General features: G+C 41.8%; 11 protein-coding genes and 1 long non-coding RNA gene across 39 annotated transcripts; 6 read left to right on the top strand and 6 right to left on the bottom strand.

Moving 5' to 3' along the window:
• Positions 1 to 3,600: 3,600 nt before the first annotated feature.
• On the bottom strand, positions 3,601 to 7,579 carry spag8 (sperm associated antigen 8). 2 transcript variants are annotated; one of them, XM_061800057.1, is made up of 6 exons: positions 7,412 to 7,579; positions 6,143 to 6,275; positions 5,964 to 6,009; positions 4,914 to 5,028; positions 4,130 to 4,192; positions 3,601 to 3,749 (listed from the first exon to the last, which is right to left on the bottom strand). In XM_061800057.1, the coding sequence occupies exons 1-6, from the start codon at positions 7,448 to 7,450 to the stop codon at positions 3,648 to 3,650; spliced, it is 498 nt and encodes a 165-aa protein (XP_061656041.1). In that variant the 5' UTR covers positions 7,451 to 7,579; the 3' UTR covers positions 3,601 to 3,647. The 2 variants fall into 2 exon arrangements, with proteins under 2 accessions (XP_061656041.1, XP_061656042.1); XM_061800058.1 differs by lacking the exon at positions 4,914 to 5,028.
• An 11,905-nt stretch (positions 7,580 to 19,484) lies between these two features.
• On the top strand, positions 19,485 to 19,883 carry pmchl (pro-melanin-concentrating hormone, like). Its single transcript, XM_061747589.1, has one exon. It carries the CDS (start codon positions 19,485 to 19,487, stop codon positions 19,881 to 19,883), a length of 399 nt encoding a protein of 132 aa, XP_061603573.1.
• An 18,434-nt stretch (positions 19,884 to 38,317) lies between these two features.
• On the bottom strand, positions 38,318 to 41,975 carry ccnb1 (cyclin B1). The gene is made up of 9 exons (XM_061747645.1): positions 41,818 to 41,975; positions 41,501 to 41,629; positions 41,107 to 41,199; positions 40,852 to 41,040; positions 40,421 to 40,579; positions 40,110 to 40,346; positions 39,894 to 40,034; positions 38,841 to 38,951; positions 38,318 to 38,768 (listed from the first exon to the last, which is right to left on the bottom strand). Exons 1-9 carry the CDS (start codon positions 41,836 to 41,838, stop codon positions 38,661 to 38,663), a joined length of 1,188 nt encoding a protein of 395 aa, XP_061603629.1. The 5' UTR covers positions 41,839 to 41,975; the 3' UTR covers positions 38,318 to 38,660.
• Positions 41,976 to 46,563: 4,588 nt separating this feature from the next.
• LOC133490168 (AN1-type zinc finger protein 5-like) lies at positions 46,564 to 69,072 on the top strand. Of its 6 annotated transcripts, none has more exons than XM_061799869.1 (7): positions 46,564 to 46,770; positions 52,802 to 52,979; positions 56,126 to 56,188; positions 56,667 to 56,814; positions 59,296 to 59,399; positions 61,264 to 61,392; positions 61,984 to 62,965. In XM_061799869.1, the coding sequence occupies exons 2-7, from the start codon at positions 52,823 to 52,825 to the stop codon at positions 62,067 to 62,069; spliced, it is 687 nt and encodes a 228-aa protein (XP_061655853.1). In that variant the 5' UTR covers positions 46,564 to 46,770; positions 52,802 to 52,822; the 3' UTR covers positions 62,070 to 62,965. The 6 variants fall into 6 exon arrangements, with proteins under 6 accessions (XP_061655853.1, XP_061655847.1, XP_061655852.1 ...); XM_061799863.1 differs by lacking the exon at positions 61,984 to 62,965 and adding an exon at positions 67,759 to 69,072 and having other exon boundaries at positions 46,571 to 46,770; XM_061799866.1 differs by lacking the exons at positions 46,564 to 46,770; positions 61,984 to 62,965 and adding exons at positions 46,797 to 46,818; positions 67,759 to 69,072.
• A 2,891-nt stretch (positions 69,073 to 71,963) lies between these two features.
• Positions 71,964 to 86,218, top strand: tmc2a (transmembrane channel-like 2a). 4 transcript variants are annotated; one of them, XM_061747682.1, is made up of 20 exons: positions 71,964 to 72,221; positions 72,944 to 72,982; positions 73,081 to 73,492; positions 73,890 to 74,045; positions 74,560 to 74,650; positions 74,734 to 74,815; positions 74,893 to 74,999; positions 75,616 to 75,714; positions 76,712 to 76,854; positions 77,855 to 78,002; positions 78,091 to 78,279; positions 78,626 to 78,805; positions 78,926 to 79,084; positions 81,148 to 81,276; positions 81,970 to 82,037; positions 82,338 to 82,577; positions 82,657 to 82,782; positions 82,870 to 82,948; positions 83,722 to 83,842; positions 85,644 to 86,218. In XM_061747682.1, the coding sequence occupies exons 1-20, from the start codon at positions 72,188 to 72,190 to the stop codon at positions 85,838 to 85,840; spliced, it is 2,799 nt and encodes a 932-aa protein (XP_061603666.1). In that variant the 5' UTR covers positions 71,964 to 72,187; the 3' UTR covers positions 85,841 to 86,218. The 4 variants fall into 4 exon arrangements, with proteins under 4 accessions (XP_061603666.1, XP_061603665.1, XP_061603668.1 ...); XM_061747681.1 differs by having other exon boundaries at positions 78,626 to 78,841; XM_061747683.1 differs by having other exon boundaries at positions 72,132 to 72,360; positions 78,626 to 78,841.
• Positions 86,219 to 88,172: 1,954 nt separating this feature from the next.
• On the top strand, positions 88,173 to 93,922 carry LOC133465042 (annexin A1-like). The gene is made up of 12 exons (XM_061747395.1): positions 88,173 to 88,240; positions 88,311 to 88,398; positions 88,499 to 88,604; positions 89,390 to 89,484; positions 89,874 to 89,987; positions 90,239 to 90,329; positions 90,836 to 90,972; positions 91,038 to 91,131; positions 91,377 to 91,472; positions 93,130 to 93,188; positions 93,332 to 93,454; positions 93,561 to 93,922. Exons 2-12 carry the CDS (start codon positions 88,330 to 88,332, stop codon positions 93,615 to 93,617), a joined length of 1,041 nt encoding a protein of 346 aa, XP_061603379.1. The 5' UTR covers positions 88,173 to 88,240; positions 88,311 to 88,329; the 3' UTR covers positions 93,618 to 93,922.
• A 1,940-nt stretch (positions 93,923 to 95,862) lies between these two features.
• On the top strand, positions 95,863 to 110,968 carry slc30a5 (solute carrier family 30 member 5). Of its 2 annotated transcripts, none has more exons than XM_061799789.1 (16): positions 95,863 to 96,351; positions 96,516 to 96,638; positions 97,240 to 97,306; positions 97,391 to 97,476; positions 97,583 to 97,670; positions 99,555 to 99,642; positions 99,734 to 99,810; positions 102,138 to 102,308; positions 102,527 to 102,848; positions 104,133 to 104,341; positions 106,174 to 106,331; positions 107,333 to 107,462; positions 109,190 to 109,409; positions 109,485 to 109,711; positions 110,375 to 110,503; positions 110,669 to 110,968. In XM_061799789.1, exons 1-16 carry the CDS (start codon positions 96,281 to 96,283, stop codon positions 110,837 to 110,839), a joined length of 2,337 nt encoding a protein of 778 aa, XP_061655773.1. In that variant the 5' UTR covers positions 95,863 to 96,280; the 3' UTR covers positions 110,840 to 110,968. The 2 variants fall into 2 exon arrangements, with proteins under 2 accessions (XP_061655773.1, XP_061655774.1); XM_061799790.1 differs by having other exon boundaries at positions 95,864 to 96,351; positions 102,560 to 102,848.
• Positions 110,969 to 111,095: 127 nt separating this feature from the next.
• On the bottom strand, positions 111,096 to 126,766 carry LOC133490131 (MAM domain-containing protein 2-like). The gene is made up of 15 exons (XM_061799791.1): positions 126,570 to 126,766; positions 126,346 to 126,456; positions 125,149 to 125,420; positions 121,653 to 121,737; positions 121,145 to 121,291; positions 119,437 to 119,714; positions 119,193 to 119,286; positions 118,729 to 118,875; positions 116,158 to 116,277; positions 115,938 to 116,077; positions 114,852 to 114,948; positions 114,531 to 114,686; positions 112,853 to 113,106; positions 112,374 to 112,458; positions 111,096 to 111,416 (listed from the first exon to the last, which is right to left on the bottom strand). Exons 1-15 carry the CDS (start codon positions 126,598 to 126,600, stop codon positions 111,370 to 111,372), a joined length of 2,064 nt encoding a protein of 687 aa, XP_061655775.1. The 5' UTR covers positions 126,601 to 126,766; the 3' UTR covers positions 111,096 to 111,369.
• Positions 126,767 to 136,679: 9,913 nt separating this feature from the next.
• Positions 136,680 to 160,140, top strand: LOC133465312 (amyloid-beta A4 precursor protein-binding family A member 1-like). Its single transcript, XM_061747990.1, is given in 14 exon segments — positions 136,680 to 136,838; positions 149,671 to 149,985; positions 149,987 to 151,429; positions 151,998 to 152,267; positions 152,355 to 152,394; positions 152,937 to 153,082; positions 154,196 to 154,228; positions 154,406 to 154,492; positions 154,581 to 154,781; positions 156,856 to 157,035; positions 157,690 to 157,902; positions 157,984 to 158,103; positions 158,449 to 158,589; positions 159,687 to 160,140. Coding segments are annotated over 13 exon segments (3,201 nt in total). The 5' UTR covers positions 136,680 to 136,838; positions 149,671 to 149,730; the 3' UTR covers positions 159,759 to 160,140.
• LOC133465314 (uncharacterized) lies at positions 147,231 to 156,870 on the bottom strand. The gene is made up of 3 exons (XR_009784601.1): positions 156,731 to 156,870; positions 152,671 to 152,768; positions 147,231 to 147,334 (listed from the first exon to the last, which is right to left on the bottom strand). It is a non-coding gene; the product is annotated as an uncharacterized LOC133465314 (long non-coding RNA).
• A 158-nt stretch (positions 160,141 to 160,298) lies between the features above and the next one.
• tjp2a (tight junction protein 2a (zona occludens 2)) lies at positions 160,299 to 210,795 on the bottom strand. Of its 9 annotated transcripts, XM_061747983.1 has the most exons (27): positions 210,616 to 210,795; positions 192,965 to 193,094; positions 188,006 to 188,126; positions 184,579 to 184,632; positions 176,740 to 176,864; positions 175,050 to 175,152; positions 174,032 to 174,806; positions 173,486 to 173,589; positions 172,323 to 172,476; positions 171,220 to 171,331; positions 169,236 to 169,366; positions 169,060 to 169,138; positions 168,792 to 168,942; positions 167,633 to 167,741; positions 167,089 to 167,308; positions 166,733 to 166,920; positions 166,542 to 166,637; positions 166,345 to 166,424; positions 166,063 to 166,273; positions 165,270 to 165,370; positions 163,981 to 164,205; positions 163,800 to 163,904; positions 163,217 to 163,423; positions 163,008 to 163,022; positions 162,702 to 162,779; positions 161,646 to 161,731; positions 160,299 to 161,566 (listed from the first exon to the last, which is right to left on the bottom strand). In XM_061747983.1, the coding sequence occupies exons 3-27, from the start codon at positions 188,123 to 188,125 to the stop codon at positions 161,410 to 161,412; spliced, it is 3,786 nt and encodes a 1,261-aa protein (XP_061603967.1). In that variant the 5' UTR covers position 188,126; positions 192,965 to 193,094; positions 210,616 to 210,795; the 3' UTR covers positions 160,299 to 161,409. The 9 variants fall into 9 exon arrangements, with proteins under 9 accessions (XP_061603967.1, XP_061603964.1, XP_061603966.1 ...); XM_061747980.1 differs by lacking the exons at positions 188,006 to 188,126; positions 210,616 to 210,795 and adding an exon at positions 202,098 to 202,635; XM_061747982.1 differs by lacking the exons at positions 192,965 to 193,094; positions 210,616 to 210,795 and adding an exon at positions 190,720 to 190,993.
• Positions 210,796 to 211,884: 1,089 nt separating this feature from the next.
• pip5k1ba (phosphatidylinositol-4-phosphate 5-kinase, type I, beta a) lies at positions 211,885 to 225,965 on the bottom strand. 10 transcript variants are annotated; one of them, XM_061747997.1, is made up of 16 exons: positions 225,679 to 225,953; positions 223,389 to 223,503; positions 223,262 to 223,318; positions 223,115 to 223,186; positions 220,720 to 220,850; positions 220,436 to 220,553; positions 219,994 to 220,146; positions 218,450 to 218,746; positions 216,752 to 216,936; positions 216,546 to 216,626; positions 216,410 to 216,458; positions 216,117 to 216,201; positions 215,893 to 216,024; positions 215,656 to 215,740; positions 215,354 to 215,450; positions 211,885 to 212,564 (listed from the first exon to the last, which is right to left on the bottom strand). In XM_061747997.1, exons 3-16 carry the CDS (start codon positions 223,262 to 223,264, stop codon positions 212,562 to 212,564), a joined length of 1,491 nt encoding a protein of 496 aa, XP_061603981.1. In that variant the 5' UTR covers positions 223,265 to 223,318; positions 223,389 to 223,503; positions 225,679 to 225,953; the 3' UTR covers positions 211,885 to 212,561. The 10 variants fall into 10 exon arrangements, with proteins under 10 accessions (XP_061603981.1, XP_061603985.1, XP_061603975.1 ...); XM_061748001.1 differs by lacking the exon at positions 215,354 to 215,450 and having other exon boundaries at positions 225,679 to 225,965; XM_061747991.1 differs by lacking the exon at positions 211,885 to 212,564 and having other exon boundaries at positions 215,348 to 215,450; positions 225,679 to 225,963.
• Between the last annotated feature and the right edge of the window lie 38,020 nt (positions 225,966 to 263,985).

Here is a 263,985-nt window from a genome sequence, read left to right as displayed (position 1 = left end):
TGGCACAGTAAAACTGCTGCAGCATAAAAGGGATACAGATCCTCCTTTCTGTTTGACCGAACAGGACGGGGGGGAAGAAATAGTAGCTCAGTATGGCGTAACCTGAGCAAGTTCCACATTATAATGTCTTGTAGTGTGTAATCGCTGTGCTTATCCAACTGTTCAGATTTTTTTTTGAAGAAGAAGAAGTCTTAATCTCTTCAGTTTCTTTTTAACAATACAATACAGGATGTTATTTTTTTTATTTTTTTTTGTATCGACTTGAAATCCAGCCAATGTTCCGGGGGTGGGGGGGAATCAGTAAGCTCCAGGCCAATTCGGTCTATTTAGCTGTGGACAGATGAGGGGAAGTGAGGGAAATAATGGAGTTGGCAGCAAACATCTGTGTTGTCATGACATCACCGCTCATTAGATGCTCATTATCAGTGGCGGCACTTGGACTATGTGTGTGTCGCTCTGCCGGAGACCATCTTCCCCAACTGCGTGACTGTAATTACCGCCCACTTCCTCCTGGTAACCGGTCGGTGCCTGAGTGAATCTCTGCTGAACCACGCGTTTGCCTGCTAACTTCACACAAGCGGCCTGGCCGTCAATCAGATTCATGTTCCTAGACAGAGAACTTCATGAACATCCCGTCCACGTGGCATTTCTCTTCGCTGACGGGAATATCTTGACTCGCTTGACGTTTGAATTACTTCATGTTTCTTAAGTGTGAGTGTGTGTGTGTGCGTTGCGTCGAGTACTGGGAAAAAAACATCCGTCATAAAATCGAGAAGAAGCCATCCGGTCTTATGAAGCACTTTAATGTGGACTATTTCACTTTCAGCGAGCAGATCCAAGGAATCTCAAACTGAATTCCACTTTTTCGAGCCAAATTAGATCCAGCTCACCGGGCTTCCCTGACAAGCATAACATGCGACCACTAAAAGGAATGCAAGTGGTCGTAAGTAAATACCTCTAATTTGACATATTATTCAATAAATAATGCATTATAGGTTTTTGTAAAACAGCCTACTTGCGTAGCAAATATTTCGCTGATTGCCAAGCTGTGGAATAAACCTAACGAGCAAGAGTAGTGGCAATTATATATGAAAGCAAAAAGTGGAAAAAATGAATGGGAGTATTTACTGTATCTGTTGGGAAAACAGCTTTACTAAATCTATAATACAGTCAACCTCTGAACTCAAATGCTGTTAAGGCCCACCGCACCAAGTGACATGGCCCAGTACGACTCAAGTGGAAAATCGCAAAAAAAAACGACACTTGGCGACTCTTTGGCGGCCACAAAGCGACGCGCGGGAATGGAAAACTTTGGCCCTGCATCAAGTTTTGAAGATCCACATACAGTATACCCCTATTTATTTATGATTGAACCTCATAAACACGGTACAATCGTCAAGGAAGAAACAGACTGCCACAAAGAAAGGTAACGTGATGATAAAGGAGAGGGTGCGCATATATAGAGAGAGAGAGACTGTTGACAATGATCGATCGCCCCATTTATTGACCACCCTTGCGTTTCAGCGACAAGAGACCTTCTGGTTTGCTTTTTTTTCCTCTCTGGCCACAGGTACGCGTTCGCACGGTGGAGGGCTGCAGCGATGGTTGACTTTCTAGAACTTTCCCCCACCTGCCGACTGCATCTCCGGAGCTCGGCCACAGTGACCTTTGGGTTCTTCATTTCAAGAAGGCTCTCCTCCCCCAATTGCACACTTTGGCCGAACGGCCAGCTCTAGCTCAGCGTCTTCCATTTCAGGATTACGGAGGCCACTGTGCTCTTCGGAACCTTAAGTGCAGCAGAAACCTTTTCGTAACCTCGGCCAGATCTGTGCCTTGCCACAATTCCGTCTCTGAGCTCTTCAGGCAGTTCCTTTGACCTCCTGATTCTCCTTTGCTCTGACATGCATAGACGGGTGAGTGGCTTTCCTAATCGAGTCCAAGCAGTACGATCAAACACAGCCGGACTCCAATGAAGGTGCAGAACCATCTCAAGGATGATCAGAAGAAATGGACAGCACCCGAAGTTCAATAGATGAGGGTCAAAACTTTCCGTACCCACTGTATTTATACAGCTTGGCAGAGACCACCAGCCCGGTGAGTCTTGCTTACGCAAATGTATTTATTTCTGAAAGCTCAAGCGCCTTTTTGATTGGCTGTCACACACTGCGCGATAGGTCAGTCTGTTTCGGCTAAGTTGCCCGGCCGGTACCGCGGTGTGAAGCGGGTCCAAAGTTCAGTCAAAATCATATGAAACCCCAGCAAATCTTCTTCCACGCCCACCCAGTAAGCATCAAAGAATGAACTCCACGCATGTATTTTGCCGTCAGAATAAAAAGAAAAAGAAAAAAGGAAAACGCACAAATCAAAGTCAAGTACAACGTGTTACCAAGGGTTCGTGTGAAAAGACTCACTCGCTCTGCATGTTCCTGTTCGTCAGGCAACACGTGCTCGCTCGTGCACGGGAGGACTTGTTTACCCACTTATACACAATGTTACTAAATGTAATGCTTGGCCTCAATTAAGTAAAAGAAATCTTCTCTTCGCCGGCTGGGTGAGTCATTTTGCTTTATTTCAGTTTGTCAGTGGTGCATATGTTTATACGTGCACATGCCAAGAATGTAAACATTGTAACTGCAAGCAAATGAAGGTTTTAAGATGGCAAAAGTGTGAAAAGTTTGAATCATAGTTCATCTCTGGAAAATTGTGCCTTCAGATGCAGATGTTTCGGTTTTCCACCTTCCCCCAAACTAACATGATCGAGACAGGCACAAACAATAAATACAATCAAAATGCAAAACATAACAAGTAAGAAGTGTCTCCGGGGCTTTCTGGTATCATCTAATGTTCTGACAGAAAATATGCATAACATAAGCTAAAATGACTCGTCACCATAGCTAGCGCCCACTAATCCTTGCCGAGTGCTCAGAAAGAATCAGCATCTCCCGGCATTGTCCTGCGATTGACAGAACACATGAGATTTACTGGCAAAGCCCTGTTTGATTTGCCAGTGACATTGCTGGGTTTCGCAATCTGCATTCAAGGTCGACAGGTCGAGAGGCTTCACGATCCTGTTCTTGCCGCGGGAGGCTTGCGTGCAGCGTTTTCTGTCCAGCGCTTGAATCGTTGGTTAACACAAGAGGTTAAGTAGAGTGGATCCTGTATGAGAGAGGTGCTATAGACTAGTCCTTCCTCCTGTCTACCTCGTGTTTATTTCTAAATGCGGTTCTGCTCATCATCTTCGCCGAAATTGGGTGTGAAAATTACGATTTTCTTATATTTTTTTAGATATAGTACAAACATTTGTTTCCACCATGAATTGGGACACTTTCCTATTAGCTATGTTTTCAAATTAAAAACATATATACCACCAATGAAAATGCAGGGGCAATCGTGTATATGTAACAATGCGATGAGGTGATTTTCAGACAGAAACGCCCTTTGAGGGAAGCCATAAAAGTACGATGTGGGCCACCACAAAACAATGTTTGATACCCCAAGTTTAGTGCTTTAAAGGAAAAACGTGCGCCAGTATCACAATGCACTTGCAGTTTCGAAAAATCTCTCATCAAATGCAAGCAGTGGAAGCATAAAAGCACCATCTTATTTCATGTCCAAGTTTATTTCAAAAGCAGACATTTTGACAATTACTAAATGAAGGGGTCAATGTCTTCCCGCTGTTCACCGATGGGTGTGGAAAACTGGGCCGACTTTCGAAAGGGTGTGTTCGGGCTCTCGACCGCGCTCACACCCTGAAACACAAAACAACAGGAATATTTGGGAATGCTGAAATGCATGCTGAGCCTCATAGGCTTAGGATAGATAGGCTTCTTTTCAGAATGTATAGAGGCTGCGGAATCTGCAGAAAGAGAATAATTGGGAGGAGAAATCTTCCACCGGAGTCTCGAATCATCCGTCTTTTGACCTTGCTGCACAAACACGTCTCACTCCCGGAGCTGCTGTGGTTATGACTTTCACAAAAATAGATGGTACCATGGGTGCAGCATATCAGAGAAAAGGAAGGACGTACAAGCTTTCACCCAGGGGGGACATTTTTCATTTTTGGAATCACCACCAAAAATGTTTTCAATGAAATTCCAACAAAAATAAACAGTGAACAATCGCAACGCACCTGAATCCGCTGGTAATTTTCACTCCAGTAGCTGATGGCCTGCTCACTTTTATAATCATGAAACTGGAAATGCAAGCAACAAAATGAAGAATCAGGATTTTCATTGTTTCTTCATTCAAAATCACCAGTGGTCTACCTGGGAAATATGTAGATGATCAATAAATACAATTGACAATCTCGGTGATTCTACTCCAGAATTGTAGTTGTCCGCGTTCGTCTTGATAGTGACGAATTTGGCACACCTCATGCTGTCGCGAAGACAGCCTTGCAAGAACAGTTTTGCTATTGCTTCCCTTTTTGAAGCGCATGAACTGCTTTATTTAAAAAGAGCAATTGCTTTCTGGTTAGTTTATAGACTTCTATTGTTTGGGATGTCTCCTGACCTTATACTGTTTGTCATCTTTTTCTGGATGACGAGAAATTCTAAGACACCAGCATGCCCGCGACCCTGGTGAGGTTAAGCGGTACGGAGAATGGATGGATAGCATCGCAAAGTCGATTTCTTGTTGAACGTAAAAAAAAAAAAAACAACGTTTGTTGTTGCGCATTGTCTCTTTTACTTGAAGCAACTATGGTCAATAAAAAAACAGACGACAATGATTCTCAGAAGCTAAAACAACGTTTGCTCCAATGCTAAACACGCAAACTTTAGATATCCATAAAGAATCCCTCTTATAAAGTGTATAAAGTGTCTTGAAACTCCAACGCGAAGAACGCGGAACTTGCACGACTGCTCATGAACATCCGGTACATAACACTCAAAAGACTATTCAAGGATACATACGCGGTTGTTTTTTGTTGCTTGGGGTACAAATCCCTCAACTCGAAAATCCCTCTGGGTTGTGGTGGAGAAATCAGTTTGGGGAAGCGGCGGGTTGCGTTCTGCGTGAATCTTGTCTCTGCAAAAACATCAAACAGTTTCCACGTAACCCCCAAATATTTGGACAGGATGCTGACTACACTGTATATGGATATCGAAGTTACGTTCAATTATTTGCGTTTGACCTTTTCTTGGGAATTGTTTGTATATGTTGAACCTTCTGTCTGTTTAGCTCACTGATATCTCACACATGTTAAATTTGTTTTCCATCAGAGCCTAATTCAATGACATCAGTTTAAGGAGGTGATCATAAGCAAGTGACTTTTCTTATGCATGCACTGGTGAAAGGCCAAGAAGGCCTTCTGCTGACGGCGTAATAGTCCACTGCCTCACGAAATGAAACCACTGGACACTGGTCCTGATGCATTGAGCTCATTGGGTGCCTGACGCTGTCAAAATGACCTCTGCAAAAATGTTTCGTTTACATTGAAGATTTAGCTGCTGCGGGTATGAAGGGAGAAAACCTATGGTGTGGCCGCAGTCATCCCCTGACCTCAACCCTATTGAAACCGTTTGACTTTCTTTTAAAAGGAAGATCTACGAGGCAGTATACCTCCAAACGGCAATCGTCCAATGAGAGACACGCAGAAAATACCTATGGACTTACTTACATTTTCACTGGGTGAGAGAATTCATTCATTCATTCATTCATTCATTCATTTTCTGTACCGCTTATCCTCACTAGCGTCGCGGGAGGGAGGGTGAGAGAATTGTTCAAGTCAATTTTGAATGAGATGGGCAAAATATTGGAAAACACCTTGGGTACAGTGCAGTTCTATACCAATGTAACAAAAAAATGCAATGGCAACATTTTTGTATCTCACTACATTGCACATGTGGCCGAAATGAAGGTTCCAGTTAGGACATGAAAGCTATGATAACAATGCTTTTATTGTCATTTGAACAGGTGCAAGGAAAATGAAGATGTCACGAGTAATAGTAATTAATACCTACTTGATGATCTGGGCAATTCGTCTTTCCAAAAGCTCAGACCTGATGCCTAAATATGCGAAACAGGTGAAAAAAAATAAAGTGAGTAGTAGTGCAATGTTTGCAGAAAACCTTTCAGCCATGTGACTGACTGGAGTGTGCGGCCTGCCCCCCCCCCCCAAAAAAAAGAGAAATGTACATACCCCGCAGTCTCACCCCTGGACTCTTTGGAGGGGCAAATGCAGCTTTCAAGGTGGTGATATTCTCCATTTGAGACCCCGTGTTCATGGTGAGTATTCCCTTGTGTCCATACCTCAGGATTTGCTCCCTTGTTTGCTTGGCGGCGGATGAATATGACATTTGAATGACAAAATACGAATCCACTTAAAGATGAAGGCACGTTTTACTTTGAGCTTATGAATTGCATTTGGTTTGTTTCATACATACCATGTCCACAAAACCCAACACTGCTTGGAAATTCGACTGTCTTTAGAAGCTCCTATTTTCAGCGGCGCAGCATTACGAGCTTTTAGTAGTAGTAGTAGTAGTGATAAACCCTTATCGACCAATTGCATGTCAGCCAATCAAATCTGCATCTCAGGCGGTAATTACTGACTGCCCGTAGCCCAGACAGAAACTTGGCAGTGAAGAGGGAAAGGGGACTCAGCGTGGGAGTTAAATAGGGGGAAAGGTCAGAAAATCACCTTGAAAAAGGACGAGAACGAACGATCTGGAACGCTTAGTGGCTTTTTTGGGGGGTTTGGACTTCTCCGAGGGAAGTTCCCACTGGGGAAACGGAATTATTTAACAAAGAACACAGGTTTTGAACAAGTAAAACCTCTACAATGGTTTAGTTGTTTGTTAAAATTTGTGGAATTAAAATATGTGCGGCGCTTTTTCCCCCCCCAAGACTTCACTGTTGTGTCAAGATCCCAAAACAAAAAAGGGGGGAAACTCCAACGTTTGTATTTTTCTGCAGTGACACGTAACTTTCTCTTTTTTTTTTTTATTGATTTCCTCTCATTTCCATTTGTTTATTGCAGTTGGACTTGGTTTTACATTTTAAGAAATGTTCTCTATATAGACCTTTGAAAATGTGTGTCGAGTACCCGTCATCAGTGACTTGCGTGTTTTGATTGGCATACAAATATTTGAGCGCAAGCTTGATCTCTCATCTCATCTCATCTGATTATTATCATTTCTTTTCTTTTGTATTTCACATGGCTCATTCATCCACTTTGTCGCATGCTCAATTGTTTCTATAACATAATAGGACGGTATAGCAATAGCTTCGTTCTTCAATCTATGTCAGCCACGTATAGTGACAGGCAGAACAATGCATGTCTCCCCTACGCTGTATCACAATATATAATATTTACATGATTTTATAAATATTATTATTATTATACACACACACACGCATATATATATATTTCTATTTCTATATATATATGACACCGCAGCCGACTCACCTCTTCGGGAACGTCATCACGTTGATTTACGTCCGCCATTTCAGCACTTTTGGGCAAATATATCGTAGAAACCAAGACTTCAGATGAGACGGGCGTCAGTGAAGCGCTTTTAAACGAGTGCACCGCAGCAGCAACTCGCGTCCCGACGACGGAGGTGTCTCCATGGTTACGGTGTAAACACACAGGACTCTATAAACCTTTAAGGAAATCATCCACGTAGCGAGCGAGTGTGACGTCACCTTGTCCATTCTTCTCACTGAAACGGTTAGATTGACATTGCAGGTCCCAAATTGTTTCTTTGATGTGATTTGATTTGATTTGTATTGATTTTTTTGCACGGAAATGTCCACCTGCACGCGCATGATCTCAAATACCAGTTCAATAACTCCACGAACAAGAACAATAAATTATTAGTCATTGGAATTAGTGCAGTCAAAATAAACTCTAGTCATTTGAAGTCGATTTTTCAGGTCTTATCTATTTATTCCTGACATTGGATTGAGATTCCGAACTTCTTCTTACTTAAAGCAGAAACAAATAAGGACAACTGTAGAAACATGAAGCAGGGAACATGAAAGGCAAGCAAGATATTCCCCATCCACGGCCTTCTTTAACCACCGGCTTTCTGATCTTGAAAAATACATTTTGTTTCAGCTGTTGCCATTAGCTACATTTGCATTTGTTTTTCTTAAATCAGTCCACAAGGTGAAGGTCAAGAGTCAAGCCGGCAAACGCTGGCTAGATCCTAAACAGCAACGCGCGAAATCGGAACCATTTCTCTTCTTATCGGCACGAGCACAATATAAGGCCCATTCCGCTGAATCGGAGCCATTTACATCCTCAGGAAATCAATTGGAGAAATGCAGGAAAATGACTGGAAAGTTAGTTTGTATTCAGCAAAGTGTCGTGCGCATTGTTCTAATTGCATACTTTATAAATATGATTTCAAATATTCATTTAGACTACCTCGACCCATGGGAAAAGAACATTTGTTGTTGTTTGTCTTGGCTTCCTAAAATTAGACTTCATCATTAAATAGGGTCATTTAAATCCTTCATTATTATGAGTATTATTATTTTACATATGTTTGTTACTCCTTATCCCAACTATACTAGTTTACTTTCTTTGAAAGTCCCATGCAACTCCTATTTTTTTCAGTGTTTTAGAATCTTTTGTCCTTTTATCAGGTTTGCATGATCATTTGGTTTGGAAATGCCCAGGATGCCCTTATTCAAGCTATTTGAATTGCTCCAAAACACCTGACAGATGGGCCGGCTGTCTTCTTTTCCTTTGGGCTTGTCCCGTGAGGGGTCGCCACAGCGCGTCATCCTTTTCCATGGAAGCCTCATTTCTCCTGCATCCTCCTCTCCAACACCAACAGCCCTCACGTCTTCCCTCACTACAACTATCTGCCTCCTCATTGGTCTTCCTCTAGCTCTCTTGCCTGGCAGCTCCATCCTCATCATCCTTCTACCAATATACTCACTCTCTCTCCTCTGGACGTGTCCAAACCATCCAAGTCTGCTCTCTCTAACTTTGTCTCCAAAACATCTAACATTGGCCGTCCCTCTGATGAGCTCATTTCTAATTTTATCCAACCTGATCACTCCGAGAGCGAAACCTCAACATCGTCATTTCCACCACCTCCAGCTCTGCTTCCTGTTGTCTCTTCAGTGCCACTGTCTCTAATTCGTACATCTTGGCTGGCCTCACCACTGTTTTATAAACTTTGTCCTTCATCCTAGCAGAGACTCTTCTGTCACATAACACATCATGGTCCACAGGGATTCCAGTCTAACCTCATCTGTCAGCCCATCCGTCACCACTGCAAACAGGAAGGGGCTCAGGGCCGATCCCTGATGCAGTCCCACCTCCACCTTAAATTCATCTGTCACCTGACACCTTCCTCCACCCGTTCCAACCTGCTTGGACCCGTTTCTTCACTTCCTGACCACACTCACCATTGCTCTGGACGGTTGACCCCAAGTTTCAAAAGTCCTCCACCCTTGCTATCTCTTCTCCCTGTAGCCTCACTCTTCACCCACCACCCCTCTCATTCATGCACATATATTCTGTTTTACTTCGGCTAATCTTCATTGCTCTGCGTTCCAGTGATTGCCTCCATCTTTCTAACTGTTCCTCCACCTGCTCTCTCCTTTCAATGCAGATCACAATGTCATCTGCAAACATCATGGTCCACGGGGATTCCAGTCTAACCTCATCTGTCAGCCTATTCGTCACCACTGCAAACAGGAAGGGGCTCAGGGCTGATTCCTGATGCAGTCCCACGTCCACCTTAAATTCGTCTTACACACCGACAGCACACCTTACGACTGTTCTCCTGCCCTCGTACATGTCCTGTATTATTCTAACATACTTCTCTGCCACTCCAGAATTCCACCTGCAGTACCACAGTTCCTCTCTGGGTACTCTGTCATAGGCTTTCTCTAGATCTACGAAGACACAATGGAGCTCCTTCTGACCTTCTCTGTACTTTTCCATCAACATCCTCAAGGCAAATAATGCATCTGTGGTACTCTTTCTAGGCATGAAACCATACTGTTGCTCGCAAATACTCACTTCTGTCCTGAGTCTAGCCTCCACTACTCTTTCCCATAACTTCATTGTGTGGCTCATCAACTTTATTCCTCGATAGTTCCCACAGCTCTGCATATCACCCTTGTTCTTAAAAATGGGCACCAGCACACTTTTCCTCCATTCCTCAGGCATCTTCTCACGTGTTAGAATTCTATTGAACAAGCTGGTCAAAAACTCCGCAGCCACCTCTCCTAGATGCTTCCATACCTCCACAGGAATGTCATCAGGACTGACTGCCTTTCCATTTTTCATCCTCTTTAATGCCTTTCTAACTTCCCCCTTACTAATCATTGCCACTTCCTGGTCCACCACACTTGCCTCTTCTACTCTTCCTTCTCTCTCATTTTCCTCATTCATCAACTCCTCAAAGTATTCTTTCCATTTATCCAGCACACGACTGGCACCAGTCAACATATTTCCATCCTTAATCACCCGAACCTGCTGCACATCCTTCCCATCGCTATCCCTCTGTCTGGCCAACCTGTATAGATGCTTTTCTCCTTCTTTAGTGTCCAACCTGGCATACATGTCATCATATGCCTCTTGTTTAGCCTACCTACCTTTGCCCTGTGTCGCATCTCAATGTATTCCTTTCGCCTCTCCTCGGTCCTCTCAGTGTCCCACTTCTTCTTAGCTAACCGTTTTCCTTGTATGATTTTCTGTACTGTGAGGTACAACCACCAAGTCTCCTTCTCTCCTTTCCTGCCAGAAGATACACCAAGTACTCTCCTGCCTGCCTCTGATCACGTTGGCTGCAGTGGTCCAGTCTTCTGGAAGCTCCTCCCGTCCACCAAGAGCCTGTCTCACCTCTTCCCGAAAAGCTGCACAACACTCGTCCTGTCTCAGCTTCCACCGCATGGTTCTCTTCTCTGCCTTTGTCTTCCTAATCTTCCTCTCCACCGCCAGAGTCATTTTACACACCACCATCCTATGCTGTCTAGCCACACTCGCCCCTACCACAACCTTACAGTCCGTAACCTCCTTCAGGAGATTACATCGTCTGCACAAGATGTAATCCACCTGCGTGCTTCTACCTCCGCTCTTGTAGGTCACCCTATGTTCGTGCCTCTTCTGGAAAAAAGTGTTCACTACAGCCATTTGCATCCTTTTTGCAAAGTCTCCCACCATCTGTCCCTCCAAGTTCCTTTCCTGGATGCCGTACTTACCCATCACTTCTTCATCACCCCCATTTCCTTCACCAACATGTCCATTACAATCTGCACCAATCACGACTCTCTCTCTGTCTGGGATGCTCAGAATGACTTCGTCTAGCTCCTTCCAGAATTTCTATTTCACCTCTAGGTCCCATCCTACCTGTGGGGCATAGCCACTAATCACATTACACATAACACCCTCAATTTCAAGTTTCAGCCTCATCGGTCGATCTGATACTCTTTTCACCTCCAAGACATTCTTAGCCAACTCTTCTTTTAAAATAACTCCGACTCCATTTCTCTTCCCATCTACACCATGGTCAAATAATTTAAACCCTGCCCCTAAACTTCTAGCCTTACTGCCTTTCCACCTGGTCTCCTGGACACACAATATATCAACCTTTCTCCTAATCATCATGTCAACCAAACTCCCGAGATTTTCCTGTCGTAGTTCCAACATTCAAAGTCCCCACATTCAGTTCTAGGCTCTGTGCTTGAACTCTTCTCTTTCTGCCAAAGAACCCGCTTTCCACCTCTTCGTCTTCGACTTCGACCCACAGTAGCTGAATTTCCACCGGTGCCCTGCAGGTTGACGGCGCCGGTGGCGGACGTTGTTATTCTTTGAATTCTGGAATTCTTTGAATGAACGCTCATATTTGTTTGGCAAAGTTTTAAGCCCTTCCTGACGCAACCCTCTGCATTTATCCGGGCTTGGGACCGGCCAACAGTTTGCACTGGCTTGTGCCCCCCATAGGGCTGCATTACAGATGAGATGGATGTATTTGTCATAAATGTTTAATATGTAAATAATCTTTGCTTTGATTGGATCACTGTTTTCCTTAAATTGAATATAGAAAACAGCTTTGCTAAGTTATTTTGAGAGAGTTACAACCAGCAAATGCAAACTTCTAGAGTTTTTTTTTTCCTTTGTGACAAGTGAATCATCTATCAATGATTCATCTTACCTGTGGAGGATGAATCATCTTCCTCGCATTTCTTCAAAGGTCTGCAGAGGAAGATTGCAAGTTTTTGCTTTAGCTAACAGCTTTGTCCCCTGAGGTGCAATTAAGGGAAATAAAGTAATCACGCTCCTGCCATTTGACCACCTGTTAGACAGAATAACAAGTCTCTTGAGTACTTGGAACAATAAGAAATATAAAGTTTACTAAAAGTTAACAAATTAAAATCTTACATTTTTGTGGTCCAATAGAAATGTGCTCCTTTTAAATAAACTCTTAACTGACTATTTTATGGAGCAACCTTCCAAGACAGCCACTACAGTCACGTGATTTCTATCATTTTAATGTTGGCCCACTCATGAGCGAAATGCTGCAGCTTTGTTGGGTTTAAGGGGCACCTTCTCTAGACTGCACGTTTCAGCTCCTTCCCACAGATGTTCAATAGGATTTAGATCAGGGTATATTGAAGGTCACTTAGGAATCGTTCAGAGTTGTTTTCAGCTGTATTTTCTGTCCTTTTGGAGGACCCATGACCTGCGACTGTGAGATGTCTAACTTGATCGTTTTGCTGAGCCACATGTATACCTATTCAGTATTGCACCGACGTATGCGCTGTATATCCCTTGTAGTTGAGCATGAACAGGAAGTGACCTCTTTAAATGAAACGCATCCCTTAGTCACACCTGTGTCAGTCCAAATGACTGCTGTGAAAAAGGTGATTTTTGCAACATCTAGTGATGGTCTAAAACTTCCACTTCCATCCATCCACATCCACATGCACATTGACACCATCACTGAGTGGAAACTGAACCAATGCCGCTTGCTCGGTGTCAGTTGAGTGAACCACTCTTAACATCAGTGCCTAACGTGACAACCCCATTGAAAGGGACACAATTCCTCAGTTTTGCCTTCACCTCCAAATAATTTTTCATCACATCCCCTTCGCCTTTACTCAACTGATGCAGACCCTGCTGAATATAACACCCTGATCTTGTTACAGTGGATATGAGACCAAGTGAAAACCGCAGAGCTTGTTGCTAAGTCTCTGCAGCCGAGTTTTGACTGTCAGGCAGCCAGTATGTCTGGAACAGGCTGCCAGCTCAGCATGAAAGCCCAGTCGGGACACGACAAACTAGCAAACTGTGCTTCATTGGGCTAAACACTCTTACTAATCGGTTTCCAGGTGTTCATAGTGAGCAGGCTTTTTGTTGGCTCTCAAAACCATGCAACATGCAATGTAACACTGCCATTCCACAAGGTTGTGTGTGTGTGTGTGTGTGGGGGGGGGGGCTGTTCAGAGAGTGGTGGGGGATAGGAGATGTTTGAATCTACAGCAATGCAACAAAATTCCTTTAGAAGCCAATTAAAAGTGTGTAGTGCGCCATGCTTTTGAGTTGTTTAGCCATACACAAAGTAACTACAACCATGTTGTTAAGTTTCTCAATTATTATCTTTGTCAAAGGCACCATTTTTATACAGCGCGATTATCTATCTTTGAAAAAGTATATTTTATGTATATATATATATACTGCGATTGGCTGGCGACCAGTTCAGGGTGTACCCCGCCTCTCGCCCGAAGATAGCTGGGCTGGACTCCCGCATGCCCGCGACCCTAGTGAGGAAGAGCGGTACTGAAAATGGATGGATTTTTCCATTTTCTGAGCCGCTTCTCCTCACTCGGGTCGCGGGCTATATATATATATATATATATATATATAATTTTATTTTATATATGTCTGATGACTGTACATCCCATATTCCGTTCCCCATGCCTTTTTTATTTTTATTTTTGTGCGCAAAGAGCAAATCCAAGACATTGAAACAAAACAAAAAAGACTAACCATTTAGTTCTAGGTCTACACCTAGAAGTCAGTGTGCTTAATCTGGTCTGTGTGGGCAAGGCTGTGTGCAATCTGCTCAACAACTGGTCTCCATGGTAACATGAACATCGGCAAAGACTCAGAACCATTCCCTCACTGTAGACAGTAGAAAGGAGGAGTGATTCAGACACTTCCCATGTTGGATTATTTTAAACCTACCATTACATTCTACTGGATGCAGAAAATAGCAGACATTAGCTTGTGTTACATTTACTCATAAATACCACAATAGAAACTGTATTATTACAGTAACTGAGACTTTAGAAAACGAAATGCTCGGAAAACTATGTATGCTTTTATTGGATGATCATTATGTGCAGATTAGCCTTCACTTTGCGTACTCGCAGCACTGCAACTGTTTCTTTTTTATGATTGTACACCATAGTTATTCTAAGTCTTCTTCATTAATGAAATCGTTCCATGGCAACAGATCCATGGTCATCTTTCCTCTCTTTACTTTCATCTTTTTCCTGACCTTGTACCTACTCGCACCAACTCCCATTACCAACAGGAGCCTCAGATAACTGCTGAGAGCAGTGTTGGGCTTTCATCTTCGCACTCATCGGACTTCTGTTGTTTTCCATCATTAGTCGGTTTAACATTCCAGGGTGCTCTTCAAGTCTAGCAAACAGAAAGGTTTTTCGTGGTTTCATAGTTATCCCTCACAAGAATACCTCCTTGTTTGTTCAGGTTGAAGAGGAGCACCTACTAAAATGGCCCTTATGAGCTTTCTATATTTGGTTTCAGCTCCCTTTGTCCAGAGACATGATTTTTGTAATAAGAAGTCATTGGGGAGTTGTGTGCTGTGTGTCACAGTCAAAAGGTTGTAGGGCAGTGGCATACAAAGGTGTGTTGCTGCCAAGGGCACGCAACGGTAGTGATGCCCCTCGCCGAAAAAAAACTATTGCCAATGGGGTGCTGACGGAAATTGTTCAAAATACATACGTTGACGGATGGGGTGGCGAGTTGAAGGAGCTTTTGTGCAACTGTAACACATTCGTGATGTGTTGGGGGGTGGGGTGAGGTTAATGCCGCGTGGATGGCCCCCCCCCCCTGTAGTTGGATGCCTGGGGCCACCACCCCCTGCGGTTCTCATTGCTGACTGTGTTTGTTGTACATGTAGTGTCATAAACACTTGGTGGGATGCAATGTGATGATCTTCAATCGATAATTAACAATCTAAAGAGAGCCAATGCAATACCTGTGCAAATACCTTTAAACAATTATAATAATAATGGTTGTACATCTGAAGATTGTACTTGTTTTGAGAAAACTAATAGAAACTCTTTTCTGAAATCGGCCAATCAGATAAACCTGCAGCTAGATTCGCCCATTGACACGTACTCAATGTCGCGATGGTTATTCACTTTTTCTGCGTTTTCAATGTCCATACAGTGCAGCCCTTCTCTTGGCAACTTTGTTATCTGGAGACAGATAACATAGACTCAGCTGTCAGTCATGTGACAGTGATTCATTTTTAATCTCGCGGGTTAAGGTTAGTTACAATCCTGCTAAACCGATTTGATATGTTGTGTAAGTGTGTGATCATCGGGATTAACGTTGGTCTTCAAAGTTGTGTGCAGTTCTTGTATTAGCTTTTGTCATCCAATAAAATCATTGTTTGCTTCAGACACGTTGGGCTGCAGGGCTGCAGACGGCTTTTACTTTTGTGTGCCGCGGCCTCGGTTGGAAGATTTCGTATAGTTTCTGGATTTATGATTGTAATTTTGTTAACCTTTATTGTGTCTGTCACTGTATTACATATTAGTTGTACCTGTTTGGTGATATTCCCTTAGCCACCCCCTTGTGTGTATCAACTCATAAGCGCCTCTGCTAGTTGTGTGCCCTGCTCAGCCCTCCCTTGCCTGTGTGTGTTTAGTTCCACTTTCTTTTCAAATCTTTTGTGAGACATCTCATCTTCTGTGTTTTCTGTTATTTCTATGCTCCTTGCTTTGATTGAGGTCTTTTGGAATTTAGATTGTCATTGAATTTGAAAAAAAATCAATGGGAAAAAAATCAAGACCTTTGAGTTTTCTCCTGTTAGCACTTGTGACTGCAATTAATAGTTTCCCAACATTTATTGAGCCAAGACACATGCTTTATTTTACATTAGAAAAATCTCATGGCACACCACCAAACAAAAAAGTTGCAAAGTGTAAATATACAGAAATAATGATGATCTCATCTCAAATGACGATTTTTTTTGCTCAGTGTGATATCTGAGACTGTTTAGTTGAACACAAAGCTTTCATTGTTGTTATATGGCACAGTGACCGACTGGTTACCACATCTGCCTCACAGTTCTGAGGACTGAGTCATATACTGCCCTGCAGTTCCACTATTGGAGCCGGGAGGGCGCTCTGTGTCCTTTCTCTTCCCCCTCCCCTCTCTGTTTTCAGCACCTGTCTCCAATCAGCCTCATCACCACCGGTATTTAAGCCTGCCTGTTCCCGGAAATCCTCGCCTAAGTATTGCAGCCACTCCTAGCGGCACCAGGTCCCACCGTACTCAAGTAAGCCACTTAACTCCTCGTTCCCTTGTTAACTCTTGTGTCTCCTCGTTCCCAGTGCTCCCCTGTGTTCCTGACCCACGTCATTCCTGCCACCAAGCCAGTCGCCTGTTCTGTCCACTGTCTGCCACCTGTCCACGCCGTCGCCTGCCAACACATCCAGGACCACCTCCATAACCTTTCCTCAATAAACTGTTCATCATTTTACATCTCCCTCCGCCTGCTCTTGGGTCCAGCTACTTCCCACATGTGACAGAATACTTAGGCCACTATGGACCCAGAAACTCCCGAGGCTCTGAAGAACGCACTAACCCTCCAAGGTGCCCACTTTGGACGACAGGACAAAAACCTGCAAGAAATCACAGAAACGCTCCAATCCCTTTCGCAACAAGTCTCCCTCCTTTCCCAACAGATGCAATCCATTCAACCCCCTGTAAGTATTCCTCCCGAGCTCGCAGCCTCTCAGCGTACCCGTACAAAGAAGCTCATCTCCCTCCGCCCGAGCCCTACTCCGGGGACCTAGGTGCATATAGCCAGTTTATTCTTAATTGCTCACTCGTATTCAATCTCCAACCGTACAGGTATCCCACCGAAGGTTCCAAAGTAGCATATGTCACTAACCTCCTCCGCGGCAAAGCAGCAAAGTGGTCCACTTCATTATGGCAAAACTCCCCTCCGGTCCTCCTTGCCTTCGATTCCTTTTCCGCTGAACTCTTAAGGTTTTCGACCACCCAGTTCAGGGCAAAGAAGCCACTCGTCACGCTCACGCAGGGTGCTAAATCAGCAGCGGAATATTCCATTGAGTTCCGGATATTGGCAGGTGAATGCTTAATCTGCTGCCACTCTTCCTTCAAGCCGTCTCTACAACCTTTCCCGACCTGAGAAAAAGGCAATGGAGGACTATATCCATGACTCTCTGGCTTCCGGACTCATAAGACCTTCCTCTTCTCCAGTAGAGGCCGGCTTCTTTTTGTTGAAAAGAAAGACACCACTCTTCGCCCATGTATTGACCACCGTGGTCTCAATGACATCACCATCATAAATAAATATCCACTTCCCCTCATCGACCCCTCGTTTGAACCCCTCTGCGACGCCCGGATATTCACCAAGTTGGATCTACGGAGCGCCTACCACCTCATCCATTGCCTATCCCTACCCGCCCTTGGTCCCATATCACTCTGGACTTTGTTACCGGTCTACCTCCTTCTGAAGGTAACTCTATCAATCTCACTATTGGCGATCGCTTTTCCAAATCCGTCCATTATGTACCCCTTCCCAAACTGCCATCCGCCTTCGATACTGCTAACCTCCTTGTTCAGCATGTCTTTAGACTCTACGGTATTCCCATCGATATTGTCTCTGACAGAGGTCCTCAGTTCTCATCCCTAGTATGGAAGGAATTCTGTAAAGTGGTGGGCGCCGAAGCCAGCTTGTCGTCAGGATATCATCCGCAGACCAACGGCCAGACTGAGCGGGCAAACCAATCCCTTGAATCTGCCCTCTGTTGTGTTGCCGCACGTAACCCCTCCTCCTGGAGCTCATTCCTCCGATGGATTGAGTACGCCCATAACAGTTCCGCTACTGGTATGTCCCCATTCATGGCTTGTTATGGTTACCAACCTCCATTATTCAAAGAACAGGAGAAGGCAGTGGCGGCCCCTGCCGTCAAGGATCATCTCCGGAGAATCCAGGCAGTGTGGAAAGACATCCGAGCGGCGTTGACCCGGTCCACCGCACGCAATAAACAGCTCGCGGACCGTCATCGCTCCCCGACGCCCGAATACAAGGTGGGCCAATATCTCTGGCTTTCTTCTCACGACCTCCCGCTTCAGACGGAGTCCCGGAAACTCACTGCGCATTTCATTGGTCCCTTCCCCATTACCAAGGTCATCAATCCCACTTCCGTCAAATTGAAGCTTCCACAGTCTCTGAAAATTCATCCTACATTCCACGTCTCTTTGCTGAAGCGTGTCTCCACCTGCACCCTAAGCCCTCCTGCCAAACCCTCTCCACCCCTCTGGGTTATTGACGACCGGAATTGTAGACTATAAATTGCCCGTAGGTGTGAATGTGACTGCGAATGGTTGTTTGTTTATAGGTGCCCTGCGATTGGCTGGCGACCAGTTCAGGGTGTGCTCCGCCTCTCGCCCGAAGATAGCTGGGATAGGCTCCAGCACGCCCTAGTGAGGATAAGTGGAACGGAAGATGAATTAATTAATGAATGACTGAAAAATTCTAATTTGGTGACTGACTGATCTCACTTGCATCATTAGATTGCAATATCTTTTGGAGCTTATGTATGTGCAGATGTGTGTAGCTCCTAGAATAAATCTGGCAGCCATAATTAGGGAAAGAGACTCAACCACTTTCCACACAGCAGATTTGTTGCGATATTCTCCTTTAGGATCATCTTCAAACTTAACTTTGACTCTGCCACGTTGAGAAGAAGCTAGCTACACGACAAACAAACACTTCAACAATCATTTGTCATCTTCTCCCACTAATCCTATTTGGAGATTGCTGTAGAAAATAAGAGGGAACAATGAGTAAAGGCGGGGAGCCTTCATCACAGTATGAAACCACAATGCGCTTCACGGCCAGTTAATCCAACTCCATTATTTCAAAGGCCATTTATTTTGGATTAAAGTCTTCTTGTCTGCACCTAATCAAAGAATTCCCACTGTTTTGTTATCAAGTCATCCAACACAAGACTTTAATTAACTTTTGCGAAGACAACCCACTTGAACAGTGCAAGAGTTCTACTTGACTCCATTTTAATGCTTTCAGCTAATTTCCTGAACACAACGGGAGAACCTATAATCACGTTAAGGACAAACGCCAATGTGGAAAATCCTGTGTATCTCAAATGTTATAAAGGAACATCCCAGGTCCTTTAAGTCACAACAAGAAACTGAGACATCTTGCAGAGAGATTCTTCGTTGAAGCCAAGCTATCTCCAAAAAGATCTTCACCATGAGACAGTCTCTCATGTGCGTCATCTTCGCTGCAGCTCTCTTGCTGCACTCGTCTTGTGCGTTGCCCGTGGGCCTGGCTGAAGACAGCTCCTTGGAGCAGGATTCATTCACCTCCTTACTGAGCGACGAGGTGACAGAAAAAAACCGCGACGAGGCAAATCTCATCACCGATGACAGAACAAGAGGGCAGCGGGTCGTGGTTGTTGCTGATCCGAGTCTTTGGCGCGACCTTCGAATGCTGCACAATGGACTGCCCGTCTACAAGCGACGAGCTGATGACAACAGTCAGGTCGTCAAACGCACGAACACCGGCCAGGACCTGAGTATCCCCATCCTGAGGCGGGACACCATGCGATGCATGGTGGGACGAGTGTACCGGCCATGCTGGGAAGTCTAGGACAATTTGGACAGATTGCATTGTCCTGAATTGTAATATATTCAATAATGATGTGTCCATATTCACTTGATTGCATATTGTTCTCTGTCAAGTGACTGTCTGTTGTCGTACTGGAGCGGCTCCAACTACCGGAGACAAATTCCTTGTGTGTTTTTTGGACATACTTGGGAAATAAAGATGATTCCGATTGATGATTAAAAACTATTGTATTCCGATGTGTATTTTTAGTATTTATGACTTTTGCTAAGTCGAAAGGACAAACTGTAAATATGCTTTGTCATTGGTAATTGGTCAAGTTTTCCTGGTCGTCTTATATTTGTTGTCTGCGAAGGGCTGTTTGGGAGTTCAATGTTTCACACAGCTGACCTTCGTGCAGCTGGGGTTGGGTTAATTCCCCATCAATACTCTAAATTTCCCTGTGATTGACTGGTAACCAGTCCAGGAGAGAGTTCGCCTCTTGTTCCAAGTTTGCGGCCCTAAAAAGAATAAGCACTGTACAACTTGACGTATGATGTCCGTCTGAGTCTATCTGGCTTGCTTTCAAGTGCGTCCATTCATTATACCGCTTGTCCCCATTAGGGTTGTGGGTGAGGTGAGATCGAACCTCTCTCAACTGACTTTGGGCAAGAAGCAGGCATACACCCTGGACTGGTGGCAAGTCAATTGCAAGGTTGCTAGCCCTATATGGGAAACCTGGACCAACTGGATAGTTTTAAACCAAGTCTAGCTGTACAGTTCTCACTTCTGGATTGATTCCTGATTTGATAGTGTTTACGCCTAAAGAGTATGCCCTACTGTAAAAGAACCTGTTGCCAAAATATTTCAACCTTTTTTAAAGGCTAAATCTAGCAAAGCAAAGCAAAGCAAATTTATTTCTATAGTGAATTTCAATACACGGTTTTATACAGTTCATATACAGTTTATTTATAGAGCATTTAAAAACAAAAAACAGAAAAAAACAGCTTATAAACATTTAAAACAAAGAGAAATTAAATACAAGTAAAATTAAAACAGGGTACAGTGCAAGAAATATTTAAAAATGGAAATGCTCAAAAAAGCATGAGAAAAAAGAAGAGTTTTTAACCTGGACTTAAAAACATTCACACTTGGGGCTGATGTCACTTCTGTTGGCAACTTATTCCATTTGTGTGCAGCATAATAGCTAAATGCTGCTTCACCATGTTTGCTTTGGACTCTGGGCTCCACTATTTGACCCGAGTCTGTCGATCTCAGAGCCCTACTAGGTTTTTATTCCCTTAGCATTTCCTTTATGTATTCAGGACCCTAAACCATTCAGTGATTTATAAACCAGTATCAGAACTTTAAAAGCATAAAAGCATGGATGTGCTTCTCCTGGTCTGCTTGACACATGCAAGCCTTCACTCTGGATATGTTCTTCAGACGGTAGAAGGCAGTTTTAGTAATTGATTTGATATGACTGTTTAAAGTCAGGTCGGAATATATCAGACCACCAAGGTTTCGGACTTGGTCTTTGGTTTTTAAAGAGAGTAACTCCAGATATTTACTCACAGTAATCCTCTTTTCTTTATTGCCAAAAACAATGATCTCAGTTTTATTGTGGTATCATTGAAGAAACATTTGGCTCATCCAGTGATTTATCTGTTTCAGACAGTGACACAACACCTCAATTGAACTGTAGTCCTCTGGCGACACTGCTAGATATAACTGTGTGTCATCTGCATACATATGAGAGTCAAAATTAAAGTTCTGAAGAATTTGACCCAAGGGTAGGGCATAAAATATGATTTACAAAGCTTACGCAAAGCTCAAATTAGTGATATATATATACTGACTAGACAAGTTGGACAATATTTTTTTAGTAAAATTACCTTTATTATGCGGTTAACCCTTGAGATGAATCATCTCTTTTTAGAGGTGGTCGAGCACAAAAAGAATAAACACAACACAAAATACCCGTACAAATATATCTCTCCCATTGGTCCCACAGCCCACCCCTACCAATAAAGAGGTAAACTACATAACAAAATATGCCCATTTAACAGAACTACAAGCATAAGTTAGAAGGAAAATATCTGGACATGGGTCAATCATGCACATGCAGTAACAGCCATATCGCATGAAAATAGACAACTGATTTCTTAGATATATAAAAAAAAAAGTGATGTACATGCAGGCACAAACAATACATACATTACGAACATGACATAAAAATCAAGAACAAACAGATAAATAAAAAATCAATAAACATACACAAACGTACAGTGTATATATATATATATATATATATATATAGGTTTGGTTAAAGAAAAAGATGCACAAAAATAAAACAAAAACAGGCGGAAAAAGGGAAAAAAGTTGTTCTTCACGTGTTCTGTGGGAGGTTGCGACCATTTCTCTTCCTGCCTTTTCAGCGACTCGTTAGCAATTTCAGAGCGATCACGCTGGTACTTTTAGTAGCAGCTGCTCTGATTGTCTAGCAGTGGCCCACGTAGAGGCTGGGAACCCGAGTCCGTTCTCTGGCTGAACCGCGTGTCCGAACAAAAGGAAGGGGTGGGGCGAGGGGTGGCCGAAGGCCGCCCTGCAGCTGGGGAGCTGATAACAAGAGCCAGGAGGCAAGGCAAGAGGGAAGAACCAAGAGGCAGAGGAGGTAGCCACCGGTTAAATAACTAGGGGGCATGTCGAAGATGACAGAGGACCAGACAAGACCACACCTATCAGCTTGAATCTAGTCTACAATTTGGACCCATAAAATGGGTTTAAAATCATATATTAATATAAAATACTCCTAACTTTGTACTCTTTACTCATAGGTCAAGCATATAGAATGACTGTTTAAACTTTAGTCTTTAGTCAGAAAATGGATGGATGGATGTGCGTTATGTTTCTCTCTTACTCCTTACACTTATTCACAATAACATATTTTCTCTTGTTGGTTTTGTAGATATTTCTCAAAATCCTAAATACAATTAAAATGCAGATACTAATGCACTTATGGCCCTTTTCCATTTTACCGGTTCTACCATCAACCAGCCTGGATCCGCCCTATGTGGTCGCTTTTCCAATACACTTTTTCAAATCCGGGCGGTGACAATGGCACTGTTCCTCAGAACCTCTTCTGACCTGGTTCTCAAACGCAGGCCGAGGAGGGCCGTGACGTAACTGTCATCCTATTGGCCGACAGATGTCGGAATTACTTTAAGTGTGGTGTCTTGTCACTTTCACAGTCATGGCATCTAAAGGCTGCCGCACACCGAGCGATGCCTCCAAACCCAACTGAAGTGTGCGTGATTTGGCGACTGTTTCCATGAGTGGAGGATCAGTCTAGAATCAGAATCATCTTCATTTGCCAAGTGTGTCAGAAACACACAAGGAATTTATCTCCGGGAGTTGGATCAGCTCTCGTACGACAATAGACAGCCATTGTGACAAAACATACTTTTAGGACATAAAAACTCACTATGGAGAGTCATTTACAGTAGCAATGAAGGGTTGGCCTTAACATGGTAATGCTGATACAATGACAACTGAACAAATGATGCAGAGTCCTCAAGCAATTTAGAGCCGTTTGAAATGACGAGTAGAGCGATAATCTGATACAGTGTCAGTTGTGCAAATGATGCAGAGTTCTCGAGTAATATTGAGCAGTTTGAAATGACCAATAGTGCGATAATCTGGTACAGTGACAATTGTCCAAATGATGCAGCAACCTTGAGCAATTTAGAGCGGTTTGGAATGACTAATACTGCGATAACTGGTATCGTGACAGTTGTGCAAATGGTGCAGAGAGCTCAGGAAATTTAAATTTATGTGTGCAGGGTACAAGAGGATTTTGCATGCTCTTGTCTTAGTTCTGGCAGCGTGCAAGTCCTCGAGAGAGGATAGGGAGGTACCAATGATTTTTTTCAGAAGTCCTGACTGTCCGTTGGAGTCGGATTTTGTCCTTGTTTGTAGCAGCACTAAACCAGACTGTGATGGATAAGCACAGAACCAATTCAATGACTGTGTACAACTGCCTCAACAGGTCCTGTGCCAGGCCATGCTTCCTCAGAAGCCGCAGGAAGTACATCCTCTGCTGGGCCTTTTTGAAGAAGGAGTTGATGTTGGTCTCCCACTTCAGGTCCTGAGTGACTCTAATTCTCAGGAACTTAAAGGTTTCGACGATTGACACAGGGCAGTTGGACAGTGTGTGGGGGAGGTTAGTGCCGAAGAATGCTTCCTGAAGTCCACGATCTTTTCCACAGTCTTGAGCGTGTCCAGCTCCAGGTTATGTCAGCCGCACCAAAGCTCCAGCTGCTCCACTTCCTGTCGGTAAACAGACACTTTGATGAGGCTGAAAGTTGTTGCTACTTTATCTTTGTTCCATTAGGTGTCGCAACTGCAAGCTACTCGCATGATTTGTTTGGCACTAATGATACAGTAATGACATGAGGAAAATGTTTTATTTTAAATTTTGTGGCATGTTACCTTATAAATTAAAAGTAATGTTAAAAACTATTGCTATTGGACATTTTTCTAAGACTATGTAAATCGTTGCATAGGGTGCCACATTGGCTAAGGCCAGCCAGCCCTGCAGTCATGAGTCATGCAAGGACATTTCAGAACAAATCTAGCAAGACTATTATGAACAGCAATAAGTGGATAAAGATTTGACTGTGAGGTTTTCTGATACACAATGTCTGCATAGTCTAAAATTGCAAATAATAATTATAAAATTCTTCTTCTTCTAATTTGGGGGCTAAAACAGATGATTGAACGCTAAAGTATTCTCAACTGAGTCAATGAGAGACTTGAAAGAAAGTTGAGGGCCAAGCCAGAGGCCCAAATATTTATATTCCTTGACTTTCTCAAGAGGAGAGCCGGCAAGGGTAGACAATTTGCTCTTAATGAAAAGAGCATATTGTAGGATTTCTTCTTATTCAATTTCGCACATTTTGATTAAACCATTTTTGAACTAAGTTAAAATCTGCCTGCAGGGTGCAGAGCGTTTGGTGAATGTCTGGTAGGGAACAATATATAACTGTATCTTCTGCATATAAAGTAGTAAATATGACAGCCTGAACAAATTTTGGGCAAATCATTGATAAAAACAAAAAAACAAGTAATGGCCCCAGGGAAGATCCCTGGAGTACACCTCTCTTAACAATTACAAAGTCTGACTGGCTGTCTTGGTAAGAAACACAAAGCTGTCTGTGATGATAATAGGAATTAAACGAAAGGAAGGAAAGGAAAGATTTTTATTTGTATTTGGGATATAATATTGGATGTATCGTGCCTTAGTAAACGTGAAAAATGAATTAAAATTGTCCACGCATTCCTGAGCTCCATACTTCATTCTGCCGAGATGCCTGAAATCAGGCCATTGGAATTTCTCAAGCTTATCTACGTCACTAGTGAAGATCTCCGCCTACCTGAGCCAGCGCTGTCAACATAACAAACGTGTGCTCTCAGAAGTTGGTCTTCCACACGGACGCAACCAATCAGAAGTAAGGGGGCGGTCTTGGCCAAATATGGACAAAGTGGATACAAAACCGGGTCAAACAGAAGTAGCTGACAAAGGGGCCATTTCTAGACATGAAATTGACACTTTTATACTAAGTCCATGTTAGAGAGTCACTCTGTGGAGGTCTAAATAGCCAAAATGTGGGACATTTAATCTAAATGTCATTATTAAACAGTCAGGATAAGAACAATGTCATGGGTGTGTGTTATGCTTGTTGTCTTCCCCCGTCTCGTACACACCTGCTCCTTTAATAGGTAAAATTAGTTTGATTTTAACAATTCAACTTAAAATTACAGTAAACCGGAAGTAACGCAAGCGTCGGTTCCGGTTAATTTTTTTCTCCTAAATTAATTACATTTTTATTTGACTTATATACGCTACACTAATGACACCTAGGTTTAAACATACTGTTGATACGTTGATGCTGTGGAAAAGGTTGTATGCATTTAAAAAAATATGCTTTCAAAGGTGTTTGATAAACAACACCCAGCTCTCTGTAGTAATAAAAAGAAGGGAAAATATTAAGAAAATATTTTGGCATTTCATTTTTTATATAATTAAATTTCGGGGGGTTTGGAGAAATGCTTTTAATGAGTAAAATGGTTCTAAGTTGTTTTAGCTTGATGACAAAAAATCTCTTTGCAGTAGGTTCCAATTAATAGAATGATTGAAAGCCTTTATTGTAATCTAAAGAAGACAACTGAAATATTCGGTAAAGCCATCCATTAATTTTCTGTACCGCTTATCCTCTTAGGTAAATCATAAATTAGAATCAAGAATATTATGCCATTTCTGAAAATAGGTCCAGGAAGTTTTGAAAAGAATATCAGCTGCTTGATTGCTACGAGTCCAGTGGCTCAGCAAACAACTCGACAATTTGCCTCACGAAGAGAGTCAACGGGAAGAAGAATCTATTTCCGGGAACGCATCTTTTTGGTTTGGGAAATGCAAATAAGATATCAACACACTTTCAGCTTGTAAAATGTGCATTATATACTATAGGTTAAGTTAAGTGAGTCGTTGACCACAGTGTTGGTAACCATAAATAATTGTCTTATTTTAAGACTTACTTTAAGGGAGCAGAGGCTATTTTTGTTACATTGCTCCAGGGTGGAATTTAGTCATCAGTCTGACTGATGTTACCATATTTGGCCAAGAGAATGGGGAGAGAATTTATTCATTTGTATCTTTGAATCTTTAGCAAGATACGCCATCAGTAAGTTGGTGCAGTACAGATGCCACAGCAATCCCTAAAACTAATAGTTATGTCCAAGATCAAATGTTTTCTAAATTATGGGATGAAGAGGGATCCAGCTGTAGCAGTAATTAGAGTAGATTACTCACCCACCCCCCATGTATATGCCCACCAGTATGAGCGGAAGGTAGTTGGTAAAGTGGACAGCCAAGCTGTAGTATGTACTCGTCTTAGCCATACAAATTGCATTTATATTACTGCACTGCAATATACAGTATGTACATATATATTTGTATATGTATAGTCTGTAATCTATACTGTATACTGTACTATACAGGGGACAATAACACAAAACATAATGCATCTTACCATGGCTGTTCATCAGTTAAAGAATACAAAAGGTGAAGAAAATATTGGGAGTTTTCCTGTCTATATAAGTTTATAGTTTAAGAAATGACAATGTTAAACATGGATAGATTTGCTGGCAGAATCAAATGAAGTGGGAAAATGGTGTCCAATTTATTGAAACGTGGACTTGCCCCACCATCTGGCTAAGCCAATAAAACTGTAATAGTTATTGGATTTCATGCAGTGACTCTATGACTGGCACTCACCAGGTGAAATCTGACACTAAAATCTAATTAGGGCTACCCCCACCCCCTTTTTTTGTGTCCTCTCACAAGATAAATCTAATATAGCTTGGTCAAACGGTTCCGTGGCATCTGGCGCCAAAGGGGTCTCCGATGTCCATTACTAATTTAATCCCACCTAGTCAGTTTAAATAACCAGAGTACAGATGAACACGTTGAGTTTGAGATTAGCTCTGGAAACAAAAAAAGGGATAAAATCACCAAATGAAGTATGTGGTTGCTGGAGCAAGACATTTTTCAATGATTACATTGTCTTTGTGCCATTTAGTTTGAATTTGTGACCATTCTTCCAGAAGCACATTTGTGAGGTCACACACTGATGTGGGACGAGAAGACCTGGCTCTCAGTCCTCCGCTCTTTTTCATTCCAAAGGTGTTCTGTTGGGTTGAGGTCAGGACTCGGTGCAGGCCAGTCAAGTCTCTGTCATCCATGTCTTTATGGACCTTGCTTTGTGCACTGGTGCACAGTCATGTTGGAAGAGGCCCAGCTCCAAACTGTTCCCACAAAGTGGGGAATTGTCCAAAATCGCTTGGTATGCTGAAGGATTCACAGTTCCTTTCACTTGAACTAAGGGGCCTGAAAAACAACCCCACACCATAATCCCCCCTCCACCAAACTTTACACTTGGTACAATGCAGTCAGACAAGTACCGTTCTCCTGGCAACCTCCAAAACCAGACTCGTTCATCAGCTACTTCATAAAACATTGAAAACGTACAGTACATGGCCGTCTTTGTGCGTGCTTTTGATAATCCTGATTAGCAGCATGGAATTGTCCGTATGTTGACATCACTTGCTAATCTGTTATTTGTTTTTTGGTAGCCTCTCACAAGTAACAATTTGTACACCCTGTTACATCGCAGATTTTTAAGCTATTATTTCTTTGTATGGGTTTGTACAATATACATCCATCCCTCCATTTTCTGAGGGGCTTATCCTCACTAGGGTCGCGGGAGTGCTGGAGCCTATCCCAGCTATCTTCGGGCAGGAGGCGGGGTACGCCCTGAACTGGTCGCCAGCCAATCGCAGGGCACAATATACATTAAAGTCCTAATTCAGAGTTGCATGTAGTCTACTACAATTAAGAGGCCTAAGAAGAGGCAGAGAAGGTCTCCAACTAAGCTCCAGTAAATGTTGTTCCTTTAGAGCAGAGATAACATACTGTATGTCTGTGAGTATATTTGTATGCTCTGTTTGTATGTGTTGCTGCTCCCTGTGTATTAAAGGTAGCAGTCGTTTGAATGTTTATGATAACCATAATATCTATGCTAATTTCCGTTAGCGCATGTAAGGCTCTTTGTATGAAAGATTACCATTAAGCTAGCGAACTTTGGTTCGACGAAATTCTATACTTGAGTTTGGTTGGTGTTTAAATATGAAATGTTAATTGTCTTTTATTTTATGTGTCAGTTTTACAGTTAACGTCAACTGGGAGTCACAAACAGCTTGAAGCAAACACGCTTTACTTCTTATTATGGTCTATGTATATTGCAGATTTTTACCTATTGCAAGTGGGTCTAGAACATCTCTCATGCTGGGATTTACTGTATACTGTTCTCATTGGGGTCACTGACGGTGTAGTGGTACACTCGCCTGCTTTTGGCGCAGGCAGCGTGGGTTCAGTTCCCACTCATTGACGGTGTGAATGTGAGTGCGAATGGTTGTCCGTGTCTATATGTGCCCTGCGACTGACCGGCGACCAGTTCAGGGTGTCGTCCGCCTTTTGCCCGAAGTCAGCTGGGCTAGGCTCCAGAGTCCCGCGACCCTAACCAGGATAAGCGGTGTTGAAAATGGATGGATGGATGTTCTCCTTGGTGGAAATTAGACAGTAGTCCATTGATTCTGGATTCTCAGCTTGTGACCTGTACATCAATCACATTCATGAACAGGAATGGCAAAAAACAGTGACTTGTTCTTGTAATCAACTTTCTTGTTATAAGCCACACACCTTGAAGAAATAAGAAATGCTGGGTGTACTATTTGTTTTATTTCCATTCTTTCTTATGAGGAAAATGTATCAAATACAAATGAACCGAATGATGTTCAACTTCTGAATGTTGACAATGTAGTCACTTTTCAGGCCCTAAAATCTATTGCCACATTGTATCATGACTACTGGTACTTAATATGTTGAGAGCTTGGGAATCTGTACAGCACTGTACGTTGATAGCTGTCATATGTCTGTATTTGTTTCCATTAATGTCCATTCTTCTTCTACCACTTATCTGGGTTGCTGAGTTGAGCACCATCCTCTCAGACTTTTCTGGCAAAGCTGTCATCCATGACCAAGAGTCCATCATTGAGTCCCAGGTGTCCTTGCTTGGTTCAATGGGGAAAGGTGACATCATCATGCCCACCCCCATGCGTCCTTCCACTTCTGCCTCTAATGGAGGGCCAGAGCCGGGTGTGGGGGGCTTGTGAATCATTAAGGCACTCGGGTGCTCTTTATAACCTAGGCTGCAATGCTTGCTGTGATATTTACCCTAAGTGCATGAGTACAATAGTCTTAAGAGGAAACTGGTTTTCATTGACCAATACAATCAATAACTGTGCTTCTGATGCCTGTTAAGTCCTTGGAGTGTGTATGGGGAAGTTGAAGTGCTACATTTCCACAACTCCCTAATGAGAATGAATACAAAAATGTATTTTTGTTGAAAAGTGACCAATGCCTGGTTCTCAGCAAAACGATCATTCTCAGCAAGGAATATTTTTGAAGCAATTTATTCAGTCATTCATTCTTTTATGTTGTTGAATGGGACGCCATCATCATTCATAATTCCTTACGGCGCCTCAAGCCTCAAGCATAGTGCTTTACGTGTGTGGGCCTAATGAATTTAACGGCTGAAAGCTCTTTAATGGAGTAAATTGTAGCAGGTAGAGTGGCAATAATACTGCCATTATTCATGGGAATATACTAAAGTGGAACTCACCTAAAAATACCTTTACAAAATAATAATTTCTTAATAATTAACTTGCAGAGATCACATTATTGTCTATAACTTTGAAATTAATGTGTTAGAAACCGCACATTGTGGTTATTATAAATACAGTGCAACTCCTGTGGTTGTGCAAGTTGTTCCGTTTGAATTGTGACCACATTTTTTTCAGGAAGAATTTGTCTTTAAAAAGAAAATCTTACTCACTGTCATGCATCATGTATCATGAGACCTCACAAGAGCTCAGTTTTTCTTTTTTTAATAAGCAACATGCAGCATATACGAGTTGAATAATGTAGACGTAACAGAAAAAGCATTCTCCTGAGCAACACACACCACAGCCCTGTAATCTTGTCATTCTTGAATGCATGTGACATACGTTTGAGAAAAGATAGGACATGGGAATGGACTGTGTTCTGTCCGTGTTTGGCAAAGTGTCCCATAGACATTTTGGAGCACAGACATTTTTCCGAGCAGGCGCTCAAGCCTTCTTATAAAAGGGATGTGACTGTGTTCACAAAGCAATCGCATTCATTTTCATTTTCACACACACAACTGCCACCATTTAGAGTGCCTCTGATAAATCTTCCGATGATGTCCACGTGATTCATATTTCATATTTGGAATTGCAGACCAAAACTCGTTGGAGAACCCCGCACACTGCGCGACAGCTCAGTCATGTTTGGTCACACTGCTCAGTGTGAAGCAGACTCGCATCTCTCCAACAACTAACTGGCATTTTTGGTTTGCAGTCTGAGCTACTGCCACCTCTTAAAAGAATTGTTTAGTTGATTACAGAATACATTTTACGTTCAGCACAACGCTCATGTTGAAGTGGGCTTTCATACTAGGGCGCAAGGTGACAGATAGCCTTTCACTACATTCGGCAGCCTTAACTTCAGAAACGACACTATATACAGTATATGATGTTAAATTGTCAAAGAAATCTTTTTGGAAAGATACTTTTCATAAAAGTCGCGCAAATGCTTACATTAATATATAAAGAGACATTGTGTATAGAAGAAATAATGTTTCAGTGCTGGACCATCTTGGCAATTTTACAGAGAATTATTATTGAGCTCAGAACAAAGCTTTACTATCTGTTTCAATGAAGTGCAGCACACTCGGTGGTTTAATAATAAGGATTGAATCATATCTGCAGAGTCATCAAACAAGAAGATATTAAGATAGAGTACATGCATTTAATAAAAGAGCTGGTCAAGAACTGAAGCCTACTAGTATTAGATGATAGGGGAGCAGGCAAGACGACAGATGCGAACGGTAGCCCCCAGCACACCCGTGAAAACACACACACACACACACACAAAAACAATCAATGTAAAAGGGAAGGAATCACATCAATCCCTTGGGCAATCAGCGCCTGAAAAAAAAAAAAAATCAAATCAATGTTTGCCCCCATGTGTCAATCAAATGTCTTGACGAGGGCAAACGTTTAAAATAATGTTTTGCCCTTTTTGTGGAAACCGGCCCACAAAAAAAGGTCCACATTGTGCTAAATGTTTGGACTTTTCAGACCAAATTACAGAGACACTGAAGAGAAAATGAGGCTGTCTTCTAAAAACAATGCCACACTTTTTTCCAGAAGCAATAAACTGTTTTCCAGCAAAGCACCCATAACCGGTCGCCAGCCAAATAAACAAATAACCATTTATACCTTTGGGCAATTTAGAGTCTTCAGTTAACCTAGCATGTATGTTTTTGGAATGTGGGAGGAAACTGGAGCACTCAGATAAAACCCACGCAGGCACAGCGAGAACATGCAAACTCCACACAGGAGCCTGGATTTGAACCCTCGACCTCAGAACTGTGAGGCGTTTACCGTATACTCATTGGACTCTGTACATTACTGAATCAATATGGATTGCTGACCAAAGAAAATCTGCCATGATGAGTGAAAAAAGGGGTTGAAGTGGAACCTCTGAGGCTCAATTGAATCCGTTCTGGGACACTGGTTGACAGGCACGTGCACACATAGACCTCAAGCGGTGCTCAAGCACCTGCCCTTTTGCCATGGATGAAAAAAGTGCCCTTTTGCTACAGCCATTTTTTTCTTCATCCATATTTGAAAAAAACAAAAACTGTTATCAATTCCACCCCAAGTGTTTTGATATCTGACAGACATTTATTTGAGTGCTTGGGAGAATTATACATATACGATATATGACATTGATGCTTTACATTTTCTTTTTTTGGGGTACCCTTTTTCTGACGAATACATTCGAACAATGAGACCCCTTTGAGGCAGCAGAAGCTCTCTGCGAACCACGGCTTTTATTGTAAGATGTGAGTACAAAATGTCAGGAAAAGCCTACTTAAACAGCTGGGATTTATTCATGGTTAATCAGAGGCATGAGTTTTAATGTGACAGGTTCATTCTGAACACGGCCACATGGCCATTTCTAAGAAGGCAGGTGCACTTGTGTTATCTTGGTTTATTTTTACTTCCCCTCTCTAAAATATTGTTGTTGTTTTTTCTTTCAATTGATTTGTGCAGGATATAGTGGAAGTTTTAAAATGATTTATCTTAGTCTCCCTTTTGTAGAGCACTAAAACCTGCCATTTGAACAGGGGATTGTTGACTTTATATCCACTTTATAGCTTCCCTTCACCTCCTTTAATAACAGTTCTATTATTGAATGGGTTGATTGTATTCACAGAAATAAATAGATAATACATATTCTACTGGGGTTTTTTTTCTTAATTGCATGAATAATTCGACGGGTTACCTTTTTTTGGATTGATCACCTCCCCCAGAAAATGTCTGTGCACACGCCTTGTTGGTTGACCTCCGAATTGTTTCGATTTTGAAAAGCAAGTAAGCAAATAAACAAGCATTTCCACACTCAAACTGTTGGCGTCATAACACCTTCAAACGTAAACGTAAGTAGCACTATACTCCATAAAAACAAAATACCCTTCTTTTCCGACTGTGGTTGAGGCTGCTGTGTGACCTGCAAAGGTTAATGCTTTGATGCTCACAGAATTGAGCTCTCCATGAGGTACACACATCCTGTGTGACATCACACTTGACAAGGTTGCAAAATCCTTGTTCCACTTTAGAGACATCATGTTATTATTATTTGAATTCAGAATTTTACAACTTCAGGGGCATTGCATGCAAGTAAAGAGGAAATCTTTTTAGCGTTTATTTTCTCGATGATTGGCTTAACAGAGCTGGAACCAGTAGCTACAGAGCGTACACAACACAGATCCATTGGCTCCGTCGAGAGCCTCGTCTCATGAAGACAAGAACGAAGATGGCCAAACGACGCAAGAAGTTGATTTACGATGCTCCTCCAAACATCCGTAGTATGTTTCACCTTGGTGGTCTGACTTGCCTGCTCAGGTCAGAACACAGCACATTCAAGATACCACCAGACACGACTCATGCTCACTGGATGAGTGTTCGTTACCTTTACATATCAGAAAGACATTAAACCCTTAATTAAAACTGCCACCGAGTGGTTGGTGTTTCGGTTATGCTGCTATCATTTAAAAATCCTGCATCAACAAAACATTAATCACACTCAGAAAAAGATTCTCTTTTCGGCAAAGCAAACTGATGATGATCAGGAAACAAATGTATAAAAACAGTTGACATTAAGGAAGTCACAACACGTAACAACTCGAGTATTACAGGTCAATGATTATGATGTTATAAAATAGATAACATTTTTATACCATTTGTTTCAAGATATATGATGTAATGTGAGCCACTAAAACTGTCAACATTAAGTTAATGTACTGTAAAATTGAAAACCCCCTTCCTGTGTGTTGAAAATCGCATCTTTGTAATTTTTTTCCCCTCGATTTAAAAGAAAACCAAAAAAGGCAAATGGCATATCGACATTGCCGAAATGAATGACCATGCCGTGAGCAACTGATTAGAAATGACTGGTCAGTAACCAGGGGCAGAGCTACGCGGTGGCCAGTCGGACAACCTGCTGGCGGCCCCCTCCTCATGTTTCTCAAGTTCAATCACCCCCTTCAACGATTGGTTTTGGCCACCCCACAGGACATTTTCTATTGGTTTTGGCCACCCCGGACAACATTTTCTGGCTTGCGCAACTGTCGTTAACAGTCGTTGTTTTAAGGCTGCAATTGTTGACAGAGGTCCTCTGGAAAGTCCCATTTATTCTGGTAAAGAAGAAGAAAAAAAGCAACAGTAGAGCTGGAGAGTGCTTACATTGAATTACACTGCTCAAGAACTAGATGAGTGCTGATGTTTCTGTAATTCTGCACGAAAAGCAAATTCATGAATTCATTTCTTTTCCGTTCTGCTTATCCTCACTAGGGTTGCGGGCGTGCTGGCGCCTATCACAGCTATCTTCGGGCGAGGGGCGGGGTGCGCCCTGAACTGGTCGCCAGCCAATCGCAGTAAAAAGCAAAGGTTTATTCAATTATGATGACTGAAAATCTATTAGAATTACATTCAAGACACCAATGTTGTGAATTTCTCTCACCTAGAAATAGGCTTTTCTTGAAGTATCTACAGGAGGTATAATGGAGGCCCATTATCAGTAAATATCACTTGTGTTACCACAAGTTCAGGCCCTCGAAAATCCAATTGAAAAGCATTGTCTCATCATCATGTCAGCACAGTTGGCAGCTGTTGTTGTGTTGATAGAAGAAAATTGGCTGCTTAGACCTGCTGAGTATATGGCGCATTCATATTTGTGGAATTGATTCTAATCTCAAAACGCCGTGTGAGAGGCCTTGTTGTTGCTATTTACCGACAGCAACAACAAAGTACGATATCGCATTCAGTGCGTGTATCGAGTGAATGCACGTTCACTCAAAGAGCAACACATAATTGTGGACTAGCAAGGGGAGAATTGCAAGTCAATGGAAAGACTTGAAGCACGAGCAAACAAAGAATCATGCAAGCTGGAATGGGTAGCAAGGCCATCTACGTTATCAATGTGGAGACAAAATTGAAGCATTTCCCAGTGAAGTTAGATACAACAAATACAGTGGAATCCTCAAATTAGAATGACCCTAAAATCATAAAATGTGGAATTTGAAAAAAAAAAAAAAAAAAACAGTTCCAAAAGAATCAAATGTTCAGGCACCGTCGTGCGTAACGTAACGCAAGACCTCAGCATATCTCACAGGTGTTCCACTATAGTGTACATGTTCATTTTAGTAAGGTAACTTGTGCATTGAAAGTACTATACTGTACAATGTACAAGTGGTATACAGTACTTTTAAGAATGCAATTGTAAATATTTGATTGAATGATGACTGATTTGAATACAACAATTTATTTCAAAACAAGGTTTTGTAAGCATTTAGCCTTCTCAAGTTGATTACGGTATACTCAACTATATACAGGGTGACCTGGGAGCAAAAATATCTCTTTTTTCCTTTTCGTGAAAAAAAGCTTTGGGCACCCTTAAAAATCTCCCTCCTTCCAGACAGTTCAACAAATGGGAGTATAACCTTGATGGTAAAAATTCCTCTCTGTTCAAAAATAAACCCAAACATGAAGAGGCTTAGGCAGTCTGGAGAAAAGCCTGCTTCCAGCACTTTGCTGTAATAAGTCACAATAGGTGCTTTTGTTTACCTCAAGACACAAAAAAGTCAAATGTTCCAACATTTTAGAAGACGCATGACATTTACTTGAAAATCTATACGCTGTAGAAATAAATGCTGCGGTGTTTCTCTGAGCTACGCTAGACTCCAGTCCACTCTACGAGAACTAATCCCATTTTGCCTTCTGCCAACCTATTAGCACCCCACAGAAACGTTAACAGCACTGCCCGTTTGTTTGACTTTGTCATTCATGAATTAAAACACAGAAATGATAGACAGGGATATTAACTCCTTGCGAACAGTTCGTTTGTTCGAAGGCTCGGCCATGTTTAGACTGGGAGGAAGACTCCCAGTGGTTGAGACCGATCTCCGACAATCTGAGTTGCTGGAATTGTGAGAGGTTCGAGGCTTTTTAAGATTTGCATTCTTGGTGGACCTCAGTGCTGACTTGCAAATTCTCCCAATGAGAGCTGAAACCTGTAGAGGAGGAAAGAAAAAAAGGCTCTGCTAAGGTCACCGAAGACGACTGACACAGCACATGCATTCACGTCGAGAACAATTTCATCTAAAATTGTCGGTCCAGCTAAAAATAAAGTGCGATATCTATAGACAACTGAGTACAGTGTGTCTGGTTGTATTGTATTTGGTATTCAGCGGTCGATTCTTGCTGTGGTATTACATAAACACATCAGAAATGTAGGAGTCTTTGATTACTGGAATGGCGACTGAGTCGCACCATGCTAACCGCTACCTAGCCTTGAGGCTAATGTTAGGCAAGGTCAATGCTCTTTCAGCTGAACTAAACCAAGCTGTTGACTCCTCCAGGTCACTGTCAAACAGCCTCTGTGTGTTTTTGCTCACAGTTAGAGATGTTTGAATTGTATGGTAGTTGTCCATGTCCGCCACTTTGTCATCGTGTCGCGTCTTTGCCACTGTTGTGGGAATGAGAAGGGTGTATATTTTTATTTTTTTTATTTTTGCAGTCTCTCACTGCTGTAGAACAAAGGTGATTCTTTGCGCACGTGCTACAGTAAGGGGTAACAACTTGTACCTTTTTCCTCTCTGAAAACGTGTATGAAATGCACTATATAAATTTGCTTTTGTACAAAATCTAGAACCCCCTTGTAAACCAAGTGTTTTAAAAAGTTACACACCCCCCCCCCAAAAAAAGTGCAACTGAGTTGCATGAGTATCCATAGCTTTTGTTTAGGTTGTCCAAATTGCCCCAGCGGGACAATAAGTCACCATTCCAAAAGTTGAGTTTTGGGGGGTGGGGGTAATGGAACTTGATATACTTTTTTTATTTAGGGCCACAGCAGTATTGCCTATACAACATTTGAATTGCACAGCTGCACATTTGTTTCTAAATCATGAAATGTGAGTTTTTCAGGCAGCTGCAAATGTATGGTTTGGAGAACAGCTAAGTAAGACTCGTAAACCGATATGTCTGCACATTCATGACCTCAGCCTCAAAGCATGAAATCTTTGTATTATCAGTAAATTTGAAAGCTTAGCTTTCCTGGATAACCAAGACAACTGAAGCAACTCACTGATGTGGAATGCAACAGAAGGTTCAATGCTGAATTTTTTTTTAAAGTCACAGTTTTGCACTAAACACTTCACTACAAACCTATGTGCTTACTTTTTATATTTCAAGTCCTTAAAGTGCTGTGCTGTTGGATGAGACTTGATATTTTAACAGTACGACAAACTCCAAAGTCTCAAAGGTTCTCTCCAATCACCAGCAGGTCTCAGCCAAAACTGCCATCAAGCTATTAGCCAGGAGACCATTAGGGAGTGATGACCTTGTGATCCTGATGAACACAGTGACTTAGCTCACGCATGCAGCACATGTTTCTGCTCTGGAAGGCTCCCTGGGGGCCTCTAGGGAATGGTAGGATGGATTGGGGTTCAAAATGGTACCTCCAGGGTCACAGCTGTGACTGAAGATACACAGCCATCAGTGTACTGTCAATTAGCTTTTAATACATTTGGCACAACTGCATTCTACTGTACATGGAGCTATGGTCTTCAATTTCACCAGCACCGAGTGAACATTTTGATCACAATTGAGAGGTTATGTTTGATTGTATATAAAATTGCAAAAGGTTTTAAATTAGAGTACACCAAATAGAAAATACTTATGAAACCAAGTGATAGTGATGCAAAGTATTTGAAATTTGCACGGTCAGCAAAATTTAAATGGAGCAATTTTGCACCAAGTCTATGGGGGGGGACCAAAAAAAATAAAAAATGTTTAGGCTGGTCCATTTTTAATAAAACAGTCTAAGACTAAACCCATTACCGTGAGCATTTTGCAAAAGAAAGCATTGAATATGAATTTCACAGTAATTAAACATGCAACTGCAAAGTGGACCGTATTTCCTCAAAAGCCAGAGGAGAAGAGCTACATTACTCAGAATTTCCCATTAGTGAGTGACTGAATTCTCAACCTGTATCATTTATACAGGGCATTAAACTCATCACAGGCTTTATAGTAAAGAGTACCCTCTGCTGGCAGGAAACAAATTCAGTGCCACATGTCAACGCAACCTAGTCTGTATGCTAACCAATAGCAACCTCTAGAGGCTAGCAAAATAAACAAAGGACTCAAACTTCTGGTCAAAACATTTAATTTCAAACATTCAAGAATGTAAACCAATGAAAACTTGCTGTACATTTACATAACTTGAACAGCAGAAATGTGAATTGAAACCTACAGAGTCTTGCAGGGCAAAAGGAGTAAGACATTGCAAACAATCAGGGATTAATTACCAATACAAGCATTTGACAGATTAAATGATCTGATGCAGGTGTAAGAATTATATCCATTTCAAGCTTTAAAAGAAAACCCTTTCACACAGATTTAAAATAGACTTAAAACATTAAAAGTGATAAAAAGCTTTGGGGTGGAAAAATTAGGTCAAATCTGTACAAAAGCAAACCATTTCACACAAATTTAACTCACTGCGAGCTGCTTCGCAAGATCTTTCACTATGGAAGACTTGAGCTGTGAGATTGTTGCAATTCTCATCTGTTTTGAAGTAGAGTACTTGCCTTTGACAGCCTGTAAAGGAAAGTCAAATCATACAATGTACTGTAAATGAAGTAAAGACAAGACATTTGAGCAGCCTCTTACCATATGCTTAGTTTGTCCTTCATTCACCTTCACAACATTCTTTGCAATGTGCGCCATGACGGGTAGCAAACTGTCTGGGGTGTACTCCATGTAGTGTTGCAGCGTCGCATCCTAAAGAATTAAACAAGGTCAGCATCACTTCACTCATGGCATGTAGACTAGTGATTCACCAACTGCTTCTTCATTAATCTCTGTGGTTTAAGAATTGTGATCAAGTACAATATATAGCATCAAACGCCCATACAAGCGCACCAATTATGCGGGGGTCGAGCGGTACCACTGCATCATGCTTAATGTGAAATTAAGTTTGGAACGGCTGGCGAAGGAGTTTCACTGGATTTTATCGTTTGCTCCAACAAAAAGTGTACCGAGTCATTCTTTTGACTTCCAGCCGTCAAGAATCAGTGAGAACAGTAACTGGCAAATTTACCACTTTCCTGGCTAGGATATGTACAAGTAATCAGAAAGTACAGCCAAAAATGGGGCATAGTCGTTTTTTTTTTTTTATGCCAGAAGTCAGTATTTTTGTTACTTGTAAGGACCATTGTCTCATCACACACACGCTTGCTGCTTTGCTGAAATAAAAGCTAAACGCTGCCGACAACTTCCCAAAGCCATATTTGTGGTTGCAATGTGTAGTCACATGAGTGTAAACAATGCGACATCTGTTTGATGGCATGCCATTAGATTTTTTCCCCCAGAGCTGCTAAACTACAGCGATTCACTTCCAGAACAATGTCCAAATTTTCAAAAACATCAACACAGGACAGTTATTGCATACTGTTCAACCATTACAGGTTCAAATTTGTAATTGTTTTTTCTTGAGTCAACCTTGTAATGGCAGTGGTCAGACACCACAATACTGGCCAGTAATGGATGTCATCTCCCCGCCACTATCCAGAACAGTGCGTTATGGCCATAACGAGCCAGCATTTCAGTAACAAAACTACAGACAGTACGCAGCTCTATTTGTCCAGTGTGATAGGACAATTTGTGCCTTACCTCAATGAAAAGGTCAGGCAACACCAATAGTCATTTGAGTACAACACTTACCCATTCACCGGCATCCAAGAGCTTGAGCGCAAGAGCCAAAGCAGCACTGGCCACCAACGAAGGCAGGTAATGAACCATTTCATAGTCGACCATGGTTAACTCGAGCAAGTATTTTGCCAGGGTGTGTTGCTCCGCAGTTACCTTAGTGAAGACATGAAAGACAGTTTAATGTTTTAGCCCACAGGTGGGTGGGGGAATCTAGTTTCTGCAACAAACTTCATGAATCTTTGAGGCCCTTCTGAGAAAATGCAGGGGAAGGGGGCGGCCGAGTTGAAATTTCAGCACACGCAGGATTGTCATTTCCATCTCTCTAATTTGGGCAGTGGTGTAAGCCCTGTCTGTCACAAAGGCAAAGTCGGATATCTCCGGTGGATACATTTCCTCATATTTGGAAGCAAGGAACATGGCAGTAACTCCAACAAGCTGCAGCTGTTTCTTGGAGACTGGGTTATCCTTTGGGAATGAAAACCAATTGCTTACTGTCACATTTACTTTCATGAGGCAAGCACTTCATGATGAGGACTTACTTGAAGAAAGCGGTCAATTATTCCCACAGTCATGTACATGGTTTCCTGCAGCAGGCGGAACTTGAGGGACACTTGGACTAGCCAGTCAAGAAGTATGGCTCGCATGTTACCGGTCACTTCATGGCCTTGGAGATAATTTGCTCTGACATTCTGCTCAGCCTGAAAAGGACATTTGAAAGTGTGCCATTGTATGCAAATTATAACATGCCACCTTTATACAGCAGGATTTTAGGCCAAACTCCAAAGCATTAACACCATTGTACTGTACATGGAAACTTCAGCAGACAAGCCGATTGTCTTTAAAACTGCCAAGAGGAAACAATTTCACAAAAAGGAGGAACAATTTGCTGTACAGAAGTCAACCATTTCCAGATTTATAATCAAGAACCATCTTGTAAATGGACAAGTCTGTTCGGCAGCACATTTCTCACCTCCAGCTGACGCATGTACTTGTATATATTTTTTACATATTCACTGCAGAGCATCGGATTGTCATAGTCATCTGCGTCCACATCCCTGACAGCAGTGTGCAGAATGACATCAGAAAACGCCTGACACAAGTCAGCGGGCTCACAGCCTGAAGTCTCCATTGGAGTTGGGGACACTGGCACAAGCTTAGCCTAGAACAGTGACATGAAGGCATGTTCAAGCACTTTTAAATCAGCTACACTGATAAAATAACTTACCTGTACCACAGGAACATTTTTAAGTTTGGGCTCAGCTTTTTCAGTCACAACAGGAGCCTTTGTCTTTTTAACAGCCTGGGCCTTCTTGATCGTCTATAAAAGGGGACACCATAAGCAAAAAGTGCTTCAATCAAATTTAAAAAAAAAACAAAAAAAACACAAAGTTAAGAAACATAAAAGCATTCACGACACCAAGTAGTCTTAACCGTGACATGCTTTGAAAATCTCTAGTGGGGGGGGGGGGGGGGGGGGGGTTATAAAATGGCTGCAGGATTTTTTTTTGATTACAGCTGTCCCAAAAGCCATGGCTACAAGGCTAATGCTAAATACTTTTGTTTGAAAGCTCCTCGATTATTAAAATGAAAACCCCAGTATTTTGATAAATACACATCACCTTCTTCTGTGGCTCTCTGTTAGCTGGGACGTTACCAATTTCCTCAAGAGCGGCTCGCGTCTTGAGTGCTGGCCCAGTAACTGTGCAAGTCTTTCCAGCGAGGTCAGTCCTTGAGGAAGCCAAGCGGTTCTGGAAAAAAACAAACGAAAGTTATTCATTTAGTTGCGCCGCAGCGACGACATTAATACATTGAAGCGATGCACAGGCGCTGAAGCGAGTGTTATCATTTAGCACAAACCCGAAAGTTTAGCATTTACGTCGCTGCAACGCCGATATAAGACTTACAACAAATCCTTTAGAAGTTGCAAAGTACTTACCCTTGTAACACGAAGTGCCATTCTTAAATGCTCGCTGCTTCGAAAGACACGCCGTTGCTATACAACGATTACGTTGTACTATGCCCAATTGCTCACACCACAGTGCGCTGCTTGTCTTGGTTTAAATCCTAGAGCACTGTTAGCCGATTGGCTGGATCAAACTACCGGAGCACCTGATTGGTCGATCGCATCTGTTCGAAATGGTTTCACAAAGAAAGAAGACAAAAAAACTTAAATCGACCCCGTTTGAGCCATACCCGCTATCACAGACATAATATATATACTGTATATCATAAACATATAATGAATACAGGATTGAATGTTTTCGGACGCTGGTGGTCACACGGCCTTTTTAGAACTATTTCCTTTTCCGGTTTTTATGTGACGTATTGCTCTGTCGTTAGCTGAATTGTACTGTTTTCAGTTCTACAACATTGATATTTGCACTGTATTGTGACAATTCTGAAAGCTATGTAAACTGGAATGACTACTTTTTGTATATGTTTAATTGTCAATAAAAAAAATGTAGAACGTGGTTTTCAGTATTTTTATATTGTGTTTTATTTATTTTTTTGATTTACTATATCTTAAATGTGATGCCATTCTTGTTGCGGTGTTATTTTAATTAAGAAATCAAATTATCAGACATGTTTACCTTTGATTACACTTTCCGAAACATATAGGCAGCAAGAAGCTACTGAAAATATATTGACGCAATGTTATTTTCCCAGTATGTCATTGAATCAACTGAAATCTGAGGTTGGTTCTACATTATGTTGTACCATTTTTAATGCCGAAATAACATTGCAATTTTGAACATAGAAAAACAGAATTTCAATAGTGTTTCAATTGCCAAGAATATTGAAACAATGTTGCAATGAGTCATTGAAACAACACTGAAAATCTGATGTTGATTCTACATCATCATGTTGCACATTGTTTGATATTGACACAACAATGAAATTCTGACCATAGAACAACTGAAAGCATTTCAGTTATCAGGAATATTGAAAAAAAACCAATGCGGTTTCAATTCTATTTCAACGGTAATAAAATGATATCCAGGCTAAAAAAATCCTCGCTTAATCTAAAACCAGGATGTGAGAAACTAACAAAAACTTAGAAAGGACTACACCTCACAACGTTTGTGTACATAAACGCATATTTATTACAATTCTATAGCATTCACAATTCCTGGTGTTGGCGTCCACTCCCACCTACGAAGCCAATTCTGCACCGCCTTGGGTGGGTGCCACATACAGTACGAGAGCATCTACAGTGGGAGGAAAAAGGATGTGTGAGTCATGCTAGCACGCTAATGTCCGTTACCAACAGTTACTGGTTGCGATATGAAATTACTTTTTAACATAGTTTTACACAGCGCGAACGATATATAGTAAGAATACAGCTCAGCTGTAACGCCCTAAACATATGCTTTAAATGTATTTTGACACAATAAAATTGTGTTAAACTCTGCTATTAAATTATAAACTATTGTGTACATTTAAATGTTTCTTACATATCAGCATAAATTAGTCATCAAATGTAGTTTGAGCTTCATCTAAATTTCTTTAAACTAATACCACACAAACAATTTTGCGTTTTCGTATTTTTATTGAAAATACATTCGCAGAACAGGGAGGAAAAAGTAAGTGAACCCTTGAATTTAATAACTGGTGGACCCTCCTTTCAAACCAAGCGTTTCCTGTAAGTTGCAGATCAGATGTGTGCACTGATCAGCCAGCCAGGACTTTATACAACCCCAATTCCAATGAAGTTGGGATGTGTTAAACATAAATAAAAACAGAATACAATGATTTGCAAATCATGTTCAACCTTTATTTAATTGAATACACTACAAAGACAAGATATTTAATGTGCAAAATAAAAGCTTTATTGTTTTTAGTAAATAATCATTAACTTAGAATTTTATGGCTGCAACACATTCCAAAAAAAGCTGGGACAGGTGGCAAGAAAGAGTGAGAAAGTTGAGGAATGCTCATCAAACACCTGTTTGGAACATCCCGGAGGTGAACAGGCTAATTGGGAACAGGTGGGTGTCATGATTGGGTATAAAAGGAGCTTCCGTGAATTGCTCAGTCATTCACAAGCAGAGATTGGGCGAGGTTCACCTCTTTGTGAACAAGTGCGTGAGAAAATAGTCGAACAGTTTAAGGACAATGTTCCTCAAAGTACAATTGCAAGGAATTTAGGGATTTCATCATCTACGGTCCATAATATCATCAAAAGGTTCAGCGAATCTGGAGAAATCATTGCATGTAAGCGGCAAGGCCGAAAACCAACATTGAATGCCCGTGAATGCACTTCAGAAAACCAATGTCAGTAAATACAGTTCGGCGCTACATCCGGAAGTGCAACTTGAAACTCTACTATGCAAAGCAAAAGCCATTTATCAACAACACCCAGAAACGGCGCCGGCTTCTCTGGGCCCGAGCTCATCTAAGATGGACTGATGCAAAGTGGAAAAGTGTTCTGGGGTCCGACGAGTCCACATTTCAAATTGTTTTTGGAAATTGTGGACGTCGTGTCCTCCGGGCCAAAGAGGAAAAGAACCATCTGGACTGTTATGGACGCAAAGTTCAAAAGCCAGCATCTGTAATGGTATGGGGCTGTGTTAGTGCCAATGGCATGGGTAACTTACACATCTGTGAAGCCACCATTAATGCTGAAAGGTACATACAGGTTTTGGAGAAACATATGCTGCCATCCAAGCAACGTCTTTTTCATGGACACCCCTGCTTATTTCAGCAAGACAATGCCAAACCACATTCTACATGTGTTACAACAGCGTGGCTTCGTAGTAAAAGAGTGCGGGTATTAGACTGGCCTGCCTGCAGTCCAGACCTGTCTCCCATTGAAAATGTGTGGCACATTATAAAGCGGCAGCACGGTGGTCGACTGGTTAGAGCGTCAGCCTCACAGTTCTGAGGACCCGGTTCAATCCCCGGTTCCGCCTGTGTGGAGTTTGCATGTTCTCCCCATGCCTGCGTGGGTTTTCTCCGGGCACTCCGGTTTCCTCCCACATCCCAAAAACATGCATTGATTGGAGACTCTAAAAATTGCCCGTAGGTGTGACTGTGAGTGCGAATGGTTGTTTGTTTGTATGTGCCCTGCGATTGGCTGGCAACCAGTTCAGGGTGTACCCCGCTTCCTTCCCGATGACAGCTGGGATAGGCTCCAGCACGCCCGCGACCCTAGTGAGGAAAAGCGGCTCAGAAAATGGATGGATGGACATTATAAAGCGTAAAATACGACAACGGAGACCCCAGACTGTTGAACAGCTGAAGCTGTACATCAAGCAAGAATGGGAAAGAATTCCACCTACAAAGCTTCCACAATTAGTGTCCTCATTACCCAAACGTTTATTGAATGTTGTTAAAAGAAAAGGTGATGTAACACAGTGGTAAACATGACGCTGTCCCAGCTTTTTTGGAACGTGTTCCAGCCATAAAATTCTAAGTGAATGATTATTTGCTAAAAACAATAAAGTTTATCAGTTTGAGCATTAAATATCTTGTCTTTGTAGTGTATTCAATTAAATATAGATCAAACATGATTTACAAATCATTGTGTTCTGTTTTTATTTATGTTTAACACAACATCCCAACTTCATTGGAATTGGGGTTGTGTATAAACTTGTACAAACTTGGAAAAGGTGACAAAAATATCTCTAAAAGTGTTCATGTTAATCAGTCCATGGTTGGACAAATTGTCTACAAATGGAGAAAATTCAGCACTGTTGATTCTGGACAGCGGCATTGGAAGCATGGATCGGTGCTCGTTGACCACTTTTTGACCTGCATCATCTGGTTGTACCTACCAGGTCTCCAGTCCCGCTAGAAGTGGCAATGATCTCCAGCCGGCCCCCCCCAGCTTTCCTGGGCTTAGTGGCCTACTGGGTGCATCTTCAAATATCTTAAGGCCATATCAGGTTAGCAGACGTGCAGATCAAGGACAGAATCTACACCCAGCCAATTGCACTTCTGGAAAAGACCCACACCTCCACCCACCTACCCTACTTCTACTCCTACTATTTATTAATCATAAATATTTATTTGTTTATCTATCTATGCCAGGGGTGTCAAACTCATTCTGGCCACGGCCCATCATAGTTAGGACTTCCGTCGGAGGGCCGCTATGGCTGCCAATCCATATCGAGCAGCTATGTAGCTCAGATGCTAGAGCGGGTAGTCAGTCCAGTGACCGAAGGGTGGTGGATTCGAATTCCAGCTTCGACTGTCCGCGTGTTGAGCAAGAAACTGAACATAGCAGAAGGCACAATAAACCTGTATAACCACCTGTTGCCATTCATATAGCAGAAGAAATCGTGGCTTCCTGGATTAAACAATGGCAAGTTTCACACTGTGTGAGTAAATTGAGCCGAGGTCATCATTGTTTAACTTACATTTTTGCTTGGTGGTGTACCGTGTGATTTTTCAAATGTACATTAGGTGCCTTGGATCAATCAAGGTTGGGAAACAGTAAATGCATGAGTGAAACAAAATCTTAGTTTACGAGAAGCCATGGAACTCACCATACGTTTAATACAAATTACGACTACAGTAAAATATACACCTGTGGTAGTATTATGTGCAAAACAGTGGGCCATCTACTTGAGTTGTGCACTGCTTGAAACATCCTGCGACTGCAGCCAAACACATTTTCTTCGCAGTCAGATGTTCACAATTTCCACGGGAAGTAGAAACAGTCCCTAAACGCAACATGTCAAGCAAAATAGATGCCACCAACAGATTTGCTGCACAGTTCACACTAGGACGTCAAGCACGCCAACGGGGGTGGAGTACAGACAGTCTTGGGTCAGACGACTTTAAGAGAAAACCGCTACATAGACGGCCCTAGTTGTTAACTAACATCCAATTCGTTATTTATACCGTTTATTTTAAGGAAACCAACGGTCGTCTGACATAGGCGGTAAGTAAACTTAATGAGAGCAAGCAAGCATTGCTGGTTGTTTGTTTGGTGAGTTTATTTGGGAACCAAAACCTTATCGACTTGAATTATTTTGAAATTAGACGTAAAATGAATTAAAATGCATCGTACTCAGTTAGGTGGTTCAACAAAAACCCCAAAAGTCTCAGTGGATGTTTTGATTGAGATTGTGTCCGCCGTTTACAAACTGCATCACAAACTGATGATGTCGGTAAAGTAAATACATTTAGCAAGTGACAAGGGATATTAAGTGTGGTTATTTGTTTAATATTCGCTGTCATTTTCTGAAATGAGTACCCCTTTTTGTTGATTTAGCGATGTTAGTTCAAGCTAGAAGGAGCGATTAAGTTTTATCAATATTTCACGGGTACATGCTTATACATTTTGTCTGATCGGAATGTATACGTGGTTATTAAATATTTGGATGTTACGTAGCCCATAAAGGTAGACATGAAAACGCAACGTAGAAATCAAAAGCTATCCTGCTAACTTAACCACTAGCTAACGTTAGCAAAATCACGAGCGTGTATTTGGCTAACTATCGTTAGCATCTACTGAACACAAAGTTGTGTCGAAATACATTCAAAGCATATGTTTAGGGCGTTACAGGTGAGCTGTATTCTTACTATATATCGTTCGCGCCGCGTTAAACTATGTTAAAAAGTAATTTCATATCGCAAGCAGTGACTGTTCGTAACAGACATTAGCGTGCTAGCATGACTCAGTGGTTTTCCTCAAGTGACACGATTGTGGCCTGCTGTTCGGAAGCAAGCGACTGGTCTTTGCAAACGTGTTAAATTGTGTTTTGTTCAACTCCATCCAAGATAAGCAGGTAGAGAGTCTAATTATGTTTTGGGTGATGTTAGCAGGCTCCGTTTTGAACGTTATCAGGTTACAAGTGCCTCAACACTGTGGGATGGGTAGTCTTTGTCTCGATGTTGCTTGCTGCTTTTGATATAATTCTCAGTCCTGCTCGTGTTGTGTAAATGTGTTTATCGGCGGAAACATTCCTTGGGTTATATACATTTTAGGGTACATTATAGTTACATTATAGTTGTCCTGAAGTTAGTGCTCACTTCAATGGCGGTAACTGATGCCTGCAATTGTGTAGTAGATTTTGCCATGTCTCGTGATTGCAGGTCTCACGAGGGTAGTTGTAAATGCATGTTTATTATTGTTACCCATGCTATAGTGACGTTTTGATTGTGCATACATAGACTATATAGCAAAAGTATTCTGGCTCGCAGACTCCGCTCTAATTCATCCCATTTGTTCTATCGGGTTGAGGTCAGGACTCTCTGCAGGCCAGTGAAGTTCATCGACACCAAACTCTCTCATCCATATATTTATGGACCTTGATTTGTACACTGGTGCACAGTCATATTGGAATAGGAAGAGGCCATTCCGAAACTGTTAGTTAAAAGTTTGGAGCATGGAATTGTACAAAATCTCTTGGTATGCTGAAGCATTTAGTTTCTTTCCCTGGAGCTAATGGGACTATGTCTTGGACAGTTCTGCACTCCTAAACCTTGTGGAAATCAGTGAGTTTAATAGCAGAGTTTAACCTGTTACAGTTGCAAAGGGTGGACCAACAAACAAAGACTTTGGATTAAGACTGGAATATCACTTAAATTCAAATGTGAGTCAAGCCAGGTGAATGAATACTTTTGGCAATATAGTGTATTTACCCTCAAAAGTGCACAGTGATGGCTTCAGTGAGTATGATACACTCCCCTCCAAAAGTATTGGAACAGCAATGTCCATTCCTTTTTTGTTGTTGTATACTGAAGACATTTGGTTTTCAGATCAAAAGATGAATATGAGTCAAAAGTTCAGAATTCCAGCTTTTATTTCATGGTATCTACATCTAGATGTGTTCAACAACTCAGAAAAGAGCACATTTTGTTTGAAGCTACCCACTTTTCAAGTGAGCAAAAGTATTGGAACAGACATAAAATTTACTTAAAAGTGAATAACATTTAATATTTGGTGGCATAACCCTTACTTGCAATAACTGCATCAAGCCTGCGACCCGTTAACTTCACCAGACTGTTGCATAACCCATTTGAAATGCTTTTCCAGGCCTTTACTGAAGGGTCTTTCAGTTATTGTTTCTGGGGTTTCTCCCTTCAGTCTCCTCTTCAGGAGGTAAAATGCATGCTCTATTGGGTTAAGGTCTGGTGATTGACTTGGCCAGTCTAAAGGCTTCTTTATTCTCGGGCCTGCGGCGACTGCGCTGACGTCCCTGCGGCTATCCCGCGCGCAGTTTGCCTCCATACTCGAGCGCAACCCACACGGACAGTTTTGAAAATGTCCTGGTGTTCTCCTCCAAGTCGGGGGGGGGTTGCTACGGCTGGTATTGGCTAGGACACCACAGGGTGGAGTTTACTCTGCATTTTTTGGCCATTTCCGGTAGCTGTTTTTCCTTTCCTTTCCGGAACAAGGAACAAAGCAACAACAATAGCAACCGTGGAACAGTGTCTGCTAGAACAAATGGACCTAGATACCCAGATGATACGTTTAATTATGCTGCAAAATCGATCAAGAAGGCGGCGGCATAGGTGGTATGTGGAACCAAAGGAAAGGCTGAGTACGTCATCACAGCATGTGACTAAAACAGACCAATCATGAGAAAAGATCTCCAAAGCATTCTACACGTAGCAACAAATTTTGCAGTGCGCGCATCAAGTGATGCATAGGGCCGTGCCTCCCAATGCGTTGATCACGTGATGCAATGCGGGCGCTGTCGGCCGTGTGAGCGCGGGAGTATAAAGAGGCCTTAAGACCTTCCACTTTTTCCCCTGATGAAGTCCTTTGTTGTGTTGGCAGTGTTTTTTGGGTCATTGTCTTGTTGCATGATGAAGCTTCTCCCAATTAGCACGGCCACAGGCTGGTTGCCTCAATGCCATGGCGCATCGAGGCAGTGATTAAAACAAAGGGATTCCCAACCAAGTATTGAAGATTAATAATAGAAAGTAGAAATAGAAATATATAGAAATTTGAAAGTACCATATTCTTATTGATTTAATGTGACCTTAATTTTTTTTTTCAACACAAACTGTTAAGTAAATGGGGATTTCTTCACAGTATTCAAATTTGTTTGAATTCCTGATTTTGTGGGTTTTATTAGATGGTCGCCCAAATTATGTAAAAATAAACAAAAATAAAAAAAATAAATCCTTGAAATTGTTTAAATTGAATCTTTGAAAATCTTAACTTTTTGAATGGAATTATAGAAATAAATAAACCTTTCCATGATATTCAAATTTTTTGGAGTGTGTGTGTGTGTGTATATATATATATATATATATATATACACACACACTCACACACAGTGTATATATACAGTGGGTACGGAAAATTTTCAGACCCCCTTAAATTTTTTTACTCTTTATATTGCAGCCGTTTGTTAAAATCATTTAAGTTCATTTTTCTTCCCTCATTAATGTACACACAGCACCCCATATTGATGGCATTTTCAGTGTCAGTCTGAAATTGTTGCTGATATATCACACAGTATTCAGACCCTTTTCTGTGACACTATTATTTAACTCTGGTCCTGTCCATTTCTTCTGATCATCCTTAAGATGGTTCTACACCTTCATTGGAGTCCAGCTGTGTTTGATTATGCTGATTGGACTTGATTAGAAAAGCCACACCCATGTCTATATAAGACCTTACCGCGCACAGTGCATGTCAGAGCAAATGAGAATCATGAGGTCAAAGGAACTCCATGAAGAGCTCAGAAACAAAATTGTGGCAAGGCACAGATCTGGCCAAGGTTAGAAAAGAATTTCTGCTGCACTTTGCGTTCCGAAGAGCACAGTGGCCTCCATAATCCTTAATTGGAAGACTTTTGGGACGACCAGAACCCTTCCTAGAGCTGGCCAAACTGAGCAGTTGGGGGAGAAGAGCCTTGGTGAGAGAGGTAAAGAAGAACCCAAAGAGGCTGTGGCTGAGCTCCAGAGATGCAGTCGGGAGATGGACAAAAGTTCTAGAAAGTCAACCATCACTGCAGCCCTCCACCAGTCGGGGCTTAATGGCAGAGTAGCTCGACTGAAGCCTCTCCTCAGCGTAAGACACATGAAAGCCTGCATGGAGTTTGCTAAAAAAAAAAAAAAAACACCTGAAGGACTCCAAGATGGTGAGAAATAAGATTCTCTGGTCGGATGAGACCAAGATAGAAATTGTTTTCTAAGTGGCATGTGTGGAGAAAACCAAGCACTGCTCATCACCTGTCCAATAGAGTCCCAACAGTGAAGCATGGTAGTGGCAGCATCATGCTGTGGGGGTGTTTTTCAGCTACAGGGACAGGATGACTGGTTGCAATCAAAGGAAAGATGAATGCGGCCAAGTACAGGGATATCCTGGACGAAAACCTTCTCCAGAGTGCTCAGGACCTCAGACTGGGCCAAAGCTTCACCTTCAAACAAGACAATGACCCTAAGCACACAGCTAAAATACTAAATGAGTGGCTTCAGAACAACTCTGTGACTCTTCTTGAATGGCCCAGCCAGAGCCCTGACTTAAACCGAATTGAGCATCTCTGGGAAGACATGAAAATGGCTGCCCACCAACGTTCACCATCCAACCTGACAGAACTGGAGAGGATCTGCAGGGAAGAATGGTAGCCGATCCCCAAATCCAGGTGTGAAAAACTTGTTGCATCATTCCCAAAAAGACTCATGGCTGTATTTGCTCTAAAAGGTGCTTCTACTAAATACTGAGCAAAGGGTCTAAGTACTGTGTGATATATCAGTTTTTCCTTTTTAATAAATATGCAAAAATGTCAACAATTCCATTTTTTTCTGTCAATATGGAGTGCTGTGTGTACATTAATGTGGGAAAAAATGAACTTAAATGATTTTAGCAAATGGCTGCAATATAAAAAAGTGAAAAATTTAAGGGGGTCTGAATACTTTCCATACCCACTGTATATACACGGTATATAGGGCTATATCGGCGATTTCTGCATTAATTGGTTGTCACGTTGTCTGGAGATGTCTTCAAGACATCTTCCTGGTGAGCGCAAGCAATATTTTGGTGTACCGGGTCCTGGAGTCACCGCGACTGATCAGCCTCGGTCGTTTCGGCAAAGTCTCCGCCAGTGAGATAGACCCTTAAAATATGACCAGTTACTCCTCTATTTGCATCTGGGAGCAGCATGAGTTTCAGGTCGCTTAGTTATCTATGGTTCCATCCATGGTTCGTACAAACATCTTAAATATTGAACAGATTTACAATTTTCGGCCCCAGCCATTTCCCAAGCAGATCGGGAAGGAAAAATCAGCACCCCTCACACCACAAGCTTATCGGTCAGGCTAATCTGTTTCTGACTTGGTAGGAAAAACAAAATGTTTCCATCAGGCCCAGTTATCTGAATGTGTTTACCCTGCTTAAGATTGTTTCCCACATTTTGAAGAAAAAAAAAAAGTGAGGCAAACATTCAATTATTATTATTTTTTTCATATAACTAAAGCCACAAGCAAATGTGGCTGTGAGCAGAACTAATGCCAACATATGAATTGAATTGGATATTTATCATATCATAGGAGAGAGAAGATGAACATATTGTTTCCTGTTTAGTTACAAGAGTTAAAGTTATGACGCTAAATACGCTGGTAGGTATTATCACATCAGTGAAATAAGTGTCTAATGCTGAAGTGTGATTTAGAAGAACTTGTTGCCTTGTTGGATAGTCCTGTTTTAGCTCAAATGAAGATTTTCAACATTGCAATGCCAACATGGACAGCTTATTAGATATTCAGAGAGATATTTTAAAATTATACAAATATAGTTATAGCCTTTATTAAGTCAAGAGCCCTGGATAATGCTAATTAAAATACATTTTCCTCATGGTAGTGACATGCCGAACTGACGTTCAGCCATTTGGGCAGTCGGTGAGCATCGTCCTGGATCGTTGGCAATGAGGCGACATTCAGAAACCAGGCTATTTTGGCATGTATCATCAAACCAGTCAGATCATATAAAACCATCTTGTGTTTGTCTTCAGGTCAGTTCACCAGACATTGCTATGGCCCAGGAGACCAATCAGAGCCCAGCTCCTATGCTCTGTGCTACCGGCTGTGGTTTCTATGGCAACCCCAGGACTAATGGCATGTGCTCCGTTTGCCACAAGGAGCACCTCTCAAGACAGAACAATGGAGGAATCAGTTCCCTGAGTGCTGTGGGTAAGACCTGCTGTCTTTTTGTGCATGAGCAAAAGTTCTTGCCCTCATCTGCACGTTGTACTTTACCTGTCAGGGTCTGGCATTAACGGTGGCCCGCCGGGGCCACGACGCCGCTGTCTTGAGCCACCACCTACGTATAGACACTGGCGCGCTCTGGCTAGTACAAATATCTGAGTCACCGAACTTTTTTGCGGGCCGAAAAATGGCCCAAAACGGCATTTTCAGTGTCAGTCTGAAATTGTTTTACCACCCAAACATCCCGTCCAAGACAGAATGTTGCGATGACGCAAAGAGAAACTGCGATCAGCACCGCCGCACTGCATAAATGCGCAAGAATTCGGGTTCGCCTCAAGACGATAACCGAAACCAACGCCGCTAGCCTCAGACAGCAGCTCGTACTTTGCAGCCTGTAGAATGGTGTTCTGCTTTCCCTGAGCATGATTTAAGCTGTTTATTGACCCTCCAGTTGGGGTTTACTCTAAAAACTAATGTACAACAGAAATAATTACCCTCATTTTATATTTAAATACACGACACAAATTGTGTTAGAAATTGCGAGATTAATGCTAACAGTCAATGGAAAACTGTATTGACGGGCTAGCTGGTATTAGCATTTGGTCACGGGAGGGATTTACCTTCAAATAACTAATATTCACACACAAACGCCGTAGTAACACATACAGACAGGTAATATAACAATACTCATGGGCATATTCTTCCTTATCTGTGAAAAAACGAGCTTAATAGTTTTATTGTGACTTTCTTTTTTTTTTTTAAGCTTACATTAAAGGACTACCTTCATGCATTCATCACACAACACTGCCCCTAAGAGGTCAAAGTGCACACAGCAGGAACAGCAGACTGTATAAAAAGACATGCTTTTTCCTGACTGTTACATGAAATCCGACTAAACTTAACTGTTTTAGGTCAATTAGGATTGCCAAAATAATGTATATTTTCTTGATGCCAGAATGAGGATTTTTATTTTAGACAACTATAATAGACAATACAGTCATAGCTAAAAGCATTGGCACGTTGTTAGCCTAAGATGTATTTATTTGTCCTTATTTTTTTCAATTTCCATTATTTTAATACATGATTTTACTTGTTACTAATTTATTTTCTGGTTGTTCCTTTAAGTTATATTTAAAGTTCAGTTTTGGGACTTGAACAAGTACAAAGGTTTGAAATAAATAAAGAATTGTGTTTATTAAATCATGATTTCACTATCAATCAAAATAATTGTGATTATATTTTTCCATAATCGCCCAGCCTCAGTGTAGCATCTTCGATAAACTATCGGCTCCGCAAAAGACATTAACTTCGCATCGCCGCATGAATGGTATATTTGAATCCAAAAGCTAGTTTATTTTTAGCCTTGTCGCGTGTCTTTTGACGTAGTACTGTAAATATCTGACGGCCAATGAAGTTATTTAAAAAAACAACAACAAAAAAACGTAGGCGGTGTGGAACAGAAAACATGTCGGAAACAGGCAACACGTAATGCCCGGATCAGACTACAAAACAAATTTGCTCTTTCACGACTGCACTGTCAGACGACTGCAATAAAATTTTGTATTGTGATACCACCGCATCCCGTTTTTTACGATCATTGGGCTTTATCTTGTCAACTCAAATGCGACCAGATACACTCGTTACCATGGCGACGACAACAAGAGTGGCGCGAGCCGACTTTATTATATGGACAAAATGGGGAAAAACTTGTGTTTGTGGTCACCGGTGCTCAGGACAGGAGAGGACGTTCGTTTAAGGCTTGCTTCAGGTATGTTCACGTACTTTTAATACGATACGGCTTACAAGCAGGCAGTAAAATGTTACGTAGCCTAGCAAGCTAGCGGTAGCACGAACGGTTGGACGTAAACATGCCGCCGTTCTGTCGAATCATGCTCTAAAGTTTCGGTGTGGGTGAAGTAATTTAATAAAAAATAAAGTAATTTAATTACAGTAAGTTAGCACCCATTATTTCTGTCATGTAATGTTGGTTTGACCTGACTGATTAGAATACACGATCTGACTAGAGCAGTGATTTCCAACCTTTATGGAGCCGAGGAACATATTTTACAATTGAAAAATCTCACGGCACACCAACCCCAAAAAAATGTCACAAAAAGTGGATACATTAATTACTGTATTTACTTCCTGCCATCTAATAGAAGACCATTCATTTGTTCTGTCTGTCACTATGCCTCACTGGCATAAATAGAGGAACAAAGATACATTATTTATTGTAAATATATTTGTTTTGAGGAATTAAGCATACAAGTATATAAAGTAAATGAACAGGTCATTTAAATAGACACATTCCTCCATCTTGTGATCGGATCGGTGATCGGTTATCATTTTTTTAAACTCGGTGATCGGCCCCAAAAATTCTGATCGTGTAAAGCCTAGTTTAAGTCAGGGCTCTGGCTCGGCCATTCAAGAACAGTCACGGAGTTGTTCTGAAGCCACTCCTTCGTTATTTTAGCTGCGTAGCCATGACGTGAAGGTGAGTCCAAAATGAGAGGTGATGGGAAGAAGGGATGTTTTCCGCTTGTGAAAACATTTTTGAAATGCAAGAATAAATAATAATAAATAAGAATAATATCATAAATAAGTCACTGATGGTGTAGTGGTACACTCGCCTGACTTTGGTGCAGGCAGCGTTGGGGTCAGTTCCCACTCAGTGACAGTGTGAATGTGAGTGCGAATGGTTGTCCGTGTCTATATGTGCCCTGCGACTGACTGGCGACCAGTTCAGGGTGTAGTCCGCCTTTCGCCCGAAGTCAGCTGTGATAGGCTCCAGCGTCCCGCGACCCTAACCAGGATAAGCAGTGTTGAAAATGGATGGATGAATATGATAAATAATAAATTACTGCGACATATCGTCTATTGAGCAATACAATTTTGGAGCTTCTGAATGATGTAAGGGCTGACTCCGGAGTCGGTCACAAGAAGGAGTCAGCCAGAGTCCGACCTCTCCCAAAATAGTTTTTCGGGTGTGCTGTCCCAAGTTTTAAATGTTACGCAAGATGGGCAGATACTTCCAATTGCCGTGCAATCATGGCAAGTATTTTTTATTTTTGTGTGCTTTTTCTGCTAACAGTTCAGATTTCATCATTTCAAACTTACTTTTGCACTTGCAGCGCTCTCCCAAATGTTCGTTGGTGAAAACCATCAGAGAGACCAAAAGCTCGACTCTCTTTTAGGTACAGCAGTTTCCGCCTCTTTTGCACCTGTTAACAATAGGACCCAGAATCTGTTATAAGGAGTTTAGATGCAATTTAGCAAATCAGGCCAATGGTCCATTATTTTCAATTCTCGATCAACCTCTTAAAACTATTTAAGTGCACAAATTATTACAACAGGTTTACACATTTCCTGCAATCCTGAAATAGAATATTGAATGCAAAGTTGAGGCATGATTTCTCTGTTCCAGCCCCATTACTTAAAAACTGTAAAATATGAGCAGATTTCTCAACCATATCTTAACAACTTTTGCCATTTTGTGCCACTGTTAGGAAAAGCCCCTCTGAATTTAGTTGCACACAAATGCAAATTGAAAGCGCCACATTAGGTTATGTTGTGTGGTTTTGATTGATTAATTGAATTCTTTATTTCGACCATGTGAGAAAGTGCCAAATTCAGTTTAACAAATTCAGTTTTGTCACGCATCCTCTCCGCCAGGCAGCAGCAGTGGCTCCACAGTCGAGGCTTCAGCAATCCAAAGGTTAGAGGCCACCTTGAATAATGCTGCAGCAGCTGCCGTGGCTGCAGCAGAGGTTGCAGCTGAGGCGGCAGCTTCAGCCGAGGCTGCTGCAACTGAAACTTTCAGGTAAGAACCTTTGCTATAAAAGCAAAACAGACAAAAAAAAACGTATTGTAAATTCGACACACCACAGAAAGGTTTAATGTTAACAAGCCCGACAATGAATGAAAGGATAAAAAAAAATGCAAAGTATGTGAAATCAGGCTTCAAAATGGTCAAGAATTGGGACATTGTTTGAGTTTCCAGATGCTGCTGGCGTGTCACTGTGTGCTCTGAAAATCACGCCTCCAGCTGTCAATGAAGTACTTCTATCGCGTCCAATCTATCTGTAAGGCGAGGAGCAGTGGCACATTGCTTTCGCTTTCACAGGCTGCAGAGAGTCATTATGCACCTTTGTTGCCGTTGAAATTCAGCGGGCCGTTAAACGACGGAGGGAATTGTCAGCCCCCTCCTTGAGCTGTCACCTTATCACGGTGGAGGGGTTTGTGTGTTCCAATGATCCTAGGAGCTAAGTTGTCTGGGGCGGGGCTTTATGCCCCTGGCAGGGTCACCCATGACGAACAGGTCCTAGGTGAGGGACCAGACAAAGCACAGCTCCAAAAGCCCCTATGATGACAAACAATTCAGGAAGATGTTTTCCCTTGCCCGGACGCGGGTCACCAGGGCCCCCCTCTGGAGCCAGGCCTGGAGGTGGGGCTCGAAGGCGAGCACCTGGTGGCCGGGCCTCCACCCATGGAGCCCGGCCGGGCACAGGCCGAAAGGGTAACGTGGGTCCCCCTTCCGATGGGCTCACCATCTGTGGGAGGGGCCATAGGGGTCGGGTTCAGTGTGAGCTGGGTGGTGGCCGAAGGCAGGGACCTTGATGATGCGATACCAGGCTACAGAAACTGGCTCTAGGTACGTGGAATGTCACCTCTCTGGCAGGGAAGGAGCCCGAGCTTGTGTGTGAGGTCGAAATCTCAGATTCAGGAGGAGCAGTGTGGTTTTCTTCCTGGCCGTGGAACAATGGACCAGCTCTACACCCTCGGCAGGGTCCTCGAGGGTGCGTGGGAGTTCGCCCAACCAGTCTAATGTGTTTTGTGGAATTGAAGAAGGCGTTCGACTGTGTCCCTCGGGGAGTTCTGTGGGGGGTGCTTCGGTAGGATGGGGTACCGAACCCCCTGATACGGGCTGTTCGCTCCCTGTACGACCGGTGTCAGAGCTTGGTCCGCATTGCCCGCAGTAAGTCGGACTCGTTTCCGGTGAGGGTTGGACTCCGCCAAGGCTGCCCTTTGTCACCGATTCTGTCCATAACTTTTATGGACAGAATTTCTAGGCGCAGAGGGGTTCCGGTTTGTGGCCTCAGAATTGCATCTCTGCTTTTTGCAGATGTGGTTCTGTTCGTTTCATCAAGCCGTGATCTCCAATTCTCACTGGAGCAGTTCGCAGCCGAGCGGGAATCGGCTGGAATGAGAATCACCCCCTCCAAATCTGAGACCATGGTCCTCAGTCGGAAAAGGGTGGCGTGCCCTCTCCGGGTCGGGGATGAGATCCTGAACCAAGTGGAGGCGTTCAAGTATCTTGGGGTCTTGTTCACGAGTGAGGGAAGAATGGAACGGGAGATCGACAGGCAGATCGGTGCAGCGTCAGCAGTGATGCAGACTTTGTATCGGTCCATTGTGGTAAAGAAGGACCTAAGCCGTTACTGGTTGATCGACGTTCCTACCCTCACCTATGGTCACGAGCTGTGGGTTGCGACCAAAAGAACAAGATCCCGGATACAAGAGGGCGAAATGAGTTTCCTCCGCAGGGTGTCCGGGCTCTCCCGTCGAGCTTGTCAGCCGTTGGGGGAGGAATTCTGTGGTGTACGCGTTGCAAGTTGCAGCCGGTTGGCGGCCAGATGATTTCCTCCCTTCGTTGCCCGCGACGCGTGTGGCTCAAAGCCCTTCGCGCTTGCGTTGGACCTTCGCTGTGTACTTTTACCGCTTTCGGGCTGGGGCGGTTTGCTGCTGCCTCGTAACACAACGCACGTGGGGCAAGACGACAGAGACATGTTAGCCCAAATAACATCAAACACATTACAGTTCAGGGAAGATGTATCTTTTCGGGTTGTGGGCCTACTTTGAAGGCAAATTGCACGCTACTCTGGTAGAACTGGGTCCATTATGAGTGAGGAAGTGGCAATTTTGCCGGATGGCCGCTGCATGGAAGAAGGGCACTGGTGTTTATATAGCGGGTGACGGAAAGTATACGCCCAAAACCTCTTGATGTCACAAGGATAGTTTTTAGCCCCGCCCACAAGATCAGGAAAATGTACATGAAAATGTACAAAAAGAGTTTTAAAGCCATATCTCAACAATTGAGTACTATGTTGTTGTCAATCTTTGTGCATGTTTTCAGCACTTCAAACATATTTAATGTATTTAGAAACAAAACAAGGATTAACATTTTGGGGCACTTTAAAATGCTTAGATAGTGATTTGTTTACACTTATTTGTTTTATGGCATTGTTATATTAAGCAATTTTGATAGCTTTTCCTTTTCCTGTTGCATGTTTCTTTATTGCAGTGGGATGTCAACAACTATTTCTGTAACACAAAAGATGGCTGAGATAAGTCTGTCGTCAGAGGACCAAGGAGCATCGGGGAGCAAAGCAGAACTCACGGATCCTGGTGGATATCACATTTTTATTTATTTATATTTTTCCATTGTTTTAGTCACCAGTTCAGATGATCTGTAAACAACAGCATAACATTTCAAACATATAACTGCCTTTTGAAAATAGGATGGATGTACGTCTGTGTCAAAAGACACATTTTGGAACAGACAATGACATGATTGAAGAATGAGCCTTTTTGCTGCTGCTTCTGTCATATCAGTTTGTTTTTCCATTCTAAACGGCAGCACCTCCAGGGTTGACAAATCCTCTAAATCATCATGTTCTAGCAGGTTTGAGCTTGTCAGAACCAAACCAAAAATCTCTTAAATAGGGTTGGACATGGTTTGAATTTGAGCGCTTCCGGTTCCTTAGTTCGATTCTGGTTTCAAATGATTCTCGATTACGATTCTTTTAGGGGGCTGAGTCAAAAAAGTTTGCATGGTTTAAGTAAAGGGTGTCCAAATTATGAACATCCATTTTCTTAGCAGCCCGCATCGCAGATTAAAGTGAACATTTGACTCGGGGTGCTTTATAACCAGTATCAATATCAAACCTATGAACTAAAAGGCAATGTGTGTGGAACTAACCCAACTGACTTAATATTCATTGTTTCAGCTCAAAGTTAAATATAGCATTGTTAAAATTGTTATTTTAACTGTTTTAACTATTTTATTTTATTGTTTCACTCACCCAGTTGACTGAAAGCTGACTTCACTGATAGCATTGTTGAAATAGTTATTTTATAACTATTTTAACAATGCTATATCGCTGCCCCTGTATTCTGTTTCATCACATCAAATGGTTTATATGTGCAAGTTTTAACTTGACCTCTTGTTTTAAGCTTGTAGCCTTTTATTTTGAAGGGTACGCACCGGAACTCAGCATTTTGGCACGAAAAGTAACTTCACACGGCACCGGCGATGTTTTTATTTATTTATTTATTTTTTGGTAATTTTTTTTTTTTTTTTTATGGATGGAACCAAATGCTATAAAACGCTTTCCCTACCCACCAAAAAGGCACAAGGTTAGTGTTTGTGACACTGTGAGTTTATGTGAATTTTGTCCCAATTCATTGTGATGTAAAGTTGCTACGGTGAAGTTTTAGCCAAATGTTAAGGTTTATTTATTTATTTATCTGTCATCAGCGCTTACATTGGTTTGAAGACTAAAATAAGCGCTAAAAACTATAAGTGCAAAAGTGCAAGCAACCGTTTACCTTGTTAGCTGTCTCAATGTTGGCATAGACTTATTTTGTTTCACTCACTCAATTGACTGAGAGTTGACTTCACTGAAGCTCCGCGCGGTGTAGGCTGAGGCTCGGAGTGCGTCAAACGCTACACATCGTGAAAGCCTCCTTTCCACAATATCATCTTAGTTCAAGTGTTGCACTGAGGCGACTGGTCATTCATTTTAACAAAGTTAAGACACACCTTTGTTCGCCGCCGTTGGGCACAAGTGCGTCATTGTGCGCGTTCTTCTTCGTTGGTTTGCACCGCTTCTCGCCACTCCGTCGCAGCTGAAGTACTAGGCATCGAAACTGGGTACCGAATTTTTTTTCATTTGAACAGTTCCGGGAGAAGCGGAACGTTAGTCGCGGTTTCAATCGGTTCTCGATTCTCAATGCCCAACCCTACTCTTAAAGATGAGCAGCTTGAAACACATTCTCGTCTTGTCATTACAGTTTTTTGCAATGTATTGCATTGAAAGCCTTTATTAGAGAGAGCTTTCATGACCAGCCCTGCATCTCTCTGACTACTTTTTCTGAAGGCTCGAATTCAACTGCAGCATTTGACGTTTTGTATTCAAATGTTTTTGCAGGTGTGTAATTCAGTTGGAAAGAGAAGTATAAGTTAAACGTTTTTTTCCCGTGTTTTCAGTGACGAGTCAGACCACAGTCACAGCCATTCATCCCTCCACTGCTGGCAGTGAAGAATCCCGAGCCCCGGAGCCTCCCAAACCCAAAAAGAACCGTTGTTATATGTGCCGCAAAAAGGTTGGCCTGACAGGTGAGTTGATAGAAACAGTTTTTCAAAGCCTACAGTTAGGAACATGGGGGAGAAAGCTGTTCCTAGTTATATTCTAAAATAATATATTTCTCATAATAATTTTTGGTGGATTGCTGATAAGGCTTACCTTTGAACATTTGGATTGATCTTTGCCCCCAATGTGCAAGAATCATGAAAATGGTAAAGCTGGTTCTGTTTTTTTTTTTTTTTTTAAATTCTGAATTGATTCCATTGACACCCAAGATTTTGCCAGAATAGTCCCGATGTGGTGTGACATGCTGTGACTCCTCCAAAATGAAAGAGAGGACCGAAATGGTGAGGGGTCGCAGGCCCCAGTAGTCAAGCCAAGAGAAATGTGAATACCCACCACCCACCTTATTAATATGGTTAAGAGGTCCCCAACTAGCAACCATTATCCCTGTACAAGATAGTGTGTGGTGGGGTGTCGTGCATTTAAATTGGGGAGACGGACGGTGGGGGTGGTGTGAGACGGTCACAGGGCAATAATGATCCACAATCGTCACCCCCCACCCAGGCCAACCAGCTGCCCATAGGAATTGTAAATGTATGTGATGCATTAAAAATCCGCAGGGGAAAGGCATGGCTGGCGAGAGAGCAGGCCGGAGTGTCGGAACACCTGGCCCGACCCTACCCTCCGCCGACTGACGTGTGTATGATGCATTAAAACTGGAGGACCGGCAGGTCAGAGAAGGGCGGCGACCAGATGGGAGACCAGCACAGATGTGCCATGACTTCGCCCGCCATCTGCCCCATCATGCCTCGTGTCTGCCAGTCACATTTGACAACTCTTGCGTTTTCCCCTCCCATCAAGAGTGGCTGTCATCCTCGCCCACGTTAGAGCTTGAACCTCCTCTCTTCACCATATTAACGCTGGTCCTGCAGCACCTCCACTGATTTCTTTTCCAGTACTGCATCTTAAAATACTCATGCCGACTTTAAGGTCATCCATAAATCTATATGTTTGTCTGACCGGCTCCATATCGCCACACCCTACCGGACTATAAAGATCATTTTCCTTAATCTATGTCAGTTTTCCCTCTGCCCAGAGAACTTCAGCTCTGCTGGTGCTCGTTGTTGGAAGTTATTGCTAGGGACAGAGCGATTGTCAGCATTTTGACACATATCACGATGCATACCATCGCCCCCACTCTCCATTCCAGCAGTTTTATTAATCTCTTTGTTCCCAAACATTCCCAACGATCTTCTAGTCAATTTTCTGCCCCAAATTACTGGAACACTACAATAAATAATAAAACTCACCTCATTCATCCCAGGATTATTGTTGAAAAAGTTAGTGCGGGATTCTATACAGGATTGCTGCACCTGTTTTTAGCCTGTTATAAACCTTTTATTGATATGCTGTGATGTAGTGGAATATTCAGTGGGAACGGAAAGTATTCAGACCGCCTTAAATCTGGACTCTTTGTTATATTGCAGCCATTTGCGAAAAGCATTTGTTAATTTTTTCCTCAATGTACACACAGCACCCCACATTGACAGAAAAAAACAATTGTTGAAATTTTTGCAATTTATTAAAAAAGAAAAACTGAAATATCACACGGCCATAAGTATTCAGACCATTTGCTGTGACACTCATATATTTAACTCTGGTGCTGTCCACTTCGTCTGATCATCCTTGAGATGGTTCTACACCTTCATTGGAGTCCAGCTGTGCTTGATTATATTGATTGGACTTGATTAGGAAAGCCACACACCTGTCTATATAAGACCTTACAGCTCACAGTGCATGTCAGAGCAAATGAGAATCACGAGGTCAAAGGAACTGGCTCAAGAGCTCAAAGGCAGAATTGTGGCAAGGCACAAAGCTGGCCAAGGTTACAAAAATAATTCTGCTGCACTTAAGGGTCCAAAGAGCGCACTGGCCTCCATAATCCTTAAATGGAAGACATTTGGGACAACCAGAACCCTTCCGAGAGCTGGCAGTCTGGCCAAACTGAGCAATCGGAGGAGAAGAGTCTTGGTGAAAGGTAAAGAAGAACCCAAAGATCACTGTGGCTGAGCTCCAGCGATGCAGTTGGAAGATGGGAGAAAGTTCTAGAAAGTCAACCATCACTGCAGCCCTCCACCAGTCTGGGCAGAGTGGCCCGACGGAAGCCTCTCCTCAGTGCAAGACACATGAAAGCCCGCATGGAGTCTGCTAAAAAAAAAACACCTGAAAAACTCAAAGATGGTGAGAAAAAAGATTCTCTGTTCTAATGAGACCAAGATAGAACTTTTTGGCCTCAATTCTAAGGGGCATGTGTGGAGAAAACCAGGCACTGCTCATCACCTGTCCAATACAGTCCCAACAGTAAAGCATGGTGGTGGCAGCATCATGCTGTGGAGGTGTTTTTCAGCTGCAGGGACAGGACCACCGAGAGAGGGAAGCCCAGAGAAGAAAGGATGTCAAGGCTTTTTGTGCCAACTGAGGCGGGGGAAAAAGACTACACCCATCGACTCGGTTTTCCATGTTGAAGTTCTATCTGGGCCCTAAGTCCAGGTTGAGACTCAGCATGTTTTGAAATAAACATTTCTCAACTTTGAAACTGCCTCACGCATAGATCAAGCATATAAAATTATTGTTTAAACTTTAGTCTGTGCAAATTAACTACTTATTGTTCAATGCAACATCATTTCATACTGTTTTGCTTCAAATCAAGAGGAACCGTTCATAAAGTTTAGAATATTTATGGTTTGTTTTGTTTCATACAGATGTGGGATTTCTTTAATGTCATTTTTATTGTCCACAGGCAGTGTCTCTAATCACTACTAGAGAGTGATCTTGTTCCATTGTTCAACAGGGATCAATCACTTCCTTCCCCTAGTCATGCCGGGCAAGACATGAGATCCGCAACCGGTTTATAGCTCAGATGATATAAACCAGGTTCCCTGTGTCTTGTGATTACAAACCGGCTGGTTGAGGTTCAGGAAGCAGGAATGCAAAGGTTGTCAACTCTCTAGAGTTACCGTTGACAACTTTTCCATAGGGCGTATTCGCTACAGTTGTGTCCTGAAGATGTTTGTGTTTCAGATCAAAAGATGAATGAGACAAAAGTTCAGAATTCCAGCTTTTATTTCATGGTATTTACGTCGAGATGTGTTAAACAACACAGGACAGAGCACCTTTTGTTTGATGCCACCATTTTTTTCAAGTGAGCAAAGGTTTTGGAACATGACTGATGGGTGTTTTTAGTTGCTCAGGTGTTGCCTTTTAGATTGCTTAAACATTTGATAGTGGTTGTTTTTGTCTTTGGGTTTCACCTGTGAAAACTGCATTTGCTGTTAAGCAAACATGAAGACCATAGAGCTGTCTATGGGAGAAAAGCAAACCACTTTGAAGCTGAGAGAAGAGGGATAATCGATCATAGCTATTGCACAAACATCGGGCAAAGCCAATACAACAATTTGGAATCTCCTGAAAAAGAGAAACTACTAGTGTACTGAGCAACAGACATCGAACTGGTCGGCCAAAGATATCAATAGCAGTTGATGACAGAAACATTATGAGAACTGTGAAGAAACACCCAAAGACAACAGTCAGTGACACCACTGCCAACCTCCACAGGGCAGGGGTGAAGGTATCACAATCCACTGTTCGAAGAAGACTTCATGAGAAGAAATATACTGTTCAGGCCATACCCCGAGATGCAAACCACTCATAAGAAAAAATAATCTGAACGCCAGATTGGATTTTGCAAAGTACAGAGATGAGCCACAACAGTTGTGGAACAAAGTTTTATGGACTGCTGAGACCAAAATTAACCTCTACCAAAGCGATGAAAAGGCCAAAGTATGGAGAAAGAAGGGATGGAGAAAGAAATAATCTTCTTATGATCCAAAACACACAAACTCATCTGTGAAGCATCGTGGAGGTAAATTCATGGCTTGGGCTTGCATGGCTGCTTCTGGAACGGGCTCACTAGTCTTTAGTGATGATGAAACTCATCATGGTAGCAGCAGAATGAATTCTGAAATCTACAAAACCATTTTGTCCGGGAATTTACAAAAAAGTGAATCCAAACTAATCGGGAGAAGCTTCATGATACAACAAGACAATGAGCCAAAACACACTGCCAACACAACAAAGGACTTAACAGTGGGGGGAAAGTGGAAGGTCTTAGACTGGCTAAGTCAATTACCGGACCTTAACCAAAGAGAGCATGCATTTTACCTCCTGAAGAGGCGACTGAAGGGAGAAACCCCCAGAAACAAACAAGAACTGAAAGAGGCTGCCCTAAAGGCCTGAAATATAGCATTTCAAATGAAGACTACAACAGTCTGGTGAAGTCAATGGGTCACCGGCTTGATGCTGTTATTGCAAGTAAGGGTTATGCCACTAAATATGAAATGCTATTCACTTTAAGTTAATTGAATAATGTCTGTTCCAGTATTTTTACTCACTTGAAATGTGGGTGCCTTCAAACAAAAGGTGCTCTCTCCTGAGTTAAGACATCTTAACCATGAAATAAAAGCTGGAATTCTAAATTTTTGTCTCATATTCATCTTTTGATCTGAAACCCAAATGTCTTCAGTATACAATAAAAACAAAGGAATTCACCTGTGTATTTCTTCTTTCGAAGTCTTTTTCAAACAGTGGATTGTGATACCTTCACTGCTGCCCTGTGGCGGTTGGCTGTGATGTCACTGACTGTTGTCTTTGGGTGTGTCTTCAAAAAAAACAGGCACTATCTAATGTTTAAGCAGTCAGTCTAAAAGGCAACACCTGAGCAACTCGAATCACCATCAGTCACATGTTGTAATACTTTTGCTCACTTGAAAAGTTGGATGCTTCCAACAAAAGGTGCTCTGTCCTGAGTTGTTTAACACATCTAGATGTAAATACCGTGACATAAAAGCTGGAATTCTGAACTTTTGTCTCATATTCATCTTTTGATTGGAAACCCATAAGTCTTCAGTATACAACAAAAACAAAGGAATTGACCTTGCCATTCCAATACCTGTGGTGGGGACTGTGTTATTATTTATCATCTTATTCATCTTCATTTTCAATTTTTTTTCCTTTTTTGGGTGTATCAACCCCGAAAACCTTTACTGGTGGGTTTATCCCCTGTGTATTATCACTCCCAGTTGACGTTTACTGTAAACCTGACCCCATAACCAAAATACAACTGAACCTTGTATTTGCGCACTCAAATTTTCAACAAAACCATATAAATTTATCAAAATGTTTAACGAACTAATTTTTTCTCACAAAGGCAATGCGTATGCAATGCAAACATGTTAGACGCCAGAGGTACTAATGGAAATTTAGCATAGATGTCAGTTAATTGCAAACCTTCAAACAACTGCTACAGACAGACTGACTCTTCTTCTTGCTATCAATTACCTCAATTTCCCATGTATAATGCGCATTCCCCCCCAAAATTCATCAAAAGTCACGAGTGCGCATTATACATAGGAATTTTTCAACTTTTCTTACACCTACAGTCTTTAACACGATATAAGTGTATTAGTGATTTGAGAAGGGTGATCGTTGGTTTCATTGTGAAACATACTAACTACAGTTACACTTTTAGGTCTAATTCTGTTGTTTTACAGCCATCAGAAAAATCCGATGATTTTCCAGACTTCACTCCTGAATTTAATTAAGAAGTACTGTAGGCATTCTTAAAGAAGCAATGCATTTCAGCTAGTCATGGACCATAGAAAGTACCTGCTAATGTCAGTGACAACGAGGCAGGTTATCGGTCACGATGCAAAACTCTCTTTTGGTACAGAAATAATAAAATAGTTGAGACAGCAACAAGAGGAAGAAGGGGATAAACACACACAAGGTCTATTACCACTATTTAGGGGACAATTAACACTAACTGACATACCACAGCATTCTTAAGTATTTTCAAGGACGCTGAGCATGCTGGGGATTTCTCCGACGCTGCTCGGTTACGTTGTCGTTTACGCACTTGAAAACATGGCGGCTTGCTATCAGAGCTGCTCTGCAGCGGTGATGTTTTTAACTACTTGTAACTTGTTTTCATCGATGTAAACGTTGCATAATTTGGCAAGATGGGGGTCAGTGGTCTATTTAGCACAGTAGCGATTATTTTTAAATGTTTATTAAAGCAACAACTTGATTTAAAAAAAAAAAAAAAAGAAGGTAAACAGCAATTAGTATTGACTGAATGTTGATTCTAGATTCAGTGTCAAGAAAAATTTACCTATATGACTTGCACACTATATTTGAAAAGAGAACCTGTTATACTGAGTTTGTCTTCTCAGGCCTCATCTGATCAATAGTAGCCGAGTATGCGTTTCCATAGCCAGATGTATTCCTTTTAAAAAAAACAAAAACAAAACTCAAACTGTCCTGTTGTGGCGTTTCAGGTTTTGAGTGCCGCTGTGGGAACCTGTTCTGTGGCTTTCACCGTTACTCAGACCAGCACAACTGTCCGTACGACTACAAAGCCGAAGCTGCGGCCAAGATTCGCAAAGAGAACCCGGTGGTTGTCGCCGACAAGATCCAGAGAATATGAGAACTTTGATTTCTTGGATCAGTGGGCTTTACTTATACAAAATGGACCCAAATTGAGCCCAACCTTCTCTGATGGACCCCGGTGTTCACAATCAATATCATGGTTTTCTTTCCACACGTTCATATTTCCAGCTACTGTTCTTTGTGTGATTTTTTTTTTTTTTTTTTTTTTTTTAAGAAGGTGTTAGATAACAGTTAAGAGGGATAATGGGGTCCATATTATGGTATCCATCCATCAATTTTCTAATACTGCTGATCCTGTGTTGCCCTTGATTGGAAAAAAAAAAGTGATTTTATACAAATCAGTTGAAGGTTGCCTATTGATCCCTATGATCCTCCATAGGGATAACTTAGGTCAGATTCTTGGGCTGGACTGGAGACTGTTACTGCTGTTTGCTCGTGATGCCATCCCAGCCATGCTTGCTCTCTGCTGGCATGAGTAGCAAAGTGGATATTGGACTTTTCTTTTTTTCTTCTTAAGTTTGTCCCCTTGTTCAGAATTTAACTCTTCTGAGCTCGTCAGATAACAGCGTCCTCTGTTTGCAAGTCTGTGCCACTGGATCTATCCACCCCCACCCATGTTGCTAACAAAATGTTATACAACTGTTGGAGCGTTCCCGTGTGAATTTTTGAAGTAGATCGGAATGTTGGCACAGCAACCTCATTTTCTTTTGGTCCTTAATTAACATGACCGTTTCTTGTATTCTCATTTCCCCCCACTGTTTTTTCACCAATGTGTGTGCGCGTGTGTTGTCATATGACAAGTAGCCTAAACTTGAATAATTTGTTTTGCCTTTGACATGGTTTGGTCTCACTAATATTTTCCTTTTTGACTTCACTTTTGAATGCTTTCTGCTGTTTTAATGTGAGTTGATGTTCACAATGTTGGAAGTGGTCAATTGCTGTTTCGATATGTGTATCCAAACACATTTGTCGTGGGAAAAGTTTTGAATGGTTGTTGACTGAGTATATGAGATAAGTAGTGTTTGCTTTTCATGGATTATTTTTGTCGGGAGATGGTCTAGCTGCTTATTCCCATGGTTTTTTCTTACCCTTTTAGTTATGCAAGTTTGTACAAACATCTTTATTTATATACTGCCGTATGCATAATCTTAATAATACAGAGTAAGTTGTATGATGTAAATAAAATGTGTTCACAAACATTACAGCAAGTGTTGTAAGCCCTTCATTTTCAGAGTACTAGTTTCACTTACAGCGAACATAAAATATACACACCCCTGTTCATGTCATGTTTTTCTGGAGGGAAGAAAACTGACCAGGATCATTTTAAATCTTTTTCTGCTGTTAATGTGAGCTATGAACTGTAGAACTGAATGGGGGGGGGGGGGGGAATGAATAAATGTGGTTGCATAAGTGTGCACACCCTAATAACGGCATGTGGCTGTATTCAGAATTGACCAATCACATTCAAGCTCATGTTAAATGGAAGTCCTCACACAACTCCCACCATTTAAAGTGCCTCGAATTAACACCATATAAAGTTCAGATGTTCTAGTAGGCTTTTCCTGATTTTTTTTTTTTTTTTTTTTTTTTTTTTGCTTACTAGATGTAGCCTGACTGTTTTGTGGTAACACTTGACTTATTTGGAACTGTTCCTAACGCCCTCCATCGTGACTCAGGCCCCAGTTCCATATGAAGAAAAAAAGCCCCAAAGCATGATGCTGCCTCCAGTGTGCTTCACTGTAGATAGCTATAGTGTTCTTTTAGTGATGAACACTTTTGGAATTAAGGTCAAAAACTTCAAACTTGGTTTCATCAGCCCATAACACATTTTCCCCACGTTTTTGGGAGATTTCAAGTATTCATTTTGTTTGTTTGAAAGATAAGGCCAGAAACAGTACGGGAGATTCTTGTCACATATAATAAACAGCCAGAGGTTGACAGAAATTCCCACATCTCATCAATGTTGCTGTCGGCTTCTTGCCGGCCTCCCTAACTGGTGTTCATCCTGCCTTTTCATAAAATTTAGAGGAATGTCCAGTTCTTGGTAATACACGATATAGAAAGTATACACCACTGTATTCTGAGACTTAGACCACAAACAAATTGTCACCAAGATAAAGTAAATGAATGCAGGCCACAAATCATATCTGTTAAATCGCAACCTTTACAGCATACTACAAATGTACAACATGCATGTCATGTCTGCTTCTCTGGCAAGACCTGTGACATACAGTACATATAGATAGATAAATAAACAGAGCCTCCACCAGGTGTAGATGTTCCAACATCCAGTGAGCATGATCAAGCAGCTGCTCGTTAACTGTCATGCCTCATGTCTGCATGTGAGTGGAAACTGGATCTCTTCCAGTGAGCGTCTATGGCCGCGGGTCACGTTTCCACACCGGGCTCTACGGCCTCACCCAAAAACTGCATGAGCTACACCCACCGGTGAAGCGTTCCTATTTCTAGGTACAAGAAGCACACACACCCTCCGCCAAATAGTGGAAACACTTGCCCGAATAATAGTTTTACCATCCAGAATCTTTGAGGCTGAAAACCGTAATATTTGAAGCCTTTGTCTTTTAGGTTCTACTGTAGTGGGTTTCCATTACATTCAGAGTAAAACTTGGTGTTTGAATTCTAAACCCCGTATTTGCTTTTAGAACCTAGAAACGTTAGACATAAAATGGAATGTGTTCAGGTTTTTTACTGTTTTCTTTTGAAGTTGTGGTTTAAAAGCCTGTTTTTTTTTTGCCTTTGTTGTGAAGTGGGGTGGACATTTCCATTGATATCATCCATCCATCCATTTTCCGAGTCGCTTCTCCTCACGCGGGTCGCGGGCGTGCCGGAGCCCATCCCAGCTGTCATCGGGCAGGAGGCGGGGCACACCCCCAACTGGTTGCCAGCCAATCGCATAGCGACTCAAAATTGTGACAAATAAATTGTTTCTTTATTCATAGTCTCACCCAAGTTGAATGACTCTTTCCTGGAAATTGTCTCTGTTTTTTACATAACCTCGTTATCTGCTATTTCATACAAACCCCAATTCCAATGAAGTTGGGGTGTTGTGTCAAACAAATCAAAACAGAATACAATGATTTGCAAATTCTTTTCAACCTACCGGTCGGTATATTCGATTGATTAAAAACTACAAACACAAGATATTTCATGTTCAAATTGATGACCCTTATTGTTTTTTTTGCAAATATTATCACATTTTGAATTTGATGCCTGACACACATCCCAATAAAGCTGGCACAGGGGGAAACAAAAGACTGATGGAAAGATTCCACGGGTGAACAGGTTCATTGGAAACAGGTGAGTGTCATGATTGGCTATAAAAGGAGCATGGAGCGAGGTTCACCAGTTTGCGAGCCACTGTGTGAGCAAATCGTCTGTTTAGGAACATTCCTCAATGTGCAATTGCAAGGAATCTAGAGATTGAATCAGCTACGGTATCAGAATGGATAAAAAATCTCTGCACGTAAGCAGCGAGGCCAAAAACCAACATTGAGCTTCCATCCCTCAGGCGGCATCATTGTGGAAAGGATATTCCCACGTGGCCTCAGGAACACTTCAGAAAACCATTGTCAGTTAGTAACACAGTTCGTCACTACATGTACCTGTACATCAAGCAAGAATTCCGCATACAAAGCTTTTATAGTTCGTGCTCTTGGTTCTCAAACTAGTGGTAAACATATGCCCCTGTCCCAGCTTTAAATTACAATCTTAAAAGTGTCTTGCTAGCGCTTGTCCGTGTGGTCTAAAACAAATGAGAGTCTGTACAGCAATGAAGGTAATGGCCATGGCCATTTTGGCAAAGCAAATGGGAGATAGTCATGAAGTTTGGATGGGGCCACGCCAATGAGTGGTCGCTAACTTAAATTTGTCTGTGCACAGACGTTGTGACCCACACCTTTCAAACTTTATCATCTGGAGAAAGCCTACCTCTTGCTATCACCTCTGAAATATGTTTTCATGGCGCACATCCAGCACACCTCACGTGAATAGATCACATGCTGCTGTCGTCATGGTGACGGCAACTTAAATTTGTCTGTGCACAGACGTTGTGACCCACACCTTTCAAACTTTATCATCTGGAGAAAGCCTACCTCTTGCTATCACCTCTGAAATATGTTTTCATGGCGCACATCCAGCACACCTCACGTGAATAGATCACATGCTGCTGTCGTCATGGTGACGGCCTCGTGCGATACCCGAGTCGGGCACTGGCGGAGAGCCGAGACCGAACGAGAATGAAATGACTGCGGGGAGGAAACCGCTGTAGAGGCCACAGAAAGTCATTTGTTTTCCATCATGCCGAGAAGAAGGGATTTGTCAACAGATGACGGTAAAGTGGATGAGCGCTTCTGCACCTCAAATGCGATGCGATGCACTGTGCTACTGGTGTGCCAGCTTGGCTTTGTTTTGAACTCAAGAATGACTAGTTTAACACACGAGTTCAACTTGATGACAGAAATATGACGCCGGTACGTTTTGATTCTTTTTTTTTTTAACCGTTATGCACCTTGATCAAAGTTTGGCATGCAAAGTAAGCCGAAATGAAATCTATTGTTTTACATCATATGTTATTAACTGGATAACTGGGCCATATTAAGAGCATTTTTTTCTTTGAATTAAATGGGAAAATTGTGACTCGTGACAAACTTTATCTCGGTCAGTACTGTTCATGAATATTTTATTCGTATCACTGTACAAGGCGCAACGTTGTACGTGGCTAATGTGCCTGCCTCACAGTCGGGAGGCTCGTGGTTCAAATCTTGGCTTGTTGCTTCATGTGCAGAGTTCCTCCAGTGCGTGCAAGGGTTTTATAGATTTGCTTCCTCCCATGTTCCAGAAACATGCACATGAGGTCGATTGATGAGTCTGAACTGTCCATAGATGTGAGACAGAAGTGCCAACCACTAGTCCAGCGTGCCGCCCATCTCTATCACACTATCAAACCAGAACTTTGTTGTGCTTTAGAAAAAAGAAAAGAAAAAAAAGCAGGACCCGCTACAACATGCAAAGCAGTCAATTACATGTTGTGTGTTGTATTTGCTTATCACACAGTTGGGATCGATATGGAAGATGAAGTCAGTGACAGTGACGGTAAGTCAGTCACAATATTTCATGTACCCGTCATGTACACCGGTCTGACATCTATCGACTTCCTCGACCGCTGTCCATCTCATCATCTCTCATTACAGACGGTGCAACAAGGAGGCGAGGGAACAGGAGGCGAGCAGCTGGAAGAGCCCGTGGCAAAAAAACAGCCAGCGAGGGTGAGGAAAATGAAGAGGAGGCCGATGAGGCTCCGAGGACAAGAAGAGGGGCGAATACCAAGAAACGTCGAGGTGATGATGATGAGGAGGAGGAGGATGGAAGTGAGGACGAGGGCGCCAAGAAAAAGAAGCGAGGGGGCACGGCCAATAAGCAAAAAGGAGGCAAAACCTTGGAAAGTGAGGAGGAAGGCAGTGAGGAGCAGAAAGGAAAGAAGGGGAAAAATGGAGGACGAATGAAAGGGGGAAAGGAGGAGGATGGTAGTAAAGGCAAGAAGGGAGACGCCAAAGGAAAAGACAAAGACAAGAAAAAGAAGAAGACGAAGAAGAAGGAAGAAAGGTAGGCTGAATATCCATCCGTTTTATGACGCACTTGTCGTCAGTAGGTTTGCTCCAGGGCCAGTCGCCATACCATCGCGGGCGCAGGGCGCATCTAGACAAACAACCATTCAAAGTCACATTCGCACCTAAGGAATAATGAACCCGACGTGCATGTTTTCGCAATGTGCGAGGAACCCCACACAAGGACTGAACTGAGCCTTAAACAATCGGTCGCAATTTAGCGAGATTCTGTAAGAGTGGAAAAGCGGAAAAATACAAAGAATTAAGAATATTCAAGTACGTGTTAAGGGGAAGTCTGGAACTCCGAGTATACATAACGACCCACACTTCCCAGTAAAAATTCAGAAAACCATAACCTCATAACCTGCTGCTTCCGCGTCTCCATCGATCCTCAGTTCATCGGATTCCACCTCGAGCTCCGGTGACGGTGAGGAATCCTTGTCCGAGGGAGAGATGGCCGTGCTGATGGAGGAGGTGGAGGAGAAGAAGAAACTGATATCCACCATCAGGAACAAACCGTGGAGGATGAAGAGGCGACTCACACACCTGAAGTAATGTCCTGCTGGAGGTCATGACAATAATTGGCTTATAGATCATTTCTCCCTCTTAAATACACATCCGTCAACTTGTCCTCATTAGGGTCACGGGTGAGATGGAGCCGATGCCAGCTGATTTTGAGCGAGAGGCTGCTTACATATAGAAAAAGAACCATTCGCCCTCACGTTTACACCTGTGGACAGTTTAAAGCTTTCAATTAACTGGGAGGAAGTTGGCATACACAGAATTCCCCCCCCAAAGTTGGCTAATTTCCCCATTGTTGGACTAATAAAGGTTATCTTAGCTTAAAACCCACGTGAAAATATCATGCGAACTTCACACAGGAAGGCCAGAGTCGAGACATGGCACACAATCAAAGAAATATTACTCATCGCTTCAACTAGTTTGAGATTCCAATGTTCACTCAGTGTTTCTTTGTGTTTTGTGAGTGAATGTTATAAACGTGAATGTTGACTGATGTTAAATTAATAGTTAACCGGCGTTTCCATCCTCTGTGCGTCCTCGCAGAGAAGCTCAAGATTTTGTGGATAAGTTTGAAGGTGCCCTTGGCAAAGGAAAAGGCAGGAAGTGGTATGCCTACAAAGTAATGATGACAAAGGTCGGTTCCAAAAATTTCTGTAGTCCTTTACTCATTGTGCGTGCATGTGTTTCGCCTCATAATAATATTTGTATTTTGTCAAGAAATGGATTAAGTTCCAGAGAGACTTTGACAATTTCAAAACAGCCTGTATTCCCTGGGAGAGGAAGATCAAAGAGGTGGAAAGTGAGTTTTGGTTACTGCTCAATTTGCCATTTGACAACTTAGCAGTGCAAATAAGAAACTCCTTTTGATGTCCTCAGGTCACTTTGGGTCATCTGTAGCTTCCTACTTCATCTTCCTGCGCTGGATGTACGGGATGAACCTCGTCATGTTCGGTTTCACTTTTGGACTGGTGGTCATTCCTGAGGTGAAGTAATAGTCATTACAATGCCAATGGCATTCTTATATATATATATATATACACTTGAGTACCATAAGCGTAGCATACAGACAAGTCATTAGTATAGAACAATGATTCCCAAACACATAAAAGTGTGCCATAAAAGATCATCCAGTATTTGTTCAGGAAATAAGCCACTGGAAACTTTTTTTCCCTTTTATATTCATGAAAATTCTAGTATATTTACTGCCGACATTGTTCACCTAGCTAGCTACACCAGTAATATAAAGTGACAGGCAGAAGAATGAAATGGCAGAAGCTCCAATTCACTTGTGTTGCCATCCACACAGTGCAGACTAATTGAACTAAACAGGCCCAGATTTCACAGTGAGAAAGTCAAAGTGTGACTCAATTGAAACAAGATCATTATTTCATTATGTATACTTTTTTGGTGACATTTGCTGGTGTTCTGTGAGATTTCTCAAATGTAAAAAATGTGACTTGACTCAATAATGATTGGGAAACAAACTGTACAACAAACAACAAACTGTAACAATAACCCTAAAAGAAAAGAAAAGTGTGCATTCATTTTTTTTCCTAGTATTATAAAAATCACATTTGTTTTTCTTCCTTCATAATCCAGGTTCTTATGGGCCTTCCCTATGGGTCCATTCCCAGAAAAACTGTTCCCAGAGCAGAGCAGGCTACCGCTCAAGACTACTCTGTCCTCATGGACTTCAACGTAAGTTTGAGTTCGGATTTTGACAAAATAAAAAGTCATCTGTTTAAATATCTCGTCACCTATGGTGTCGTGATCCATTTGCCTGACTTACGCGAAAGGCAACGTGGCTTCGGTTCCCACTCAGTGACGGTGTGAATGTGAGCGTTAATGGTCGTCAGACCCCACGTGTCCGATGACTGACTCATTAGGGTCGTGGATGAGGTCAAGCCTAGCCACAGACAAACAGACAACCATTGGCCATCACATTCACATTCAGGCAATCAAAAGTCTTCAATTCAACTTTCTTATTGTTTATATAATCCATTTAGTTGTCTTGCAGAGCAATGTAATTGACAGTTGTTTTAAGTTTTATTTAAGTGCTATTTAAATACATTTACTTTGGTTGAATCAATAAAAACAGATGAATCACTTCTCTAATTTAGTAACAATGCCATATGAGCATAATTGTATCATTCATTGGATCCAAAGGCATAGAGATTTCCCTATGACTAGTACTAAAAAATATCAATTGGTATGATTCCTCATTTTATTTATTTATGTATCTATTTTTAATTTAGTGTCGGTTCAGTTCTTGTTCATTGACGATGTGAATGTGAGTGTGAATGACTGTCTATACCGTACGTGTCCCACGATTGACTGGCGACGAGTCCAGTGCTCTGTTTTTTTTTGCCCACAGTCAGCTGCGATAGGAAATGGTTGGATTAAATGTCATTCAAAAGTTACTTACCAATTTCACGCAATATTGGGGTTGCCTCCATCCATGCGTTTTAGGCATCTTTGTAAAAGCTTGTAATGGATTCTCTTAGATTGTGCAAGGGATTATAATGGAGGAGCTACATGTACTTTCAAGAAATGTAAAGTAGATAGGTTAAGTGATATGTACCGTACCTCACATTTTTCATGTACATACAGGCATTATTTTCCTAAAGCATCATGGCTAAAATTAAAACAGACAGTTCTGTAAGGAAAGAGGAATGAAAATATTTTCTTTCCTCAGGGATACTGCAAGTACTCCGTCCTGTTCTATGGCTATTACAACAGTCAGAGGACCATTGGTTTGCTGAAGTTTAGGCTCCCTCTGGCCTACCTCATGGTTGGGATTGGAACATTTGGCTACAGCTTGATGGTCGTCATCCGCACGTGAGTCGTGCAGTCAGATTGGATGGTCCTTGTGTGCTGAGAATCAAATGAACTAAAAAGACATAAACCAATTGTGTTATGATTTTGCTGTCACATTATTCAAACTACAGTATTGAGATCAGTTGTATATGCATGTCACAAACACATCATATCCCATCTACCATCATTTCTCATGTATAATGCGCACCCATGTATAATGCGCACCCCCTAAATTGACCTCAAAATTCTGGAAAACCCTTCTAACTCTGTATAATGCATTCTTACAATGCATGATTTTGCTTCTACCCATATGATCAAAACATGACGTTTTTTTTCAAAGAATTATTCCAAAGTTAAGCACATTTATTTTTACCGTGTAATACTTATTTACTTCCTCTTATTTTGGAAATTCACAGCCCTACTTTTATTTGTTTTATTTAGTAAATGAGATAAGACACAGTTGTGCTCATATGTTTGATTACCAGGCAGAATTTTTAAGATGGGTACAATTCTTTAAAGAAAACATGAAGGGCTAGGCGAAACACATTTTATTTTATTTGAATGGGATTCAAATTAAACTGTCAAGCATTTCAGAAAAGCATTATCATTAAACAAAACATAACCACAAAGAAATAAATGATGGTTGTTGTTTAGTCATATTTAAAAAAAAACAACAATATTTCACAAATTCTGCCAGGGTATGTAAACTTATGAGCACAACTGTATATACAGTATATGTACGTACATACGTACATGCGTACCCCTGTCATATTGGAATGAAAGTGTAGGGTACACCTTTCTCATAACCTCTAGGTGGGGGTGACATTGGAATAAAATTGTACAGCTTTTTCATAACCTCTGGATGGCGGCATACATTTATAAAGTGGGAACGTTTTTTTTTCTTTTTTCCCCCCCGTTTTCCCCTATACCTATGTATAATGTGCACTATTGACTTGACAATATTTTTGGGGAAAAATGCACATTATACACAAGAAATTACGTTATTTGTTTCATTATTCAGAATGGCAAAGAATGCAGACCTAGGTGGTGGTGATGGAGAGGATGGGGAGTTCACCTTTGCCTGGAAGATGTTCACCAGCTGGGATTATCTAATTGGAAATGCAGAGACTGCGGACAACAAGTATGCATCCATCACCACCAGCTTCAAGGTAATCATGGCAAGCCCATTCAATGAATGTGATATACTGTACATACAGAATATGTGTAACTGCGTCTGCTAATCCTCTGCAAGATCAGGAGTCCATTGTGGATGAGCAAGAGAACCAGAAAGATGAGAACATTCATCTGAGGAGGTTCCTCAGGGTCCTGGCTAATGTCCTCATCACCTGCAGCCTCGGAGGAAGTGGCTACCTCATCTACTTTGTTGTGAAGAGGTCTCAAGAGTTTGCCAATAGAAACGATCTCAGCTGGTATGAGAAAAATGAGGTAATGTCAAGACAAACAACTTGACACACACACATACATGCACACAAAAAAATGATTGGTCAACTAGTTGACAACTCGACTTTACTACTCCGAAGTACGCACATAGGGTAAAAAGTGTGTGTGGGGGGGGGGCACAAGGCTCCAGTGCCACAAAATCATATTCAGTCTACTCTCATCTAAATCAATTATTAGTATCCTTGATGATTACCTATCCATTGGGATTACATTTTGATTGCCATAATTTGTTTGATTGCCATGGAAAATTATGTACAATATGTCACCAGCAAATCAGATAAAGTTCTTTCTTTCTTTCTTTCTTTCTTTCTTTCTTTCTTTCTTTTTCCAGTTGGAGATCATCATGTCTCTGCTGGGCCTTCTGTGTCCTCCTCTGTTTGAGACCATTGCCGAGCTCGAGGACTACCATCCTCGGATCGCCCTCAAGTGGCAGCTGGGACGCATCTTTGCTCTTTTGCTGGGAAACCTCTACACGTTCCTGTTTGCCCTCTTTGACGAAGTCAACACCAAGGTGTGTGTGTGTCTGCACTCTTGCTCCGTATTAGAGGTGATTCTTCAGCAGCCAGGCTTCTTCTCGAACAGCTCTAACGCTATTTCACTAATCCCACCGCACCCTCTCTTTACCATTTAGCTGGAAGAAGAGGAGTCCATAAAGAACGCAACCATATTGGCTCTGAAGGAATACTACGCCAACTACACCCGCCTGGTCAATGACACAGAGGCCACCCCACCCCCCATGAGCCCCGCTGATGTCATCAGAGGACCTTGCTGGGAGACTGCTGTTGGTATAGTAAGAACATATTTTTTCACTGGATACTTCATGAGGCACGCCTTAACAATCTATTAAGGTTCAACGTGTTTCTGATATTCATCTTATTTTATTTAGCGATTTCAAGCGACAAAATGCAGTTTTCAAACTGCTATCCATATTTCAAAGTATCCTCATTGCAGTCCCTGGCCTCACCCTTTTGAATCTCGACCCCAAGGAATATACCCAGCTCGCTAAACTTGGACGACAAAAAAGAACCAGGAAGAGGTTCATCACGCTCGCCAGGCCGCCTCAGGGCACATCTTGGTCGGCCGGGCTAGCGCACAACATTACACGGAATGTAATGTATTTTTTTGGAATGCAAAATCATTTAAAAAATATATGAGAGGTGATCAACTTACCTGACGACTCGGTGAGAACAGTGACATGATATACGCGGTGGTTTTCCACGTTCAGCCATGCAGCCATCTGCGTATAGGACATACACCACCGTTATATATCTTTACCCTCGTTTAGGGGTTAAACTCATTGGTCGAGGATTGAAGCATCGACTTTACTACTCTTCATTGACGGTTAGACGTCAGATATGTTAGACATTGACGTCGACTGGTCGCCAATCACGTGGTTCTGCAATTTGCATGAACAACATGGACAACTGGAAGGCAGCTGGTAAGGAGGGGGGAACGGTCATCTCAGCAGACGAGCGGCAGTGTCTTCACTTTGTGTTAATATTTTACAAAAAAAAATGAGACCGCTAGACACAGTCACCCTCAAAGACTACAATAGCACAAGCTCTATGCCCGGGCATCAGAAGAGGCACCCGCTGCTCAAAAACATGCTAAATCCTGGAGAGGTGGAATGCTCATGTCAGTCAATGTATGCTAGGTAAATATACATTATTGCGGTGTAAAGTATTCCCTTCTCCTGTGATGTCCTGTATATTTTTTTTAAATCAGGGTACTGCAGCGACTGTCTGAAGTTGTGTTTTGTGCGTTACGGTTAGAGTTTTTCAATTCTCTACATTTTGTAAGCCCTTGAAAGCAGCCTGAATTTGACTGGATGAGCATGTCTTGGGGGCGGGAGTAACTGGGAAGAGTCCGCGAGCTTGTGTGTCTCTGTGCGTGCAATGGGTGTGTGCAAATGAGTGACAGGCTATTTGGTCACGCCTCCTGTCTCTACTCTCTCTGATTCTTGTCCCGTTCTGCCTAGTTGTAAATTATAACTACAATAAATGAGAGGCATTAGATCAGCGAGGGATGACTTTTCAAAATATAATTTCATTATTATTCTACTGTCAGGCCATACAAACAATTTTAACATGACAGAAAGTGTTTTTTGTTTTTTTTTTAAACTGCAAACTCTACCTTTAAGAAGAGCACATATTCCTCAGCTCTCAGTATGATGTAGTCAAAAAGCTACAGGACTGTAAATAAATAAACATGTTGATGACTAAATGCAACAACAAAGACTGAACCTTATTCGTTGACATTTATGCCATCACTATTTATTGGACATCAGGTGTAGCTAATGGATTGTCTGGAATCCAAAAACTGGTCCTATCTGTAACCCCTAAAGGAGGGTATGTACATTACACATTAAACGCAACGCTAATCGGGCTGGATTCAAAGTGAGCAAAGGTCAGATTATCGGCTGTCTCGTGAAAATCATCCCGACCGATCATATTGCGGTGCGACAATTGGAAACGTTAAACCCGTTTAATATTCCCAGATGCAAATCCTTTTGTATATGCTCAACATTGACCATACAGAGCCACCGACTCTGAGATTGTTCGGTTAAACAGAACAATAGCCAATTAAGAAGCGGGAGAGACATCGTTGGACAAACACTAACTGCTCTACAGTATTTGTGTCCTGCAAGCTTAGAAATGTCCTCAAATTCGCAATCCCTCCACTCTCTCCTTCAACAAAAACATTAGCATCAGGTTACATTCAAATATATTAGAAAACATGGCATAAAGTAGTTCTTGGTCTTTCGAACTAAGAATTTTAGGAAACCATGAAATACTTAATTCTCATCGGCACTGTATTTTGTTTCATTAAAAAAAAAAAATGCATATGTTGTAGGAGTTTGTGAAGCTGACCGTATCGGACATCCAAGTCACCTACCTGACCATCCTGATTGGTGACTTTGCGAGAGCTGTCATTGTGCGCTTCCTCAACTACTGCTGGTGCTGGGACCTGGAGGCCGGATTTGTAAGTCTCCATGCGAGACCTATAAGTGGTTCATCTACAAAGTAGAAAACAACTTATTACTCAAATAGCTTTGAGTGCATGCTTTAATTTCCACTGTTTAGTTTCAAAAGCACATACTCACATTATACATTGAGACAAATGACAGTGTTGGCAATACTGTACGTTGTTATATTAATTTGGCATATACCGTCTGATTTAGAAGTGTTTGATTGACACTGACAGAGAGGTAATAATCTAACTGCACTAATATGAGTTAATATTCTGGTGTCCGCATCTTTCAATTAGTGCTTATCAAATGTGTTATTGCCCACCTGTCATAAAAAGGAGACCATCTGACATCATGAAATGCTTTAATGCAGACTCCTTCTATTTCAGTGAAGTTGACATTTTAGCATTTGAGAAGGCAGGAACAATTTCAAACTCAATACACTTTTGTATATACACATTTTAGCCACCTCACAGGAAGTCAAAAATGGATCAAGCATAGATACACAGCCACTAATAATATGTTTATTTCATTTTGATTTCTATTTTGTGTTTCTCAGAATTCAAGTGAAAACTGTATATTTGAAAAGTCATTAATAGCAGTAATAATAATAACATTTTACGGTTTAAGAGCATCTACATACTGGAGTATGAGCCATTACAGACTTGTATGTACAATATTTTTACCATAGTCTCTTTCCATTTTAGCCATCATACGGAGAGTTTGACATCAGCGGTAATGTTTTGGGACTTGTCTTCAATCAAGGCATGATCTGGTATGAACTTCTCTGATGCTACACATTTGGGAACATAATAATGGGATGTACTACGACAACACTTTTCTGTGGTTATCCCTTAGAATGTACAAGTATTGCAGTGAGTGTAAATGGCCTTAATAGGCTCGATGGCTCACTAAGACCGATTCAATGGATTTAGATGGCCTGTATACATTTGGCCTACGGAAGTGACACCAATAGGAGTGACACTCGATTGGCAGCGACTGGAGAGCGAGGTGTTTTCATTTCTGCAGTGGCTCTTGTTTGAATGAATCGATTGAATTCGTGGGAATGTTTTAGGATGGGGGCATTTTATGCTCCCGGCCTGGTTGGCATCAACGTGCTCCGCCTGCTCACGTCCATGTACTATCAGTGTTGGGCCGTGATGGCAACCAACGTCCCTCATGAGCGAGTCTTCAAGGCTTCCAAGTCCAACAACTTCTACATGGGTCTGCTGCTCCTCATCCTCTTCCTCAGTTTGTTGCCTGTGGTCTACACCATCATGACCCTCCCACCCTCCTTTGATTGCGGCCCCTTCAGGTAACGCATACAAAAAGTAAACCTGCTCTGAATATGACCTTGTGGATATTTCATGTATTAACGCTTCTGAATTTTGAAGTGGGAAGGCAAAGATGTTTGATGTGATCATTGAGACGATCAACCTGGACCTGCCAGCCTTTATGGGGACACTGTTGAGTTATGTAGCCAACCCAGGCCTCATCATACCAGCCGTTTTGCTCATGGTGTGAGTACAAAGGCCCTCAAATACACAAACATATCGTGCCTTTGCTGTCACTGAGAATCAGCAAAAATGTCTTTTTTTCTTCTCCAGCCTTGCCATCTACTATTTGAACTCCGTTTCGGAGGCGTACAAAACCTCCAACCTGGATCTGAAGAAGAAGATGCAGATGGTAAATGGAGAAAACTATAGTAAACACACTGGGCGTTGTATATGTCCTTCTATTGCTTCTTTATGTAAAAATGACTGGTGTGAAAAGACAACAAACAACAAACCCAGCAGTTTGCCAACATTTTTGCATATGCAGTATTGTATCTATTTTATGTGTTGCATTGATTAAATGGAGTAAAATCAATGGTTGAAGGTGAGCGACATTGTACTACACCGACCACTACTACTGCTGCTGCTGCTGCTGCTGCTACTAGTACTACAACAACTAATACAAACACTCCTTTATGGACTAGTAGTACATGGTGTTTCAGTAAGGAATATTTATATGGCAGATTTTTTTTTTCAATTCTTGCTTTTCGTACTGCATGTTTGAAGTAAAAAGTTCAATTAATCAATCAACAAAAATAAGAAAATACAATATGTAGACTTTAAAAATACAATAGAAATGCAATAAAATAATGCAATAAAAGATTTCAAATGTTGTACCAGTACCATTGACCAGTGCCATTAACGGAAGGCCATAAGGTAAAATGAATGGAATGGGTTCAAGGAGACAGCTGTATTTTCACCTCCAAACTTATGCAGCTTTGAGACCAAAGCGCAGTAATGCTGCCCAAAGAGGGTGGACTGAGCTCAGTTGAACACAATAACCAGAATACTACGGTAGTTTGGTAGTTTGGTGCAACTTTGCATCTTTGTTTTGATTCATTCATTTCCTGCAATGATCCACACCTGCTCCACCTCTCCCCTGCTTTTCTGTCACACTATGACTAGGCTCGCGATGAAGAAAAGAACCGGAGGAACAACACAGACAGCACCAACGAGGTTATGAAAGACTTGGAAGATCTGCTGCCAAACCGCTCTCTGGCACCCCCTGCTCCACCGCCAGAGCCTGGTTAGTAAACCTTTTTTGTTTTGTTTGTTTGTTTTTTACAAGGTACTTTTATTGTCAATTCTTCAATATGCGTAACACATACAGAGAATTGAAATTACGGTGCTGCAAACGACAGTACAGATAATAACATCAATATAAAAGCTAAATAAACTATAGTAGATACAGTTTAAAAAAGTATTAATGGAATGTGCAAATGTCAAAGGTCAGGTGACGTGTGCAACATAGCCAAGGTCAGAGAACCGAGGCGAATAAGACATTTATAAATTAGATAACAAAACCCCAATTCTGCTAAAGTGGCTGGTGCAACCCTGAGTCTGGCGTTGAGTGTGTGCGTGTGTGTGTGTGTGCGTATATTGTGTGCATCTACATGTTTGCGAGGCGTCAGAGTTCAGCTGGGCAGAGGACAGAAGTGGTAGAGGGGTCAGGGTGGGCAGAGAGTTCAGATTCCTGACAGCCTGATGAAGAAAACTGTCTTTGAGTCGGCTAGTCCTGGCCCGCGGACTTCGAAGTCTCCTGCCTGATGGCAGCAGACTGAAGAGGCCGTGTGACGGATGGGTGGCATCCCCCGCTATGCGGAGGGCTTTGCGGGTGAGGCGGGTGCTGTAAACGGCCCGCAGGGAGGGAAGAGAGCTTCCGCTGATCTTCTCAGCTGCCCACACTATGCGATGGCGGCAGGATGCGGTGCAGGCTCAGTAACGGTGAGCGGGCTGATTGTTAGCCAATCAGTTTGACAAGTTAAGTGTGAAATGTTGGCTGGTCAATAGAGGGCACTAGGGTGCCGCGACACCACTGCTGAGTCACTTTGAAATTGACAAAAGTAGATGAAAGAAAGAAAATAAGACTTTGAAAAATATTTAAATGACATTTATATCTATTTTTAGATGAGTAGGATAGTATACACTTAATGATGAGTCAAATGTATTTGTTTATCGCTGTTGTCTCATTTCATGACGTCACTTCTGGTTTAAGGCGCTGCGATGTTTGCAGTTAACTCTCGTTGAATTGTGACATCCAAGGTGTCACGTGTGGGAAGTAGCTGGACCCAAGAGCAGGCGGAGGCTGATGTAAAATGGGGAACAGTTTATTGAGCAAAGGTTGTGGAGGTGGTCCTGGATGTGTTGGCAGGCGGAGGCGTGGACAGGTGGCAGGCGGCTGGGCAGGAATGACGTGGGTCAGGAACACTGGGAACGAGGAGACACAAGAGTTAACAAGGGAACGAGGAGTTGAGTAGGTTACCCGAGTACGGTGGGCCGGGTGATGAGGCTGATTGGAGACGGGTGCTGAAAACAGGAAAGGGGAGGGAGGAGAGAGAGAGAGAGAGAGAGAGGACGCAAAGAGCCCTCCAGGCTACTATCATAGAACTGCAGGGCAGGATAGGACACAAGGTGGGGTCCTACACAATAAGAGGTAGGGTATCAGATTCCAGCGCCATAATACAGATACAAGATAAATACGGATTGTGGAAGTCAATCAAGTCAAATCAAAGTAGATAATTAGGTTGTAATTGCAGAAAAATAAGTCTGAGATTTTTAGGACAATACTGTGTATTCAAAGAACATTCCTAAATTAAATATTTAGAACTAAATATGTTAAGTAACTCATTTACTTGTAAAGAAAAGCTTTACCAAAAAGAACAATCTTTATTGGAATTATTGTGCCTGCCATGTGTTTTATCTTGTGGAAATGGAATGTGCTTGGATCTTTGTGCATCCCCTTGTATGACATGTCATGTTCATGACAATAAAAGATGATTCTTCTTCTTCTTCTTCTTCTTCTTCTTCTTCTTCTTCTTGATAAACAGAAAAGACATCAGATCCAAAGCCAATGAAAACGAAACCTGGGGCAGCTGGAAAAGGTGTGCACCTTCAGAGAGATGTGGCACTTGCAGCTTCCAATCCTGCCACTCGAGGGCCAGTAGTCCAAGCACCTGGACCGAGAGGACCGGGACCAATGTCCGGTCCTGGCCGAGGCCGTGGGAGAGGACCCCCGCCGAGATGATGGCAGCATCACCGTCATGTAGGCTCATAATGCCTTCGTTGTTACCGCTTGATAGATTTTGATATGAACTGTGGAATTAGACTCTGAGGGATGGCAACTTGGCCCCCTTTACTTTTAGTCTGTCAAAACAATAATGTGTTGTCATTTCTGATAATGATCCACTTTTCTGCTCCAATATGAACATGTCCAATTTGTATTAGCATGCATAACCAATTGTGGCTTGGAAGTCCATACCTATTTGTTCTAACTTAGTAAACAAAGAATAAATCACATGCCACCAGTATTACAACTGTCACTGCAATGCAGGACCTTTCATGCATCTCTTCTTTTAATAGCCACCGTTTAAATGAAATAAAAACAGAGGATGCTATTTCTGAATGGCTTTGTTGGATTTTTTTGGGGGGAGAGATTTTTCCTGCTTAGTATCTTATCTATGATCCAACCAGCCTATTCCAGGCTTCAGGCAAAAGTTGGACAACACCCTGAACTGGTCGCCAGTCAGTCACAGGGCACATATACCCTAGCGAGGATAAGCGGTACGGACGGTGAATGATGAAGAAATCACGTTTGCAACTAATGGCTATTCCGTGCCTTACATTTCCACTCTTGGCATTCATACATCCAGCCCTTTTGTACACCGCTTGTCTTGAATAAGGTTGTGTGTAACTGTAGCTCGTCCAAGTTGGCTTTGAGTGAGCCGTGAGATACACCCCGGAGTAGTGACCGGTCAAGTCCAGTATTTGGAATATCTCTGTTTTTCAGTTGAAGGTGACCCAAAGGTTATTGTTTCAATAATTTATAGGCCTCCAAGATACAAGAGAAAATGTATGGAGGATTCAATCTCATCGAATGACAATGACCAATGGGGTCTGTTCTTGGAACCCTCCTGTTCAGCCTATATATGCTACCCTTGGGTCAAAGTCTTCAGAACTTTAATTTTGACTCTCATATGTATGCAGATGACACATAGTTATATCTAGCAGTGTCGCCAGAGGACTACAGTTCAATTGAGGTGTTGTGTCAGTATCTAAAACAGATAAATAACTGGATGAGCCAAAGTTTTCTTCAATTAAACCACAACAAAACTGAGATCCTTGTTTTTGGCAATAAAGAAAAGAGGATTTCTGTACCTGGAAATACCTGGAGTCACTCTCTTTAAAAACCAAAGACCAAGTCCGAAACCTTGGTGTTCTAATAGATTCCGACCTGACTTTAAACAGTCATATCAAATCAATTACTAAAACTGCCTTCTACCATCTGAAGAACATATCCAGAGTGAAGGCTTGCATGTGTCAAGCAGACCAGGAGAAGCTCATCCATGCTTTTATCTCAAGTAAACTTGACTATTGTAACGGTCTTCTGACTGCACTCCCCAAAAAGAGCATTAAAACAGCTGCAGCACATTCAGAATGCTGCAGCTCGGGTTCTGACCAGAACAAAGAGGTCAGAGCTTATTACTCCAATTCAATCCAAGTCTTTACACTGACGTACAGTCAGCTTTAGAATAGATTTTAAAGTTCTGCTACTGGTCTAGAAATCACTAAACGATTTAGGTCCTGAATACATGAAAGAAATGCTAAAGGAATATAAACCCGGTAGGGCTCTGAGATCGACAGACTCGGGTCAAATAGTGGCGCACAGAGTCCAAAGCGAACATGGCGAAGCAGCATTTAGCTATTATGCTGCACACAAACGGAAGAAGTTGCCAACAGAAGTGACGTGAATGTTTGCAGGTTCCAAATTCTTGTTTTTTTCCTCATTCTTTTTAGAGCATCCACTTTTAAATGATATTTCTGGCACTGTACGCTATTTTAATTGTCCCAAAAAATTTCTCTTTCTTTCAAATGTTTATTAGCTGTTTTTTTCTTTGCTTTTAACTGCTTTTAATCATGTAAAGCACATTGAGTTCCCTTGTGTATGAAATGCGCTATATAAATACATTTGCTTTGAGTTTAACTTTGCTGACTGTGGATCGATGAGAAAAATGAAGACGATCCGGTTTTGCCACATAATACAACAGCACACTGTCATGATGGTGGTCTCAGATCAGCATTTATTTGGCATCACTTCACCAGTAAGTGTCGTACACCGACGGTTGTATGTCTAGTCGCCACTTTTGCCTGTTGAGTTGCATGTTTGTGCGAATGACACATTGTTTGATTAAAGGGTGAAGCATTTATTCACAATACAACTCTGAACAGAAGTCACCCAACCGGTCAGAGATGCAAAAACCTATGGACTGCTGGGTGTGTTGTGTTTGGAGAGAGGGTAGACGATTGGCTCATCTCGTACAGGTGACAGGAAAACCTGCATAATCATCTGTTGGGTGGAGTTACTTCGAAACTTCCTCACACCTCTCGTTTACAAAGTAGAGTGTGAACACTGTCTTTAACAGCACAGGTACGTTTGTCAGCAATAACAAATTATCTTCATTCCAACTATTTGTTGTTTTTTTTCCAGATTATTTTGGATTATCTTGCCCAGAAAAGATGTCTTTCTTCAGGAAATTCTACCAAAATATCATTCATGACAGAAACCCTGACAATGACACAATTAAAGTGAGTATCACTAGCTCGCCTGTAGACATGCAGAGCTAAACGAATGATTTGCATTTGGGGGGGACGCAAACCTCTCAGTGCCTTGTGCCTATTCTTTTAGGTTAAAGGGAAAGTGACGCCTGTGTTTTACGGAACAGTGGCCCCGTACCCCGACTTCAATGCAAGCAAAGATGCTGCAGTTCTACAGAGTGGCATTCAGAGTAAAGGTATAGGCAACCTTGCTAATCGTATTCAAAATACTGAATGGCAGGCCATAATGCAATGAATTCCAAATCTACTTTGAAGTTATTGCTCATTTTTGGCTACAAAGAAACTTGTTCCGTACACTTGCAGTCTTGACGGCGGCTTCATTAGTTACGGAAAGACGACAGCTTGTACTGAGTCGGAAAGTCTGAAAACAAATTCTGACATCGCGGTCTGCGCTCAGTACTCAAGTGGAAAGAATCCACTTCAAAACCCAAACTTTCTCATTCCATGCATTCTAGAGTTCCTGCACATTTAGTAGGATTTTAGACAAAAAGTAAGGCACTGCAATCGATTAAAAAAAGAATTAATAATAACAATTTTTAAAAAATGCTGGATTTTATGAACAAATAAATGTCCTAATGTTGACCAGAAAATTATATATATATAATTTTTTCAATTATATGAAATCATTACATTTAGCTTGCTCTTGTGTGTCACTGTGGGAGTTTGTGCAGATGCAGAGTCGAAAAAAAATACGTTTATTAGAAAGAGTGATATCGTTCAAATAATGACCAAAGTCATTTTGAAGTTACTGTTACAATATCAATTTAAAAAATACCAATATGCTTGCTCAAACATTTTCTTTATGTGTGTAAATTCAGGTCATCGTAATCTGCAACTGGACTCTTGTTTGTTGAATTTGTCTAATGCAACCATGCTATTAGGCTAACAATAAATCATTTCGCTGACTTGAACTTGACCCCTCTGATATATATTCGAGAAAAGTAACATTTCTCTCTTGCAGGAGTGGATGAGGATGTGATCATTTCAGTCTTGGTCAAAAGAAACAATGAGCAGAGACAGAAGATCAAAGTCGTTTATGAGGCTTCCACCGGCCAGGTAGCGCTACGTTCCATCAAAGCACTGAGAATCGAGCCCACCCAACCTGTGTGAAAGTTAGCTATGTCAACCACATTTTATGTTCCCTTTTCTATAGCGCTTGTCCTCATTTGGGTGACGGGTGAGCTGGAGCCTATCTCAGCTGTTTCTGGGGCCGGGGGGGGCGGGAGGCGGGTTACACACTGGACTGGTCGCCATTGAATCGCAGGGTACAGTGTCAATGGTTGTTTGTTTTTCTATGTGCCCTGCGATTGGTTGGCAAGCAGTTGAGGGTGTACCCTGCCCCTCGCCCGAAGATAGCTGGGATAGTGAGGAGAAGCGGTTCAGAAAATGGATGGATTACTTGACTTTGCCATAAAGTCTACTCTTCTTTTCTCCATGTATTGCAGTCACTGAATCGAGCGCTGAAGTCTGCGCTCAGGTCAGATTTGGAGGACATCTCTTTGGCCTTATTGATGCCGCCAGCTCACTTTGATGCCTACTTGATCAGAGATGCGACAAAGGTTGTTATCCATGTTTTACTCAGAGAATGGAATATTTTTTACTTCCAAATCTTACCAACTTGATCTATTTTATTTGTGAATATGCAGTCATGATAAATCAAAGTACATTTACTGGAAAACACGAGAGTGCTGCTTAAGTGAAAGAAAGAACGTTCATTTACAACCAGTGTCAATGGTAGTGTAGTGTGATATTAACAAGAAATCTTTCCCTGTAACATATATATCAATACATTTTCACTTTGTCGCAACAGAGACTGGGCACAGATGAAGATGTCCTAGTAGAGGTTCTGGCAACCAGGTCAAATGAAGAGCTCCGAGAGTTGAAGAGAGTCTATAAAGAAGGTTTGACTTTTTGCTGTAGGAAGTAGCTCAAGGCGCTACAGTGGTGAGGGAAATGAGAAAACAAACCTTCTAATGTGCATAAAACAAGCCCATCGTAAGACTGCTGGTAGTAGTTCATGAAAGGCTCTTCCAAAGTTTAGGATCAGCTGACGCAAAAAGCAAAAGCCTTTCAACTTGAATACATTCAAGGAGTATCATGACACTGACACATTTGCACAGTTTTTCTGCCTGCCGTACAGAAATCTGGACTTTAACACATAATGTCAACTTAATAATGAATTTCAAATTCAACAATCATCCGTCCGAGAGTACCAAATTCTTAATCCTAACTTTACGGACAGAAAATGTGTCCTTTCGACCCCTTTTTCTGACTCAACCCGTGAATAAGAATGGGGGCGGATGAGCTGCAGAATGGGCGCTAGTCTCGCAAACAACTGCAATCACATATTATTTTGAAGAGTGTATTTGTCTGGTTTATTCAGCATTTCAACGCTGTTCTCCCTCAGAGTACGGGGATGACCTGGAGGATGTTATTAAGGATGAAACGAGGGGTGACTTCACCACAGCCCTTCTGGCTATGTTGAAGGCAAACAAAGATGAGAGCACAGAAGTTGACATGGCTCTGGCCCAAAAGGATGCAGAGGTAAAAGTGGATATTCTGCGCATGACTTCCAAGTTTATTATTCCTCCTGTGTTGTGCACCTGCAGACTCTGTTCGAAGCCGGCGAGAATACAAAAGGAGTCGAAGTCTCCGCCTTCGTCGACATCCTGACCACACGCAGCGGACCTCAACTCTCCAAAAGTAAGCGCTTGTGTGACTGAAAAGTACTGTATGTGAAAGATGCAGCCGCTATGCTTGACTCACCACATTAGACATTCTGAAGTGAACAGACAGGTGGAACCACACCCATCTTGTGTAACAGGTGGAACGTGCCTTGCAGACTAAAGAACAATGTCAATATGCAGTTAGTGAGAAGTTAACTAGTCACTGTGCGGCCCAAAAATCAATATTTCATGTTTGACTGTCTGCCCACTTTTGCCCACTAGCATTCCAGAGGTACGCCTGTGTCAGCGACATGACGCTACCTAAAGCTCTGAACGTTGAGCTGCGGGGAGACATTGAAGATTGTCTCATTGACATTGGTGAGCATGCCCTCAATGTCACTTTCCGTGACAATACAGAAGGACACGCACGCATTTCAAGTGCAATTCTTGAGTGTCGACTGGCTTTAGTATCACTTTTTGGGGGGAGACTTAAAGCCTCAGAGCAAAAGAAAAACATATTATAAGCAAATGAAATCCACATATTGGTCACAATTCTACATTTGAATGGTGATCTAACAACAATGATCTATTTTGGGTCTCATTTACAACATTGGAGTCCACTAATCTGGGAAATATTACAAATTGAAAAACAACTAAGGGAGACTATTGCACATTATATCGAACTCAAAAACAAACATACAGAAATAACGCAATACCTGAAGGTACGTCTTCTGTTCAGTAAAAAAATATTGTATTATCAATATTTGATTGATTGTGGATTACATTTTCGGGGGATTTAATTGCATGGTTGGTATGAATGAAGCCCTCCTATTGGCCTTTGAGTGCCTTCCCCCAATCTCATGTTAAATGCTCACTTTTGAGTGGCACTTTGAAGTTCCCCTACTAAACACTTCGAATGCCCGGCAAAATTATTAATGCCGGCAGCGTGTTGGCCGCCTGGTTAGCACATGTGCCTCACAGCTCTGAGGACCCAGTTTCAAATCAAATGTATGTTCTCCCGTGCCCGCGTAGGGTTTCTCCAAGTTTCCTCCCACATCCCAAAAACGTGCATGGTAGGTTGAGCGAAGACTCGAAATTGCCTGTAGGTGTGAATGGTTGTTTGTTTATATGTCCACTGCGATTGGCAAAGATAACTGGGATGGGCTCCAGCACGCCCTGGTGACCCTGGTGAGGATAAGCGATACGCAAAAGGAAGGAATGAATGTATTCATGCCAAAGTTTGATTGTCTTAGCCCCCCCTCAAACCGATGTTTAGCCTCCCCAAAATAAATTTGGGTTTCCAAAAAATATAGAGTAGTAGCGTTTGTTAAATGCAGCCTCGGCAGGTTTGTATAATATTAACAGCACTTAAAAGTACAACCGCAATGACCAACATAAAAATACAGTAGCGTCGCAGGCCTGAAAGTTAATAAATATGAGGTAGAGGTTTTATTCCTAAAAAGTATATTGAATATTATTGTAAACCATTAAAAGATTGTGCGGAGTGTGAACATGAGCACATGGACATAAACACAGCAAAATAAAATCAGAGCGCTGAAAAATGAGTCCATTAAAATGTATTGCACTTAAAAGTAAATATACCTCAAAAATATGCTAGAAACCCAGTTGTAAACAAATTGTAAAAGATTCAATGGAAATGTATTGTAATTCAAAGGTAAAAGGTGATAGCTTACTTTCTGTTGGGTTTATGATATGAGATATGATAATGATAATACATTTGTCAAGATTTTTGAGAACTGTGGAAGCAGTGATATTGGTCTGTAATTCGTCAATTGATGTTTGTCTCCATTTCTGTAGATTGCTAATTGATTTATGAACGGATGCAAAGCAAAGCTAATTTATTTATATAGCGCATTTCACGAGGTAACTCAATGTGCTTTACATGATTAAAAGCATTTTTAAAACAAAGAAAAAAAACCATTTAAAATAGAGAGGGAAAAAAAATACAAGCGCAAGAAATATCATTTCAAAGTGTTTGTTGTTTCAAAGGATGTTTTGTTTCTTTTCTGACAAGTGAAATGTGCATGGAGCACACCGGCATTCTTTGCTGAGAAGCTCCATCGAGCTATGGAGGTATGAATGAACACAACAGTAGGCTTTATTTTTGTATGATTCTTCATATGTTCTTCAATGTCACATACTGGAAGTAGATGTTGCCTGGCCCTGTGCTTTAGCATTTTTTTTGGGGGGGGGGGATTACTAATATACTCTCACAGCGCCATGGCACGTGTGAAGATACGCTGATCAGGGTGATGGTTAGCCGCTCGGAGGTCGACCTGAAGAAGATCTTGGAAGAATACAGGGCCATGTATGACTCAACGCTACAGGAGGACATACTGGTACAATCAAATATGCAACCTATCCTGCAAGGCTAAGCTGCAGTTAATTGATTGTCATGATCTTTGCATTTGGGTTCCAAAAACATTCTTTGACTGTGTTTCACAGAAAGACACAGAGCATCACTTTGAGAACATCCTCCTTGGACTGTGTGGACCGCACTGAGAAACCACCTCACTGGGATTTTAGTCAGAGGTCTTACATCTTTATATTAGTGGACATGACATCATCATTGAATTTTATTTCGTCGATGCATTAATAAAGTCGGTAACCAGTAATAATAGCAGACACGACGTAGTTTTACCATGCTGTATGTTTACTAAGACAAAAGATAAAAAGGGAGAAGATTTAAGATTGTCAATTCCTAATCAAAATGTTCATACTTTTTTATTTTTGATTTTTTTGTTCGAATCTATAAATTCTCAACATAAACTTCTTTCTCCAAAATAAAATACATTGGTTGCTGTGCACATTTATTTTTCCAAAATGAATCCTTCCATCCATCCGTCCACCTGTCCTAATGTCCTTATTAGTTTTCTGGGTGACCTGAGGGCCTATCCCAGCTGACGTGGGGCTATTATAATTGTAAAGAGAAACAAAAACTGATTTCTGCTAGAAAGCACAAAAAATGTCAAGAAAAGCCTACTAGAACAATTGAAATGGATTTGATTGGGGGTCATCAGAAGCCCCTTAAAAGCTGACACCATTGCACATAAATTTGAATATGATTAGTTATTCCTGAACACAGTCACATCCCAGTTGTGCACACTTGTGCAGCCACATTATTTCACTTGTTTATTTTTATTTACCCTCTCAAAAAGATAAACAAATTCAATTGAGCGACATGCTGTAGGTAACATTAAAGGTGGAAACAAATTGAAATGATTTATCTTGGTTTATTATTTTATACCACAAAAATCCGGCATTTGAACGGGGTGTGTCGACTTTATATCCAGTGTACGTACATGTGTATCTACTAGTGTGCTACTACATTGAAAAGCCAAATTGACTGTTTCAGCAAGGGGGCGAGCTGTGACCGTAATTCGCCTCGAACAAATTGCTCTTACGACCAAACCGTTTGTGATATTTTGGGCTGCATTCTGGTTGGAAAAAAATGTCAGAATAATCAATCCATTTTCTATACAACTGAGTAACTTCTAATTTTTTTTTTTTAAATCAGAGCATGAACGTCAAATAAAATAAAAATAAAATACGCATGTGCAAATTGAGATTTTGCTGAACAATATCATTTAATCTAAAACATAATAAAGAAAGCATTCCAAAAATAACACATTCAGGGAAATTTGCTCCAAGAAATGGTCTTTATTTATTATGTATTATTTTGTTTCCACTTGTTAAACAGCACAACAGGCTCACCAGGCAGGGATTACAAAAACAGGAACAAGGCTGAGGTGGATATAAAAAGTCTGCACACCCCTTTTCAAATCCCAGGTTTTTGTGATGTAAAAGAATTTTGACTAAAATAAATCCTTTTCAAACTTTTTTTCATTATTAACGTGGAACTTGTAAAATTCGATTGATTTATTTGTCTTTTGGAAAGGTGAGGTGAAAATAAATCTAATAAATAAATAAATAAATAAATAAATCAAACCCGCCAAACCCAAAAGAAGATTTTTGTGCGGACATGTGACTTTCTCGGGTCGTTTGATTGGTGAATTTCCGTCACACGTCACTGTGGGTACGTTGGATTGGTGCTGTTGCGCAAATCGGAAAAAAAAAAAAGAAATTCGAAAAATAGATCGCGCACACAATAATTGATAAATAAAAGTAGCGAGCGGCATGTAAATTCTTGTAGTAGAGTGAAAGTACAGTTTCTTCTTAACATAAACACTCAAGTAAAAGCAAACAATTATGATGCATTAAAACTACTCTGACAAATACAATTGATCCAAAATGTTACTTGAGTAAATATAGCAGAGTAAATGTAGCGCGTTCCTACCCACCTCTGAATATAAACTATACTTTTTAGGAATAAAACATCTGCCTCGTTTTTCAACCCCATGTCTACTACTACTCCACTTTATTTTAATGTTGGTCATGATTGTGGTACTTGGAGAGCGAAGTATTTTTTTTTTAGGTGATAGATGGTGTAAAAGTTTGATAACCACGATTACAGAATATATAATAGATGGGCCCCTATGAGCAATATCGCGCTAAGCATTGCCCCGCATACGCCCATAATGAGCTAAAGTAGCATTTACAGTATTCTGTTATTCTTTACAGGATAATTTGCATTTTCTTCGTGCAGATAAAAATTCATCTAAGTTTTAACAGTACGTTTGTCATAATTTTTTATTTTTATTTTTTTTAATTTTGTGACCATATCCTGCGCATAGACGCAATCGCTCATCTCACGAGTCAGAACTGTCCAGCGCCTTAAATCCGCAGCAGTGACTCTCCTCAAGTTTAACATGACGTGGATTGTTTATCGTGTCCGGAAGTGGGTTTAGCACAATTTGGCTCAGTCTGGAAAGGTTTTTATTTGCCATTGTTTTTGGAACAAATGCCATTTATCTCCCTTAAACTATTGTAACTACATGTATACACTTTTAAAAGGGCGTATACAACTAGTGTTATTGAGATTCCACCTGGCTAGCTAGCTCATAGCTAACCTCCGCATAAAGCTGCTTTATGGTTCGTTTGCCAACTAGGGTGGAAATAAAGGGCAATTATGACAGTATTTTGAATCGGAGTAAAGAGGAAGCTGTCGCTGCGCTTTCTTGCTAAATGAGCCACAAGTTAAATTCACTTCTTAGATAGCAGTAATGCTATAAGGATACTCGGGACGGAAAGCCAGCCGGCTGAAAATGGACGAGAAATACAGCAACAATGTCCTTTCTGGGGGGCATCTAGGGATGGTTGAGGTTCCCAATTCCAGGTAAAAATATGTGTTCATTGTAATTAATATTATTTTACTGCAATCATTTATTTTCCGTTAGCTTGATATTCATGATTCATTTGTTCATGTGAGCTTTTCGTTGTGTAACCCTTCTTTGGTATACTCTTGTAACAACATGCATATGCTGTCCTTATCATCTGCAGGTTAACCAGGTACATAGTGTTACTGGTCATCTCAAAGATCTTGAAGGCCTTGGGGATATTTGAGTCATACGACATTCTAAAGGTGGTTCATATTGTTCAGTTCATCTTCATATTAAAGTTAGGGTGAGTATTCCTAAGTCTATTAGTAGGTGATGTTTCATTTATTTTTAATGATATTTCCTTCCTTCTGAATCGCTGATCTGCAAAAGACAGTTAAGGGGTACGCACATACCGACAATCCGGCCAAATGTGAAGATTTGCCCCACCCCCTTTACGATTAAAGTCAGAAAATGCCCAAATGTTGGATGTCTGTGAAAGATTATCCTCAGCGATTATCCTGTGGTGTGGGATGTGTCACGTGCGCCCCCATCTGCTAGGAAAACCGTTGATAAAAGTTTGGATCACAAACCCTTGTGAGTGTGGTCAATCCCAAGAGTGACTAATCCATGGACTCCTTGATTTTCAAGTGAAACAGCACAATAACTAATTCCGAAGTGACCTAAAGCTTGCACTGTTGCTGTACTCAAAGAGAGGGGCAACTTGTAGTGTTGGATGTTAGCATGTCTCCCAAGTCATACACCATAATAAAGATGTAATACAATAGACAACTGATTTGGAGGAGACTGATAATAAAAATCAGTGCGGCGCAAGTTGTTAGATGAGAGTAGAAATGTCTTCAATCGTCAATAAAACATTAACATTATTATTATTCCATTATTCTCAGGTCTGCTGTTATTTTACTTGTCTTTCAAAAACCTTTTTCTTCTGGAAAAGTCATCTCAAAAAGACAGGTATATTATATTGGTTTTCCTTCCTTTTCATTTGTGTCCTTCACATTTATGATGATTAACCCATTTTCTTTCAATTATTTCTAGTGGATAAAGTTACTAAAGCACAGTGTTTTCAGCTGTATCATATCCCTACTGGGCTTTTTTGGTCTCACTCTTTGCGGACCCCTGAGGTACGGTAAATGTGCATGCAACAATACATGACGGTTTCTTCATTTTGTGCGTGTGCACTTGTACAGAGACGGTTGAGAGTCTCAAACTGATGCGTGTCTTTCACAGGACATTACTGCTTTTTGAGCACAGTGATGTGGTGGTGATTGCTTTTCTTGGTGTCCTCTTCACCAGCTCAGGAGGTGGACCATCAAAGGTAAACAGCTCTACTCCTCATTTAAAAAATTGGCTATGATAATTGTTGTTGATGTGTTGATGTCATATACAGCTTACATACAGCATGCTACGAGTGTAACTCCTCACATAATGGACATGGGTGTGCATTATGTGTAAAAATGTGAAATGACACGCTAACTCTCTCTGTTGAAAAGCATTATACAGCCCCAATTCCAATGAAGTTGGGACGTTGTGTTAAACATAAATAAAAACAGAATACAACTATTTGCAAAACATGTTCGACCTATATTTAATTGAATACACTACAAAGGCAAGCTATTTAATGTTCAAACTGATAAACGTGATTGTTTTTAGCAAATAATCATTCACTAGTATTTTCTGGCTGCAACAGGTTCCAAAAAAGCTGACACGGGGTCATGTTTACCACTGTGTTACATCACCTTTTCTTTTAACAACATTCAATAAACATTTGGGAACTGATGTACAGCTTCAGCTGTTCAACAGTCCGGGGTCTCCGTTGTCGTATTTTACGCTTCATAATGCGCCACACATTTTCAATGGGAGACAGCTCTGGACTGCAGGCAAGCCAGTCTAGTACCCGCACTCTTTTACTACGAAGCCACGCTGTTGTAACACGTGCAGAATGTGGTTTGGCATTGTCTTGCTGAAATAAGCAGCGACGTCCATGAAAAAGACGTTGCTTGGATGGCAGCATATGTTTCTCCAAAACCTGTATGTAGCTTTCAGCATTAATGGTGCCTTCACATATGGCACTAACACAGCCCCATACCATCACAGATGCTGGCTTTTGAACTTTGCGTCCATAACAGTCCGGATGGTTCTTTTCCTCTTTGGCCCGGACGACACGACGTCCACAATTTCCAAAAACAATTTGAAATGTGGACTCGTCGGACCACAGAACACTTTTCTATTTTTCATCAGTCCATTTTAGATGAGCTCAGGCCCAGAGAAGCCGCCGGCATTTCTGGGTGTTGTTGATAAATCGCTTTTGCTTTGCCTAGTAGAGTTTCAAGTTGCACTTCCGGATGTAGCGCCGATCTGTATTTACTGACATTGGTTTGCTGAAGTGTTCCTGAGCCCATGTGATGATATCCTTTACACATCGATGTGGGTTTTTGATGCAGGGATCGAAGGTCACCGGCACTCAATGTTGGTTTTCGGCCTTGCCGCTGACATGCAGTGATTTCTCCAGATTCTCTGAACCTTTTGATGATATTATGGACCGCAGATGATGAAATCCCTAAATTCCTTGCAATTGTACGATGGGGAACATTGTCTTTAAACTGTTCGACTATTTTCTCACGCACTTGTTCACAAAGAGGTGAACCTCGCTCCATCTTTGCTTGTGAATGCCTGAGCAATTCAGGGAAGCTCCTTTTATACCCAATCATGGCACCCACCTGTTCCCAATTAGCTTTGTTCACCTGTGGGATGTTCCAAACTCGTGTTTGATGAGCATTCCTCAACTTTCTCACTCTTTTTTGCCACCTGTCCCAGCTTTTTCGGAATGTGTTGCAGCCATAAAATTCTAAGTTAATGATTATTTGCTAAAAACAAAGTTTATCAGTTTGAACATGAAATATCTTGTCTTTGTAGTGTATTCAATTAAATATAGGTTGAACGTTGATTTGCAAATCATTGTATTCTGTTTTTATTTATGTTTAATACAACGTCCCAACTTCATTGGAATTGGGCTTGTATTTTGACAAACAGCTTTTTGACCACATTTTAGCCCCTAAGCGTTTTCTTCCGATTTCTATTGCGTACAGCATAGAAAGTACCACTATTGGAGTTCAGTGAAGTGACGCTCCTTTTTTCTCTCTCTAACCGCTAACGTTTCCTACAGTACTGATGAGCGAACTTCTGCACATCTGTCTTTCAGACCAGAGGCGCTGCTGTTTTCATCATCGCAGTGATCTGCCTCCTCCTCTTCGACAATGATGATCTCATGGCAAAAATGGCTGAGCATCGTATCCTTAATACTTATAATATGTTAGTCTTTTTTTAAACATCCCGTTTCTCTGTTTCCTGTGTTTGAGCCTGAATTTCTCTCGTAATTAGCTGAGGGACATCATGACAGTGCGCTAACTCACTTCCTCTACACTGCCATCGCATTTTTAGGGGTTGCAGATCACAAAGTAAGTACAGTGGGTTTATGACAATTACGTTCACACGGTGGAAACGTAATCTGAATTTGTACATAAGTCAGAATGCATTGTAATCTACTCTAATGCAATGGTAAAGTCATAATTACAGTGAATATTTGTACAAAAAACACTTCTAGGCCATTACTATAATACCATCAAATGAAAAACAGTAATTACGGTGGTAACTGAGCATGTAGTCTTGTACCATGAGGCGATGAATTCTTATGCCGCTGCACAGACGACTTTGTTGTGCGCTGTGCGTTGACTTGAAACGAATGTTGGTGACGTCGTAAACCAAGGACCCCCTGTAATTCTATTTTGATTAAGTGTTGCAACTTCGTGGGCCATGTACAGTTCTGTGGAAAAGTATTTGCCCCCTTCCTGATTTTTATTTATCATATTAAACACATTTAAACTTTTCAGATTGTCAGGCCATTATTAATATCTTCCGAAGATAACTGAACTAAATGCTAAAATGTATTTAAACCATACCTATCTGGCTCTATGTAAAAAGGTTACTGCCCTGCAGTTATATCATGAGTTAACTGTGATTGACCACCATTTTTGGAAAACTGACTTCAATTTAACTTGTCACACCCAGGCCTGATCACTGCCAGTTTTGTTGAATCAAGAAATCGATGAAATAGTACCTTGTCAGGCAAACTGAAGTAGACTACAAGATCTCAGAAAGAAATGCATCATGTCAAGAACAATTGGGAAGGACAAGGAAAGAGATTGAAAACTATCCATCTGGAAAAGGTTACAAGCCATTTCCAAGGTTTTGGGACTCCAGTGGTCAGAGCCTTTACCCACAAATGGAGAAAACTGGCAACTGTGTTGAACCTTTCTCGGAGTGTTTGGCCAACCGATATAACTCCAAGAGTGAAACCACGGCTCATCCAGGAGGTCACAAAAGAATCCAGAACGACATCCAAAGAACTGCAGGCCTCACTGATCTCAGTTAAGGTCAATCTTCACAAATGATTCAACGATATATGAAAGACACTGGGCAAAAATGGCATCTATGGCAGAGTTTGAAGGCAAAAACCATTGCTGGCCAAAGAAAATATAAATAAAATATATACCCGTCTGGGCGGCACGGTGTATGACTGGTTAGAGCGTCTGCCTCGCAGTTCTGAGGAGCGGGGTTCAATCCCCGGCCCCGCCTGTGTGGCGTTTCTCCGTGCTCTCCGGTTTCCTCCCACATCCCAAAAACATTGACGACTCTAAATTGCCCGTAGGTGTGAATGTGAGTGCGAGTGGTTGTTTGTTTGTATGTGGCCTGCGATTGGCTGGCAACCAGTTCAGGGTGTACCCCGCCTCCTGCCCGAAGATAGCTGGGATAGGCTCCAGCACGCCCGCGACCCCTAGTGAGGAGAAGCGGCTCAGAAAATAGATGGGTGGAAATACCTGTCTGACTTGATAATGTGCAGTCCATTTACCATTTTGCCAAGAAACATTCTGATGATGCCCAAGACTTTTGGAGAAATATTATGTGGACTGACAAGACAAAAGTTTAACTTTTTGTAACCCCCCCCCCCCAACAACATTTGATTAAAAAAGAACATCATGCCAGCAGTCAAACATAGTGGTGGCAGTGATTGTCTGGGGCTGCTTCCCTATTTTAGGACTTGGACGGCTTGCTGTGTTTAATGGAACAGTAAATCCTGCTGTCTGCCATAAATTCCTTCTGACGAATGTCCGGCCATCACTTTGTACCCTCAAATTCATCTAACCTAAGGCGGGTTAGCAGGACAACGACCTAAAACACAATGGCAAGTCCACCTCTGAATGGCTCATAAAAAAACTAAATCAATGTTATAGAATGGCCAAGTCAAAGTCTGGACTTAAATCCATTTGAGATGCTGGGGTGTGACATTAAACTGGCATTTAAGAAGAAGATAGGGCCAACATTTCTCCACAGCATTGCGAAAGATTCATGACCGCTTATCACAAACGCTTGATTTGAGTTTTTGCTACCAAGTGGAACACAACCAATCAGATTCAGAGGGCAATTACCTTTATTGGGTAGCGCCGGATAGTTTAGGATTTTTTTCTTCTTCTTCCTCTTAACAAATAAAATCATTGTTTAGAACCTGCGTTGTATACTTACTTGGGTTGTCTTTGCAAAATATTGTTGTTCTCATCTCAAACATTTAAGTGTGCCGAATAAGCAAAAATGAAAAGTGAAATCAGGAAGGGGGCACAAATCCTTTTTCACAGCAATGTAAAGATACATTTTGGTACCCAAGCAAATTAAAAACGATCCTGTATTAACACTGTCAACTGTACTGCACTGTATTAATACTTCTTATCAGGGTGGTGTTGTGCTGCTAGTGGTCTCTCTGTGCCTGAAGGTGGGCTTCCACACAGTCTCCAGGAAACTCTCAGTGGAACTTGGTGGCGCCAAGCGTCTGTATGCCTTGGACAACCTGGTGTCTGCTGTGGTACTGCTGCCCTGGGTCATAGTGCTGTCAGCCACCACCGAAGTAAGTGCAAAATGATTGCTACGTTTCTTTAGACTTTCTTTGAGAACTGAGACACGCTTACATTCAGCAGTTTCAATCAGACACAGTGAACAATTCACAGCCGTGTCTAATATGTTCTTGGCGTATTTTATCACATCAAGTGTGATAATGCAAATAAAAACACGCACCTAACACTCACCCACAAAAGCACGCATATTTTTCTCTTCACTCTCACTCAGGTCTCAACTGGTCTTCCCACTGTTTCCCCACAGAGTAAGGTTGAGTCATGGTCTGCTCTCCTCCTGCCTTTTGCCATGATCATCTTCTCTGTGGTGATCCTTGAGTTTTATGTGGAGGCCATCTGCAATGCAAAGATGGAGGTGCAGCGGTGCGCCCGATACGGCGCCATCGCTCTTTTCTCCAGCGCCCTGCTTCTCGCCAACTTCTGGACTCACCCGCTGACCGACCAGTTGCGCTCTATGAGCAAATCACCACAGGAGAGCAGCACAGAGCACGTTCTCTCCGGAGGGGTGCTCGTCAGTGCTGTCTTCTTCATGATGTGTAAGTACGATGCTCTCAAAATAGCAACATGACAAGATTTCCCAAAAATGACTTTCTGTCAAAATGAGTCTGGTTGGAATGGCCGCTTCAACCTGAGTACAACACACCAAGAATTTTCAAATCAGATTGTGAGTTCTGGAGAAATTGAGTTTTTTGTTTCGGAGAAAATTGCCTTTTTGGACTTTAAATTGTCCGTAGGTGTGAATGTGATTGCGAATGGTTGTTTGTTTGTATGTGCCCTGCGATTGGCTGGCAACCAGTTCAGGGTGTACCCCGCCTCCTGCCCGATGATAACTGGGATAGGCTCCAGCAGGCCCGCGACCCTGGTGAGCAGAAGCGGCTCAGAAAATGGATGGATGGATGGATGGATGGATGGATATCGTAGTTTGCCATCTCGGCCGCCCCTGATGCAGGAATTGAAGTCCAGACTCAAAGAGTCAAATGCAGAGTACAACTTCTGTTTTTCGATGACGACCGGTGGCGGAGTTAGGAAATGGAAAGAAGCGTGTCTACTCAGTGTTTCCAACAAAGCGACTATATTGAGTGACTGAAAAAGTGATGAATGTAGGGAATTTTTGTGGTCTTATTGGAGACTTCTGGAGATTTCTCCTGAGCAAATGTTCACCGCTTCCACCCCATCCAGACTGCAAATGAATGGTGGGTTTGCGAACTGCGAAGCCACCACTGGCTCATTTAGCCAAATACAACTTCCACACAAATGTACACAGTTTAACATTTAATAATGTGAGAAAGTGGGACTGTTAAACTGGTGAAAAGGCATGCTGGGGGAAACAAGTGGTAAAGCGGTCTTTGTGCGAAATGTGGAAAAGATCAAAAGGCCATGGCCACACGCAAGATCACTAGACTATCGTTTACCGCACAACTCAAGCCTTTCTTTGTTTTCATTTTGTCCATCCGTAAGCATAAAAGTTTGGAAAATAAAAACCAGAGAAGGACTGTGGAAACTGAAGTTCCTGCATTCATGCATTCATCCATTTTCTATGTCGCTCATCCTTATTGGGGTCAAGGGTGAGCTGGAGCCTATTCCAACTTTGGGCGAGTGTTTGTGCACACCCTGGACTGGTCGCCAGCCATTTGCAGCACATATATATATATATATATATAGACAAACAACCATTCATACTTAGTTTTCAAATGTTTGTATGGAACTGTCCTGTTCAATTTTATTAATACTCTATGTCCCCTTTAAGTATGTATGTCATTGACACACATGCAACACTTTAAAAGCTTTTTACAGTTGCTCTCTTCCTTCCTCCTCTGCAGCATCCAGTATCCTCTCATCCCCATCAAAGAAAGGTCAAAAGGGCACCCTGGTCGGTTACTCACCCGAAGGGACTCCTTTGTACAACTTCATGGGGGACGCCTTGCATCACACGTCTCAGTCCCTGCCGCGCTTCATCAAAGATTCCCTGAAACAGATCTTGGAGGAGTACGACTCGAGACAGATCTTCTATTTCCTGTGTCTCAACCTGGTACGTGCAATGCAGTGGGATTGCTTCATGGGCCCTTCAACATGGGAAATTAAATAATTAGAATTTCAAAGTCAGAGCCCAGTATATAGGAATCCCTCGCTATATCGTGGCCAGAATTTGCGGCCTGAGTTCCTCACGGATTTCTAATTGGAACTCATCTATTTTTAATGTGCATATTCCCCGGCAATTACATTTAGTTAATTCTATTGGAGAGCTGTAATTGAAGCATTTTAAACGAAAAGGTTTGGGCAGGTGTGTATGTCGCTGCATCGCAACCCATTACAAGACCTCCGTTTCTCCAAAAATGGCTGAAAAGAGTGAGAATCCCCTAAGAATGTGTTTAAGCCCTTAATGTAAGTACTAGTAGAAGGTAGTAGAAGTAGTACACCTCGGGGGGTGTACAGGGAAACTACTTTGTTATATTGCGCCGCTCTGCAAATCCCCCTCTGTACTGCACAGCAAAGCAGAGCATTTCCAAATCTTCAAGGATAAAATTCAATAAAATCAATGCGTGGTAGGGTTCAGATATCACATTATTGGGTCTAATAAATGTTTTCCAATTTCAACTCTGCAAGTACCAGTGGCCACAAAGTCTGAACCATGAAAAAGCTAAACACTGATAAAATAACAAACATCATAAAACAATCATCAAGTCTGTTGTCATGTACTGAAAGGTGATTTTTCTGGATTCATTCAAATATATTTATCAGGATGGTTTTCCTTTTTCCAATTGATTAGTTTTTTTTAGCGGCTTCCGTACTTTAAAGTCACCCTGGCTGGTGTGCGCTTCTTAGGCCGGCCGCGCACAGAGCGCTCCGGCCCAAGCTGACTGAACTGTCGTGCAGTGTGCAGGGTTCTGCCACTAGTTTTCATGAGTGGCTAACTGTTGGCCAAAGGTTTTGCAACAGCCATCAATTTTCCATACCACTTATCCTCCTGAGGGTTGCGGGCATGCTGGAGCCTATCCCAGCTAACTCTGGGCGAGAGGCGGGGTACACCCTGATCTGGTTGCCAGCCAATCGCAACAACCATTAGCACTCATATTCACACCCAGGGACAATTTAGAGTCTCCAGTTAGCCTACCATACATGTTTTTCGGATTTCTAGGAAACCGGAGTACCCAGAGAAAACCCACATAGACACGGGGAGAACATGCAAATTCCACCAGGCGAGGCCTGATTTGAACCCGGGTCCGCAGAACTGTGAGGCAGATGTGCTAACCAGTCATCCATCGTGCCCACATTAGTGGAACGCCTTCTCCAAGTCCACAAAACACATGTAGACTGGTTGGGCGAACTCCCACCCTGCCGAGGGTGTAGAGCTGGTCCACTGTTCCACGGCCAGGACGAAAACCACACTGCTCCTCCTGGATCTGAGATTCGACTTCCCGACGGACCCTCCTCTCCAGCACCCCTGAATAGACTTTACCAGGGATGCTGAGGAGTGTGTTAATTTATTAAGGATCATTTTACATGTTTTTAAAGAAGGTATTTTCTAAAAATACATATATTTAATATATATATGATTATTATTATTTTATTATATATATATATAAGAAAAAAACCATTCACTTCTATTATTTCTGTGGAAGTTGATGTTTTAGCAAAAACTGTTTGAAAGCTTCCCAGAAGGGAACACAAACAAAAAGTTGAACTTGTTTTGAACAATGTGATTTTCATTTTGCTTTTTCTATAAGCGAAGGGTAAAAATCAGTTAAAATCGGATATTGTATTTCTGTGAAAGAAAACCTCAGATTTGACTTCCAGAGCAAAAATTGCAGTTCACAGCCTCTGCTGTCAATCGACATTTACGTAAGGATCTCTGTGTTCCAGGCTTTCACCTTTGTTGAGCTCTTTTACGGTGTTTGGACTAACAGCCTGGGACTGATCTCGGATGGCTTCCACATGTTGTTTGACTGCTCCGCGTTGGTACTCGGCCTGTTTGCCGCCCTGATGACCCGCTGGAAAGCTACCAGGATCTTCTCCTACGGGTAAAATTGAGGCAGAACATGCAGCCCTCTCACCAGCATATATTGTACCTGAACGGGTTCAATGAACGGAAGTTCAGGAAGTCGTTCATATTTTGTGCGAACTGGACCTGAACTTAGTTCATGTTTGACTAATGAAGGTAATTAAGAGCGCACTCATTCTGGCGTCAGAGTGTTGATTTGAATTCAAGAGGGCCAGGTTTTGTAAGGGACTTCCAGGACAAAACCCCTCTGAAAAACACTATATACGAGCCTCCATATGTCGGCAGAATAAGGCTGTATTTTGGCAACCGATTCAGCCGCTCATGGCAGGCATGTCGCAGCTGCGTGAGAATGCGAGGTGCATTCAGGGACACTGCGTAAATAGGAGTGAATTTGTTCTTTGGTGGTTCTTTTGTACTACAGTACATAATTAGAATAAATGATTACGAGGAAAATTATTATTTGTATCAGAATGCTGTAGTTAGAACACTGTACGATCACACTGTCATCACATGGAAGTTATTTTGTTTTGTAATATAAGAATACATAAAATTATTTAGTTCATATAGTCAGCCCGAGCTGCAAACGATGCAAAGTTATCAATGTCTTTTTACCACCGTTCCTGTCATGCTGTGTTTCAAGTTTTTGTCCTGTTTTTGGTTTATTTCCTCATTTTATAAAAAGATGTTTTTGAGATTGTAGGGTGAAAACTGCAGCTGGCTACTAGTGTGAACTGAATGGGTGGCAACGATAAGGAAATGAAATGCCAGTATTTTGAGTGCGATAGCTCATCAGCAACATATTGGGAAGGGGTGGGGGGGGGAGGAAGTCTGAACTAGTTCATTTTTTGGAATGGTGAATATTGTTCAAAACTTTGAATCATGAACTGAACTGGCTCATTTTTTTGAACAGTGAACTGAACTTTAAACTAATCTGTAGAAAATGAGCTTTCCCAACACTGGTGACAATATACTTTCAAATTCAGATAGGTGTTTAAAATGAATATATGGTGGTCTTCCCAGGTATGGTCGTGTTGAAATCCTTTCTGGGTTCATCAATGGATTATTCCTGATGGTCATCGCTTTCTTTGTCTTCGTGGAGTCCGTTACCCGTTTAGTGGATCCTCCCAACATAAACACAGACATGCTGACTGTGAGTGAAGTTCTTTTCCATCTTCGCGTAAAAGCTTTTACCCCCAATGCCCGTTCAGGTCGATCTTCTATTGTAGGATTTATCAAATATTGATTTCATATTGAACAATGTGAGCACAGAAATCTGCACAGATAATCATTTTCATTTTCAATATTTTTTTTCTCAGCATTTAATAAGCAGCCAGAATGTTGTGAGTCCGCATGGGCGTTACATAAAGCATGTCAGTAACATCAGGCTTTCCTAGACATGGCGTCTGCATGCCACAAATGTCAAACAAAAAGCTAGTGTTACAAAGAAATGGCCACTTAGTAGGCAGTCGCAGCCCAGTTGAAAGACACTATTTAAGGATCCATCCGAGAGGCTAATAGCTTGGCGTTTTTTTCGTAACATCGCCTTCCTTTACCAAACGAACGTGAGGACTGACCGAGCCGAGGTACAGTATTGATTTGTTTTATTCTCAATCAATTCATCGCTCATTCTTTTCCAGTGAAGGTCAAACTAGGCCAACCCAAGCTGATTGTAAAGCAGCTTTTCTGAAGAGTCGCAATGCTTTGTTATTTTTGCAATTAATTGCAGAAGTATTAAAGTAATAATATACTGTATAGTAAAATTGTTGATACCCACAGTGGTCACAGGAGTAAATAGAATCTGACAAAAGTCAGAATAAATAAGAATTTCGTGAAAATTAACCAGTGAAAATCATATTTTATATCAGATATTTGTGTCAGGAAATTAGAGAGAAAATTATAGAGAAGCACATTGAAGGTAACGGTTATAAGACTTTCTCCAAACAGCTTGATGTTCCTGTGGCTACAGTTGCACCTATTATTCAGAAATTTAAGATCCACAGAACTGGAGCCAAACTCCTTAATGGGAGACGAGCAAGGCGGACACCACTGTTGAAAATAAATAATCCAAAAAAAGCAAGACTGGAATTTGCTAAAGTGCATGTTGACCAGCCACAAAGATTCTGGAAGAATGTCCTTTGGACAGACGAGACAAAACTGGAACTTTTTGGCAAGGCGCATAAGTTCTATGTTCACATACACAAAAATGAAGCATACCAAGAAAAGAGCACTGTTCCTACTGTGAAACATGGAGGAGGCTCTGTTATGTTCTGGGGCTGCTTTGCTGCATCTGGCTCAGGGTGTCTTGAATCTGTGCTGGGTACAATAAAATCTCAAGACTACTCTAGAGAGAATTGTGCTGCCACCGCGGTGTCAGAAAGCTTGGTCTCAGTCGCGGGGCATGGGTGTTGCAACAAGATAATGACATACATAAAAACATGCAGCTAAAAATACCCAAGAATGGCTAAGAGCGAAACATTAGATGAATCTGAAGTGGCTTTCTACGAGCACTGATCTAAATCTTATTGAACATCTGTGGAAGGGGCTGAAACATTCTGACCAGAGAAAGCCAGTCAAAACCTGAGACATAAAGAATAGGCCAAAATCCCTGCTGAGAGGTACAAGAAGTCTTATTGAAAGTTCCAAAAGTTTGATTGCAGTGATGCGTCAAAAGGTTGTGCAACAACATATTAAGGGTGCCATCATTTTTGTTTTTTAAAAATAATTCTGTTGAAGCAAAATTCAAAGGCAATGTCTGATTTTCATTGGTTAATTTTAATTTATTCTTACTTGTGTCAGATTCAAGTTATTTCTGTGAGCGCTGTGGGTTTTTCTTCCATCAACAATTTTGTCAACATGTTTATATGGTGTCTCCTGTAGCCGGTGTCTGTTGGCGGTTTATTGGTCAACCTGGTGGGAATCTGCGCTTTTAGCCATGCTCATTCCCACGGCGGTAAAAGTTGCTCGGGGCACGATCACGGCCATTCACACCACGGCCACTCCCACGGCGACCACGGCCACGGAAGTCATGGCCACTCTCACGGCGGACACGGGCATTCCCACAGCTCGGGCGGCGGAGGCATGAATGCCAACATGAGAGGTGCACTTGCTCGCACTGCCTAATTGAAAGTCATATTTCGGGAGGCCAGATGTAATCCTTCTGTCTTCTTCACAGGTGTTTTCCTTCACATCCTGGCTGATACGTTGGGCAGCATCGGCGTGATCATTTCCACCATTCTCATCCGCCAGTTTGGCTGGTTGATCGCTGACCCTATTTGCTCCCTCTTCATCGCCACACTCATCTTCCTTAGTGTCATCCCTCTACTCAAGGATGCTTGCGAGGTTCTTCTGCTGAGAATTCCCCCAGAGCATGAGAAGGAACTGAACAATGCTCTGCAGAAGGTGAGAAGACTGATATGGGGATACAATGAACCCCCGTTTATTACAGGGGATACATGCAGAGCCAGCTGCCATATTGAGAGACTATACAAAGACATTTTTCTTAGCGTTTTACCCCTTTTTATACACATTTAAACTTATTAAAACACACTTTTAAAATATGTTTAACTACCCCTTTTCTAACTCTCTCCGTCACCGTTCTCCAAATAAGAGGCAAAGCGAGCTTGCTTCCAGCTGTTTGTCACTCCCGCTTGACGCTTACTGTAAAACTGACACATACAACACAATAGAATTAAATAGAATATTTGAAAACCAAAATGTTCTACCAAACATGTAATTTCATCGAATGAATTTCCACAAGCTTAATGCGAACACAAAATTCCAATTGTAAATGTACAAACTTGCTTGTACAGTATACCGTAAAAACCTATGAAAAAGGATCGCCTCTAAACTGGGGGTGCGAACGATGAGCTGCGATGTAACTGGCTTTCGCTGTGTTTAAATATGACAAATCCAAGTCCCGGTCTTTGGAAGAAGGAAGTGTTCATAGTGTCGTGGCTGTAGATAGAACAGCTGTAGACCATGTACAGTATTGTCTACTATGGCTGAAGTTGTATGCTACTGTCAGTTGATTGATCCTGTCCACCTTTTGTGTTGTGTTCCCAGCTTGAGAAGATTGAAGGAGTTTTGTCATACAGAGACCCTCATTTCTGGAGACATTCAGCCAACATGATCGCAGGGACCATCCACCTTCAGATCATGTCAGATGTGGTGGAGCAGCGCATTATACAGCAGGTCGGTGCCAACTACAGCTTCTTTGTTGATGTTTCCCAGCAGACTTGATATTTGACAGACACATTTCTTTGAGTTGTTTGTTGTAAAGTAATTATACATCTCTAGCTTGTCACTATTTCTGATGACAGATTGCTGTAATTGGTCTGATTGTGCGCTCTCTTGCAGGTGACGACCATTTTGAAAGATGCCGGAGTGAATAATCTGTCAGTGCAGGTGGAAAAGGATGCGTACTTCCAGCACATGTCTGGGCTCAGCACCGGATTTCAGGATGTTTTAGCCATGACGCAACAGATGGAGTACATGAAACATCTGAATGATGGGACGTGTATCATGTAATGCCCTTTTGTGGGACCCACTGAAATTGCGTTAATTTCAATGGGTTTTTTTCTTTTTCAATGGAAATGTACAGTGTGTGTGTGTGTGTGTGTGTGAGATTTGAATAAATCAGAATATAGTCATTTTTAATCCATACTCGGTCAGTTTTTTCTGACTACTCAGCCTAGTCTTAAATGTGTGTGGTCTCATTGATTTTGAATAGTTTTAGGCGCAGAGTAAAACATTTTGGTCACACACACAAAAAAAGGACATACACTTAACAAAATCACAACCCCGTAGCTTTATTTGAGCAATGAGCATTAATCTAATGCATATAAATGTGAAGAAATTTCAAAAAAAAAAATACAGCGGTAACACTCTGCCGTTACAGTGCAGGAGTGTTTACAATGATGCTCTATAGAAAAAGACCTACATGAATGTGACAGAATGTTTGAGTGTGCAGTTAAAAAGCCTTAAGTGTCCACTGAAATGTGCCAAAAAAAAAACAACAAAAAAATTCATCCCGCCCGATGCTGCTTGCTGTTTTCCCTCTACTCGATTACGTTGAATGTCGCCATGGGGGCTTTAGTCTCTGTTGCTGCAAAGAGGACAAAGACATCAGGATGTTGCAACAGATGTTACTTCCCGTATTCAAGAACAATTTGACACCATATTGAACAAATACACTGCCTAACCCATCCATCCATCCATCCATTTTCTGAGCCGCTTCTCCTCACTAGGGTCGCGGGCGTGCTGGAGCCTATCCCAGCTGTCATCGGGCAGGAGGCGGGGTACACCCTGAACTGGTTGCCAGCCAATCGCAGGGCACATAGGAACAAACAACCATTCGCACTCACAGTCATGCCTACGGGCAATTTAGAGTCTCCAATTCATGCATGTTTTTTTTGGGATGTGGGAGGAAACCGGAGTACCCGGAGAAAACCCACGCAGGCACGGGGAGAACATGCAAACTCCACACAGGCAGGGCCGGGGATTGAACCCGGGTCCTCAGAACTGTGAGGCTGACGCTCTAACCAGTCGGCCACCGTGCCGCCCTGCCTAACCCAAAAATATTTATTTTCCAAATATTTTGTTGGACTGACTTTAGCTTTCATTGCACCACACATTGGCCAATGTGTCCCTTGAACGGAATCTGGACTCATCACACCACATGATGTTTTTCCATTGCTCTAGAGTCCAGTTTTTATGCTCCATTCACAAATGTATTCCCCCTGAAGTTTAACAAGGGCTCACCATTGCTGCAAGTCCTCTTTCCAATTATCCAATTATTCCAATGTTCACTGCTTAACTTTCACATTTTACTGTTGCATAGGGCTCGTATAGACAACCATTCACACTCACATTCATACCTATTGACAATTAGACCCTTCAGTGTTTTTGGTGTGGAAGGAAGCCACCTGGAGAAAACTCATGCAAGCAGCGAAAGAACATGGAATCTATGCTGTCTGTGTCCCTGCAATACTTATTCATTAGAGGACCCTTAGCTTATTATTATTATTATTATTATTTAAATTTAAACGAGGAGGATGTTTACCTGGACAAGGTCCACCCTCAAAGACGATGTCATCGATGGCGATGTCACTCCTGACTGATGAACCTCTGGTTGCTTCAAACATAATCTGGGACAGTGCAGAAAAATGCAAGCAACAATTTGAATTCTCTGTGAATTCTGAGTAATCCAGACCATGGTAATAATCTGCGAAGGAGACTGGACTTTTCTTGTTTGTGGAAGATGTTTCACCTTCAAGCTAAAAGACTTCTTCAATTGTAAACTTAGGTGTGGTGTCTCCCGGTTGATGTCTGTGGTGTGGTCAAATGAGGAGGACTGCTGGTTTAAAAGAGGTGCGGAAGAATACCTAACCCTATGTCCAACTAGAAAAGCCCTTTTTGGAACTGGGTTTCAAAAATGACGATTTCACTTAGTTAATCTTCAACTGCCGGTAATACTAAAAAAGTGCACTGTATTGAAAAAGCCAAGTTTATTATAACTACAGCTGCATTTTTCCGCCTTGCCTGATGTTGGCTGTCATTCTGGTACTCCACTGTGGCCCTCAGCCAGGCGGTGCTCTGCTCGCCGCTTCGTTGCCACAGCAAAATGTCTCCTCCGTCTCTTTGTAGGTGAACACTGAGCTGGCCTGTGCTCGATCCGTACATGTGGTAGAAGAAGCGTAGACACTGAGGCCCCCTCGAGCCCCTGAGAGGGCGGGACAGCAGGCGGACAGTCTGGCCGGGCAGCATGGGAGATGCTTCCATGTACAGGTAGTATCCTGTCAACCAAAGACCATCTCATGAATTGTGAAGTCTGTATGTGTTGCATTTGTGCATTTTGTGTCAATGCTGATAGACGAGCATTTGTACAAATGCTATTGTGCATGACAGCTGAGAATGAAACCTCTTTTTTCTTTGCCCTTAGTAGCAACCATCACTTCATCATTTGCCGATAGGTTCACTCAAATGTCAACGCTGTCCTGCTCCGAGTGGGCATATGTGTGTGGTATCTAAGGAGGTATTTCTTTCATATGAAGTGCTGCATAGTCCAAAAATAACATGTTATTTTTGTCATATACAGCACTTCACATTTAAATAACATGTTCATTGTAATGGTTGTAGTTTGCAGTGGCCTAGAACTGCACTACATCATGCTGGTAGCTCTTTCTATTATTATTCGGGGGGTGGGGGGGGGGGGGGGCTTATTTGGAGTACATACAGTATAATGGAATTATAGAATTTCCCTTGTAATTAATAAAGTATCTCCTTGTCTGTATAATATTCATTTATGCTCAGTGATGTCTCTGTATTCTTCATACTAATTTAAGGGGGAAATATAAATGTATAGTCAGTATAGGACGGTGATTCTCAAAGTGTGGTACGCCGCATACCATAGTTGTGTGGAGGCTCCCTCTAGTGGTATGCAAAAGAATCACTGAATTAATTATTCCGACTGTGTGTAATGTTATAGTAGCTTAAAACACAACGGTACTTAAGTATAATACATTTGCGTTTATTCTAAGAGAACTGTTTGTTTTTAAAAACACGTCCCATGTTTAACTTTTATGTGAAATCTATTTTAATAGAGTCATGTAGGTACAGGGCGGCACGGTGGCCGACTGGTTAGAGCATCTGCCTCACAGTTCTGAGGACAGGGGTTCAAATCCCGGCCCCGCCTGTGTGGAGTTTGCATGTTCTCACCGTGCCTGCGTGGGTTTTCTCCGGGCGCTCCGGTTTCCTTTCCCCACATCCCAGAAACATGCGTGGTAGGTTAATTGACAACTCTAAATTGCCCGTAGGTGTAAATGTGAGTGCGAATGGTTGTTTGTTTGTATGTGCCCTGCGATGACCCTGCCTCCTGTCCGATGTTAGCTGGGATAGGCACCAGCACTCCCGTGACCCTTGTGGGGATAAGCGGCTCAGTTAATGGATGGATGGATGTTACACTGACTTACAATAATATTAAATCTGGAATACCTTTTAGGAATAAAACCACTGCCTTGTTTTTGTTGAACATTTGAGGCCACTACTTTACTGTATTTTAATGTTGGTCATAATCGGGTACATGCAGAGCTGATTATTTTCGGAGGTGGGAGTTGGTGTCAAAAGTTTGACAATCACTTGTATAGTATCACAGAATCACTCAGCATTATTTCACGGACACATAAACTGTATTTATTTAGATGAGTTGGTCGATTCTTACCGAGTCCACTGGTATGATCTCCTCTGGGTCCAGTGTATGAGGTTGGGGTGGGCCCTCTCCTCCACTCCCAGTCAGCAGCATCAGTCTGCTTGTCCTGAGTGTAACCACACAGGCCTGCTGCAAAGTCACAACATCCTGGAAGGAATGACGACATTCCTGCAGCAAGAAAACACAACAAATCAAATCAAATGCTCTGGCTGGTTTGTTTTTGTTCATTGCTGCTTCCTGTCAAAAGCCTTGGTTCAAAGAAGTCTTGACTTACTAAGGAGAAACTATTCCCAGCTTGGTTCGTTTAAAAGAAATCTCTGGAAGAAATGTTACCTGTCACCAACTCACAGTCTCCAAGGCTCATGGTGATGTCATCAAGAGCCACAGAGCCGCAGTCCCACAGGCTCCTGCAGGTGCTGACAAAAGCCACCTGAACAGGAAAGGCAAATTTTGAGCCTCTTCACTTACATCACTTGCAAGAGTTTTAAACATCTATCAAATTCTGGCAGCTTTGAAATCATTGATATACATGTGTACAATGATTATTTTTACATCTGGATGAAGAAATGTTTTCAATGCTGAACAAAGAGTAATGGACCGTGTCCTGTAACAGCAGCTTCTTGGCATACTAAGGAGTCACGTGGTCCTTTTTAAAACTCTACTAGTCACAAATGCCCAAATGATACGTAAATGGACTATTGTGAGAAAAGGAAGGTAGAAGTTCATTTAAACGACTATAATATGTTCCCCTGCTACATCACGGCTCATTATTCGCATCCCCATTGCGTTGTGGATTTTTTAATGTTTTTTTTTTTTTTTTTACAGTGTACAGTTTACAGCACCCATGTATAATACGCACCCCCAGAGTTGACCTAAAAATTCTGGAAAACCCTTCTACCTATGTATAATGCATGTTTACAATGCATGATTTTGCTTCTACCCATATATAAACTTAATGAGCACAACTGTACATATATGCAGTCATACGTACGTATCCCTGTCATATTGGAATGAAATTGTAGGCTACACCTTTTTTTATAACCACAAGGTGGCGCTGGTATTTTAGAATGAAAGTGTACAGCTTTTTCATAACCACTAGATGGAGGCATACATGTTTAAAATGTGAACGTTTTTTTTCATTTGCCCCTATACCTATGTATAATGGGCACTATTAAGTTTTAAAAAAAAATTTAGGGGGGGGGGGGGAAATGCGCATTATACACAAGAAATTACGGTATTTACTGACTGTAATCTCCTTGCATGGGGGAGCCTTTATTATTTTTATTCATTTATTTATTTTTGGTCCCGGTGGCACTTTGAGAAAGAAAGTTTGTGTCTACCTAGTTTTAAAGTCGACTTAGCAGAGTTATACGACCCCCATCCCCCCCCCCCCCCTCCATTTCCACTTTCTCCGCTGACCTTGGCAGGCTGTGATGTCTGGAAGGTCACGTCTGCTGCTATCCAGATTCCTCTGGACTTCTCCCCCTGACTCCAGATCCTCTCCTCGCTGCTGCCCTGTTGAAGATAAACCTCAAGGGCTTGGTCCGTCTGGTTGAATCCTGCAATTTTTCTTGGGTGGTGAGTCACTTGAATATGTGCATTATTAGAGATGTCAAAACGTAAACTAAGTCTCACTTACCCCTCAAAGAGAAGTAAAATCGTAGGCAGTACTTCATGTTTGCAGCCAGTGTCGGACTGACTAAGCGACTCATGTAGCTGGACTGTGTGTTCAGCTTGGAGTGAGCCAACAAGAAAGTCCCTAAGAGACAACATACAATATTTGGTTGTTTTGTAGGAACCATATTTGCATTTCAAAGCTCGATCAACTACTTCCCGAAATGGGAGCATTATCATGTTGTATGTAGCAAACAATATGTTGAATTGCATATTTGTTGTCAGGAAGGGAACACAACCAAATACTACTCATGTCGCTGGAAAATAGGAAATATCCCAGTTGGAGCTTCTTAGGTCACAGTGTTCCAGTCGTAAGTAAAAACAAAACAAACATGGCTACCGATAAGGTTTTTTTTTAAATTTTGATTTTCAAACTGATCTACTTGGAAAGCTACACTGAAAACAAAGCTGGCATTTATTAATTATTCTTTTTTTCAAATTGTTGAAAAATATTAGTTTGCTTGTTTCTCATTTATATCTATGGTTGAATGTATTTTGTTTACTGCCATTTAAATTTACAGCGATGCACCAAACTGAAATGTTTCATTTTGACCAAAGGATTTTCTTTGTGATTTGTGCATCTATTACGGACTTGAACAGAAGGAGCGATGTGGACATTGATAAGAAAAAATTAATCAACTTTGCATTTTAGTAACGTTATGGTTAGTTTAAAATCATTTATGTTTCTAAACATGTATCTGTCCTTGACTGGACTTAATATTCAGCCCTCGAATCCAACGCACTGTTCTCCGGAGAGTGCGGGCCATGTTGACGGTAACTTCCTAACTGGGGAGGAGGAACTGCTCCTTAAATGTATATATTGAATTTGAACCCAACTATCTGGAACTCCCTTATGACCATAGCCCTCATTCATTACATTTATTAAAATCCAGTTTAAAAAAAAAAAAAAAGTGGCATATCAAGGTTACGAGCAGTACACATGGCACAAGAAGGCCCGCTCACAGTTACCACCGTATTCATAGATCATTTTACAGTTGAGACTATGCGAGTACCAGGATGTACATATCTGGAAACAATGAGTCCCAGCCCAGGAACAATGAGTCCCCGCAACATATCGCAGAATACAGATACAGTCATCCTCCGCTATATCACGGTTCCTGCTTCGCGGTCCCACTCTAATGCAGATTGTTATTATTACAGTTGTTACTTTATTTTTTAATTCCGTTTCTACAATATTTTTGCGTTATCCATTGCTCTTGCTCTCTCTTAATATATTATGTGTTTCGGCCTGCCACAAGAGCAAATCTTTTAGAACGATATATTTTCCCAAAAACACACGATAAACGATAGTATCGATGATTTTTTTTTAATGCCATTGATATAATGATATTAGATAATAATAATTCAAGTGCATCCTTTTAAAAAAAAAAAATAATAATTCTAAAGAATATTGAACATTGGCATTGTAATGTAAAACAATAGATACCTTAAATACATAAAAAATATAAATAAAACCAACCCAGGCTCTGTTCACAAAAAAAATGCACATAAACAAATATTAAGCAATATTCAGAGAGTCATTAACAGACTAAAGAGGCCCCAAAAAATGTCTTAAAGCCTGCCAAATTTTATTTAGTCGAAAGCTTGCTGGGTCGTGAGCGGCGCGGCTGGTGCGACACAACAATAAAAATGTCTCGAGTCCAGAAACAACTACCGTGTCCATTGTACCTGCATTTCTCGAACGATAACTCTGCCTCTGATTGGTGAGCATCAAGACAGGATTTGTACTTTCAGTGTATTCTCCCTTTGATTCGCAGTGTGCGGAAGCTCTTCACCAACACTCACATACGTGGAGCGCGTTTGAAGCCATGCGTCTACGGATGCGCATTGAAATCACTTCATGTGTCCCTGCTAATTTGTGTGCGTCTCAGACACAGCACAGTGTCTGGGGACAGTTTGGGTAAACCAAGAGTTACCTTGGCTCAGGCTTTCATGCTGTCAAATAACCTGTTCCCCTACTTTGCTAACGTTGTGAAATGACTAGCAAAAAAATACAAATAAATAATAATAGCTAATGATAATAACTGGAAGATTTCACTTTCCCTCCCAAGTCATCAGAAAAATAAATACTCAAGTTCAGAGGACTGATAACGCTACTTGAGTAGAGTAATGAACTATTTGTACTTGTCACCACTGGTTGTGATTTACGTAAACATTTGGGAACTCTAGATATGTATACTGTATTTTGATTGTACTCGTCTTCTTTCTGTAATGCATGTATTATTCACTAACAAATTCTTTGACAAATGTTAACCAAACAGTGATGTGTCCACGCACCACCACTACAAAACGTTTGTGGGTGTTGTTTAAGTTTGCCTTGTTCTGGTAACTAACAAACTGCGAAAAAACAAAACAAAAGAAAACAAAACACCAAAAAAACAAAAAAGAAACTTCTTATTGGAGAATATCATTGAAGTAGAAAGGTAGTTATCGAGATCTGATGCAACAGCTTGGTAACACAAAAAGCTGTATAGAAAGCTGCGACAAGTCAAAAAGAATTATTAAGAATTATTACCTGCTCCAGATGTGTGGTCCCCGTTTCTAAAAATATTGGGTTTTACAGACACTCTCCTCCACAATGATCCTGTCCTCTGGTCTTGTGTGTACTGGCACAAATCTGACTCAAAGTCACAGTTGGCAATGGAGGCGTCAAAGGTCGGGTCTGTCAGGAAAAAACAAAACAAAACAATTCTATTATAGAAGGTCACTTAGGTCAGCCAACGTACCCAGACGATCGATCCTTTAAGTGGTCTGTGATGTTGATCGTCAAAATGATTCAATATTAACATTTAAAAGCAATATGAAGATGAAGTCTTTCATATTTGTTTCATACGACCCTGTGTAAATGTTCCATCAAGTCAAACAAGAAAAGCTTTTAGCCGCCACTACAAAATGAAGATACATTCACATATAGCATTTTCATAAAATATGACCGCTCTGTGTCATATAAAAATGTAACATTGACATCTCTCGGCTCACCCGTGTCTGAGCTGCAGAACTCAGACGAAAAGGAAATGTCATCAACAGCAACGTGCCCGCCTCTTGGGCTGTTGAAGGACACCTCGAAAAGCACCTGAAGGGTACGCCACACACACACACACACACACACAATGCATCAGGTGGAGGCTTTTTCTTCATAATTACCAGCCCATTTTGTGTGTCTCGCAAACACAACATGACAAATGGCAAAAAAAAAAAAAAAAGTTCCAAAGTTCATTCTGACCTGCACGGAGTACGGCGCTTTTAGGTCCACCTGCACAGGTGTCCACTCTCCGTGTGTCCCACTCCAGTCACCGGAGGTCTCTGGCTCCGCTCTCCACAGCTCCTGGTACTGACCCAGTCGGTCACGGGTGTAAACGGAGAAGAGGTTCCCTCCCTCGTCGCTGCGCTGATAGTGAAACGTCAGGCAGCCGGACATGGGCGCCATGGTCATGGGAGACACCAGTTTGGCCACTTCTTTAAACGTTTTGGAGTAGATGGAGTCCACATACATAAAGTGACCTAAGAACCAAATTTCATGTTATTATTTGTAAATGAGTGGCATATGCTAAACTTGAAATAGTCTGTTGTACTAGAGCGGCTCCAACTACCGGAGACAAATTCCTTGTGTGTTTTGGACATACTTGGCAAATAAAGATGATTCTGATTCTGATTCTGATTCTGAAATATAAACCGTACAGATTTGGACAAGTACCATTTTTATTTTGTTTTTATTTTCCTTTTTTATTTAATAAGGCAAATGCTAGCCACTACAATTACACTTCATAGCATCATGGTTCTATAAAATGTTGGATTTGTCCTCTACTTTGAACTAAATTGGAATGTATGATGACATTCAATAATAACAACAGAAGAGGCCGAGTGAATTTCGTGTATCCAAACTAGAGCACCATATGGAAGACTATATTGATGGTGAGACAAATATTTGTACATGTGTGGCGATCCTTGACATTCCAAATTGCCAAATTTATTTACATTTTGATCATTAGTTGGCCAAAAAAAACCCATCCGCATGCTTTGTTTTCTGGATTCAATTTCCTGTTGCTCTGAACCTGACACTAGTTATTTTAGTATACAGTATTCAAAACTGGCAGATGTTGGCCAAAGAGCAAATCTAACCACGTGAGTCATGTTTTAAAAGACTTTTCAAAAGCTGCCAGGCCTATGAAAATCCCATTTACTGTGTTTAAGCTAAATGACCCTGAAAGGAAAAGTGCACCGTGACATCTTACACATTTCCAACAAATGTAGTTCGTTCAATCAACAGTATGTGGTAATGCAACAGCTTTACAAAGATTTTGATGCTGCCCTAAAAGATACTCTGTCGTTGCTTTATAACGCCATATTAGTGATAAATAATATTAGTGGGGTCACTGATGGTGTGAACAAAAGTTGGTGGACCAGCCTGGACACCTTTTCTTGTGAGCAATAGCATCTGGGTGATTGTTAATGTGCTTGCAGGGCAGTGCCTAAACAGAACCAGCAGATGTTAAGTGACATATTTCAGTTGTATAAGAAATCACTAATGATTTTTGTCATGTGTGGGATTTATAAAATTGCCACTGGAAGGAAAAGATGGAATTAAAAAAAAAACACACACAAAAAAAAGGCACCCCAGACAGTAGAGCGAGCACAGTTTTCCTAGTATGTAGCCAACATTTGCCCGTTGCTACTGCATCAGGTTTTCCATATAAAAAACTTTGGTCTCACCGAATAATGAAAAACTTGGACCACTGACCATAATACAATTAGTCGCAGAAGTATCACAGTGACAGATTGTTTATTCCAAATCCATTGTGGTGGAGTATAAAAAGAATATCTTTCAAATGCTCTCATTGTCAAAGTAATTCTGAAACAAACTGTATGAAAGATGCCGTATGTTGAAAACAAGCCCATTTTGAATTGGTTTCTAGCCATCATTTCCCACTCACCTGTACTGTTGTTGTGTGTGTAATCGTCTGGCAGATTGTTGTGAAGCAGCTGGCCTCCACCACCACCACCACCACCCACGAACCAGTTCACATTAGCATTCCACTGGTTATTGTACCCGCACAGGTGAGATTCCTCAAAGTCGCAGTCTACATGCACAATAGTGAGAGGACAGTGGATGTTTGTGAGTCTGTGCTTGCGCGTGCTTGGCTGCATCTGTTCAATTAATCCCAAACCATATTTTTCCACAGCTATTGATGGTTCGAGGATCACTTTAAAGTCTCCTGTGTGTTCCACCTAAAAGTGTTGTGAATGAGCTCCAGCTGAGTGTTGAGCAGACCATATGGGGAGAACACATGACGCTTGTCATACTGATGAAGGTCAAACCCCAAAAGGAAATGTGCTGGCCAGTCACATGTGCGACAGTCAATTATTGATATGAAACCCCAAATGCAGTTTGATTGACATACAGAGCACATGTTGTGCGAGCGAAGGAGCGACATCACTGACCCAGGCAGTATCCGGGACTTATGTGGATCTCAAAAATGGCCACGCTGCTCCCAGCCTTCTTCCCGGGCGTCCCTTCGATAACGACCTACGGACAACACGTCCGGTAAAAGTAAAAGTGATGTCATCATATCAGAGTTCACTTATCATAAACAGAAAATATTCTTTCAAAATGTCATAGCAGATGTGCTGATATATACAGTGGTTCTATACGTATGTACACTAAACAGACCATACATACATCGGCCGCAATAATATGTTATCCAATACAAGAACTGTATCAAATATGTTCCCTTTATAAAGAATAATTAGTGAGTAAGAGTAATGCTCAGTTTTCATTGACACTGCCCGAGAGGTATTCAACCTAATATCATTGTGATTGTAATTTGCAGCGTAGAACCATACTTCATCATAGTCAGAGCTGTGCAATATTTCCTCAAATATTACGATATGACAGATGCAATATGATTAGCGACTGCTCTCATTATGACACGGTGATATGCTACACCGATCCAAACGACAGAAAAAACACCATATTGAACTGATTGCTAACTTCTTAATTCTGACAGTGTCAATCAAAACTGATCAATATATTCTCTAGAAAGGCAAAGGCTCTTTTTATCATTATCCTTATTTGATCATTTTTATCAAGTCAATCACCAAAATGAACACGGTGAGAATTGTTTTTCATTGAAATACAATGAAATATAACATCGAAAGGATGTAGCCTTATATATTTGATACTATAAAAGTAAAACAGATCGTATTATACGGAAGTACAGTATTACAGCAATAACTGTTAACCCTACAGGATTAACAATTCATTATTACGGTTGTCGTTTGCAGTGCGGTAGGAGAGTGGTGTAGAGAAAAAAATGGGTTTCCGATTCGCATTCAAATTGCTATAGAACAATTGAAAAGGATCGAAGATATATTTTTCATATCTACGTGGCAGGTGCATAATGCGGTATAGTTCGAGACCGATGTCAAAATATATTGTTCAATCTCTGAGAGAGTCACTCAACCTGTAGTGGATCTCATTAGCTTGTACATTTGTACCCACTAAAGTGTCCAGTGAGCGTACGGTGCATGTACAGTATTCTCCCATTCATTTTCTATACTGCGTCTCCTGTCAAGGGTTTCCCGGAGCTGGAGACTATCCAAGCTGAGTGGCGAAAAGCAGACTACACCCTAGATCGGTTGCCAGCGAATCGTTCGCGCTCACAATCGCACTGTCACCGAGTGGGAATTGAAGCTACGGACGCTCCGGCGTATTGTAAATTGCATCACCGACCTCTCGCTCAGATGGGAAAGCTCCCAAACAAACACAGTGCTTCTCATTTGTTTAACGCATTTCTAAGTAGAAAAATCAGCATGTTCGCTTATGTCATAATGTGGCGAGTGATCTAATTTCTTAGCAACTATTTAGTCTGCGAAAGAAAAAGTTGTTTTTAAGACCAGTCTCCACATTGAGCGAAACGAGGTATCATGACACTCTTATAAATCCAAATGTAACCATTTTACTACTGTCATATTTCTCCCCCCTCTGGTCTGGCCTCAAATGTGTTTCCGCGCTCAGGGGCCTACATGTATAGTGCAGACATGACTCATCCTCGTGTCGATCATGACCTTGTCAAAGTCAGAGCCGCCTCTGCGCACAACATAAACATGTGCTCCACTGTTCCAACACAATGTTTACATGACTTTGCCACACTCTTGGTATCGACCTCAATCAGGGCCTGCGTGTGTAATGTCGACCTACTTCTACCTTCTTTTCACAACGTGAACAACACTCCTCATAGATCCTGCAGTTATTTGGACACCAAAAGCCATTTTCTCCCCAGGCACCCTGCATTCATCATACCCAAATGAAGACAGCTACAGTAGCCTGCTGTGAAAGCGTGTTAGGCAATCACCAGGTTTGCTGTTTTGGCAATGCTGTAATGACCGTATTTAACGAGAAACAAATCCCTCAGTAGTTTGTTTGCAGACTTAGGGAGATGGGAAGTAGGGACAGGCAGTGGTGGGCGGGCCTTATGGTTGCGTCCATTGATGTCACAGTAATTCAAATCGTCAAAATAATTTCCTGTATCTGCACCTTTATCCAGCTCCTCAGCAAATGTTAAAGAGCTCTTCCATGACCAACGTTTTTACTGGGTGATTTTGTGCTCACTGATGGTTTTGTCAGGGGTGCCAAAGTCATTTGTGACGCAGCCACGTCTTAGTTATGGTTTTCCTCAGAGGGCCATGACTGCGAAAATCATGTATTGTGTTAGCACCACATCATATCGTTACGTATATCGTTACGTATATCGATTGGGTGTATATATTTTTAGCAACAACATTGAATTCCAAATCAGAAAGTATGGAAGATAGTGGCAAGCCAATATTTTACTGTTATGTTTACGTTAAAAAGGCATTTGTTGAAAATAAAAAAATTTGCAGTTTCCGAACAGATTTTCTGCCAATGCAGCAAGAAAGATAAAGTAGTCATTGCACATGAAATTATGTGGCCCCCCGGGCCTTGAATTTGACACCTGGTGCTCTATTTTTGTAGACAGCACACAAATGCCAGTAGATATGGATTCTTGTGTAAGCGCAAGAATCCACTGTGCTCATTTTGGCCAATTTGGCAGACCAGTCTGCGCCAAGATGTAAAGGAGTGTCCTTGGAGAGGCGTCTGGCAGAGTAACAATTTGGTATCATAAATCATCTCAATTTACGCCTGCTCAGACCACATCGAAGTCCAGGTGCATGCTGCTCATTCACATCTTATGTTGCCACACCATGGCCAGAGCAGTAACGATGCTCCACTCACGCATGAATTGCTGCGGTTCTGCACCGTTGCTGCACTTCTGGATCGCCTCTTTCACGTAGAGAATCCGCATTTCAAGGGAATGAGAGGAGCCGCTTTGATTGGCACCTATAAACACTCCCACAGTGGCACACCCCGCCCACCCTCAGATCCACCGGCTTGCGCTGATCTATGAATTATTCATTCGTTCATTCATTCATTCATTCATTTTCCATACCGCTTATCCTAACTAAGGTCGCGGGCGTGCTGGAGCCTATCCCAGCTATCTTTGGGCGAGAGGCTGGGTACACCCTGAACCGATTGCCTGCCAATCGCAGGCCACACATAAACAAACACCTACGGACAATTTAGAGGCCTCAACTAACTAGGCAGTGTCAGTGACGGTGTGAATGTGAATGCTGATGTGTTGCTAAATGCCCTTCGATTGTCCACGTTTGTCTGCCTTTTCGCCCGAAATCAGCTGGGTTAGACTCCGGCTCTGTACTGGACAAGGATCAGGATGAAAGAAATGGATGGGTGACTTTCTACGTCCAAAAAAAATGAGTGGGGCCCTCAGACTTTAGCGCTGCACTGAACATTTTTGGTGTGGTAAAATGTGAACGGTATCAAAGCTGGGTTAAAAATACTGGCAATAAACAACTTGACATAAACTATAGACTCCAAACACAAATGGATGCTTCTTACCCGAGCAGTCTCAGTGCTGTTGTACAGGTCCATGCTTGCAATGACCCAGCTGTCTGATGGCGTTCGGCTGCTCCACAGCAGCCTGTCAAAGCTCCGTCCCTCTGTGCGCTGCAGGACTTGCAGGCTTCCTGTGCCGCTGATCTGGTAGACCAACCTCATGCAGCTCCACTCACTCTGCTCCAGAACCGGACTCAACAAGACTCTCGTGGCATCTGTACGTATGTCCGAGTCCTGGTCGTCATCCAAAGCGGCATCTACGGCGATGAAACGGCCTGAAATATACGAGAAAATACTGTGACTATTAGATGGATATCAGTTGACGCATGAAAAAGCTAAAGGAAGTTATTCTAAAACGAGGTTAGGGTTGTAAAATCTCCACCGTTGACGTCACACAGCAAGAAAAAAATACTACTACTACTTTCTGATACCATCAAAGTATTAAAATAAGTATTCATGATTATTATTGGAGAAGTTTGTGAATAAGCATTCGTTTTGCTGTAATTGCTATTGTTGGAACATAAGCAGTTTCATTAACTTAAGGTCTGATTTCTAGCTATATGATTTCTAAAATTTTGAAAGCTCACAAAGATTTGGTTCAAAATGCAGCTCACGTCTTGAAATAATGCAGAATTTGAGTTGCGTTATTTAAGCCCCCAGAAATCAATGAAAACATGGGAATGCCCGATTCACAGATTTGGATTTCTTTCTGTGGGCTTAAAGCATCATGATTTGCATGCTTAATATTATTTGGTTTTTTTTTTTAGGGCACGATCCAGCTGCTGAGATTCTCATGTGTGAGTACTGACGAAGAAAATGACGGAGATCTACAATGAGTAAATTGTGTCTGTTGCAGTAAATATATGATGCAATTATCATTCATCAGCAAGCTTTGATCACTCCATATAAACAGAGCCGTCAACGATGCGATTCTTCGCAGCTCTCTTCTCTTCTGTATCGAGTGCAGAGCCGACCCATTGAGAATGCCTAAATGTGCTCTTTCACAGAGTCCAGATGTTCAAGGATGTTGGGATCAATGGAGACCAGATGTGGTTCCTCTCACCAGCATTCAAAAAGTGCGAGCCATCTCCATGGACAAATGCAACATTCTGCACTTTCATTTGTGCTCAATTTCGAAAAAATGACATATAGGAGAGCTGAGGAGGATACAATGTGACATATATGAAATGAGCCCATTACCATCTTTGTGTAGGGTCCAGCTGCTAAAATCGGCATCTGACGTGTAACCGCAGGTGTTGGCTTCAAAGTTGCAGGATCCCGGCAGCAACTCCTTGTGGGCTTGGACGGCGGCTTGAGGGGAGAGGGAGAAAACGGTGAACGGCAAGTATGAATCACAGAAATTGGCATTAACAAAAACATATCCTCGCGCACTCGCACTGGCATCTCCGTTCAAAGGTACTTACCAGCTAGAGCCAAAAGGTAGAATGGAAGCATTGCAAACTTTGTTGGTCAAATCTACGATGAGATAAGAAAAACGAAAAACAAAAGAAGAAAACAGGTTTTTCCTTAAGCTTTGCGGTCTGTCGCCTGAGTGTCTCTCCAGCTCACAGACTGGCAGCACATTGTAGTGCTGACTGTCCCGAATGCGGGAGTGGGTGGGTGTGTGTGAGAGAGAGAGAGAGAGAGAGAGAGGGAGAGAGAGTACGAGAAGGAAAGGGAATGGGTGGAAACAATTAATGGAGGATGATGAAAGAAAAGAAAAGGAAAAAGGAGACGCCAATGAGATTTGGAATTATTCATGCGGGAGGAGCTTTCAGCCCATACAGGACTTTCGGGATTGCTACTGGAAGTATTAAAAACAGCAGAGGTATGGACGGCGATGTATTAGAAGCGGGTTTCAAACAGATGTACCTTAGTGATGTCACAGTCACTCCAAATAGAGAAAAGTTGGAACATGCTTTGACAAAAAACAATGAACTTGTGTAGCTTCTATTACATTTTGAAAAAAAAATGGTTCTAATGAAAACTGCCTTCAGCTCTTTCCCCTCAAGGAAAAATCTGTTCTGCAGCTGGGAGCGCATCCATCCCTCCATCCATCCATTTTCTATAGTTCTTGTCCTCGTGGGTGAGCTGGAAAAATGAAAAAAAATCATTTCTATTGTTTCTTGATTGTTTGTTAGAAAATATTGGAGTTTTTCCACAGTTCTTTGCTGTAAAATCTAATCATCAAAATTACAAGCCCAATTCCAATGAAGTTGGGACGTTGTGTTAAACATACATAAAACCAGAATACAATGAAAATCATGCAAACCATGTTCAACCTATATTTAATTGACTACACTACAAAGACATGAAGATATTTCATGTTCAAACTGATCAACTTCATTGTTTTTAGGAAATAATCATTCACTTAGAATTTTATGGCTGCATCATGCTCCAAAAAAGCTGCGACAGGTGGCAAAAAAGACTGAGAAAGTTGAGGAACGGGTGAGTGCCATGATTGGGTAACAAAAAGGAGCTTCCGTGAATTGCTCAGCCATTCACAAGCAGAGATGGGGCGAGGTTCACCTCACTGTGAACAAGTGCGGGAGAAAATAGTCCAACAGTTTCAGGACAATGTTCCTCAACGTACAATTGCAAGGAATTTCGGGATTTCATCATCTACGGTCCATAATATCATCAAAAGGTTCAGAGAATCTGGAGAAATCACTCCATGGAAGTGGCGAGGCCGGAAACCAACATTGTTGTAAAAAAAAAAAAACATGAAAGATTTCACTCTGAGTGTGTGTAGAGCATCTCTTAATATGAGTTTCGCTTACTGAATTGAACCGCCTAACAAAATGAAGCTTTTGACACTTCTAATGTATTGAGATGTACCTGTATGGAATTAGTAAAGCAGGAGCCCAAAGTGATGACGATTCCAGGGGTCCATGACTTCTTCTTCTTCTCCTTTGGGCCTGTCCCGTTAGGGGTCGCCACAGCGCGTCATCCTTTTCCATGAGAGCCTATCTCCTGCATCCTCCTCTCCAACACCAACTGCCATCATGTCTTCTTCCCTCACGACATCCATCAACCTTCTCTTTGGTCTTCCTCTCGCTCTCTTGCCTGGCAGCTCCATCCTCATCATCCTCCTACCAATATACTCACTATTTCTCCTCTGGACGTGTCCAAACCATCCAAGTCTGCTCTCTCGAACTTTGTCTCCAAAACATCGAACCTCGGCTGTCCCTCTGATGAGCTCATTTCTAATTTTATCCAACCTGGTCACTCCGAGAGCGAAACATCAACATCTTCATTTCCGCCACCTCCAGCTCTGCTTCCCATAACTTCATTGTGTGGCTCATCAACTTTATTCCTCTATAGTTCCCACAGCTCTGCACATCACCATTGTTCTTATAAATGGGCACCAGCACACTTTTCCTCCATTCCTCAGGCATCTTCTCACGCACTAGAATTCTATTGAACAAGCTGGTCAAAAACTCCGCAGCCACCTCTCCTAGATGCTTCCATACCTCCACAGGAATGTCATCAGGACTGACTGCCTTTCCATTGTTCATCCTCTTTAATGCCTTTCTAGCTTCCCCCTTACTAATCATTGCCACTTCCTGGTCCACCACGCTTGCCTCTTCTACTCTTCCTTCTCTCTCATTTTCCTCATTCATCAACTCCTCAAAGTATTCTTTCCATCTATCCATCACACGACTGGCACCAGTCAACATATTTCCATCTCTATCCTTAATCACCCAAACCTGCTGCACATCCCTCCCATCTCTGCCTCTGTCTTCCTAATCTTCCTCCCCACCACCAGGGTCATCTTACACACCTCCATCCTATGCTGTCTAGCCACACTCTCCCCTACCACTACCTTACAGTCTGTAACCTCCTTCAGATTACATCGTCTGCACAAGATGTAATCCAGCTGCGTGCTTCTACCTCCGCTCTTGTAGGTCACCCTATGTTCGTGCCTCTTCTGGAAAAAAGTGTTCACTACAGCCATTTGCATCCTTTTTGCAAAGTCTCCCACCATCTGTCCCTCCAAGTTCCTTTCCTGGTTGCCGTACTTACCCATCACTTCTTCATCACCCCCATTTCCTTCACCAACATGTCCATTACAATCTGCACCAATCACGACTCTCTCTCTGTGTGGGATGCTCAGAACTACTTTGTCTCGCTCCTTCCAGAATTTCTCTTTCACCTCTAGGTCACATCCTACCTGTGGGGCATAGCCACTAATCACATGACACACAACACCCTCAATTTCAAATTTCAGCCTCATCGCTCGATCTGATACTCTTTTCACCTCCAAGACATTCTTAGCCAACTCTTCTTTTAAAATAACTTCGTCTCCATTTCTCTTCCCATCTACACCATGGTCAAATAATTTAAACCCTGCCCCTAAACCTCTAGCCTTACTGCCTTTCCACCTGGTCTCCTCGACACACAATATATCAACCTTTCTCTTAATCATCATGTCAACCAAACTCCCGAGATTTTCCTGTCGTAGTTCCAACATTAAAAGTCCCCACATTAGGTTCTAGGCTCTGTGCTTTCCTCTTCTGTTTCTGCCGAAGAACCCTCTTTCCACCTGTTCTTCTTCTTCGACTTCGACCCACAGTAGCTGAATTTCCAACAGCGCCCTGCAGGTTGACGGCGCCGGTGGCGGACGTCGTTAACCCGAGCCACGACCGATCCGATATGGAATTCTTTGGATGGACGCTCATATTTGTTTGGCCAAGTTTTAAGCCGGATGCCCTTCCTGACGCAACCCTCTGCATTTATCCGCGCTTGGGACCGCCCTACAGTTTGCCCCCCATTGGGCTGCATTTCCAGGGGTCCATGACTGACGGTGAAAATTAAATGGCCATGGAATTTTTGGCTTTCGATAATAAAATTACTGTAAGCAGACTAAATCCTTCCGATTTGATGACGCTTAAAGTTGGCTTAGGCTTGACCTACATTATCCCTTACGCTGCCATAGGCCTAGACTAAGAGGGATTACCCAAAATGCACTAAGCTTCTCTCCCATCATCGTCTGTTCACATTTATATCCTATTTATATTAAAAGTCAGTTTGTCTCTCTCCCTCCATGCAGATGCTTCTGCCTCCAGAGGTGCTGGCAACCATAATACTACAATTTTTAGCAATTACGTACATCTCTATCGCATATCACTATGCTGAGATTTTAACCACTTTATTCTTGGAGGCAGCTGTTCTTACCCACAATCTGGATTTAAAGACATTCAAAATATCCTACAGTAATCTTTTATATAACATTTTCATGTTTTAAAAAAAAAAAAAAAATTCAAAAAAACACATTTCAAAAAACTCTCATGTCCATGCATAGTTTTTCCTTGGAATATAGACAATTTGGCATCATTTTCTGCCATCTAACCATGTATTAGGCCTTATTTCTTCTATTATCTTATTAGATTAGGCGATGTCCTCAATCATTGCTAACTGTGGGCCAGAGAAGCCCTTTGAGACTCTTTTGTGATTAGGGGCTACAAATAAACTTGACAAAGAAGAACATTTCTTTAGTAGTTTCCTGGTTTACTCCCAACCTCGCTTAATTATCATTATTGTAATTTGAATGCAATGTTCCAATAGATGGAGAGATGACTCATCCGCCAATTGTGTCCAAAAGGTTCATTTTCTGAGAATAGGACACATCCCTCGCTGATTTATGAAGGCAAATTACTCACAAACTTCATTTCAAGTAGAATTGCAGAAAGTTGGGTTCAGCATTTAAAACATTCCTGTGTAAATTAAAAAGAGGACTTTCAGAGATATCTGTTAACATTCAGGAGATTTACAAAGTGTAAACCCTTACAAAGTGTCATTCATATTGTTGATTTGCTATTTGCCAGAATGCCAAGAAATAATTTAAGACAGGCAAGATGTGTCACTTTTCACTAGGTGAGAGGTTCATGTTTGCATGATGATACAGCCATGGCACGTTCTTAGACGGAGATTTACAGCAATAGGGTTTAGAGTTCAATAATCCCCTTGGAGCCTCCACCCTTTCTCTGGGGACACCCGAAGATTCAGCTGAAACCATTTCTCTAAACAAATGAAAATACACATTAGTGTAAGCTTTTCAAGCACTGAACCTCCTTTGACCTTAGCTGTTTATCCATGTCTACTTGCAGTGTTGGGAAAGTTCACTTTCTATGCGAACTAGTTCAACGTTCAATTCACCATTCCAAAAATGAACTAGTTCAGTTCATAGTTCATAATTCAAAATTTGGAACGAAGTTCACTGTTCCAAAAATGAACTTGTTCATAGTTCTTCCCCCCCCCCCCCAAATATGTTGCCGAAAGGCTATTAGCATCACTCAACTGGCATTTCATTTCCCCATTGTTGCCACCCATTCAGTCCAACACTACTAGCCAGCTGCAGCTTTCACTCTACGATATCAAAAACATGAGAAAAAAATGCTTGAATAATTTTTTTTAAATGAGGAATTAAAACAGAACCAGGACTTTTCTGTCCTGAATGTGCAAACAAAAGCACACAACACAGTATGACCGGAACGATGGTGAAAGGACTATGATAACTTTGCATTCCTTGCAGCTCTGGCTCAGTAAATGGACCAAATATCTTATCTCATCGATTCTTATCTTACATTTAAGTGAGCTGCCATATTTGCACATGCATATCTAAAGTGGAGAATAAATGAGCTGTTATAGTGAGTCACAGGTGTCAAACTCAAGGCCCTGGGGCCAGATCCGGTTTGCCACATCATTTTATGTGGCCGACGAAAAACAATTATGTGCATCAACTTTCTTGATTATTTGTAAAATCTGTGCAAAAATTTCAAATTGTCATGTGTAATAAATGATAATGTTGAGATACTGCAAATATTTGTTTTGTTCCTTTTTACATTTACTTAAACAATAGTTAAACTATTATGCTTGACTTCTGATTTCAGAACTAGTTATCCATTAATTTGTTGTATATATGTAATAATTCTGATGAGGTCATTAAACATTTACATGGTCTCACAGTCATACCAGCCCTCGGAGGAAAACTATAATTACAAGGTGGGCCTGCAACAAAAGTGAGTTTGACACCCCTTATCGATGAGATACAAACATACAAAACAATGCATCTTGCCTGCTATGTAAGCAATTCCAGTTCACTCAGACCCTTTTGTCCGCCAGACACAGTATGACATCTCGGTGAGAGGCAAAGACAGATGCTGATTTTCTGACAGCTGTACCAACAGTCTGTTGGTCAGTCAGACAGTTTTACAGTCAAAACCAGATGTTCTGTGATTAAAACTGAACAATGACATTGAATTGTACTTCGCCGTGTTACCGTCACTTTGTGGCTAACACTATGAAATTCCGTATGCGCATCGACCATCCATCCATTTTTAAACCCGACCTTCTCCCAAGTCGAGAAATTCTGTCCATAAAGGTTATGGACAAAAGTGGTGACAAAAGGCAGTCTTTGCAGAGTCCAACTCTCATCGGAAACAAATTGGGACCAAACTCTCTCTCTCTCTCTCTCTCAGGACTGACACAGTCAAACCACAAAGCACACGTAGACTGGTCTGGCGAACTCCGATGCTGAGGGTACACTGTTCCACACCCAGGACAACAACCACTTTGCTCCTGCTGAATCTAAGGTTTGACTTCCCCACTGACTCTCCTCTCCAGAGTCCCTGAATAGACCTTACCAGGGCGGCTGAGGAATTTGATCCCCCTCTCGTCGAACACACCCTGCGGTTCATCTTTTAAAAAAGATGACTGGTTTTCCGGAGCTCAAGCTGTGGCGTCAATGCGAGTCCGACTATACAGTATCTAACCGGAGCCTATCGACCTCACACAACAGCCCGGGCTCCTTCCCTGCCAGAGTGATGACATTCCACATCCCAAGAGCCAGCATCTGTTGTTGGGGACCGGACCATCGAGGTCCCTGCCTTCAGCCACCACCCACCTTACAGTGTATCCAATCCCCTTGGCCTCTACCACAGATGTTGAGCCCATGGAGAGAGGGCCCCACAATGCCTCTTTGGGTTGTGCCCATGGGCGCAGATCCAGCCACCAGGCACTTGCCATCATACTCCACATCTCCAGGCCTGGCTGTAGAGTGGGGCCCTGGTAACCACGTCCAGGCGAGAGAAAACAAAGTATAACTGTCAGCATAGGAGGATTTGAGTGATGTTTTGTCTAGTCCTTTACCAAAGACCTATGTGACCCTAGCAGGGCATGAAGCCCCTGAAAACTTTGCTCTTCAAATCATTGGGACAGACAAACTCCTCCATAACGAAAAGGTGGCTGCTTAGGGAGAAGCAATGTTGGGGAGTAACTAATTACATGTAACTAAATGACGTAATTGTGATCCATTACATTACGATGAGAACATTTGTAGTTAAATTACCGTTGCTTTTGGAAATTTCTATGATTGCAATTTTAGCCACATTTGAAAAATTGCCACGAAAGCGCAGATTATTATTTTCACTTCCTCCTGAAGTCGACACTTTTGATTGGCTCTGTCTGATTATGTGTCACTCTGCTGTAGTCTCAAACATTACATATTTTTTCCAAATATGACCTCAAAGCGCCACCTTGTGGTGCAATCTATTAGTTTGTCTCAGATTTTGAGAAGGTTAGACTCAAAGTTACACTTCCCAAGTCAAAAGAAGTTGGAGAAAAGATTTTGCACCATACAGAGTGTAGCTAACACAGCTAAAGCTGACTAAAAATCTCCTTCTGCCATCAAAATGAATTACAAGGTCACACATTGCAGCATGTGAGACAGCGTGAACGGCTCACCGGCATGTGCTGAATGATAAGAAGGCTCCGTTTTCTACTTCAGCTGTTGCAGATTTGTTGACGTCACCACTCAGTGTCTTCACTTTGACATGTTTGCACCAAATTGGTCATCGTTACAGTAACTGGACTTCCCACCATATTGTGGATGAGATGCCTTCTGTTGCAGTCGCATCCTCTTCTTTTATTCTTCTTGATTGTTTATGTGCATAATATGCATGTCATCTGTATAACATTTATTATGCATCGTATGAGAGAGTGTTTCACAATTAGGTACGTAGGCTTTTAAATTCACGTGTGAGCCAACCCCACTTGATCACGGGGATACGTTCCAGACTCACCCACGTTAGATAAAAAAAATAAAAATAAAACGAGAGACCATCTATAAACATTTTACACCTCCCACACACCTGAAACACATGAACACTTGTTTAAACACACGTTGTTTGAATGACAAACTGATGGCATAGTGTCCCGAGACATGAAAGAAAAGAGTCAGACACACACACATTAGGAAATTACCACAAAAACAGAACTATAAGACTTGGGACTTGTGGGAGAAGTAAATTTATACGTATTCATTTTGCATCTGAATCACTGCTGTTCAGAATTAAAATAGATCCCATCTGTGCAACATTGCCATTCCTTGCTCATAGTGCGAGAGCATATTTGAAATGTTTGCAATGGCTTTAAATTGGGGCCATAGGTTTTTCTGCTTGAGAAGAGATTTAAAAAAACAAAAAACAAAAAAAACTGCAATGGGTCAATGAAACATTTATGTGCTTTAATGGGTTCAGTCAGCGTGACAAATAACTAATGACACATTGTGCGTTGTGCAGTAAAGCTTAATGTAAGCACGCAGGGAGAGAGGACAAGTCATTGTGAATGCCCTCTCATCAGATGTGAGTGGCACCGCATGCATGAACTGCCGACATGTCACCTTAACAATGTGACAATCATTCCTAATAGCGCCGTTAAAACTCTACCGTATTTTGGAGCCGTCTGATCACCTCAGGGTTGCACACCTTTCTTATCTCATGTGGCTGTTGTCATGGCAACGGGAAGGCTGTATCTGACAGTAGTTTAGGCTGTATTCTAGAGGTGGCCCAGGCACTATTGATCTCCAGTGTGGTGACACTAAAATATGGATTAGCATGTCAGGAGAGAACAGCATCGGGCCGCCCACCGCATTTCCCAATGGTGGTTTATACTATACGTGCCTGTCTGCAGCAGCGTAAGAGCTCCACATTCCAAATAGACTTTACATGCCGTTTCATTGCAGGCAAAAGGTTTTTGAACTAGGAGGAAATCAAACCGTTTATTGGGCTGTAGCTTAATGTGCGGCAGCCCAGCAGAGTCGCGATGACCGAGAGCTGGCTAGAGCAGCCAAACATTGTGAAAACTCAAGTAGGAGTAGTTACTTTAGAATCATATGAGTTCAAGTACAAGTAAAAAGTAGTCCTCCAAATAATTACTGGAGTAAGAGGAAGAAGAAAAACTACTCAAGTAGAGTAGCCAGTGAGTACCTTCTGATTTATTTGTTAAATCAAAGCGTGAACGTCAAATGAAATGAAAAGAACTAAATCAAATATCAATGTGCGAATTCAGATACTGCTAAACAATATGACATAATGTAAAAAAAAATATTATAAATACAATCTTTGTAAATTAAAATATTTGTAAAATAACAAATTAGGGCAAATTCAGCTCCAAGAAATGGTCTTATACTATATTGTTTCTACTTGTTAAACAGCACAATACCGTAGACTCACCAGACAGATGACAAAAGCAGGAACAAACTTTAAATTGCCCGTAGGTGTGAACATGAGTGCGAATGGTTTTTTTGTTTTTTTTTTATGTGTACCCCGCTTCCTGCCCGATGACAGCTGGGATGGGCTCCAGCACGCCCGCGACCCGCGCGAGGAGAAGCGGCTCAGAAAATGGATGGATGTTCAAGTCATACAGAAAGTTTGAACATAATGACGCAGTCTTTTTACACAGGTACATGTACTTCCACTTCAGTACAGATACTTTTACCACAGTGTGAGTACTTTTGCCACCTCTCCATTAATGCCGCTTTAGAGAGCAAAATGGAAGGTTATAGCGCCCCCGTGTCAGCCTGTGGTGACATTGAGAAGGGGTTTTACCTGGCACACTACTAAGACTTGAGACTGGTTCTTAAGAGCTGTATAAATAAATGTGACTGACATGATGATGATAATGATGATAATAATGAGGATGATGATGATGACAATGATGAGAATGATGACGATGATGATGATGAAGATGATGAAGATGATAATGACGACGATGATGACAATGATGACGATGATTATGACAATGATGATGATGACGATGATGACGAAGATGATGAAGATGATGACGATGATGAGGACGATGATGATGATGAGGACGATGATGATGATGACGATGATGATGATGAGGACGATGAGGATGAACATGATGACGATGATGAGGACGATGATGATGATGGATGACAATGATGATGATGAAGATGACAACGATGACGATGATTATGACAATGATGATGATGATGATAATGACGACGATGATGATGAGGATGATGACGAAGATGATGATGAGGACGATGACGATGATGACGAGGACGATGATGATGATGACGATGATGATGATGCCATGCTGTCAGGTAGCCCCGCCCCCCCCCCGCCGACTGCAACGAACCATGTCAGCATCCGCAGCGCTTGTAAAAGGCGCTTTGTGCATCTCTAATCCGCTGTGATGTCAGCGCGCAGGAGGAGGGGCTCCGCTCTCTGCTTTAGCCCGAGAACTCGTCGTCGTCTGGAGGGACGAACCGAACCGTAGCAAGCCGAGCGAGCAGGCACCGGGGGGGAGGAGGAGGAGGAGGAGGAGGAGGGGGCAGGGATGTAGACGGCCGGAGCCGCACCTCTCCTCCGCTGGCTGACACACAGGTAACACCGTGGCTGAATGTGCGTCGTGTTTGTATGTTTATATCAATGGTTGTTTTGACGACACCTGGCCGGATGGAAGAGTCCGGAGGCGCATCGAGACAGGTGACAGATTGTTCCTCTGTTACATCATATTTGCATTCGCCGTTTGACCGAGCTGAATCGTGGATTTAGGCATCGTCATGTGATTTCACAGTGCATCTCATTACACAACATCATTCTGTTTGGGAGACGCTGTCATTTTTTGGAATGGCTTAGCTGAGCCCTGCACGTTAGCGAGTCCTCAAGGCACTCGACACTTTGACATATTCCATTGCATGCGTTTCGTGGATTTTGGAGCTATGTTGTTATTATGCAAACACGGTGCAAGAAACATGACTCTGCGTGTGTGTGTTTGTGTGTGAGAGAGGGAGGGGCAAGAAGGAATGATGATGCACTCAATAATTAAATGCTTCAAAAAAAAAAAACATCCACATTTGAGTGCGCGCAGAGCAAATTCAAATTGTAAGCCCTATCCATTACTGACTTGACTACACTGACTAGGCCTAAATATTGGCATTATTTTTCACATTCATTTATTATACCGCCTAAGGTAAGCGGGATAGGAAATGCATGGATAGATATTAGACCATGGACAGCACGGTGCAGTAGCGGTTTGCACATCTACCTTAGAGTTCTGAGGTTTGGAGTTCAAATCCCTTTCTGTGTGGACTTTGCATGTTTTCCCCCGGCTCGCGTGGGTTTTCACAGGGTACTCTGGCTTCTTCTCAGTTGGGAAAAACATGCATGTTAAGTTAATTCATAATCAACTTTATTAAGGACACTATGGGTCTATATCAGACATATACTGTAAAAAAAAAAAAAAAATACTGTACGTAGCCTACACCACGTAAAATAGAAGAGGGGTTTATGCCTAAAAATTACAGTATTAAAAATAGACTCCTGTGCCGGTGTCGCCACAAACTCGAGTGGTATCTAAGTGCTTCTTTTCACAGGGTTAGAAAACCCCAATGATGTTGTTTAGAGACCCAACCAAATGACACATACAAGTTTACATACACGCTATAAAAACAGTCATATGCTTTTTTTTTTTATCTCACTCACTGACATGAAATCAGACTAAACTTCCCTGACTAAACTCTGTTTTAGGTCAATCAGGATTACCAAAATGATTTCTATTTGCTAAACGCAATAAGAATGGGAACTGTTTTCCGTCCAAAGTTTACATACAGTGATGATGATGTCATGTATTCTGAAGCTTTATTGACAACGTTTGAGTTAATTAAAGATGGATGTATTTAAAGGCACACCTTAAACGCACTGCTTCTTTGTGTAACGCAATAGGATAGTCGAAAGAAATCAGACAAAATATCAGGAAGACAATTGTTGACTTGCACAAGTCTTGTTCATCCTTGGGTGCAATTGCCAGATGCCTGAAGGTGCCATGTTTATCTGTTCAAACAATTAAGACGTGTACACCATGGGAATGTCCAGCCGTCATAACGCTAAAGAAGGAGACCGGTTCTGTGTCCCAAAGATGAACGTGCTTTGGTCTGAAATGTGCTTATCAACTCAAGAACAAAAGCAAAAGACCTTGTGAGGATGCTGCCTGGAGCTGGTAAGAGTGTGTCATTAGTCACAGTGAAACGAGTGCTGTACCAACATGGGCTGAAAGTCCACTCTGCCAGGAAGAAGCCATTACTCCAAAAAGAAAAAAAGATTACAATTTGCAAATGCACAGAGGGCCCACATTTCTTACGAGGTCTGACGAAACTCAGATTGAAGTGTTTGGCCAGAAGGCGCGTCATTGCATTTGGAGTAAAAAGAGGGAAGCTTGCAAGTCTGAAAACACTAACCCAACTTTGATATGTGGGCGTGGCAGCATCATGTTGTGGGCTTGTTTTGCTATGTGAAGACATCAGCCAGCAAGTGAAAGCTTGGGCGCAAGTGGATATTCCAAATGGCCGATGGCCATACTGCCAAACGAGTTACAAATTGGCTTAAGGATAACGAAGGCAGTATTTTGGAGTGGCTCTCGCAAAGCCCTGATCTCAATCCAACGGAAAATCTATGGAGAGACCGGAAAAGGCATGTGGGAGCAAGGCGGCCCACAAACTTGGCTCCGTTACACCAGTTCTGTCAGGAGGAATGGGTCAAAATCCGTGCAACCTTTTGTGAGAAGCTTGGGGAAGATATCCAAACTGTTTGACCCAGGCCATACATTTTAAAAGCAATCGTACCAAATACAAATGAAATCTATATAAACTTCTGATTTTGAAGAAAGTAAAGAAAAACAATGTCCCAAAAATCATTCCCTCATTATTCTGGCATTTAGCAACTAGAAATAATTGTGGTCATCCTAATATGACCTAAAACAGGACAAGTTTATTCTGATTTCATGTCAGACAGTGAGGACAAATATGTGTGTATTTTTATATAGTGTATGTTGTAAACTTCTGGTTTAAACTGTAAATCTTTTCATCTGTACATCAAGTTTCTTCAAAGTGCTTTGTAATGGAAGACCCCATATTGCCCGTTGGTGTGAATGGGAGTTGAATGGTTCTTTGTCCATAGGTGACCTCTGATTGGAATGTGCCCAAAGCCAGCTCGCTCGTGACCCGAATGCGGACAAGCGGTATAGAAAAACGACAGACGGATGTTAGACCATGGTTGTAAAATGTCCATATTTCCATCCGTTTTCTAAACTGCTAAAACTACTCACCGGAATGGTTGCCAGTCACTCACAGGGCTTTTGTTTTGACAGACAACCGTTCGTACTCGCATTCGCACGGTCACTGAGCAGCAACTGAAAGTCAGACCAATGAATCGTGCCTCTATCAGATATTATCTTTTGGAGACCAACGTAATGATGGTTATATTACACATCCTTGTTTTGTCCATCCCGCTGTCTAAATTCCATAGAATGTTCCTTGAAAATTCATTAGAACTGTTGGAGTTCATAACCAATAGTGTGGAGGTACACGACTCCAAATAAGAAGAATACTTGTCTTAGTTCTAGTCGAAGTCTCAAAGCTTATCAGATTACACTTAAAATAAGACCTATTAACCTAAAAAAGTTACTTATTTCGACTTATTTCAAGTAAAAAAAAAAATAGCTTGAAAGTGAAGAGTTCCTTTTTACGTGATGAGTCTTATTTTAATATTCTTTTCACGTAGCCAGCATTAGAGTGACTGTTGGTGTAAATGTTGAGTGTGATTGACTGGCGAGCGATGCAGGGTGTATCGTCTGCTATTAAATACAACATCTGCTGCTTGACAATTTTTCTTAATCGGTTAATTGTTTTCAATTGTATTTCCTCTCTAATACCTCATCATTTTCGTGTTCGGGCAGTACAGTATTTGCAACTCCCGACTGAGTACACTGTTAGACATTCCTGTAAATTCGACAGTTATTTGCCACATACCATACAGTAAAACGCTTTAAAGTGATTATGCAGTAATGAACTACAATTTGCACTGCATCGTGGGATCACGGAGACTTACTGTATTTTGTAGCTGAAGCCGTGGGGCTCTCAGCATGCATTGCGGCATGAAATGTTGAATGAACTGTTGCCAGAATAAAGACGTTAATGCTTAATGTTCACGAACGATCAGGATTAACGTAACATGAATAATATGTACCCGTAGTTCGTTGAATGTGTGTCTTATTTAACTCTCGCATTACTTTTAATGTTGCACTTTGTTTTCATGACTCCACAGTGTTTAAGTGTTTCATCGTGAATAACAAGACGCCTAAATAATGAGACACGTGCAAGAAAATATGATAATACAAGAAAGAGAATGATCATAAAAATCTCTTGTCTAGAAATACTGAATACTAACTCTGTGACGCCGTTGCAGAAAAACATTGTTGTATATGCTTCTATTATATACATGTGCGTTTGGTAGTAGTAGTATGTTTCCATTGGAGCGACCTCATTGTAGCGGCCAAGAGACAGGAGCCAATTGCTGCTATCGCAGAGTGTCACCTGATTCAGGAAAGCTAATCAACTAGTATTGAGCAAATAATTATTCATTTAAAAGTAAAAAAGTAAAACCCCAAAATGTATATGTTGTAAAAAATATATAAATATCATCTGATCATTATTAATTAAAATTAGGGCTGTCAATTGATTCATTTTCTTAATCAGATTAATAACACATTTGAATTTTGATCAATCGTGATTAATCACAGGCGCGAAATATACCCCACATAGAACCACATCTTGCTTTGAGATGGTATTTTAAACTTGTTGTGCTTTGATGAAAAGAAAGTTCAGCGATGTAACTATATGAAAATGACCTTTGGTTTTTTTTCGAAATCCCATCGACATGACCTTTGAAGCAAAAATTTGCCCCTGGGCACAACTGTTGGAGTCTCCTCACTTATCTTTGCAGTAGTGTAAGCACTAACCTGATCACTGACCTTATAGCAACCTGCACCGCATTTTAGATATCCATCCGGAGTTTAGATAAAGGCGTGTTGTGGTCAAAATAAATTGTGTGATTTATCTGAGTTAATACATGATTAATGCAATCATTTTTTTGTGATTAATCGTGAGTTAACGCTTTAACTTTGACAGTCCTAATTAAAATGTGTTATACCAGCATGTTTATTTATATGAAGTTCATTCTATTCATCAGTTAACTTGAATGAAGAGACTAAAAGTTCGATGAAGATGAAGGAGAGCTGGAAAGCAGGTTCTTAGGCAGAAAGAGAAGGGGAAAGCACAGAGCCTACAACTGTAAGGCTTTGAATGTTACGAGTATGACAGAAAAGGCTCGGGAGATGGTTGACATGATGATTAGGAGAAAGATTTATTTATTGTGCATCCAGGAGAGTAGGTGGAAGGGAGAAGGGGGTTATTTTAAAGGAATAGTTAGCTAAGAATGTCTCGGAGATGAAAAGAGTGTTAGATCGAGTGATGATGCTGAACGTTGAAATTGAGGGCGTTAATTGTGAATGTAATAATTAGTGGCTATGCCCCCACAGGTAGGATGTGACCTAGAGGTGAAAGAGAAATGCTGGAAGGAGCAAGATGAAGTAATTCTGAACATCCCAGAGAGAGAGAGAGAGTCATAGTGGAGATTGTAATGGACATGTTGGAGAAGGAAATGGGTGATGAAGTGATGGGTAAGTTGGCATGCAGGAAAGGAACTTGGAGGGACAGATGGTGGTAGACTTTGCAAAAAGGATGGAAATTGTTGTAATGGACACCTTATTCCAGAAGAGTCAGGAACATAGGGTGACATACAAGAGCGGAGGTAAAAGCACACAGGTGGATTACATCCTGTGCAGATGATGTCATCTGAAGGAGGTTACCGCCTGTAAAGTGGTGGTAGGGGAGAGTGTGGCTACACAGCATAGGATGGTGACGTGTAAGATGACTCTGGTGGTTGGTAGGAAGATTAAGAAGACCAAGGCAGAGCAGAGAACCACGTGGTGAAAGCTGAGAAAGTAAGAGTGTTGTGAGAAGAGGTGAGACAGACTCTCAGTGGACAGGAAGAGCTTCCAGAAGAGTGGACCACTACAGCCGAGGTGATCAGGTTAGACAGGCAGGAGAGTACTTGATGTATCTTCTGGTAGGAAAAGGGAGAAGGAGACTTGGTGGTGGAACCTCAAAGTACAGGAACTCATACAAGGAAAGAGGTTAGTTGAGAAGAAGTGTGAATCTGAGAGGACTGAGGAGAGGAGAAAGGAATACATGGAGGTGCAACATAGATTGGAGGTAAAGGTGGCAAAGGCCAAAAAAGAGGCATATGGATTACATGTTTGCAAGGTTGGACACTAAAGAAGGAGAAAAAGCTCTATACAGGTTGGCCAGACAGAGGGACAGAGATCTGAAGGATGTGCAGCAGGTTAGTGTGATTAAGGATAGAAATGGAAATGTGTTGACTGGTGCCAGTCGTGTGCTGGATAGATGGAAACAATACTTTGAGGAGTTGATGAATGAGGAAAATGAGAGAGAAGGAACAGTAGAAGAGGCAAGTGTGGTGGATCAGGAAGTGACATTGATTAGGGAGGGGGAAGTTAGAAAGACGCTAAAGAGGCGGAAAAATGGAAAGGCAGTTGGTCTAATGACATACAGTACCTATGGAGGTATGGAAGTATCTAGGAGAGGTGGCCATGGAGTTTTTGACCAGCTTGTTCAACAGAATTCTAGTGGGTGAGAAGATGCCTGAGGAATGGAGGAAAAGTGTGCTAGTGCCCATTTTTAGGAACAAGGGTGATGTGCAGAGCTTTGGGAACTATAAAGGAATAAACTTGATGAGCCACACAGTGAAGTTATAGGAAAGAGTAGTGGAGGCTAGACTCAGGACAGAAGTGAGTATTTTCAAGGAACAGGATGGTTTCATGCTTACAAAGAGTACAACAGATGTATTATTTGCCTTGAAGTTGTTGATGGAGAAGTACAGAGAAGGTCAGAAGGAGCTACATTGTGTCTTTGTAGATGTAGATAAAGCCTATGACAGAGTACTCAGAGAGGAACTGTGGTACTGTAAGCGGAAGTCTAGAGTGGGAGAAAAGTATGTTAGAATAGTACAGCACATGTATGAGGGCAGCAGAACAGTGGTGAGGTGTACCGTAGGTATGACGGAGGAGTTTAAGGTGGAGGTGGGACTGCATCAGGGATCAGCCCTGAGCCCCTTCCTGTTTGCAGTGCTGATGGGTAGGCTGGCAGATGAGGCAGATAAGACTGGAATACCCGTGGTCCATGATCTTCGCAGATGACATTGTGATCTGCAGTGAAAGGAGGGAGCGGGTGAAGGATCATTTAGAAAGGTGTAGGGCGTGCGCTGGAAAGGAGAGGAATGACGATTAGCCGAAGTAGGATAGAATATATGTGCACAAATGAGAGAGGTGGAGGGGGAAGAGTGAGGCTACAGGGAGAAAATAGGGTGGCGGACTTTAAATACTTGGGGTCAACAGTCCAGAAAAATGGGGAGTGTGGTAAGGAAGTGAAGAAATAGGTCCAAGGAGGTTGGAAAGTTTGGAGGAAGGTGTCAGGTGTGTTATGTGACCAAAGAGTCTCTGCTGGGATGAAGGGCAAAGTTTATAAAACAGTGGTGGGGCCAGCCATGATGGACGGATGAGAGACAGTGGTAGCGAAGAGACAACAGGAAGCAGAGCTGGAGGTGGCGGAAGTGAAGATGTTGAGGTTCTCACTCGAAGTGACCAGATTGGATAGGTTTAGAAATGAGCTCAGCCAAGATGAAATATTGTAGAGACAAAGTTAGATAGAGAAGAGTTTGTTGGTTTGTTTCCAGAGTACAGAGAGTGAGTATCTTGGTAGAAGGATGAAGAGGATGGAGCTGCCAGGCTAGAGAGCTGGCGGCAGACCAAAAAGAAGGTTGATAGAAATAGTGAGCGAAGACATGAGGGCAGTTGGTGTAAGAGAGGAGGATGCAGAGGTTGAACTTTGTGAAATACATCGAAAAGCTATGTTGCAATAATGGCTCTCAATAATATTTTATTACAAAGGATCAGAAAGCGGACGTGATGATGGAGCTGGTTTCATTATTCATAAACGTATCGCCAATTACGTTACCTGCGTCAAAAGTATTTCAGACAAACTCGCCACATACATCTCTATTGGAAAGCGTTACTCACTTCAATTGTTACAAATATATGCGCCAACCATCAGCCACACAATGAGGTGGAAGCGTTTTACGAAGATTTATCCTATCTTTATAGTCAATCGAAGCGCACATTTCGAATAGTCATGTGTGACTTTAACACCAGGATTGGCCTTAACTCTGGCGAGAAATCAATTGGATCCTACGGAATGGGATCAAGAGACGAAAGAGGAGAACGCTTAATATAATTTGCTGATCAAGAAGGCTTATACTTTATAAATTCGTTCTTTAACAAGAAATTGAACATAAAGTGGACATGGAAAAGCCCCAAAGGTAACACTACCATTCCTAGACTAATTCCTGTCGATCGACAAAGGGGGATTTACGGATTTCACCGCCCTAAACAAATTTGACATTGGAAGTGACCACAAATTGGTTCGGATCAAAGTGCAAACCAACTGCCAACTTCAACGAAAGAAACTTCTAAAGAGCAAGTTTACCAATCTAAACTTAATTCAAGAAAGAAATGACAAGTTTCAAATACATACCCAATTCCAATGAAGTTGGGATGTTGTATTAAAAATAAATCAAAACAGAATACAAGGTTTTGCCAATCATGTTCAACCTATATCTAATTGAATACACTACAAAGACAAGCTATTTAATGTTCAAACTGATAAACTTGTTTTTAGCAAATAATCATTACCTTAGAATTTTATGGCTGCAACACGTTCCAAAAAAGCTGGGGGGACAGGTGGCAAAAAAGACAGAGAAAGTTGAGGAATGCTCATCAAACACGAGTTTGGAACATCCCACAGGTGAACAGGCTCATTGGGAACACGTGGGTGCCATGATTGGGTAGAAAAGGAGCTTCCCTCAATTGCTCAGTCATTCACAAGCAAAGTTGGGGCGAGGTTCACCTCTTTGTGAACTAGTGCATGTGAAAATCGTCAAACAGTGTAAGGACAATGTTCCTCAACGTATAATTTCAAGGAATTTAGGGATCTACGGTCCATAATATCATCAAAAGGTTCAGAGAATCTGGAGAAATCATTGCATGGAAGCGGCAAGGCCGAAAACCAACATTTCAATTTTAGAATTTCTACAAAGCAGCGGATGTCACTTGACGCTCATTCACTTCACATGGCTTTTATTAGACAAGCAATTTCACATTTCTGTAACTGATTTGCTTGTGTCAGGGGAGTGAAATGAAAGCCTAATTGTGTCTCAAAATGTAAATATTACCTTGTGTTTGACAGTGTGTATGATAGTGTAGCTCAAGGTTCTTATATGCCCAAGTAGCACGTGTGTCGTTGTCAGTGTGTGTTTGTCAGGAGTGGATTAGTGAGTTAATGGGTTAGCAAATCTCCAACACTGCAGCTTTCACTGCACCCTGACAGATGGAAGTGTAGCACTCTGCTCAAGGCTCTGCAGATATACCGCCGCTCTACTGGGCCATCTGCAGCTAGGCCAAGTCCTCCTTGCTGAGCCTCTCTCCAAGGCGCCTGGCGTCGACTGTGCAAACTGTGCAGAGAGGATCATCCAGCACCCTCCCAGTCAAACCTGGCAGTTGGGGTTTGTGGTCAGATTACAAAATCAACTTTTGGCACCATACTGACCATCTGGGTTTGCTATGTCCCTTTTCTGTTTGTATATACAGTACGATTACAGTACCTTTTGGTGATGGGCATTATATTGTTGTTGGGATGTGGGGCTAAACCGGAGTGCTCGGAGAAAACCCACACAGGCACGGGGAGAACATGCAAACTCCACACAGGCGGGGCTGGGATTTGAACCCCGGTACTCACGACTGTGAGGCAGATGTGCTAACCAGTCGTTCACCATGCCGCCTCCCCTAATCCTAACCCTTCAAAGGGAGAGAAGTCACATTGATTGCACAGATTCAAGTATCTTCTTTCTTTGCCGCTCGCCTCAAAATCCTGCCGACGCACCTGATTGCGACCAGCAGAAACGAAGGCTTTTATCGTTGAATCTACCTACGGACCTGATCACCAACATCAGTCTCACCTAATCAGTAATGGGAATCTGCCGCTTCTTTAGGCTCTGCTCTTTCGACAGCCCAGTGGACCCTCACTTTTTTTGTTGCTTCAACTTTATCACGAAATTATGAGTAAAAGGAATTACTGAGGCAGCACGGTGGACGACTGCTTAGACCGTCTGCCTCGCAGTTCTGAGGACTGGGGTTCAATCCCCGGCCCCGCCTGTGTGGAGCTTGCATGTTCTCCCCTGCGTGGGTTTTCTCCGGGCACTCCGGCTTCCTCCCACATCCCAAAAACATGCACGGTAGGTTCATTGACAACTCTAAATTGCCCATAGGTGTGAATGTGAGTGCGAATGTTTGTTTGTTTCAATGTGCCCTGCAATTGGCTGGCAACCAGTTCAGGGTGTACCCCGCCTCCTGCCCGATGATAGCTGGAATAGGCCCCGGCACTCCCGTGACCCTTGTGAGGATAAGCGGCTCAGAAAATGGATGGATGGATGAATTACTGATTTCAAAAATACATATTGAATATGAATTATTCATATTTCTTTAACAATTGAAAAAAAAAAATCATATAGATTGCTAAATAGAACTGTTGTATGAGCAGCAACAGTCGCAGTAGACACTAGACACACTTGTACATTCATTAACAGCAGGTTCCCTTGCTTGTCTTTTTTCCTCTAACTGAAGTAATGTCAGGATTCAGGTTGCAAGTTGGACCCAGATGCAGAGAGGACAGGGAGGTGTGATTGTGAAGAACGGTTTATTGCAGCTCTGAAACGAACAAAGGAACTCCGAGAATTAAATCCGAGATTGGCAGGGTTCCAACGAGGACAGGTCTGGCAGGGTAGGAGTCCGTGTTGTCGGTGGGCCGCAAGAGGTGAGCACTGGTTTCCAGGGAGCAAGGGCACATGACAGACTGGGAGCAAAGAACAAGAATTAGGTAGAGGTAACTCACGAGGTCTTCAGGAAGCAAAAAGATAGGCAAGGTGGCCAGGCTACGAACTCGACGTAGAGCGTTGATAGTCTGGCGACAAGTTGGAGTCCTACAGCGTCTTAAGAGCAGTCAGGTGAAATTAGGGTGACAAGGTGCAGCTGCTAGACTCCAACACGTCAACCCTGCAAAGCACTCATGACACACACACGGGCTGCATTCAGGGTGCTGAAACAGCAGCCCTGATAAGTAATGCCCAATGCAGGTTGTTTGTGAAACTGAAAAAAGATGAGAAAAAAAACAAAACCGATCTCGTTAAGTAGCCGGATCCCGTCGATCGTCTTTCAAAAACGTCTTTGAACTGAAAGACAGGATCGTTCATAACCGACACATCACTACACCGATGAGTTTCGTGATATCATCTCTTTTGGACCGGTCCACGCGATTATCTTATTTTAGGCTCACTTTCAAGCGTAATCAAAGCCGCAATAGCAGCGACTAAACAAAGTAGAACGGCCACAGACATGTTTGAGACCTCACGTGACGAGTTTGTGGTGACATAATAGGTATTGGCTCAAGATTGGCTTCAATGGAAATGACGGTACCTGCAGCAAAATGCGTATGGCACTTGTTCTTTCCTGCAATGAAACCTTCCTTTTTGGCAAGTTTTACATTGTAGTTGTTTGGATTTGTAGGGTTAGGAAATGCACCATCGATCAATGCCGTGATAGGCAATCTGCCAGGAGACGTGGCTCTATTTTTGTCTACATGGTGCTTGTTGGCTTTTGCGTTGGAACTCTTCAACTTCTTCTGACATCTCTATTCTACTCAACATAACACTGTCATTGAAAGAGGTGTTAAGAACAATCAGATTGTTTGATTCTCCAATAAAATTATATTAAAGAACAGTTAATCAACTAATTTTACATTTCCCCATAAGTGATCAATGATTTTATTTTTCTTCAAATGGCCATCGCTAGTCCTTTTACACACATAAAGCAATATATGTACTGTATATTGCATACTGATAATTCTTTTTTTCCATTGTCAGTTCCTATTGGTATATTAGGTAAATGGTTGGCATAATACTTAGTAAGAAATAACAATGAGATGTACTATCAGACAGACAGATCATAAACCCCTCTGGAGTGGAATATTTTAAACAATGATTAATAAGGTAAGCTCTCGCCATTTTGTTCCGTGTAATTAGTTTGCACATTCTTTCCTTTTCTGGTTTTCGTTCATTAGTAAGATTATATTCTATGTGTACTCTAACAGTACGATACACAGCAAAGGCTACCACGGGAAATAACTGATGGATACCCTGATAGCCTCATCATATTTAGTTAGCATCACAACTTGCCCTGTAACTCCCAGGACCCTTATTATTCAGATCACTGGTCTATCCATCGCTCTGTGTCAGCTCTTATCCAATATCCGTAAAATATCAGTTCGTCTTCCAACCCTGACTCTTCTTTGAGCTTTGGTCTCCTCTCGTTCTGCCAGCTGCTGGCAGCTGCGATAAAGTGGTCGGAAGTGCAATGAGAAACCAAACAAGTCCCAGTGGATGTATTTTTCTTGCGATTAGTATAGCATCATTGATAGAAGCTGGCAGGAAAGAAAAGCAACATAATGTCTCTTACTTTTTAAATTACACTACTCAATTGTGTGAGTGTGTGTTGTAATCTGATGCACTTTTCCAAATTCTCACATCTTCAGGGCTCTATTTTCATAGACGGCGTAGCTGCTTTTCAGCATAAAAACTGGTGAATCTTGATTTTCATGCAAGTGCAAGAGGGACTGCCCTTGGAGATGCCCATGGAGGAGTGAGATATTGATGTCCAAAAGTCCTTCTAAACGTTTGCCTACTGGGGGGGTGGGGGGGGGGGACAGGCATATAAATGATCGTTGGAAGGGACATATTTAAGTCACTAGCTGTTTTCTCATCTCATTCTGTATTTAATAAGCGTACCCGCTAAAGTGCAATGATCCAGTCATGCCACCGAGAGATGTGTCCATGCGAGATGATTGCGCCACTTTTTAATGGATGAGAGAAGCCGCTTCGATTGGACAGGATTGAGGTTGGTTGCGATGATGTCCAAACCAGCACGGACATCCAACTTTTAAATGCGTTGGGCGCATGCCGGTTCACAAAATTACCAAAACCGGGTCGAGCCCGCTTCCTCACAGAGTTACGCCAAGCGCAGCACTGAATTCCCGCTATTTATGAAATAGAGCCCTGAATCTTTGTTCTCTTTTCAACCTTTCCTTGCGCTTGTATGATCATTTGTTTATATTGTCCTCTGTATCTGTGTCTGAAGGGTTTCCATGTAGGTTAAAGGACTATGTTTTAAAAATTGGAGTCAGATTACCTCTATAAAATGAGCCATAAGTATCCAGAAGAGTGCAGTGGGGAAGTGGATGAGGAAAGCCCTGTCGCCTCCGTTTCTCAGAGGACTAGGCAGAATAATGGCTCAGTGTCTGGAGAACCTCCTGTACGTCGACCCTGGAGGCCATGTCAGATCCTCAGTCCAGATGGAGAGTTGAATTCCCACCTTCATCACCATCCTCATCAACCTCCTTATCATCACCACCCACCTACAGGTCGTGGTGGTTCACAACGCCAACGCCGGCGTCCCGCCATCAGTACAAGCGCAAGGCCAAAGTCAGGCTAGTTTCCCCGGTTCTGTCCCAGAGGCTGTTCCCTCCCATGAAATTCAAGACACTGAACCACGCCCTGTCCAGCAGCTCCGGCCCGCTGTCACCCGTTACCGCCGTCGTGGTGACCCAAATCCAAGACTTAAAGGTCAAAGACAGAGGCCACTAATCAAGGAGATACAGGAATCTTTACCTGTTTCAGACCACATAGAAGGTCAAGTGCAGCAAGACATTACAGATGGTCCTTCTAAGGAACATTTACAGGACAGAGGATCTCCCCACCTGACTCACCCACCTGAAGAAGTTAAGGAGAATGAAGAACCAGGACCAGCTGAGAATGGAGCAAATGAACACTCAACCACAGATCACTCTTGCTGCACCCATGAAGACGTACAGGCAGTCCAAGAAGGAGCAGAGGTTTTTGGAGACAAGGACGTGAAAAAACAGGAGGAAGATATGGATGGTGATGTTGTAGATGTTGAAGCTCAGGGAAGTGAAATCACTGATCTCTGCTCAGACACAGAAAGTGCTGCCTCACTTAGTAACGATGGACCTCTCCACAGCCCTCCGCCACTCCAGTCCCCTACTCCACCATCGTCCCCCGATGCACCACTTTTCCCGCAGCTGGACCACTTCAGCGAGGAAGCCAGTATGAGCCCTCTGCCCGACAATGACCTGCTGCCTGAAGACGACGACGACGAGTGCTCTGAATCACCTTTGGAATATTATCCCAAAACCTATGCAGACTTTTATACAGAGTCACACCAAAAGTCTTATGTGGAGCTGGCTGATCATTCAGAGACAAAATCCCATCCCAAATCCTTTCCAGAACCACTTAAGACCTCCTATTCTGAAGCACTCAGAGAACCTCACACACAGTCTCGTCAGAAGTCTGAGACATACGAGGCCCAGCAGGTGTCCCACCGAGAGCCATTTACCAGCCATAGACAGGAGAATGTCCAAAAATCCTCCCCTATCCAGGGCTCCCATCATGCACCAAGGCGGGGCAAAGACAGAGGTAGCCATCCTTCCCAAGTGGATAGCTCTGTCGGCTGCCGGCTGCACCACTATGACGGTCAGTCTGATGGAGAGGGGGGCAGCGCTAATCAAAGTCCCATCCAGAAAAGTTTTAGGCATGTACCTAGACAAGCAGATACACGGACAAAACATCCATCATCTGTGCAGAGCGGCGCCGGAGACACCAAGGATGAGGTTGGTCTTCCATCAGAGGAAGGTACAAAGTTTCCAGGAGACGCCATTAGCCTCGTAATAAAAGACATTAGGGAGGCCATTGAGGAGGTTAAGACCAAGACGATACGGTCCCCCTATACACCTGACCAGCCTGTGGAGCCCATTTGGGTAATGAGACAAGAGATGAGCCCTACAGAGGAGGTCGACCCACAACAGATGATGGCAGGCCATGTAAGTATGACCCTTATTTTTCAAATATTATTATTGTAATGAGCCTTTTGCCTCAATAGGTTTCAGTCTTAGTGAACCTTGTCGTCCTTCTGGTTGTGTTGGGAACTCCAGCTTCCTCCCGCTGTGAAAAAAACAAAACAAAAACACACACAGAGCATGTTTCTGTGACGACCCCCTAACTGACTACTTGAATGTAAGTTTGACTGGCTGTCTGTCTCTGTCCAGTATCAGTCCTTTGATTGACTAGAGGTCTCTGACCCTCTATCAGGCCAGCTTTCTGGTGACTCTGAACTGAAATAGTTTAGAATGTGGGTGGATGGATGATTCACTGTATTTTGGTCAAATTAAAAAGCCTGAAACATAAGGACGAATAACGTAAATTACTCCACATATAGTTCAACTTCCGCGTGTTTGGGAGCCCTTTAAGCAGACCCACGTTTTTACAAGAAATTTGGATTGTCATTCAACATGGTCTTTGATTCATTGACGTGAGTGTTTATTCTGATTTAGAAACTCTATTTCTTCCTTATGCTTCCTTCCACATTCTTTCCCTTTGTCCCTCTCGCAGTTGGCGTCCAGGTCTCCATCCCAGAATGCATCTATGTCAGATCAGGAGTCTGGAAGTCCGCTGAATGTCGAGTCCTCCAGAGCACTCCATTCCCAACAATCTGGCGAGCATCAGCCCCAAGGCCACCAGTCCGGTCAAAGGGATGCCGCAATGCAACCGCACCCATACGTGCAGCCTAATCAACCACACCAACAGCAGCATCATCAACAGAACCAACAGCATCCACGACATCGGGTCCAGCCCCCTTCACAGCAGCCGCCTGTCCAAGAGGTGACCCCTTAAATCATTAAAAGACAAGCCCTTCCATATCAAATATTTCAGTTGTTAATGTAAGTTTTTGTAAAAATCTTTTTATAGATTTGCAGATCTCTTCCTCAATTTCCCACATTTGTGGATGGTGAGTATACACTTATGCTCAGCTCCACACGTTTGTCAGAACAAACCACGCATACGCACGAACACACACACCCGTACGCATAAATATGCATATACACGCACATGGACACAAACTTTACGCATACATTATAATAACAATACACAACATTTCTACCATTTTAGGTTTGTACTGTTTATGTATGTGTACCATATGTATGTACTCAAACAATTACCAATATACTGTATATTTTGGACACTTCCCTATTTTTTTACATAGCTTGTTTGGGTTGGGACGTACCTCTTCAACTTTGTGTTCTGGGTTGCACAAAGCAAGATCCATAAAGCAACGGTTGTATGAGTTTGTTGTGGAAGCACTTTAGAGCCCTGACCCGAATCCTGTGAAACACATTTGGGATAGAATACAACAGACAATATGAGCTAAGCAATCTTTGTATTTCATTCCCTTCAGATGTAATGCAAAGTGCCCCATTGCTTTTGTCCATTCAGTGCCGACTATGTACTGTATGCATGCTTATGCCTAATGAGTACACTTCATCTGTGTAGTCCCGGGACCATGCGACCCCGATGACCTTATTGATGGCATCATCTTTGCTGCAACATACCTGGGCTGCACCCACCTGCTGTCAGAAAGGACACCCACAAAGAGCGCCCGCATGCAACAGGCACAAGAAGCCATGAACAGAGTGCGGGTAAGGACACCGAGTTTTGTCGCGACAGCAGGACATTGAGGCCGTTCACGAACACACCCCTGCCTTTATAAAATACAAATACTGTGATCAAAATTATAGTCTAGCCAATAAGTCACTATAAAGTTCAAGACAGACCCTTTTTCCACCCAAATTTTTTTCAAGAGAAATGTAGTTAGTTTGCTGATTTTCCTGATCTCAAGAGCATCACATTGTGGTCTATTCTTCGCTTCCCTTTAACTTTGTGCATGAATTTTTCAATGAGCTCCATGTTGGACTGTTCACATTTTTTAAACTCAAATCACAATTATCACACATTCAAATATTCAGATCTGCTCAAGCAATCACCCAAATTATATATCGCGTCATGCCAAAAATGCAACGTATGATTTATGTTTTGCATATTTAGTTGTGGAACTCGCCTTGCTCCTGAAAACAAATAATCAACTCTCTCTGGCCCCATCTTGTGCTTCTCATTTAATTTACAAGGAACCACTGCACCCAAGCCAAAACAACCAATTGGAGACAGAAGGTGTGACTGACAAGGTGTCAAACACTTGCCGTGCACTCGTGGGTACTCATAGCGGGCACGGCCTCGCAAAAAATAAAACGTCAAACCGATAACATTTAGTGATAGTAACACTCCATTACGAATAAGGTGCTTTTCTAGGGTCAGTGCAAGGCCGAGGGGTTATGCGGTAAAAAGTGAATGAATGAATTACAATTATAAGATATTGGTCTCGGCGGCACGGTCATCGACTGGTTAGCACATCTGCCTTACAGTTCTGAGGACCGGGGTTCAAATCCCAGCCCCGACTGTGTGGAGTTTGCATGTTCTCCCCGTGCCTGCGTGGGTTTCCTCCCACATCCCCAAAACATGCATGATAGGTTGACTGGAAACTCTAAATTGCTCTTAGGTGTGAATGTGTGCGCGAATGGTTGTTCGTTTATATGTGCCCTGCGATTGGCTGGCGACCAGTTCAGGGTGTACCCCGCCTCACGCCCGAAGATTGCTGGGATGGGCTCCAGCGCACCCGCGACCCTTGTGAGGATAAAGCGGTACAGAAAATGGATGGATGGATATTGGTCTCTGAGTTGTGCTCTATATCTCTACAGGCAGCTCAGAAGCAGGCAAAGAACAGGAAAAAGGTCAGTTGTCTCTCCTCTGTTTTCGTGGAAAATTGAAGTTTGTGTTGAAATGTCATATAGCTCATTCAGATTTTACAGTTGTCTCTTCATTTAAACTTGGAAATGTAAGTAAATGATTGACATATTTTCTCCTTTATTCTTTTATCTCTTCTTGTCTATGTTGATGTTTCTCTGCAGAGTCCTGACAGTGAGACTCCATGTACTGCTGAGGTGGATCTTTTCATGTCCACACAAAGAATCAAAGTCCTCAATGCAGATACTCAGGTAGAGAAATAACCATGTTATTGTAGTGCTCAGAAACCTTTAATAAGACATTTTACTGAACATTATCATGTACTTTTTTGTGGGCCAGGAGTCTTTAATGGATTTGCCGCTGAGGACCATCTCCTATATAGCCGACATTGGCAACATGGTGGTCTTGATGGCACGGGGGAAGATGGTCCGTTCCCGCAGTGCACAGGAAAACTTGGACCAGACAGCTGAGCAAACCACCATGTCCAATGATGACAGAAGGCTCTACAGGATGATCTGTCACGTCTTTGAGTCCGAAGATGTGAGTCATCGCTTTGCCATTTGGTGTCATCGTCACATGGGCTCTGTTCGGTACAGTTTGAAATTTGGGTTGTTTCGCTTTTCAAGCTGATTTTATGTTCAAAGATAGAAATAGATAATCATTTGTAGAATAGACACGCACTCAATGACCACTTTTTGATAAACTACACTGTTAAGACATTTCATAGGGTTTTTTTTGAGTAACTTACTGCATCACTGTTGCCCGTGACTTACTGTAAACTTGAATTAAACATAAGTTACTGTTTTACATTTTACAATTTACTGGAAACAGTGTCAAATCAATGTTTTGATTCATTGTGTTGCTGGTGAGTTACACCAGCTGAACAGGAGCCCTTTTGACCTGTAGAACAAGTAGGCCAAACCAAGAAATCACAAGAAGTACCTGTATGTGGTTGTATTTAATACAGTTGCTCAATCACCAGGTAACGTTTACCTTGACCTACAGTAGAACTGACCATGATGTCATTCTACCGCACACAACCCACAGTTAAGGGTTTCATGAAAAGAAAAGAAAAAAAAACAACCTCAGACACACAAGCAACGATCTACGGGTAACATAAACACACATTATTCATGTAACGTTAAGCCTGATCATGAATATTAAGGATTAACGTCTTTATTAAGGCAACAGTTCAACGTTTTATTCTGCGATCCATGCTGGGAGCCACATGGCTTCGCAGTTCTGCTGCATGCAAAACAGTCACAGTAACTCTCTGTGTGAAGTCAGCCAAAATCCCATGATGTATTGTAAACTGTAGTTAATTCCTGTAAAATCACTTTCAAATATTTTTGTGTATGGTGTGTGGTAAATAACTGTAGAATTTACAGTAATGTCTAACAGTGGCATTTGGTGCATCGACACCATCTAATGATAGTCGAAACGAGCAGTATATATAAAAAAAAAGATAACAAGGCTCAATTTTGATTGATGTTGTTGGAGAAGTATTCATTTAACAATATGTTTATTATTGTGGCTGCAGTTTGCAGTGATATACAGCTGCACTGCATTAACAGCGTAATATAGGAATAAGAATAAGAACAATATCAATCTATCCGCTTTTCCTCACTAGCATCATAGGTGAGCTGAATTTGTGCGAGAAGCAGAGTACGACGCCAGTCAATCACAAGGCATCGTGATAATAATACTGCTTGTGCAGCTCTCATTACTGTGACCGCTGGGGGGGCGGAGCTACGGCATGCGACGAAGCTCAGTATTGCCAACTCAATTTTTAATGTTCAATTTGTGATAAGAGACTTTTGGAGACTCTGAAACACTCTTCACAGCAGCTGGACAATATATATATATATATATGTTGTTGTTGTTTTTTTTGCGTGCAAAATAGTTTCCCCTCTTCTATCAACTTGCATAATTGTACTTGGATGAGGAGAAAAACAAACCAAAAAAAAAAAGAAGCTAGCTAGCTAGCTAGCTAGCGTTGGCGCCGAGTTTGAGGCTACTGTCTTCCCCATAGCCTTGCTAACAATGTCAACCGACTAACGCAAATGACTAAATTAGCTAACGATAATAACTGGGGGGAAAAAATACACATTACCTCGTTACATGCTTGTGGTTTTTCAGGCTGGCAACAGACAAACTATTTTCACCACGACTCATTCTTATGCCGACAACACCAAAAAATGTCTGTGAAATAAGGTTGCTTCTCCAAGCCTATTGCGTCATCGTCATGAATGTCCCCTGGCTCACGTTCCTCTATGTTGCTGCTTTCCTGTTTTTTTGTTCTCCTTTTAAGACCCCAGTCATTTAAGATCTCAACCGCAGTTGATGTGACGTCTCTGTAGTTACATTTTCTTTACCTCATGTCGGCATACACAGAGGTGAAAAAAAGTACGAACATATTTTCACCAAGGAGTAAAAAAGTATGGGTTTATGTTTTTAAACGTAGGCTGCCGATTGAAAAATCTACTTACTGGTAAGTACAGTAATGGCGTTTTTACACTTGACCATAGCAGATAGAAGCTTCGCTGTACAATCACTGGCAAAGAAACTGCGGATTTTTTCCCTCAGGATGAAAATGTCCTCATCTTTTCTTCAGGCCCAGCTGATTGCTCAGTCCATTGGTCAGTCCTTCAGCGTGGCCTATCAGGAGTTCCTCAGGGCCAACGGCATCGACCCCGAGGATCTGAGTCAAAGGGAGTACAGCGACCTACTCAACACTCAGGACATGTACAACGACGACCTCATCCACTTCTCCAAGTCTGAGAACTGTAGAGATGTAAGTCAACCAGCAGGTGGCAGCAGAGTGCAGCGGTCTCTGACGCTCTCCTGGGTTCCTCAAACTTTTTCCGCTCACTGCATGCGGAAAGTCGTTTCCCATACCATCAATATATGAAAAATAATCAAGAAGTCAAAATGTTGAAATGGATGCGATAGATACAATGGAATTATGTTACTACTTGCTGCCAGTCAGCAAAGAAAATGAAGACCAATATAAGGAAATATTCCTTATTGGCAGCAAAGTAGATTATTCTGGTGTATTATTATTATTATTATTAAAATAATAATATTTTCGAATGACGAAAATTACTCAGTTTATGATGGAGTTCTGTTCCTGTGGTCGCAACGTAACTTTAATTTGTAAGTCAGAACGCATCATAGATTGTCCCTAACCTACAGTAACACAGTAGTGAAGTCATAATTACATTAAATATTTGTATGAAAAACACTTCTATGCCATGAATGTAAAACAATCCAATTAAAAACAGTAGGCTATGTATGACGGTAACTGAGTTAAATTGTAACCTGGAAATGTTGAACGTCTGGACCGTCATAAACCAAGGACTCGCTGTATTGTTTCAAAAAGAAAAAACGTCCCAAACCTGGTCCATATTCATGATATCACTTTGCAAGCTTATTTCCTTGCCCTCAGGTTTACATAGAGAAGCAGAAGGGGGAGATTCTGGGTGTGGTGATAGTGGAATCAGGCTGGGGGTCCATCCTCCCCACCGTCATCATCGCCAGTATGATGCACGCCGGTCCCGCTGGGAAGTCCGGTCGACTCAACATCGGCGACCAGATCATGACCGTCAACGGCACCAGCCTAGTGGGTTTACCGCTCAGCACCTGCCAGAGCATCATCAAGGTACGGTGGCTAATTCCCATTTCTCGGACTCTTTGAATGTCCTTCTTTCTACTGGCTAATCTTAACTCCGTTTTCCTTCAGGGACTAAAGTCTCAGTGCAGGATCAAGATGAACATTGTCCGGTGTCCTCCAGTCACCATGGTGCTCATTCGCAGGCCGGATCTCAGATATCAACTTGGCTTTAGTGTCCAGAACGGCATTGTGAGTATCTACGCAGAGAATAACCTCTTTTTTTTTTTTTTTTTTTTTTGTGTCCTGTTTGGCTGTTAGGTGAAGCAAAATGGAAGATGTGTATCCCTTTTATGCCAGAACAGTTTTATTGTGTCACAGTGGAGTGTTTAAGCTTCCGCTGTGGTTTCTTACTATTATAATTGAAGCTTATTGAGAATCAGAGAACAGAACAAAGTTTCTAGAGGGGAGAGAGAAACGAAGAGAAAAGACAAAGCTCTAATTGTAAACAGGATGTAGTAAGTCATGACATTATCTCCAACAATGAAACATTAGATATGAGTGTTGCTTGTGCTTGTGTGTTGCGTTTGTGCGCAGATCTGCAGCCTCATGAGGGGAGGAATCGCAGAGAGGGGCGGCGTACGCGTTGGCCACCGCATCATTGAGATCAACGGTCAGAGCGTCGTGGCGACACCTCACGAGAGGATCGTTCAGATCCTCTCAAACGCCATGGGAGAGGTATGATGTGATCTGCATTCGGGTTAACAGGTGCTGAGCATCTCATTTTAACGATTAAGAATATCGTAGACAAGTTCATTTATTTCAGTAGTTCATTTTAAAAAGTGAAATTCATATATAGATTTATTAACACATACAATAATACTTTTCAGAAGGTCAATTCCCATCTAATTTCTATATTGTTAGGGTTATGCGATGCTCTGAAACCTTGAGATTGTAAATTTGGGGTTTTCGTTAGCGTGAAGCTATAATGACCAAAATACCACACAAACAAACAATTGTTTTCATGAAAAAGTATGTGAACCCCTAAGCCAGGGGTGTCAAACTCATTTTTGTCTCAGGCCGCATTGGGGCCGTTAGAACAGTGAAATGTTTAATCACCAAATCATATTATTACCATTACACAACAAATTGAGGGATAACTAGTTTTGAAATCAGAAGACAAGGATAATAGTTTGTTCAAGTATTGTTTAAATTACTGTACAAGAAGGGTTTGGTAACAGAAAAATGCAGTATTTCAACATTATTGTTTATTATTATGACGATTTGGCATTTGGGTACAGATTTGAGCAAATATCACGGAAGTTGACGAGCATGATTTGCTTTCGCGGGCCACATAAAATGATGTGGCGGTCCGCATCTGGTCCCCAGGCCTTGAGTTTGACACCTATGCCCTAGGCTAATGACTTCTCCGAGCGCTAATTCGGAAGTCAGTCGAGCTAGAGTCCAATCAATGTGACTAGATTGGAGGTTGGTTGAAAAAAAAACAAAAAAAAAAAAACACTAGACACTAAACACTCGAAAAAAAAATATCATTGCCCGATATGAACCACGCCTAGCATAATTAAAAATGATTAACTTGGAAAGGGCAACAAACGTATCACTGAAATCTCTGATAGTCAATAAATGGAGAAAGTTCAGCACTATTACAGATTTTCATACATATACTGTATACTACTAGTTAGTAAGATAAAAGATAAAGCAAAAAAAGGTCACGTCAGCACATGTGACGTCGTCCCGCCACCGTTGAAGTTATTATACTGTCCTAAGTTCCAAGTTGAACATGAAAATAAAATGTTTCCCCGTCTCGGTTCTAGATCCACATGAAGACGATGCCTGCAGCCATGTACCGCCTGCTTACTGCACAGGAGCAACCTGTCTACATCTGATAACACCTTTTTTTCTGTCTGCTCATCCAGCTTTCACTCTTCCACTGCAACCTGTTTGACATCACGCTAATTGCCTTAATGTGTACAGTGCACAGCAACATAGACATCAACAGCGTAACAAGTGGTTTTTTTTTTGGGGTTTATTTTCATTTGAGCCACGTGCTCCTGTGATGTGGTATACAGTATGTTAGACCAAAGATAAATTGATGGTCTTATTGTGCATATTTAGGTGGCAAACAGAGTAAATGTTATTTTTGGTCAAATAGCTGTAATATCTGAATGTACACTACATACTGTTGGACCTAAATATTGCCAGGGCAACCCAAATGTTAAACAAGCGAAGCAAAGCATGTTCATGTCTGCTAATAAATCACCAACGCCATCTGGCTCGTTGTAGTCTCTATTTTTAGATTTTAAGACATTTAAATTCAGTCAATTTGACTCTGTAAGTTATATGAAAGTAGATTTATGCTACTAACAAATAAATTGTCCAACATTACAAACTCCTCTAGTAACACAAATGAAACACCTTCACATATATTTCATGTTAAAAAAAAAAAAAATTTTTTATTTGTAATCCCGCAGTCAACAACACTAACTAAAAAAAAAAAAAAAAAAGACATACATTTAAATCATGATTGTCTTCACCACATACCATTGATTGATTTGACTTGAGAGAATATACTTTATAAAAACTATATAATCGTCTGTGGTTGCAAGAAGCTTTAAAAGACAATATAAATCTTGTTCCCGGAAATCCAACCCAAAGGTTTCTTTTGACTCGAACGGTCAAACCCGTTTCTGCATACAGTAATTGATCCACTGGCACCAGAAAGAAAACGTTTTCATCATGCTTTGCAACTTGAACTTTGTTAACCTACAAGCTATATGTATTTAAGTCTCACCCATGTTTGTATTAATGTCTTTGGTGAAGGGACACATGGTTGCATGAAAAACCAAAAGGGAGGTTATCTCACCCTACTCAGATTGTTGATCATTTTTGAAATTTCTGACGTTCAGTCTGCAGTCACTTCAAAATGTATTACTTTTCAAACATCTTTTTAAGACAAGGCACTTGAACATGTGCTATTTTCCCAGTAGACCGTGTTCTCCAATGTTACGTTGAGTAGAGGTACACAAGAAATCACATGACTGACCTTATTTCCTAACCATGTGGATGAGCACTGCTTTTCATGGTAGCATTGAAACAGACTAAAGACAATAGCTCTGTTTTTACAGTACTAAGCAATTCAAACAACTAATATCTGTAACTTTGATTTCATACAATATACTGTAGACATTTAAACAAACAAACCCCAAAAAACCTAACAAAAAAAACGAGAGAAAAGGCATTTGCAAGCACACGAGAAGAGGAAACACTATTTCTTGTCAATTATTTTACAAAACCGGACGCTTGACTGTAACTTTTACATGAGTAACAATAAAATAATATCCACAAATAGAGAAGCAATGAATAATAAAGGACTGGTGAAAAGATGGCGTGATGATGTCTGAACCTGCCATTTCCCAGGAAGCGCACACCACAAGATCACAGAGATTGAGGTGAAGCTGTGTCGGTCGGCCAGTGCGTTTCATCACAGAGACGATAAAAGCGGTGTGGAATCATGACGTTATTTGCTCCTTATTTGTACTACAACTCAGTGTCCTTGTACTTCTGGGGGTTGTAGTACCCTCTCTTGTTGTGGTCGGCCAGCTGCCTGCGGTACTCCGTCTCATCATCTTCTTGAGCTCTGCTCTCGGTGTACTGCTGCCTGGACGGAGTCTGTGGCTCCGGATTGGAGCTGGAACTGATCAACGCACAAACACACGCAGTGAGTGAGGAAGCTCTCGGGGCTTCATCAGACAAACAGAGGCCCACGCTCTCACCCTATTGGCTGAGGACGGTTGAGATTGGGTTTGGGCAGTTTGACTGGGATTGCATAGATGTCCGGGTGCTTCTGGGCGATTTCCAACTGCGGGGAGAGAGGAACAAGGCCCAGATACGTCAGAACGACTTTAAGAAAACAACAACAACAACAACAACTAACAAATACAACCCTAAGATGATTTTTACTGCGATATCAAGATTTAACAAGATGATTACTGATCAATATTTCTCAAACCCAAATGACGCAGTGAGTAGCTTCTCGTTTAGCTTTAAGAGTACCAGCACAACTCTATTTTCCCTACAATCTGCACTACCACGGAATGGTACTGGTATGGAGGCTGAAGCTACACAAACTGCTGTTTGATTGGTTTGTTGACAAGCAACTGCAGTGCTTCCATGGGAATTCATTGAAAGGAAGACAAATACCTCATAAAAAATACAGTAGATTATATTAAAGAGGACTCAAAGCTGTTCGCATCGTCTCTTCTTTGTTGAAGTTACGTTTAGTTTGCACACCGTTGTTCTGTTAGTATGTCACATTTACTCGAACTACACAATATCTGCATGTTTCAAAGGAAACGACGCAACACCTTTTCAGGGTTAATTTGATTAACTGTAACTCATGTTGACTAAAGGTGAACACAAAAAGTGGTTCGACACACATGGAAAATAATGTGACAATCTTTGAATGAACGGCAGACTGTGGAATTAAGGATAATCTCTTTATTTTGGAAAAACTAATTGCAGACTATTTGAACATATTATTGTCATCCCTCCTACATACCCTCAAGTGCCCCAGACCAATTTAATACCGCTATCCATTTTCTGTCGTCCAATTTAATACCGCTATCCATTTTCTGTCGTCCAGACTCCAGTTCCAAGGACGTTTCAAGCGACACATTCAATATGATTGTGTACAATCAATGAACACATGAAACAACCTGAATTTGCAGACAGCCATAATACACATACATAACTCCATACGCATCAACACTGGGCAGTGACAACATGGAAGTCAATGCCAATAAACAATACAAATATTAAACGTTACATACTCGAGCATTCTCCGCCTCCTGCAGTTCGAGGACCCGCTGAGCTCGGGCCAGGTGGTCCATCTTCTCAAAAGCTTTAATCTTCGGAGAAACCAAATATTGACATGAGTCCTTTTTCTACAGTGTGTCACATCCATGTAATGATACCCATGTAAATCTCACGGGGAGATGAAACATTGATTTGAAAAGAGGATTGGTGGAATGAAAAAAACAAACAAACAAAAAAGCAAAACAACAACAACAACAACATGAAAGTCACAAATGCTTCATTCATGTGGAATTTGTGGGTGAGCACAGACATTCAATTACCTGATCCCCCATTTGCTGTGGCACATAAGAAGCCATGAAAGTGGTCGGAGAAAACAGTGGAATAAAGAGGCATCAACATAAGCAAGCAAGCAGCAAACACAATTAGACAAAGCAAAGGCCTTCACAAATTGGACTAGTCAGTAACATCTGCAGAATATTCGTGCAGGTCTAAAAATAGATATGACTGAAACTACGTGAGTCATAACAACCTTGCCCAGGAAGGATTTGTTGGCAGGGTCCTCCTCCTTCTTCTCTGAGGTCTGCTCGTCCGCCATCTGGCTGTGGCGGGCGATGGTGGGCTTCAGGGCCACCGGAGGGGGCAGCGGCTTGTTCCCGCCCACTGCATCGCTGCTGATGGTGCTGCTGGAGTGCGAGTCATAGCTGCGTGATGAGTCGGTCCGAGTCTGAGCACGCACCTGCCGCAGAACACAACCAGTCAGGTTGTCTGAAACCTTCGAGTTTTGCTGAGAAACTTGTGTTTGGGGTGGACATTTCCTTAAATGATCGTTGCGAACATTAATTGATGAAAATTTATACTCAATGATCAAATTAGGTCAGCATGGCAAACTAGAGGTTATCAAGGCTCCTCATTGTTACGCCAGGCGTCCTCCTACATTTCAAAAACAACCCTGTTCTTTGTCGTCGATCACACTTCTGTAGTATTAGTTTATGTGCGGCTCAAGGGAGACAAATCTGACTGTGAATGGAGTCGATGAATGACTTTGTAGAAATCACACAAAGTAGGTGAGAAGGACTTATTTCAGCACATGTAAAGGCACTGTGCTCTCTCACCTTCGGAGGTTCAGGGACAAAAGCAGGGGGAGGACTGGGCTCTCTATTTTGCTTCTCTCTGCTGCCTGACCTTCTCTGACGAGTCCGGGGTTCAGGGTGGGGCTTCTACACACACACACGATACAAGAGGGTTGACAGGGATGCGCTGTACATTAGTGCACTATATTTTAAGGGTGCTCACCTCGTCAGGGAGCACAGGTTCGGATGACCGACCGATGGCCGACACGGGCTGGGGCTCATCCATTGGCTCGTCCAGCTCATTGTCGGTGTAAGCCCCACCCTCATCGGCTGTGTCGTCGTAGTCGCTGGTCAGACGGCTGTCCATGCTGAGGTAGTCTGTGCTCATCGCTGACAAGTAGGACATTCGGTCGTCATGGAGATCGAGATCCTCCTCTGAACCATCTAACTGTGGAGAGGAAAGGAAATACCGTAAACCCCCCATATTCGCGCTTCGGCATTCGGAAATTCTCCTTTTTTGTAGATTTGTTTTTGGAACCTATTCTCAGTTATTTGCTGAAAAATGCACCTATTCGCTGTTTTTGTGCTTAAGTATTACTATGGGCCCGCGACCCTTGTGAGGATAAAGCGGTACAGAAAATGGATGGATGGATGGATGGAGTATTACTTTGGTGCCTTCTTGTTGCCAAGGCACTATGTTGAAGAGTTTCATCTCGACAAAAGTCTAAAGGCATTTATAAACCTTTTTGGGCTGGGCAGATTTTTGCTGTTTGTCCCTAGCCCTCGTGAACAGAGAGGATACACTGTCATTATAGAATACAAACATCATGTAACATTTTGGCAGGGAGTGATGATACTTTCGTATGTGTGTATATTTGCACAAGCATGTGTGAGCGAGAGCGGTACATCCGAAAGCAACGATTTGTTTGGTCTCCTCATGTTAGCCGTCTTCGCTGAGCTGTCGCCTGTTCTGTGCACCGTAGAATAAAAAACGCTCTCTGCCAAAAAACCATAGATGCATACAGTGTACCAAATTCCTGCACAGTGGCTAGAAGAGGGCGATTTTCCTTCAGAACATATTTTGTACTCTTAAATTGGGAGACGCTCAGAACGGCTAATCTGCGATAGCGGTTAATGTTCATACTGTACATCTGAAAAAAAAATGTCAAAATGGTTACTGGTCTTATAGTAGAGCAAAAATATGAAAACTTTTTGTGAATGTTGATTTACTTGTGATGTATTGTTCATGTGCAAAGATTACATTATTTTAACATTATATTAAACAAATCAATTTTCATTGTACACCAACATCATCTTATCCAAATGATACAATTTGCATAAAGATATCAAATACATTTTGAACATAATGAAGTTCAGCCAATTGGTGTGGGCCACGACAAGCGTTCCAGTTTCTCATGTGCACCCTTATTCTCTAAACCTTGCTTTAGTGTCGCCACACAATGCAACATGAAAGGAAATACTGCTGGTTGGGAAAAATGCTGTTGGACTCACCTTGCCCTCAGACACCCACACAGCTCTGTCTTGCTGCTCCCGAATTGAATCTTTCACGCTGCCATACCACGCATCGTTGGCCGAGTTGAGGTCGATGGTGTCTGAATGGGAATTAAAAGGAACACAATACAGTACAGTTTGATCGGAGAACCTCGACGTCAGTAAGGGTAGAATTGAACAAATGAATTGAATGGTTAAATGGCTTTTACTGTTTGGAGATGACGTATCCATCTGTTTGTTTGTTTGTTTGTTTGTTTGATAGCGAGTCGTATTTACCCCAAAACTAGCTCGACGAGATTCTTTTTTTTATTTGACTTCCTGTATTGCATTTACTATAATCCCTCAACGGGGACCTCAAGTCAACCTCTGCTGTGTATATATTGTATGTTAACACCACAAAGAAAACCAGATCTCACACATGCAGGAACGCAAACATTGCCGCACCTCTTGAGCTAGTGTTCGGGGTGTCGGCGCTTTGCTCAAGGGGCACCTCGACAGCAGTCAAAATGCAAGACTAACACCTCCCCCATCTAACTTTGCGTAGGCTTATTTTGCTCTTTCTGATGAGCAAATATGGAACGTGGTGAGGTTAATCCAACCAATGCAAACTAGCCATAATATATTTTCTCAGAGTGTACAAGTGTTCCTTATGTTGCTGAGTGGACTTGCTCCTTCTTTGCAGTGTTTTAGCATGAAAAGCACAAGTATATAGCCAAGTTGAGGATTTGCAGTGCCACAGCTCTCAATCGAAAATACTATAACATCGGAACAGCCTCTCAGTGAGGAAACATACCAGTGAAAAGGTGCGAGCAGGTCTTTCTCAGCTTAACGGCCTGCTCATAGAGTTTGCGTGCACTGCGGGTGGATCCAGGCAGAAGGCGGTTCCTCATGCTCTTGACTCCCTGCTTGCCGTCTGGATTCAGGAAGATGACGATGGGATACCACTGGGTGTAATTCAAGGTGTCGACAGCTTTGGGAGTAACATCCAGGAGCGCGTGAGTGTCCTTAGTGGAAAAAGGTCCAGTGTCACACGGTGGATCAATATTATGAAGCTGCAATTTCTGGAATACCACACCTGTTCGATAATTTGTCGAATTGTGTTCAGTCTCACAACTCCGGCTGATTTCTCACTGCCTGCATCCTTTGGCTCGGTTTCTTTAACATGAAAGATTACAGTATTCAAAGAGCAGAATGGGGTGCCCTGATGTTGTTAGTCGTAGAATACCATTCCTTCAAACTGAGATACACAATATACGAAAGGTAAACACTTACTAGCAACGAGGAACTCGTTAGGCATGTCATTGGCCAGTTTTTCATTCACAGCATCAGAAATGGGCCCAAATATGACCACAGGTCTCTTGAAGCCAGCTGAAAACAAACAGTCCTCGGTCAAAGGCCTTCAAGAAATCCACCAGCAAGCAACAACATTCGTCTAGTTTAGACGGAGGCCAGTGTAAGGGAACCTTCACGCAGGACAACTTTCTCATAGGCTGGGAATCTTGTGGCAACTGGTGCTGCACTCAGATCCTCTCGACTCTTGCGAAGATCCTTTTTCTTCGCCGCTCGTTGCCCTCGAAGCCTCCAGAAGTCGCCTCTGTCATTACCCGATGCGGCTCGTGCAGCATTCTGGACGTTAGCCATTTGCTCCGCTCTGTGAGGCAAAACAGAAGTGCTTTAGGCGCTTTCATTTTTACCAACCGATGTTTCATCTTTCCAGCTCACATGAAAACAAATTGCACTGCAACCTCATTTGCAGCCAGCTGCTCCAAAGAGAATGCAAGAGCACAATTTTTGCCAGTGTCCACAAGACTATACAGACCTGCTTTTATTGGGAATGATGCCCTTCTCCAGCAACTGGTTTTCTTTGTTTGTACGGACTGCCAGCCAGTTGCCCAGCTTGCCATCATACAGTGTGTCAGTAACTTTGAAAATTTCTCCCCTGGTGAAAGGAAGGCTCTGAGGAGCCTCTTTCTCGTACTCAAAGTGGGTCCTGATGAAGAATGAGTCACCTCTGCCAGATGCTAAAATGTCTTTGTATACTGAAAGGAAAAAAAAAAAAAAAAAGAGAGAATGTTGTAATTTTGGGCTCAAAAAAAATCACGATTCAATAAATCATAGTTCAAAACGTGATTCTTGGCCAACCGTTCCTCAACAATTATCTGGTATTTTCTTTCATTGCGATGCACATTGCTGTACTTAAAGTTAATGTGCAAAATGTAAACTATCCATGTGTATTACAATTTTAAAGAAGCTAAATCATTAGTGCAGCTTCATGTCCTCTCTCCTTAGCGTTAAGAACTTAAGAGCTCCCGTGGCAGCAAATTAAGATAAACAGTATTTGTATCAACAGTATCATACGATACCTTCTGGTTTGCTCTGTGCAAGAATGGTCATGTCTTCTCCTTTGGGAATCTCCAGGAGATAAAGGACTGCATCCTCACGGACCATACCCCTAAAGTCCACGTTGTTCACCTGAGACATAAATAGCAAGCTTATGAACTGCTATTAACACACTGATTTATGATGCAATTCACATATTCTGAGCTTAAAAATGAAGCAAAAAGGCTAAAAAAGCTATTGTAAATTTGACACACCACAGAGGAGAGTATTGGACAATGAATGAATAATAAAATAAAGAAATCAATCGCAAGCATGTGAACTCAGGCTTCCAAATGGTCATGATTTGAAACATTCTTTCAGTTTTTAGACGCTGCGGGGATGTCGCTGAATGCTCTGAAAACCCCGCCTAACCATAACTCCCAGCTGTCAATCAAACACGTGCCTTCTGTCACGGCACACTATCGCATTGCACACGCTCTCACAGGCAGTTGAGAAGCAGCCTCTGAGCCCCGGTGTAATGCCAGCAGCGCAATCCCCACTGGCCCCCCCTCCTCCTCCTCGCCCCACGACATGCAGCTGGCAATTGTGTGGCTGAGGACCCGAATGGAGTTGCGCCGGACCTCTGCTGGTTACTCCAGCCACTGTCGGGCTGGCAGGGGGCCACAGGGCGGAGGATCACATCCGGTTCGCCGCTGCCACGTTACGCAACGTATGTGGGGCCAGACGTAGAAACAGTGTACTTCAAATAACACAAAATACATTACACTTCAGGGAAGATGTGGGCATAATTTGATGGCTAACCGCATGCATGCTATACTGGTAGAACTGGCTCAACTTATTATGGATAAGGATGTGGCAATTCCACTGTATGGCCTGGTGACATCAGCGCGACCCCATTTTAGCCTCGCCCAAAAACTCTGGACAAACTGAGATGGTGAAAAACAGTTTGAGGCTATATCTCAACACTTGAATACTATATTGTTCTCAGTCTTTGCACTTTTTCAAAACTTATTTCATGTATTTAGAAACTTGTCAATCTTTAATTGTGATCTCGCCTTTCACCATTTCAACAATGAATTATAATATTGGTTCTTACATAATGACCACTTATTTCTGATTTTTTTTATTCCCAAAGTCAGAGTATTAGCCTACTGTGTCTCCTATTGATGTTTTGAATCTCACCTTCACCAGCTGATCCCCAGTGCGAAGACCCTCTTGTTCAGCTGCACTATCTTCCTGAACCCCCGCAATAAAGATGCCGACATCATTCCCTCCTGCAAGCCTCATACCAACGCTGTCACCTTTCTGAAAACGGACCATCAATGTATTTGGCCTAGAAGATGGAAACCAAAAAAATCTTCAGTTTCTTATCAAATACCAATTCTAGATTATATGTGACCATTCAAATAGTAGTCACTTAAATACCAAGAATATCTGATATCCTACTGACCCATATACTTCTTGGTCCTCTATGGTTGGCTTTAGTGGCACTTTAGGAGGAGCGTGAACCTTGGGGCCAACTGTGATCGCTTTTAGTGCAGAAGTACAACAAATAGCACGTGAATACTTCACATGAATAATGTGCATAACTTAATATTTAGAATATTGGGCAGCAGAAAAGTTTACTTGGTGGCGTTTGTGGCCGTGGCTCCTCCCTCTCAGCAGGCAATGGGGGCGTGGCTTCCACAGCTCGGTCAAGCCCTTTGAATGGGGTTGGCATGGCACCCATTTTAGCCAGCCTATTAGGAGGGTCCTCTCTAGTAACAAAGGAAATTCTAATTAGTGGCCATCCTGGTCTACAGGATGAAGATCTTGGCCAGCCCACATTTCGGTCGAAAATGACATTGCAGCCCAAAGGCCTCTTTATACTCCCGCGGCCGACAACGCCTGCATTGACCGACAAATTGGCCCGCGCTTCCCCTCTGCGTAGCTCGACGTGCACACGGCAACAATTGTTGCTGTGCGTAGAACACCGCGGAGATAATCTGTCGTGATTGGTCCGTTTTAGTCACTTGCTGTGATGACGTACTCAGTGTGCCCCTTGGTTCCACATACCATCTACGCCGCCGCCTTCTCGATCGATTTTGCAGCATAATTCAACGTATCATCTGGTCATCTAGGTCCATTTGTCCTAGCAGATTTTGTTCCACGGTCGCCATTGTTGTTGCTTGCTGTTGTTCCTTGTTACGGAAAGGAAAGTAAAAACGGCTACCGGAAATGGCCAAAAAAATGCAGTGGAAACTCCACCCTGTGGTGTCCTAGCCAATACCAGCCGTAGCGTCACCCCCGACTTGGAGGAGAACTGCAGCATACTTTCAAAACAGCGCGCGTGGGTTGCGCTCGAGTAAACTGCAAACTGCGTGCGGGATAGTATTGTAGTGACATCAGCGCGGTCACCGTCCGAGATTATAAAGAAATCTTAAGACGTCAGCAACGGAAGACAAGGACATTTCCTCATTAAACTACTACATGTTCTGTGGTGGAATTGTCACCTATATTGAAAGTCTGGATTTTTTGGGGGGTCAATGTTGAATTAAATGTAAGGAGGGGTAATTGTTTAATTAAAATCGATCGCTGTAATGCATCATTGCAGAAGGAAGGCAGCGCATGACTAAATGGGTTCACATTCATTTCCGCCTATAGACACGGGTTTTGTCAGCTCAATGTTGTATTGATTGCAGGGCTCACCTTTGAAAAAGAGTTTGGGAAGATGATGTGACACAGGCATTAGCTTTTAAAGGCTTTTTGTATGGTGGTGGCATCGTGTGACTGCGGCGGACTTTCATTGGCACACCTGGTTGGCGCTGTGTTTATACCATTTTAATCAATGACAGTGTAATAAAGTGGCATTTTTTTCCACATATTAAATTAGCGATTGAACATAATTTTGGGGTGCTGTTGTGTTGATGTGAGTGTGCAACTGTATATGATAATAATATAAGATACAATACCAACTGGAACAAAACTAACTGTGCTTAGGAACTCAAGCAAGAGTTTTTTTTTGTTTTATTGTAATTATTAATTATTTATTTTTAAATTTACAGAACAGTTGTAATTTAGCGACGAGATACAAAACATTTTTTTGTATTTCTTTGTCCAGATGCAGCGAATTTGATCTCCAGTTCCGTTGCTGACGTCCCATCAAGACATGGGGGGTATATTGATTTTGGTGATGAAAAAGGGGAGTTTCCAGAACAATAAGTTATTTACCAGTTGCTCTAAAAGTGATTGATATTACTGGAAATAACTGGCAGTTTCATTTTCTTGAGCAAAAAGTACATAAAGATAACTTAAGAGAAATATAGGCCATCTTGACATAATAGGTCCTTTAATGTAATCCTACATGATCTTAATTTTGTGCTGTATCAACGCGCTGGTACAAATTCAGCCATCCTTGTAACACGAGCCTCGTTTCTTTTGACGCTGATCATCTAAGGATTCATACCAATCCCTTAAACATCTTTATTTAGAATGAGTTTCATAAAAGAGAAAGGTTATAATATTTCCCAAAGGCAGACTTTTTTGGTAGCGCTCTTATGGAGTACGTCTTAGCTGTAGTTGCCAAGTCTTGATTCTTTAAAGGAAACCAAATCCTTTGACCGTGACATACCTTGGCTTCTCTCGCAGCCTTTCATTGGAGGAGTGGGAAGAAAGGTCTGAATGATGGCCCCGTCTTTCATCTTGTGGAGAGTAGGAGCGATATGACTCTATCTCGGATATATCTGCAACACACACATACATACACAACTTGAAAACCCCGAGTCCGAACCGAATTTTGAGACCCTTATTTCTGCTAAAATAGTTATTCTGTTGTCATCATGCAAAATCCCCTTGTATTTATTTGATTACATAACTTGGCCCACAAGACAAAAATAAAACATACTGGTTCAAAACTGAATGCGTGAATTGTGCATGCAATATAAAAGTGCTTAATCGCCAGAAAAATCAAAAATCACAAAATATATATATATTTATATGTATAAATCTGACTTCATTCCAGAGCAGGTCAACAGAGGTGGACAGCAATACTTTTAGTAGATGCACTTAAAGTGCTTTATGTTTTTATCATATAAAAATCTGTACCCCCCCCCCCACAATAAACCCCAATTGATTTTCAAAGCAAGGAGCCACATGGCCAGCCGGTATGGTGTGAAACCTCACATGATGAAATTCTGTCATTTCCCATAGCAGGATTATGGTGGTGGATTAGTTCACCCTGCCAAAGGCGGGTGACAACCTTCACATCCACACAAACACACACTCCCAAAAACAGACAAAGTGGGTCACAGGGCCTCTGGCTATTCCACCCTCCCTGCAGATGTTTGGTGAGCAAAAACACCCCTTCACACCACTTATCTAGATTGGACTGGACCAATCACAGCACAAGTTTAGGTCACGTGACATTTAAACTAGGTATAAGAGAGACTTCTCTGAAGGTGGAGATAAAATGATACTTGCTTAGCTCATTGTGTCATAGCGTTCTGTTTTGTGAAAACTGTGAAGGTAAAGAATACTATAAACTGATGTGAAAGAAACTTTTATTTAATATTGGAAAACAGGATTATGGACAAATACAAAACAACAACAGATCCAACATTTCTACATTGAATTCTCATGTTGTCGATACATTGGGGGTTTATACATGAGGACGGCTGCCATGTTCATTTTACACCGGATAGGACCTGCTGCTTTTCAGTTTCAAGTATCTCTCACCATCAAGTTCTGAGTCGCTGTCAACCATCGGGGGGACTCTGATCAGCACTTGCTGCCTGTCTCTCTGGACCACCAGCTGCAGCTTCCCACGAGATTTCTCGATCAGCTTCCCTGCGTCGCTGAGCGACAGGTTTTCAGTTGCTGTTCCATTGATCTGACGTTGGAGATGAGATGCACACATGGGTATTACATCATCGAGGAGCAATGTAAACAGTAGATAAAAGTTCCTTTTAAGGATGAAACAGTTTACAAAAAGTGAGAAGATTTTTAGAGTTTCAAATTTTAATGATTGCTAGAGTGCTGGAGTGCCACCTCCCATATCAGAAAGCGCGCCTGCACATCTGAAAGGCAGGTGCAAACCGCACCGCACCGCACCGCACCGCGATGCGTTAATCATAAAAGGCGGCGCACATTTCGTTGTGCCTGGGAAATTTCAGTGAACTGTAACAGCTGTCTGATACTGGCCTCTCCCACAGAATTTTTTCAGGTGTCTTGTCCCAGGTCTTAAATGCAATGTTACGCAGGATGGGCACTCGGGACAAGTTAAACCAAAAAAACGTTGCTTGCTTCAACAAAATAATCAGAGCAATCGATTTATTTTCTGTAACTCAGAAATGTTCTTGTTTGCATTCCATTAAAGCTTCCATTTCATTTTGCGCTTGTGTGTCCTCTGAGATATTCTACCTGAAAACTATCAGTGCTGCCTAAAGCAGAAAACCCTCTTTTAAAAACGTTGGTCTCCACCACATTCACAGCTGTTGCCACCGGCGTGCACAATCTGTTACAGTGAGTGAACATGCAATTTAGCACCAGCAATTTGGGCTCTTAATAAATCAGGCGCACGGTGTTGCCAAATAAGCAACTTTGTCACTACATTTAGCAAGTATTTAAAAAGGGACTGGTGATATACTGTATCTATTATAGGTTTTTCTGTTGTTAGCTCAGAGTGGGAGGTGTTCACGCAGACTGTCACACTGAACCACACTTAAAACACATTCAGTGCCATTGACGGCTTTAGAAGTCAAATATCCATGTTAACTGGGAAGGCTGGCAGTGAATGAGTTCAGCAAATCTACCGCTCCTGATTTGACTGCCGCCCAAATGCAGCTTGAAGACAGAAAATAGAACCTAAGCATTTTGACATTGGCGAAAGGCTCAGGCACCTTGAGAATGATGTCTCCTTCTTGTAGGTTTCCATCTCTGCTGGCAAGTCCTGTGCTGGTCATCTCTTTGATAAAGAGCTGACTGCCCAGACGAAGGCCATACTCTGGAACACAAGATAAGTATCTCTGAGTTTGCTGCTGATACAGTAATACTGCATATTGGGAAAAATAAATCATATTTCCTCATATTGACCGGAGGCCTTTATCTTCTCAATTGAATATGGAGAGAGGAATCTATTAGGCGGGAGGCCTTTATTTTTACAAGGGCAATTTAAGGGCAATACAGTATTAAGTAATATTGTACTAAGCTTGCGCTCATTTTTCCCCCCCACAAATGATGTTTGGTTAAAATAATATACAGTAAAATACACTGCATGTCATGTCCAACTGGAATTTAATACTAAATAAAATGGTCTATTATGGAGAAATACAGATACGGCAAGCTCTGAGGTGGACTGGGTGGAATATATATATATATATACATATATATATATATATATATATATATATATATATATATATACACAAGTTATCTTTGTGTCAAACCTTCGCTAGGCCGGTTCTTGAGCAGCAGAACATTCAGCGGTTTCTCCAGTGGCTCCAATTCTCGAGCAGGACGTGGCATAGGGATGGGCATAGCGGCAGGTGACGGTGAGCGCTCCAGCCGGTCCCTGCTCCCACCTCTCTTAAGAGGCTCATCGTATTTCCTCGAGTCGCTAGGAATTCGTTCTCGTCCTCTCTCAAAACTGTGGTTACGCCCACGGTCGCGTCCCGGGCTATGACTGTCCCTTCTGTAGCGTTGGTCGGGGCTGTTGTTGCGATCTAGCGCACGGTCGCTACGATAGCGTCGGTCTGGGCTGTAGTCACGGTCGAGGGCTCGCTCACTGCGGTAGCGCCGATCAGAACTATGGTCTCTGTCTAACGTGCGCTCGCTACGATATCTTCTGTCTGGGCTATAGTCATGGTTAAGTCTGTGATCGCTCCTGTGATGCCGATCAGGGCTACGTTCTCTGTCCAAGGTGCGACCTCTGCTACCATCTCTCCTGTACTGCTGGTCGGGGCTCAGGTCTCTCTCCGCACTTCTGCCCCGTTCTCGTCGATCATAGTTCCTGTCATAATCACGCTCACGGGTTTGGTAGCCAGAATCTGTGTAGCCACCGTGCTCCCTCTCTAGGCTGTGGTCCTGCCTGTTGCTGTACACGCTGCGACGGTCCTGATCGTAGTTGTAGTCGTCAGCGTAGTCGTTGTTGAAAACACGGTCATCGGGTGAGCCAGGACGATTCAGGACATTTACAGGAACCTTTCTTGGTCTCTTGACTGTCTGTTAGTTCACACAAAAGGTTTCAAACTAAATATATGTGAGTCGGAAATGTTTAGCTTTCTTCACAAACAATCAAACAAAGCTGTTTGAAAATAGTTAAATATATCAGGAAGGGGAATTTGCATCTACAATGGGAAATAAACGGTTTTCAATTGACCCTTTTTAACCTTAACCGTTGGTATTACTGATTCAAGTTTTAATTGTATTGTATGTAAAAAAAAAAAAAATAAATGCTTAACTTACAATTTTTGCAACTTTGCCACACTTTCTGAGGGTTTGGACAGCAAAGGAATGAATGACCCCGTCCATGGGAATGGCGTTCACCTGCACCACTCTGTCATTCTCACTAAACATAACAGAGTTATAAAATGTATGAGTGAAACTCTTAGTAAGGAAATACATTAGTTTGTGTAGCACAGTAGTGTAAAATGAGAGTCAATATTAACAACAAACAATACAAGAATAATAGTCAGAGAAGTCAAGTTGAGTTTAATCGGCTGCTGTTCAAACATATTAACAAACAAATTGGCTCACAATGGAGGACTCGGCAGATCTAAACTAGTTGTTCCTCGAGTGAACCATCAGATTTTTGTCGCTGAGTGAGGATGTGGAACACCGTTATGGATTGTTTTTGTGACAATCGATAATGACACAGACCCCAGTCGGACTCCAGAAAGTAGGCTGCAATAAAAAGAAGTACTACTCATCTGCAGAACCTGTGCAAACGTATTTGTAAAACAATTAAGTGGGGCAGCTTTTAATGAGTGAATAAATGATCTTTTGGATGACTGATGAATCTAAAACTAGACATTATTTCCCCTTGCCTCATGGTTGACAACCTTTCAAAGTCTGGAATTACGCTGCAGGCCTAAACCCAAAAATCCAATTTATAATTTAGATTCACAGTGGGGGTTTTAATGAATTTGTGTTGTCAAATTACGTCAACTGTTCGGCATATTTCGATGACGTCAGACTCGCATTGACGGGGTATACAGTATGGGATCACATTTGGAGCCGGCCTGATTCAGATCTGAATATTGCATGCATTTTTTTTGTTGTCTTTGCGCTGTCATGACTCATATTTGAACTGTGCCACTTGAACCATGTACTGCAAATGCATGATAGAAATAGCTAAAAGACAAATAGAACGATTAGTACATTTGGATAAGGATAACTAACAGTAGGGTTGGGGCATCGAGAACCGATCGGAACCGGGACTAACGATCCAGCTCTCCCAGAACCGTTCAAATTAAAACAGTTCGGTTCCCAGTTTCGATGCTTAGTCCTCCAGCCGCGAAGAAGAAGAGGCGGAAAACAATGAAGAAGCGGCGTAAACCAACGAAGAAGAACGCGCACGATGACGTGCTTGTGCCCGACGGCAGTGGCGAACAAAAGTGTGTGGTAACTTTGTAAAAATGAATGACCAGTCGCCTCAGCGCAACACTTGGAATAAGATGATATTGTACAAAGGAGGCTTTCACGATGTGTCGTGTCTGACACGCTCCGAGCCTCAGCCTACACCGCGCAGAGCTTCAATGAAGTCACCTCTCAGTCAACTGGGTGAGTGAAACAATAAAATGCGTCTATGCAAACATTGAGACGACTAACAAGGCAAACAGTTGCTTGCACCTTTGCACTGATGCTTTTGAGAGTTTATTTTAGTCTTCAAACCAACGTAAGCGCCGATGGGGTTACTTCCACACACATTGCCTTTTAGTTCATAGGTTTGATACTGGTTAAAAAGAACCTCGAGTCAAATGCTCATTTTAGTCTATGCTGCGGGCTGCTAAGAAAATGAATGTTCATAATTTGGACACCCAGCCCCCCTAAAATAATAATAATGATTTGGAACCGCAATCACTCAAATTCAAACGGTGCCCAACACTAACTAACTGTGTAACAAGTTCTTTAAGAATGAAACAGCAATACACACAACAACAAGCCATCAGCTGGTCCTCCCTGCAGGACGTCAGACACCACAATTGATGTCTCGCCACTCTCCTCATTCGGGTTGTCTCGCCCTCCAGATACGGCGATGCCAAAGCCCATCTTTGGATCCTGAGAAACAATAAAATGATACATGAAAATCACGCAGAGGTTAAAGCTATTCTGTTTCCCTGTGTGTGTATGTATGCGTGTGTGTGTGCATGTGTCAGGGTGTGAGCGAAAAAGCAGTTCAGTAATCCTTGTGGTGTGTTTCAGCTCCCACTGTATTATCGTGGCTGTATGTCATTGTGATAGCATTTAAAAGGGATTTTTGGTCCTGTAATTACATTTGTGAGCACTGCAGTCACATGTGCAGTTCCGAGCAGTTGTGCTCATCGAACTTGTGTTCCGTGTATCTGTGATTAAAAGCTCTGCTAATTCATCATTTTGCGAAGTGTGTATGAACAAGTAAAACATATACAAAAGGTGTGATCAGTAAAGACCTTTTGCCGTGTTCCGGCTTTCAACAGTCTACCTGCCACTGTTCCAGTTTGCGCTGATGAGATTAGTTCAGAGATTTGACAAACCCTTTCGCTTTATCCCTTCAATCTGTACAGAAAAAACACACTATTCATTCAATTCCCTCTGTTTTGAGCAGATGGCCAATGCTGACAGTGGGAAGGTCGAAGTGAATAGATATACACAAAATGAAGAAGACTCCTTTTTATTGACATAGTACATTTCAATATTAGAAAGATTGTTCATTGTGTTGCAAGATAGATTTAGAATCCTGAAATACATTTTAAAGGATGGCATGTGTAATCTGTGTGTGTGTGTGTTTGTGTGGTATATTCTATACCTAATAGAGCACAATGTATTGGTGCCTAAAGGCACATAGAGTTAGATATACTGTATGCATTTTTAAGTGTGCTCAATATAAAATATTGAAGCTCAAGTACCTGTAGTTTTCATTTGATTTGAACCTCAATAGGAAAAAATTGCAACATTAATAGTTGAATGTCATCTGTTTAACGTAAAGATCCTTTTAGTACACAGCGTCTGTTGAAATTTAAATCGACATTTCTATGTTGTATCTACCTATTCACTAAGATGCCTGATCAATTATAGTGGACACCCACAATTCTTGGGGGATGGAGACAGGGCTGGACAGTTACCCCACAAATTCTTGAATAAGCGGGGATAAACAGCCAATAAGCTTTGTTTCGGTTGGTTCTGAAAAACGGAAAAAAAAAAAAAAATTATATATATATATATATATATACATATTTTCAAAACTAGGTGAATCCGCGGGTGCTGAACGGCGAGTATTTGGGAGTCCAATATACACTTATCAAGGGATTTTCTTCCCATGCTTCAAAATCTGAAATTAAAGCTATAATCTGAGATTTCGTACGCCCCCTACTGCTGGAATTTAGCATTTACAACAAAGCGGTCCGTCGCTGCGATATGACATAGGTTGTGCCGAGTCCGACTCTCCCCGTCCTACCCTCTCCACTATATATAAGGCGGGTTTTTTTTAGCATTATTGTATCTCTCATAAATTGTGTTAAATAATGTTGGAAAAAAAAGGTCTCCTCTTCTTCCCACTCCTTGTGGGTGAATGAATATACAGCGTGGTATAACAGAAGTGTTGAAATCCGTGAGGTAGATAAAACGGTCGGAGAGAAACTGTCAATATCCAGCGTATATATATTGTATGTTCTTTAACCACTGCAGTGTTACAGTACCTTTTGTTAATGAAGAGACCCAAACCATTAAAATAATGTAAATGTACATTATAAAGTAAACCTAGAATTGTGTTTTACAACACTACTTAACTCTATTTATAAGGTACCTGTGGATAAAAAAAAAGCAAAGCTTGTGGCAAAAATGTATGCAGGCGGTATACTGTTCGTATGTACGCTTGTGCCTCTCACCGCCCGTTCAAATAAGTGAGCATATTTTTAAATACTATCGCTGTAGCAAGCCTCTTCTTCCCACTAATAATCTATGTTTTTATGGCTTAATAAATGTGATAGAGTACAACATACTGTATGTGCAGCATCAAAACGCGTGTCCACATAGCCAATGGCTCAATGTGCAGTGGATTTACACAGTAACTATTTTATGCTTCAAAAACACAAAATAATATTTGTAGTGCGCTTTTTACAACCACACTCCGCCCATTGCTCAGCATATTGCCTCATATCCGTGGCGTCGTTTGCGGTGCGCCACCAACTGGGCCAGGATGGGAAATGAATCGGGGATTCACTAAATATAAAAAAATGAAATATTGAAAAATACACCAAGATGTTAGAGAAGCATTGTGCCATCTCCTCGAGTAGTGGCTTGGATGAAAATACAAACAAAACAAAAAAAGTTGTGGCATTGGCATTTTCGGCACAAGATTTATGTTCACAGCTGACTTGTTTGGAGTAGTTCTGAAATTGGAGTAGATTAGTGATTTTGGTTTATGTGATTACAAGAAAGTTTTCAATGTTGCAAATAAGATTGTGATTGTACAAAAAAAAAAAAAGGAGCCCATCAACATCCCAGAGATAAGAGTTAGCTGCATGGGTAAGAGTTTGTTTTGCAGCTCATGGAGTGTACCACCATCACACAATAGTAGATAGAGTATAATCTCCTTTTTTACCATTTAATTTTGCGATTATTTAATAGGATTAACACGTCTACACCCATTGTTGACTTGGATGCTCCCCCAAAGAGACTTACTTAACACATGGTAGAAGGAAATAAAATGTAGCCGCAGAGGATAGAGTGTGACAGATGGCTATGGATTGGTTGAGAGCTGGAGGTCAAATGCCTGCAGTAGAGGACTACTAAATCTGCTTTTCTGGCTACAATGAACTGTAGCACAACACAATGGGCTCATCATGACGATTAACTAAGCTAAACTGGTTCGCTCTGACAATTAACAAATGACAATCAGACCCTGTGGCAAGTTAATTGCTATTTGGCGCTGGTGCAGGGCAATAGTACGATATATATCATAATGTGATATAAAAACATCTACAGTACAATATAACTCTCTTCCATATATATCCTTATTTTGATATGTGGGGTACTGGGGTAGCTTAATTGCTACACTAACTCAACTCAGTTTTATTCATAGAATACTTGGAAAAAAACAACCACAGCTGAAACAAAATGTTGCACATAAAAATGGAATTAGGGCTGCAGTTATAAAATATTTTTGGAATCAGGTAATTCAGCTATTATCCTATCGATTAATCCAGTAAACAGATGAAAAATTAACTTTGGATTATTAAACAATAACATTTGCATGTGAGGTGCAGGGTTTTTTATTTTTTTTTATTTTCCCCACTTAAGCGTCACCATCCTCATGTTCTACTGTAATATTTGCGACTTTGAGTGTGTAAGGCTTGAAAACCAGGGCCTGGCCTGGTGAGTGACGTGGAAGTCATTGAATAAGATTGTAGCATTAGCCGGTTGTTAACTGGCTAACCCTTTAGCCAGTCTGTATGTGGAGTGACTCGGCGTGAGTTGTGACCATTGGCAGCTTATGTAAAAATGTGGTCATTTTGTGTTTGTTTTCTTACGGTTTGTTCAATAACGCAATTGAAAGTGCTCTGATGACTGAGTCTATCCTTGACCACTTGCATGGGCATTATACTATGTTCTAACTAGCAATGGTAGGCCGTATTGTATTAGCTCAAATCGATACGTACCTTGTGCTGGCAATCACAGATGTGCAGCTTTGGTAGACATTGCACTTTATCTACCTTGTTAAATGTGAAATTAATACAAACTTTGGACATTTGGTCTTTTACAGACACTGTCCTCCTGGTTCATCACCATCGCGCCAACTTATTTCTGATCATGATGACGTTGTGCGTGCGACTGCAGTACCATGAAAAAATGATCTCTGCGAAGCTTCGAGGCAACCTTTTATCATCAAATGGTATTTTTTTGTTTTTTTTTTAATTTATATTTGATGAATTTTATAGTGTTTTCTGTATACATATGTATTTTATATATACATGGAGACAAGATAAGAGCAAATTTCCATTCACTTGAAGTAATTTTATGGAAAGTACTTTATCGGGGTGTATGAAGTACCTTTATAAGGATATCAATTTCGGGACATAAAATGTGGTCCATATCGCATGGCGCTATTTAGTGTCCTGAATGAAACAAACAAATATTTCTAATGTAAGGCATAAAAACCAAAATAAAAAAATAAAAACGTTTGGGTCAGTTGAACACTTCCACAAAAACCCCAAGGGACACGTTCATGAGTCATATGTTCACTGCTGGTCTAAAAATAGTATCTTTGCAGTGTCTATAATTTGTCATTTAAACAGCACAAATCCCCCCTCCCCCCCGTTCATCGTGACTTAACTATCCCACTACAAATCGATTCAAATCTATTTACTGTAAGCAACAACACGAGGAAAAATCATTATTACAGATATGTGAAATACAAATAAATAATACATAAATATATAATTAAAACCTGGAATGTATCAACTATTTGTCAATAAAAGGCTACAAACGCCTTGATGTTTATCTTACTGACAAAGCTGATGAAACATCTGGTGTCACTTGTTACGCCTTTTTTTCTGATTAATTAGTAATGGAAATAAAAAAGAAAAAAATACATTGCTTCAATTTAATATGTAGTCATCTTTAAAAAAACAAAACAAATAAAACAAACACAAATGCAATTGTTCATCCTAACTGTGTCACCATTCATTATGTTTACTGGAGTGTTATAATATTGGAAAATAAAAAGATATTTTATAATCTTGGCTCAGGTTTTCCTGTGGAAAGTCTGAATGTCCTTCTCATGCTTGCGTGGCAGGTTAATTGAAGACTCTTAAATCCGACCTCGGTATTACTGGGCCAGTAGGCTGCATTTAGCTGCTCACGGCCCTTACAAGGTTGGTATGAAGGCAACATAAAACATAAAATAAGTCTGGTGCGTGAATTTTGAAAACTAAGCTTTCATTTTGAAAGCGTCTCTCCACATGTAGCCATAGGAAATAATGAGACGATTGTGTACATGTATATGCACATGTGTGGGCACTATAAGCGACCAAGAGCAATGTATCCAAAAGCGACGATTGTACTCGTGATAGCAACATTCATATTTCCTGCACCGCGGATGGAAGAGTGGGATTTATCCTGACAACACGAACACCGGCTAATATGAGTCATATAGTATGATGTCATCACACTTAAAACATGTAGAAAATTTAGGGTGAATGTTTATTAATTAGTGTTGGAACGTTAATACTGTATTGGTATGTTCACAAAAGCACCTGTTCGGAACAATTTTTGGTCAATTATTGCTTTGGTTTGTAAACTTACAGCATTCACACAAAACACTCAGTTGTGCTTTCTCTGATACTGCGTAACCATGCGTCACGCATTTCAAGAGTCCGTATTTGTTTTTGCTGTAAATTGGCCTTTACTATGGCTCCCAAGGCGTGGCCATGGCTCTTGCCGTCCACTCCTTGCTGGGAGTCTGCGCCAAACGTGCGCAAATGTGACTTGGTTATTCACTTTATTTCCGTTCATTTTAATGGGGAAAAAAAGGCGGTTTGTTAACATTTTGGTTCACAAACAGAGTTGCAGAATAAATTAAGTTTGTGAATAGAGGATCCACTATAAGTTTAATATAACTGCTTGTAATTTTGTCCAACATTATTATTCCTAATTGCAACAAACAACCCGAGAGAACAGCAATGACTCATCCAGGAGGCCACAAAGGAACTCAGGACAACTTCTAAAGCACTGCAGGCCTCCCTTGCCTCAGTTAAGGTCAGTGTTCATGACACAACAATAAGGAAGAAACAGGGCAAAAATGGCATCCATTGGCAGGGTTCCAAGGTGAAAACCAGTGACGACCATAAAGAACAAAGCCTCGTCTTTCTTTTGTAAAATAAATACATTAATGAATTAATTAATTTAAAAGACTTTTGTGAGAATATTATATCGACTGACGAGATGAAAGTTGAGCTTTTTGGAAGGTGTCTGTTCGTTACATCTGGCATAAATGTAGCACAGCATTTCAGAAAAAGAACATCATACCAAAAGTAAAACATGGTGGTAGTAGTGTCATGGTCTTGGTCTGCTTCACTCCTTCAGGACCTGGACAACTTGCTGTGATTGATAGAACCATGGATTCTGCTCTTTAACAAAAAATCCTGAGGGACAATGTTCAGCCATCAGTTTGTGACCTCAAAGTGAAGCACACTTGGGATCTGCAGCAGGATAACGATCCAAAACACACCAACCAGAAAGTCAACTTCTGAATGGCTTAAATTAAAAAAAAAATTAAAAAAAATTAAAAAATGGAGGTTTTGGAGTGGCCAAGTCAAAGTCCAGACTTGAATCCGAATGAAATGCTGTGGCATGACCTTAAAAAGGCCATTCATGCTCGAAAAACCTACATTTTTGCTGAATTCAAACAATTATGTAAGGAAGAGTGGGCCAAAATAGCTCCATAGAGATGTGAAAGAATCATTGCCAGTTATAGAAAACGCTTGATTTCAGTTGTCGCTGTTGAGCATGCCCATGCAGTTATTAGGTTTAGGAGGCCATTATCTTTTCCACACAGGGCCAGGTAACTTTTCTTTCCTTAATAAATGAAATTACCATTTAAAAACAGCATTTTAAGGTCACTTGGGTTGTATTTGTCTGATATTTACATTTGTTTGATGATCTTAACCAAAAGGGGAAACAATGCAAAAATATAAGAATTTGAGAAGGGGGTAATACTATTTCACGGCATTGTAGCATATCTACACAAATGGCATCTTATCAAAACATAATATAATTTATAGCTTCATATAAGGAAATTAATATGGAATGCAATTGAGGTTAAGATGTTGGCATGGCCTTCAACAACTGCTATAGTTATGCTGCATTCCACAAAAGTGGAAAGTCTGAGTTTTCTGACCTCCGACCAGGAAGAGTGGACTGGAACGCCACTCAAACTGGGAGGTAGAAGTCGCAAAGTTGCAGAAAAAATATCTACACTGACTTCACAGAGTTGCTTCAATTTGATGTCACTCGACAATGGCAACCCCCATGGAGACACAGACCGTGAATGGTAAAACATAATTTACTTGCTTATAAAAATATAATTATCTAACCTTATTTTGTTATTCGGCAAAACTTCAGGTAACACAACATAATTTGTACTGACTGCGTGAGGATATGCCATTCTGCCTGCATGAAGTTATTTGGGGAAATGTATGAAATGCAGATATAAAGATATTCCTTTATTTATATAAATAAAGCAAATTACGATTTTATACATGCCTACGTATACCTTACAAATATATATATATATATATATATAACAAAAAACAATTCACGATCAGCCATTTTTGTTGTTGACATTCACCTGGTACGCTTTGAGGTCGTAAGTGGTACAATCCGAGTGGGATAAATCCAGTGTTAGTCATGTGACCCCTCAGCAAAATGATTTGCCCAGCCCTGCTTTAAACTGTTCAGGGAGCATGAATGGTTGTATATTTGCCCTGCGATTGACTGACGACCAGTCTAAGGAGTACCCAACCTCTCACTCGAACTCAGCTGGGATAGGTTCTGGCTCCCGCATGACTCCAATAAGTACAAGCAGCATAGAAAATGGATGCATGGATAATCAGTAATTGTACCGCGATTAAAAAAAATGTTTGTTACAGCTGTAGGCTGGGTGCACACATCTGTTTGTTGGCTAACTGCAGCATGTTAGTTTGAAATGTTATGCTCTCCGTAAATCCCGACTGGCAGCAGCAATCTGTGTCTAAATGTAAATCAAAAGAATGAGACAAAGAACTGATGGACTCACCCTCTGCAGTGTCACTGTGTACTGCTCCCAGACGGTCTCCTCCATGACTGGGTTCTAGAAAGAGGAAGACAAGATTACCATCTTTGATCTAATTTCGCTGTACTGTTTAATAATGAAATAACGTGTGATGTAATGACAGAGGCACTTCATTAGTCTGTGCCATTCTTACACAACCACAAGCTCTTAAAACAATTGACAGTTATCTGCAGCGCTGCATCAGGGCTGACTTGGAAATTGTGAAATTACTGAAGACTATTTATTATAGCTCTAGGGTTGTTTTTGTTCTTTTTTCAGTCCATGGCAATGTTTGATGCAAGTGCTCAAAGCGTTTTCTAAAGAACGACGACAACAACTGATATGAAGACAAATAATGTATCTGGTAAATGTGAGTACTCAAACAAAGTACAGACCAAGAAAAACATTACTTTTTGAGAAGCTGGATATCTGTAATTGGAGCACAAGTCACTGATCTGCGGTCTCTTACGCCTCATAATCTCATCGCCATCATTAAAAATGATATTTCTAGGATTAAAAAAACCCACATAATTGTTTTGTGCATAGTTTGTGCAGAATTCGGCAACAGACCGACGACGCCTTAGGGTTTGAGTTTTTGCAAACTACTTATAAGTCACGTTTGAAAATATCCAAATCAATGATTTGATATAAAAGATGACACCATTTTACTATTATCTTTCTTAACTGCCCTACCATAGTACCAACATTGCCAGAATATCACTTGTGTCCACAGCCAAAAGAGCAACAACTGGTATAAAAGTTAGCCATTTTAGTCAAAACACTCACAAGTCCCTGCAGGATACGTATGGTTTTGACTGCATGGGCCCATTTCCGGTGCAGGCTGAGGACGGTCTTCATTTCTGGCACTCTCCTTCTCTTCCTATCGGTGTCTTTCCTTGATCACCGCCAGCGGTGCTCTGGCAAACTGATGTGCGCCACAGACTCCTCCTTGGCCACAGCTGCACAACCACCAGCTGCTCTCTCCCTGCATCTGCCCGCCTTTGACGTAAGCGTGATTCTGCTGGCCTACATTCAGCATAAATCCTAGTGTTGGTAGGGGGCGTAAACATACAGACCAACCAACGCCTGTATGGCAGGCGGTGATTAACCTTCTGAGTGTGCATCAGCATTCCAACAACAAACCAACATTCCTCAGGTTTGATTTGATGCTATGAAATAGCGAAGAGCATTCACATATCTACATAAGCAAACCAGCACACTTGATAGAATGACAACTGGAGTTGGAAGCAAGAGATTTGGTAGGGCTACAAAAAGAAGTACAAAGAAATTTGTTCACCGACATCACATGACTTGGCACTAGACCCTCATCATTCATGACCCACTTTCTGATCATCTGGCCAACTAGGGAACAAACAGCAGCAGTGAAACTATGCAGAATGTGTGAATGATAGAGATGAAACTTAATTTTATGTCATGATATAATGACCAGAACAATCACGATTATTAGTATCCCAATATTACTAAAATATATACAGTAGTGCCTTGAGATGCAAGTTTAATTTGTTCCGTGAGCACGCTCGTAACAGGGCTGGGAAATAAATCAAAATTGAATTGTGATCTCGATTTTGTCTTCTAACGATCATAAAACCTTCTAATCGAAGAAAAATACATCAATGTGCCGAACGCCGTGTTGTGTGTGTCCAAGTTCCTGCGCTGTGAAAGCACCCTGAACACACCTGTGTTGCTTGCGAGTGTGTGACGTACTGTATGTCATTCTGCCGTTCCTAAGCATACTTCACAACCGTTAAATACACCCCAGTTGGAGTTACTGTAAAACTAAACTCGCAACAAAAAGAACGGCACACTTCATTTTAGAAACATTGCCAGCTTAATGCCAACACTCCATGGAAAACCCTATTGACGGGATAGCTAAAATTAGCATTTGCTCACGGAAGGGCTTTACCTTAAATAAGAAATATTCACACGCAAACGCTGTAGTAACACATACAGACAGGTAACATAATACTCTCAGGCAAATATTCTTCCTAATCTGTAAGAAATGTGTTAAATTAATAAAGTTATATTGTGACTTTCCTCTTCTGCTCTACTACTACTGCTACTATTTATTTTTACTCATTATTTTTATTGATATTATTTCACTATTATTCAATAATAATAACTATCAAATATCCATCACAATACTAAGAAACACATTGCCAGCATTCTCCATTCTGCTTGACCTAACAGCCGAACAGGACAACCCTAACCCTAAAATGAATGAAAATCCATTCCAGCCTCCCCCTAAGAAACCCCAAGATTTGTGTAACGTGTATTCTAATGAGCAATACCACTTTATAATACAGTACTTAATAAATACATAGAGTAAATACATTCAATAGAATGTAAATAATTAAACCGTTTTTGTAATTTTGCTTCAATTCAATGGTCATTGTGGTGCTCCTTCTGGTGTGTGTGCCTTGGCCACTTGGGCCCAATACTGACATACGTGAACACACGCGCCCACCAGATGGGGAAAAGACGCGATTATAGACAATAAATAGCGTAGTTATGGTGATAGTAACCAGAAATGTTATATTTTATCAGTAAAGCCTAAACATTTTTTTATCTCTAGCAATTGTCAACTGAAAAATCTAATTAAAAAAAACCTGCTGATTTCAGTTATTTTAAATTGTCACCTAAAATGTTATCAGATTTAACTCTTTAATTAACTCTAGAGAATAAAGTTTGGTCCAAATAATTGTAGTTTCCTTCTCTACATCAAATGAGAAAAATACACATTTGGGATTTTAGAAAATGGTGTATGACGACATGCAGGTTTGACTAGGTTGTGCACTGGTATTTAAAAACAATAGACCATGGGAGGAAAGAATGTGTCTATAAAACGATCCAATCTGAAGCACTGACAAGAAACTACAAAATATAGTTCAAGTGAAAATGCAACTGGCAAACGGTTCAATCAGACACTTCTACTACGATGTGATATGATTGTGTTGGCTGCTGGCAGGGTGGCTTGCAGGATAAGCAGTTATTTCCAGAGTTTAGGCCATTATGTAACAACAATTCTCTCCCAAAGAGGGCCAAGTGGAAGATACAGTACAGGGTCACCCTTTAAAATCCCAAACAATATTTTAGAAGAGGTTTTTCTGCTCAGGCTCAAAATGACATACACATACATCCAAACACCAAAGGCATGAAAAAGGTGACCAAAAAAAAAAAAAGAAAAGAAAAAACCAACTATAAGGGGGTCTGGTGGGATAACCCGAGCCCCTGCAGAGAATAGTTTTTATTTTAACATAAATTAAGCAATCTGGAAGACTGAATAGTACAATAAGGCAAAATTAAAAAAAAAAATCTTCACACAGAAAAAACATTTATTTTCACCACTCAAGTACATGTTGATGTACAAATTTAAGATTAAAATGATATTTGCCTCATTTCTTTGCTTTTTTGTTCTGGCCTCCAATTTGAGCCAAGCCCATCTCCACCTGCACCTGATGCCTGCTTCAAGCTGTGCCACATGAATAGCATCCTCCTCTTTAAGCACTCTCATTCTGGAAAAGAATTGACTAAAATCATTGTCTGTTTCACTTCATTTTTCACTATTACCATCTTCAAAGGCGAATCCCAAATGCACCTTCCAGGAAAATATTAAGTACAATATTTTTCTGTTTTTATTCGTCATTTCTGAATTTGAAGTTAGTTCATTCTGTGTTGTGACATAATCCCTAACATCGCTCCGTCGGTTACTACATTTAACATTAACATCTGTAAACTAATTTGATTTGTATGCGCCTTTCCTAATTAATACAGGATGTACGAGCGGATCAACTCTTTTCGCTGATGTTACGTGTGCTTCGCGGTAATGCTGAGACCACAACCAGGGCCACGACCCGCAGCACCTCAACGCGAAAACACAAAAGACCAGTGCAATAAATAGGACACTGGCTGATCTGATGACCAAAAATGTTGCTTAAACGCAAGAATAACAATAGAAGATGTCCGCTCCAGAGGTGGGTAGAGTAGCCAAACATTGTACTCAAGTAAGAGTACTGTTACTTGACAATAATGTGACTCCAGTAAAAGCAAAAAGTAGTTCTCCAAAAAATTACTTAAGTGTAAAAAGTACACAGTGAAATAATTACTCAAGTACTGAGTAAATAGTGAGTAACTTCAGATTTTTTTTTTAAACTACAGCATGAACATCAATTAAAAAAAAAAATTTACAAAATAAAATGTGAATGTGCAAATTCTGATCTTGCTGTGTGTGTGTGTATGCAATTTACTGCACTGTGTTTTCCCAAGTTATAAGTAAGCTGAACTATCCACGTTTGGGCAGTCAGTGCCAGAAAGATACTACAATACATGAAAGCTGTTGTTTTTGTTCATCTAAATGTAAACGAGTCGCGTGTCGTTGCCTTCATAGTGACGACGACCTTCCCAACATGGCCGCGACGTAGGCACGACGATCAGCGGGGCTGGCTTATCTACTGTTAATACCTATGCCCGGGAAGCCCAATAGAAGACGTGTGAGGTCATGTGACTTTCTTCTGTCGTTAGATTGGTGAACTAGACTTAAACATCACTAGCGGTTAAATGGGACCAAATGCAGAAGTCGTAGTCTCGCGCACGAAAGATGATAAATAAAAGTAGCGAGCGACATTGACATCATTGTAACGGAGTAAAAGTACTGTTACTTCTTAACAGCAGAAGCGGCGGAAGTGTCTCTTTCTGGTCTCGTCAACTTCTGTGACTTATCCAAAGCAGGTCCCGAGCGCACAGGCGGAACCTCGGGCCAATACGCTCCCATATTAGTCCGCCGTGGAGTACTATTCACAATTACATGTGTGGATGGTGGAACGGATCTAGCTGCCACTGTTCAAGGAGTACGAAACAACCTATGATGTCAGCGACGACAGCAGTGACCTCAGACTCCCCACACCCCCAGGAAAAACTCATCGGATCTATACGATTCACGTAAATGGCCTATTTTGAGTTCAAAACGGCGTATTTCGCCAAAAAAAAGGAGAGTGGAATATATTTTAACAGCATTCACTTCAAACACTGAAATAAGTCTATTGTCTCTGTGTAAATGGATTACAGAAATAGTGAGGTTTACTGGTAGACAACGACATGAACTACAGCATGGCAACAAACATCCGAATGACATAATATTTTGAAAATGTCATAAGCTTCAATATTTACCCTATTCACTTTAACTGCACTAAATCAGAACAAGCACTGAGAATTCATGAGAGGCTCTGTCTGTTAATATTAGTACCTTACTACTTCCCTATTAAATGTATTGCTTTCTCATGGCCTGTGTGACACATTCTTGTAATTGTATTGTAGCAAACGCTTACGAGGAGCAAGTTGTAATTACAGGTCCATTTTCCCAACGCCGGAAAACAACACAACTTGTAAATACATAAAGACGTATCAAAATGTAAGTAAGAGTTCAGTAAAGATATGGCAGTTGCATTTTCCAAGAATTCTTATTACAATCTAAACAAAGTCATCAACACCTGCAGCCAAGCACTTTCGATATGGTTTTGAGTAACACTCCTCGCGGGGCAACACAACGGCTTATCAATATATATTAAAAATAAAAAAAATAAAAAATGAAATGGGAGGGGGGGGGGAGCAAAACAGTGTTGGAGAAAAATGCTGTCCGAGGACGCCCCTTGCTGGCGAGAACGCGTAGGGCAAGTAAGGATGCTCGTCGTGACATTAGTTCAACCAAAATCTGTAATGTAACTAATGTTACCTTTAGTTGAGTTGAACGACAAATATTTGGACAGGCTACTCAAATAGCACTAACGTATTGAGCAGACCATCACATGACGTACGCTGCACATGCCTTTGCGATGATCAACGATTCAACGCAAAGGACGCAAATGTTAGAAAACTAGCAGCAAGTTAGTACTCCTTAAAAATACCCATGGCGGTATACAGCAGATCCAATACTGAACACGGTACACATTAATGTGGCACACAGCAGGTGCAACAACGCCCAGTATGACTTTGCGTTTCTTTCCGATGACACGCTGTATAACGGTAACACATTATTACTATTAGGCCAATCTGTTAACAGCAAGTATACGCCAGTGCTTTAAAACGAACACCACGGATCGATTTAGTACTTACTCTGAAATATTGAGTAGCATATCTGCTCAGGGAGAGCAAACCCCCTCCGTTCACAGGCATCACGCACTTAGCAATGGCTTAAAGATCGCCCAATGAGCGCGTCAACACACAATTCCACTCACTTTAAGACGAAAGGATCACAATCTTAAAATAGAAACAACGCCCCTCCCGAATTACATTCTGCGATTGAAAATAAAGAAAGAAAGAAAAAGTTAACGCAGTCATGCAAAAAGTAGCGCCGAGTACGCTTTGCTCGGGACAGATGATACCAAATGGCAGTGAGCGAGGAGGGGCGGAACAAAATCCAAACTAAATGGTCCAATGTGACAACAAACTAAATGCATTGTTCTACATCGCTGCTGCACTATAAACTACACGTAGATTAAGGTGATTATCATAAATTACGAAAACCGATTAGCAATTGTGCAAGGTGCTGACGCGTTAAATACCACCGTGATGGATCAGTCCAAAATTCACATTGACTTAAAGGCAACCTGCTGTGAGCCTTCGAGACAGGCAGCACAAACAAGCAGTAAGTACTGTACTGCAAATAACATACAAACACAGTGAACACCCGAGGGCAGGACATTATATTGTCTTCGGCTTATTTTGAGTAAACAATAGAACATTCGTTTGTTTGACGGTTGATTACAATTTGATCATTAAAACGTCACTTTAACAGCCTCCACAATTGTGACATTTTGGAGCCCAGCTGCATTTGGATTTGGTTCCCTTTGAAAAGGACGTTCAGGAATGAGGAGAATAAGAGCAACCCAGCTCCACATCATTCCAACAATGTTTGGATGAGGTTAAGGTCATCCAAACTCTCTGTGCAGGTCAGGCAGACCCAAACAATAACAAAGAGCCATTGAATAAAAGCACACAATGGTATGTGAAAAATGCAAAGATATCATACATGAGTCAATGAGGCATCAGTCTGGAGAAAAATAGATTACTGTGTGCAGCGGCCCCACAATAGCCTATTAATGTTACATTGTATGTGTTTGTGTTTCAGTATTATCTTCTGCACCAGGCCAAGCACACAAAACACCACCTGGCTCTATCAGCATAGTTCAATTATTCAGCACATTGAGACATTAAATGAGTCCACTCAAATGCAGTTCGGTTTCTCCAGCCTCAATAATTAGTCAGACAGTAAAAACAATGAACTGTCCAGGCAGATGCTGGTTAATTATCATTCGGCATGCAGGAGCGGTCACATATAGTGTTTGTGTTCAAATAAAGGGCAAGAAGCCTGGGAAATACTGAGTCAACCAAACTCGGATAAAATGCAGTGTGCCAAGAAGAGAAGGCTCTGTTTTATTTTTGGACCAAGTACTCAACTCAGCTTTACTGTATTTATATAGCGCTTTCACAACAGCTGCAGATGTAACAGAGTGCTGTACATAAAAACTCAATTAATGAGAACACAATCAGAGGCAGCAGAACCGGGGAGGGGTGCACTGGTGGCTGTGTGTCCCCAAAATACTGTGCCCCCCACTCCAGAAGTTGTTCTGCCACAATTGAATACAATCATTCATAACCAAACAAAATATTCTTCTCCAATTAAAGTACACCATATATCCCTTCACATACAGGAGGTGCAGAGTTTAATTCTATCTTGTTGTGCATGTTGTTTGAAGTTGTTAGTAGATGTGAGGAGGAAAACTGAAGACTCAATGGACCAGTATGAGGGCACATAGATGTTGCGATCAAAGCGGGCATGATGTCATTCACGTTTGCTACAAGCTGAGTTTGAAAGTAAACAACCAACTATAGTTTTCAGGTAGCCGATATTTTGTCTGTTGGTGAGGAACACACATACAGAAACATTGGTTCTATTCTACTGTCCCATTTAGTCATCTCTCTCACTTCACTTAACCTTTTGAGAGCAGAAACATTCTTCTCCATATCTCCTTCGGGACGCAAGTAAAAAAAACAACAACAACAAATAAATGTGTAGATCTCTCAAAAAAAAAGGTCATGCATGCAAATTACTATAGTACGTCTATATGGACCTTTCTGTTAGTCCAAATTGCACCAGTGCCAGGCAGACAATAACTCAAGATATTGTTTGCTTCAGAGTGAAATACTCCCAATTTCTCATATCATAGGTTGATGAAGAAAGGGAGCAAACATTTGAACATCCGTCAAGGGTGCAGTCGGTCTTTAGCAAACATTTAGACCAGACAAGAAGCCATTTGACTCACAACAACATCATCTTGCACCATTTAAATCAACGTACCATCATAATAGCTGAATAGCTGCGCGAAGAGAGGCGACGAAGATACAAGTAATGGGCTTCTCGGGACCAGCAGAACTTGCGGTTGGACTTAAAAAGAGCAGTTGTGGTCTGGTCAGATCCAGGCTGATCCCTGTGAGAGAAAAAAAATTAAAATACATTTTAAAAAAAAATCACATGACTTATTACTGAGTAATATTATAATCTTACTTGTACAGTATGAAATAAAAGTTAAGAAAATTCACTGAACAAGTCAGAAAAGGTATACAGTACAGGATCTGTATTAAAGCTACACCCAATCTAAAAATTACATTGTCATATTCAATCTCCAGCCACACAGCATAAAGTATGCCTGTACAAACCTAAGAGCCATAGAATACAAGAGCTAGAGCTGGGCGATTAATCCATTGAACTGATTCATTTGCCAAGGTGCACTGCATACACTAACGTCATGGTTGCGAACGGAGAGGAGCTAGTTTAACCAAGCAGTTTGAGGATCATTTTGATGTTAAATTGTTGAAATTTAAACATTTATTTTCGTAATTTATTAAGCATCATGAACAACCCCAATTCCAATAAAGTTGGGACGTTGTGTTAAACATAAATAAAAACAGAATACAATGATTTGCAAATCATGTTCAACCTATATTTAATTGAGTAGACTACAAAGACAATATATTTCATGTTCAAACTGATAAACTTCATTGTTTTTAGCAAATAATCATAAACTTAGACTTTTATGGCTGCAATACGTTTCAAAAAAGCTGGGACAGGTGGCAAAAAAGACTGAGAAAGTTGAGGCATGCTCATCAAACACCTGTTTGGAACAACCCACAGGTGAACAGGCTAATTGGGAACACGTGGGTGCCATGATTGGGTATAAAAGGAGCTTCCCTGAATTGCTCAGTCATTCACAAGCAAAGATGGGCCGAGGTTCACCTCTTTGTGAACAAGTGCGTGAGAAAATAGTCGAACAGTTTAACGACAATGTTCCTCAACGTACAATTGCAAGTAATTTAGGGATTTCATCATCTACGGTCCATAATATCATCAAAAGGTTCAGAGAATCTGGAGAAATCACTGCATGTAAGCGGCAAAGCCGAAAACCAACATTGAATGCCCGTGACCTTCGATCCCTCAGGCGGCACTGCATCAAAAACAGACATCAACGTGTAAAATGATATCACCACATGGGCTCAGGAACACTTCAGAAAACCAATGTCAGTAAATACACTTCGGCGCTACATCCGTAAGTTCAACTTGAAACTCTACAATGCAAAACAAAAGCGATTTATCAACAACACCCAGAAACGCCGCCGGTTTCTCTGGGCCCGAGCTCATCTAAGATGGACTGATGCAAAGTGGAAAAGTGTTCTGGGGTCCGACGAGTCCACATTTCAAATTGTTTTTGGAAATTGTGGTCGTCGTGTTCTCCGGCCCAAAGAGGAAAAGAACCATCCGGGCTGTTATGGACGCAAAGTTCAAAAGCCAGCATCTGTGATGGTATGGGGCTGTGTTAGTGCCAATGGCGTGGGTAACTTACACATCTGTGAAGGCACCATTAATGGTGAAAGGTACATACAGGTTTTGGAGAAACATATGCTGCCATCCAAGCAACGTCTTTTTCATGGACGCCCCTGCTTATTTCAGCAAGACAATGCTAAACCACATTCTGCACGTGTTACAATAAGCGTGGCTTTGTAGTAATGCGGGTACTAGACTGGCCTGCCTGCAATCCAGACCTGTCTCCCATAGAAAATGTGTGGCGCATTATGAAACATAAAATACGGAGACCCCGGACTGTTGAACAGCTGCAGCTGTACATGAAGCAAGAATGGGAAAGAATTCCACCTACAAAGCTTCAACTATTAGTGTCCTCAGTTCCCAAACGTTTATTGAATGTTGTTAAAAGAAAAGGTGATGTAACACCGTGGTAAACATGGCCCTGTGTCAGCTTTTTTGGAACGGGTTGCAGCCATAAAATTTTAAGTTAATGATTATTTGCTAAAAACAATAGTTTACAAGTTTGAACATTAAATATCTTGTCTTTGTAATGTATTCAATAAAATATAAGTTGAGCATGATTTGCAAATCATTGTATTTAACACAACGTCCCAACTTCATTGGCATTGGGTTGTACATACAGCTGGATGGGATGATCCTGATGGGATCATAGAAAATGTTCCATGAGATCATTTATTACATTTTTACATCTATTACTCGTACATTCAGGGGGCAGTCTGTTTGGACCCTGAGTCAATATTTTTATACGGATAACAATATAGTATAAGAATACAGATGGAATAAAAACATTGCCTTTTGAAAAGTGGCAGAATAGTTTTAGCAAGTAACATAACACCTGAGCTAATCTACATTCACGTGTTAAACAGGCATATTTTTACACCAAGCAGAAGTTTTCAGATTTGAATAAAAAAATAAAAAATAAAAAAAGATTGAAAACAATGCTCCTGTGCTTTATTAGTCCAAGACAATAATAATAGTAAAAAAAGAACACAATAGCCAAGTCTTTGTAAAAATAGATCTCTTTGTACGAAAAATTCAGTTTGGTAACTTGTTAGCAACTGTTAGCAAGTTGCAACTCAAAACTTTTTTGGGCTATAAATGGAAAAAAAAAAATGAGTTTAACACCAACAATAATTAACAAGAGCTCAAGAGTTCAGGTTTTTATTTCCAGGTATTTACATCTGATGCTGGGACACAATTGAAAAGATAGTATTTGTAACGAAACAGATACAGTAGATTGAATTGGAAAAGACTTAATATTTTGTGACAAATCCTTGATGATTACACTCTATTTTCAATAGCAGTACGAGTGATCTGCATGTCCAATCAAAACAGGTTTAAACCTGTGTGCTCCCAGTTGGGCTGAATCTGGGCTGAACTGATTTCTCATACAATCAAATAACCAACATGATTCCAGACTGATAGGGCAGCATTGTTTTGTGGGTGAGGAAAGCCAAATGCATGATAGAACCTGCTGCGTTTCCACACGCGGAACAGACTTGTCAAAGTATGAGGGCAAGACATTTCTAGTTATTTCTGGAATGGTGCACAAATTAACTCCAGTACAAAAAGTTAACAGCTTGATCACCTTGTTAGGTGGTGCTGAGGCAAGAAATGTTGGTATGCGGGTATCTCCTTCCAAGATGTCCCTGAATACCAGCAATGATACAATCAACCAACAGAATGCTATAAACATGTTTGTTGTTTAAATATCTTGTTTTTGAATTATTTTCATTTCAATACAACTCCACACATGAAACTGGCCATCTTAGAGTTGTGGTATAAAGCTGTCAAACATTGGCTGATGGAGGCTACTAAAGCCTTCTACATTTTAAAAAGTATACTTTTGCTGACTCAAAGAAGGTACATGTAGATGGAATGGAACTTTAGTTTGGTGATTTGACTTATTTTTTAACATTGTCAAATGTGAAGAAGCAACTTAATGTGGCCAATTTTGTTGCTTTTTGAAACATATTGTAGCGTGTTGGAGCTAGATGGACAGAGATGGGTGGGAGAGCTTTTGGCACCACTGCATTTGAGTCTGGGTGTGGTGGACTGTTCTAAGGCTGTATTTCTGGATAATTATTATGTATTCCTGGAGTAATGTTTTATTTGGGGCACAATAGATTAAAAGATGACTACCATTTGTTTCATCATCACATACCATAATTTCTCGTGTATCATGCGCATTTCCCCCCCCCCCCCCCCCCCAAAAAAAATTGTCAAAAGACTCTAGTGCGCATTATTCATAGGGATAGGAGAAAATGAAAAAAACGTTCACATTTTATAAATGTATGCTGCCATCTAGAGGTTATGAAAAAGCTGTACACTTTCATTCCAATATGCCACCGCCACCTAGAGGTTATGAAAAAGGTGTACCCTACACTTTCATTCCACTATGACAGGGCTACATATGACTGCATTTGGCTGCAGTTGTGCTCATAAGTTGACATTCCAGGCAGAATTTGTGAATTTTCTATTTTATTTTTTAAATAAATACGACTGATGACTGATCAACAACCTTGATTAATTTCTTTATGGTTATGTTTTGTTTAATGATCATGCTTTTCTGAAATGCTTGACGGTTTAATTTGAATCTCATAAAAATAAAATAAAATGTGTTTCGCTTGGTCCTTCATTGTTTTCTTTAAAGAATTCTACACATCTTACAAATTCTGCCAGGGTAATCAAACATATGAGCACAACTGTGTGTTTTTTACTAAATACAAATAGGGCTGTGAATTTCAAATTGACAGCAATTAAATAACGTATTATGTGTTCAAATAAAGTGCTTAACTCTTTGAAAAAACTAACAAAATACAGGTAATACTTCATGTTTTAATCATATGGCTCCAGCACGCCCGCGACCCTAGTGAGGAGAAGCGGCTCAGAAAATGGATGGATGGATGGATGTTTGTGCCGATGAGGCACAAGGTTAGTGTTTGTGATACTGTCTATGTTTGTGTGATTTTTTTTTCCCAATTCACTGTGATGTTAAATTAAGCTTTGTTTTTTTCTAGGTCATCTGCGCTTACGTTGGTTTGAAGACTAAAATAAACGCTAAAAACCATAAGTGCTAAAGTACAAGCGACTGTTTACCTTGTTGTTAGCCGTCTCAATGTTGGCACTGACGTATTTTATTGTTTCACTCACCCAGTTGACTGAGAGTTGACTTCACTGAAGCTCCACGCGGTGTAGGTAGAGGCTCAGAGCGTGTCAGACGCTACACATTGTGAAAGCCTCCTTTGCACAATATAATCTTATCCAAGTGTTGCAATGAGGGGACTGGACATTCCTTTTAACAAAGTTAAGACACACTTTGGTTCGCCGCCGCCGTTGGACACAAGCACGTCATCGTGCGAGTTCTTCTTTGTTGATTTAGGCACCTTCTTCGTTGTTTTTCACCACTTCTTTTTTGTTGCTAGGGGCATCGAAAGTGGGAACCGAAATGTTTAAAATTGAACGGTTCTGGGAGAGGCGGCACGGTGGCCGACTGGTTAGAGCGTCAGCCTCACAGTTCTGAGGACACGGGTTCAATCCCCGGCCCCGCCTGTGTGGAGTTTGCATGTTCTCCCCGTGCCTGCGTGGGTTTTCTCCGGGCACTCCGGTTTCCTCCCACATCCCAAAAACATGCATTAATCGGAGACTCTAAATTGCCCGTAGGCATGACTGTGAGTGCGAATGGTTGTTTGTTTCTATGTGCCTTGCGATTGGCTGGCAACCAGTTCAGGGTGTACCCCGCCTCTCCTGCCCGATGACAGCTGGGATAGGCTCCAGCACGCCCGCGACCCTAGTGAGGAGAAGCGGCTCAGAAAATGGATGGATGGACGGTTCTGGGAGAACCAGAACGTTAGTCCCGGTTCCAATCGGTTCTCAATTCTCGATGCCCAACCCTAGTAGAAGCAAAATCATGCATTGTAAAAATGCATTATGCATAGGTAGAAGGGTTTTCCAGAATTTTGAGGTCAACTTTGGGGTTGCGTATTATACATGAGAAATTACGGTACTGACTGGTCATTAGAAACACAAGAGTGATCCAGATGTACCACAATGAAATTATTTGGTTGCTTTAAGATCCATCCATCCATTTTCCATACCACTTCTCCTCATGCAGGTCCCTGTTAGGCTTTACACGATCAGGATTTTTGGGACTGAACAGCGAGTTTAAAGAAAAACGATAACCGATCACAAGATGGAGCAATGCGTCTATTTAAATGACTTGTTCATTTACTGTATATACTTGTGTACTGTATACTGCGTATCTTAAAAAATATCTAATATCAGGTCCATCCATCTATCCATTTCCTTTACCGCTTATCCTCACGAGGGTCGCCGGCTGCTGGAGCCTATCTCAGCTATCTCCGGGCGGGAGGTGGGGTACACCCTGAACCGGTCGCCAGCCAATCGCAGGGCACATAGAAACAAACAACCATTCACACTCACATTCACACCTACGGGCAATTTAGAGTCTTCAATCAACCTATCACGCACGTTTCTGGGATCTGGGAGTGCCCGGAGAAAACCCACCCAGGCACGGGTAGAACATGCAAACTCCATACAGCCGGGGCCGGGATTTGAGCCCCGTTCCCCAGAACTGTGAGGCAGATGTGCTAACCAGTCGTTCAACGTGCCACCTTGTTTTAGGATCCAACCATCCATCCATTTTCTGAGCCGCTTCTCCTCACTAGGGGTCGCGGGCGTGCTGGAGCCTATCCCAGCTGTCATTGGGCAGGAGGCGGGGTACACCCTGAACTGGTTGCCAGCCAATCGCAGGGCACATACAAACAAACAACCATTCGCACTCACATTCACACCTACGGGCAATTTAGAGTTGTCAATTAACCTACCATGCATGTTTTTTGGGATGTGGGAGGAAACCGGAGTCAAATAAGTTCGCCAAATATGGGATGGCTTCACCCCCGTTGCCATCGACATTGCGCTTTGACGCGGGGGCCTTTCACACTGAACAAGTGCAGTGTAAAAAGGCCTTAACACACACAACAACTCCGACTCTGACATTTTAAACGACGTCGCCACGGCAGAATGAGGTGTTTAGCTCCTTAGCTTGATATCTATTTAGCTACTTCGCTCGTGGGTTCTCGAACATAATACTGTAAATGGTTAACTTTCTCTTACTGTAAGTGGCTCTGTTGTGTGGATGTACAGTACGTGCGGCGCGTGGAGCAAGGCTTTGAGGTACTGGATGGACCCAACGCCGGTCCGCCGCCGGTCCACGGGCCCATTAGGGCTAATACATACTAGCTAAGGTGTTAGTAGCAGGCCACTTCGCAGTGAAGCTGTCCAACTCGCCATCGGCTTGCTGCGTGCCGGGTCACAATGACTGAGAATTTTTTTGAGTCTGGAAAAAAATCGGGTCCATTTTATTTATCAAACGGTAAGTCGATATTGTAATTATAGTGACAGTCCTAGATTACAGTAGGAAATATACAGTGGGTAAGTATTCAGACCCCCTTACATTTTTCACTCTTTGTTATATTGCAGCCATTTGCTAAAATAATTTAAGTTAATTTCCCCCCCCTCATTAATGTACAGATAAGCACCCCATATTGACAGAAAACAAATGAATTGTTGAAATCTTTTCAGATTAAAAAAGAAAAACTCACACCGCCATAAGTAGTCAGATCCTTGCTGTGACACTCATATATTTAACTCGGATGCTGTCCATTTCTTCTGATCATCCTTGAGATGATTTTACACCTTCATTGGAGTCCAGCTGTGTTTGATTGTACTGATTGGACTTGATTAGGAAAGCCACACACCTTTTTATGTAAGACCTTACACCTCACAGTGCATCTCAGAGCAAATGACAATCATGAGGTCAAAGGAACTGCCTGAAGAGCTCAGAGACAGAATTGTTGCAAGGCACAGATCTGGCTAAGGTTACAAAAAAGCTTCTGCTGCACTTAAGGTTCCTAAGAGCACAGTGGCCTCCATAATACTTAAATGGAAGATGTTTGGGACGACCAGAACCCTTCCGAGAGCTGGCAGTCTGGCCAAACTGAGCAATTGGGGGAGAAAAGCCTTGGTGAGAGAGGTGAAGAAGAACCCAAATATCCCTGTGGATAGCTCCAGAGATGCAGTCGGGATATTGGGGAAAGTTCTAGAAAGTCAACCATCACTGCATCCCTCCACCAGTCGGGGCTCTATGGCAGAGTGGCCCGACGGAAGCCTTTCTTCAGTGCAAGACACATGAAAGCCCGCACGGAGTTTGCTATAATAAAAATAAAATAAAAAAATAAATAAATAAAAAACACCTGAAGCACTCCAAGATGGTGAGAAATAAGATTCTCTGGTCTGATGAGACCAAGAGAGAACTTTTTGGCCTTAATTCTAAGCGGTATGTGTGGAAAAAACCAGGCACTGCTCATCACCTGTCCAATACAGTCCCAACAGTGAAGCATGCTGGTGGCAGCATCATGCTGTGGGGTGTTTTTCAGCTGCATGGACAGGACGACTGGTTGCAGTCGAAGGAAAGATGAATGCGGCCAAGTACAGGGATATCCTGGATGAAAACCTTCTCCAGAGTGCTAAGGACCTCAGACTGGGCCGAAGGTTCACCTTCCAACAATACAATGACCCTAAGCACACAGCTAAAATAACAAAGGAGTGGCTTCAGAACAACTCCGTGACTGTTCTTGAATGGCCCAGCCAGAGCCCTGACTTAAACCCAATTGAGCATCTCTGGAGAGACCTGAAAATGGCTGTCCACCAATGTTTACCATCCAACCTGACAGAACTGGAGAGGATCTGCAAGTAGCAATGGCAGAGGATCACCAAATCCAGGTGTGAAAAACTTGTTGCATCTTTCCCAAAAAGACTCGTGGCTGTATTAGCTCAAAATGGTGCTTGTACTAAATACTGAGCAAAGGGTCTGAATACTTATGGCTGTGTGATATTTCAGTTTTTCTTTTTTAATAAATCTGCAAAAATTTCAACAATTCCTTTTTTTCCCCCCTGTCATTATGGGGTATGTGTCCATTGAGGAAAACAAATGAACTTATATGATTTTAGCAAATGGCTGCAATATATACAAAGAGTGAAAAATTCAAGGGGGTCTGAATACTTTCCGTACCCACTGTATATTATTACATAAAGCAATGCTTACAAGAAACTAAAGGAGTGAACATGCTCGGTGAGTTCTGTCTTTTTCATTATACACATGGCAGTGGAGTCTATTGCCATTTTTAGCTGTCATCTGACACTAGCTTCCCTGTGTTAATCTGGCAGCTAAAGCAAACATTTAGAAGTAAGCACTTAAGGAGAGGTTTTGATTTGATTTCAGATTCCAGTCAACTGCAATGTTGTGGCACTGAGGTCATGACTGATAGTGTGTGTCTCTATTGCATAGTGCTCTGGGATGAGTTAAGGCAACATTTCTTTGTACAACATTGCCAGTGAATGGATGAACATTAAAAAAAAACTCTCTTTTTTAGCTAGCTTCTTAATGTTAGCATTATCAGTCGGTAAGTCACAAATAACCAGCCACTGCACCAGATGTTAGAATATTTGTATGACAGATCTATATATAACAGATCTACATGAACCATGATTTACTTGCATGTCAAAAGATGCACAAAGTACTGGAACTCACCCAGGGGGCCTCCACAGTTTCCTGCCTGGTGGAAGAAGCTCTCGTTTGTTAAGGGGTACGATCCCCATTGCTGCCTGCATGATCGTAATGAACTTCTTAAACTTCATCTTCTAAAAAAACCTCCGACGCAGAGCATCACACAGATCGCATCATCGATTAGCAGTGTTCCATTTTGTAACGAAAACCAGAAGCACCTCCACATCCTTTCTCATCTCCTTCCACATTGCAAAGACTCTAAACTCTTTCTTGCCGCTTCAATGCATAGTCTCTTCATGCCAACAAGCCTCAAAGCAGCGATGTTGCTGTGGCGTGACTACTACGAGTCTTGTCCCCGACCGCACACTCTTGACAGATGTCCTTTTGGCTTCTCCCAGTGATGGAGGATCAAAGGAAAACAAACGGCCACGTTCCTGCCAGGCGGTGGGCCGGCCGAGGGAGGATGACAGCACGTCACTCTTACATAATTGTGGAGCTTCTCTGAATATTAGACTAATGAAAACACAGCTTCTGCCATCACCACAGCCGCTGCTGCTGCCGTAGGGATAACTGTGGCATTAAGCCCTTGACAGATCATGCGTGCTCCCCGCCCCCTTCTCCGCTAATCCCTCAACCAGGCTAAGTCTTCTCACCATTTATACCCAGACAGAACCATACTACCTCACCCTCACAACTACACACACCCTTCAGCCGGGGCTAACCCTGTATGGTGGGTTAACTCAGGACAGAACTTAATCTTTGACTTCTGAAAATAACCAACAAAAGATCAGTCTTGATAGTAAGGTGTTGTGTATGCATGTGTGTGTGTGTCTCGGTGTGTGTGTGTGTGTAATTGTAATTGCAAATTTCACTGAATAGAGAATGATATCAGCATGCAAAACACATTTTGAGAGCATCATCAGGATTTTGAGAGCATTATCCTGATTTTTATGGGATCCAACTATCCATCCAATTTCTATACAGTTTATCATCACTAGTTTTGCGGGTGAGCTGGAGCCTATCCCAGCTGACCTTTGGGCAAGAGGCGGGGTGCACCCTGAACTGGTCGCCATGCAATCACAGGGCAGATATAGGCAAATAATCATTCACACTCACATTTACACCTAAAGGCAATTTAGTCTTCAATCAACCAAACATGCAAGCATGGGGAGAAAATGCAAACTTTGAAAAAAGAATGCCAGACCGTGGATTCCAACTCAGAAATGTGAGACAGAAGTACTGCCCACCATGCCACATTAAGTGATATACAAGTGACATAAAAACCTCAAATGCCACGTTTTTGTGATATGAAAAGTCCCTTCAAAAGACGTTCCCCCATTAATGTGACAAATAACCTGTACAACTCAGTTTAAAAAAAAAAAATTTTTATAGGGGAAGTAAAATTAAAAAAAATAGATGTGGTTGCACAAGTGTGTAGAACCTCTTATAACAAGGGATGTGGCTGTGTTCAGAATTGTGTGTTTATTAGTTTGGCTCTGTTATAGGTGTTCAGGATTTAACCCCTAGGTGGCAGCAATGCAGTAAAAGTGCCCAGTGTGCCGGAAATCAAGAAGTAGAAGAGACGAAGAAGAAATGTGACATTATATTAAATTAATTCTGTGTGGTGATCTATAAATAATGTAGATTTAAAAAAAAAAAAAAGATATACAAAATTGATTCATGAGAATGCCGCACTGACCAAACCCGACCGTCCAGAACAAGTAGCTCAGACAGTGACGGCCGGCCCATTGTGAAACTATTTGCATGATTGCTAATGCTACAAAGCTAGCTGCTAAATGCTAATGTCAACAAACTCCGTCTAGCACTTTCTGTCTCGATCGTGATCGGCAAACTACTCTCTTATTATCTTCCTGCCCCATTTACAGAGCAAACACAAAAACAAGGGCTTCAAGTACCAGGAAAAAATTGCTACTATATTTTGAATGTGTGAGGGATACATTTAGACAATGAATTACTCAAATAAGCATTGTCGTGTGCCAGTTTGCATCGGATTCAGTCGTCCTTAATCCACCCTTCTCTTAGCACATGGCACCGTGAGGTCCTAATAATATGACAGCAGTGTATTCATAGGCTCAGAAAGAAACTAGTATCAATCACAATCACAAAGTAGTCCGCGGCGGCGTGGGGGGTGCGGTGGTGTAGTTGGCTAGCATGATGACAGTAAAGCCACACAGTTCCCATAATTCATTGTGACATGCAAATTTGAATTCTTACAGCAATAAAGACGTTGTTGACGATGTTAATATGTGTCTATGTTATCAGTAGTTCATTGAATGTGTGCCTTACTGCCACATTTTGGTTGACTTATGGCGCACGATGTCATTATCAAACAGTGACTTAAGTTTGTAATATAGTCACCTCCCAGTCAATTCAACTGGATAGTCAGCATAGCCCTATTGAGCATTGCTTATTAATAACAAATATTTCTTTAACTATATAGCGTACAGAGTTGCATGCCAACTGGGGCAAAGCTAAAAGCTTTCGTCGATACAACATGCGGTTTCGGCCGTTTCATATCATGCGCGTCTGGCATGTGAATGTTTACGGCGCGTTGGGTTATATTACGATCTGATACGGCACCGGCGGTATGGGAAGGTGTATAAAGCCAGGCCCTGCAGGGGAGCTTCGTTCCAGTCTGCTGTGCCCACAAACGTGCTCCAAAGTTGGCCAGCACCTACATTTCATCCGTCAAAAGCCTTGACAGAACATGTGACACAAAAATATGTCAGACTTTGATCAGAACGTGAGAAACGTGAGGGACCTCGTCAGAATGTGACAAGCCGTAGTTACCCGGAAAAAAACCCACGCAAGCACAGAGAGAAGATTCTACACATGAAGACTGGAGGTGAGATTCAGGTGAGGTAGATGTACTAACCACTCATTCACTGTGCTGCCACCCCTTTAATTTGTATTCAATTGTATTATGTATTGCAAATTATTTTACGGATTCCTGGAAGTCTGGAGATCAAGCAGTGGCTATAATTGAGATACATAAAATTAGATTAATCAAAATCGTCATCAGCTGAAGCAAACTTGCTGCTGCTCTGTCCTCTGACATGTTGTGGCTTGACTGATTGTTTTGCGCACGCACAGAAAGACATGCATGTAGTTGTCAGTTGCAAGACAGTTAATATTACATAATAATTTTGGATCATGGCGAAAAAAATAAATCTTGGCCCGCATTATATGGCACAACCTTATGGCTGACTTGCATTACTGTACTCTATGATTCTCCTGTGTGCATAAGTCAGAAAAGGCGCTCTGACTACTGCATTCTCCCGTCAATTCAAATCTGTCATTTACACACCCTCACTCCAGTTACACACACTGGGTGGAGCAATCCTGAAATGTGGGCATTATCTGTCGAACCTGGCAGCGCGCTCACTCTCTCATGGACTTAAGCGCATTTCATCTTCCGCACTCTAAATCTAGCGCCCCGTAAAGGTGAGACATCATATTGCACATTTTGATTCAGTTAACTGCTCCGACGGCTCAGTGACGGGCGGACAACACATGCTGACAGTGCAAGGACACACGCGGCCCATCAACCCTCACCTGCGCTCACGGTTTACCCAACAGCCATAATGTGTCTGGACTTTACACCGATCTGATCAACCTGATCGGTATCGGCCCATAATTAGCATTTTATGCTGATTGGCCGATCGGCTTTCATGTCATAATTCGCCGATCCGATCAATGACATCATCGATCGGCTCCGCAAAAGACCTTTACTCCGCGTCGCGCTTATTTTTAGCCTTGTTCCGTGTCTTGTAGCGTAGTACTGTAACTATCTGACGGCCAATAAAGTTTTTTCAATTTTGTCGGTGAAGAAAGACGTCGCCGGTGTGGGACTATTTTGCGGTGTCTCACACAAACAACACGTAAGTTATTTGCAGTTTGTGCACAACTGAAGTACGTCGTGTGGAACGTCATCTAAATGCGTCAACACAGCAAATTTGATCGGGCACCTGAAAAATGTACACAAGGAGGAGCATGCCGCGTTCAAACCATGCAGTGTGGAAAATAATAATAAAAGTAAAAGGAAAATCCAAACGGACGCAAACTCTGGACAACTCCTGTCCATATAGCCCGGACAGTGAGAAAGTTAGAGTAAGCATGTCATTAACAGTATTTATTAAAGTAATTTAATTGCAATAAAGGCATTTAACTACAGTAAGTAGCAGTAAGGATCGATTATTTCTGTTTTGTTGATGTAATTTTGATTTGACCTCAATTCATGTCAGTGGCTAATCCTTGAATGCCCCCTAGAGGTCATTGATGTTTTAACTTTTGTCTAAAATGTTAGAGAATACGTTTGTTTGAAGATACTCAAGTATACAGTACACAAGTATACATAGTAATTGAACAAGTCATGTAAACAGACACATTGGTCCATGAAATGTAACAATCGATTCAGAATAGATTACATCTGTATCACAGTGCATTTAAGAAGCGATTATTTCTGCCAACCCTCATGAATTGTACTGTATAATTTGTAATACATTCGCAGAACGGGACATGTCATCTTTGAGGAACAAACAATGCGAATTGCATTCACTTTTACAAAACAATGAAAGACAACAAATCTGTAACTTGTTCCTGGGTCAGCAGCTGACTGCAGGCCACCATGTCCTGGGAGACATGACATACAGAAAATGAATAATCTCGGTGTCCTCTTGATGAGCTGTTCGCCATTGCAAACACTGGCCAGGATTTATGTTCCAGGAGCTTGGATGTCACAATGGCAGTGCCACGGGAGCTACCGCAGCTTTCAGAAATCCTTGCGCATACCCATAGTATGAACACAGTGGGACAGTGCGGGAAGCAGGGAAATGACCATCAGCTATTTTTAAAAACGTTGGGGTAACGAGCACAAAAGGAGGCAGTAAAAAAGAGATATAGAGCAATATTTGCCAGGATGGATCGGGGTGGGGGTAATTTACAAATGCCATGTGGAGGAACACGTTCACAACTGATAAAAATCAATAATAATCCATAACCTACTCTTACTCGTTTTCGTCAAACCTCATTACGCTCCATATCTTTTGGTAATTGTTAAACAAACATGGATGTGTGGCTGTGATTTGTAAAATTAATAAAATATGTTTTTTTTACATTACATAAAACATGAATAACCTCAGCAAGGTCTGGGAATGGCCAGGAGAAGGATGAAGTTCCAACACTCAAGTTACTAGCAAACTGAATGTGTTATGTCAATGTTTAGCATGGTGTTGGTAGTGAAACAGCTGCAAGTAAGCCCAAGGACTGGAGCAACTGAAGCAATCTAACAGCAGGATGGTGTGTTGCCTCTGGACAGAACAGTGGTTTGTTGTTATTTGTAGATGCCTATGGGCTGGGGGGCAGCAGTAAACACTATCACAGGACAGTTTCTCAGCTGCACGAAACTATAATATATCCTTAATCAAATACAGTATGCTGACATGCAAACACCAAAGGCATGAAAAAGGTGACAAAAAAATGAAAAACATTGAAGGGGTCTGTCTGTTTCACTTCATTTTTCACTATGACCAACTTCAAAGGCTAATCCCAAATGCATCCTCCAGGAAAATATTAAGTATAATATTTTTCTGTTTTTATTGAGCATTTCTGAATTTGAAGTTAGCTCATTCTGTGTAGTGACATAATCCCTAACATTGCTCCGTCGCTTAATACATTTAACATTAACATCCGTAAACTAATTAGATAATTGTAGGTGCCTTTCCTAATCAATACAAGATGTACTAGCGGATCAACTCTTGTCGCCGATGTTACGTGTGATTCGCGGTAATGCTGAGACCACAACCAGGGCCACGACCCCCAGCACCTCAACGCGAAAATACAAACGACCAGTGCAACAAATACGACATGGGCTGATCTGATGAGCAAAAATGTTGCTTAAACATAAAAGTAGCAATAGAGGATGTCCGCTCCAGAGGTGGGTAGAGTAGCCAAATATTGTACTCAAATAAGAGTACTGTTACTTAATAATAAGTCATCCTCCCAAAAATAAAGTGTAAAAGTACACAGTGAAATAATTACTCCAGTACTGAGTAAATAGTGAAGAACTCGATTTTTTTTAACCACAGAATGAACATCAGGTTAAAAAAAAATACATTACAAAATAAAATGTAAATGTGCAAATTATGATCTTGCTGTGTGTGTGCGCGCGCGCGTGTATGCAATTTACTGCAGTGTTTTCTCAAGTTATAAGTTAGTTGAACTATCAACCTACATTTATTGAATACACTACAAAGACAATATATTTAATGTTCAAACTGAAAAACTTTATTGTTTTTAGCAAATAAATCATAAACGTAGAATTTTATGGCTACAACACGTTCCAGGAAAGCTGGGACAGGTGGCAAAAAAGACTGAGAAAGTTAAGGAATGCCCATCATACATACGGATGGATGGATTACATTACATTTCTGGATGACATTCTTTCCCAGGCAAACAGAATCAAGCTTCAAGGTTCACTCTTCTAATGAAAGGTGACAAACCTTTATTAAAGTCATCCATATGCTTATTACATTTGGCAGAGACATTTTCTAGTGTTGTATATTCTATGACAATATTTTGCCATTGGTGAAGGTTGGTAGCTTGTTTATCTTTCCAGTTTAACAGTATTGTTTTTTTTTTAGCGATAGCTAGAAATGCAAGTATTGGTTGAGCATGTTTATTTGGAAGATCTATACCTTTTAAATCACCCAGCAGACAAAGATTAGGAGAAATCGGAGTTCTGCATTTCAAAACTGAGTATAGTTTCTGTTTAACTAGTGACCAGAAGCGCTGTACAGGTGTACAATGCCAAAGAGCATGGAAATAAGTGTCACTTTTTAAATGGAACTTGTTTTTCACCCCCTCATTTATTTTTTGGAGTGCCTAGCCATTCTTTCACAGAAACAATGTAGCTAGAGTTTTTGGTCATCTTAATGCTTTTATATAATCATTTAGTTTTTCTATCCCTTTTCCTGTCCCATCATGCTGTTACTCCCCCGACCAAGGCGGTTATGCAATGTCCATATGCAATACATGTGCAAGCCAGATGGAGGGACACATGCCACTCACAAATCCCTGTGTGTGTTGTGTTCAGAGATAGAGACACCCATAGTCATTAATTGCATCTGTCAACCACAAGTTAAACATGTATCAAAGGTAAAACAGATAAAAAAATGATGGGACAAAATACAAATATAGTAAAAAAAAAAATGCAAGGAATGGATGCAGTGATGGATGAAAGTTATTTTTATGAAAAAAATCAAAGGCGAAATATAGCAGATGATGACTGAGAGGACATCAAGGCATTAACAATGGACACCAGCTGGTGTGTTCCTCCCGACTGACTCCAGTCCCAACCAGCAATCAGACAACAAAGATAACAGCACAAAGTGCTGCCTCTCAATCGACCCAATAAAAGTGCAACTGTCATACAGGGCTAGACTGACTAAGTAACTGGATTACCGTTGTATAATATATACAGAAGAGATGTCAAAAATAACTGGTATCAGTAAAAGTACTGATACTGCAAAAAACAACTCTGGCAAAAGTAAAAGGTACTGAAGCCACTTCCTTAAGTAAAGTACAAAAGTACACACTACACACAAGTACACACAAAGTTCACTAATAAAAGTACTTGTAAAAACTAAATTAAAATTATATAGTGAATTTTTTGTATCTCTCCAGATTGCAGGCGTTCTCTGGTGGCAACGATGGACATGACAAACACAAATTGAAAAAAGGTAGGCTAAAATGAAAAGATGAGCATTTATTTGTATTATCGAAATGAAGTTATATACAGTACGATATAAACGGTTAAAAAAAAAAAAAAGCTACATTTGTTTCAAACACATTTATTTGCCCACTGTCAAACGGGAGGGGTGGTGGGGGTGGATTATTGACAGAAACTAGTCAAAAATGAGCAAATTATGGCTATTTTATTTTTTACTATTATTATTATTATTATGTTTTCCAGTTTTGTTTTGGCAGCGGGCAAATAAATGTATTTTCAACTTTATTTCATTTCTCAAACGTGAAAGAATTTACTGCCAGGGAGCCAGACGTCAACAAGCTAGCCTTCTGAAAAGCTAACCTGGTTAATTTATTGCAGGCACTTTTGGAAAAAAAAAAAAAAAAAGAGAAAAAAAAAATACAGCTGAGTGTGAAGCGGCTGGGATGAGAATCAGCACCTCCATATATATAATGTATACATACACATATACAAACGTCATGAAGAAAGTAGTTTCACATTTAATCGATGCCCCACGTACAAGATAGAAAGATACAAATAGACACACTGCGGCCCCCACACCCGCAGACTCGTGTGACATTTGCGTTACAAGAACCTATCCACAAAGAGATTAGATCTTACAAAAAAAAAAAAAAAGCTCTTATAACGAAAGGAAGAAAGACGAGAGTCAACTTTTTAAAGCAGAACTCATCGAAGCTAATATGTTTGGGAGCGGTACAAAGTCCAAACATGTCGATATGCAGCGCGATCGGGGATCAAAAGCGTACATCATACCTGGTAAAAGTCCACTTTCCTTTTCTCGGTGTCCCCAGCTGAGGTTATTCCAAAAGTACAGATGGCTTGAAACCAATATAGCGTAAGATGTGAGTGTAAAGGACACGTTTGTTGTGTTGCTTAAATTCGTGGTCCAAATATGCGCTATTTCCTGTTTCTCACAGGTATGTGGGCGTGGCTTAGCAGCGGCAGGCAGGTGTTTTTTTTTTTTGTTTTTTTTTTTAGCAGAGAAGTTTCAGTTGTGCCCAGTTGACTCATTCGTCCTCGTCAAATACGCTGGGAGAAAAAAATAAGTCCTAAACTGACTCAGTTAATTTTGATTCAATTATTTTTTTTTTAAAACTGATCCGAAAGGTTAAAGCGTTTGAGTTTGGATTTAAATCACCTATCTAATTAATATCTTGGAAAAGTCTATCGAACGCTCGGCTCGTGGTCCACAGAAACAATCGAATTGTTTTCTGTACAACTTTGCCCTTTGTTGTTGATGTGGAACTTCCTTTTGATTTCAACCAAAATACATATGAGCTACCAGGAAACTATGTTCTATTTATGTCTTTGCCGGCAATTGTTTGCAAAGGAAATGAACATATACTAGGCTGGTCCTTCTCAACATTGATAGCAAAATATTGAAAAATTAATTTAATGGGCTTTGTGGCAGATGTTTGCATCCATTACCCTTACTCTTTTAGATATGTGATGTTGGGCTCACACTCCATAAAACAACCAAAATGGAGAACTAACGCACATTAATAGAAGTTAAAAAAAAAACAAGAAAAAAAGATTTCAGTTTAGTCAATTAAGTGTTTTTTTTCAGCTGAGATACAATTTTTATGCTGCGGTTTGTTCTTTTCTTTTTCAGATAAAATTGTCATTTTAATAGTACTTTAATAGTGGTGGATGCTGGTCCATGATTACAACAGAGGACTACAATAAAACTCCACTGTATGTATACAGCTCCATGCCTTATATGACCATGCTATTAGTGCGCCCTCTTGTGTTTGAATGAACATGGCAAATGTCCATTGCGTGGGTGTACAGTAGTTTGCATCGGTGAAGAACAATATATTGGGATGTATTTTCGGCCGTTTTAGACTTCAATCTAATATGTAACCTTTTTCAGCCTGGCAGCACTGTGAAGAACTACTACTGTACAGTAAAAGCCGTATTATTAAATAAATAGAAAATCACAGTTGTGCATTTGGGTGTTTGAAGAGAAATAATTAAGCAAGACTCTATGTTCGATAAAACAATAAAACATTACAATCACAATCATATTTCACAAATTGTATTATTTTATGTCTATACTAACGTTCTCCATAAAGGTGTAACAGTTCTGCATACATGTTCTTCCATATCTGTATCTACAGAGCCTCTAAGTCCAAATCTAAAATTGCACATATTTTGCAGTAAGTGATATTCCATTTCACAGAAAGAAAACCATATTACACAGTCATACGCCCTCAAATCACTGAAGGACATCTGATTTTGAAACTCTTTAAGGCACACAAAAAGGTGAAATGATAGCAAGGGACAATATTTCCACAAACTGTTAAGTTTGGATGCAATGTAATAGTAAGCAAAAACATTAATATAGTGGGGAAATAAATTAGATGTGTGAATGATTGAGAACATATTTGCCCAGGGATCCAGCCACTGAGAGAATTTGAACATTTACACATAAAATAAAAGCAATTGTTAAATTAACACCATCAGTGATGTATTGTAGCAAAACTGAGCTGTACTGTATGTGTGATTTGGTGTGAAGGTCATACAGAATGCCACTTCTGATTGGGTTGACACGAAATGAAAGGTCCTGAGCATGTAAATGCCTGTCGTTCACATCTCACATATGCTATTGTGAGGTCTTAAAAATGTATTGACATTGCGAGAGGTCATCGTCTTCTAAAGGCATGGCTTCCTGGGGAGCGTCCACCATCTTTGTCTCCTCACTACAAAACAAGACCACCAACAGTTTTATTGAAAAAAACAAACAAGAAAAAATACACATTCATTAATGTTGACCAAAACCCATCCTTGATTCATTTTTACATATTAAATAAAATTACACATGTTGGCTGATGGTTCAGGAGAATGCTGATATTTGTTCGTAAGATTGTGAAAAAGGAAAGAAGTCAAATAGAAAACCAAGCCAAACTAGACCCAGGTGAATTCTCGGGGCGTTGAATCGATAGCAACTGCACAGTTCTGGTTAGACCAGTTGGACCAACCACAACAGTCCAGTTGCGATCGATTCAATGCCCTGAGAATGAAATGACCTGGATGAATGAAAATACTCACAGGCACTATAGACACAGGTGAACATTTCAAATAAACAAAACAAAAAGAAAAAAACAGGACACACAAGTAAAACTTCACCCTAGAGCTTTGGTACCTCACCTGAACCAAAATTTTCTCCTCTACTCCATCTAACGGTTTCAATCATCTGTGTCCATGTTTGTCGTTGTGCCGTGTGTTTTAAGTGTGCATGTGTAATGCCCAGCGGGGAAAGCGTAAATGAAAGCGTGTGACCAATTTGATGCAGTTTTTTTGTCTTTTTTTTTTTTTGTCTGGACCCTTCTGATCTCATTCAGTGAGTCTGACCGACTTTGCTCATATTCATGCTCATGTTGAGTTCAGATGTGAATAACAAGAGAAGGAAACTGAGGCCTGAAACCTTTACAATGCATATACAGAACTTGTCCTTCAATATATAGTGGTGCCTTGAGATACAAGTGACCCGAATTTCAAACTTTTCGAGATATGAGCCATCGTTCCGTCGATTTTTTGCTATGTGTTGAGAGTGCAAACTTGAGATACAGTAGAAGTGTTGTATAGTGGCGGTGAACTCAACACAACTCACTACGCAATAAGCAGCACTTGGGCAAATAATGAATATTATATAATATCATTCTTCAAAAAAGGCTTCAAGCTATTTAACGCCACTTCCAGTTTTAGTTGACTATCAAACTAAATATAAAACTTGCAGGATTACCGTAGACTGTGTATTTAAGACAGCCTAATACACGCATATCATAGCTTTTCGTCTGCTAGCCTAATGCTAACGCTTAATGAGAAACACCATATATTGTTACTCAAGCTGTGACGTTTGGTTAAAGTCAGTTGTCACTACATACAGTAGACTACTTCTATTTATTACATACATTTTGTTGGATTATTTTTTTTTAAAAATGATTATTATACTCCTAGAATAAAAAGGCTTCCCTCAGACTACTGTAAGTGGTTTTAACCAGAGTTAATTTCCTTTGAAGGTGACCACTTTCTGTCAATAGCATTTTGAGAGAAGAGTACTCCCACTTCTCCAGGCTTTCCACATTGCCTGGGAATAACTACTTAAAGAGGCCTGACAAACAGCTTCATATAAGCCTGAATGAGGTTTTGGTGGTTATGGAAGAGAAGTAGCGTAGAAAAACTCATGCTCAAATACTGAGGGGGAGCAGAGGTTCCAGGCTCACCAGAGTCAAACTGCCAAGATTTAAGAAGGTGGAAAAACTCCCAGTAAATGAAGGAGCTTCCCAAGAAAGATTTTATGCGTGAAGAAAGGCAAGTGCTAGTTAAGTATTAAGATTGTGATATAGTATCCGGTTAAGTCAGACCTCTGAAATAAAAACATGCCAGTACATGAATATGGTTACACCACAGGATCCTTTAGTCGTGTGTTGCACTTGCACCACTGAAAATTGCGGTCAAGTTTTGTTGATAGCTACCGTATATGCCATGATCCAAAAGTTACCGGCATCGACACACCACGAGAAATATTGTATTGTTTACAAGGTAAGACTTGTTGGTGAATTATAATAGCAGTCCGGCAGACTAGTCGTTATGTCAGCTTGAGTTGATTGCATGTTAGCTACTTTGGGTTAACTTTACAGCAACACAAAATCAAGTAAGCCCACAACAGTAACTTATTACAACAAATGTCGTTTTTATACTGGGTTGCTGAAATGTTGTGCATTCCTCTCCATTGCTTTTCTGTCTATAGCTTAAAATGAAGAGACACACATACACAAACACTCCTGTCTAAATTCCTTCATTGTATTTATTCATGCTACTTATTAAGTGTACTAATTAATTGTTTTTATAGTATTCCATACATTATTTCCTTTCATTAGAAAGCCTGACCAGGGACTAAGACTGCAACGAAGCTCAAGCTAGACGTCTTGTATGCATCACATTTTCCAGTTTTGTTAACGACAATCTTGTGTTTATCATCCCTGTTGAATGCACATTAACTTGATGTTAATTTTAATGTCATTAAATAAAAAAAGTAACACACATAAATTCACACATACACACACGGAGAGACTTGAAGTGTGACGCCCCCACGAAGGATAGGACAGAAATAATGTGTATTTCCTCCTTTCTTGGATTTGTGTTTGTTTGTTTGTTTGTTTACATGTAAAAAGTGATACATTTGTAGCCCTACAATATTTGTATTGGAGTTACCCTGTTGTTATATACTGTATAATGTCTCTCACCCGAATATCAGCCTAATGTTTCAAGAGTAAAGAACAAGTACACTAACAGGCACATTTTTTTAACTAGCACCAAATCTCACTGATACAACTTCCCTCTGCAAAAGGTTGGCACGTGTATTTGGATGTTTTTTTTTAACCCAAATCAGGAATAGAAAGAACTGGAACGCTTACGGAACGTACAGAGTGTTTATATGTGAAAAACGTCAAGCATGCAGATACTGTATTTGATGTATATTTCATACCAAGTAGACATCCAGTTCAGAGTCTGAGTGGCTTCTGATGAGAGCTGGCAGAGGATCTTCCAGTGCAATTGTTGAACTGGAGAATCGTCTGTGCTCACTGCGGCATAAATAAATGCAGGTCAAAACAAGCGCCACTGTGATCGTTCTAAAACTATATACAATTCTAAAATTAGATTTGAAGGTATTGAGGAGGTCCACAACCTGTTCACTGTAGTATTTTTCTATGTGCATTGTTTACTCTACTGCAAAGAACAGCAATGTCCTTTTATAATTTACACGGTAACAAGGAGCATGTGTGCGACCTGCTATCAAGGTTCTCTTCATCAGTAGACTTGAACGTAACAGCAGATTTAGGTCGAACATCTGGTTGTGTGGGGGAACTGTAAACTGATGGGAGAAGGAAACATCAGAAAATAAAATGTGAGATATTTTACAATGACTCATGGATGAATTTTTGTTGTTGTTTGTAACGTTGTCATTGGTAGAGGAATGTCAATGAAGAACAACAGACAGTAAGAGACAGCAACACTTATCGTTACCTTCTAGGTTGTCCATGCTTTGTGCTTTCTTCTTCTCCCACTCATCCTTATGAGGAGAAAGTATTTCCTGAGAGGCTGACTTAACTGCACAGAAAGAGTTCTTCTTCCTCTTAGAAGATGTTCCTCTCAAAGCTATTCAACAAAAAAGTGCAAGTGTGTTAAGGAAACGCTTATTCTTTATCAAGGCTTTATAACACACACACCATGATAGCCGACTAACTCACAGAGGATGCGTTTGAATACAACTGAGCCCATGAATTTCAGAAATCTGTCTGCATAGAAATTGGGCCTGTGAACTGACACCGTGTCCTGAAAAGCAAGGAAAAATGAACAGCAGTCTCTCTCTCTCTCTCTCTCTCTCTCTCTCTCTCTCTCTCTCAGTCTCTGTCTCTCGCTGTCTCTCGCTGTCTCTAGCGCTCTCTCTGTGCCTCTCTCTCTGTCACTCTCTCTCTGTCACTCTCTCTCTCATTCTGTCACTCACAGGCACACACGATTGAAAATATGGGATGGTACATACCCCATCATGTACAAGAGATTTCCAGGAATGTTCCATCTTCTTAATGAACCTGACAATGAAAATGATGTATTACATCATCCACATTACGAATACTAAACACAATATAGACGGTGTGTTCATGAGAGGCGCTGTAAACCTGTAGGACTGAAGGATGTCGATGATTCCTAAAAAGATGAGGAGGTTTTCATCTTTATGCTTGGCCGGAATTCCACCAAATCTGAAATGAAGACATTTGCAAAATGAGTCCACTTCATTTCCTCCAGGATTCAGTGAATGGAAGATGCTCCTTTGGCTATAGATATTCATGAATTTGTAAAAACTGATTTACAAAGGTTTCCTCACGTGTCATCATCTGCCACTGGTTCTGGGTCCTTCACAGTCCCCTGGATAGATTCGAGGGCAGTGGAGTAGAGAACCTTCTGTCCTTTCCTGCTGTCACGTCTGCTCTCTCTGCTCGTCACCTTGTGGTCTAAAACATGGATACCCAGAAGAAGGCTGTAGTCCATGATCTTGAAGCTCTCTAGAACCTAAAAAGAAGAACAACTAGCAGTTGAATACTGAATTGTATTAATTTTAAAGTTGAAATCGAAGCTAAGGGAAGCGTGCTGAACGAGTGGTTAGCCCATCTGCCTCACAGCTTTGACGTTTGGGGCGGCCTGCGGCCTTCCTGTGTAGAGTTTACATGTTTGCCCCCTGCTTGCGTGGGTTTTCTTCGGGTGCTACTGCTTTCTCCCACATTCCAAGAACATACATGTTAATCAAATACTCTAAATTGTTAATTGTTGTGAATGTGAATGGATATTTGTTTACAAGTGCCCTGTTACTAGCTGGTGACCAGTCCGGGGTGTAGCCCGCCTCTCGCCCAAAGTCCGTTGGGATCGACTCCAACTCACCTGCGACCATCATGAGGGTAAGAAAATGGATGAAAGTAGAGAAATAGGTGTGCTCTTGGGCTGGTTCTATTGCTGAGACCACCCTAATTGTAATTTGTTTTTACAGTCCTTTTAGAATTATGTGAATCAAAGTACAATGCATATCAGACTTTGAAATAATCTCTCGACTGTCCAATGAAAGATCAGCTCTAAATTAAGTGGACTTATTATGGAACCAAACAACACTTTTGTACAACCAAGCCTTAATCCCTCCGGGCAGATCGTAGTCACAAAGAATCACTGTACTTGAAAACAAAGACTTCCTTGAGCTAGGATCTATTACCTAATACAATGAGGTCAGATGAGCCAGTTTGTGCTGCAGAGTCCAGCTTGATCATATAAGTAATATGCTTAGTTCTACCACGTCTTAATCCTCTTGGGCCAACATACAGCTCTTGCACGCAGCTCTGCATGCAGCCCTTAGGTCGCCTTGGTGTGGCTTGACTGTCAGACAGTCAACCTTTGTGCCCGTCCGTCATCAGAGATTGTCAAGACAGAAATTTTGCCAAGAGAGGCTTTATCAATCTGCTGCATCCTGTGCTTACTTAAGCGTGGCGGTATTAGCAGCCCTGAATGTGGCAAAATAACAAATGCCACATGCAGGTTTGTCACTCTTGCCAAAAGACCCATCACTCACTAATATTGAACTCATCTTGTGCATAAAACACCGTTGACTTAAGGTCCCTGTGAAGTGAAAATGAATGTCTTCTAAATTTGACACACCACAGAGAAGGAGGTTGTTAACAACCCTGCCAAATTTGAATGATTAAAAAAAAAAAAATCGTCACATATATAAAATAAGTGGCCTGCGATTGGCTGGTGACTGGTTCAGAGTGTACCCCGCCTCCCGCCCAAAGATAGCTGGGATAGGCTCCAGCAGCCCGTGACCCTAGTGAGGATAATTGGTAAAAAATGGATGGATATGGAAAATTAATAGAATCATAATAATAATAGAAGCACATAGTTTGTACGAATAGCCTTTCGAGTCATACTTGTAGTGCATCTTCATGGCACTACATAACAATAGTAATAACATTATTATTACTATTATTATTATCCATCCATCCATTCATGCCTGCTATGTTTGTAGGTAAAAAAAAAAACGCACCCGGCAGTCTCTCTGCAGAGTCTTCATCAAGGCGCTGTGGGTCTCTGCATCAAAGCACAAGCCTTCATGCATCTCTTGGAAATCCAAGTCTTTGAACGTAGGTGAAGACTTTGTGTGCTCTTTGCGTGAAGCACGCCGTTTGTACGAGGAGCCTTTCAGGTCGTACTTGTAGTGCATCCTCATGGCACGTGGCAGCACATTGTTCATCACCACCACACGGATAGTGACGGCACCACACCGAATGCAGTAAAGGCCATAGAACTTCGGTAGCAAAGTCCTCGGGTTCTGATTCAAGTTCTACAGAAGTGGAAGCAAACATTTTCAATTAAAGATGTAATCAAAACAATTCTGTATGTTGGGTTTGGCAAAAAAAAAAAAGATGCTGATAATCGGACGTAGGTGACGTTAAATTTATGGCCCTAACATCGCTGTCAAATATCTCATCAACGTGCAGCCCAGCTGAGGCATTTCTTTCCATCCATCCATTTTCTTTCACCGCTTCTCCTCACTAGGGTCGCAGGCTGCCGGAGCCTATCCCAGCTATCTTCAGGCGGGAGGCGGGGTACACCCTGAACCGGGCGCCAGCCAATCGCAGGGCACATAGAAACAAACAACCATTCGCACTCACATTCACCCCCATGGGCAATTTAGAGTCTTCAATCCACCTAGCACGCACGTTTTTGGGATGTGGGAGGAAACCGGAGTGCCCGGAAAAAACCCACCTACGCACGGGGAGAACATGCAAAAGCCACACAGGCGGGGCCGGTATTTGGACCTCGGTCCCCAGAACTGTGAGGCAGATGTGCTAACCAGTCGTCCACCGTGCCGGCGCATTTCTTTCCATATTATCCAAATGTTCTATTTCTCTCTTTAATATACAATATTTGTGTATAGAAGCGCAAATACACTATAGGGACACACGTTTTGGTCAATATGAATTGCTATTCCTCAGCAAACCAAAAAACCTTAGACCAGGGGTCACTGACATGGTTTCTGCAGGCACCAAGTAGCCTGCGAGCACCAAATGAGTAGCCCCTGGGATTATTCTGAAAAGAGCTCAGCAGTGATGGGACATTGTGATTTCCTAGGAATTTAGGTAGAAGTGATCATTTGAAAATGTAAACAATTCTTTATTGATTTGTATCTGTTTCCTCCCCAAAATAACTAATCATTGTTAATAAATGTAAGAAATCATTACCTTAGTCAGCATCGTCAATGTATATCATGAATTCATCTAAGCAAATTTGTTATATGTGTATAAAACTCCTAAGTCTTTGCATTAGTACCCAAGAAGCAGCTCCCAGTTTCAAAATGGTTGGTAACCCCTGCCTTCGACAATCACACTCTATTATTCTCTGTGTCTCAATGCTTGTGTTCAAAGAGTGAACAAATTGTTTGTTTGTTTGTATGTGCCCTGCGATTGGCTGGCAACCAGTTCAGGGTGTGCCCCGCCTCCTGCCCGGGATAGGCTCCAGCACGCCCGCGACCCTTGTGAGGATAAGCGGCTCAGAAAATGGATGGATGGATAACATATATTTATTCACCATGTAGTAGCCAGGAAGCAGCTTCTGCAGAAACTCTGCCTCTTTATGTTGCACAGTCTTGATAATGAACTCATCGTCACTGGTAAGGTAAAACCAGGAACTGCTGGCACCAGGGTTGGACAGCTCAATCAGAGGCTCATTACAGATGGAATACTGAAAATCACAATGATACAGAAGCCTTATCTCAACACACTGTCATGATCAAATGATGATGATCAGGGCATGGCATTATCTCGAGCCTTTGTAGGGGTTCTAAATCACAAGACCCCTAAAACTTATAATGCATCATTTCATGTTTTATCACTATACAATATCCTGTACACTGTACTGTTTAGCTTACCATCATGGTTAGGGGCCGAGCACCCCAAAAATTCCGATCCAGTATTTACTGTACCTCTGGATCAGGGTAATGAAATGAATCCAGTTGGGTACCAAATCTCACCAGATAATCGTCTGGTTTGATGCCAAAGAGTTCACGAAAGTAGCGGAATGCCAGCGGTGCATATGTTTTGAGGCGGAAGTCCGGGTAGTGATGTGCTGGAGTCATGTTGCTGCCCTCACTGGAGAACAAAATGGAATTGTAAATGAGCTGTTAGCTGAGGTTATCTCGAGCAGTTGGTTTCCCAAAGAGCAGTTGGTTTCCTCGTGTTTACTTAAGACAAATGTGTTTTCTTAAAACACCGGATTTATTTCTTGGCTTATTAGTTTGAGTTGAAACAAAAGTACCTCGGCAAGAAGACACTCTCTACCACAGAGAAATCCTGCATGAGAACATCTCTGTCAGGTTTGGAGCTCAGGTTTCCCACAGCGTAACCTATAGCCAGCTGGATGGCTCCTTTTAGGGCAGCTGGTGTGGGCTGAAAGAACCAGAACAATGCTCAAATGCAGTCATTTAAAGTCATTTATCCATCCATTTTCCACTTATACCACTTATCTCCACGAGGGTCGCGGGCGTGCCGGAGCCTATCCCAGCTATCTTTGGGTAACATACCCTGAACTGGTCGCCAGCCAACGCAGAGCAATTTAGAGCAAATTTCGAGTGCTCACTTAACCTTCCATCCAGCCATCCATTTTCTGAGCCGCTTCGCTTCTCCTCACTTGGGTGGCGGGTGTGCTGGAGCCCATCCCAGCTGTCATCGGGCAGGAGGCGGGGTACACCCTGAACTGGTTGCCAGCCAATCGCACGAAAACAAACAAACAAACAACCATTCGCGCTCACATTCATACCTACGGGCAATTTAGAGTTGTCAATCAACCTACCACGCATGTTTTTGGGAAGTGGGAGGAAACCGGAGTGCCCGGAGAAAACCCACGCAGGCACGGGGGAGAACATGCAAACTCCACACAGGCGGGGCCGGGGATTGAACCCCGGTCCTCAGAACTACGAGGCAGACGCTCTAACCAGTCGACAACCACCGTGCCGCCCTCACTTAACCTAACATGCATTTTTTTGGAATGTGGGAGGAAACCGGAGTACCAGATGTGCTAACCAGTCGTCCAGTCTAGACGAGTCGTAAGTCATGTAGTTTACATTTAAATGAATCTTTCAATTGCCAGCAGAAGGTGACCGTGTTGTCTCACTGTACGACCGAGTCTACGTGAAAAAAAAAGCGCTTTGGGCCTCCACAATTCAATAGTACAAATTGAAAATACTATTCTTTTAGGGAGCTTGTCAGCCATTGGCCCTTCGAATCATCATCACTTTTCAGCACAAGATAAATAGCGCTCAGTTTTGATCTGAGTCTAAGATGCATTCCTTTAATGACGTGTCTGTTATTGTGGTATATAAGCTCACTATAGTCGGGCACTAAAGTTGGTCATTGTCAGAATGAGAAAATGTATTTTTGTGCCTATTACAAGAATGAATTTGAAACATTACATTGAAGTAACATTTACAACTTAATTTTGGTTTATCATATATTTATGCTCAAATTCTTAACATTTCTTTCATTCAAGTGATATTGGTAAAAAGGAGCATTGGCAACCATTTCAACAAACTGCTCTACAAGATACACTGTAACAATATTACATATTGATTGCTTTACCAAAAGATTAGATACATTTTTGTTGATTTAATTGTAAAATTGTTTTGTAGGTCCCCGAAAATTTCTCAACAATTAAAAGCAGCATACCTGATGCAAAATCATTAGAGGTGCAACAATTAATCAAATAATCAACAACTAATCTATTATCAAATTAATTTAACTGTTTTGATCATCAATTCATCATTTAGAGATCTTGTTTAACTTAAAACTGTTCAATTTTAGCCTCTTAACAGTCAATATTGTCCAATGTTTGTTGTCCTCCATGAGAGCAGACTGATTTTATTTTTGATGCATCAAAATAAGACACGGCAAACATCTGCTTTTACTTCGGAAAACAATGACAACATTTCCTAACATGTTTACGGGCCACACCGTTAAATGAATCATCATCAATTTGTGTTTTTGCGTTTTCTGCGCTGTCAATTTGAATTAATGTCCTGTTGAATGAAGGGGTCAAGTTAAAAAAGTTTTTTTACCCAACTCACTGATTAATTGAAAAAACAGATTAATCCATCCATCTGTTTTCTGTACCGCTTCTCCTCACTTGGGTCGCGGGCGTGCTGGAGCCTATCCCAGCTGTCATCGGGCAGGAGGCGGGGTACACCCTGAACTGGTCGCAGGGCACATAGAAACAAACAACCATTTGCACTCGCATTCACACCTACGGGCAATTTAGAATCTTCAATCAATCTACCATGGATATTTTTGAGATGTGGGAGGAAACTGGAGCCACGCAGGCACGGGGAGAACATGCAGACTCCACACAGGCGGGGCCGGGATTGGAACCCCGGTCCTCAGAACTGTGAGGCAGATGTGCTAACCTTGCCGCCCGACAGATGAATCGATTATTAAAATAAATGTTAGCAAAAATAATACAAAAAAACTTAATTTCCATTTCATACATTTTAGACAAGAATGTGTTTGTATCCCCAAATGTTTGGAAAATTATTTCTTGTGTTTGAAATGATACATAACTGCACCCTGTGTTTGCTTGTTTTTAAATTGGGCTTGAATGAGATATAAAGATAGTTTAATGTACTTCACATCTAGACTAAATATCACAATCATCCACTTACCTTTTTGTGACCTTTTGTCACTTTGGAGGCACGGCTTCCTTTCCCTGAACTGATTATGCTGCTGGCTGACATCTTTCAATGAGACAGAACTTGCAACGTAAATGATAAGGGGGAAGTTAGGATGAGGCACACCAGGTTCCTCTTTACCATCAGTGACGCCTCGAATGGATATTACTGGAACTGCATTTTCCCGATGAAGCGCTCCTGTCGAGAGAAGAAGAGTCACACAGTGTACAATACAGTCCTCGTTATGTTCTGGAGAACAGTTCTTTACCCTCTAGATCTTACAAAATTGTGCAGCGCTTTCAGTCCAGGGTGCAGCTTTCTGCGTTGTGAGGGTCCTTCAGTGTTCGTGTCCCTCTTTAGCCCATGAAGCCGTCACAAAAAACCTTGATCCCAGTTAAGAAGGATTGGCAAAAAAAAAAAAAAGAGTTGCTTACCCAATCCCCCTTTTATAACAGAGGAAACAGAATGTTTAGATAACATACGCACGCATTACCTCAGAGGCAAGGACATAAAGTGGCAACAACAAAAAACATTTCTGATTAAATGCCCTTATAAAGACTAAGTAGTGGCCTCATACGATTTGATTTTGTACCCTCGCAGGGGCAGTTTCCAGTCATAGTTATTACATCATTTTAACAATTACATTTTAAACCAATAATAATAAAAAAAAATAATGTCTCTAATATCTATTTTAGACTGACTTTAAGCTTTTCATGAACCGCCCTAGAAACAAGCAATAATGTTAAATGGTGTAGATTTATGCTCTTAGCACTAAGATCCAGTATTCGTCAATGGACGCCACATACAGGTAATAATACATTATGATTTAGTACAAAATCATATGAGAAGTAACACGTTAGGATTTTATATCCACAATGAATAGCACGATTGCTGTGGCTAGTGCGAGTTTTATGTGCTTGAAGTGCAACCCCTGCACCGCCAAACAATTGTGAATCCTCAAGAAACATACTACATAAAAATGATTGATATGTTGTAGTGAATCATAAGAATGCTCTATTTTGAGATCATTTCAAAACATTCATGAAACGTGTTCATAAACAAGTTTTAAATATAACCCCGAATAAGTTCAATGGGTGAAGAGGAAATCGTGGCGGCAGATGAACTCAGACGTTGACAAATAAACAAGATGATAGGAAACCTCAAAAGCTATATTTGCCATGAACAGAAAGTCGCAGGAACCAGAGTACGACAAGAAATCCCTCGAGCAGCAAGCAACCACACGCAACACTGAGCTCGAGCTGCATAACACACAACAAGGTGTTAATATGAAGTGAACAAAAACAGGGAGCTACAGTATATAAAGAACATAATTACCAAAAAAAAAAAAGACAGCTAGGGAAGACACAAGGAAAGGTAAGAATATAATTGCCGAGGGTGAATATTGTTTAGACAGATTAGCAGCTTACGTCAATGAATGGTCTGAAGGCCCTGTAACAATTGGTTTCAGGTTTCCTCTGTAGCAAACATATGGTAAACTGAGCGACACAGTAACCAGAGGGTATGGTTTTAAACAACAACAAAAAAACATGGTGTTTATGGTCAGGGCCTGAGTGCGGACCTGATTAATGAAAGGAATACAGGGATATGTTACAAAAATAAAGTTCTTATCGTGGCTGATTACACACAACTACTTACCAAATCTCAGACTTCCCCCTGTTTATTGTGTGAATCAGATTTGTTTCAAGTAGTTGCTCACTGTTTATAAACATGTACGTAACGTAAACAACGTCAAATTCAACCTGTTTGTATAAAAAGTAACGAACTGCACTTTGCATAACTAAGCATTTGGGTTACTTTAAAGCTTATTTTCTATGCCTCACCTTAAGCTATGAACCGCTCTGGAAGGGCGGCAACTTATTCTATTTGCATAACGTTTTAGGCATATCCAACATTGTGCAGTGTTTTGCATGAGTATAACATTTTTGGGGCAGTGGGCTGTTGCTTTGGCCCATTGCCGCTCATGGTTCTGTCCCATTATGAACACTATAAAACGCTTTTTATGATCCATCAATCGACAGTATATATTTCTATACCGCTTGTTCAAGGTATGTGGGGAGCTATCCCATCGGTCTTCATTCGAAAGGCAGACTTGAATTGAACCCATACCTCTGCACGGAAATCAGGTAAGTAAACTACTTTCGGGCCTACCATCAGTGATGCATATTATATGACATTTTATTTGCCTATGAAATTGTAATGAGAACATTTTTGAAAGCTATGTTAAAGGATATGCTTGCAATGCACAGTGAATGTGGAGATAAAAGGTGTGCTTTTAATTGTTTTGGTTTGACAGGTATCGGAATTCTGATAACCTGCTTCAGTTCTTATGATGTACTGTAGGTGACGAGCACTTCCTCTTGCTACACTACTGTCAAATGATTATGGCCGTATGGCTGAAAGAAAATGATTATCGCGAGTAAGAGGAAATCTGACGACAATTTTAAGTCGAAGTTATTTGCAAAGTGTCCCAAATGACTCCTCATTATTTATAATAAGTAGAAAGTCTCATGAATGAGCAATAATAAATGTTGTCTTACCTACAGAGGCTTGGTTTAATGAAGAAAGTCAGAGAACGTCATATGAGACAAACTCTGCTGCAGGCTGACTGTGGTGAGAAGCCAAATACTGCAATGACTTCTTCACCACTTCCTCCCTCTCTCTCTCTCTCTCTCTCTCTCTCTCTCGCTCTCTCTCTTTGTCTCTCCACCTACCTGTTGCACTTCATAGGGCAAGCTCGGTGTCAGTGGAAGGCCAGAGATTTCACGGCCTTCTCTCAAGCTCCTGTTTTATTTTCTGTAGTACAGATCCTTTTTCAGTGTCGTGAAAAAGCTGGAGACTATCTCACCCTGGATTATCGGGCTAACGCGTAGAGACAGACAACCAATCACACTCACATTCACGCGTACAGTCAAATTAGACTTTAATGATCCTAACAAACATGTTTTTTGGTATGCGGGAGGAATCTGTAACAGAAAAACACGCACATAATAAGGTCCACGTTGGCGTACTGTAGATTTGGACTCGGAAGCTTGTTTGATGTGTGGAAACGCTCACTCACAGTTTTGTCCGTCCATCCAGCGCTCCATCCATTTTCTGCAGAGCTTGTCCTGATGAGGGTTGCGGGTGAGCTGCCGCCTACCCCAGCTGACTTTGGGCGAGGGGGCAGCACACTCTGGACTTAGCACGAGCTAATCAGGGCACATACAAGCACAGCAGCATTCACACTCATGTTCACGCTGGGTGTCACACCTCATTCAATTGCCACTCATTGGCCTTTTGGGGCCATTCGCAGTCTAATATGAAGACGGGTTAAATCCTTTGTCTTAATACATAGCCGTACAAATACATTAGGAACACCTCTTTATTTCATGAACTATACTTTTACAAAACATTAAAAACGACCTCTGATTTTTTTGCTTCAGTTTTTGTCCATCTTTTCATCACCTGCCTTGTAAATACATAAACATACATACATGCAACATACAATATATGGATTTTATGGCATTGCATGAACACTAGCACAATTCCACAGCCACAATGTAGTATATGTCGTAGCATCTGACCAGACGTTGAGAGGATCGATCTCTAATGTACCCGAGATGGGTCACTGTCAACCATAACCGCGGCAAAATAAAAACAGCGGACAAGGCTGCCTGCTTAGACATTTGACGCACTACAGAGAAGTGTGTTGTTAACAACCCTGCCAAATTGAAATGTTTGTTGTCTAAAATGAGGCGCGTTTCTGCTCTCAAACACTATGGGTGTGTGCGCTGGAACTGTCAGCTTTCAATCAAATACCACTATGCTTTGCATCAATCCTATGCCTACACAACCCTACATATTTGAGCCTGGAAAATATATCCGCTTAAAGCCTCCAGTGGCTGGAATACACTGTATCCCACCGAGGGCGTCACGAGGCTTTCCATGCCACGACGAGGGGTGCTAGCCACCAGCTAACTCACAGCTAGCTCTCCATAGTTGGCCGACGGACAGGCAGCAGGCTCGTCCGCGGCCTCGCCTCCTAGCTTGGTGTCATGTCCAAGCTGGACACGTGGGTCCACATAACATAGACACATCAGGAAAAGTTAACCGTTTATGAAACACAGCGGCACGTGTTATTCAGCCTGTGGCGCCCACCTTACATGGGAGACATTTGAGCATACACTTCCTGCTTGTTATGTACCCACAATGCTTTGCGTTGTAGCAGCCAAAATAACACAAAATAGATAACATTTGGGAATATAAATAATGTCACCGAGCTGTCCTGTAAATTGTGGCATCCAGGAAAATTAATATTTGGGGTGTAGGCATGCAGTAACTAGCTGCACTCTGTCGTGGTAGAAATGTGCCAAGTAATTGAAATCTGGCCTCGCATGTTCTCCCCGTGCCTGCGTGGGTTTTCTCCGGGTACTCTGGTTTCCTCCCACATCCCAAAAACATGCCTGGTATGGTAGGTTAATTGAAGACTCTAAATTGTCGTAGTTGTGAATGTGAGTGCGGATGGTTGTTTGTTTGTATATCCCTTGCGATTGGCTGGCAACCTGTTCCGGGTGTACCTCGCCTCTCACCCAGAGTCAGCTGGGATTGGCTCCAGCACCGTCCGCCACCCAAGTGAGGATAAGCGGTACGGAAAATGAATGAATAACTCACAATTGTCGGATAACAATTATGTTTTCTTATATGGCGGGGCACGGGGTCCTCATGCCGGAGTCGAAGTGTGTCAATAGGCACAGTTTTTTTCCATGACAAAAAAATATGGAAAACTGAAAGGTGAAAAACAGTTTGAAGCGCATCTCCAAATCGGAGCACTATACATAGTTGTCAGTCTTCGCACAGGTTTTCAGCAGTTATCTTCCAACTTGTATTGAGAATGAAATATCTTAATTCACTTTACAGGGCCTTTACCTTCTGCAAGGTCTACAATCACAAACCAGGGCGATACACATCTCGTTGCCGACACACACGGTATGCCACAAATGTTATTTCAGGTTTATTTCTGACCTCAAGACCCACAGCCACCATAGGTTCTATTTTAAAGTGCTTAAAGTAGAGTAAAGCAGCAATCCATCAGTAATCATCTCGTTAGTAATCTGAGCAGCATTTCAGCTCACTGAGTTTTACTAGTATTGTCAGCAGACAATAAATAAATACAGTAAATGCAACAGTTTCAAATTGGTCAATGTAATGAAGATTAACAGACGATTGAAATGGTGAGTGAGACTGCATTTTATCGATAAGTTAAGGTAATAATGTCTCCTTATTCTTTTTTTCTCATTACCCCCCCCCCAAAATGAATTCATCTACTTCACAACCTAACCTTGTTTTTGTGTTATTTTCATTTCCTTTTCAGTTATTCCCTTGGTTTTCCCTCATTTGTTCCTCAGCAAAACACAATATATTTTCTTCTTTTTCTGTTATGTATTCTTAATACATCTTTTCTCACCCTCTACCTCCAAATCTTTTTGACCCTCTCTCTATTGTCCCCTAAGTGGGTCAGAGTTCAAATCGCTGTAGGTCTGTTTGGAGACAGGATGCCTGCTTGTTGACAGTCAGCTGGTTTGCGGCCATCGGCTCAGTCCTTCAAGATTCAATACGTAACCTTTGTCACATTTGGCAAGGGAACAGCTACTGTATAAGAACGATTCCTCCTTTTGCTAAAACAATTGTTGCTCCTCTTTTATTGATAAGTTGATTAGGTTCATATTAATGTGAATGTGCCTTTCTTACAATAAACTATCCCATGTGAATCAATTATTGAATCAAAAACACAAACCCAGTGTATACCACTATACAGTATGTGTTTCCTTTATCTTCCATTGTGTACAGTCTCATCTTGTGAAGAAGTGTATTACCCAACAAACCTAATGGTCTGGCACAGGCAGGGGCACTTCCTGTTTACATTCTGGACTTGTGACTACTGAGAGAAAAGAGCAATCACACGGTTTGTTATGATACCTTCTAGTACACTGAGAACCTTTACTGTGAGCACCAGCTCTACCATGGCAGGAAATAAGCAACTGATTCAGACTATAGATAGCGAACTATAGATGTAAACACGCACAAATTCACATTTTGTTTTTCAATCTTGACTTTCCTTTGTTGTCACCATGTCTTAATCATATTTAAACTTTGAGTTTTGCATATAATGCATACTTTAAGAGGATTTACCAATACAGCAGTTTCAGAGTCTGTATATTTTGGTGTGAGCAGGATACATTGTTTTATTTTTCAGAATAATGTGGAAGCCAGAGCCACATGACTCGAGAGGGAAAACCTTTATTGTAGCTGTCCCTGTGCTCAATCAACAGGTGAGACATTTTCAGACAGGTGCTTCACTTTATTTGCAGATTGGTACCATCAGACAGCATGCGGCATCATCAAACACTGTCAAAACTCGGTACAAACAAATGTAGCATCAGTTCTTAGATCAAGACAAAATACAGTTAAGCATATGCATATATTTTTAGAAGCACAAACTGAGACTTTTCTGTGTGGAGTACCCTTACTTGTGTAGCTTTTCTCCATGCACACAAAACATCCATCCATCAATCCAACCATTTTCCTACGCTTATCTGAGGTCGGGCCGCGGGGGCAGCAGCCTGAGCAGGGAAGCCCAGACTTCCCTTTCCCCAGCCACTTCCTCCAGCTCTTCCGAGGAGATCCCGAGGCGTTCCCAGGCCTCAGCAATGGAGGCGTGGCGCATGGTCCACTCGGACTCAATGTCCCCCGCCTCCCTCGAGACGTGGGTGAAGTTCTGCCGGAGGTGGGAGTTGAAACTCCTTCTCACAGGGGATTCTGCCAGACGTTCCCAGCAGACCCTCATAATACGTTTGGATCTGCCAGGTCGGACCGGCATCTTCCCCCACCATCGGAGCCGACGCACCACCAGGTGGTGATCAGTTGACAGCTCCGCCCCTCTCTTCACCCAAGTGTCCAAGACATGCGGCCGCAAGTCCGATGACACGACCACAAAGTCGATCATCGAACTGCGACCTCTGGTGTCCAAGTGCGAAGTGCACGTGTGGACACCCTTATTGTTGAACATGGTGTTCATTATGGACAATCTGTGGTGAGCACAGAAGACCAATAACAGGACCCCACTCGGGTTCTGATCGGGGTTGGGGGTTGGGGTAGTGGGGGGTGGGGGTGGTTCCTCCCAATCACGCCCCTCCAGGTCTCACTGTCATTGCCCACGTGAGCATTGAAGTCCCCCAGCAGAACGATGGAGTCCCGAGCGGGAGCGCTCTACAGCACCCCCTCCAAGGACTCCAAATAGGTTGGTTACTCTGAACGGCTGTTTGGTGCATAGCCACAAACAACAGTCAGGACCCGTCCCCCCACCTGAAGGTGGAGGGAGGCTACCCTCTCATTACCGGGGTGAACCCCAATGTACAGGCGCCAAGCCGGGGGGAATAAGTATACCCACACCTGCTCGGCGCCTCTCGCCGTGGGCAACTCCAGAGTGGAAGAGAGTCCAACCCCTCTCGAGAAGACTGGTACCAGAGCCCAAGCTGTGTGTGGAGGTGAGCCCGGCTATGTCTAGTCAGACCTTCTCGACCTCGCACACCAGCTCGCTCGGGCTCTTTCACTCCCAGAGAGGTGACATTCCACGTATCTAGAGCCAGCTTCTGTAGCCGGGGATCAGATCGCCGAGGTCCCCGGCTTCGGTCACCGCCCAGCTCACAATGCACCCGACACCTATGGCCCCTCCCACAGGCGGTGGGCCCATGGCAAGGGGGACCCACGTTACCCTTTCGGGCTGTGCCCGGCCGAGCCCCATGGCTGCAGGCCCGGCCCAGGCGCTCGCCTTCGAGCCCCACCTTGCCCCGGTGACCCGCGTCCGGGCAAGGGAAAACGCAATCCAATCATTTTTCTCGTCATAGGGGTCTTTGGAAAAACACTAGGTTAAAGACTCGGGGATCTATTTTCATCTGCATCAGGCAGCGCAAGGCTCGCTGGGAATGTTTGCCAATTTGGCAGGTCCTCCTGTGCCAAGCTGGCATTCTAGCACATTGATAGTGTGTCCCTGGATATGCATCTGGTGGAGTGACTTTGGTGGTTGGTCTGAATTTACACCTGCTCAGAAAAAATGTCACAAAAAGTAGAGACCCTGAAGTAATGATGATCTCGTGTTAATTTACTGACACATTTACTTACTTACTTTGTGCAAAATCTGGGCCAGTTTGTTTCTGGACAATTTGCATTTGCAGTACAAGACATGAAGAGAGCCTTGCACCGTATTTAGCAGAAAAGCAAATTTCCATCTGTAGTCCAGAACTTAAAACAAAACATAAAAAGCCCAAATTGGGGTACGCAACAACTCACAGAGACTCATAAAATATACAATGCAATGCATCACAGATTCCATTTTCAAAACATAGTGCGAGGATAATGACAATGTGGTTGAACATAAAGCTATTATTGTGTTTTTATGAGCACGGTGGACGACTGGTTAGAGCGTCTGCCTCACAGTTCGGACGACCAGGGTTCAATCCCCGGGCCCGCCTGTGTGGCGTTTGCATGTTCTCCCCGTGCCTGTGTGGGTTTTCTCCGGGCACTCCGGTTTTCTCCCACATCCCAAAAACATGCATGAATTGGAGACTCTAAGTGCGAATGGTTGTTTGTTTGTATGTGTCCTGCGATTGGCTGGCAACCAGTTCAGGGTGTGCCCCGCCTCCTGCCCGAAGATAGCTGGGATGGGCTCCAGCACGCCCGCCACCCAAGTGAGGAGAAGCGGCTCAGAAAATGGATGGCTGGATGGATGGATGGATAGTGCGAGGATAATGACAATGTAGTTGAACATAAAGCTATTATTGTGTTATTATGAGCACGGTGGGCGACTGGTTAGCACATCTGCCTCACAGTTCTGAGGCCCGGCGTTCAAATCCTGGCCCCGCCTGTGTAGAGTTTGCATGTTCTCCCCGTGCCTGGGTGGGTTTTCTCCAAGCACTCCGGTTTCCTCCCACTTCCCCAAAACATATGCGTGGTAGGTTGATTGGAGACTCTGAATTGCCCGTAGGTGTGAATGTCAGTGCGAATGGAATGGTTGTTTGTTTATATGTGCCCGGCAATTGGCTGGCGACCAGTTCAGGGTGTACAGCGCCTCTCGCCCGAAGATAGGGCTGGGATAGGCTCCACCACGCCTGCGACCCTAGTGAGGAGAAGCGGTAGAGAAAATGGATGGAATGGATGGATGCGTTTTAATGAATGGCAACAGGTTAATTGTGTCTTCTGCCATCTAGTGGAAGACCTTTTAATTGTTCTGCCGCTGACTTCACATACTGTTGCTGGCATAGATGAACACATCAGATGATCTGCCACTGGTCGATACAGTACAGCACAGTATGTGCCCTGTGATTGGCTGGCGGGCACCAGGGTGCATGGTGCTCTCACCCAAAGTCAGTTTGGATATGCTTCAGCATACACATGACAATAATCAGGAGTTTAGGAAATGGGATGGATGGATGAAAACTAACAGATGCTGCCAAAAACAATAGGTTTGCTGTCACTACTGCCGATAATGCAGAGGCAAAGCAAATGCTAGCTCAGCGTGGCAGTCACTTATGGTTTTTGTTTGCGTTTGACTTTACGGCCAAACCTCATAACCTCCGTGTGGGAGGATTCCTACTCGCCAGGAGTCTTGAAAGCAACATAATTACTGCTATTTTAGTTGTGGGCAGGTGTGTTCTGACTACATAAGTTAGCATAAGTTTAAATGTGATTGGTTAATGCTGACTACAGGGCACTCACACTTAAATAGCATATTCCAGGAAATTGGGAAGTCAGAAATACATTTCCAACCAGCATCTAGGGAAAGTGCATTTGAACTCAAAGTCAGAGTTCCTACTCGTGAACTCTGGGAGAATTCATGTAGGGATGTAGTCTTTGACATGTGCACACAGAGATGCACTAAAAGAACTTATTCATCTGTATTTACTGATTACATTTACTAGAAATTGCCATTTAACTAACAAAAGATGTTCTGCATGTTCAAGAAATGATCAAGGCTGGAAAAAAGTTGAGGTCGGTTTGTTGTCAGGATGTGACAGAAATGCTTTAGCAGTCAGACCTTGGAAGCTCCAAATACTGTATGTCTAACTTTTCACTTCCCAGCAGACTTTAACACATGACATTACTTCTCCCCCCTCCAATTAAACATTCAATTATTTAATGCTTTCTTTGGTCTAATTTTCATTGATTTAGGAAATGGCGAGATGGCCAATTTCAAAACCTCAACCTTCTAGGTTCATTGGTCTTGCGTTTTACACGGACTGCCTGCCACTCCCTGCATAGCAGGGCTTCGGTTTGTTCTAGCATTAGCTGGAGCACAGAGCGCTCACTTTCTGCTGGACCTCGCTCAGACAGAGAGCATGATGTCCCGTGGGGTCGAGTAAGAGCTGAGCATTTTCTGTGACAATCACTGAGGTGAGAAATGGGAATGATTGACAGCTTAATGATGCAGCTGTGGCGCACAGCCAATCATCCCTGATTAGCTGCAGAGACAATTTGTTCATCGCTACAGAAATTTGATTAGATTTAGTTGTCAAGGCTCATACTGGCAAAGATATAACAACCTAAAGGATTATACTTCACTTGTAATGTATCATAACCTGACAAAATTGTACGTCGTAAACTTCATCAAACAATAGGATAACTGTGGAAATATTCGTCCACAGGTGTCCTTGTTCTCAATATCAGGACAGTAAATTGCGATTGTATGCCGTGGTAAGGAGCAATTCACAATTGGTGTTACATAGAACCATGCCCTTTAATGTTTTTAAGTCATTTAGGCGAAAGCAGCATAGGATGGATTGCGGCTCTGTGTCGGTGGGGGTATAGTGTGCCCTATGCTTTATATGTTTACTTAATGATATACTTTGTGGGACGAGTTTGGGAAGACCACTTTCAGTTCCAGCATGTGTGACTGTGCCCCAGTGCACGACTTAAAGTAAATCAATGATACAGTTAGGTGTGGACGAACCCGGACATCCTAACAATCAAATACTTTTACGATGAACTACAACAAATACTGAGAGCCACGCCCCCTCGTCCAAAATCAGTGTCATCTGACCTCACAAATTTTCTTCTGGATGAATGGACAAATATTCCCACCAAAGTCATGCCAGAAGATTGGAAACTCCCGTACAATAGCTTCAAATGGGCGACCGATTCTACATTTTCTACCGTTTTCCTGCTGTAGTAATGGCCAACAATCCCATTACATTGGACCATGTAATGCATTTTACTCATCTTTTAAGATACGCTAAGACGTTTCTCAGTCAGTTGCTTTGCATTTCATTAAGCCAAACAAAAAGTAGTAAATGTTAATATATCGCAATCAACAGTTTTAAAGCATGTTTCTCTCATTGCCACCTGTGTTGGACTTGTCCTAGCAGCACAAGGTAGTGATTCACTTTTTTTTTTTGTTTCACTATCAGAAGCACATTCTGTCACCTTTATCCACTCTCCCCACCCCCAGCCTCATTGGAGTTCTGACAGGTGCACCATTCAATTAGGTGAATACCCAAAGTTAAGACGTGCATAGGAGTCTAAGAGCTGAATCTGAGGGGCAAGGGAAGACCTTGGTATGATGATTCGAGATAGGGGAGAAAAAAATACATTGCCAGGGAATATTGGACTGCTGCAGTGTCCACTGCTCCCTCAAGAGCATCATCATTTAGAGGAGGAAAGCTTCCGTACCCCACTGAAGAACTTGTGTCTCATTCTGAAAGAAGAGCTCTCCTGAGGCAAGACGCATGCATCAGTGTTTCTTATTAGGTGAAGAGCTGAGCGGGCTGCAGAACAGGGAGTCTCAGCAGTTTGTCCACAGTGGCTAAGTTCTTCATTTGTACACGAATGGAGCTCAGGATGAGTGACACTAAGGGAGATTGTTTCAATTGAAAATGCTTGGTACAGATTCTTATCTGTAACTTATCAACTCGCTCAGTTACCCCATTGGATGTACACGGGCAATCTAATGGGTTCCAACTGAAAGATGCACCAAGTGACAGTGACAGAACAGTATTGAATTCACAATGTATTTATTATTGCGATTGTAGCTGACAGTGCTTTATTATCCCATACCATACTATGTAAGATGTTTCTTTATTTCTTTTATATTTCTATACTTCTTTATCTTTCTTGGACAGAGTCCAAGATATATTCTGTATGTCTATATATGTCTGCGTATATGTAGTATATGTCAAATCCATTCGTGCAGCTGTGCCTAATGTGAATGCCAGTGAGTTATTGTATGTAGTTGTGTTTTTCATTTGAATGATTTGGGTCACTTGAGGCACCTAAATAAACACTGTAACGGTTAAAAACGGCGTGTTAAATGTGATACATGAACTGTAGCTGAAACAAGTGCATAAATGAAAGGAATATCATCTACACAGGCATACACATTGTACAGTATAGTTGAGGGGTCACGTGGCAAAGTTAAGCAGCAATTAAGTGTTGTACATAGGAAACATAAATGATGTCATTAAATGTCTTATTAATTGGTGAAACATTTCTCGTGGAACTATCAAGGCAAATTTCTTTCTTTCTTTCTTTCTTTTTCTTGTCGTTTTTTGTTTTTTAAACGCACTCAATTCTTACCGACCCAGCAAATGACCTGCAGGGACATTACAGGTCGAGTGACACAGTGATCATCGCCACGTTAGAGTTTTGTCACGGAGCACTGACTATTAGTAATGTAATTTTCACTTGTATTCACTTCATTTTCATTCCCCAGTATGGTGTTGTTTTTCCCTCGGTGCTGACAGAGAAGAGAACATTCATGAGGATTTACTGACCTCTAAAGTCTTTAAGTGGAACAGTAACCATCAACAACTACAGTATTGTACTCCAATATTTGTAACTCAATAAGATTGGGCAGTGGGCAGTTTGGTATTCAAACTAAACAAGGCTGGTGGTGTTGGTTGTATTGACTTTATGTTTTTTTTTTTTTTTTACCTTTGTGTTGCAATAGAGACAGTTTTAAATGACCTTTAGTTCATAGAGTTGATTAGTTATACTGCACCTCAAATTTGGTGTGTGTGAATTTCTCACTCCTTTTGTATATTGTATATGGCCTGGAAGTGTTTTTCCCAAAAATATTTACTGTATTCATGACTTTACGACACTGTTAGGTTAGTGATAGAAACTACATGTGTCCGGCTTACGTACACATGTGGTTACGTCGTTGATGGAGAGAAGGTCAAGTAGGCCGACTGCAGAGGTTACCAATGTGGTGCCCAGGTAATCCGCAATGACCACGAGTAGTTGTAAAGGCAGTTTACCAGTGATAAGACATTTGGATGTCCTAGTAAAAATGTAGAAGCGATCATTTGAAAATGTAAACACTTGCAGAGATTTATAGAAATAGAGTGTTGGCTATGGTATTTATCTGTTTCCTGCTTTGTTAAATCATTGCTGAGAATTATTGTGAGAAATCAGTAATGTGATCAGTGTCTTCATTATCGCTAAATATCATAAAGGTAAGAAAACGTGTTAATTCACGAGTGTGTATCAATCGGGGAGCTCTTCGCATTAATCAATACCCAAAGAGGAGCTCTCAGTTTGAAAGTTTGGTGACCCCTGGCCGACTGTATTTCACGGCTTTTGTCCCGTATTGGCCGTGTTCCAGTTATCGCCACGAGATGATGTTAAATACAAACTTTAAATTCCCCCTCTACAGCTCACAATAAATTTAAAGCATTCGACCACCCATTTTTCGGTCACATTTTGACTATATTCTCACCACCTTATTATCTAGACATATTTGTAGTTCAACAAGTCTGTCCAAAAGTATTGATTTTTTTTTTTTTTTTTTTTTTTTTTGTGAACGATGATGCAGTTTTAGATCAAAGAAAGTTTACTTAGCACATCTTGAGTCCCTGCATGACTCCATGTCATGTGGCACCAAGCGGGTCTGACTCCTCTAATACCAGGTTGTTGCATTGAGCAGGACTAGACCAGCTGTGCTTAATGCGGCAAAGAATGTGGCGCTTTATACACATATTAAACTCCCACTATGCTGTGGTTCAAACTTATTTTTGAAGCCATTTTTTCTCTTATGTGCCTCTTTTGCAGATCCCACACATATGGAGCTCTAAAACAGAATATTATTAACTTAGATGAGTTGAGGAAGACAACTGTATGCCTTTAAATAATCATAATCATAATAATAATAATAAATGCTTCTCCTGCATATGTAATTTGGCGAGGGTTTTATTGCTTGCCATGTGGGAGACTCCGTAGTGTCAGATGTCGTCACGTTTTGCACGTCTTACTACACACATAGCAGTTTTTACAATGTTACAGAACCCACACACGTTAAGGAAAAACATATTTTTAAAAAACACACGATAAAGATATGCCCTCTACTTTGTCCCCGAATCAGTACCAAAGCTTACGTACCTGTGAGGGACAGCATGTTGCCACAGAGCAGCCAGGCTGCCACAAAATATAACGACGAAGAAAGAGTAGTAGAAGTAGTAGAGTATAGTATTAGTAGTTGTAGTAGTTGTTAGCTGATCAAGTTCCATTGTGGTCTCTTCTCTGTTGTATTGTGGTGAATAACTTGGTAGACGCTTATTACTAGTTGCGCCTCTATTTTTGTCCATTAGTGCGAGCAGCTGGTTGCTTCCTAATTGGCTATATCTTTCTGCTTTATGTCTGCGTTAACCACACACGTAAGGATTTGCTTTTTTTGTTTGCTTTGTTTTTTTGTCCTGTTCGGCTGTTAGGTCAAGCAGAAAGGAAGATCTGTATCCCTTTTATGCCGGAAAAGTTTTACTGTGTCACAGTGGACTTTTTAAGCTGCCACTGTGGTTTCTTTATATTCTGATGGATATTTATTGAGAATTACAGTTGTTCAGTCGAACAGAACAAAGTTTTTAAAGCGGAGTGACAGGAAAAAAAGGAGAGAGAGTGAAAATGGAACTAAATAATATAAGAAAAGAAGACAACAAAAGACAAGCACTAGCTGTAAACAGGATGGGGAAAGTGTCACGATACAATTGTATCCATTTTGACAAGACCCAGAAGCAGGTGGATGCTGAAGAAGTTTGTGGAAAACGGTTTATTGAGATTGGATTTGGATTTGTGTGTACGGAGGAGAGGTGGAATTCACATTTTTCAGGTTTGACAGAGGCGGTTCTCAAGGAGACGCTGGAGGACTTGGCGGACATGGTGGCGGTGTTCTTCGGGAAAACGGGAAAAAATGACAATGAAAAGGCAATTACAGGTGTGTTGTGAACGGGATCAAGAATACACGTGGGAACGGTCATACGGGAGGGAGAGCTTGGTGTGGTGTTGATTTGGCTCACCAGGGCGCATGTCGAAACGAAATGGCCTGATTTTCCGCAATAAATACACAATCGCTGGTTGAAACGGCGCTGACGTTCCTGAGGGTCTAATCTTGTGTTGCCAAGTTGCATGGGCTCATGTAGTACAGTGGGAGGGTGATGAGGAGGAGGAGGTTGCGGGTTCAGAATGCTGTGGAGGTGCTAACGGTGCAGTGCCTGCACAGGATACTTTTACCCCCCTCTCTCGTGCTCTTTCCTGCAAATGGTTGTCCAAATGGAACGCCTTCTCCAGTCCACAAAACACATGTAGACTGGTTGGGCGAACTCCCATGCACCCTCGAGGACCCTGCTAAGAGTGTAGAGCTGGTCCAATGTTTCATGGCCAGGACGAAAACCACACTGCTCCTCCTGAATCTGAGATTTGACTTCCCGACGGACGCTCCTCTCAAGCACCCCTGAATAGACCTTACCAGGGAGGCTGAGGCGTGTGATCCCCCTGTAGTTGGAACACACTCTCCGGTCCCCCTTCTTAAACAGGGAGACCACCACTCCAGTCTGCCAATCCAGAGGCACTGTCTCCGATGTCCACGCGATGTTGCAGAGGCGTGTCAACCATGACAGCCCCACAACATCCAGAGCCTTTAGAAACTCCGGGCGAATCTCATCCACCCCCGCGGCCTTGTCACCCCCGCGGCCTTAACCACCTCGGTGACCTCAAACCCAGAGATAGGAGGTGGGAGTTGAAATTCCTTCTGACAAGGGATTCTGCCAGACGTTCCCAGCAGACCCTCACAATACGTTTGGGCCTGCCACGTTGGACCGGCATCTTCCCCCAACATCGGAGCCAACTCACCACCAGGTGGTGATCAGTTCACAGCTCCGCCCCTCTCTTCACCCGAGTGTCCAAGACATGCGGCCGCAAGTCCGATGACACGACCACAAAGTCGATCATCGAACTGCGACCTAGGGTGTCCTGGTGCCAAGTGCACGTGTGGACACCCTTATGCTTGAACATGGTGTTCGTTATGGACAATCCGTGATGAGCACAGAAGTCCAATAACAGAACACCGCTCGGGATCTGATCGGGGGGGCCGTTCCTCCCAATCACGCCCTTCCAGGTCTCACTGTCATTGCCCACGTGAGGATTGAATTCCCCCAGCAGAACGATGGAGTCCCCAGCGGGAGCACTCTCCAGCACCCTCTCCAAGGACTCCAAAAAGGGTGGGTACTCTGAACTGCTGTTTGGTGCATTGGCACAAACAACAGTCAGGACCCGTCCCCCCCACCCGAAGGCGGAGTGAGGTTACCCTCTCGTCCACCCGGGTGAACCCCAACGTACAGGCGCCAAGCCGGGGGGCAATAAGTATACCCACACCTGCTCGGCGTCTCTCACCATGGGCCACCCCAGAGTGGAAGAGAGTCCAACCCCTCTCGAGAGGGGACTGGTACCAGAGCCCAAGCTGTGTGTGGAGGCGAGTCCGACTCTATCTCGTCGAAATTCTCAACCTCACACACCAGCTTGGGCTCCTTCCCTGCCAGAGAGGTGACATTCCACGTCCCTAGAGCCAGCTTCTGTAGCCGGGGATCGGATCGCCTTTGGCCACCGCCCAGCTCACACTGCACCCGACCCCAATGGCAGCAGTGCCTGTGGACATTGGTATTGTAGTGGTTCACATAGAGTTCCCTCATTCGCAATTGCCCTGTGATTGACTGGTGGTAAGTCCAGGGTGAAGCTGGCCTCTCACTCAAAGTCAGCTGGGATAGGCGCCACCTATTTGAATACCACGTAGCTAGATAGACAGCAATGACTGAGTTCTCAATACTCAGTAGTTTTGAGCAAAAATGCTGCAGCAAATGAGCCTTTAATTTTTCTCCAGCTCCCCTCCCCCAATTGAAAGGAGGAGATTAATTTTATTGAGTGACAGCAAAAGGTCAGATTTGGAACGCTATGCCTGATTTCCTGAAAATTGAGATATATTTCATGGGAAGATCAAAACAAGAGCTCAAAATTGAGCCAATGGGAACAGACATCAAGCTGCAATAACCACAGTGATGGAAAAATAGAGGGATTCTGTCAAGGATTAGATGCAGACATTTATAAAATATGAAATTACATCATCCTGATTTGAATATAGCCCAATCTAAATTTTCCTATCTATGGATGACTGTTCAGCCAAAGAATGACATTGAGCTGATATCACTAATTTGGACTAACACAAGGGTCGCGGGCGTGCTGGAGCCTATCCCAGCTATCATTGGGCAGGAGGCAGAGTACACCCTGAACTGGTTGCCAGCCAATCGCAGGGCACACATAAACAAACAACCATTCACACTCACATTCACACCTACGGGCAATTTAGAGTCCCCAATTAATGCATGTTTTTGGGATGTGGGAGGAAACCGGAGTGCCCGGAGAAAACCCACGCAGGCACGGGGAGAACATGCAAACTTCACACAGGCGGGACCGGGGATTGAACTCAGAACTGTGAGGCAGACGCTCTAACCAGTCGTCCACCGTGCCGCCTAACACAACACAATAGGTGAAATTGGTTCATATAAATGTAAAAAGTATTTTTTGACAAACCCAGCAAATTCGTTTGAACGTGATGTCATTCAGAAGAGTATAATGATGATATTTCAAATAGTTGTATTCATTAATTTTTCCTCATTAAATTTTAAGAGATGAATTAAAGATAGACAACACAGCAGTGTCAACTAAAGGCAAGTCCAAGGGGAAAAGGTAGCATACTATCCTATAGGGGCGGCACGGTGGCCGACTGGTTAGAGCGTCAGCCTCACAGTTCTGAGGACCGGGGTTCAATCCCCGGCCCCGCCTGTGTGGAGTTTGCATGTTCTCCCCGTGCCTGCGTGGGTTTTCTCCGGGCACTCCGGTTTCCTCCCACATCCCAAAAACATGCATTCATTGGAGACTCTAAATTGCCCGTAGGCATGCCTGTGTGAGTGCGAATGGTTGTTTGTTTCTATGTGCCCTGCGATTGGCTGGCAACCAGTTCAGGGTGTACCCCGCCTCCTGCCCAATGACAGCTGGGATAGGCTCCAGCATGCCCGCGACCCTAGTGAGGAAAAGCGGCTCAGAAAATGGATGGACTATCCTATAGGAGTTAACATTTTCATTCTGATTCCGGCTGCATTACATCATTTTATATGCCTGTCTAACTAATACTTTGGCTCTAATACCACAATTACAGTGCTAAATTTGGACCCCCAAAATGCTGTACTATGCCATTAATGGAGCCAGTCAGTCTTTGATCTGAATCCACAATCCAGTAGCTGCAGGACAACATTTCTCTCTGGCAATAATATGGCATAACAACATCTGCAAAGTGTTGTAATGGCAAAATCAATACATGGACATACAGAGGCCAGCAGAGGAAAGTGGAGATGTCTCGCTCATCTTGTGCTGTATAAACTGAACTTGAGTATTAGACATATTAAAACCTGACATTCTCTAAGAATTTGGAATTTAGATTTTAGAACACCCACAACTGAAGAAGAAGAAGAAAAAAAAAACATGTTGGATCTCCCTGTTATTTTTCCCCCCATCAATATACAGTGGCAAGAAAAAATATGTAAACTCTTTGGAATGACTAGTTTTTCTGCATGAATTGGTAATTTCTTATTTATTTATCTGATCTTCATGCAGGTGACAACATTCTTGGGGAAACCATGGAACTTGAATACCTGGTGTATCATTAACTCGGCAGTGTCTTTAGCTGAGGGGAGTTTCGGAAGTTCAATGAAGTGTGCCATTTTAGAGAACCTGTCCACGACTGTGAGAATGGTGGTATTTCCTTTCGAGGCCGGTAATCCCGTCACAAAGTCCACGGAGATGTCTGACCAAGGACGTTGTGGTATTGGCAGGGGTCGCAACTCCTTAGAAGGACGTTAACGAGAGGACTTGTTAGCAGCACATACCTGGCAAGCATTGACATAATTGGGAACATCTCTTCTAAGAATGGGGCACCAAAAGCGCTGTTCGACCACAGATTGAGTCTTGGCAATGCCCGGGTAACATACAGTCCGGTTAGTTCCCCTTAAGGTCGGAACCACATAAAGCCTGTTTTCAGGGCAATTTTCAGGGCTAAGAGTGTTCTTCAGAGCCTCCTTTACCGCAGTCTCAATGTCCCAAACAAAAGTAGAAACGAAACATGACTTGGGCAAAATGGTTTTAGGGTGGGACAAAGAATTCTCTGCCCAGAAAATGCGCAACAAAGCATCTGGCTTACCATTTTTAGAACCAGGTCGGTAGGATGACGTGAAATTGAATCTAGTGAAGAACAGAGCCCATCTAGCCTGCCTCGCATTTAATCTCTTAGCAGACTTAAGATATTCCAGGTTCTTGTGATCTTTCCGTACTAAAAACGGAGTATGGCCGGGGTCAGTTTTTTAGAGAGATAAGCACAAGGATGTAACTTACCATCCTTGAGACATTTCTGGGAGAGCACTGCTCCTATACCGCCATCAGACGCATCAACCTCTACCACAAACTGCTGTTCGAGATCTGGCAAAGTGAGGATGGGAGCGGAGGTGAAGCTCGATTTAAGTTTCTGAAAAGCTGCCTGACAAAGCGGGTTCCATACGAAAGGTCTGTGTGGTGAGGTAAGATTATGCAAAGGTGAGGCTATAGAGCTGAAATTGCTAATGAACTTTGTGTAGAAATTAGCGAACCCTAAGAACCTTTGTACGTCTTTGCGTGACGTGGGAGTGGGCCAATTAGTCATGGCATCAATTTTGCAAGGGTTCATTTTGATTTCACCTGGAGCCAGCACGAACCCCAGAAAAGAAATGGATGACTTGTGAAACTCACATTTCTTAGCCTTGACATAAAGTTTGTTCTGTAGTAACTGCTGCAACACAGAGCGGACATGAATGACATGTGAGTCTCCTCATCAGGGGAGAATATCAAAATATCGTCCAAATACACAAAAACGTACACATTCAACATGTCACGCAAGATAATCATTGACAAAGTTCTGGAATACAGCTGGAGCGTTAGTTAGTCCAAAAGGCATCACCAAATACTCGTGATGTCCCGTTGGTGTGTTGAATGCTGTTTTCCATTCATCCCCCTCCCTTATCCTGTCTAGATGATATGCATTTCTTAAATCGAGTTTTGTAAAAACCTTGGCTCCCTCTAGGAACTCAAAGGCGGTGGAGATGAGAGGAAGAGGGTACCTGTTTTTCACGGTTATGTCGTTGGGACCCCGGTAATCGATACAGGGTCGCAGAGTCTTGTCCATCTTGTCTACAAAGAAAAATCCAGCTCCCGCAGGGGATGAACATGAAGATAAATCAGGATCCCCTGATGGGGTCTGTGGATTTTCATTTGAAACATAGCCCTGAACATCGCATGGAGGCTTGCAACAGTTCTGGGCGCAATTGCTGCCCCATGACATAACCTGCCCAGGTGAACGAGGCACCGGTGGTGATGCTCTCAGGAGCAGGTGTGTACGAGACAGGGGGAAAACAACAAACTGGAACACACATTCATGACAGCTCCATCCCTACGTTCCGTCCTGGTGCCTCGGGTACGGGGGGCAGAAGTTGAGAGGGAATAGAGAATTTTCTGTTGTCAGTCCCAAACTATGGAACAACCTCTCAGTGCACTTAAGACAAGAACCCTCACTGTCCATTTTTAAAACCCACCATAAAAACACATTCTTGTTTCTTGGCTTTCAACACAGCTAGAGACTCTGCTGTTGTTTTAGTATCTAATTTGTTTTGATTGTTTTTACTTGGTTATTGTTTTTTTTTTTTTTACTATAAATTATGTTATATTCAATTGTCTAATGTTTTTCTTAAAAGTGCTCAATAAATAAAATTCAGTTGAGTTGAATGATACAGAACAATAATATTTCCTGACTCATTTTGAGCCTCTAATTATTTGGATTATTCAAGTTGGTATAACTGCTGTGTCGAACGATAACATCGAGTATACAACACTTCTACATCGTGGGCCCATGCAGGGGGTGCATGAGCAAGTGTATCACAAATTCAAAATCCATCTTTTATAGTGCTTTTGTATAGTACAGAGTACCCTGCTCACCTGACACCCTCGTTAGCTGGAATAGACTCCATCTTCCCCAGGACCCCGAACAAGATGTTTGTTTTTTTTAAACGGATATATAGGTAATGTGTAGATTTACTTTACCTGAAATTCTATTAATCTGCAAATACTGTGTTCATTACTGTAGTTACACAGTGATACACACAAATACAGTACACTGAACAAAAATATAAATGCAACACTTTTGTTTTCGCTCCCCTATTTCATAAGCTGAACTAAACAACTCCAGGACTTTTTCTATGTACGCAAAAGAGATGTTTTTCACTGCGTGAGGCAAATGGTGTTCACACCAGATACTGACTGGATTTCTGAACACCAATGTTTAGAGGTTGATTGAGCGTAAACAGTTTCGGCATAGATGTACCTGTCAAACAAAAACAAGACGTAAGAGTGGAGACTGTAAACCTTTTGACTCCAATGTCAAACAACAAAGGATTACAAGTAAGCTGTTACTGTATCTCAGTCTCACCCTTAAATGGTTTTGGAGGTGAAAGAGAATCACAAGAGACTGTTGTGTTCACTGTTCTCTTCTGCAGAGAATGTCAAGAACTCTGGTAATGAGGAGAGCCTGGATGCAAGGGCCTGAACTCATGGGCCTGCTTGCTGTCTCTGAGGAAATAATTAAGACTGGATCTTAATGGAAAAGCACCACACTTTAACTTTCAAATTGCAGAAAACCATCTGTCATGCTAACCTTTTACATTTGGAACAGATTCCAATATTCAATGTGAGTGTTAATCTGACTTTCACTCTTATGAAGAGAAAATGAAAATCAATCTTCAGCGCAACTTTCAAAACAATTTGCTTGTGTTTCATGTATTTGTTTATGTTTTTAATTGGTGCATAATATAATATTTTCAAAAGCATCTTGGCGTATTTTTACGGTGGAATGGAAGTGCAAAACAATATAAACAATTTTTACTTTTCAGAAAACAAACTAACAAAAGCCAAAACACTTTTTCATTTCTGCCTTAACCCCAACCCTAGTCCTAACCCTAACCATAATAAACTTATTATTTTTTTATTTTTATTTTGTACAAATGTGATACATATTTGGGATGGACATCTTGTTACATCTGCGTAGCCTACCTTTCTTGGTCTTGCCGAGAAGGGGTGTGGGATTTCTAAGAATGCGTGTTGGAATCTTACGCGTCAATCTGTGATATGGGACGGTCCCTTTCCGGTTTGTCTCAATTGTAATTTGTTTCGTCTTTTGCAAAAGTGGTTCTGCTTTTGTTAATGTGTTTCCTGAAATGTAAAAGTGTATTGGCTTTTGTTAAATTGTTTTCTGAACTCTAAAAAGTGTTTTGTTTTTTGTAAATCTGTTTTCTTGTAAAAGTGTTTCGTTTTTGTAAATTTGTTTTCTGAAATGTAAAAGTGTTTTGGCTTTTGTTAATTTGTTTTCTGAAATGTAAAAGTGTTTTTCAATTTGTGATGTTGTTTTGCACTTCCAGGCCACCGTATATTTTCCTTCCTCTTAGACATTCTTTGGTTTCCCTCTAATTCAGGATGAAAATCAAATTGCAGACACTTGAAACTTGCTTGAGCGCACTCAATTATCATGAATATATCCAATTTCATTTGTTCTCTTAAGCCTCATTCAAAAAGGATTACGATTACCGGGTAGAGAATGGCATTTTCACTGCACGCCTTTGTAATTTATCTCATTGTTCCGGATACAGGTTTAACCATGTGTAAAAAACACGCTATGGTCTGTCATACACATGGGCAGTCCAAGGCTCCCTGAGAGAGGCTCAGAGGGGTAGAGAGACAAAGATTCTCCATCGCATACGCATCACATCACAAATACTTGAGATACATAATGATGTCATTTACAGTGATCAATGATCATATGTTATTATTAGTTCCAATAGGAATATATCATAGATCAGATTGTCATAGGATCGATAAGGAACCAATACAAAACAATTTGCTATTATGGAGCCACGTGTTTGTTTTGTTTTGTTTTTTGTTGAAGAAAAATCATCAAATTTATTTCAAACTCGGAAATGATTTGTCTTCATAAGGTTTTGAAGTATGGTTTTGATTGCAGTGTAGTTCATTCTTCCCGTGTTCTTATAGATTTCGTAGGGACATGGCAGTAGATTGGCCCTTAGTTGTCAGGACAAATTGATTGATTGAAATTGAATTCAGTGAGGCCATCCAAAATATCCTGATAAAACAATGATACAATCCCATGAAGTACTCCATGATAACAATAAACAATGGATTTAACCTTCTGTATGAGTGAGTCAGTTTTCTTCTTTAGCACCACCTTCAGGCAGGGAGTGGAATAACAACCACATTCTTTTTATTCCATTCTTCGTGTGTGTGTGTTAAAGTAACCTGCAGGATGAAGCTATCAGGAGCCATGGAGGTCTTCTAATCTAAACAACCCCAACTAAGGGAAGTTTTATATCCATCCATTCGCTTAATCCTCACTAGGGTCAAAGACGTGCTGGAGCCCATCCCAGTTGACCCTGGGCGAGAGGCAGTGTACACCCTGATCTGGTCGCCAGCCAATCGCAGGGACATTTTATACAGCATGTAGGTGCAAAATTATTGTTCCACATTTTTCTTTTTGTTCTTTATTTTCTTATTTGAGGTATACCATTAAAGTATTTTAATTGTGCACTTGTCTTCCAAGCAGACAATTGAGGGCCAACAGACATAAGGGCCCTAATTCTACTTGTTGGCAGTGTGACAAAGTGGAGCACCTTGACTAAAGCCTGCTGAAAACTTTATCGACTTGTCAACTCCATCGGTGTATCTGTAAGATGATGCCTTTTACTTTCGACTCTCTTGTGTTATGTGGTGTGCTGTGTCGCACATTTTCAGGATGCTAAAAATTAGGAGCTATTGAATTGGTCAGTGATGAGGTCCGCAAGGTATCGTTGCGGAAAAAAAACAGTGATGGGTACCACAATACGGTGTATGCGATGCTAAAGCTGCTCAGATGCAATAAAGTATGTCACACTCTAATTATGTTCATAATAATAATTGCAACACCAAAATGTTAAATGAAACCATATAATAACAAATGTCTGCTGGCTTAATAATATCAAACGTCACAGACGGGTTAACGTACATTTGTATCAACGTGTCAATAATGATAACTCTTCAAACAGCTGCTACTTTGACTCACCAGGGGCAGTAACCCACACAACAATAGCAACCACACAAGCACATATTGTCTCTGCTTTGTGAGCACAACAGACGGGGACCTTTTCTGCGGATTCATCATCATCATCATCATCATCATCGTCTTCTTCTTCTTCTTCTTCTTCTTCTATTATGCTGCATGACTTCCAGTAAACCTCAGTGCTGCCCAGCATGTTGTGGCACATAGTGGTACTACACTGAAGGCAGGCAACTCTAAATGTAGACATGCCTGTATACTGTAAAAACCCATAAAAAGCATCCATCCATCCATTTTCTGTACCGCTTATCCACACTAGGGTCGCGGTCGTGCTGGAGCCTATCCCAGCTATTTTCGGATCGCTAAAACATCTGCAATATAATGGGGGCGTGAAAGATGAACTGCTATATGATTAAATAAATAAATAAATATATATAGAATAGTTTCTACCATTTCTAGCATGTTTCATAAGGTACAGTGGCCTTCTTAAATTGGAGGGTTACCAGTTAGATATTGCGCTCCCTCAGTGAGAGTGTCCTTGAGCTCAATGAGCCGCTACAAGCTCCTGATGGTGCAGTTGGCACCGTGTACGGCAGCCTTCACCATAAGTGTGTGACTGTCTGTGAATGGTCATTGAGGTAAATGTAAATAGAGACTCAGCAAAGTCATTTTAAAGGAAGCCAAAAAACACTGGCCTGGAAAACCTGTTGAAGCATAACTTCTATCAACAATGGGACAGCTCAGTCAGAATCTTTACACACAGAAGGCTCATTGAACACAATTCATCCATACATCCATCCATTTTCAACACCGCAAATCCTGTTTGGGGTCACGGGGCGCCGGAACCTATCCCAGTGGACTTCGGGCGAAAGGCGGACTACGCCCTGAACTGGTCGCCAGTCAGTCGCAGGGCACATATAGACACGGACAACCATTCATACTCACATTCACACCGTCACTGAGTGGGAACTGAACCCACACTGCCCGCACCAAAGTCAGGCGAGTGCACCACTACACCATCAGTGACTTGAACACAATTCAGTATATAATAAATAGTTATGGCGGCACGTTGGCCAAATTGTTAGAGCATCAGCCTCACAGTTCGGAGGACCCGGGTTCAATCCCCGGCCCCGCCTGTGTGGAGTTCTCCCCGTGCTTGCATGGGTTTTCTCCGGGCACGCCGGTTTCCTCCCACATCCCAAAAACATGCATTCATTGGAGACTCTAAATTGCCCGTAGGCATGCCTGTGAGTGCGAATGGTTGTTTGTTTGTGCCCTGCGATTGGCTGGCAACCAGTTCAGGGTGTACCCCGCCTCCTGCCCGATGATAGCTGGGATAGGCTCCAGCACGCCCCCGACCCGAGTGAGGAGAAGCGGCTCAGAAAATGGATGGATGGCTATATATATATATATATATATATATATATATATATATATAAAGCCTTTGTCAAGTCAATAATGTCGTTGGCTCAGTAGATGTAATACTGATGCCATGCCAGTAGTAGAAAAAAACTTTGCAGGCAAAGTACGTAAAATGTTTTGTTTCTTTCAAAAGGCTCATCTCGGTCACATTATACAGGAAGAAAGTAAGCCCACAAGGTAGTAAAAAGGAGTAAAAAAACCACACAAACAAACATGTTTGAAGAGCTTCTTCCGAACGGGGATCAGGCCAAATGAGACCACAGAAGAGGCCAAGTGTGCGTGTGAGCGTTTGGGTGAGGGGCAGGGAACACCCTGAACTGGTTGCCAGCCAATTCCAGGGCACATATAGATAAACAAGCATTCTCACCCACATTTACACTTGCACACAATTTAGAGTCTTCAATTCACCAAAGAAGTCTGATTTTGGAATGTGGGAAGAAACCGGAATATCTGGAGAAAACCCACGCAAGCATAGGGGAAACATGCCAATTCCACATATTCATTAATAATTAATATACAGTATGAAACATAAGGGTTTACAATTCCTGCGAGGAACATACAATGCAGTCATTCACCTTAAAAGAAGCTGTGGCTTCATCGTAATAAGGGGGAAATAATGTCTTCAAAATGTTCCTGTGTGTCTGATAGCTATCGCACCTAGGTTGTAAAAAAGCTGAAGCATTGTTTTGTTGAGGGAATATGTATATGTTTGGCGTTTCAAGTGTGACTGTCAGAATGGCTTCTGCAAATCCATATATCACAGTGGGAAACGATGATGGCTGCAAGCGCCGGGAGAGGCGAAGGCACTCCAACTGTGTCTGAAATGAGAGATGCAAAGTGCTGCTGTCTCAAATTTCAAAGACAAATTGTCAGTGGCTTAGTGGGAGCCCCAGAAGCCTGTTAAACAAAACAACGACGTGCTTGAAATCATGAGCTATATGGATAACAACTGAGGGGGCAGACATGATGTCGATCAACTGCAGGGATTTGTGCGATCTGTCTTAACAACACATCAGTTGGAACTTTCATCTGCTGATTTCATTTTCTGTCTTTACACAGTGTGTGTACAATGTGACAGAACTAAAGTCTCAGAGTTAATTGGGGGTAATTAATTTTAATTATCAAGCAGACAGGCGCAGTTTGTACAGCAGATGGGTGGTGCACTCAACTCCACTATCCTGTCTGACTCCTCGACTTCCATCTTTGTCACCTCTTCCTCCTCCTACCCCCAATAAATCATCAAGGGTCACAGGGCCCCCGCTTGGGCCCCATCTTTCAACAGCAGCCGGGGCAGGGGAGACTTGCGCGAAACGTAAGACGCCCCTGTTACACTTATGTGATGACTCCTCCAAGATGAGAAGTAATCAACCCCTGACAGCTGCTCCAAAAAGACAAACAGTAGGTTCTTAAATCTTCATTAGTCAACAGTAAATGAGGTTTGTTTTACACACACACACACACACACACACACGCACGCACGTATGCGCGGACGCACACACCCGCATGCACCTCAACCGAGGGCCGTGGTAATGGTACCTATTGATTTCTTCTCTCCCCTTCACCAGTCAAGCATGTAGAGTTTGGATGCTGGGTAATGAAATTACCTTTGCTCTGGAGGATGTCAGGAAAATATTACAGCTGGAGAAAGGCTCCTCTGTGAGCACGTGTGGTAAACACAGCACCTGTTTGCCTCGCCTTGTTTCTCAACCGACTGCGGCGCGTCTTGTCTCAATCAACACATCTTCCCTGCTCCCACCAGGGCAGTAATTCATTCATTATTCATCTAATTAGAAGTGCTAAATGATGGAAATGACCTTCGTTCAACTGAGTGGGAGCCCATTTGGACACTGTCAGACACTATTAGACATTCAGCGGAGCGGGTCTCCGAGAGGGTCAACTGTTTAAGTTCAAGCCTGCCAGATAAGTTATGAAAGCAACAGGGGGCCTGTTGGACAGTCAATGCAATCGGTAGCCAGACACAAAGATACAACGGTGTGAGTCACAGTTGAAGGGATGACATCGAAGTACGATGTTCATTGTCACAGGGACATTTGAGTCAACCGGAAGTGGGTGTGTTTTTATTTGTTAGTCAGTAAGTTAGTACACATCGCTGTATTAATTACCTCTGCAGTTGTAATTGATTAAAATTCCCCACAGTGCATTATACATGATATCTCTTTTCTTTCTTTTGAATAGCTGCCTTCCTTCTTTTCGTTTACCCACAAGACTGGTGAGTCAGGGACAGGTCACGGTGCTATAACGACACAGCAGCACAACAGTCACCTTTGCTGTTGTTCTGGTCATGGTCACGCTATGCATGCATAAAATGTCATGCCAAATTGTTTAACATTAAATGTGAGGTTTCAGTTTCAGCATTCTGAGCATGATGATTGACCATCATAATCCAAGTTAGTGTTTCGCAAACATTTTCTGATGATGAAACACAACACACTAATACAAAAAAATATTATTTTTTTTTTACTAACTAACTTCAACAGTATAGAGTGCACCCACAGAACGTGAATGGTTTTGTGTTTGAGTTTTCACCTCGCAAACCAAGGGAAGTGTGGTTCTAAAGTCGAGTTTAGTTGAGTTCATGAAAATGGGGCAAGAATGGATGAGACACCCTTGCCTCTCCTGTTCGTAATTTGTAACCTTGGTCCTCTTCTTCTTCATCACACAAAGTCTGTTCATACACACATGTAGAGCGAAACACCACCAGCATCCTCTGTGCCATCTTCTGGATTTGGGGAAATTTGTCTGCGCTTAATGAAGCATAAAACTCATTCAGTTTGAGAGTTGAGTAGCCGTTTGTCAGATAAAGGTGTTTCGCTGAGCCTGCAAGCTTGATTTTACCTGTGAGCCGTAGCCACCAGTTCCTGCGTTGATTGGGTGTTAGCATAATCGGCATGCTTGGTAGAAAAGTGAGGGCTGATGTTATATTCCTCTAAAAGCGCAATGGTTTCTTAACAAATTAGACATACAGCCTTTGACCGGACTTCAATGAAGTAGTCCATTCTATATTAAACACTTGCCACTCACTGTCGACTTTTCTTTAATTTGGCCCACTCGTGTTTGAAGAAGGGTTCAGAGCAGTAGCAGAGGAAAAACAGAACAGACAAAGTCAAGTCAATGTATCACTGTACCTACTGCGCTTACCTGGTGGAAGCACTGGGCATTACAGCACAACCTGGTGGAAGCACTGGGCATTACAGCACAAGGTCAAATGAATGCAGTCCTGATTTTGATATGATTTGGGCGATTCTACCAATCCTCAACGGGCTGGATGTGGCCCACCCATTTTGCCCACCCCTGTGCTTACCATTCGGCCAATGGGCCGCCATCGTTTCAACTAATAACAAACCCTTACATTTCACTTGACAAAGGGACTGTGATTGAGATAATAGCTTAAACGGCTTGAAGAAGGATTTTAGCCTTCTTCTTTATCTCCATACTTTGAATTTGTTTCAGTCAACATTTATTGCTTGCAGCTTAAAAAGAGAGCTGTAACGGCGGCTGTAATTTATATTTCAACCGGTAAGTTGATTGAAAAATAGAAAAAAAAAACCCCAAAAATTAGACATAGTTAACATGATCCTTAAGGGAGCGGTAAATGAAACGACTTTTTCTTTTGCTCAGATTAATGGCACAGACGTGTGCTTTTGACACCGAAACAGATAGCGTGCTGTAGTCTACAAGCAGGCTAGTCATTATGTTTTGCCAAATTACTCAGAGACAACCAAACCAAATATTTGATACATACTGTACCCGTGAGAAAATGCCTTTCACAAACCCGATGATGTAGGTTTGGTTCTGTTGCTCTTGTTATCTGCTCTGAACAGTAATTTACAATATCTACATGATTCATTCTCATCACCCACCTTAATTTAGATTTTCTTTTGAAAGGAAATTGATTTTAAAAAATTGGGGTGAAAGTGATGGTGCAAGCCCCAAAACAGGTTTTTGTAATCATTTCAGTTCAGGTCAGCGGTGCTCAATGACTTTTCTGCCACTCGGAATTACCCAGGCACCTATAGTTTACAAACATTATCAAAAGGTCAAAAAATATCATCCGATGATTCATTAATGACAAGAAATGTGGTATTTAGGAATTTTGACGTGTGCTACTTCACAGATGTGTAAAACCACCGCCAGGCCTGACTGAGATGAAACAACAAAAGCATCAAGACTCATTTGTGCTCATGTCACACAGCACGGAGCTTCATTTTCCGTGTGGTTGTGCATCTTCATGTACGTTCAACAGCCCGTTCGTTATGAATCTGTGAGATATTCATGTATGTGCCCAGTGAATGACTTGCCAGCCTGGTTTATTAGGAGGGAAAGGACCTGCAATGGGAAGACATTTTCCACCATTGAAATAACACTCAGGCAAATTACTCTTTGAACTTGACTACAGGCTACACACAGACTCATCATGGAGTCATTGCAGGCAGAATGGCAGAGTAGCAATAAAGCAACGTCTCACACAGCCGACAGCTCATGAATATCAATGAGGAGCAGACACAATCAGGGTGACAGTGTCTTAAACATTGAGGAAGGGAAGGAAGTCTTAATATGACTCTGTCATTTGTCTTCTTGGCTCCTCACACATGTACACACATAATTAACAGTACCGCCACATTGTTGGCTGAAGGTAAAGGTTGTGAGATCAGCGTTTGAAATGATGCCCATGATGATGAGGGGTCCAATTGTAGTTGAAGCCAATAACATCAGGTGCTATTATTTTCCTGACAATAATTCAATAGACATATATGAATACATTTGATGGTGTCACGGTCTGTGTTTTAGGTAAAATTCTATTTTGTTCTGTGTCCCATGTTGTCTTGTCTTGCTCGTTTTTGTTTCCACCTGTTCTCGTCAGCCCAGTCCCTTGTGTCCACCAGTCAGCTCTCTCCAGCCACTCATTGTCTTGGGACGGGACGCTGGTGCCGATAGGCCACCCCACCACCCATTGACGAATGCTTTCGGCCCATGCCACCAGCCAGCAGTGCCTTTGCAGGGCTTTGTCATTGATATGTGCCAATGTCAGCCACCCATTCAGCTCGGGGGCCTGAGGTAATTGCCTTGTTTGTCTGCCCTGTTGTGGCATCTCTGCTCATTTGGGTTGCAGGTGCAGTGGAGCCTATCACAGCTCACTTTGGGCAAGAAACCAGTCGCCAGCCAATCACCGGGCACATATAGACAAACAAGCATTCACTCTTGCATTCATACCTATGGACAATTTAGAGACTCGATTTGATTAGGATGGAGTACAAAGTCCGGACAGGAATGAAGCAGAGATCTGAATCTGGAACCTCAGGACCGTGAGGCAGACATACTAACCTGGGTTCAGTTAAATGTAGACTTTTTGTTTCAGTGCAATTTAGCTTCTAAAATTGTCAACATTTTACAAACTACTGCATGATTCCAAGCCGTGCATCATCGCTTTGTCAAATACATTTGTTGATGTAATGCACGTATCTGTTGTGATATGAATGGTATGGTATGATGACCAGTACTGCTCAATTGTTTGCCATTGACACTTAGGAAATGAAGTTGCCCTTAGAAAACTGAAATCATTGACCATTCTCTGTTGAATCCAGCTGGAACCTTTTATTGTCTTTGTCGGCACCTATTACAAAGGAGTCATTGCAAACACACTTCCTGTGGAATATTTGATGGTGTTAGTGAGCGAGGGATGTTGCTGGCTGGAAGAAGAGACTCACAGATGATAATGATAAATCATCTCTGTGCATGTTGTTTTTCCAAGCTGCTGACCTTGATTCAGGACAAATGAAGGCGATTACTAATATCTTTATCAACCTGCATGCAGGGACACAGCTGGACCAGTGTATCCCAGCATGCCTCGGTTTATATCTTTCCATCCAAAACCAACTGATTCTGCACATAGTCAGCAATAACGCCAGCACAGCTTGACATTTGGCATAGAGAGAAAAGATATTGGATTTATAATTGAATTAGTGTGAGGGAGAAAGTTTCAGGAAATTATTTTGAGTGATAGCTTCTTTTTCATTTAAGAAAAATGTGTGTGCATGTGGATACCATCTGTGGTTAATCGTTATTAAACTGTCTCTTCGGTCAAGGGCCATATTATAAATAACTCAGCAAAACAAAAACAACTATTTGTTTGTTTTTTTAATTATCATGTGCCCAATCTGGGTTTTATAGTATATCCATCCATCCATTTTCTTTACCGCGTATCCTCACTAGGGTCACGGGCGTGCTGGAGCCTATCCCAGCTATCTTCGGGCGGGAGGCGGGGTACACCCAGAAGCGGTCGCCAGCCAATCGCAGGGCACATAGAAACAAACAACCATCCGCACTCACATTCGCAAACTAGAGTCCTCAATCAACCTTTGGCATGTGGGAGATAAACCGGAGTGCCTGGAGAAAACCCAGCCAGGCAGGGGGAGAACATGGAAACTCCACACAGGCGGGGCCGGGATTTGAACCCAGGTCCCCAGGACTGTGAGGCAGATGTGCTAGCCAGTTGTCCCACTGTGCCGGTGGTTTTACAGTATATGTTAAGAAAAAGACAAATATTGTTAGTTGTTAATTTGTAATAGATGTTAATTTCCATAAACCATTTTTGAATAAAAACAGCCTGAGGGTGTACCCCGCCTCGCGCCCAGAGTCAGCTGGGATAGGCTTCAGCACGCCCGCGACCCTCGTGAGGAGAAGCGGTGACAAAAATGGATGGATGGAATAAAAACAGCATCAAATTAATGGAATAAGCTCACTATTATTGCATCAAAGTATTTATGTATTTTTTCATTTCAGTGTACCGTATATCATCTCTCTGGAGATTGAAGGCCCTGAAAGAGCACCACGTATGCCTCTGATGACCTGTACCATTTCCTAACGGCTTCATTTAGTTCCAGGCATGGTGTCTGGCTGGGTGCCTTAACCTGGCGGGGCCCTTTGTGGCTGCCAAGCGCCACAGCACCAGCCTTATTATTCCCCTCCTGCTTTGACTGTGTAATTTGATCAAGTTATTCATAACATTTCAGCTGATGCCTTTCCCCAGAGTTAGCGTGACATTGGTATTTGCAGAGGATAAATGCATTATAGGATGGCCCACTGCTAGGAAATTGAGCATTAATATTTGCTCTTGATGTGATGTATATAAACAGACAGGTTTGCGGGCTCTCGGCTCGTCTATTGGCAACCCTTGGGGAAAGATTGCCGAATATTTGTCAAGAGAAGGGAGATACGATAATAACAATAATAACAACAATTCATGTTGGTGTGTTTATCTGTTGGGAAGCAAGCCTGCTGCTCTCTGTCTGGCAGTTTGCTTGGTGGCGAGGTGGTTGGCAGCTATCAGTGGTCCCATTGGCACATCAGTCATCACATTGGGCTAATTTGACTCAGAAAGCATGCACATGCAGGCAGGAGGAGCAAATGCAAATGAAAGCAGCAGCAGGAGAAGAATGGGCCACAGGGACTATCCCTACAATACAGTCAGGCCTTGTTTTAATCGATGCAGCCATTTCCCCCAGAACAGCAAAAAAAAAACCCTGCAGAGTGCTGAAATAATTTTTGGGAGAGGAGGATCCCTCTTTCAAGTCACCCAAACTCAAATGCATCAATAAATGCCAAAATATGTCCTCCATGCATAACAGCCTCCCACAGGCCTACGGAGATTCGAAACTATTGAGTCCTTCGGGCCAGCACACCAGTGTTTCCCTCAGAAATATGAACTTCCCACTTGATGCTGCTTCCTGGACTGGAGTCTCTCAGAAATATCTCAGCATCTGTTTGCCTTGCAGTGGAAATATATCAAACAGGGGAGATCAAAATGATTTCAACCCAATTGCAAAATTGATTCATTTTCAGTTGATAGCCAATAGTTTGGACTACTACTTAAATTGTTGTTTTTTTTTTGTTTCGTTAGCACATCTGCCTCACAGTTCTGAGGACCCAGGTTCAAATCTGGCCTCGCCTGTGTAGAGTTTGCATGTTCCCCCCGTGCCTGCGTGGGTTTTGTCCGGGTACTCCGGTTTCCTCCCACGTTCCAAAAACATGCATGGTAGGTTGATTGAAGACTCTAAATTGTCTGTAGGTGTGAATGTGAGTGTGAATCATTGTTTGTTTCGATGTGCCCTGCGATTGGCTGGCGACTAGTTCAGGGTGTACCCCACCTCTTGCCCATGGATAGCAGGGATAGGCCCCAGCACGCCTGCGACTCTCGTGAGGGTAAGCAGAATGGATGGATATATCCTCATCTTTTTATTATTTGTATTTTTTTATTGCTATGACAAGCGAAGGAGGACCGCTTTATTTCCAGCACACATATAACAAGCACATTTACAATATAAAATCATGGAAATGTCACATAGCAACCTTTTACAATAACGATGATGTACAATGGAAGTGATGGTCAGTTGTGACTTAGTGATGATGAAATACCACAGGAGTCAACAATAGAACAAAGTATACAAACAGGAGGGATAAGGCCAGCTCTTTGTAGGAGTAGACTGTTAATTAAAGGCAATACAATGGACAATAAAAACAAGGTAAAAGAAGGCCGGAATAGGGGAGATCAGGCAAATGACTGTGAGTCGGAAGAATGTAATTTCTGCACATTCTATCATTAACACTCAAAGGTGTTGCATCTGTAACCACAAAACGGCCAGATGAGCCATAAGAAAAACATGCGAGAGGGTTAATTGCATGCTATGGCGCTTGTCCCATTATATAAATAGTGTACACGCTACAATAAAGGGGTCTTATTGTGGTGTTCTTTTCCTGATTGGCGGCAAAATAAATTTCAATTACAGGGAGCTGATCAGCAAGACTTGAGGTAATTGTCACGTGGCAATGCTTTCAAACACTCTCCTCTGTTAAATTGAACATACCAACCAGTAATACGACACTAGCATTTGCCACGAGGCTAGTGATGCTACGCTGTCTTCAGCTATCACCGCTAATGGCTGTGTTGCTCATTAATGTGACAGATATACCCATAAATGCAGTGTGAGGTCTGAGGCTCCATGTTGCTCTCATTACACTGCCGGGGTCTTCACAACTGTGTAACATCTCATGGGCGAAGCTAAGCATTGTCCAAGGGTCATACCATCCCATCAGATGCTGTCCGTATGTCTAAATCTCGCCTAATGTGTCCCACTTGACCTCTAACGTTGTTTGGATGAGTGTCCATAAACCAGAAGCAGGGGTCAAGGTGGTTCAAATTTACTGTTAGAGATATTACCAGGCAGGGGAAACACTTTCCGGATGCAAGACATTTGCAACAAACCTGGAAAGCATCATTTGGGGAGAAAGTGTTTCGATTTTAAGTCAGTGTCTTGTCAAGCACGTACAGTACATAATGTGCAATGACTTGTGTGACCTTCATTTTGTTGTCTCAGGTCAAATTCTGTGAAGTCATCCAGACCAGTTGGAATTGCAAAGGTAGCTCAACATGATAATGTTACAGTCGTTTCATAACAGTATTGTGATACAGCAACGCAAGAATTGCTACACTTCAATCAATTGCATGTTATTTCTAACATATATTAACGTAAGCGTAAAACTATCTTTTAAAAGTCTCCAAGTCTCCAGTCTCTTCAGTTTTTGACTTTTACTTTGAAGACATAAACATATTATTTACTGTGCAGCCAGTAGTGATGCAGTGCTCATACATATTTTACGAGTCAAGAGATAATATCATCAGAATGTTGTAACTTTGTCTTTGTGTGGAAGAGAAAACAGTAAGCCAAGAAAAAAAAAAAACTACTGTTGAAATGACTCCTCTTTGATGTTTTTATTTAGCAATTTAGAACTCAAGAACATATTCACTCAATAAACAAAAACTACCACTCATACAAAACAGTAGTACAACATCAATATTGATGAAAGAGTAACAAAAAAGAAATGAGAAAACCATACAGCAGCTGTGACTTCACTCTTCTCAGAGGGAGATCCTTTCTGAAATGAGTTACATGTTCTTTTGTTGAAGAAAAGCTTAATCATGGAATAAAAGGAAGATGGAAAAGTCATGTAAGCACCTAAACCAGAACCACTTTCGACCGCAGAGCATCTGCAGGGCAGGAGGGTTTGGGTGGGCTCATGAGTGACCTCATGAGCAGAAGACTGTCGTCCTGGTCCAGCAACACCTCGTAAACCCGGTTCTCACATCCTTTTGCTGTTGGTCAGCCTTGTTCTCCACCTGGTCTTCTAGAAACCCTCAGTCTGCTCCATATATGTTGCTATATGAGCACTGAAGGTCTGCATAATCACTCATTCAAGTGACTCTGTATCAGGATCGAAATAGAAGTACTTTTATTTTCTTATTAGTCACTTGAAAGCAGGAACAAGGGTTGCAATTACCCTCTTACAGTCCACCCCGGCATATGTGGGAGCAGAAAAAGTCTGACATTAAAGAGTAGCTCTGGTGTCCTGTTTGATGGTATACTGCTAAAAAACAAAAAACAAAACAAAAACACTAATTTCACACAGCCCAGATCTCAATAAATGAACTATTGCAGTAGAAATTCTTTCTTGATTATAATTACAGTGTAATTTGCTGAGCACTAAATAATGTAAGACCAAAATCATTAATCTACTGAGAATTGGATTCAGAATCTAATAATACTAGATAATTCCATTTTCCAGTAGTCTGCATGGCCACCATGTGGATCTTTTCCCACACTTCACAATCACAACATCAGTCATCTTCTGGAGAGTCAGTGGTGAGACATGGGCACAGTGAATGTAACAATACATGATGTCCAAGATGTGCTTGATCGGATTCAGGATTGGGAATTGGGGTGGGGGTAGTCAAACCCAGGGACTACTGTATTTGCATAATGGTCTGACAATTGATCATAACATCTCATCTCTGCACCTATAAGTCCAAGTACAAGATGTGCCTCCCAAGAGCATCACTGACCCACCGTCAAACCGGTCATGCTTGAGGATCTTCCATGTAGCAGAATGTTGTCCACAGTTTTATTATCTGAAATATTAAAAATTTCTCTCTGGGCCCAATTTAGACCCCAAATAGCAGGCGCTAAATTGAATGTTCACTTACTCTAATAGATTGCAGCAAAAAGTAGTAACCGTATTTAAATCAGAATCATCTTTATTTTGCCAAGTATGTCAAAAACACGGGCGGCACGGTGGATGACTGGTTAGAGCGTCAGCCTCACAGTTCTGAGGACGGGGGTTCAATCCCCGGCCCCGCTTGTGTGGAGTTTGCATGTTCTCCCCGTGCCTGCGTGGGTTTTCTCCGGGCACGCCGGTTTCCTCCGACATCCCAAAAACATGCACTAATTGGAGACTCTAAATTGCCCGTACACTTCTTTTCATGCTCTTTGGCATTGTACACCTGTACAGCATGTGGCGGACATGCTCCCCGCAACCTGAGGCCCTGCAGTGACTCCCCACGGCTGGGTAAACTGCATTCTTCCAAGCAGCCCTGCTGGGAGACAACCACGAGAAGACGCCTAGTGGACCCTAAACTAATTAACATCTACCCCAAAAAGCTGAACTCCCAACCATCAAAGGCCCCCAGATGTTTTTACCGGACCATCTGTCCTGAATAGGAACAATTGCTGGGACAAGGCGGCACCCGCTGGCGTTGAAAGGAACTGCAAAGCCGAACCGGGGACTCTCATTTGATGTTTAACCAAAGGAAAATTTCTGTTTTGATATTTTACGAACTCTGCCGAATTATTCCGAATGTATTCCTTGATGTCTGTGTCAGTGTGTCAACTTTGCAAACGGAGCTGTTATATTTTAAGAACTGTTTGTCTTGATTTGACTTCTTTGATTCTACCAAACCAACGACTTTGGAAGAACTTGAAGGGCGAATACGAGAAGTTATGTCTTCCATCCCACAAGAGTTCCTTGTGAAATCAGTTAATGCGGTTCCCTGGCGGCTGGAGAAACTGGTGGCTAATGCTGGCGCCCATATCAAATTTTAAATAAAACTCCATGCAATACACTTTCTTGACCTAACTATTCATTTCTTGGAAGAATTATAGTTCATAAATAAATTACAAGAACTTAAAAATAGGGAGTTACTTTTCAATCACCCGGTAGATTCAAGCTGATGGATGTGGTCTTGTCTGGTGCTCGGTCTTCTTCGACACCCCCCCGGGTATCTAACCCTTGACTCCCACCTTCTTGACTCACTTGTGTTTTTTCTCTCTTCGTGTCCTGGCTGGCTAACCTCGCCAGCCACGGGCTGACCTCGGCCACCCCCCCTCTCCTTTCTTTGTTCGGGCACGTGGCTCGGTAACCGCGGGCCTTGGGGATGGCGACCCGGCTCCCTAGCCTCCGTGGATGTTCCGCTGCTAAGCCTCCAGAATAGTTGCTGCTCGGCTACCAGATACACTCCCAGCCAAACGTGAGTTTTATGAACTCACAGGTTCTTCATGGTGTTTAGACACGAAAAAAGAATCCCACCGCACTACTCTTCAATAGCACTGCCTTGCTCATTTACTACATCCTGTCCTGTCCTTTTCTGTCCTCTCTCATCCTGTTCACTTGGTTAGTTATTACATGTTCTCACAGGGTGTTACTTCTCAGATTTCATAAATCATATTGGACATACTAACTTGATCTATTGGCATATACTCTGCCCAGAACGCGCAAAATGAACAGCACGGTCATTTTTTGTCCGTTTTGCAGACGTAATTTTGTGTGCGCGAGGTTAGTAGATTACCTTCGACAATTGTTTGCGTGAGCAGTCAAGTTTGCACACATTTTTGCTTGTGCAAACCTTGGTAAATCAGGCTCTTACTATGATGCGGTGACCTCACTCACTGACACACACTGTACGTACGGAATGTGGCAGTGTTAATTTCAAACCGGTTGCCAGTTTTTTGCTCACTGCATCTAGAATTCTGTGTTGATACTCAGCCAAACAGAATGTGAATTTTCCAGTCCGAATAAATGTCACCTGATGGCTGCTGGCAACCTGAAAACAGCAGAATGGCTATTTTATTTGCAATTTATCATCTTATCAAACCAAGTTTTTAATGTTAATGAATGTTTGACCATTGTTGATATTCTTGGAGTGTGCATGAATATGTGAAAAATCATCGGCTTTGACTGTGTAATGAAAATAAAGCTGTTTTTCGACAAATATGTTGTGGTTCTCATTAGTGCTAAGAGCCATAAATAGCCATAAATCACATAGAGGAGGTAGGCTGTTATTATCTATCCGTTGCCATGCACTCAGACACGGACAGTACGAAGCACAGTGGGGGCCAGTTTATTCCATTCGATTATAGAGGCCTTGTGTAGCTTTATTATGTTTGTGTGAATATCTTTGTGCATGTACACTACATACACTATATGGCCAAAAGTATTCGCTCACCTCCCTTGACTCAGATATGAATTTAAGTGACATCCCATTCTTAAAGCATAGGGTTTAATATGATGTTAGTGCACCCTCTGTAATTATACCATCTTTAACTCTTCTGGAAAGAATTTCCAAAAGGTTTAGGAGTGTTTTTATGTGAATTTATGACCATTTTTCCAGAAGTGCATTTGTCAGGTTACATGCTGGTGTTGGGCAGCTCGCTCTATGACCACAAATTATATGGATGTATTGTATCCATAACAGGTTGTGTGTGCGTGCGTGCATAAGTGTGTGGTGTGTGTGCGTGCGTGTGTGTCTGTGTGTGTGTGTGTGTATGCACCCACACGTGCATACATGTGTGTTCCATGACCACAGAAAGGACCAGCGGTCTTAGGCTCCTCCTGATAGTAATCCAAAGCCCTAGGGTCCAAGTTATAATGAGGTGACACTTTCCCTCTTCCCCTTCTGCTATTCCCTCTTAAGTCATCTAGCGTGTACCCACTCCTGGCACCTATCTTGCTTCTTGCTTTTAATTTTCGGGCCAAAGAGCATCCTCAGAAATGTCAGTGGTGGATCTACGTGTCGCCCTTAGCGGCAGGGGGCTCTGTACTTGAGTCACGACGAGGAGGAGAGCGCAAGCAAGAGAGAGCATTTCAATGACAATGCAATTCAGGATAGAACCCAGCACAAACAGGACTGAAAATAAATGCTCCAACACATACGGAGTGATGGTTTTAGTTCAATAAATCTAAACATTTTGGGTTATACAAAAAGCCAGGATGCCTGTGCTCCATCAAAAGTATAAATGCAGGAGGGAGAAGTGGTGGACAAATTGCCGCTCTGACAGTTCCACACCACCCGCACCTTTTCACAATCCTAAAAAAATTTTTAAAAAAATAAAAATGGAGATGATGACCATACAGTGTGAGGCAGGTAACCCGCAACAAGCTTTGTGCCATTGTGAAGAGCTCCTAATGTGCATACCGTACATACATAACATATACAGACAAAATGTAAACTGAACCTTATTGAACAATAGTTCTTCAAGATGAATTGGTGTTTGGTCAAAATGTGGTTTAAGCAGAGCTTTGTGGCCTGACGTGCATATGACGCGTTTGCATCTCTCTTTCATGAAAAGGCTGTTATACAAGCGTAACATTACAGCTTAATAATCATTATGACAGCCTGTAATAAGTGTCAGAATGTCATTTCCATGGTGACCCCACTTGAGTGGACAATAATATTAGTAGACCAAGATAATAACGTTAACACACACACACACACACACACCGTCTGTTTTAAAGCTCCATAACTGTGTGCAGTGTTTGTAAAAACGTTGGCATCTGCAGAAATTATGAGACAAAGACGATTTCAAGACACAGTATAATTACAGGCATTTGTCAACTTAAACCTCAGTATGCTAATGAACTAAAGTACATTTTATTTCAAAAAGATGTTTACTAGTAGCATATGATTTTTATTTTATTTAACGGTCAGCTGGTGATTATTAAATGACAATGCCAGCTGTACATTATGACGTTTGAGACTTCAGCATAAAGACAT

This window comes from Phyllopteryx taeniolatus, chromosome 15 (assembly GCF_024500385.1).
Source record: "Phyllopteryx taeniolatus isolate TA_2022b chromosome 15, UOR_Ptae_1.2, whole genome shotgun sequence".
Classification (NCBI taxonomy): domain Eukaryota; kingdom Metazoa; phylum Chordata; class Actinopteri; order Syngnathiformes; family Syngnathidae; genus Phyllopteryx; species Phyllopteryx taeniolatus.
Note: the sequence above shows the minus strand (reverse complement) of the source record. Positions and strands in the feature narration are given on the sequence as shown.

What these genes read in the sequence shown, in the direction of transcription:
- spag8 (XM_061800057.1), bottom strand. Translation starts at nt 7,450, where the DNA reads ATGGCGGACGTAAATCAACGTGATGACGTTCCCGAAGAG. An exon ending in GTGATGACGTTCCCGAAGAG is followed by an intron (nt 6,276 to 7,411) that starts GTGAGTCGGCTG and finishes TCCGCCGCCAAG; the next exon opens with CAAACAAGGGAGCAAATCCT. An exon ending in TCCAGGGGTGAGACTGCGGG is followed by an intron (nt 6,010 to 6,142) that starts GTATGTACATTT and finishes TCGCATATTTAG; the next exon opens with GCATCAGGTCTGAGCTTTTG.
- pmchl (XM_061747589.1), top strand. Translation starts at nt 19,485, where the DNA reads ATGAGACAGTCTCTCATGTGCGTCATCTTCGCTGCAGCTCTCTTGCTG.
- ccnb1 (XM_061747645.1), bottom strand. Translation starts at nt 41,838, where the DNA reads ATGGCACTTCGTGTTACAAGG. An exon ending in ACAGAGAGCCACAGAAGAAG is followed by an intron (nt 41,200 to 41,500) that starts GTGATGTGTATT and finishes CCCCTTTTATAG; the next exon opens with ACGATCAAGAAGGCCCAGGC. An exon ending in GGGCCTCAAAGATTCATGAA is followed by an intron (nt 40,035 to 40,109) that starts GTTTGTTGCAGA and finishes GTCTTCACTAAG; the next exon opens with GTAACTGCGGAGCAACACAC.
- LOC133490168 (XM_061799863.1), top strand. Translation starts at nt 52,823, where the DNA reads ATGGCCCAGGAGACCAATCAGAGCCCAGCTCCTATGCTCTGTGCTACC. An exon ending in AAAGCTCGACTCTCTTTTAG is followed by an intron (nt 56,189 to 56,666) that starts GTACAGCAGTTT and finishes CCTCTCCGCCAG; the next exon opens with GCAGCAGCAGTGGCTCCACA. An exon ending in GCTGCAACTGAAACTTTCAG is followed by an intron (nt 56,815 to 59,295) that starts GTAAGAACCTTT and finishes TCTTTATTGCAG; the next exon opens with TGGGATGTCAACAACTATTT.
- tmc2a (XM_061747681.1), top strand. Translation starts at nt 72,188, where the DNA reads ATGCCGAGAAGAAGGGATTTGTCAACAGATGACG. An exon ending in GACTGGTGGTCATTCCTGAG is followed by an intron (nt 75,000 to 75,615) that starts GTGAAGTAATAG and finishes TTCATAATCCAG; the next exon opens with GTTCTTATGGGCCTTCCCTA. An exon ending in TTGATGGTCGTCATCCGCAC is followed by an intron (nt 76,855 to 77,854) that starts GTGAGTCGTGCA and finishes TTCATTATTCAG; the next exon opens with AATGGCAAAGAATGCAGACC.
- LOC133465042 (XM_061747395.1), top strand. Translation starts at nt 88,330, where the DNA reads ATGTCTTTCTTCAGGAAATTCTACCAAAATATCATTCATGACAGAAAC. An exon ending in CTGACAATGACACAATTAAA is followed by an intron (nt 88,399 to 88,498) that starts GTGAGTATCACT and finishes CTATTCTTTTAG; the next exon opens with GTTAAAGGGAAAGTGACGCC. An exon ending in TGGCCCAAAAGGATGCAGAG is followed by an intron (nt 90,973 to 91,037) that starts GTAAAAGTGGAT and finishes GTGCACCTGCAG; the next exon opens with ACTCTGTTCGAAGCCGGCGA.
- slc30a5 (XM_061799789.1), top strand. Translation starts at nt 96,281, where the DNA reads ATGGACGAGAAATACAGCAACAATGTCCTTTCTGGGGGGCATCTAGGG. An exon ending in TGCTGTCAGCCACCACCGAA is followed by an intron (nt 102,309 to 102,526) that starts GTAAGTGCAAAA and finishes ACTCTCACTCAG; the next exon opens with GTCTCAACTGGTCTTCCCAC. An exon ending in ACCAGGATCTTCTCCTACGG is followed by an intron (nt 106,332 to 107,332) that starts GTAAAATTGAGG and finishes TGGTCTTCCCAG; the next exon opens with GTATGGTCGTGTTGAAATCC.
- LOC133490131 (XM_061799791.1), bottom strand. Translation starts at nt 126,600, where the DNA reads ATGCTTCCATTCTACCTTTTGGCTCTAGCTG. An exon ending in CTGGACCCTACACAAAGATG is followed by an intron (nt 125,421 to 126,345) that starts GTAATGGGCTCA and finishes CGTATATTTCAG; the next exon opens with GCCGTTTCATCGCCGTAGAT. An exon ending in AGAATGACAGCCAACATCAG is followed by an intron (nt 112,459 to 112,852) that starts GCAAGGCGGAAA and finishes GCACTGTCCCAG; the next exon opens with ATTATGTTTGAAGCAACCAG.
- tjp2a (XM_061747980.1), bottom strand. Translation starts at nt 202,204, where the DNA reads ATGAAGTTTAAGAAGTTCATTACGATCATGCAGGCAGCAATGGGGATC. An exon ending in AAACTGTGGAGGCCCCCTGG is followed by an intron (nt 193,095 to 202,097) that starts GTGAGTTCCAGT and finishes TTTCTCTCACAG; the next exon opens with GGATCAGCCTGGATCTGACC. An exon ending in TTGTCCCTGAACCTCCGAAG is followed by an intron (nt 163,424 to 163,799) that starts GTGAGAGAGCAC and finishes GTTCTGCGGCAG; the next exon opens with GTGCGTGCTCAGACTCGGAC.
- pip5k1ba (XM_061747991.1), bottom strand. An exon ending in GAGAGTGTCTTCTTGCCGAG is followed by an intron (nt 220,554 to 220,719) that starts GTACTTTTGTTT and finishes TTTGTTCTCCAG; the next exon opens with TGAGGGCAGCAACATGACTC. An exon ending in CTCTGCAGAGAGACTGCCGG is followed by an intron (nt 216,937 to 218,449) that starts GTGCGTTTTTTT and finishes TCTTCTTTTTAG; the next exon opens with GTTCTAGAGAGCTTCAAGAT.